This window comes from Rattus norvegicus, chromosome 8 (assembly GCF_036323735.1).
Source record: "Rattus norvegicus strain BN/NHsdMcwi chromosome 8, GRCr8, whole genome shotgun sequence".
Lineage (NCBI taxonomy): Eukaryota > Metazoa > Chordata > Mammalia > Rodentia > Muridae > Rattus > Rattus norvegicus.
This window is the reverse complement of record NC_086026.1, coordinates 119694493-119923358: the sequence shown is the minus strand read 5'-3', so window position 1 is coordinate 119923358 and position 228866 is coordinate 119694493. Positions and strand designations below refer to the sequence as shown.

The 228866-nt window shown below is 48.8% G+C and overlaps 12 protein-coding genes, 3 long non-coding RNA genes and 1 pseudogene across 37 annotated transcripts; 5 read left to right on the top strand and 11 right to left on the bottom strand.

The window, feature by feature from the left end:
- The first annotated feature begins 8045 nt into the window (after positions 1–8045).
- Ccrl2 (C-C motif chemokine receptor like 2) lies at positions 8046–10688 on the top strand. Of its 3 annotated transcripts, none has more exons than XM_017595697.3 (3): positions 8046–8276; positions 8775–8889; positions 9214–10457. In XM_017595697.3, the coding sequence occupies exon 3, from the start codon at positions 9225–9227 to the stop codon at positions 10296–10298; it is 1074 nt and encodes a 357-aa protein (XP_017451186.1). In that variant the 5' UTR covers positions 8046–8276; positions 8775–8889; positions 9214–9224; the 3' UTR covers positions 10299–10457. The 3 variants fall into 3 exon arrangements, with proteins under 3 accessions (XP_017451186.1, XP_006244028.1, NP_001101661.1); XM_006243966.4 differs by lacking the exon at positions 8046–8276 and adding an exon at positions 8294–8452; NM_001108191.1 differs by lacking the exon at positions 8046–8276 and having other exon boundaries at positions 8386–8889; positions 9214–10688.
- Positions 10689–12404: 1716 nt separating this feature from the next.
- LOC120094267 (uncharacterized) lies at positions 12405–19316 on the bottom strand. The gene is made up of 3 exons (XR_005488476.2): positions 19021–19316; positions 17994–18301; positions 12405–15633 (listed from the first exon to the last, which is right to left on the bottom strand). It is a non-coding gene; the product is annotated as an uncharacterized LOC120094267 (long non-coding RNA).
- A 2853-nt stretch (positions 19317–22169) lies between these two features.
- Ltf (lactotransferrin) lies at positions 22170–45015 on the bottom strand. The gene is made up of 17 exons (NM_001106864.1): positions 44935–45015; positions 42580–42743; positions 41287–41392; positions 40835–41017; positions 40359–40506; positions 39751–39806; positions 38650–38828; positions 38033–38207; positions 37063–37217; positions 35826–35916; positions 34694–34741; positions 33569–33724; positions 32273–32414; positions 29087–29154; positions 25989–26173; positions 24273–24462; positions 22170–22803 (listed from the first exon to the last, which is right to left on the bottom strand). The coding sequence occupies exons 1-17, from the start codon at positions 44975–44977 to the stop codon at positions 22763–22765; spliced, it is 2130 nt and encodes a 709-aa protein (NP_001100334.1). The 5' UTR covers positions 44978–45015; the 3' UTR covers positions 22170–22762.
- On the bottom strand, positions 49341–49801 carry Elobl7 (elongin B like 7; annotated as a pseudogene).
- On the top strand, positions 69810–75412 carry Rtp3 (receptor (chemosensory) transporter protein 3). 2 transcript variants are annotated; one of them, XM_006243965.5, is made up of 3 exons: positions 69810–70295; positions 70916–71125; positions 73072–75412. In XM_006243965.5, the coding sequence occupies exons 2-3, from the start codon at positions 70968–70970 to the stop codon at positions 74309–74311; spliced, it is 1398 nt and encodes a 465-aa protein (XP_006244027.1). In that variant the 5' UTR covers positions 69810–70295; positions 70916–70967; the 3' UTR covers positions 74312–75412. The 2 variants fall into 2 exon arrangements, with proteins under 2 accessions (XP_006244027.1, NP_001101660.1); NM_001108190.1 differs by having other exon boundaries at positions 70264–70295; positions 70932–71125; positions 73072–74809.
- Positions 75413–75771: 359 nt separating this feature from the next.
- Lrrc2 (leucine rich repeat containing 2) lies at positions 75772–108845 on the bottom strand. Of its 7 annotated transcripts, NR_172058.1 has the most exons (10): positions 106648–106744; positions 101978–102124; positions 98515–98722; positions 96757–96913; positions 93496–93632; positions 83723–83868; positions 80138–80293; positions 78354–78490; positions 76900–78087; positions 75772–75958 (listed from the first exon to the last, which is right to left on the bottom strand). NR_172058.1 is itself a non-coding variant. In XM_017595598.3 (9 exons), exons 2-9 carry the CDS (start codon positions 102114–102116, stop codon positions 78038–78040), a joined length of 1140 nt encoding a protein of 379 aa, XP_017451087.1. In that variant the 5' UTR covers positions 102117–102124; positions 108699–108845; the 3' UTR covers positions 75772–78037.
- A 5799-nt stretch (positions 108846–114644) lies between these two features.
- On the top strand, positions 114645–120177 carry Cripto (cripto, EGF-CFC family member). The gene is made up of 6 exons (XM_063266259.1): positions 114645–114661; positions 116197–116249; positions 117179–117313; positions 117737–117851; positions 117946–118055; positions 119813–120177. Exons 1-6 carry the CDS (start codon positions 114645–114647, stop codon positions 119926–119928), a joined length of 546 nt encoding a protein of 181 aa, XP_063122329.1. The 3' UTR covers positions 119929–120177.
- Positions 120178–120304: 127 nt separating this feature from the next.
- Positions 120305–128835, bottom strand: Rpl29l4 (ribosomal protein L29 like 4). The gene is made up of 2 exons (XM_039082886.2): positions 128706–128835; positions 120305–120890 (listed from the first exon to the last, which is right to left on the bottom strand). The coding sequence occupies exons 1-2, from the start codon at positions 128833–128835 to the stop codon at positions 120436–120438; spliced, it is 585 nt and encodes a 194-aa protein (XP_038938814.1). The 3' UTR covers positions 120305–120435.
- Positions 128836–130273: 1438 nt separating this feature from the next.
- LOC134480239 (uncharacterized) lies at positions 130274–134874 on the bottom strand. Its single transcript, XR_010054492.1, has 2 exons — positions 131625–134874; positions 130274–130728 (listed from the first exon to the last, which is right to left on the bottom strand). It is a non-coding gene; the product is annotated as an uncharacterized LOC134480239 (long non-coding RNA).
- Positions 134875–137189: 2315 nt separating this feature from the next.
- Positions 137190–149654, top strand: Fam240a (family with sequence similarity 240 member A). 2 transcript variants are annotated; one of them, XM_039082667.2, is made up of 3 exons: positions 137190–137306; positions 147488–147633; positions 149048–149654. In XM_039082667.2, exons 2-3 carry the CDS (start codon positions 147491–147493, stop codon positions 149136–149138), a joined length of 234 nt encoding a protein of 77 aa, XP_038938595.1. In that variant the 5' UTR covers positions 137190–137306; positions 147488–147490; the 3' UTR covers positions 149139–149654. The 2 variants fall into 2 exon arrangements, with proteins under 2 accessions (XP_038938595.1, XP_038938594.1); XM_039082666.2 differs by having other exon boundaries at positions 137231–137331.
- A 10880-nt stretch (positions 149655–160534) lies between these two features.
- Als2cl (ALS2 C-terminal like) lies at positions 160535–176861 on the bottom strand. 8 transcript variants are annotated; one of them, XM_039082651.2, is made up of 26 exons: positions 176791–176861; positions 176378–176506; positions 175489–175687; positions 175097–175162; positions 174633–174798; positions 174041–174172; positions 173303–173422; positions 172118–172176; positions 171911–171977; positions 171355–171551; positions 170888–170953; positions 170443–170541; positions 170188–170349; positions 169671–169782; positions 168669–168746; positions 167902–168032; positions 166698–166871; positions 166492–166588; positions 166151–166308; positions 165556–165621; positions 165003–165176; positions 164193–164235; positions 163368–163429; positions 163124–163273; positions 162816–162912; positions 160535–162461 (listed from the first exon to the last, which is right to left on the bottom strand). In XM_039082651.2, the coding sequence occupies exons 2-26, from the start codon at positions 176478–176480 to the stop codon at positions 162381–162383; spliced, it is 2859 nt and encodes a 952-aa protein (XP_038938579.1). In that variant the 5' UTR covers positions 176481–176506; positions 176791–176861; the 3' UTR covers positions 160535–162380. The 8 variants fall into 8 exon arrangements, 6 of the variants coding, with proteins under 6 accessions (XP_038938579.1, XP_038938591.1, XP_038938587.1 ...); XR_005488472.2 differs by lacking the exons at positions 160535–162461; positions 176791–176861 and having other exon boundaries at positions 163124–163293; positions 176378–176500; XM_039082659.2 differs by lacking the exons at positions 160535–162461; positions 162816–162912; positions 163124–163273; ... (3 more) ...; positions 165556–165621; positions 176791–176861 and adding an exon at positions 165630–165860 and having other exon boundaries at positions 176378–176500.
- Positions 176862–180139: 3278 nt separating this feature from the next.
- Positions 180140–195236, top strand: Tmie (transmembrane inner ear). Of its 6 annotated transcripts, NM_001109299.1 has the most exons (6): positions 180140–180947; positions 184932–185147; positions 186975–187357; positions 190210–190327; positions 193334–193483; positions 193992–194915. In NM_001109299.1, the coding sequence occupies exons 3-6, from the start codon at positions 187262–187264 to the stop codon at positions 194087–194089; spliced, it is 462 nt and encodes a 153-aa protein (NP_001102769.1). In that variant the 5' UTR covers positions 180140–180947; positions 184932–185147; positions 186975–187261; the 3' UTR covers positions 194090–194915. The 6 variants fall into 6 exon arrangements, with proteins under 6 accessions (NP_001102769.1, XP_063122079.1, XP_063122080.1 ...); XM_063266009.1 differs by lacking the exons at positions 180140–180947; positions 184932–185147 and having other exon boundaries at positions 186720–187357; positions 193992–194135; positions 194582–195236; XM_039081994.2 differs by lacking the exons at positions 180140–180947; positions 184932–185147; positions 186975–187357 and adding an exon at positions 188575–188948 and having other exon boundaries at positions 193992–194135; positions 194582–195236.
- LOC120094265 (uncharacterized) lies at positions 184845–186708 on the bottom strand. Its single transcript, XR_005488474.2, has 2 exons — positions 185624–186708; positions 184845–185139 (listed from the first exon to the last, which is right to left on the bottom strand). It is a non-coding gene; the product is annotated as an uncharacterized LOC120094265 (long non-coding RNA).
- An 853-nt stretch (positions 195237–196089) lies between the features above and the next one.
- On the bottom strand, positions 196090–203785 carry Prss50 (serine protease 50). The gene is made up of 6 exons (XM_017596135.3): positions 202192–203785; positions 201883–202113; positions 199099–199261; positions 197981–198264; positions 196777–196943; positions 196090–196435 (listed from the first exon to the last, which is right to left on the bottom strand). Exons 1-6 carry the CDS (start codon positions 202382–202384, stop codon positions 196199–196201), a joined length of 1275 nt encoding a protein of 424 aa, XP_017451624.2. The 5' UTR covers positions 202385–203785; the 3' UTR covers positions 196090–196198.
- A 112-nt stretch (positions 203786–203897) lies between these two features.
- Positions 203898–215672, bottom strand: Prss46 (protease, serine, 46). Its single transcript, NM_001008865.2, has 5 exons — positions 215549–215672; positions 210898–211075; positions 210422–210684; positions 209148–209311; positions 203898–204334 (listed from the first exon to the last, which is right to left on the bottom strand). The coding sequence occupies exons 1-5, from the start codon at positions 215631–215633 to the stop codon at positions 204080–204082; spliced, it is 945 nt and encodes a 314-aa protein (NP_001008865.2). The 5' UTR covers positions 215634–215672; the 3' UTR covers positions 203898–204079.
- A 3194-nt stretch (positions 215673–218866) lies between these two features.
- Positions 218867–224646, bottom strand: Prss45 (serine protease 45). Its single transcript, NM_001008864.2, has 6 exons — positions 224518–224646; positions 223521–223547; positions 221467–221614; positions 220753–221027; positions 219616–219779; positions 218867–219357 (listed from the first exon to the last, which is right to left on the bottom strand). The coding sequence occupies exons 1-6, from the start codon at positions 224621–224623 to the stop codon at positions 219085–219087; spliced, it is 993 nt and encodes a 330-aa protein (NP_001008864.1). The 5' UTR covers positions 224624–224646; the 3' UTR covers positions 218867–219084.
- Between the last annotated feature and the right edge of the window lie 4220 nt (positions 224647–228866).

Genomic DNA, 228866 nt, shown 5'->3' with positions numbered 1-228866 from the left:
TGAGCCAAAATAAACTCTTCCTTCTCGGAGCTGCCATGGACACCGTGTCTTATCATAGCAGCAGAACAGTAACTAATACGTCCCTAATTCCACATTCCACACGGGAGAGTCTCATGAAGGTTTTGGGTTTTGTTGTTGTTGTTGTTTTGGTTCAGTTTTTGGCTTTTTAAAATGTATACTGCTGTATATTATGTGTGTCATAAATGTCTGTGTGGGAGTGTTGGATACTGTGGAACCGGAGTTATAGACAGTTATGAGCTACTATGCAGAAGCTGGGACTTGAACCTGGGTCCTCTGGAAGAGCAGCCAGTGCTCTTAACCACTGAGCCACCTGTCTTAGTTAGGGTTTTACTGCTGTGAACAGACACCAATGCATGACCAAGGCAAGTCTTATAAGGACGACATTTAATTGGGGCTGGCTTACAGGTTCAGAGGCTCAGTCCATTATCATCAAGGCAGGAGCATGGCAGCACCCAGGCAGGCAGGGTGCAGGAGGAGCTGAGAGTTCCACATCTTCATCTGAAGGCTGCTAGTGGAAGACTGACATCCAGACAACTAGGATGAGGGTCTTAAAGCCCATGCCCACAGTGACACACCCACTCCAACATGGCCACACCTACTCCAACAGGGCCCCACTCCCTAATAGTGCCACTCCCTGAGCCAAGCATATACAAACCATCCCACCATCTTTCCAGTCCTCATGAAGTTTTTATAGTAACAGAACAAAAAAATCATAGATCAAGCGCTTTTAGGCATATTGGTGGATCACAGAAAGAGCAACAAAATCTTAGCTGTGGGCCTCAGGCGCTATCTGATGACTCCTAGCCTTTTGGTTGGCGAAAACAGTGGTTTTGTTAATACATTCCAAAGGCTTTTTCCTGTTGCTCACAGAATGTCAGGTTCTACCCTGAGATAGATAAAGAATGTCTATTTAGGGAGTTGGTTAGTCCAAGGTCAATTTCCATCAGGCTCTGGGCCTGCAGCGTTCTTAATTCTCCACAATTACTGAAGTTCCAACCAGTTAAATCCGTCTTACGGAATGTTTCCTTGAAGGTATAGCCCCTTTCTAGAAACTTCCATCCCCACAGGAAAACAGAGGTGTGTGAAGAAGGAAATAGTAAGTGATCTCTTTTTGTTTTTTGCCCTTCAAAGTATTGATTTGGGGGGATGGTTGTGCCCTTGCCATGGCACAAGTGTGGAGTCCGAGGACAACTTTCAGGAGTCCGTTCTCTCCTCCCGCCACCTGAGTCCTGGGATCAAACACCTTAATGGCAGACACCTGTACCCACTGGGCCTTGTCACTGGCCCTTAGCAGCCTCTTGAGAGGAAAGAGAGAAGGAAGCTGGGATTGGAGGCTGGGATGCAGAAGAGAGGTGACTTGGAGGACCTTGGGTGGGAAGAGGTCCTAACACCGTTTAGCACTGAATCTGGAGTCTGTGTTGTGACAGGCAGGGTAGAGACGGAGGTCAGGATGGAGGTGTGGGCAGTGCAGCTTCCAGAGCATAGTGGAAGTCTTGAGCCAGGGACCCTGAAGGAGAAGTTAATGGCTCTAAATGTGACGAGGGTGGAGGACGAATAACGATCAGGGCGTGGACTTAAGGAAAGCTGGGAGGCCAAGGCGGGGCTCCCAACCTCATGAAATGAAGAGCACCGATTTTAAGGTACAGGAAGAGGGCTTCAACTCTCAACACTGACTGAGTTAGGAGTCCTGAGAGACACCCAGGCGATACCAGGGAAGCCGGTGCTACAGGCAATTAATTCGACAGAGTAACTGAGTTTCGGTCTACACGTGGTAAGCGGGCACCGCGGCAGTGGAAAAAACGCAGACAGAACCTGGAGCCTGTAGGTAGGTAGCCTGTAGGTAGGTAGCAAAAGAACAAGGAAAAAGTGTCTGGAGATAGAGCATAGTGGGTAAAGGGCTCGCCTTGCACACAGAAGAACCTGAGTTTGATCCCCAGAACCCAGTCGTGGTTTTGGCAATCGGTCCTGGGAAGGGAGAGATAGGCGATCCCTGGGGCTTACTGGCCGCCAGCCTAGCCCACTTGGCAAGCTCTAGGCCAATGAGAAACGGTGTCTCCAAAAGAAAATGGTGGGGGTTGGGGATTTAGCTCAGTGGCTTGCCTAGCAAGCACAAGGCCCCTGGGTTCGGTCCCCAGCTCAGAGAAAAAAAAAAGAAAAAGAAAATGATGATGGCTTGCAAAAATTGTCACCCAAGGTTGTCCTCTGGCCTCCATATGAATACTTGACGACAACACGCACGCACACACGCACGCACACACGCACGCACACATGCACGCGTACTTCATGGAGGGGAGATTCTAGGAGGAGTCAGAAGCGCCAGCAGCGTCAAGAGCTGCAGAGACGTGAAATAGGAATAAAAGTAGATGAAACAGGATGAAGTCCGAAAGGCTGAGCTCCGGCCCCTGCCTGGTTTGTCCTTCCTTGATCCTGGTGTGCAGATTTCCCTTCCTCCCCAAAAGCACTCTTTCAGTCCCCAGGTCCAGCGCTCCTCGAAAAGCCCAGGACTAGCCTTGTGGCTTAGAGGTCTTGGCTCACGGGGATGAGAGCCCTTTCCCAGCAGTCTTCCCAGAGGTTGTGTCTGAGTCATTTGAGACAAGATGGAGAACACAGGTTGTAGATTCTGGGCAGATAGGAGCTGGCTCAAATCGAGAAATCGAGTTCTTGGAGGTTGTTAGTCCTGGGACAGGAGAGGCAGTAATAGCCTCTGAGGAGCTTCAGGGCCTGACCCTGGAGGAGGCAGAAAAGAGGAATGCAAGGTCTTCACAGTGCCCAGCTTGGCTCACAAGGGCCTGAAAAGGATCCAACACAGCCAATCAGAGGAGCCCTTGTCCCTTGCCTTACATAATTAAATGGGTCACATTATATTGAAAGATCTCTCTCTCTCTCTCTCTCTCTCTCTCTCTCTCTCTCTCTCTCTCTCTCTCTCTGTGTGTGTGTGTGTGTGTGTGTGTGTGTGTGTGTGTGTTGCTGGGAATAGAATCTATGCATTCTAGACAAGTACTTTGTCACTAAACTATATTCCCAGCTCCTAAAGAAACTTTTTTGAATACTAATGCTTTTGTGTGTGCATGTCCCCTGTGGGCAGTTTTTACAGGCATGTCAGAGGAAGCTAGAGGTCAATCTTGGATGTAGTTCCTCAGGACACTTTCCACTCTACTTTTCCAGACAGGATCCCTCACTGACCCGGAACTTCTGTTTCAGCTGGCTGGACAGGGAGAACCTGGGTTCTATCAGCTTGTGCTACCAGCATGCCTGTATCTTTTTCACATGGGATCTGGGAACTGACTAAGCCATTTCCCCGACCCCTATATTGCTTTTGTTAACATCTTATTCATGCCAGATCTGGTTAATATTGGGTCTGGGCCTGGCCCACCCAACCCAACCCTGTGAAAACCAGAGAGTGACTAACTTCTGAGGGACAAAAAAGGGGAGATGGAGGAGTGGCACTGGGAGGGGCATCTCAGTTTCTCTCTGACCTTTCTCTACACACGGATGACAGCAGCCAGCCAAATGATCAGGGCCTCACAGGACATGTGACTTCCTCTTTTAATGGGCTCTCACCCTGGGTTGGGTTCCCTGGACTTACAACACACTGGGTTTGGAAATTTTCGTTTCCATTTCTTGTCACTTTGGGTAAACACAATTTTTAGAAAGTCTAGAGATCCTCAGGGTCACAGAGGATGCTGTGGTGCCTTCCCAGGTGCCCTCTTCAGGACCATTGTGCCTGCTGCCCTTAATCTGTCCTCCAGGCTGACATCTCCCAGGAGACAATGGAATTTCAGGAACCTGGACTGGTCACCAAAATCCAGGACAGCTTTCTGGAGCCACCCCAGTCCACACCTCATGTAGGACCAACTGAGGATTCAAGTGTTAGCACGTTGCAGCCACTGCTTCTTCCTGGTGCTGCCTTGTTCTATCCCCTACAGAGAGGTCTGCTGGAAGGCCTTGCGCAACAAGCTTTCTGTGCCTGCTTCTGCCCCTCAAGGCTCTGATCAGATAAGATCAAAGGAATCTGATCCAGAGGCTGACTCTTGATTTCAGTGTTCTTTTTCACGGAAAGTCAGCCCCACGTGGCAATAGACAAGAAAATGCCACAGCCCACCTCAACTTTCAATATTTTTCCTTATCTTGTCCCATCTCCAGGGCACAAAGAAATGACCCTGAAATTACAAATCATGACTATTTACTCTTCCAGTCTCCTGCTCAGTAATGGATAGATAACTAGGGAGGTAAGTGATAGTTACATAGATGGGTGATAGATAGATAGATAGATAGATAGATAGATAGATAGATAGATGATAGACAAATATGAGAAAATAGATATTTGAAAGGAGTACATTAAATTATGATATTCTTAAGAAACAAGTACCCATCTCTCATTATCAAGGCAGGCCGCTGACACCTCCAGCACTCCTCTCCCTAGCATCCTCCACCCTGTCTCAAGCTGAATACAATGTGTCAGTCAGAAAGCAGGGCAGCAACTTGAACAAGAGACATTGTATATAAAAGATTACGCTCAGAGGCTGACATGGAGCATCCAAAAAGGGGGATTGGAAGATGTCCAGGGTCCTTCTCTACGGATGGCTGTGCACTATATCCTTTGCTTTTTAAACCGAGTTAAGCCAGGAATGGTGGCACATGTCTTCAATCCCAGCACTGGCGGAGGCAGGCAGGACTGTGTGAGTTCAGGGCCAGCCTGGTTTATCTAGCAAGCAAGTTCCAGGTCAGACAGGGTTACACAGTGAGAGAACTTTATACATATGTCATATATTATATTAACTATATGTAATTATATATAAAATTAATATAGCATATAATCGTGCACATATGAGTAATATATTGTCAATTCTGTAAATAATTAATAATGAATCATTAATAAAATAACCAATATTTTATTAATTAAATCAAATAGTTAATTTTTATGGTTAGTTATTAATTATTGATTTATGTAATTAATTACATAGTTAATATTATTAATAACATATAATCAAAGTGTTTATACATAAATCTCATATTGATAAATAATTAATAAAATAAAAATAATAATACATTGATAATAATATAGGTGTATATGAGCATATAAATATATGTGTTATGTATAAATATGTAATGTATGTTATGTGTACAAACATATAATACATATTTGAATAGAAAGTGGCCTGTAAGGAGTGTCTCTGCATCTTTGGTGAGAGCACTGCTTCCTCTGAAGTAAGAACGTTGTAACAGGAAACATAATACAATGAGTGTTGTTTATGGGTCCTAGTCCTTTGCAGCTTCCCTGCCCATCCTCACCCAGGCTGTGTCTCACTGCAAATCTCCTAACACTTCTAGTCTTCCTCTCATTACTTTTCCCTGAAGACCCCCTTGGCTACCAACTTCCAATACAATGGACCTATTTTTGTTTTTATCTGTTGACTAGGAGCTCTCCGAAGATCAGGATTTTTGCCTCCTTTGTTCACTGGTTTTCTGTCCTGCATCTAGAGTGGGGATGAGCACATGCTAGGCACCATAGAAATGTTTGTTGAGTGAATGGGTGATCACATGAGAGTCAGTACATGTGATAGCATCTTAGACCGATAGCAGGGCTGAGTTACGGTGTTTAGGAGGAACTCGGACCTTCAACACTAAGGCTTGTGAGCCTCAAACCAGCTAGAGAAGGTGCTTTGCTGTCACAAGGACGAATGCTGTGGTTTCAGAAAAGGCCACCTCAAGACTCGTGTGCAAAAAAAGTCCTCAGTCTGGGTACTTTGAGAGGTAGTAGGGCCTTTAAAAGGTAGAAGTGGGGTGGCAGAAGGAAATGGGGTGGCTGGGAATTGTGCTTGAAGGAAATATTAGGATCCGAGTCCCTCCTCCCCTCCTTCCAGCTAACATTAGAGGAATAGCTTTCTCAGCCATGAGCTCCCACCACAATGCTCTGCCCTGTCACAATCCCAGAGGCAAAGGGGTGAGTGACCATGGACTGAAACTTTTGGAAGTCAAACTAAGCTTGTCCTCCTTTTTAAAGTTTATTGCCTCAAATACTGTGTCACACTGATGGAAAGTTGATAAGAGGATGCCCCTGCTCTGTGTCTTACAGATGACAAAGCTTCCCACAGGCCTTTGGGTCAGAGGTGTACTTTCTTCTTTCCCATAGCCTTAAAGAAAACAACGAACGCCGGTGACGATGTGAGAAAAGAGGAACCTTATACTCCTAGTGGGAATGTATGCTGTTATAGCCATGACAGAGTCAGTGTGACAATCGGGAGGTCACTCAGGGACAGGTCACTTGACCAATGTGCATGTGGTTCTAGGCTCAATCCCCAGTAGTGGCAAAAAGTTAAAATAAAAATGAACACCAGAGTAGAAGTTCCTCAAAAATGGACAAGCAACAACAAAACTAAAAATAGAACTACCATGTAACCCATTCCTGTGTAGATGATCAAGTGACTCTATGATGTCAGACTTCAGAGGCACTGTCGGCCATAAAGGAAAATTAAAACTATTACATTTGCAGGAAACTGAAACTGAAAATCATGATGTAAAGTGAACCAAGCCAAACCCAGAAGGACCCATTTGCATATTTTATATGTGGAATCTAGACCTAAGTGTGTACGCATGTGTGTATACTTGTCTGTATGCATGTGTGTGCATGTGTGCACGTGTGCACACACATGTGTGTGTGCCTGTGTATGCGCATGTGTATATGTGCATATGTGTGCACATGTATGAGCACATGTGTATGCATGCATATGTGCGCATGTGTGTATATGTATGTGCATGTGTGTGTCAGAGAAAGAGAGAGAAAGAGACTGAGAGGCTGATGAGATGAGAAAGGGGGCCAAGAGGGGAGGAAGAGATCTTAGGCAAAGAACAAGAGAAAAAAGTTATGATGGAAAACATGGGCCATGAAGGCAGAAGGAGAAAGAGTCTCGGAGTAGAAAGAGGACCGACAGGAAGGGACAGGGAAATAGGCAGAGCAGTGTTACTGGGGATGAATAAGAAAAGAATAGTGACACACATGCACGACTATGCCATAAAGAAACACGTTATCTTGTATGCCTATTTGAAAAAAGACATCCTATGGCCTGAATGTGGACAGGCAGAAGGTTGGGAATCAAACCAAAATAGGGCAATCCTGCGAGTGAAGGCCACACCGATAGAGAAGCTGGAGTGATCTTGAATTTACACACCAGTCCTTTCCCTGGAGAGATTTTAATTTGCCATCACTGTGTGACACAAAGCATACAGGGCACATAGGCGGCCTACTATCGCCTCCACTCCTTACCATCTAATGAGCTGCGCGAATGCTCGTGAATCTGCCCCCTGTCTAGGACTGAACTATGAGCTACTTAGCTTACTCATACATAGGCCAGGTGTCATGGTGTGGCTCCGGGATATCTAGCTGCAGAAGGTAGATCTCAGGAAGGCGACATCTCAGAGGACCCTGGACGATAGCCCTGTCCACAGGTAGACAGAGCATCCAAGGGCCTGGAGGTTCCCACTGAATCACAGATGCTCCCCACTAGGGGAGGAGAGACCTTATTGGGACGCTCCTCCGTTCTGGGTTCTCCCTGCGCCAACGTGCGTTTTCTGTCTTAGCTTCCAAGATGTTTGGAACTTAATGCTCAGTTGCTCATCTGGGCTCCTTTCTTTCTGTGCTTTTTTTTTTTTTAATATATATTTTAATTTTTTTGGAGCTGGGGACCGAACCCAGGGCCTTGCGCTTCCTAGGCAAGCGCTCTACCACTGAGCTAAATCCCCAACCCCCCTTTCTGTGCTTTCTTACTGGTCTCCTCATTATCCATTTCTGTTTTTATATACCTATAACGTGTGTTGCTGATACTGCAAAGGACGTGCCTAAATCAGACATCGACTACTCCCCAGATTAGGTCATTCGTAGCTTCACAGAGTCGCTGACCTAAGGGCATTTCATACACGCCTTCCCCCCCAGTCCTTTGAAGTTCCTTTTCTTCTTGGGATACCCCTCTTTAAACGGCACCCTTCTCCTCCTGACCCCTCCCCACCAACCTTCCACCTGACCTTGTCCCACATATCCTCACTTAGGATTTTCCCCCTGGGGCTTCCCCTGAGCGGGGTCAGCTACATCAAGTGTCCCAGCATCAACTGCTTCCTTCCAGCTGCTTGCGACATTCTTTCCTTTCTGATGTAGGGAATGCCCACAGCAGTCTTGATTATGTTCAGCAACACTCCTTTTTCTGTCCCATTCAGTCCCCAACCTCCATCCCTACTGATACCACTTGCTTCCCCGGTCTCTGGTGAGTATGAACACTTTTGTGCTCGGGAAGCTGCTATCTACTCAGGGAACTTATGTCAGAAGCCAGGGGGTGGGGCTGTACGCCTCAGCTTCTGACATCACGCTCGTATTATCACTGGAAGCAGGCGTGAGTTAGTGTCCTTATCCGAGAAAGCCTGGAGGTCACCCGGCTAAGAGGTACAGAGAAATCAAACATGGGATACCGGGAGAGGGAGAGCCGAAAACAACTTCTCAGTTTCTCTGCGGCTGACAGAGGCTCCTGAGAGAGACTTTCAGAACTTGATTCCAGCTGGCCCTTGAAAGCTGTGCCTGGACGTGGGAGCCTCAGAGGGATAAACAGTGTCTTCTCTGGCTCCTCCGGGTCAAGACCAGGCTGTTCAGAAGGAAGTGGTGTTTTTCTGACCCCAGTGTTCCCACAGCCCCCTGGATGATAGATCATTGGGCTGCACCCTTCCCCACCCTCGGGAACCCAGTCAAATGGTTATCTTTATCTCGCCAGCTTGTCCGAGTGCTTGACCAGCGCAGTTTCACTTTTGCAAACATCTGTTTATATCCCCCGAGAGAAAAATATCAAGCCGCCTGCCTCGACCACGCTGTTTTAGGCAGTGAGCAAGGTAAGGAACCGTTTTTTTTGAATACTTGGGAAGTGGGCGGGCACCAACTTCTCTAGATTAAACCAGTGTCTGGTTGTTTTTAACTCTTTGATTTCTCAGATCCTGTCTCCCATTTAGCGTTTCATTTCAACCAAAGAACTTAAGTGATTTTAACGTCCCTGACTCCTCCTGTGCCAGGCAGCTTCTGCCACACTAGCAACTCGGTCCCTGGGTGCTCAACTAATAGCCTGAGTATAGCCGCCACTCTCGGGGTGTGGGGGCATATTTACTTTCAGTGTTTTGCTGTAGGATGGACGGGAAACATAACCTCTGGTTTCCCCACAGGGCAGCCTCCGATGGATAATTACACAGTGGCCCCAGAGGATGAGTATGATGTCCTCATAGAGGATGACCTGGACAACAGTGGGACAGACCAAGTTCCCACCCCCGAGTTCCTCTCCGCCCAGCAGGCGCTGCACTTCTGCTGCACTGTGTTTGCCGTGGGTCTCCTGGACAACACGTTGGCAGTATTTATCTTGGCGAAATACAGAGGACTCAGGAATCCGGGGAACATCTACTTTCTAAACCTCGCACTTTCAAATTTGTGTTTCCTGCTTCCCCTGCCATTCTGGGCACATACTGCCGCACATGGGGAAAGCCCGGGCAATGAGACTTGTAAAGTTCTTGTTGGACTCCACTCCATGGGCTTGTACAGCGAGACGCTTTGCAACATCCTCCTCCTTGTACAAGGATACAGGGTGTTTTCCCAAGGGCGACTGTCCTCCATCTTCACAACGGTGTCTGGTGGTATTGTTACGTGTGTCCTGGCATGGGCTGTGGCTGCCGCACTCTCTTTGCCCGAAGCTGTGTTTTACGAGCCTCGGATGGAAAGACAGAAACACAAGTGCGGCTTTGGCAAACCTCACTTCTTGACAATTGAAGCACCGATCTGGAAGTATGTTCTGACTTCAAAGATGAACATCTTGGTACTTGTTTTTCCTCTGCTGGTTTTTATATTCTGCTGCAGGCAAATGAGGACAGCGCAGAACTTCAGGGAGAGGCAGTGCGACCTCCGCAAGGCTGCTCTTGTCATAACGGGTGTGTTCCTTTTGATGTGGGCCCCCTACAATGTTGTGCTTTTCCTGTCTGCTCTCCAGGAACACTTGTCCCTGCAGGATGACAAGAGCAGCTACTACCTGGACGCAAGCACCCAGGTCACACAGCTCATTGCGACCACCCACTGCTGTGTCAACCCGCTCCTCTATTTGCTTCTCGACAAGGCCTTTAGGAGCTATCTCTGCAGCCTGTTCCCACGGTGTAATGATCTCCCATTTCAAAGTGGTAGGGACTCTCAGCAAGAGACGCCAAGGGAAGGTCACAGCAGGCCCATTGAACTGTACGGTACTTTGCCTCAAAGGCAGGATATATAAACACGGATCCTTGTCTCCTCCTCACATCGTTTTATGTAATTTTTATATGTTTGTATAAAAATAGAATATAAGAGGAAAGGGGGCTTGTTAATGAATATTTACTACTCTCTGGCGCAGGGCTGAGCTATTTATAAAGGTGAATTCCACTCTTCCTCTTTAGCGCTTGTCCACAGTGTCGTTGTGGGTGGGTCCCCTTCTGAAGCTCGGTAATTGTCCAAAGTCACAGAACTATAAAGTGGTAAAACGGATGTGCAAACCCAGAGGTCGCTGGCCCCAGAGGCCCTGAGTGCCAACCTCCCAGTAACTGTGAACCACAGTGATACAAGCCTCTAATCCCAGCACTCCAGAAGGCTGAGGCAGAAGGACTCTCACAAATGCAAGCATAACCTGGGCAACACAGCCAGACCATGTCCATTTTGTTTTGTTTTGTTTTGTTTTGTTTCTAGGCAGGGTTTCTTTGCATAGCCCTGGCTGTTCTGGAACTCTCTTTGTAGTCCACGCTGGCCTTGAACTCAGAGATGTGTCTGCCTCTGTCTCCGGAGTGCTGAGGTTAAAGTGTGCTTACTACTTAGTGATGCACATCTTAATTTCGGCGCAATTCAAGAGGTGGAAACAGAAAGATCAGAACTTCAAGGTCACCCTTGACTACATAGGGAGTTCTAGGCCAGCCTGGATTCATTAGACCCTGTCTCTAAAGGACAAGAGAGTCCCTAAACCCAATTTGACCGCATTCTAAGTTAGAAGCACACATTAGAATGGAAACAATTTCCCAGGCACATGCTCTGCAGGTCATGAGAAGAATGGGCTGTCCCGTAGCTGTGCAAACCAAAGGTGATGTGATTGGTCCTGTGGAACCCACTCGGCTCTCTTGACTGCACAACTATACTCAAGCTTTCTGGTTCTCCCAGCCCTCGAGTCCTCCAAGGTTTTAGCGTCTGTACCGTGAAGGCTCTGGTGTCTTAGGATATTTAACAAGAGCAGATGGTGAAAGTACGTTTAGAAATGTTGGAGTGAAGGAGCACTGTGACCTTTGAAACGTAACACATCCCTCAGGCCTCAAGCAAGAGCCTGTGACTACAAATAAGGTCCCACTTCCTTTTGAAGCAGAGGTACACTCGGAGGCTCCCAACCGCCAGTCAGCCGGAGGCCAGCTCTTTGCCCAGGGTTACAGGTCTCAGAGTATGGAGATCTATGCGTGTCTCCTCTTTCTGTGTTAGTGTTCAGAGCTGGACTCCATACTCTGTCGGAGCTGAGGGCTTGTGGCCACAGATCTTCTTTTGGAGCTGTAATGGGGCTACAGGCCTCAAAGTGAGTTGGAGGCAAGATGGGCAAGCAAAGAGTATAACTAGGGCATCCTTCCAGGGATCCTTCCCAGGACGAAGGATTCTCCATGGCATAGGTTAATGTCAGTCACCATCATAGCAGAAGGAAAAGAAATAAAGGCCAGGCAGCAAGGTGGCTCAGTGTGTAGAGAGGCCCTTGCTGTGTAAACCTGGTAAGCTCAGCTCAGTCCCTGGAACCCACGTGAAGGCAAGAGGAGAGAACTGGCTCTGAAAGTTGTCCTCTGTCTTCCACACATGTGCTTGTGCTTGTGTGCAAACGCACACACACAGGCACACTCATGCACATACATGCACCACTCATGTACACACACAAGCACACACGCACGCACACACATGCAAACACACATGTATGCACATTCGTGCACACACAAGCACACACATGCACACACATTCATGCACACACACAAGAACACACACACACACACACACACACACACATAGACACACATATACAATGAAAGGATGGTGGCATTTTAAATGTCTCCAAGAAAGTAAAATTGGAATTCCTGTACACTGCTGGTGGGAATATAAAAATGACACAACCAGTTTGGAAAGAGATTTATTTTCCTTTGTTTTTCGAGACAGGATTTCTCTGTGTAGCCCCGGCTGTCCTGGAACTCACTCTCTAGATCAGGGAGGCTGGCTTTGAACTCAGAGCTCCGCCTGTCTTTGCCTCCTGAGTGCTGGGATCAAAGGCATGCACAACCATCACCCTGAGATAGAAGTTTCTTAAAAAGTTAAATATATAGTCACCAGTCACCCCCTTATAAATGCTTACCCAAGAACACTGAAATTGGAAACATGGCTGTATACACTTTCCCACAGACTTTCACATGAGCTGTATCTATACATACAAGCTGTCCTCGATCCCCAGGTCCCTCAACAGATGGACGGAGAAAGAGCTGCAGACTGTGGAATCACACAGCTTCATGCATGAAGTCTTCAAAGACTGAGCAAAAGATGACTTCTGCTCAGTTATATATTTTAATTCCCAATGTGTTAATTGTTATTTTTATTTGGACAAATTTTTAGAAAGCACGATCTAATCCTTAGTGGCTGAAGCCATGGTTACTAAGGATGCTTAGCTAGGAGGCATGTGGGATTCACTGCAAAAGGCACGAGGGCAATGAGGAGTCTGGTGGATGTGTTCATTATTGGGGCATTATTGTTTTCACTAGCACTGCATTCTATCCTGCGTCAACTGTACTCCAATGTGGCTGATTTTAAAAGCCTCCGAGGCACTCCAATGTGTTAGTGCAGCCTGTCTCTGGGACAGCCTAGGGTCCTCTGCTGCTCAAGTTTCCATCACATACTCAAACAGAGTTTCCAAGCAGCACAAGGGAGGACCCCCCTGACTAAGGAGGAGAGCGGGGACAGAACTCTACAAGGAGCACAGTTGCAAGAGACAGAGACAGAGACAGAGACAGAGAGACAAAGACTCAGGGAGAAAGTATCTTATATATATGCAAGAGCTTTGGGGAGATCAGGAATATAATCTCATCACAGATTAGGAAGTAGTTCTATATCCTCCATTCACTTCTGTTCTATGTCAGACAGAAGCTCAGAGGAAATCACATAATTCTCTCATATTTACTGATGAGGATGAACTCAAAGGAGGGTCTTGTCAAACTTCCGGGATGAAAATTCAGGAAGTGGGAGGACCCAGAAACTCTAATGGGAGCCGTAAGGAAGACGGGTGCTGAGATTCAAGAATGGGTGTGGTGTACTCAGAACTCAAGTCTACAAGGCCTTTCTTCTGCGTTGGACCAAGTGGACTGTTCCCCAAAAACACAAACAATACTTGAGGCCCAGTGAGATGGCTCAGATGATAAAGGTGACAACCACCAAGCTGGTGACCCTCCTTGAGTCCCTAGATCCAGAGTGGAAGGAGAAAGCCAACTCCAAGTTGTCCCCTGACTTCTATATTTGTGCTTCAGTACACAGAGTCATAAAAATGTAATAAAATTAAAAATAGCACTAGCTTTCCTATTTCCACAAATGCTATAATAAAAAAAACCCTAACAAACAGAAAATGACTAGTATAGTTAAAAACATAGCGCTTCTCTTTTGCCAGTAGAAGAAACTTCTGGTTGGCTCTGTCTGTGAGGAAGGCTCGTCACTGTGGAATCCTGAGGTCGTTAAGGCAGAGACCTGGGCTAGCTGTCAGCCTTCACCCTTACCATGACATCCATAGGAAGACAGATCTTCCTGTGTCCATCGTTCCAGCTCTCTAGGAAAGGGTGTGACCATCCCAGCAGGAATGAAGACCTGTGCCTCTATCCCTTTGGCTATCAGACTATTGAAACAATGACGGGAATTGGCATCTCCTCAGGGAGTTCTCTGGGAAGAGATTTCACACAGTTCCAAGCACTTGTTAGACCACCTTGCAGGACAGACTGGCCTGGAGACAGCGATCCGTGTGGGACCATACCTTGGCTAGGACCTCTCGGTTAGACAGAGCCCTTGCCCACTATTTAAACCCGAACCTCATGCCAGGACCCAGTATAGACTCAGGTGGGGGTTGTCACTGTGTTACTCGATTTATGTGGATCAGAGCCTGAGCCCTGACAGACCCCTGACAAACCAGGCTTGGTCATCTGTCCTCAACAAGTCAATTAAACAAACAAGTAATGGGGGGAGGGGTGTTTAATGTGACCACATTGGTTGGAAAGAACAAAGAGAACCAATGTCCTTTGTCTTTGTGGGTTCTCATACGAGGGTTTGAGTTGAGCATGTTAAGGAGCAATCTGGGTTAGGATGTGGTTCTGCCATCACCATCGTCCTAGCTTGTCTCTACTGCGAGCCTGGATGTGGCTTGCTAGGGGTTGTCAGGACACACATTCTAAAGCTAACAACAGCTCCAGGTAACAAGGACACCTCTAAAGACTGTGCAGCGGCCCCAGAGCCCTCTCACCTCTCTAAAAATGACACTGTGAAACATCTTATGAGTTATTTCAGCATAGCGGCATGCCTCGTGTGGGGTGAAGTAGAGAAGCGTAGGGAATGGTTTAGTAACCCAGGACTCCCCTTGGGTTTGCATGCCTACCTTTTAATAACACACATGGCAGCCTTGCTCCTTTGCCTGCACATGCTGTGCACACACGCCTCTCACTGAACAATTCACCCAACAACCTCAGACCTCACCATCATCAGGCCACACACACACCCCTCTCTGAATAATGGGGTATATTTCTCATCTCTATCAAACTCCGACAGTTTCTGTTCAAAAGTATTCCTCATACATCCTAATGTTGCTTAGATAGCTCCTGACTACCTGTCCAGGGATGGTACGGTCCACAGTGGGCTGGACCATCCTATATCAATTAGCAACCAAGAACATGCCCCTTACACCAGTCTGATGGAGACACTTCCCACTGAGCGCACCTCTTCCCAAGTACGTCTCCCTCTGCCCTTGATACTGTGTCTAAGTGGGCAAGCACTTGATTAAAATCAGATGCATTTTGGGAAGAGGCATGCACAGTAGAAAAATGATCATATGACTTAACCTGCCAGTCAAATCAGAGAACCACCCTCAAGATTCCCCTGGTCACCAAAGCCTTCCTTCTTTTAATCCAGTAAAAGGAAGTCCCAACAATAATCGGGGCCCTTGAGCACCTCCACTCGTGAGGCCCATGGATTCTTGTAGTGTATTCTGGTCTTTTCTATCCTTTTACTTTAAATGACGTTTCCTTGTGACTTTTGTAAATTTGTATCGGTTTTTAATTTCTGTTCTTTGGTTAAGAGGTCAAGAACCTGGAAACATTTTACCCTTACATTCACCATGGGTATCAGGGCATTCATAGGCACCGGGGCTTCCTACACAGCCAGCCCTGCCAGCAACGGGTCAGTTGGCTTGAAGTCTCGTTACTGTTAGTAGGCTCTTTCCTTCGAAGGAAGATGGGAAGGGCATGGCTTTCTCTCACAAAGTCTGGTTCACAACAGAGGAGATGCCTGATGGGCCACTCTTGGCTTTCTTCAGACCGCTCTGTGAACTGGAGGTAGAAGACAGGTGGGTCGTGGCGGGCTGAGAAAGGCTGGACTCTGCCTGGGGTCTTCCAGGTTAGTCTATGGAGGACAGTGATGTGTTTTCACACTGTGGCTCTGGGCTGGGTCTGCCTTGCCTTCCTTTTCCCCCTGCCTCCTGCTCCATAGAGGGTGGACGCTCACTGTATCTGGACAGCCGACTATTTTCCAATGTTGGCGTGCCACCAGGAAACAACGCCCTCGGCTCAACAAAGAGAACATGGAAGCAAAGGAGTTTCTGTTTTAGTTCTTGTTTTATTGTTTTACTGATGTGAAGATAACCTAATTAAGCTCTGAGAAATCCAACGTTTAAGATAAGGAGTGAGAGGTAAAATCGTAGACCGAGAAAACATTGTTTTGTTTAGGTTTTCTAAAGGCAAAGATCAGACATAAATGTCAAGAAGCCAGGAGAATGACTTTCCTCTTCTTTTTTTTTCCCTATCTTCCCCTGACTTAGCCAAGAGTCCCTGCATCCTATAATATTCAAGGGTCATTCCTATTTAATTGTCAAGAAATAGACCCATGGGTGCTCAGGACCTCTCTTAGGAGGACCATGATGGGGCTGGAGAGATGGCTCAGCGGTTAAGAGCACTGACTGCTCTTCCAGAGGTCCTGAGTTCAAATCCCAGCAACCATATGGTGGCTCACAACCATCTGTAATGAGATCTGGTGCGTCTGCAGACAGCTACAGTGTACTTATAATAAATAAATAAATAAATAAATAAATAAATAAATAAATAAATAAATAGGAGGACCATGATGCCCCCTGACTATCATCCCCACTGCCTTCCAGCTTTCCCCTCAGCTACCTTGCATTTAGGGATCCCTGTCCTCTTTCCACATACTTTCCCCCCAGGCAGACAACTTTCCTGGATCATTGTTACCAGAGGACAGGAATGCCAACCAAGGGTGGCCATCCTTACATCCTGGATACCACTATTAAGGCTCCATAGCCTGGCTGGCATTATTAAAGGCAGTGGTGACTCCCCCTTTGATCACAGCACTTGGGAGGCAGAGGCAGGCAGATCTGTGAGTTTGAGGCCAGCCTGATCTACAGAGTGAGTTCCAGGACACCCAGAGCTATACAGAAAAACCCTGTCTTGAAAAATCTAAACTAAACCAAATCAAACAAACAAGTAGGAGGAAGAGGAGGGAGAGGAAAAGGAAGAGGAGGAGGAGAAGAGGAGGAAGAAAGGGAGGAAGAAAGGGAGGAAGAAAGGGAGGAAGAAGAAGAGGAGGAGGAAGAGGAGGAAGAAGAGGAGGAGGAAGAGGAGGAAGAGGAAGGAGAGGAGGAGGAAGAGGAGGAAGAAGAGGAGGAGGAAGAGGAGGAAGAGGAGGAAGAGGAAGGAGGAAGAGGAGGAAGAGGAAGGAGAGGAGGAGGAGGAAGAAGAGGTAGAGGAGGAGGAGGAGGAAGAGGAAGGAGAGGAGGAGGAGGAAGAAGAGGTAGAGGAGGAGGAGGAGGAAGAGGAAGAAGAGGAGGAGGAAGAGGAGGAGGAAGAGGAGGAGGAAGAGGAGGAAGAGGAAGGAGAGGAGGAGGAGGAAGAAGAGATAGAGGAGGAGGAGGAGGAAGAGGAAGAAGAGGTAGAGGAGGAGGAAGAGGAAGGAGAGGAGGAGGAGGAGGAAGAAGAGGAGGAGGAGGAAGAGGAAGAGGAAGGAGAGGAGGAGGAGGAGGAAGAAGAGGTAGAGGAGGAGGAGGAAGAGGAAGGAGAGGAGGAGGAGGAAGAGGAAGGAGAGGAGGAGGAAGAGGAAGAGGAGGGAGAGGAGGAGGAAGAGGAAGGAGAGGAGGAGGAGGAAGAGGAAGGAGAGGAGGAGGAAGAGGAAGAGGAGGGAGAGGAGGAGGAGGAGGAAGAGGAAGGAGAGGAGGAGGAGGAGGAAGAAGAGGAGGAGGAGGAAGAGGAAGAGGAAGGAGAGGAGGAGGAGGAGGAAGAAGAGGAGGAGGAGGAAGAGGAAGAGGAAGGAGAGGAGGAGGAGGAGGAAGAAGAGGTAGAGGAGGAGGAGGAAGAGGAAGGAGAGGAGGAGGAAGAGGAAGGAGAGGAGGAGGAGGAGGAAGAAGAGGGAGAGGAGGAGGAAGAGGAAGAGGAGGGAGAGGAGGAGGAGGAGGAAGAGGAAGGAGAGGAGGAGGAAGAGGAAGAGGAGGGAGAGGAGGAGGAGGAAGACTTCATAGCTGTCATGGTCAGAAACGGTCTCCACAGCTATACCTTCCTCGAGACGCTGTGCCCCTGGAGCCCATCTGTCATCTCCAAACATGTCCCTTGTCCAATTCAACAAGTCTCTCCCATACAGTCATTCACTGAGTCAGCGCTGTTTGGCTCTGAACTCTTGGCCTTACCTTTGTCAAGAAGCATGGTCTCTCAAGATGCTTTCCTAACAGACAGCAGTTCTGACAAACTTCCTGGCTCCGGATCATACAGACATGGCTTCTGGTATTTCCACCCACTGCTTCCTCTCCATTGAAACACTTTTAAGAATCTATTTCGGGGCATGGCACTAGAAGCCAGAAGTACTATCCCTTTCAGTGTAAGGAGCAGGGTGGTGTTCATGCCCGTAGCTGATGCCGTCGATTTGCTAATATCCTCTATGCAGGTGACTACTGAGATCAAGGGTATTGAATCCTCCTGGAGCTGGAGTTACATGTGGCTGTGAATTGTCCAACATAGGTACTAAGCCATGATTCCACTGTTACATTTTTAAATATATATGAGTATATACATATATAAATAAATGTGTATATACACATATATGTATATATGTACATACACATGTATGTATATATGTATATCTATATAACTATCCTATACACACATGTATACACATGCATACATATGTGTATACATGTAGTTATATAGATATACATACATGTGTGTATATATATACAAATATACATAAACATATATGTATTGGATTGGAAAGATGGCTTAGTGGTTAAGAGCACTTGAGACTCTTACAAAGGACTCAGGTTCAATTTCCAGAATCCACATGGTGCTTCATAACCATTCATAACTCCAGTTATACAGGATCTGACACAATCTTCTGGCCTCCAAGGGCATCATGGGTGTGCACGTGGTGTGCAGATATAAATTCATAAAAATACTCAGACGCATAACAATTTGTAAATAGTTTAAAATACTTAATTTTTTTCTGTATGTGTCTATTACATGTGTGTGCCTGCCTGTCTGTCTGCCTGTCTGTGGACGTGTGTAGGTGCCTGTGGAAGCCAGAGGTGTCAGATCCCCTGGAACTAAAGTTACAGATAGTGGAAGACAAATTTGGACCCTCTGGAAGAGCAGAAGACACTCTTAACAGCTGAGCCATCTCTCCAGCTCCTAGTTACTTTTCCTGTTGCTATGACCAAATACCTGAGAAAAAGCAACTTGGTGGAAGAAGGTCTTCATGTGGCTTATAGTTCCAGCCCATCATGGAGAAGTAGAAATGGCGCTGGCTGCTCCATGGTAGCAGCAGTGTGCAGCCAGGTTTCCGCCTCAACTCTTGGTAGACCAGAAACCAGAAAACAGACAGGAAGTGGAGTTGGGCTGTGTGGGACCGGGCTACAAAACCCCAGTGACCCACTTCCTCCAGCAAGATTCCACGTCCGGAAAACTCTACAACCTTCTAAAAGACTGCCGTGACCGGAACCACTTGTTTAAATATATGAACCTATCGGGGACATTTCTTATTCTAACCACAGCAGGGGCAGAGGAGAGCCTTGAAAGTCAAGTAACTGAAGGTTCCGCTACTGGTCCGGAAATGAAGGGGAAGACAGAGTCCTGCTGCACCGCTTCATTTACACTGTGGCGCGTGGCTTTATTTGGCACTGAAATAATGGGGATGAAATAGAAGCTGAGAGCTCTTGTCCGGCACCCCATTTCTCTTCCATTCTCCATGTGCTAAGTCTAGCGTGCCCCAAAGGAGGATTTCCAATTCATACCAGGTTAAGACCAGGGGGACAAATGGCAGAGCCACCACTGACCCCTGGTGGACACAGGCGCAAGAGGAACGAAGCTTTGGTTACTGGGGCTTTATGTAGGGGTCGTCGGCTCCAAAACAGCTTCTCAGGAGCAGACAGCACTCGATTCACTTCCACAAGGAAGAGCAATTTTGCTTCTGGATCATTTTTCTTCTTGTTATTTAGTTTTGTTGTTTAGTTTAGGTTTCTGGAGGGTTTTTTGGTTTTGTTTTGTTTTGTTTTGTTTTGTTTTGTTTGAGACGGGGTTCTCACTATGTAGCTCTGGTTGTCCTGAAACTCACTCTGCAGACCAGGCTGGCCTTGAACTCACAGAGATCCTCCTGCCTCCGCCTCCCAAGCGCTGGGGTTAAAGGTGTATGCACCACCACACCCAGCTCGCTGATGGGTCTTCAGTTTCACTTTAGTGCCTGGTTTTCCCAAGAAGGTCTGCGTTGTTGTTGTTGTTGTTGTTTTACGTTTTACACATGCAAGCATTAAACTCTACCATCCAACGTTTCTCGTCAAACAGACTTCTCAGGTTAGCGAGAACATAGCAAATATAAATAAATAAATAAATAAATAAATAAATAATAAATAAATAAATAAACAAACAGTTTTGGTCCCAAAATTATTGGCCAGAAGATCTGCAGGTGGTCACAGAGCTGTCCATGTTTGTTAACAATGGTGACAATGGGTGAACACAGTGGAGCAGAATTACGTCATTGGAGCAAATGGATTGGGAAAAGAACTCAGTCGGGGAAGCGTCCACCTCTCGAGCATAAGGAACTGAGTTGGGTCCCCAGAACTCGCATTTTAAAAGCCAGGCGCAGTGACACACACCTGCAATCCTACTCCTGGGGAAGCAGAAACAGGAGACTTGGGGCACACAGCCTAGCCAGCCTACCCAGCTTATTTGACAAGTCCCAGGCCACTGTAGAGACCCATTTCTTTTGTCAACTTGACACAAGCTAAAGTCACTTAGGAAGAGGGAACCTTAATTGAGAAAAGTGCCTCTGTCAGATGACCTGTAGGCTTGTCTGGAGGGCATTTCCTTGATTAATGATTGATCTATGAGAGGTCCCAACCCACTGTGGGCAGTGTGGCCTCTATGCAGGCAGTCCTGGGTACTATAGAAAAACAAGCTGAGTGGCTGGTGGTGGCATACACCGTTAATCCCAGCACTTGGGAAGCAGGAATTTGGGGGCTAGCCTGGTCAACAGGACAGCCAGGGCTACACAGAGAAACCTTGTCTTGAAAAGCCGAGGGGGGTGGGAGAGAAAGAGAGAAGAGAGAGAGAGAGAGAGAGAGAGAGAGAGAGAGAGAGAGAGAGAGAGAGAGCGCACTGAGCAAGCTATGGGGAGCAAACTAGTTAGTAAGCTGTGCCTCTCTATGATCTCGGATTCCAGGTTTCTGACCTTTGCTTCCTTTAACAATGGGCTAGAGTAAGATGTAAATCCTTTCCTCCTCAAGTTGCCTTAGGTCATGGTGTTCATCACACAAGAATAGAAAGCAAACTAGGACACTGTCTGTTTTTAAAAATGGTGGCTATTGGAAGCAGAGGAATGGAGGGACCTGGGTGGCAAAGGGGAGGGGAAGGGAGAAAGGGGAACAGGATCAGGTATGGGGGAGGGAACAGGAGAGAAGTCCAGAGGGCCAGGAGAATGAATGGAAATGTACAGCCTCTGGGGGTGGGAGGTGGGGGGACCTGGGAGGTGAGAGACTCTCAGGACTCAATGGGGATGACCTTAGCCAAAATGCTCAACAATGGGGACAGGGAACTCGAAGAGTCCACTTCCAGTAGACAGAGTCCAAGCGGAAGAATGAGGTTACCACCCACAATCGAAATGTCTGATCCAGAATTGTTCCCATGTGAAAGAACTGCAGGGACAAAAATGGAGAAGAGACCGAAGGAAAGGCAGTCCAGTGACGGGCCCAACTTGGAATCTGTCTCATGGTGGGGCAGCCAGGCCTGACACTGTTACTGATGCTATGGTGTGCTTACAGACAGGAGCCCAGCATGGCCGGGAGCCCCCGAGAGGCCCTACCAGCAGCTGACTGAGGCAGATACAGATACTTTCAACCAACAAGCGGACTGAAGTCAGGAACCCCTATGGTTGAATTAGGGGAAAGATTGAAAGAGCTGAAGGGGAGGGAGACCCCATAGAAAGACCAGCAGTCTTTTTTTTTTTTTTTTTTTTAGTTTTGTTTTGTTTTGTTTCTTTTTTTCGGAGCTGGGGACCGAACCCAGGGCCTTGCGTTTGCTAGGCAAGCGCTCTACCACTAAGCTAAATTCCCAACCCCAAGACCAGCAGTCTTAACTAACCCAGACCCCAGGGAGTTCTCAGAGAACCACCCAGTCAGCATATACTAGCTGGTCCAAACCCTCCCCCGTTCCACGCCACCCCCGCACATATATATAGCAGAGGTCAGCCTGGTGCACCTAATCCTCCAGAGACGTGAGGCCCCAAGAAGGGGTTATATGGAGGAGGAGAAGAAGGGGAGTCAAGGGGGAGGGGGAATGGGGTGAGAACTGGGGGGAGGACCAAGAGGGGGAGCAACGGCTGAAATGTAAATAAGTAAAATTAATTTTTTTAAAACAAAAAGGTAGATGGTGGCATTCCAGATATCCTCTGGCCCTCACACACATGTGCACACACACACACACACACACACACACACAGAAGCATTAGTGTGAGGAGTATACACAGTCTATACGCAACATGCTGAGGCATACATGTTCACCCATACACACACATGAGCCAGGACACACATATGCACTGTGATCTCTATGTGAAGAAACCAGATCCCCCAGGGAAAGAAACGTCCCTTGGTTTTCCCCAGATTCCAGGTCACTGGGCGTCACGCCTGGAACTTCAGGATAAAGGAATGGCTGGACCTAGAAACTCCAGAAGAAAGTCCAAGTGTGCAAGCATGTGGTCAGACACAGGATTTCCGTGTAAACTTCAAGGAGCGATGAGTGACACTTCATGCGATGAGTGACACTTGATATGATGAGTGACACTTCATATGACGTGAAAACCAACATTGCTTCATTTTATTTCTACATAAGTGACAGCAGGGAGTCCCGAGGACGGTCAGAAGGCCCCGGGACCATGGGTCCTGGCTGAGGCTTCCTGCGAAGACTCTGCTATTGCTCAGGAGTTTCGAAGGGCAAGAAAATTGTAGGCTTCCTGAGCTGTTGTGGGGCACAGAAAGCAGGTCATTCAGACACAGATTCTGCACACACACCCCCCACAAAGGAAAATCTATAAATCAAGGAGGTTTCAGAATCAGTTCCCAATCCCTAGTCCCACCATCCTAAGAGTCAGGGCTTGCCTCGTCCACCCACGAGTTTCCTACCGCCTCTTCTAGCAAACCCCTGCTCTGACCCGAGGGGCCCCTTGACTCTGCCTCTAAGTGAACAGGTTCACACCGCTCGAGTTCACAAGACGCTAGTCCTCTGGCTCCTGAAACGCCCACGAGGATAGCTAATCTATTTGCTTACCCTTCATCTGCAAATACCGGCTGAGCCCCTGCCTTGTGGGAGCCACTGTGCCATGAGCTGAGGGACATGGACAGACAGTTCTGTCCTCAGGCAAGGGCCTCTGTACCAGTGCCGTCTGTCCACAGGTTCATCGATAGCCCTGGGTCACCCAGGGCGGACCACACCGGCAATAGCCTGGGAAGTCGCTCAATACAGATCATGGCTCCTCACCTTGGGTCGATGGGCCCAGGGAACCTGATAATCCTTTTGTGTAGGCTGTGGTATCCTGTAGATTGCTTGCTAACAACTCCAACCTCTATTGGCTGCTACCGGAAGCTTCTACTAAACTGTGGTCTTCAAAGATATTTCTAGGCGTTGTCCTAGGTTGAGAACGACTGACAAAGAGATTCTGGGCTTGTTCCTCCTCTACCTCTCAGAGTAGGGAATCACCAGATGTAGGGATTCAAGGGACCACAATTCATAGGCTATCAGTGCATGGGGAAGCTTGAGGATTACTTTAGAAAGCCTTTCAGATGTGTGTGTGTGTGTGTGTGTGTGTGTGTGTGTGTGTGTGTGTGTATGAATAACAGGTACTTAAATAGGGTTTCATGTACCTCAGGGTGGTTTCGATCTCCATATGTAGCCAAGGATGAATTGAACATCTGATCCTCCTCCTTCTATCCCTCAAGCTCTGGGATTACAGGTGTGCACCACTACACAGAGCTTATGCCATGCTAGAGGCTGAACCCAGGGCTTTGTGCATGTGAGGCAAATAATCCACTAACTGGGAGGCGTCGCCAACCACTCTTCTGAGCAGTTCTCAAGAATTAAATTATTACCAACTCGATTTCCGACATTTGGACTTACTGTGTCCTGTGTGTGGACGCTTTGCCTGCGTGGATGTCTGAGGACCACATGCCGGCCTGGTGTCTACAGTGGCCAGAAGTGTCCGATCCCTTGGAGCTGGAGTTACAGACAGCTGTGAGCTGTCAGGTAGAAAGGTGCTCGGAACTGAACCAGTATTGACTGGAAGAGTAGTTGGCCTCTTACCCCCCTGTGCCATCTCTCCAGCTCTACAGTTTAAGGTTTTAAGAATTGGCGCTTCTCCATGCATTTTGGCCTCTGAACCCGGACCTTCTCCCATGTTGGTTCCTCAGTAATTACATCTAGAACCCACTCACTGATATTGGAGCACTGCCTCAGATGCGCGATCGCTACGACGTACTCCTTGCCTAGATATTCCTCCCATGTGATTTTGCTGGGGAGCTTGGCCAGACACTCAGTGTTGTCATTGAACAGAAGGTTTTTGGTTTCAGACCTGAACAGGCAAAACTCTTCTGGACACCTGCATCCATTTCTCCCAAACTGAACCTGTGCCAAGAGAGCCAACCATTTGTGAGTAGTCAGAGAAGAAGGGAGTGTGGGGACAAGAACGGTAAGGGTTTCTCCATTTTGGGTAACCAGCAGAGCTTAAAAAAAAAAAAAGCAGCAGTGTTCATTTCCCTGTCAGGGATGACCCTTCCCAGCCGTGCTCCCAGCACCGTGCTCCTCCCCGGCAGCCCACCGACTCCGGCGAGGGCCCAAGCCTCACACCACTTCTGACCTTGCCTCCTACGTCTTTCCTCCTACTAAATCTGGTACCACATCCTGTAGAACTTCTCGCTGGTGATTAGAGGTCAGTTGAGGATTTTTGAGCTCCTATCCTGAAAGTCGATCATCTAGAACATTCTAGCATTCCAGCTGTCCAGAAGGGCGATTTGAAAATTCCCGTGTTTCTATGAACTGGGCCACTGCAGGACATTCAGCCTCTCTCGGCTGCAGTCCCTTCTCCTTACTCAGGGTTGTTGGTCTCAAAAGCATACCCAGAGCCAGCATGCTACGAAAGGAAAAGAAAAACCAGAACAGGGAACACTAGCACGCAGTCATCCCTAAGTCCACGGATGTGCGGATCCCTACAAACACTATGACCAGCACAATGTTGATCCACATGAGGCAAGAAGGCAAGAAGGAAGTTTAGCTCAACACAACTCAGTTCAGTAGCCAGTGTTGGGTCAAACTTCAAAAACCTGACACTGGGAAGTCTGTTTGAGCACAGTACAATTTAGTGTGTGTGTGTGTGTGTGTGTGTGTGTGTGTGTGTGTGTGTGTGTGTGTGTGTGTGTATGGTGGGGGAAGGGGAATGTTTCTTGGTGATAATTCAACCCTGTGTATACAACAAAGCTTAAGACACAATTACAAGAAAACTTGTAAAGTACAAGACATCTTCCATAAAGATGGCTCCTATAAATCCAGGGAAACAGTGAGAAGAGTCTCGGGAAGAATAATGTTATTCTGAGACAGACATATAGTCTGGGAGCCAGAGTGGCCTGGCTATTCAGATAGCACAGAAGTCACCAGGCTGTTAACCACATCGGTTCCCGACCCTCTTGGCAGAAACAGGTCATACATCTCCCCCTTGAAGAGACAGCACTGTGTGTTTAATAGTCCTGCTTCTAGTGTTCGTCTGTGAACACAAGGACCTCGTGTCTCCTACTCATGGAACACCCCCTGGGTTTGCTGCTTCACAGCCTTTGTCCTGGGCATTGTTTCCCCTCACCGTTCTCTCTCTCTCTCTCTCTCTCTCTCTCTCTCTCTCTCTCTCTCTCTCTGAATTACGAGAGGGAGGAGAGATCAATCAGAATTGCCCCCCGACCACAACACAAAAGTCTGGGAGCAGAGAATCCAGGCAGAAGTCTAGCTGGTTCCAAGAAAGACTCACAGCACAGAGCAAATGCTATCACCATCAGTCAAGCAGACGGCTAGAGAGAAAAGTTTGAGTGGACGAAGCACCTCCTGCCACAGGAGCCAGTGCAGTGGAGAGTGGGGAAGATCACGCCGGGAGCCCCAGTGGTCCATACCTGTTGGTAAAGCAGCTCTTGCTGAACGAGTCTCGCCTTGTCCTTCCGAGCTACTACAGCATGGTTTGGGGCTACGGCTAGGTGGCAGTTCTTAGCCTCAGTCACAGGCTTCCGGGTGTCATCAAGGCACAACAGCTCGAAGTCATCCAGCTTCAAGTTCTTAGCCCACTTGTCAGCATTCTTCCCTGGTGAAGGAAAGGTGCCATTAACCATAGCTAATCTGCCAGGTCAAGGTAGGACTGTTTTCAAAAAGCACATATGGGCTAGGATGATATCCTGGAGACAAAATGAAGCTTTATCCTTCACAAGTTATCCAGGCAACGAATATGCTGAGCATAGCCATAAAGGAGATTCTTATTCAATAAGAAGTTCATGCACGTGGCTGACTCTGACAATTATGATGCTACAATAAAGAAGCCAGCTACAAAGGGCCACAGGTGACGGTTTCGTTTGTGAGAACAGACAAAGCCGTGGAGACAGGAAGCACATGTTGAAGGAGCAAAGACAGTGGGCTGCCAGCAGATGTGAGGGCTTCTTTGCGTTATTCAAATGAGTGTTGTGGAGTCGGATTGCACCGTTGGTGGCCGCACCATTCTCGATGCTAGAACCCACTCAACTGTGCACAGACAATGGGTGGATTCTGAAATAACCAAGTCGTGTCCCAGTCAAGCTGTTAAATGTTCTTTGAAGGGCTAAAGAGATGGCTCAGAGGTTAAGAGCTCTGACTGCTCTTCCAGAGGTCCTGAGTTCAATTCCCAGCAACCACATGGTGGCTCACAACCATCTGTAATGAGATTCGGCCTTCTTCTAGTCTATGGGTATACATGTGAGCATACATGCAGGCAGAACACTGCATGCCTACTAAATAAATAAATCTAAAATAAGTTCTTCTAAGTGTGTAGTGTGTGTGCATATGTGTTGTAGTGTGTGTGTGTGCGGTGTATAGTGTGTGTTGTAGTGTGTGTAGTGTATAGTGTGTGTGTGTAGCATGTAAGTGTGTGTTGTATGTGTACATGCACGTATGTGCAGGCATGCTTGCCTGTGCAGTTATGTATGGAGGTCAGAGGTTGACACCTGAGTATATTCCCCAATCACTTCTTTGCTCATGTTTGAGACACAGTCTTCCATGGGTCTCAGAGGCCACTGACTAGAAGGCTCAGGATCCACCTGTCTCCATTCCTATCCTCCCTGGAGTTGGCGTTACAGACTCATGACTCTTCATCTGCCTTCTTAAATGGGTGCCGGGATCCAAGCTCATGTCTCAATGCTTGTATAACACGTCCAACCAACTGATGTATCTTCCCACCCCTCCTCTATACAAAACAACCTCATCTATGCAATATATTTTCTAATAGTTTCAAAAAGAAAAAGAAGAAGCACATTGCGTATCCTTTATTCAAAATTTTTGGGACTAGGAATACTTCTGCTCTGGCCGTTGTTCAGATTGTTGAATGTTTGTATGTGGGGATGGCAATGCAAAAATAAAATATTCCGCTATGTTTCATACGCAAATTACAGATGTGGCCTGAAGGTCATATTGCCTAGTGTTTCCAAAGTGACTGCAGCCTGGCTCTGACTCATCAGGTGAGGTCAAGTGTGCAGGATTTCCTCACGTGTTACATACTATGTGGTGTTGAAAAACTTTCTAATCCGAGAGCATTTCCAAGCTCAGACTTTCACAATCTTTTCTGTCTCATTTCAGGACAACATGGAAAAAATGGGCAACTCCATGGGCTTATCAATATGTCTAGTTAATTCCAATACATGTAGGTATTAAAGTTAAATTTGACATCAGTCGACCCGACCCCTGAATATCACACAGGCTGCCGTAAGTTCCAAGTGTAAATGGGGCACACCTGAGTGTGCACACACAGGCTCCTCAGGCAAGCTTCTGCTTGACTCTCCTTCCTTGGGAAACACCTCACCACCCTCCTGGGTTTCCTCTACTTAATACAGAGCAGTTTGGCCTCAGAGGTCTCCTAACACACGCATGACCACCGAAGGACAACAGGCAGGCAGAAGGGAAAGGAGGAAGGGGCTGGAATGAAGTTTACTGAACAAAGCAGTAGGTTGCCTTCAGAGGCAGAGGCTTGGAGGCTGAGGAGACCTAATGGAGGAAGAGCAGCTTGAGAAGTAGCAAATGGCTGGGTTGGGCGCCTCATTTGTTTTCCCAATCTAGAGACCAGAAGAGGGAGGTTCTTATTCAAGTGTTGGCTGCCACATTACCTTCATAATCTACATGTTCCTGTGGAATTTTACTCATTGACTCTCAAGGAGTTTCTGGAGCAAGGCTTCATATGGAGATGAAGAAAGGCCTCCATTTCCATCTTTCCAGAGGGGATCTTATCTGCATGCATTCAGTTATTATTACCGTCTGTTCTCGTTTCATCTGGTACAGACAGACAGTGAATTTCTTCATTCATGCACCTGCTACCAACTACGATGGGTGTGTGTGTGTGCGTGCGTGCCTGTGTGAATGTGCGTATGTATATGTGCATGCCTGTGTGAATGCATATGTGTGTATGTGGATGTATGTATCACATACATACTCATGTATATACTCATGTGCAGCAGCTCAGTGCTTGTGTGTATGTATGTTCATGGAAACGTGTATATATGGCTTGTGTGTATATGTGTGTATGTGTGTGTGTGTGTATATATATATACATGTGTGTGTGTGTGTGTGTGTGTGTGTGTGTGTGTGTATGAATTGCTTCAAAATCCCTGTGACACTACACATGTTCTTACACTGCCTGCAACAGCAGAGACTTGAGACTTTGCCAGCTGGAGTGGTTCACGCCTATAATTCCCAGAACTCCATTTCCCAAGGCAAGAAGACTTCCATGAGCTCTGGGCCCATGTGAGGTACATAGTGAGTTCAAGTTACAAAATGAGATTCTATCTCGATAGACAGGTAGATAGATAGACCGATGGACAGACAGACAGGTGGACAGACAGATAGACCTAAAAGACTTTGGAATTCTTTTAGTCAAAAGTTTGAAATAGTTATACTCTCTCTCCAAATACGAACCCAAAGACGAGGGAACGTTAAGGGTGCCAAACCCTGCTCTGAAGGAGGAAGGACTGTGTCCACATACCGTCTGTATTCTGCAAGACAGTGGCGTCCTTCAAAAACGCGACATTTCCTGCCTTCTCAGCCAGACACCTAAAATATTTACCAAAATAAATACGCCACAAGGGGAAAAACCATTAGAACTCTCATAAATATTTGTGACATGCATTCCAAAAACTAAAACTTAAAAGTAAACACACGAAAGTTGAAACCATTTCCAGGGATTTAAGATTGAACACGGCAGACTGCAAGCATCTGGGGTTTCCTCTCTCTCCTTCCAAAACCCCAGTGAGACGACACCATGAGATTTCCCTTGTTTAACCCATAAAGAGAAGATGATAAAGACCCCTCGGAATCCAGGAAGGCAATGGCCAAGCAGTAGGGGCCTAACTGAAGGAAGAAAATGTGACTTGAGGTGGGGGTGGGGGGTGGGGTAGCAGCTCAGACTGGAGTTGATGTGCAACCTCAGGACTTGAGAAAAACTCAGCAACTGGAAATATAAGGCATCACTGAGAGTGGCTGAAAACAGAGCTTACTCGAGTTGCCTCCAATCCCAGGCAGTAGCTCTCTCACCCCAACCATTTGGGAGATTGAACCCTAACATAGTACAGCATAGGGAAACAACCCCAGTGGAAGGCAGAAACACAACCCAGAAAACAGAAGGGGAGCTGGGTACAGCGGCCTATGCCAATGAGCCCAGTACTCTGGAAGCTAGGACAAGAGCATTGCTATGAGCATGAAGCAAGTCTGGGCTATAGAGTTAGACCTATGGCTACACTCCCCGCCCACCCCGCCCCCCATCCACAGAGAAGTAAACGGAAGTCTGTGATCTGGAAGATGAAGTCAATCCTTGTGCACCGCCCAGGCTGTCCACCCCCAAGAAGCGGGCAGTGAGACTCTTCATCAAGGGAATCTGATGACTCCAAGAAAATATCCAAAGACCCCGATGTTAGGTTGCACAGCCCCTAAGCCCTACAGCCCGGCCCAGCCCCTCAGTCTGGAAAACTGATGGAGAACTAAGAGTCAGCTGGGGCACCCACCCACCTCACTGTCAAACGGGCAAAGGCCATCGGGTACCGGAAGGGAGAGAACATGAAGTGATACCGAAAGAAATCGTGCTCCCAAGATTCAGAGACAATATAAGGGAGAGGATTTTTTTTCTTTTACAAGCTACACTTATTATCATTAAAGATGTGAAAGAAATGAGAAGCATTCATGAAGCAAGTAAAAGAAGGCCCCCAAAAGGAATAATCATAATACAAAGAAATGTTAGGAAATGTCAAGAGGAAAAAAGAATAGAGGCTAGAGAGGAGGCTTGATGGTTAGAGCACCGCTGCTCATCCAGAGCAGCCAGGTTCTAGCACTGCCATGGAGGCTCTCAACAATCCATCACTCCGGTTCCAGAGGATCTGACTCCCTCTTCTTGGCTCTGAGGGCACCAGGCATGTAGGTGTCATGCAAGCAAAACACATATAAAATAAATAAATACATTTTTTTAAAAAAAAGAAAATAAAAATGGTCCTCACCATAAAAATGCTTTAAAAACGACACAGGATTAAAAGATTGAACCAATTGAACCAAGCAAATGTTGCAGAAACTAGAAGTGAAAATGTGACTAATGGGTTCTAGGAACTCAGATCGTGACCCGCAAGAGTCTGGGGTTTAAAAGACGAGAGCATAGAAAGTGTCAACAAAATAGTATGAGTAGTTTCCTTAATGTGTGCACGCCTGGTGCCTGCTGAGGCCAGAAGAATGCTTGTGAGCCACCATGTGGATGCTGAGAACCAAGCCCGGGTCCTCTGTAAGAGTTGCCAGGGCTCTTCGCTGCGGGGCCGTCTCTCCATCCCTGGAAGGGAGAGCTCTCAATGAGTCTGGGAACTAAGGAGAGCAGAGGAACGCATGGAATAAGATGAGCTGTGGAGGAAAGAAACAAGTGACAGAGTGCAGGAGAGCATAGTGTCACGTGTCCATTTGGAGACACCATGGTGGAAGCCAGCATATCGTATGCGAGCCTGAATAGGTTTTAGATAAAAATGTAAGAGAAAAGCAAGACTCCTGGCTCCAGCTGGCGACCATTTTGTTATATAGACCCCAGTCTGGATTCTAGACATAACCGAGCAGAAGACAAAGCTTTTAGTGACTATGAAAACAAAGATGCAGATATCTCCAGGGAGAGAATAACGTGCCGCAAGTCTGGGGAAAACAGATCCCAGGATTCCCCTGGGTTCTTATCAAACTTACCTAGTTAAAGATTAAATCTTACCCATTAAAGAGTAAAGGTTTTCTATTTGTGAATCCTTAAGGACATGTTTTGTACACTTAAAAAAAATCAATGTTTACAAACCATTCAGAAATAGAGCAAAAAAAAAATATTCATTGTTTCACAGGAGCAAAATTACTGAGTTTGTATCTAAAAGTCCAAAGTCCCGTTTGATTATTGTCATCTGAGGATCTGTGGCAACATCTGGTGTTAAAGGAAGAATGGAGGAAGGAGCCTCCGAGTCGGCCTCACACCCTACATAGTGCCAGGAGAAACGGTACCCAAATGTGAGCTGCACAGCCATCGTGACCCAGGCAGCGCTGAAAAGGGGCGGAATCTGAAAGCTAACTTTTTGTTGGTCTTGTCCATGTTACTGTTGGGAAATAACACTGTAATATAGCTTTCTCTTTGTCACTTCTTTTTTTTTTTAAGACCTATGTGTCTCTCTCTGTGTGTGTGTGTGTGTGTGTGTGTGTGTGTGTGTACATATGTGCACATGTGGGTACTCTGGATGAAAAAGGAAGACACAGGAGCCCTGGAGCAGGGATCCTGAAAGCTGAACTCAGTTCTGTTTGAAATGGCAAGCACTCCGCTGCTGAACCATCTCTCCAGCCCCTTTAAGGCCAAAATCAAGGAGAAAACTAAAAAAACGTGAGATATAATGGTGATCTGAGTGAGGAAGAAGGAAGGGTGGTGCTCACTAGAATTCTCTGAAAGTCACTGAAACACTCTCTCTCTACCTGTTGGCTTTGAGGGTGATAAGTCCCGTGACCCCGAGGCCCTGCCCTCCAACCTACACTCTCTGGGGTGTTGGGAATACAGGATGCTCTTGTCTCTGCTGCCCCTTTGATTCTTGACTCTTCTATGACACCACCCCACCCCAACCACAGTGCCACTTGTTGAGAATAAGGGCTGAGGCCCTGTGCTGGTGGCACTGTGCTCCAGACTCACCTGAAAGCCCCGACGTAGCCTTGGTACCTCTCTTGGCTGTTGGGGTTACACTTATCCTTACCGTTCTCGTCACCAATACACAGGGCACAGAGATTGGAATAGAGGAAAGACCCAGGGGCGCAGCTTTTGTTAAAGAATTCCTCTGGACAGAGGAAGAAGGTAAGTTAGTGCTTAGGAACACAGTCAACACAAAGTCTTTACCCAGTAGATGGCATAGAGTGATGTCAGCTCAGTATGTAGACATCACAGGTAGGACACTTGTCACCCCAGAATGGCATTCCACCACCAACCAAAGACCCACCAGAAATCAGAAAGGCCTTGGACCCTAGGGATGGACAGGATATCCGGCTAGTACCCAGGAGGGCTGCACCTGTGTAGGTGGGCCTCTTGCTCCTCAATCTGACTTCTTTCTATTTTTTTTAAAATCAGAAATAGAAACCCAGGCTTCCCAATAGGAAGAAGGTGCCTGATGGCTGTTATGTCCCTGTAGCTGGTACATGCATGGTACTAGGTACGTATACTGATAATGTCCAGGAGTGCGGAGTGCCTACTCTCTGGAAACATTCTTAAAGAGGTTTGTTTGTTGTTTTTTTTTTTTTTCTCTTTTTTCTTTTTTTCGGAGCTGGGGACCGAACCGAGGGCCTTGCGCTCGCTAGGCAAGCGCTCTACCACTGAGCTAAATCCCTAACCCCGGTTTTTTTTTTTTTAAGATTTAATTCATGTATGTGAGTACACTGTCACTGTCTTCAGACACCCCAGAAGAGGGCATCAGATCCCATTACAGATGGTTGCGAGCCACCATGTGGTTGCTGGGAATTGAGCTCAGGACCTCTGGAAGAGTAGTCAGTGTTCTTAACTGATGAGCCATCTCTCCAGCCCAGGTATCAGTTTTTTATACACATGAAAACATTTGAAAAATGCCTGTTTTATTGCACTCTTGCCTGTATTAGAAACCCAAGCTATCTTATCAGATTTACGATTACAAAAAAAAAAATTACATCTGATTGTTAATGATTCCGCTAGCTGCTAGCTCATAAGGTTGAGCGGATGATTTAATTAAATGATGTTGCGATCTGGGTTTCCATGGGGTGGGGTGGAATTGGGGACGTGTAGGAAGTGTTCTGTACGAAACATCCTGTGCAGTCATGGCTCCAGAAAGCCTAATTATTCTAAAATAGACCTACAAGCTACAACCAGTCAGCAAATCTCTTATCCCTCCCTTCCCTAAGGTTCTCAAGCACTCACTCCCAGAACCAGGATGGCCATCCCATGAGACCACCCCATCCATATGCTTACTAAATTGGCAGGAGTTGGTCTGGTTGACAAGCAGGCCCATGGGAATGTTCCAGCCCGCGGTCCTGTCCACAGCGGTGTGGCAGGATTTCTTCCCTCTCACAGTGCTCCAGGTGAAGCCAGTATCTTCTTTTCTGACTGCGGCTACAGCAAGGTACCCTTGTGCAACAGATGACAGAGAGACAACCTTAGCTTCCAGGTGCACATGGATTCTAGTACAATGTCTCCAACCCAGGCCAAAAAGACAACAGGGTTACATTATCGTGGATCATATTGTTAGGAAAAAGAAAGAAAGAAGGGAAGCAAGGAAGAAAAGAAGGAAGAAAGGGAGGAAGGGAGGGAGGAAGGAAGGGAGGAAAGAAGAGAAAGAGAAACCAACAAGTTGCTCTGTGTCAAGGGAAGACCAATCTGAATAGTTAAATAAAATAATATGAAAAATTAATCCTCCAAGCAGTTACAGGCCACTGTCCTCACAGCCACATAGTGATGCTGAGTTGGAAAGCTTTACCCAGGGGCAACAGACCCTGAACAATGAGATCAGCCTCAGCAATGCATAAATCACACACATGGGCAAGCGCTGTGATGGTCACTGCATAAGCTACATGGCTGCTGAGGTCATGCACCCAAGGAGCACCCAGAGCTGGGTGCCACCAGCCCTGCACAGTGCTGGAGTTAACATGGTTGCTGTCCTCTTGAAGTTATCTGGCACTCCAACTAAGGGCAAGTATCAAGGTTTCCAATGCCAGCTCCGACTCCAGAGAGCAGCTGAGGCTAGTGCAGAGCCCTGGGCTTGATGAAGCGAGAAGCCCTGGTTCAAAGCCAGGATCTGCACCAGGGTTGTACTAGTACGAGTGAGGTCTGAGGCACTGGGGCACTCTCTGGGCCACTGTTTCCTCGAATGTACAGAATGGGGAAAGCAACGTTTCTCTTTCCACATAACCCTGTGCCAAGAGAGACCATATGAAAGTCCCCGCCCAGCGTGAGGATCCATTCAAACACTAAATGCAATTATTTCTCCGTCAACCATTTGGATCTGTAACTGACAGTTTCCGGTCTCAACCTCTGTGTGGTTGGTGAGGTTTCTACTGCTTCTTTTTGAGGAGTGACTTATTTTTGCCCCTGACTTACCTTCTGCTGGTCTGTCCACACAATCAGAGCCATTGCTATTGGGGGATTCTGAAGGGATGAAGAGAAGCAAAACATCACAGACAACACGGATTTCCCGAGAGGCCACAAACTTTCAAACGCCCACGATAAGAGATCAAAGACTTGATCACCTCGGTCTAACAACACTGCAGAATTAAATAGACGTTTTCATTATAGACATGGACATGGATGGCCATAGCAGTGTTAGCCACAGTAACCACCAGGTGGAAATCGCCCAACTGCCCATCCACGCATGAGGGAGATGGTGAAGAACTGTGGCGGGGGCACACGATAGAATATTATGCAACCACCAGTCTGGGTAATCAAGAGCCACACATTTGCGTGAGTGACTATCACAAAGAGGATGCTGGGCAAGGCACACGAGACAGCAAATGCTCGACTCTTTTTCCATTAGCTTAAAAGAGAGACGAGGAGATCTGTGTCTCTGGAAGCCAAGAGAGTCACTGTCATTTGGGAGTATGGCGACAGCAAGGTACAGGGTGACTTCTGGGTGTCAGCACCTGCATGCTATCAGTGCATTCATGCTAGCAGCATATGCATGCTGTCAGTACATACCTGCTCTCGGCACATACATGCTATCAGTAGACACCTGCTCTCAGCACATACGTGTTAGCAGCACATGTGTGCTATTTGTAAAGTGTCACTGAGTTGTTTACTTACATGCTTTTCTGTGTTTTTTAATTATGTATGCATGTATGTATGTGTGTCTGTATGTATGATGTGGTAGGTGTACATAACCTGTTGTGTGCATTCAGGGAGGGCCTCACACAATTTGTGGGAGTTGTTTCTTTCCACCATGTGGGTCCTAGGCACCCGACTTAGGTCATCAGGCTTGGCCGCTGATGTCACCCGTACCAGCTGAGTCATCTCACCATCCCCAAACTGATTTTATTTTTGCTTTAATCGAGAAGTAAACTGCCGTGATTTGTCGATCTGGGGGATGGGATGAAGTGGGTGTCATGGCCCCCTTCATTTGTCCCTTCATCTGATTCTCTCTCCATCTTCTCCAGGATCTAGTGAGTGGCATGACACCTCCCCACTCCCAAGTGAACCTCGTTTGACATAACCTAGGAAGGACATCAACTCCACTTACTCTGGATCTCTGCCAAAACTGGAACTAAACCACACTTGCCCGCAGAGTAGATATAGCCTCCATCCAAGTTCATGGCATCAGCATCTCCCATCTGCAAAGAAAGAGTCAGTGGTTACCCACACCGTAGAAAGCGGCTGTCCTCAGAGCTCTCAGGGATGGCCTCAAGACACATGCCATTTAAACGTGACACCCCCCAAGGAAATATGGTGTGGACTCTCAGTCCTCCACCAGTCTCCTTGTCTTTGTCATCCACACACCTGAGACACTAACTCTGTCTTCAGAAGAGAGCTCTCCCTGTACCAAGCACTCCCGACGCTCCTTTCTGGACCGGCCTCATCCACGGAAGACATGGTGAGAAAAACTGCTCTCTGCTTGCTTCTGCTTCTTAGCAGGACACTCGAAGTGGTACCCAGAGGTTGGATGTCAGATTGACCCATGAGAATGAACAAGCCACACCCCAGTACAGAAACATGAATTTATCGGGACCGCGGGCTCTTTTTGCCCAGTCAGCATTGTTTTACAACGGTGTTAAAAATGACTAGAGAGGACTAGAGACTTGATTCAGCAGCTTCGAGCTCCCAGTGCTCTTCCAGAGAACCTGGGTCTAGTTCTAGCACTAACATGGCAGCCCCAACTGTCTCTAATTCTACTTCCAGGGGAATCCGACATCCTCTTTTGGCATCTACATGCATGTGGCTCCCATACGCACTCAGACAGTCACACATACACATAAAATAAAATAAGCATTTAAAACTGTTTCCCAAGAGTAAGCAAGCATCGATGTGGGGAAACAGCCATGATATACTACGTATTTGAACAAGGGATCAAAAGTATCTAGCCCGTACAATCCGGAATTGCTCTGGGCTGCACGGACCGAGAAACCTGGTATGGGGAATTTCAAAACTCTCATTGTAAATATTTCTATGTGAAGTTTCATGCAGGGGTGTGTGTGTGTGTGAGAGAGGGGGGGGAGGGAAAGAGACAACTGTTCCATATTTTCCAAATTAACCTAATAACCCTAAATTGTTCTTTTACTGAAAGGGGCAGAATTTCCACAACAGATTGTTTTTCAAACCTAGAAGGCTGCCCCTTCATGCAACACATGCACATGAGTGGTCCCAAGCCCTTTTGGGTGTGTTCATTCTTTGCAGCGGTCTCTTGGGTGACCAACCCCACTGTAAGCCGATGCCCTCTAAGAAGCCCACTGCCCACGGCATGTGTGATGCTGGCTCCCTACCGTGATAGAGAAGATGCACTGCTCCGTGGTGGTGCATGAGATGCAGGTAATCTTGCCAACACTCACTCTGCTCCACTGGTCACACTTGAGCTTCTCCTCACTGCCCACGGCACACCACGTGATCCGGGCCCTTAAGGCCATCACATTCTCCTTGCCTGTGTGGGAGGACAATGGTGAGGAACACTCAGGCGCTGCCTCATTTCCACCTCTGCCCTCCTTGGGGATCAAGTTCCTGTCCAGATCTTCTGAGACAGAAGAATCTGTGTGAGACCTTCCTTTCCTCACATCACAGCCTCCAAACCGACTTGGGCTGGAGTGAAGAGTTTCTGTTTCTTCTTCTGTTCTTTCAGAGGGCTTCCCTGGCTTCCAGTCCATCCATCAGTCCTCAGTGTAGCGACGTGCCTAATGTTCTGTCCCTCAGAATAAAAGCTCCACGGTATGGAAACTGGTGTATACCCCAAAGGCTGGCTTAGAGGACCTTAACTCAGCCCTGACCATCCACCCATAAGGCCCACAGTCACCAGCAGGTACCACAGTACAGCCTCCTGGTTCACTCAGACTTCCTCTCTAAGTCCTCACTGGATAAACATAGCCAAGTGTATTCAGTCCATTATAATCTCTCCAGACAAGTTCGAATCCCAGCACAGAAGGGGTGCTTCACCTAGCCTCAGGAGTAATGTCCCCAGAGTCTGCTTTTCTTGGTGCAGGATTCTTTTTCTCACTTAATAAGAGGCCTTGGGATCCTGACAGACACAGAGGAATACGGAAGCGCATTAATCCAGTATCTGGGACTTTGGGACTTTCCTTTTTTTTTTTGGAGACATTTTTCATAAAGGTCCTGACTTGATTGACAGAGACACTTGTATGTGTGTCAGTCCTACTAGTGTTGGAGAGACCATCCCAGAATGGAGCTTACCCACAGTTTACTGCCTGCTCAGTAACCTTAGGCTCCTGCCTGGAGTTCACTTACTTTCCTTCAAGCTCTTCAGGGCCATGATATAACTGAAGGTCAGGTAAAGCCAAACATTCACTGTAAAGGGAACCCTCACAAAGCCAATGACAGAGTCCTTGAACAGCAGGTCCTTCTGTCCCAGATAGGAGCCAAAGAGCTCGAATTTTGATGTTTTGTTTTTTCCAAACATTTCCTGTTTGAGGAAAAAAAAATAGAATTATGGTCACCAGCAGTAGGCAGAAAGGAACTGAAACCCAGTGTAGGAGCTGGGTACTTGGGATGTGGGGATAATTCAAATTAACAGTAGCCTCTGGTGATATCCAAGCTCCCAGGGATTCTGCTCATTTCAGAGACACAAGATCAACCATAACTTACTCATCAGAACTGTTTTGTCCCAAGGTCTTTGGGGAACCTAAGAATAACATCTTGTACCCTACCTCTGCTTCTGCTGGAGCCCAGGAGAGCCTGCTAAGGGCTGACACTTGAAGGTGGTTCCTATGTCTCTGCTATCCCAGGGAGAGTCAGGGCCCACAGTCCTTAAACTGTCAAACTCTCTCTACTGCTGAAGTTTGGGAAAGAGAGGCCCTGCCCACCCCTAAACCTAAGAAGGTGAGGGGGACTGTATGTGGGTATACCTGTGACAGGTGGAGAAGCTCCCAGATGGCACTGTCTTTTTCACTTCTGACATGGGCTACGACAGCACGTGAAGGGATTTGAGCCAGGTGGCACTCCTTGTACTCTGTCACCGGCTTCCAGGTGTTATCTGGGCAAAGCAGCTTGTACTGGTCCCATTCAGCTTCATTGGGTAACTCCTCTGGGAGGAAGGGGACCATGTAAAGGTGAGCTGACAAGATGAGCTGACCCTTGGTCCCAACTTTGAGCTGTGGCTCCCCTTCTCCCCAAGAGAATTCTGATCAACAGAACTGTTAAACTGAATCAAAAAGACTGAGTCGTTCCTAAGCACTCGGAAGAGTAAACACATGTATGTGGCAGAAAGGAGGGCAGCCATTCCTGGGTGTCCGTCATCAGACTGACAGAGAAGTTAAGTGTGGTAGACCTATTTCACAGACCATTCTGCTGTCAGAACCACAGAGTTGCCCGTGTATTAAAACCATGGATCACTCTCAGACCCTCAACGCTGAGTGAAAAACCTTGAGCTCGCACCTGCTTCTAGTGCTTAGTAAAAACCTGTGTGAACGTAGAATCCAGAGACACAAGCCGGCAAAGTCTATGTTTCGAAGGCGTGTGCACCTTGGCGAGCACAGGACAAGCTCCTGGGCGAGAGTGTCTACAAGGGGGAAGAGAAGGGATTGGGAGTGGGAGGTTTCAGAGTGTGAGGTCGGGGGACGGAGAAGTTGCTCAGTGGTTAGGAGCACTGGATTCTCTCCCAGATAAACCTGGGTTCAATTCCCAGTGCCCACATAGCAGCTCACAACCATCTGTAACTCCAGTCCTAAGGGATCTTGCCTCCTTGGGTACCAGGCATGCATGTGGTTCGAAGACATACAAAATACCCACGCACATAAAATCAAAATTAATCTTAGAGCAGTTTTGGTGTTTTGTTTTGTTTGTTTGTTTTGTTTTGTTTTTAAGAAAAACCTAAGAGAAGAGTTAGACCAAGTAGGCAACTTGATCAGGATGTAGCTGAAAACTGAGGAACCTGATGACCTGCACATCACAATTAGGATGACAGCCAATACAGACTGCCATGCCCATAGCTTCTCCCTTTCCCTTACCAAATATCGTGCTTTCTCTGATAAAAGCCACATCTCCAGCGTTGTCTCTCAGACACCTGCGAAATGAGAGGAACGCCATTAAAGGTGAGGCGTCCCCAGCCGCGTGGCTCTTTCTCTCCAGACGGAGTGTGCAAATGTTCCAGGGCCAGCGAAGAGGTAAGGGAAGTCACTCCACAGACGTGCCTGAGCTCCAGGAAAGGACTGGAGAGGAGGTGCTGAGCCTGGAGGAGGAAGTCACCCCCTCCTACTCTAGAGAGGCCTGAGTTGGACTAAATATCAAAGCCACAATGACTGCCCCACCCAGATGGGATGGAGACAGGGAGGAAGTTATCTGGATAACCCAAGAGACTAGGACAGCAAGGTCAGGTGTGAGGTGATCTGAAGGGGCTATAACCAGGTTAGCGTCCATCCAAGGCATATAGCGTTTGGGGCCTTGTTGGGCCTCTAGGGGCTGGAGAGGAGTATGCAGTAGAGAGGCCAACCACTTCTTAGGACTTGGATTCTCCATCTGCACATCAGTAGAACCAAATCTCCATCCCACACCCTGGCCTGAGGCTGGGCAACCTGCAACCATGGGCCACTGTGGTTAAGAGAATGGTATCACTCACCTGAAGGCACCTGCGTAGCCAGCGTATGGTTCCTGGGGGGAAAAGTCACATATGTGTTCTCCTTTCCCTGCACACAAGCTACACAACCTGGGAAATCTAGACTTGCTGATACCAGGAACACAGCTCTGTGAGAAGAACTTGGATACCGCTGTCAAACACAGAGAAGTAGGCCACAGGGTATGAGCCAGTCCCAGCCACTGAAGCCCTGTCTCCCAGCAGCAGCCCCTCCTACCCCGCCCCTCCCCCCCAGACCGAGAGCCCCTTCCTCCACCAGGGACAGAGATGAGTGGGCTTTGGAACTCAGATGTGCATCTTTGTCCAGAGAACGACTACTGGCGTCTCCCAGAGCTGTGGGTGTGATTTGATTAGCCTCCCTCTGCTCAACTTGGAATCCCATCCCAGAGTGGCTACAGCGAGACTAGAAACTCCCAACTGAGACCACTCAGGATACCCCCCCCGCCCCAAGTCATTTTTACCTTCCTCAAGGGATACAGATTTCTCATCCCAATTCAGGTATGGACGAAGTGCCCCTAAAGGGGCTATCCACCCTGCACTAGTGTCAAAGCCTGCATGGCAGGACTTCAAGCCTTGGAGTTGGTTCAGACGAATGTCACTGCTGTTCTTCACGACGGCCACCGCATAATAGTGAATCCGGGGCTCTGCGAAGGAACAGAGGGACTAGATAGGGCTTAACCAGGAGGAGAGGCAGAGGAAGAATCCGTTCTACCCAAACTGCTGTAGGAAGGAGGCCCAAGCACCAGGCGGATCTGTCTTCTTCCAGAGTCCAGAGACTCCGTTCCCCAGCGTGTGACACTGACAAAGATCTCCCCCCCCCTTTTTTTTTTGGTTCATCTACTCCCACTTCACAGAACTCACTCCACAGCCACAACACAGTCTTGAGGTTTCAGAGTCCCCAGGGAGAACTCACTCTCTTTGGTTCCATAGACTTCGGCAGCTATCGGCTGCAGTTTGTAGGGAAAATAGAAATCGAATATGGCGCTGCCAGAAAGAGTCATGGCGTCGGCTCTCCTCATCTGAAAGAAAATGGGTCGGGCAGGGCTCAGGAGAAGAGATTTTGGGGCTTCAGGCTGAGCTAGCCCTTTCTATGTCCGTATATCCTACCTAGAAGATGACGGGCACAGGGTCAGGGGTCATTTGCTGTAAGCAGTAAACGCCCCACCCCCACCCTGCCAGGGCTTTAACTCCTGAAGTTGTGTGTAGCCCCTTCACATGCCTGTCCACTTCAATGACCTTTGGTCACACTGTCACCATCTTTTGTATTTAAAGCTGTTTGTCCCACATTCATTAGCCCCCACCTTGCCTCCACATATATTTTTAGTCCTGGAGATGTATGCGGTGTGTGTGCTCACACCCTGGGGGAGATGGATGTGTAGAAGCCTAGCATCTTTTTTTTTAATATTTATTTATTATGTATATGAGTACACTGTAGCTGTCTTCAGACACACCAGAAGAGGGCATCAGATTTCATTACAGATGGTTGTGAGCCACCATGTGGTTGCTGGGATTTGAACTCAGGACCTCTAGAAGAGCAGTCAGTGCTCTTAACCCCTGAGCCATCTCTCCCACCCCAGCCTAGCGTCCTCTTCCATCTCTCTTTAGCTTACATTTTGAGACAAAATTTTTTGCCAACCTGGAGCCTGTCCGTTTGTGTAGACCTCCAGTCTCTGCTTCCTAGACCCGAGGACACATGGGAAAACCACTGTCTCTAGCTTTTACATGGCTGCTGGAGGGCAAATAAGTATCCCTTTAACGTCTCGAGTCCCGTCCATCCCTATCAACAGTTGGGATACAGCATTCCCAGCTGTGCCAGGCTCATCCCCAGCTGTGCCAGGCTCACCCCCAGCTGTGCCAGGCTCACCCCCAGCTGTGCCAGGCTCACCCCCCAGCTGTGCCAGGCTCATCCCCAGCTGTGCCAGGCTCACCCCCAGCTGTGCCAGGCTCATCCCCAGCTGTGCCAGGCTCATCCCCAGCTGTGCCAGGCTCATCCCCAGCTGTGCCAGGCTCATTTCTCAAGGGTCTAGAGACATTACACGTCCATCAAATATGGCCTCGTAGGCTTTTAAAAAAAAATAGTTCCTATGAACAATTTGAAATAAGACCCCAGTTACCCACTAAGAGACCTCTCATTCGTCTTTCTTTCGATATCAAGAAACACCAGTTCCTGTGAGCTTTCCTTCCTTCAGGTTGGAGCACAGCTTACCATAATCTCCTGGATACAGTGAGGCATGAAGTACTTCCTGGCACATCTAAGCTTCGGGACACCCGCTTTGTTCAGCATCTCTTGCCACATGAAACATTTTTGTGCCTCATTTCTTGATATGGTGCACCATCGAACAACTGTATCTATCCTAGCTAGAAAGGGTCCTGGGAGAAAGAGAGAGCAGAGTCCAGCAGTGTCGGTGGGAAAGACCTCCTTGATGTCTGATGGCATTCTGTAAACTGCCCACAGTCACTGCCTTCCATCCCTCCATGTTACATGGTCATGTTCAGTTGCTGTGCTCTGGTTAGGCTAAGCTGCTGGACCACAGGGAACTCTCCTGGCCAAAGGGATGAGATTCAGACAAGTTAGAGGTGAAGGAGCCTCTAGGTTATTTTCCTTCTTATGACTAACAAGTTCCCTACCCACTCCACCCCTCAAAGACAATCCACTCCAAAGAGCATTTGTTGACCTCCATCAGCCTTGCCCTAGATGAACCTGGCAGGGAAGGAGGAAAGGGGCATGTGGCTCGTGTTTTATTTATATGCACGCCGGACCTCACTGCTGCAAACATGAAAAACTTCCTACATCGCTGAGACTGTAAAACGATGTAGCCGCTGTGGGAAACAGGTTGGCAATTGCACATAGAAATAAAAGCATAGATCTACATAAAGGTTTACTGCTAATATTCAGACCAGCATTGTTTAGATAGGAAAAAACTCAAAATGACAACAGCAACAAACCTAAGAAACCACTTAAACCATGAATAGGAAAGACTGAACAAAGTACAGTACATCCACACCATAGAATATTCTTCAACTATAAGATGTATCACGCATACACGTAACATAATTAGACAAGGAAAGCCAAGTCCAAGACAAAATAATTCCACTTTTTTTTTTTTTTTGTCTCTATTTAGCCTTGGCTGTCCTGGAACTCACTATATAGACCAGGCTGACCTTGAACTCACAGAGATCTGCCTGCCTCCTCTGCCTCTGCCTCTGCCTCTGCCTCTGCCTCTGCCTCTGCCTCTGCCTCTGCCTCTGCCTCTGCCTCTGCCTCTGCCTCTGCCTCTGCCTCTGCCTCTGCCTCTGCCTCTGCCTCTGCCTCTGCCTCTGCCTCTGCCTCTGCCTCTGCCTCAGTGCTGGAATCAAAGTGTGAACTACAACACTTGACCAGAAAAGATAAATGTACAGATAGAAAGTCGGTGGTTCCATTGTGTGAGTTCTGGGACTAGACCTGGGGTCTTCAGTCTTGGTGGCAAGCACCTTTACTCACTGAGTTACCTCATCTGCCCTTCGGTGTGATTTTTGTCAACACCTCCCCAACCCCCCCCCACTCCCACCTCCCCGGCCATACGCTCCAGGTGCCCTGTAGCTTTATCAAATCAGGTGACTTTCCAGCTGAGTAGTCGTTGGCTTTAGAATTTGAACCTAGGCAGTTGGGCACCAGCACCACTGACCACTGAGCTAGCCTGCCTGTATAAGATGCCCAGGTTAGACGTGGGGTGCAGCAGCAGCAGTACTAAGAGAGGGTGTAGAGTCAGACTATGGAGGGTCCCCAGCTCTGATACAAAGAAGCCTTCTTTGGAGGCTGTGAAGCTGGAACTCACGGGAGAATGGTGGCAATGGGAGCACTGCCTAAAGAAGGAGCAGAATGGGCTGACAGCTAGTGACTAAGCAAAGGGGATGTGGCCGGAGACGAAATGAAGGAAAGGACGGTCTGTATGCAAGAGGGGATATGTGCTGGGAATGGGGAGGGGCAGAAAAAGAGTAAGCTCTGGAGGTGAAAGGAGCCCACAAAGAGGGGGCCCACATCTCAAGGCAAGGAATACACAAGCAAGGCAAGAGGCCAAGCTGGAAGGCTCCTTCCTACTCCTGGGTGGTGTGTAACCAGGGTGACCAAAAGACCAAGTGCTATGCCAAGATCTTCAATTCCCACCCTGCAAAAGGAGTGGTGAGTACAGAATGCACTCCCTCCTCAGTCCCTGTAGCACCTCCCTCCCTTCTCCGCTGGTGCTAAGGTGCTAAAGCCCTCAGCAGCCAGCAGTCCCTAAAAGGGGCAGGCATTCCCTCAGTAGCCTGGTGTTTCCCTGCGACTAGGACTGGGTACCACTGCAGCAGACAAGTACTCCCTGAAGCAGGTCTGTGTCTGCCATTTTTAAAACAAGGAAATCAAGGGTCAGAAGGGTAATGCAGGCACACAACCCTGGCAAAAGCTCGCATCTAAACTCAGGTGCACTGTGTGTCTTAAACAAACATCTCACCCTCTCTGGGCCCAAATCTTCCCTAAATAACAGAAGAACACATTTAGTGCCCAACTTCCCAGCAGGTGACATCCCCAGGCACTTGCACTCACCAAGGACCCCAAGAAACATCAAGACAGTGATGAACGGCCTCATGTCTGTGGTCGGTCTTCGGAGACCTAGGAGGCAAACCTGGCTTCTGCACCCTCCCTGGGGCCCTTTATGTGTGCTGGATGACCTCACGCGTCTGGCCCCACCCTGTTGCCCAGTAGGCCTGCCTTTCAACCCCATGGAGTCAGGTGTGCTAGTTCTTAGAGGCCAGGCTCCAGAAGCCAGGAAGGAAGAGACAGGGACTCCAGTACCTACCACCCAGGCTCTGGTGCTATAGGAGACCTAGTGATTTCCTTACTCTCCACCCAGCTTCTGCAGGATTGTTGACACAGTCCCCAGGTCTTGTCCTTTCTCTGTTTCCACTGCCTTCTAGAGGTGGGACATGGGGTAGGAGTCTTAATGTGTGGATTACCTTGACCTGTGACACTTAAGCCACACGCAGCCGGCAAACCCCCTTCCTCCTTGGCTAGACAGAGTGGTAGATTCAAGGGAAGAGGCAGCCGCTCTGTCCTGGCCACAGAGGAGACAGCTGCAGGGAGGGCAGAGTCAGTCTAGATTGCACACAGGATTCCTGTGGGGTCCACGCTCCCTTGGGATCCACAATACATACAGTCCCTGAAAATAATCTAGGGCTTCAGAAAGGAATGCCACACCGCGTTGGCCTGTGTCCCCCTCACTTGCTAATGAGGAAGAGGCCCTGACATTTGGTTTCTTTTCTTTCTTTTCTTCGTTCCCTCCTCCATCCTTTTCTCCCTCTGTGTGTCTATCTGTCTGTCTGTGTCTGTCTCTGACTGTGTCTGTATTTGTGTCTGTGTGTATGTGAGAGAGAGAGACAGACAGACAGAAAGATTTGCGTATGTCTGCCTGTTTGTGTCTGTGTTTGTCTCTGTGTGTGTGTGTGTGTGTGTGTGTGTGTGTGAGAGAGAGAGAGAGAGAGAGAGAGAGAGAGAGAGAGAGAGAGAGAGAGAAAGTGTGTGTTCATGTGTGGTATAGAGAGGAGAACTTTTTTAATGTGTGTCTTAAATGTCATATTATGCAGAAGCCATCTTTAATGATATATTTGTTTAAAATTATTTATATGTGTATGTTGAGGGGTGATGTCGGGGTATGTGCACATGAATGCAGGAACCCATGGAGGCCAGAGGTTCGGACACCCCATCACTGGAGCTGGAGTTGCAGGCAGTTATGAGCTTTGCAACACAGTGCAGGGAACTGAACTCTAGTCCTCTGCAGGAGCCGTGTGCACCCTTAACCACTGAGCCACCTCTCCAGCTCCCACAATGATGCCGTTCTTTATAATTCAAAAGCTAGACTACCGCTTCTGAGAACATAGCTCATAAATGTGTTCCCATGATGTGCAAGGGCTCAGAATCAAGGCGCTTCAGGCACAGCAGCATGTCGTACACCCACAAAAGCTATAAATGTGCCATTTGGGGTTTATGACCTCAAGTGTGTTGCCCATACTGACAGTGGGGCAGTTTGGGCCTTCAGAGAGAATATGATAACCCTATCAGCACAGACGTGAACTTAGCTCAAGAGTTCACACATGAAGCAGTGAGGTATTAGCCTGAAGGAACCCATGGCCACTGGAACCTTCTCTTGTGATTGCAGGCATGAATAATGCTTAAATCACTGGCAATAAGGAATATTTTTCTGGACCAGAAGGTACCCTAATAAGTCAGCACTGCCAAAGGACACTCAGCCCTAAGGAGCAGGCCCAGCCTGAGCCTGAGGGCTTTCATGCCTGGGGCTGAGTCTTAATGAGATCCAATCATGAGGTCAAATCAGGTTTCCTGCTTGCCTGCACAAAAGTGGTTTTGGTGACCAATTCGGGGTCTCTCATTTGGAAACAATGTATCACAACATCAAAAGCTGCTTTCATCCGTAATGGCAGGGAGTCATTTCAAAAGATTGTGAAGAGGTGTCTTTGTATCTGAACTGGCCTTGCCTTATTGTGATTATAAAAGAATTGAAAAGTATCGCAGCCCACATCTCCAAGAGCCAATTAGAGAAGGGGCGGCTTTAGAGGTGCACTGGTTGGTTTGTCAATCTGACACAAACCTAGACATCTCTGGGTAGAGAGAATATTAACTGAGAAAATGCCTTAGTGAGATTGGCCTGCAGGCAAGTCTATGGGGGCATTTCATTGGTTAATGATTAATGTGAATGGGTTTGTATTTAACACAACGCTTCTCAGGAGACAGTACTCGGTTAACATAAAAATGTCTCCTTTAACATTAGATCTCTTCTCTAGTTCACATATTAGGTACATTGAGTACATTTTTATTAAACTTCTGCTCCTCGGACACAAAAGTTTCAGTCTGGGGCTATTTAATGTGTAACTGCACTATTAACTTGGAAGATAAGACAGAAACCCAAGAAAAATATTGGGAGGTGCGTGCCCTCCCGGATTCCCTCGGTATGGCCGATAATCTGATGGTATTTCTGGGCTTGAGTACTTCTTCCTTCCTGTTGGAATTCTAATGGTGTGAAAGGTTACTTAGGCAAATTCAAGCCATCTTATTAACTCTTCTTCCTAAGCAGCAGATACAAATTATAAACTGCACTTTTCGATGCTCTATTTGTGGCAAGGGAAACATTTGTTCTCTCATTTAATAATGATCTCTTCCCGCTGTATGGGAGATAACTGGGGATGTAAATCCACTGTTGTACCTCTTTGCTGGCATGGGAGAGCCCAGGCCTCCCTTTAGCCTCAATAGGACAGTGGTAGTCAGGGTGTCCGGGTAAGGTCCGATCCAGACGGGACCTTCAAAGTTGATTTTATGCACACACCCCCAAGCAAGTTCAAATGCCTGTGTTGCCCAGAGACAGACATGAACAGTCGTGTCTCCAGTTTCTACTGATTCAAAAGGCACCACAAATACATTGAAGTCAGAACTGAGGCTGGGTTGAAACTGAAGACGCGCTGTCACCTTTTTTTAAGATTCCTTTATTTTTACTTTATGCATCTGGATGTTCACGCAGTTCACATGGAGGCCAGAGAGGGCGTCAGGTCCCTTGGACCTGGAGTTACAGTTGGTTGTGAGCCACTGTGTGGGTACTGGGAATCGAATTTAGGTCCTCTGGAAAAGCAGCCAGTTCTCTTCACCATTGAGCCTTCTCTTCGGTCCCTAATGCTGGGGCCTTGAGGCTGAGCTTTCTGAAGCAAAAGGTCTATGTTGAAGTCTACCTGATTGAGTCTTCCTTTCTGGAGCTCCAGGTGCTGAGGCAAAGAGATCACATGTGACACAGCCTGCTGAAAAGCAGCTTCTACAGGAAGTGTGATGTTCTCCCTCATTCTTCTCCCTGCTGCCTCCCTTGTCACCCCATCCCCTGTCTGTGCCTTCCCTCCTCCCCCATCCCCTGTCTGTGCCTTCCCTCCTCCCCTGCATCCCCTGTCTGTGCCTCCCTCCTCCCCTCTATCCCCTGTCAGTGCCTCCCTCCTCCCCTCTATCCCCTGTCAGTGCCTCCCTCCTCCCCTCTATCCCCTGTCTGTGCCTTCCCTCCTCCCCTGCATCCCCTGTCAGTGCCTCCCTCCTTCACACAGCTCCTCTCCCTGCTTTCATGTCATGTGTTTATCTCTCTTTTGCTCTCCCTTAGGAGTTTTTCTTCCCTCTCACAGCTCCCTCTCTAGTTTCCTCTCTCTCTCTCTCTCTCTCTCTCTCTCTCTCTCTCTCTCTCTCACACACACACACACACACACACACAAACACAGGTTTGCACATGTGCACACACCACTACATGCATACATACCATACACACACATACCACACACACACCATTCATACACACATCACACATATACTCACATGTACATGCACATACCATACATGCACACAGAGACAAACCAGACACACATAGAGAGACACACGTGCACACCCAATGCATATATACCCCCCACATGTATATACATGCATCACACACACACACACATTACACATGTATACATGCATGCACAGAGAGACACATACACCACACACACACATACACATACACACAGAGACGCTGTTGTAAAAATATAAAAAATAAAAAATGCTGTCTTTTATCCCACTAGGTCCGGCACCGCAGTGCCCCAAGATATCTGCTGGATATTTTAATTCTCAGTCAGCAAAGCCTCTCACCTGCTTTGCTCCATCCCATATCACACTACTGAAGGCCTCTCTCTGAGCCTGGTAGCAATCTCTCTACCTATCTAGTTCCCAAGACAGACTTCCATGCCAGAAACACACACCCCAACTCTGTGGTGGCCCAGACCAGCCACCCCACACTCTGTTACACTTAAATCTGCACAAGAAAGAACATACAACACAATAACCTCTGATCCAATTGATAAGATATAATTACCCACCTAAACATACAGAGCCCTGTACACATCCATCCCTTAAAAACATTTGTTTTTTTTTTTAGACAGTCAAATCTTTTTTTATTGGGGGAATGGGTTTCTAGGGGGTAGGCCTGGGGCCCTCACTGCACGGCTTGTTCATTGCCACTGCCTCCAGAATCCTGTGGCTTCATCACATCTGGAAGCTCCAGAGGGCTGGAGAAGGGTTCCATACGCAGCGCTTCAAAGGTGTCATCTGCTCGAAAGGCCAGGCCCACTGTGGCTGGGGCCTGTGGCCTTGCTGTCTGACTGGTGAAGCCACATTCGCCCAGAGTTTTTCCACCATCGAGGAGCTGGCCGTCCTTGTACAGCCGCTGCTCCTCTGGCGGCCGCTTGAGGATGCCCTTGACGATGTGCTTCAGTTCGAACACGGTGTTCGACTCCTTGGGGTCCGTAAAGATAGTGGTCTTGTGGCGCCGGATCATGAGAAACACGATCTGAGGACGGCAAGCCCGCGTCAGCGTTAGCCCGTGGCCCCCGGCGTGGCCCCGGAGCCCCCGCCACCCCCGGCCTCCCCTTAAAAACATTTGTAACAACCTGTAAATGCACAGAGCAGAATCTTAACATCAACTTCCATGGGGTACTGAGGTGCAGGACCTAGTGGGGGATAAAAGACAGCTTTTTTGTTTTTTATATTTTTACAACTCAGAGAGACATACACACATATACACAGACACCACACACTACACATGCAAACAGACCTACACCACATACACTTACATACAAACCTAAACACACACACACACACACACACACACACACACACACACACACAGCATATACACAGCCATACAAACATCTACATACACCACACACACAGAGAGACAGGCAGATACACACTGACACACACAGAGGGACAGACATAAACACCACAAATACAGACATATATACACAGAGAGACACATCCACACCACACACATGCACATACACACACATACAAGTGTATAAATTTAAACTTAGATATAGCACTAGAGAGGCTGATTAGTTTTGCTTAGCATAATGATTCCCGGTTCCATCCAGTTTCCTGCAAATGCTGTGGTCTCATTTTCCTTACAGCTGAGTAAAATCCCCGTGTGTGGACTGTATTTTCCTTTCTCTATTCACTTCTTGATGGAATCCCGGCCAATTTCATTTCCTGGCTATTATGAATGGTGCTGACAATTTTTAATTTTTTCTCAGGCAGAAGATATATTAGTAGAAGCAAAATGTGGGGAGGGGTAAGGTAAGCACAAAAGAATGGGCCTGGCTCGACCAGGATATTGGCTGGGTAAATCGGCCACACAGGGGGAACAGCAGGGTGGGTTGCTTAGTGACCTGACCACCAGTGCCTGACCACCGGCACTCAGTGATCTGACTAGATTTATGCTGTCTACTGAATTCAAGCAGAGCTGTAGGTACAGGCTACTTTGAACTAACCTAAGGCTATAACTTTTGTTCTAACATAAGGCTAGAATACAATTACTTTTTAGCCTGAAGGCTGCTTCCGCCATCTCGAGGATGCTCCCAACACCACGTGAGCACCTTTGTCATGTCTACTTAAATGATGGATGGGCAATAGACTAGGCCCAAGGGAGAGCCTTTTGGGAAGGAAGGCGTCAGCTAGGTAGAGCTTGGAGGGTGGCCACAGCTGGCCCAGGGAAATGAGCCTGGAGCAGGGAAAATCCCAAAGCAGGAAAACACCAGAGCCCAAGACTCCTGCTTCTGCCGACCCCTAGGCACTGTCTGTGGCCAGGAGTGGAGTGGAAACGTTATGTTTAGAGACTGGGGGACTCTGGACCTCTTTCTGGACTCTACCAGGACAAGGTTAGGTGGGCTCCTAACTGAGGAACCCAGAGTGGGCCAAGAAAAGCAAAGGGGCAAGGATTTCGTCCATGTGAAGACAAGGCTTCCCCAGTTCCTGACCTCTAGGCTGAGGATGGCTGGCTGTCGCTCTCACTAGTCTTCAGGCTGCTGCTCCCTCAAAGTTCCTAATCCCCTTCTACTTCTGCACCGAAGAGTCAGGAAGCCCTAGGGAAAAAATAACTAGAAAACCAGGGGTGAGGCTCAACGGCTGGATCTGAACCAAATGCACCCTTATCAACACCCTAGACCTGGGCCAGTCCCACTACTTGTCTAATCCTCAGGCACCCTATCATCGTGAGCTTTAACTGTCAGCTTGAGAAAAGAAGACATCTCAGTGAGGATTTACTTAGTGGGTTGGCCTGTGGCCAGGCAGGCCTGTGATACTTTTTACTTGACATGGGAAAGCCCCAGCTCACCATGGGTGGCACCATGCACTAAGCAGAAACCCTGGATGTGTACGAAGTAAACAAGCAAGGCTTCCTGACTTGCACCAAGGGGTGAGGGCATTCTTCAGCTAAGGACACCTTAGTCTGATAAGATGGCCAAGTCAGTAAAGTGCTTGCCTCGGAAGGGTGGAGACCTGAGTACAACCTCCAACTTCATGTGGAAAGAAGAAATAAATCTGGGCGTGGTGGCATGTAGTCACAGCACTGGGGAGATGGGACAGGAAGGCTCACTGGCTGGCCAGCCTAGCCTACTTGGCAAGCTCCAGGCCAGTGAAAGATAAAGACGCTATCTCCAGAAATAAAGTGGAAGTGCCTGAGAAGCCACACCTGAGGCCGAGCTCTACCGTCCATGAGCACATTTACATACGTGTACCTGCACACACATGAACACACACTTGCATTAGATGTGAGGAAGTCACTACCATGAGTCAGACCCTGTACCTGCCTTCAAGGGCAGCAGACAAGAAAGCATAAACTTTCTACCATAGGGTAGCAAGGTTATACTCTCACCACAGCCACAAAAGAGCCATGAGAGATGGCATCTCTAAGAAGAGCAATGAGGGAGTGTCTGCCTCCTACCCTCAGCTCTGACACCAGGGAGGAAACCTCCTATATTGTCCCACCAGGCATCTTCCAGCAACTTCACATTGGAACCAAGGGACTGAAAGGAAGATTATAGGTTTCAGGACACATGGGACCTTGTATGTAGATGAAATAATTTCTGTTTTTATTCTGAGGAACATGAGGACTGTTACAGGACTGAAGAATGGACAGGGGTGGGGTGGGGGTAGGGAATCCAAAGACAAAGGGAAACAGAGAGACAACTGTGGAAACATAGGCGATAATACAGGGAAAAAATGAAGCATCTTAAACTAGGACATGTCAGTGGAAAGCTGGAGAGACAAGCTGTACGCTAGACAGGTGTCTAATCCTGGACATTAGAAGGGAATGTGGGGCACAAAGGAGTCAAGGATGACACCCAGGGTTTGGTTTGAGAAACGGAAAGGATGGAGTTGCACCAACTTAGATGAAGACAACTAGATTCCATAAGGCAGATTGAAGAAGAGGTCTACCAGAAGTCCCATTCCAGACACAGGCCAATAGACCTTCACACTATGGAAGCCAATGAGAAAAGGGGCTGGAGAGAAAACTCAGACAATACAATGCTTGCCATGTGAACACAGGCTAGATCCCCAGCACCAAGCATGCTGTAATCCCAACTCTGGGGAGAAAGAGATAAAAGGATCCTCAAGGCTTAATGGAGGACAGAGCTAACCTTAGGTTCCATTGAGAGACTCTGCCTCAAAGAACAAGGTGGACAGTACCTGAGGAGTGACATTTGAGGTAGACTTTTGACCTCTATGTGTACCCCCCCCACACACACACAAATGTGTCTGTATAGGATGGATGGTCACAGACAGTCTGCATCATGTCCGTGGATTGTTCTCACATCAATTCTGACCTTTCTGACAATATCCACCATGCCTGTGGGAATAGCATGTGTGGCTGACTTCCCAATTAAGCCTTAAGCCCCACCTACTATAGCTCACCCCCTCTTCTGTGCATGGCCTCTTCCTTGCGTGTGGACTCAGAGCTGGGCTGGGGCTCTTCTCTCTGTAGGCCATATCTGGTGAAGAGCTTGCCTCTGGGGATTTCACAACCCAAGCTTGCAAGTGATTGTTTACATGAGAGGACATGGAGGAAACAGGACAATGGACACATTTATAAACATTAAATGTGCACTGGCTTTCTGTCACTGCTCTCGGGCCACTCTGCACCATCTATGGTGTCTACAGTGAACAAGGGACTAGGTGTGAACAACAAAGCCTGAAGCTGAGTTTTGACTGCCACTCTACCAAAAGTCCAGAGGCAGACATGGGTGAGGAAATTGATTTGTGCATGACAAGAAATGAGAAGAGAGAGAAAGAGAGGCTTCAAGTCCCTGCCTTGCCTAGGGCAGTGTTATAATTTATAGAAGAGAACATTGAAACAGAAGCCAGAATGTTAGCATCCTGGTAAAAATAAAGTATATCTAAAGGAGGCTTGTACTTCTTCCTTTGGCTGTCAGAGCACTGGAGAAACGAACTCCCAGAGTGTAGAATGGCCCCAATGATCCCATACTGGAAGAAGTTAGGCTGAAACCTGGTACCATCCAGAGAGAGACTTGCCTCTCAGCAGGAGGTTTTATGTAGTTCTGACAGCCTTTCAAACCGTCTTGTGTGAGAGGTCGGAACTGAGACAATGTTGGTGGGCAAGACCACACCTCAGCCAGGACGGCTTAGCAATGCATGCCTCTTGCCTTCTAACTGAATGGAATCAGGACTCTGAAGATGGATTTGAGAAGTGCAGTTCTCAACCTGACATAACCTAGAATCACCCGGGAAGAGTCTGGATGAGGGACTGTCTACAGTCCCTATATTGGATTGGCTTGTGGGCATGTCTCTGGATGGTCCTTGTCTCAATTAAGATAACTCATATGAGAATCCCAAGCCCACTATGGGGACGTCATTCCCTAGGTAGTGAGTTCCAAACAGCAGAAGAGTACATTCATTGATCTGGGCATAAGCAAGCAAAAGAACTGGCGTGTTTCTATTTCTTTCTACTTTTGACTATGAATTACATCGATTTCCTCCACAACATTGGACGACGACCTGGAATTGTAAACCAAAGCAAACCCTTAAACTGCCTTTCACTGGAGTATTTTATCACAAGAACAAAACTGAAACTGCCACAGGGAATCGCTGGACTGTCTCTGCTCCTCGTTCTGATGTGGCCACACTAAATAAATCACTATTTCCTGCTTTTCACCATTACAGTCTCATTGGCGCATTGAGGAAGAGTGATTCAGACTTACTTCTCAGGGCTTCTCTGGTGGCCTTGGTTACAACTCTAGTAAAAAGGATGTGCATGTGTGTAGATGATCTGTGAGCCCACATTATCAGGACTGGGAAATAAGTCATCGGGCACACAGCCCAAGGGTTTCCTAGTTTCGCCAGGTTTGCTAATTCTTAGGATCTAAATACAGGCTGGGGTGGCTGATGATCTGAGCAACGGGACTCATTTGCCAACGGCAGTGCCCATCTGTTGTTGGCTGGCTTCACCGTGCAGTCGTACGTACCCTGACAATACTACAGCTGTCCCTACCTCAGTATCTGATGCTCCTTTTCCCCGACACTAACCTTCAGGGTCATCTTAGTTCAGCACCATCCTGGAGATGGATAAAGGGTTCTCTATGACGTCTGTCTTCCTGTGACCTGCTAACACGCTAGGGCTACATTGTAGCTCTGCAAGGATCGTGCTTATAGAATGTTTCGCTGATAACTGCCACCCTGTTGCCCAACTGCTGATTGTGAGATGGGATACAAAGTACAACTGAAGTGTTTTAAAATGTCACCGACGGCATACTGCGTTGATAACTCCTCAGTTGGCCCCATAAAAAGCTGAGCATATGGAACACGAGGAGACAAGGACAGACAGATCCCTAGGTCTTGTTCGCCTAACCAAGTAAGCCACAGGTCCGAGTGAGAAAAACAAGGTAGACACTCCTGAGGGACCACATCGAAGGTTGACTTCTGGCCTTCACACTTCACTGGTGCAGATATACACACATGAACACGCATCAGAAATAAGATAAAACTTACCACTGGGGCTACTGATGTGGCCTCGTTGGTACAGTGCTTGCCTACCATGTACAAAGCCCTGGTTTGATCCCCAGTGCTACACAAACTGGGTGTGTGCACGTGCCTGGAATCTCAGTACTCAAGAGGTAGAGGCAGGGGGATCATAAGTTCAAGGTTATCCTTAGTTATACAGTGAGTTTGAGACCTTTCAAGCTATATGAATCCTATCTCGGGGCTGGAAAGGTGACTCCACGGTTAAGAGCACTGACTGCTCTCCCAGAGGTCCTGAGTTCAGTTCCCAGAAACCACATGGTGGCTCACAACTATCTGTAATGGGATCTGGTGCGCTCTTCCGGTGTGTCTGAAGACAACAACAGTGTACTCCAATAAATTAAATAAATAAATCTTGAGAAAGAAAGAAAGAAAGAAAGAAAGAAAGAAAGAAAGACAGAAAGAAAGGAACTTATCTCAAAAAAAATAATAATGAAACAGACAGCCCTGTGTCATCAGTGAATTAGTAGGTTATCTGACCAGTGCTGAATCTTGAGATCCTGACAGAGCTGTGGCTCAAACTCCCAAAGTCTGAGGTGTTGTGATCCACTATTCCAGCCAGGGTTCCTTTGGAAATATGTGTCTGAGTGGCTGTATGTTTTCACTAAGAAAAACCTGCAGATCTTGACAGCGGGGAGTGATCGTAAACCTGAAGTGGCTTGCCTTGGGCCCTGCTGTGGCTGTCTCTGCCTCTCTCATCAGCTCTGCTCACGTCTAAAGGTCATCTTGCTGAGAACTTTCCGAACTGCCTTTGGTGGTTGAAGACGGAGGTCACAGAAGACCAAAGGGGTTGTGCTGCTGCTTAAGATGACATCAAGAAGGCTCTGCCTCTCGTTGAATGAGATCTTGCAAGGACAGAACGAGAATCTGCCATCCCGTCCGGGCCCTGCACCGTGTGTAACAGACAGTGCTATTGCCGATGTGCTCCCTGGTAATTCTCTGCTTTATGTAAGCAGACAGAGCATTTGAAACTCACTCCTGGAGTATACGGCCCAAGGCGGCTTCCCTCAAGGGTAGCTCTAGTCCTCCCACACACACGATGATGAATGAGGCCTTAGCAGAACCATGAAAATCCCAGAGCCGCAAAGAGGCCTCTGAGCACCTGCTGAGAATAAGAACCCGCTGAGCTGCCTGGGAATTCTGTTGAAGCTCAGTGCACAGGCGAAGACTGGTCAAGGGACGCCTCGCTACACCAAGCGGGGAGCCACAAACCGTGGGTGGAGAACTTGAAGGCGCCCGACCAAATCAGATGAGGGGGCTGCACACAAGGGAGCTACAAGCAAGAAGCCTACTGAGAATTAGAGATGTCAAGAAAAGAGCTGCAGATACCAAGAAACCTGAAACAATAAGGAATTTTTTTTCTTTTTTTCTTTTTTTCAGAGCTGGGGACCGAACCCAAGGCCTTGCGCTTGCTAGGCAAGCGCTCTACCACTGAGCTAAATCCCCAACCCCACAATAAGGGAATTTATGGCAGCAGACAAGCCCCCTGCTGCCTGGACTATTGAAGTCTCTTCCAACCCATTGATAAACTAGGGACAGCCTGTTTGCATGAAAACCTCCAAAAAACACCGGGAGGCGGGGAAGGGTCAGGTACGATGTGATCAGTGGTAGGATCTTAATAAGACACTCATAATTTGATTTGATGTGACAGTTTTACTAGGATCGTTTTAGCTGACTGTGGTGGTATTTGCTTATAATGCAGCCGAGGCTGGGGCGGGACTTAGGGGTTCTAGGCTAGCCTGGGCTACATAGTGAGATCCTGTCTCAAAAGTCAACAGCTGGGCATTTTGGCTGGGCAGTTTTAATCCCAGCACTTGGGAGGCAGATGCAGGCAGAGACATGTGAGTTCCAAACCAGCTTCTTCAGAAGGAGTTCCAGGACAGCCAGGGCTGAAAAATCCTGTCTCAAACAAACAAACAAACAAACAAACAAAAAACCCAAACCAACCAACCAAGCAAACGAACTAATGAATGAAATAAAATAAAATACAACAAAAGTATTGATTAAATGTATTTTAAAATTCTTTTTGCTTTGTTTTGTTCTTTTCTTAGAGACAGGGTTTCTCTGAAGACCTCAAACTCAGAGATCCTCCTGCCTCTGGCTCTGGAGTGCTGGGATTAAAAGTGCCACAACTAACTAAGCTAAAAAAGTCGTATTTATGTTAGAGTAAGAGAAGAGAAATGAGGGCAGGGACGAACATCAGAGCACCACTCATCAGACACGTGAGATTTCCTGAGCGCCTTTTCTTCATTTCAGAATGTTACCGCTAAAGAAAAGACACACTTATAAAGCTAATCTCCGTTAATAAACCTAATCTCTGTTGTGGGTATTTGCTCCGTTGCTTTCTGAAATCTCACACTAGACAGTCAATGAAAAAAATTAAACCCACTCAACTTGTAGCACTTGCCAATTCCTGTGGTGTGAAAATTGCTAACCACCGACACAGGTGGCCACTGACCTGGAAACAGATAAACAACCGACCGCTGCCATTTTCCTACCCCACAGATACAATAGACTCAGGCAGCCTCAAGAGCCACAGGAACGCAAGCACAGGAAGGTCAAACGGGCCACAGGGCCTTTATCACCACCTCCCCGGGAAGGAGGAGCAGGAAAATGATTGACGGAGGTGGGCGGAGTCGAGGGGGCGGGTAATGACGTTTTGTTTTGTTTAGGTCGGTGTTTCTTGACTTGGGGTATTATTACACGGCTATTGATCATTTTGTGGGAATTCATCTATCTGTAGGCATTTTAACTGTGTTGGTTTCAGGTGTGTATTACAGGTGGATATAAAACTCTGCTTGTAAAAGCCGGCAGAGGGAGGACTTAAGCGTTACGAACTGGCCTCCCCTTGTCCTCTGTAACCCATAAGGCTTTCGCTGTAGTGGGAACCAACTTCAATGCCAACCTTGTCAGTGGCTAAAGAGGGAAGGAATTCCAAGTAAAGGAATGGCGGGAGGGACCCAAGGGGTTGGTATTCAATGTCTGCGGTCCATCCATTGACCACAGGATAGGAATCCCACCTGGAGCTGAAAAGAGAGGAAGAAGCAAAGAAGGAACTAGGACATTTGTGGGAAGCACCCTCTGAGCCTTGCCTATGAAGAACGCCGTTCTGAATACTCACTGGGCTAGACCCATTCTCTCTCAGCCTCTCCAGGAAGTCCTGTGACTATCCTCCAAATCTCACAGCTCATGAGGACAAGCCTGGAAGCAAAGTAAAACACCACCAACCCAACCTCTCCTCTCTCCACACCCCACCCTGAAGACCTGTATGTCTCTGCCAGGTAGGCAGTGCCAGGAAGAGCCCAGAATGTTCCACCACCCTCCCACCCTAGAACTCAGCCTTAGGATCTGGGGCCCCGAAATATTATCAGTGCAGTCAGTGGTCAAAATTAGCTGTGCTTGAAGAAACAAGAACATTGAAGTTCCCCAGCAGAGGGACACAGAAATGAAGAGAGCCAATCAAACACTCCTGGTGCCTGCTGAGGCCACCCACTCAGACATCACAGACTGCCTTCTCCACCACTGCCCTGGGCCTTTCCCTCAGGGGCTGACAACAGGTCACAGGATTCAGAAGCCCAGCCCCTGAGCGATGCCCTCTGCTTAGCGATCATTTCTCTTGGGTCTCTGGAGCCAGCAGCTCGGTGGCAAAGCCAGTCCCTCCGTGTTGACAGAAGAGTCTTCCTCCTTCCCAGAAGGAAGATTGATTGAGGTCTGGAACAGTCCAGAGTCCAAGCTGGAGTTCTGAGAATCAGGAAAGTTAGTAGTCAGAGCTCAGGGGACAGCCTGGCTACAAGGCTCTGAGGCATGTAGTTAGAATCAGGTCTCCTCGTTGGGGGCTGCTGAGATGTCTCCGTAAACGCGCGTGCCATGGAAGCACAAGAACCAGTGGAATCCCCTAGAACCCACTTTAAAAGCCAGATATGTAGCAAGCAAAAACCAAAGTGTCTGGCTCCTGAGGAATGACTCTCAGGATAGACTTCTAACTACCCTCAAGTACCCACACTTGTATGCACACACACGCACACATATGTGTGTGTGAGCACACACAAACCCCAGATACATACACTCTTACACACACACACACACACATACACCACACATACCACAAACACAGTACACACCCAATGAATGCACACAGTACACACACCATACACACATACACCACACATACATCACACACACACATACACACACCACCATACCACACACACACCACACACACATACCACACACACACACACCACACCAAACATACATCACACACCACACACACACACACCACACACAATACCACACATCATACACACATACACACACCACACACACTACACACACACACACCACACCACACACACACACACACTCACCACATATACACACTGCGCACACACAGCACACACCACACATACACACCACACACACACAGCACACACTCACCACACATACACACAGCACACACCACATACCACATACACACCACACACATACCACACACACACACCAGACACCACACACACACAACCTGTTGACTGGACTCCAAGCCTTGTCCTCCTCAAGCTCAATATGCTTGTAGCTTAAGCCAACTGTGTGAGGTGTGAGTCACTGCTTAAAGAGTTTCCCGTAAAGGCCCTGGGTTCGGTCCCCAGCTCCGAAAAAAAACAAAAAAAACAAAAAAAAAACCAAAAGAGTTCCCCGTAATGAAGGGGAGGGGGTGGGGCGGGTCAGGAGGCTCCCTGACCAGTGACAGAGAGCAAGGCCCATAGCAGGAGTGTAAAACCACATGACCCATCAAGGAAGATAGGCCATCCCTTAATACCACTGACAGGGCCACTGAAGTCACATGTCAAGGCTGGGGAGGAAATGGCAGGCAGAGGGTCTGGCATGGCCCCTAGGGAAAAAGACAGTTCTTCACACAGATAGGTAGTAGCAGCCCTAGAGGCTTCAAACCAACTCTCCCCTTGTCAAGATCCTGGAAAGAACACAGGAGAACCCAAAAGAGCCAGTGTCCCTGAGAACTTGCCTCAGACTCTTCTCAGGCCATCTTAAGAGGAGAAACCAGAGAGGGGAGACAAGGAACTCTGAACGAGCTCTGAAAGGAAAGGAGTGTCAGAATTTGGCTGCCCGCAGTGAGCTCACCCTGCCCCAGACCTAGAATCACAAATATCTGGGCTGAAAGACCCTGAGAAGACTTGATTATGTGGGTAACTTCTAAGTCAATAACCACAACTCCTTCAAAATCTGCCAGGAGTCCAGGAAGTCCAGCTCAGCCCCATGAGCAGGACCAAGGCGCCCTCTAGAGGCGTGAGCTTGTAACCTCCTTGTTCCCTGTTGTTCTTCCCACTGACAGCAACAAGTCTGGCTGTGTATCTACTAACTTCATTATGTCAGACCCAGCCGAGACTATTTCTCTCGGTTTAGCTTTCAGGAAAGCCAATTTCTCAGCCCTCAAACACCCGGTTTTGTTTTTGATTTTGTTTTTGTTACCGCCCCTGGACCCTGCCTCTTGAGGGCTGGAATTAAAAGTGTGTGCCATCACGCCCAGCCCCAAACACTCATGTTTAAAAAAAAACTGTTTTTGGGGCTGGGGATTTAGCTCAGTGGTAGAGCGCTTACCTAGGAAGCACAAGGCCCTGGGTTCGGTCCCCAGCTCTGAAAAAAAGAACCAAAAAAAAAAAAACTGTTTTGTTTAGTTTTGTTTTGGCATAGTTTTACAGATGTATGGTTCCCCCCACCCATCCCCCTCATCCAGGAACTCTAGGAATGACCATCCTGTTAGCAAGGTCTATTGGTTAAAACGGAACCAACCGAGGGCTGGACAGATGTCTCCGTGGTGGAGAAGTGCCATACGTTTAAGGTCCTATCAGAGTGTGCCTCCTACATAAGAGGTGTAACCTCTGTCACCGGGATGGCTTTTGTTTGCTTGTTTGCTTGTTTCATTATGAAGTTACTGTTTTTCCTTTTTTCTGTTCTTTATTCTTTTGTTTCTTTGTTTCTTTGCTTGCTTTCTTGCTTGCTTGTTTTGAGACAGAGTCTCTTTACACAGTCCTGGCTGTTGTGGAACTCACTAGGAAGTGAGTCTAGCCCACACAGAAGGAAAGAGATAGGGGCTAAACCAAGCCTTGCCTCCTAGAAGGGATACCAGATATGATCAGATGTGATATTTGAAATGCTGTTTTCTTTGTTTCCTCTCTCTCTGTCTCTCTCTCTGTCTCTGTGTGTGTGTGTGTGTGTGTGTGTGTGTGTGTGTGTGTGTCTGTGTGTGTGTGTGTGTGTGTGTGTGTGAGAGAGAGAGAGAGAGAGAGAGAGAGAGAGAGAGAGAGATGTATATACAAATGCATGCAGGTGCATGTGCAATGTGCGTACACAGAAGTTGACTTCTGGCTGCAGAGATGGCTCAGAGGTTAACAGCACTGTCTGCTCTTCCAGAGGTACTGAGTTCAATTCCCAGCAACCACATGGTGGCTCACACCATCTGTAATCAGATCTGATGCCCTCTTCTGGCCTGCAGGAATACATGCAGGCAGAAAGCTGTACGATGTATACATAATAAATAAATATTAAATAAAAAATTTTTAAAAAAAGAAGTTGACGTCCATCATCTTAATCTCTCCCTGTCTTATATTTTGAAACAGTCGGTCACTTTCTGAGCCTGGAGCTCATCCAGATTAAACTGACCAGCCAATTCGCTTCAGAAATCTGCCTGCTGGGTTTCCCCTGCCTTGGTGTTACAGATGGGTCCTACTTCATTTGGCTTTTTAAATTTTGTTTCAATTATTCATTTATTTTTATGTGTATAGGTGTTTTGCTGGCATGCATGTCTGTGTACCACACATGTGTCTAGTGCCCAGGAAGAGGGTGTCAGATCCCCTGGGACGAGAGTCACGGTCAGCTGTGAGCTACCACATGGGTGTTGGGAACTGAATCCAGGTTCCTCTGGAAGAGTAGCCTCTTAATCTCTGAGTCATCGCTCCAACCCCAGTTTTGCAAGAATGCTGGGAGCTGATCCCAAGTCTATATCTGAGCAGCTACCTCCCAGCTCCACCCCTCTACTCATTTATTCATTCTTTTGTATCTGTATGGGTTGGTGTATTTCTTTTATTCTTTAAGTTATAATCTAATAGTGTCTTCCTTAGGGTTTCTATTGCTGTGATGAAGCACCATGACCAAGAAACAAGTTGGAAAAAGTTTATTATCCTCACACCTCCACATCACTGTACAGCATTGAAGGAAATCGGGACAGGAACTCAAAACAGGACAGGAACCAGGAGGCAGGAGCTGATGCAGAGGCCATGGAGGGTCCTGCTCACTGGCTTGCTCCTCATGGCTTGTTCAGCCTCTTATAGAACCCAGGACCACCAGTCCAGGGATGTCCCACACACACACAATGGGCTGGGCCGTCCGCCATCAATCACTAATTAAGAGAATGCCCTACCGCTGGATCTTATGGAGGGCGGCATTTTCTGAATGGAGGTTCCCTCCTTTGAGATGACTCTAGCTTGTGTCAAGTTGACATAAGACTGTGATGTTATTTAATTGTACAGATCATTCCAGCTTCATTCAATAGAACTCCAGCAAGTTAGATCCTGGTCCCTTTGAGCTGTCTTATACTTTTGTATGGGTCTTGAACGCTTTTCTGTTTTGTTGTTGTTGAAAACAGGGTTTCATTAATATAGCCCAGGCTGGCCTCAAACTTACAGCAAACTTGTAGCCTCTGCTCCCTGAGTGCTGGGATTACCTATGTACACACTATATCCAGAAGGTGGAGCTTCCCAAGGCTCCAAGCTCTTCTCTCCCCTAACCCAGCCCTAGAATCAGATACTTCTCAAAGGTGTCGTTCCTTTTGTAAGAGAACAGTGTTTAGAAACAAAGAAGCAACACTAAGTTCTTTTGTTGCTGAGGTGCTGTTATTTCTAGGACGCAACAGCAGGCAGAGAGAAGAAATGTGTGTGTGTATGTGTGTATGTATATGTGTGTATACATATACATATATATTACATTATAAATATATGCTGGGGGCTGGAGAGATGACTCAGCAGTTAAGAGTACTAACTGCTCTTCCAGAGGTCCTGAGTTCAATTCCTGGCAACCACATGGTGGCTCACAGCCATCTGTAATAGGATCTGATGCCCTCTTCTGGTGCGTCTGATGACAGCTACTGTGTACTCATCTATAAAATAAATAAATAAACCATATATCAATATTCTGTGCAATGGTAAGCCACATATGCTAAGTATAGTGTTCTCATGAGCTTATAATGAAAGACCCTCAGACAGAGGAGACTCTCGCTCCAGTCCTGAGGACACCCACCACCCCACGAACACACGGGACTCAGTCTTGATGTAAGAACAAGAGATTTACTTTGGGATACCAATGCATTGGGGCTCGACACGGTCCTCACGCAGGAGGGATGTGAAGAGCCTTGAACAACAGAAATGTACAGCTTAAATAGTCAGTTAAGATTACACAGTTTCGTTAGCTCAGCTATTTCGGTGCCAAGGATAACTAGGCAGATGTTTCTTGTCCTGGAATTCCTGGGACAAGGCGGTAACCATATCAACGCAGCTATTTCAGTACCAAGGACGTCTGACTTGATATATGTTTTCCCATCCTGGGTTTCCCAGGACAAGGACCAAGGATATCTGACTTGGCAGATGTTTCTCTCCTGGAGTTCCCAGGACAAGGCTATAGCTATGTCAGCACAGCTATGTCAGTACCAAGGACATCTAACTTGATATAGGTTTTTTCATCCTGGGGCACAATCTATAGTGGTCAGTCAGCTTCCCAGAGATGTTTCCTGTCTTGTAATTGCCCCTCAGTAGATATGTTCTATACCCTCTGTTCTTATGGTCCGGCAGCTTCCTAGAGAGTGGGTGGGATGTGCTTTCTGTACTTTCTGGTCTATTGTCTAACATCTAGGGGCTAAGCAAGGGTCAGCTTAAAAGATTCTCATTCTTAAGAAATTGCTACACTGGTTGGGGATTTAGCTCAGTAGTAGAGCGCTTGCCTAGCAAACGCAAGGCCCTGGGTTCGGTCCCCAGCTCCGATAAAAAGAAAAAGAAAAAAAAAAAGAAAAAAAGAAATGGCTACACTAATATCAAACGGGGATCTTTTAATAATGTTTCCTTTTTGTTTGATACTGTAGTTGGTATGATGTCATAGTATCACCGAGTACCTGTATCTATAACTCCATCACCTAGTTTCTTTATTTATGTGCATTTTGGTTGGTTTACTTTTGTTTTTTAAGGCAGGGTTTATCTGTGTAGCCCTGGCTGTCCTAGAACTAGTTCTGTAGAACAGGCTGGCCCCAAACTCACAGAGACCCACCTGTCTTTGTCTCCTAAGTGCTGGGATTAAGGGCATGAGCCACCACCACCAGGCAGTTTCCTTATATTTTAAAAGAAATTGGGAAACGGAGTCTGATAAGAGAAAACAGCTTTGCCTATAGATTAGACAAACTAGGAGAAAAGAAACTTCTAATTTTTCTCCACCTCTCCTAAACCAGTGTTAAATTCCACAGAAAAGATGAACCAAAAGCTAAGAACCTTGAGTACGTAGCTTGGGTGCACAATAAGCATCAGAGAAACCAGCCTTTCTCTAAGCGGTCTGCTGGCACCAGGCTTTCTTAATCTTCCTGGCTGGGATTTCAGGGGGGATTTTTTTGTTCTGTGGAGTTTATTGTTTTAGTATACCTGTTCTAACAGCCTGATAGCCAATGGGATGGAGACACACATCTCCTGACAAGTTCTTCAGGTATCCATTGGTGAGGTGCACATGCTCCAAGCTCCCACCTACGCTTCTGTGAACAAGACTAATGCCATCAGGACACACACACACACACACACACACACACACACACACGGGATGAAACTATACTAAATGTTCTTTGGGAACAGGATGGAATCTAATAAGAGTGGGACAAGGCCAAGAGAGGATAATCAAGGGTTGAATATGGTTGCAATGCATTATGTAAATATATGAAACTGTCACAAGAATATCCATTATGATGTTTAATTACAGACGCTATTAAAGACTTTTGAAATATTTGTTATTTACAATTTTATATATGTACACTCGGCATCATACTGACCACTCACAGCAGCGAGTTCACAGCTGAGGAGAGTGAAACAGTAACATCCCCCATGTATGAAAATACAGCGATATAAATACATTATTATGGATAATTAGCGGATAATAATTAAAGCATTCTTAAGGTTTTATTTTTATGTGTGTGAGTGTTTGCCTTGATGTATATCTGTACACCACATATATCCCTAGTGTCATTAGAGGTGAAATACAGCATACAACTTGTTAGGGTCCTAAAGAAACACTGGGAGAGGAACGGGAGCTCCTGCGGTTACCAATAAGAACCAGGAGAGGGCAGTGTTGGTGGTGGCCCTGGAGTTCCCTGGGTATCTTTTCAGCCTGTAGACTAGTGCTTCTTCCTAATGCCGCAATGCTGCGACCCTTTAATACAGGTCTTCATGATGTGGTGAGCCCCAACCATACATTTTTTTTCCTGTTGCTCGTTCATAATTGTGATTCTGCTAGTGTTCTGAATCATAACATAAATATCTGTGTTTTCCAATGGTCTTGGAAGACCCGCTATGAAACAGTTGTTTGGTGCCCCCCCAAGGGGTTGTGATCCACAAGTTGAGAACCACTGCTGTAGATGGTGGAGCTGGTTTCCTGCTGCCCTCTCAACAAGGACTCAGAGACCTAAGCAGCTGTGGATTCTGCACTCTTTGATGACTTCCGGTGAGGTCCTCTTCTAAGCTTGACCAGCCCCTAAAGATTGTATACTGAGCTGTCCCATCTACTCTACACTTCCACGCGGCTCAGAGCTCCCCTGCATCTCAGGGCTACTGCCCGCCCAGCAACTCCACAGGCCATCAGAATGTCTGAACCAGTCTGCCTCTATACTTGCTGGTGGTCTAAACTCTTTCCAGGTTTGTCTGTCCTTGGGACCGTCAGCCTTGCCCGCAAGCTGAGGCACACCCAACCTGAGAACAAAGATGATGATGACGGTCATAAATTACTGTGTTACTAGGTGATAAGTCTAGACACCTGAAGTCAGTGTTTTTTCAAGCACCAGCTAAGGGCCCTGGGTTTTTATAGATTAAAGCAAAAATAGGTCCGGGGAGATAGCTCAGTCAGTAACGTGTCTGCCTTGCAAGAAAGGCCGGGTATGACAATGCACTTATATCCAGCAATGCAGAGGAAGAAACCGGAATTTCTGGGGCTTGGGTTGACTTCTGGCCTCTACTTATTTGTATACACCACACACACACACACCACACAAGCACGCACACACACGCCCCAGGAGAACAAGGCGGGTTATCAGCAAACTGTTACGTTTTATAAAGCGGTATAATGCTTAGGAGGGAGTACCTTGGCGAGCCCCTCCCAAGGGGTCCCCCTGAGGAATCAGGCTATGCCACTGACCTAGTATAAAAGGATGGGGAAAAGAGGGGGTCAGGGACCTGGAAAGGAATAGAGATGCGGGGAGGGGGACGAAGAAGAACAGGAATAGAAAAAGAGAGGAAGAAAGGAAAAGAAGAGACCGGCCAGGAACACGTAGGGACAGAGGGAGAAGGAAAGAGAGAGAGACAGAAGAGAAGAGGAGGGGGACAGGAGATAAGGGGAGGGGAGGGGAGAAAAGAAAAGGAAAAGGAAAGGGAAAAGGAAAGGGAAAAGGGAAATGACTAGGGTTGCTCCTTTTACATGCCTGGCTCGCATTTGGCAAGTGGCTCTGCAAGCTGTTGCTAGGTAGCTGTCGGGCGGAGCCTAGTGGGATAGTCTGAAAGCCAACACAAACCAATTAAATTGGCCCTCCCTATCCTCCCTGCTCTCTTCCGGTCTCCCCACAACACTTCCGGCGGGCCGCCTCCCATGTTCTCATGGGATTTGTAGTTCAGCCCACTTCCTAGCCTATTGGCTGTGGTTGCTAGGCCTTACAGAAAAGTCACATTTAGTAAAGAAAACAAAGTCTGAACTAGTTAAATTCTCATTTCAAATAAGCAGCTGTTAGAATATGATACTTTTAATTCAAATAAAATGTAAATAAAACTGTTATCTGGCAATTCTACCCCAGACAGAGCCATGAAACTGACCCCTAGATCCCTTGCCCCACTACGGGTATCCCCTCTGTGAGCCAGCTTTACCAACACTCACTGTAAGATACACGATGTTTCCTGCCCAGGGGTAGAAAAGGTTGTATTAGACCAAGAACTTTTAAAAAGTTTTTAATTATTTGTTTTTACGCATTTATAGCGGAATTGTGAAAAACAACCCAAAGGGTCTCCGGTAGGGCTAACACTCAGAGCATTAAAGGTCGCTGTTCATTTCCTACGGGTTTTCCAGTTTGGGGACTGTAGTAGTCGCGGGGGTCGGCAGCCTCTGAGCCGCTCCTGTGAAACATTCTCGGGTACCTCTTCTGCTTCTGCCTCCAGTTAGCAGATGCTGTTCCACCTTGTCGGAAGAGCTAAGAACGTCCAGGCTCGGTCTGCCAGAACTGAAGTCTGGCAGTTTCACACTGGTTCGCGATTGTTGGTTACATAAGCCCTGACCCTGACTGCGAATTTTATCTGAGGCACATGGTGACCCATCAGCACAGTGAGCAGAGGCCGGGATTCACTCTTCAGGCTCTGCTTCATTCAGAGAGCTGGCAATCTGAGACAGGAAGGGGTCAGCATTCTCTGGACCTGCCGTCCCCGCGTCTCCAGCTAATAGACTTTATAGGGAATGGCAAACAAAAGCAGTTCTACAGTGTAGTCTTTATCCTCTGGTCATGGGGTCAACTGGCTCTGAGCTCTGAGGCTCTGATCTCATCTACTTGTGGTCCCCGCATGTCTCCCTGTGTGTCCAGCGGGGTTTACATACTCTCAAGGCCACTGAGCTTGGCCTTCCTCTTGAAGTGCTAAGTCAAAGGTTAACTTAGAACAAACAAATCGTTGGCAGACGTCCCTGCTGAGCCATCAGCGATGTTTATGGGCACATTCCTTTACGGTATGAAATACACATGTGTCCTTAAAGAATAGTATAGAAGAGGCCATTCCACTGCCCCTGTTACAACGAGACCACAAACTGAATGATGTAAGGCAATAAAAATGTATTCTCACAGTTCTGCAAGCCAGGCATCCAAAATTAAGCGGTCTGCAGTCTTTCTGTCCGTTCGGAGGCCCTAGGGAGAAACTTCTCTCGCTCTTCAGGTTCCAGGCATTCCTTTGCTTGTGACAATTTAACTCACTGCTTCTGTCTCTAAATGGCCTCCTCCTATGTTTCTGTGGCACACCCCCCTCCGCCTCCCTTTGTAAAGAAGCCTGCGGTTGAACTTTGGCCTAAAATAGGTCAAGAATCATCGCATAACACAGTTTTGCTTAGTATGCCTCTTCCCAGCTTTGAGTTGCTAGCTGAGGGCCTGCTCAACACCCAGTCGCGTCTATAGGTTCATCACACTGTGAACCACTGTGTATCTGCCCCTAACAGCCTCAAGCCTCAACACAAGACAATGAAGGGCAAATGAAATATATCTCCAATGTTCCACAACCCTCGAAAAATTTTCAATGAGCCTATCCGTGGGAAGTCTAGTGCTAAAAAGTCTAGTGCTGTAGAAACTCCAGTTTCCAAGGGGGTAACATCCATTGCTGTTAATTGGAGCAACTGTGGCTGACACTCATACTAGGAAAGGGTCCTTAGGCCCTCCAGTGAGGTTCTAGCCACTCCTTCCTCTGTTCCCTCTCAGATGTCCATAGTTCTTCCCCAACTATATGATCGAACCCTGAGCTGATAAGAGAGAACTTTGGACGTTGGTCTTGGGGGACACTGGTTAAGGCTTTAATAACATTCTAAACAAAAATGGGAGAGATTTTGTTCCACCACCAACTTAGCTCTACTGTATAGTGTAAGAGAGGAGGAGGCAAGCCACGAGGTGGGCAAAGGAAGGCCTCGTTGATTCTCTGGAGGCCCTAAATGTTGTCTTGAGCACAGAGTCGTTGTTCCTAAGGGGACTACCATGAGTGTCTAGCAATCCTCTGCTCGTGTTTCAGTCACCTGATCTATGATCTCTGGGTCATCCTTGTAACTAGACATCCACCCGTTTTCCCAGGAGAAGCTCATGCAAGCCTCACTTTAAACCTTTCTTTAAAGCTGCCTTAGTTTACATCCAGTTGTTGACTTATCAACAGTGAGGCCACAGGCCACACTATAACTGGGAATGAAGCTCCCCTAACATTTGTACTTTCTAGATTAGAAACACAGTGGACGCCTTTCTCTTGGGAACACGTCAGCCATCAGTTCTAGGGACTGTGTTACACAGTGAGACCTCTAAGAAAGACCCCAAACAGGGGAAGAGAATAGCACTATTGACCACAAATAGAAAACGCCTATTTATCAAAAGGTAGAATAAGCAAGCAAAGGGGTTGTGTGGGACGGAGGGGGGGCAGGGAGACAACCTATAGTGAAAGGCTGAAAGGGAGGAGGGTCAAAAAGGAGAAACTGAACTACCTCCCCAAATGTAGTTAATTTATAACTGAGCAAATAACATTGAGAAACAAGGGCAGGAAGAAAAGACCATGGTCTGAGGCTGGCCATAATGCTGTTGTGGTAAGGGGGAGGAGGAGGTGAAGTCTGGGGAAACTTAGTTTCCAAACATCACAGGAAGCCCCTCCCCTTGCTTCCTTCTTTTCTTCCAGGCTGAGGAGCTTCCAGCTTGGGAAACAACCAGGGCAGTAGGCCAATGGCCATCTGGGTGATAGGAAGACCCACCCCATCTGTGGACGGAGTCTTGGGGTATATAGACACTCAGAATCGTGTCTGCCTCTCATAGGACACTGCCCTTCCAACTCTGCTCCTCTCTGCCTAGTTCCCCTTCCCCTTCCTCAGTTTGGGGTGATGGTGTGAACCAACCTTCTTGTGGAGGAAGGCAATGGGTCCCTGTCGGTCCTGAGCTAGCAGATTTCCACCCATTTAAGGAGACATCACCTAATCTCCCAGGCAAACACTGACTGCACCAACTTTGATTTCTGGTAAGTGGAGAATTTGGGCCTGAGACCTCCGTGACCAGGCTACAGTTGGTAGGCGGAGTGGAGGAGCTGGATGTCTACGGATCACCATCCTCCTGAGATACAAGGTGTAGCCGAGGGGCTTCCCAGAGTGTGGGGATCCCAGGGAAGCCCTTTTTGCCTCTAGCAGGAGCTCAGCAGCACGATAGATGGAGATTTCCAAATGTTAGAAGCAGGAAAGGCAAGTGTGCCTTCCAACCATTGCAGGGACTCTGCCAGAGGCAGCTATTCCCTGATTTGGATTCCAACACTTTCTCCCTCTCTAGTACATTGAGATATTAAAAACCAAAGCTTGGAGCTTTGTGATTTCTTGTGGCTGTCCACTGCTGCCCTCTGAACTTGGGAACAGACTCAATTGACCTTTGTCCCTCGTACAGAAGGATTTGAACTACATTCCCAATTCGTGTTTGGGATTGCTAGCCCAAAGACCATGGTCTGAGGCTGGCCATAACACTGTTGTGGTGAGGGAGAGGAGGAGGTGAAGTCTGGGGAAACTTTGTTTCCAAACGTCACAGGAAGCCCCTCCCCTTGCTTCCTTCTTTTCTGCCTTGCTGTCTGAGTGGACAATTCACTTCTTGCCACAGGTCTGTCTGGATCCAGAAGACCCTGCCCCAGCCTGGGCACAGCCCTGTAGCCATGACAGAAGACGACGTAGGACAATGGCAACATGTGTTCCAGGAGCTGATTCAAGAGGTGAAACCGTGGCACAAATGGACCTTCACACCAGACAAGGAGCTTCTTCCCGATGTTCTAAAGCCAGGATGGACGCAATACCAGCAAAAGGCCTTTGCCAGGTGAGGGAGGTATGATGGTACGCATGCCAGAATAGTCTTGCTTATTGCCAACTGGTCCCTCAGCTGTCCGGGCTTGCACGCTGAAGAGCTAGGGAAGAAATTCCAGCTTCACTAGGGACTGGGATTTTCCTAAGACAGCATCAGGGAGAGATTCTAGGAGCCCAGGTTGGAATGTGGAAAAGGGAGGAAAGAATGGGGCGGAGGGAGCTCATTTATTCAAGGGGACTTTCAGAGGCCACCCAACGTTTTACACTTTCTTTTCCAAAAGAGAAAGAGGGTGCCCCAAGTCCCAGGGGTAATGGGAGGAGGTCATAGAGGATAGAGTCTTGGGATCTGTCGTCCCCGATGCCATCTGTGAGGGGACTGGACCTTTCCCAGCCAAGAAATGTCTTGGGAGGCTCCAGAACAAAGCTTTAGTTGGCTTAGTTGAGAGCCTGGGACTCAGTTCTGCCACACAGCGAAGCTGGAGTGCTGGGACCAGGCCCTATCTGTGGGTGGCTGCTAGGGACTGCTCAGTCCCGTGTGCAAAACCAAAACTGAGTGAGTGAGATGCACTCCCAGTCAGTGCATTCCATGGGGCTCAGAGCTTCTCATCATCTCTTCTCAGTTTATTCCCACATTTGCCCTAAGAGGGCAATCTAGAATCAAAACACAGCAAAGAAGGCTAGGACTGGAGCTCAATGGTACCTTTACTTAGCATGCACAAGGTCCCAGGTTCTGTGCCTAGATCCAGCCTGGGAGCTAACTTATTCTGCCCAACTTCCCCCAACTTCTCATCTCAGACTGCAGATACCCCTGTCTCAAGCAAAGTTAGGATCGATTGCTAAGAAAAAAATAATCCCACGATTTTAGCTGAGCTAAAGGCTCACAAGGTCACTTAGGTAGAGGAAGAGAAATCTCATAGCCTTGGGAAGAGCTCACTGCTGCTCAAGTCTCATTGGCCAGCAGATCCCACAGCCCCAACATCACTGAATCGAGAGGGGGTTTGTGAATTACTTGATGAGCAATAAATGTCTACGCCACACTGCAGTGTTCTGGCTTTGCAGGATTCCTGTTCTAGATGGCACGGGCTTCTTCTAGCCTGTCTTCACTGTTTCCAACAGGTGTTTGTGCAAGTACCTTAGAAAAAGTGCTCCCTTTCCTGAGACAGGGTGTCATTCTGCACCTTGTCAGAGGCAAGCACTCAGAAGTAATGTAAAATTCCCTGGTGCATGTAAGAAAAAGGATGAATTGGGGGAGGGGGGACCCACAAAAGAAGAGAGAGCTGGAGGCCATGATCTCTGGGGATCCTGCAATCATGGAAGCCCCACCCCCCACACACACACCATCACCACACACATGCACATGCAAACAAAAGCAGGCAAGCTGTCTCTATAAGCTGGAGATTGAAACCCTCTCCTGTTCTGTTTGGTGACTTACCCAGCACCCGTTTATATCCACTTGTTGATTTTAGTACAGGGTCCTTGGGGGCTGTTGCATGTATAGCCTTGAATACATTTACCTCAATATCTGAAGAAACGATGGCTTTGGGCCCAGTGACCAGAATCCGAATCCGAATCCTAACTCTTTTTTTTTGGGGGGGGGGTTCTTTTTTTCGGAGCTGGGGACTGAACCCAGGGCCTTGCGCTTCCTAGGCAAGCGCTCTACCACTGAGCTAAATCCCCAACCCCCCCCCCAATCCTAACTCTTAAGCTCCAAGTCCTGGGCATGGTGCATTTCAAGTGTGTGTTAATGTGCACACCAAGACTTAGAAAATGCCCTGGGTTCCTTCTGAGCCAGATGGTTTGTGATGTACTGTTTGCTCAGTAGGTTCCTGATGATGGTCCCAGGGCCTGTTGGTGGTACAGTGGAGATGAGAAAGAGGGGTTCGTTCACTTCTCTCACCACCCTTCTCCCTCTGGCACCTGCCCACAGCCCGGCTGACACTCTGGCCCTCTCCTCCGCAGGTTCCACTGTTCTTCCTGCTCTCGAAGTTGGGCCTCTGGCAGAGTCTTGATTATCTTCCACATGCGCTGGTGTGAGAAGAAGGCCAAGGGGCAGGTGAAGATGAGGGTGTTTGCTCAGAGATGTAATCAGTGCCCCGAGGCTCCATTTGCGGCTCCAGAGTTCACATGGGACAACATCTCGAGGATTTTGAACAACTTGCTCTTCCGAATTCTGAAGAAGTGTTATAAAGAAGGGTTTAAGCAGATGGGCGAGATCCCTTTGCTTGGGGACACCAGTCTCGAAGGACCACATGACAGTGGCAACTGTGAGGCCTGTCTGCTGGGCTTTTGTGCTCAGAATGACTTAGGCCAAGCCTCAAAACCACCAGCACCCCCATTATCTCCTACCTCCTCCAAATCCGCCAGGGAGCCTAAGGTCACTGCCGCCTGTCCCGACCTTCCCTGCTCACAGTCCTCCTCTAAAGTGGAGAAGCCCCAAGCATCGGACGTGAGCCCCCAAGCCAGTAACCCCTCCAAAGAGGACCCTAAGGTTAGCCGCACCTCAAAACCATCAACTAATCCAAGACTGACTATCAAACAGCTGTCAGAAGTAAGCTCGTCCGCCCTCGAATGTGTTATTCAAATGCCTTCTCCCATCAGCAGCAACAGAGCAGCAGATACAGCAAAGAACACCAGATCCAAGGCCCCAAAGGCATCCCTCTCATCCTCCTCCTATGTCCCACCCACTTCCTCATATGTCCCACCCACTTCCTCCACTTCCTCCTTGTATGTCCCACCTACTTCCTCATATGTCCCACTCACTTCCTCATATGTCCCACTCACTTCCTCCTCAAATGTCCCACCCTCTTCCTTTTTATATGCCCCACCCACTCCCTCATATGTCCCATCCACTTCCTCCTCACGGAGACCACCAGCAAACACCGCTTGCCAAGTAGAGAGAAGCGCCCCAATCCACCCAGAAAGCCAGTCTTCCTGCTGCAAAGCTTGCTGCGGGGGCTGCGGGGGCTGCTGTGGGGGCTGCGGGGGCTGCTGCGGGGCCTGCTGCGCAGGCTGTGGGGGCTGCTGCGAGTGCTTCTGTGAGGTGTTAGAAGGCTGCTGCGGGTGCTTCGGTAAAGTCTTCTTGGGCTGCGGCGAGTGCTTCTGTAAGGTCTTCTTGGGCTGCTGTAAATTCGGGTCAGAGAGTCCACAGTGTTGCCTGTTCTTTCTAATCTTGTTTTTGTTGCTGTGGTACTTATTATAAAATGCAATATACGAGCCTTGAAAAAAAAAGAACCCTGAGTGGGAAAACAAAAAGAATTGCAACATCCCAAAAGAGCCACACGTTGAGTAATCCCCTTTATGCGAAATGTCGATAAAATCAGTAGAATCCAGAGGTAGCTACCGGGGACTGGAGAAGGGGGAAAGTACAAAGCCACGGTTTAAGCAATGCGGCCTTTGTGGAGAGGTGATGGACATTTTTAGGAATTTGGTGGGAACAGTAGCAGCTTCTTAGCACTGTCAGTGCACTAAGCCGCTGAGCTTTCCCTCCTAAGATGGTGAGTTTCCCTAGGCTGGAGAGATGGCTCAGTGGTTAAGAGCACTGGGTGCTCCTCCAGAGGACCTGAGTTCAAGTCCCAGCAACTACACGGTGGCTCAGAGCACAATCTATCATGGCACCTGATGCCCTCTTCTGTCATCAGGCACATGAGCAAATAGAACGTTCAAATACACATCAATAAACAGTAAGCTTTTGAAAAAATAATTCGTTTTCTTTTCTTTGCTTTTTTCCCATAGGGCGGATTAGGCTAGGTTTGCGGTCTCACAATGTAAAGTTGGTCTGGGGGTCACTAGGTGATCTAGGCTAGCCCCATGCTCGCAGCAATCCTTCTGCCTTGGCCTCTCACGTGCTTGAATCTCAGATCTAAGCCACAATGTTCAGCACATAGTTAATTTTCTGATGCGACTTTTACCTAAATACATTTTTTAAAAAATGGTTTTAGGGGTTGGGGATTTAGCTCAGTGGTAGAGCGTTTGCCTAGGAAGCGCAAGGCCCTGGGTTCGGTCCCCAGCTCCGAAAAAAAAAGAACCAAAAAAAAAAAAATGGTTTTGACCTATCAAAACAGAACGGAGTCTGAAGTGTGGAGAGGAGCCTTGAACCTGGGATCTCCTCAGCATGTTCTGCACAGACTTTCTGCTATCAGTCTGGTAAGGTTTGAGACAGGAATAGTAAACTGAACACCTAGGGTCTCAATGGTCCCCATGCAGCCACTGCGTGACGGGGACAAGAGAGGAGAGAGAGAGAGAGAGAGAGAGAGAGAGAGAGAGAGAGAGAGAGAGAGAGAGAGAGAAATTGATTTAAAAGTCCAGTTAGGGAGCTGGGGAGGTCTCAGCTGAAAATGCCACTCAGGTACAAGGACCGGAGTTGAGTAAAAAGGAAGGCGTGGTCATGTAGTCCCTCCTGCGCATGCGCACATGGAGGTGGAGTGGGGATTGAGGTTGGGTGGGGTGGGGGGCTGAGACGGACAGATTACGGCAGTCACTGGCCAGTCAGTGTGGCCAGAACAATAATCTACAAGCTCAATGAGAGACACCGTGTCAATAGTAAGAATAGTAACAAACAAGGCGGTGAAGTAAGAAAGACACCCGGTGTCAACCATTGGAGCACACACACACACACACACACACACACACGCACACAGCCAAGCACACATGGAACAAGGCTTTTACGCAAAGGCTGGTTTTATTAAAATAAAACTTACATAAATTATGAACAGTCCATTTGTGTGAAATTCTACACTTTCATCTTTTCATATTTAGTTTTCATATCTTGATATGAGGCATGTCCTTGAGTATGGAATAAAATCCAGCAGTCGGGGTTGGGGATTTAGCTCAGTGGTAGAGCGCTTGCCTAGGAAGCGCAAGGCCCTGGGTTCGATCCCCAGCTCCGAAAAGAAGAACCAAAAAAAAAAAAAAAAAAAATCCAGCAGTCACTCAAGTAGGACTAGTCATCAATTTGAAACAGCGTTAAGTGTCGGGACAAAAGACGTTTCGCCCTTTAGCCTGCCTCTGGACACTTTGCTTTCCGTTGAAGTGACGCTCTGCTGAGACCAATGATAAAAACGCTCGGGCCTCATTCGAACCGCGGCAGGCGAAAGGCGAAAATACCGAAACACCATTACTAATCTTTCCTCTTCCCACTTTCCGTGAGTGTGCGCGTGTGTGGTATTTTCGCATGTGTGTGGGGTGCACCTGGGTGTGTGTGTCCATGGAGAGGCCAGAGTTTGAATCATCCTCTGGCACCTTTCCACTTCAGTTACTGGGGCGGCATCTCCTATTCAAAACAAGAGCTTCCGGTAGGCTTGGCCAGCTAACCAGTTTGCACTGGGTTCTTAGATTTAAGTAGTAACACTTTTAACCTCTGAGCCATCTCCTAGCCTTGTTTTTTTTTTTTAATTATGTGTATGTGATAACCTTTTTAAATTATATGATTCTGAGAGCAAATCAGTTCTTCAGGTTAAAAAGAGTAAAAATTACCCCCTTATTTACTTACTTATTTACTTATTCATTTATTATTTATTTATTTATTTATTTATTTATTTATTTGGTTCTTTTTTTCGGAGCTGGGGACCGAACCCAGGGCCTTGCGCTTCCTAGGCAAGTGCTCTGCCACTGAGCCAAATCCCCAACCCCATTCATTTATTTTATAACCACAGACATCGCCCTCCCACCCCAACCTGGCAGGTTAGGCCTTACTGTACAGTTCGGTAGCCACAAGTGACTCTTTAAGGAAGTTGCATTTAAAACTTAGTTTTCGGGGTTGGGGATTTAGCTCAGTGGTAGAGTGCTTGCCTAGCAAGCGCAAGGCCCTGGGTTCAGTCCCCAGCTCCGAAAAAAAGAAAAGAAAAATAAATAAAACTTAGTTTTCAAAGCTTGTCAGACACTACGTGTTCCATCTCTGGACATTATGGCACCTAACAACACAGGCACAGAACGTTTTCCCCATGTGAAGGCTGCGGCGGGCTGCACTGGACTACACCCAGAAGGAGTCCACTCACGTACAAACAGTCGATACATGTGTCTTTCCTTCTTCTCTTCAGAGCAACCAGCCACTTCCTGCTTGCTTTAGCCTGAGGCACTGGTATAAAAATAGAAGCTTTATAGAGTTCTTCCAGTGGTGTAAACGTGCTTCAAGAACACGGAGTCCCTGCCTTGGCCCGCGCAAATTAACATCCCAGGGGCTCCTGCCAACGCACAGGTGCGCTCCAGGGGGCAGAGCCCTCCTGTGATCCCCATGTGGAAGCCATCGGTGAGGTCTCCACACTGTCCCCAACACCTACAGGAACGAGTCCTGAAGGCACTCCTTGGCTCTTTGTTCTGAGGACCAGCAGGTGACTAGCCAGGACACTACAGAGCACAGTATTCGGATCCTCCCAGGCTCCCACTGTCTGAGCGGCTAGCGCCGGACGCCCTACGTATACCAACCTTTCTTTCCACCTTCAAGACCCAAGTTATACCTTCAGGTTCTCCTGGGAGTCAAAGTACAACTTAAAACATACTTGAACTCGGAGTGGGGAAGTAGCAACTTGTTTAGACTCAGGGAGCGCTTTTCTCAATAAAGACGAACAGTGTGCCGAACCCCTTTCAAGGGGGTAAATTCTCTATTTCATTCACAGCCCTCTAGCCCTGGACTCCTGAACACAGTGCATCCAATTTCAAAACCCGTTCCGTATGTCGTCACTTTTTAAGTAATGTGTTTCCTAAAATATTAAATACGCAGTATTTAAGACAAGTATGTGCATTAGCCTGTTAACATTGGTATAGAAGCAAATTTATCAATGAATTGAATGTTATTCTTCTTAACAGTGATGATGGTGGTTTCTATAGACTTTGCCCTCAAGCATGAGACGCAATTCCAATAAGAGGTAACGCATATGCAAAGATTCAGAGCTCGGGGCAGTAAGGCATTGTGGTCTTCCGGTGGAGCGAATCAAAGTTGAAGGCTAAATGACACTTTGGCGGTATAACTGGGAACAGCTTCTGTAACAAAGAAAAACATAAATATATACTTAAGATATTTATTTATTTACATTTTTCGTTTGTTTTTCAAAACAGGGTTTCTCTGTGTGGAGCTGGGCCAGGCTAGCCTCGAACTCACTGAAATCCACCTGCCTTTGCCTCCTGAGTGCTGGGATCAAAGGCGTGTGTGCTATCGTTTTGGTTCACGGATAGCTACAAATTATTATTTTTTTTTTGTCAGTTTGATTTATGTCATTTCGGATGGTTTTACCGAGTCCCCAACTCACCTCTTTCTTTAAGGTCTTCGATGTATGCTTTCATAAATTCCTTATCGAAGTGCTGGCGGTCCTGTTCGCTTTCTACTGTGTCGTCAGTGTCCTGACATCGGGTCTTGTCAATGGGATTGTCCAAAAGGCTTACAAATCTGTAGGAAAAGTACAGAAAGCACACGTGTTCACTGTGAACGTTCGACTGTGAAACCCCTCTTCTGTGTGCTGGAGAGACGCCTCCGCAGTCAAGAGCACTGGCTGCTCTGCCAGAGGACCTGGGTTTGAGTCCCAGCACCCACATGGTGGCTCACAACCACCATCTGGAACTCAGGTTTCCTGAGATCCAGTGCCCTCTTCTGATCAATGAGGGCACTAGGTATGCATGTGGTTATGCATGCAAGCATGCAGGAAAGCAAGACACACACATAAAATTAATACATCTTTTTCTTTTTTTAAATAGATGCATTTATTTAATGTATATGAGTACACTGTCGCTGTCTTCACACACTCCAGAAGAGGGCATTGGATACTATTACAGATGGTTGTGAGCCACCATGGAATTGCTGGGAATTGAACTCAGGTCTCTGGAAGAGCAGTCAGTGCTCTTAACCGCTGAGCCATCTCTCCAGCCCAATACATCTTCTTATAGAGTAAAATTACAGGAGGGAGAGACAGGTGGATCTCTGTGAGTTCAAGGCCAGCTTGGTCTACATGAGTTCCAGGATAGCAAGGCTAGGTAAAGAGCTGCCCCCTTTCACTCTATAGATGGATAGATAAATTACTTTCTTTCTTTTTTTTTGGTTCTTTTTTTCCGGAGCTGGGGACCGAACCCAGGGCCTTGCGCTTCCTAGGTAAGCACTCTACCACTGAGCTAAATCCCCAGCCCCGATAAATTACTTTCTTATGAGCATTTAAAGAGTATGAAGGTATTTTCCTTCCAAACAGTAGTTTCTTCAACTCATCCATTTATTCATCCTTCCTTTTCTCCACTGAGCAACACACAGCTCATCATTCTTTTTCTTTATAACCCATGCTCAGGGGTCGGGCATGTGGCTCAGTGGGCAGACTGCCTCCCTGGCGCGCGCACAGCCCTGGTTTTGATCGCTAGCATCCTATAAACTGCGCATGCCTGGACTCCCAATACTCGGGTGGTGGAAACAGGAGGGTGAGGAGTTCAAGGTCATGCTCCACTGCGTAGTGAGTCTGTGGCTGAGCCGCAGGAGAGACCCTGTCTAATAGAAATTAAGAGTCACGAGTCAGCCAATCGTAACTCCGTTTTTCCCCCTCCTCGTTTATAATGCACCATCCAAGAATTTTGGAGACGTATGGGAAGGTTCCCCAGGGCACGGTTTCCTGCCTTGTCGTCTTCGAGCCACTCTGGAGGGAGCAAGACTTCACCCCGAATTAGAGCCTGTATCACCTTTGCATGGATGGTTGTCTTTGTTTTGGGGTTCACTGAGGAAGTCAGAAAGATGAAGCAAACAGAAAGGATTCCTCTATCCAGGGCAACAGGGACACGACAAATGAGAGGTCTAGCCTTTGCTAGACACACATTATGTTGCCCAATGGCAAGTAGTATTTGTAGCTCCGTATATTTAATAATCGTATTCCTTGGGGCATTAGAAAAACGAACCCCTTCGAATTCCCATAGAAACTGGGGTAGGGTCAGACTCTGGGGGATTTGAGAATCATCTCTCCAGGCTGTAATCTAATCTACCGCCCTGGATGGAGCCAGAGACGATTGGCTCTTGCGCCTGTGGAGGGGTGCTGGCCCCGGGAGCCCTTCGGTTCTGTGTACTCACTTCAAAGGCGTGGAGGCATCGCAGAGGGCGGTCGGGAGCTCCACCAGGTCATCCCCACTGACAACCAGCAGGGTGAGCTTTTTGAGGTTGAGCATGGCTTGAGGAAGGTAGGTCAGCTTGTTTTTATACAGGAGGAAACCTTGTAGCTCTTCCAGCCTGTGGAGAAGCGAACGAAGGCTCAGGACGGACCCCACCTCCCCACTCCCTCCACCCCCGGAAACCTCAGCGCATTCCGCAGGGAACAGACGTGTGCAACCTGGACCTTACGCTTCACATTTACAGTTAGAACTATTTTTTTAATTATGCATGAAACTATGTAGATTTTACTTTTACCGACTTAATCGCCCACTGAAGACGGGGATTTAGCAAGTTACAGGAGAAGCCACACGGGGCCTAAAAATCAACATACACCTAAGTGTCTCCTACATTTCCCAGGGTTCCTGTGAGAATAAACAGAGCAGTCTGTTTCCTTTCATACAGTCTACTCTTTTTTAACGTTAAAGAAGAAAAAAGCCACAGAACAAAAGGGGATGAAAAAATAAGGTGATTTAAGTTTGTTTTCTTTTTTTTTTTATATATTTATTTATTATGTATACAGTGTTGTGCCTGCATGTCTGCCTGCAGGCCAGAAGAGGGCACCAGATCCCATTACAGATGGTTGTGAGCCACCATGTGGTTGCTGGGAATTGAACTCAGGACCTCTGGAAGAGCAGTCAGTGCTCTTAACCTCTGAGCCATCTCTCCAACCTTTAGGCTTGTTTTCTTTGCTTTCTAGTTCATTCTAGTCTGGAGATCCTACCTCCAGATTCTGTTTTGTTTTTATGTTTTTATTGTTTTTTTTTTTTCATTTATTTACCCTGTCTTGTGTAATGCCAGAAATATCTCAAAGACTCCTCTGTCATTTCAAACACAAACAACTGCCACTTGGCCTCCCTAGCCCAGCAAGTGCCAGCATTCATTCCTCAGAGGGACCAAGAGTAGAGAGATGCTATCTGGAATGACAACAGGTCTAAGCCACCACCAGTCTGTAAGCCCTAACAGTCTATTTACACTTCCATAGCAAGAGTGTAAGCTCCAAGAGAACATGAGTTTTTTCTCATCCACTAGGCCCAGTCCTCTTTCCAGGCCTGAGATAAGAAGCCCTAAAAATATCAGTGGCACAAATGAATGAGTGAATGAGTGAATGAATGAATGAATCTATCTATCTTACATGTTTCAGTGCAATAATTACTATTTAAAGAACAGGTTATGGGCTGGAGAGGTGGCTCAGTGGTTAAGAGCACTGACTGCTCTTCCAGAGGTCCTGAGTTCAAATCCCAGCAACCACATGGTGGCTCACAACCATCTGTAACAGGATCCGATGCCCTCTTCTGGTTTGTCTGGTAAGCTACAGTGTACTTACATACATAAAATAAATAAATCTTTAAAAAAAAAAAAACAGGTTACATTTTACGTTTTATTTCTATTTGTGTGTCGGCACAGGCTTAATAGTATCAGTGGCAGGAAAGAATGAATCAATCAATCAACCTTATATGTTTTTTAATTATGTGTTCACGAGTGTAGCTGCCCACGGAGGCCAGTGTGTTAGGTCCCTGGAACTGGAGGTGCAGGCAGTTGTGAACTTCCCAGTGTGGTGGGTGGGTGGGTGCGGGGAGCTGAATTCAGGTCCTCCAGCATAACAGTTAAATATTCTTTTTTTCTTGCCCTTTGTTTTATCATTGTTTTTTTTTAAGACCCGGTCTTTCTATGTAGTCCTGGCTGTCCTGGAACTTGAAATGTAGACCAGTGTGGTCTTGGACTCACAGAAATCCACCTGCCTCTGTCTCCAGAGCACTGGAACTGGCTCACTGGCTTCCTTAAAAGCCACACTGCCTCTCCAGCTCCTTCACTTTATCTCGCTTGTTTTCCCTCTAACTTGCACACACTTATGTGTATCCGACCGTGAGGTGGCCATCGGAGTGCAGCTGCCGGGGAAGGCAGATCCCTCAGAGCTGGAGTGGCAGGCAGGTGTGAGCCTCCGATGTGGATTCTGGAACTTGGGTTCTCTGCAAGGGTGCTCGGTCTTAACCACTGAGCCATCTGGCCAACCCTCTTACATTCTGAGGCAGGCAGGGCCTCTCACCGAATCTGGTGATAACCAATAGGCTAGACTGGTTGCCACAAGCTCCCAGGAGTTCCCTGTCTCTGCCCACAAGAGCATGAGGGTTACACTTGGGAGTAGCCACACACGACCTTCCTAGGACTGTTAGGGACCCAGTTTACAGAGCAAGCACTTTACCCGCGGAGCCATCTCTCCAGCACATAATTGTTTTTAAAAAGAAATGGCTGCATGGATATAATTCAACAACATAGCTACCATGTCCGTTCTGTTTAAAGTTATGTGCCTTGAATTAATAAGTGAAAAGTAATAAAAAATTTTCTCACTGATGTTCTTCTAAGCAGAATAATGTGTTTATACATAATAATGTTTCTGTACACAATACATCTTTTCAATTCCCATGAAGTAAAATTAACAATATTATTCTATGAAAGATGGCTCGGCGGTTAAGAGCACTGACTGCTCTCCCAGAGGTCCTGAGTTCAGTTCCCAGTAACCGCATGGTGGCTCACAGCCATCTGTAATGAGATCTGATGCCCTCTTCTGTCACGCAAGCATACATGCAAATAGAATGCTCATATTTATAAATAAATAAATATTTTTTTTAAAAAAGAGGCTCTTATCAATAATCTTAGCACCCAGGAAGCTGAGTCAGGAACACTGTGAGTTCTGAGCCCTTCCAGGCTACAGAGTAAGTCCCTATCTCAAAAATCAAAAAAAGAAAAAAGAAGAAAAAAGAAACCAAGAATCTCTCCGAAGCTGTTTGTGGTGGCATAAGTTTATGGATCCAGGACTTGGGAGGTTGAAGCAGGAAGATCATGAGTTTGAGGCTAACCTGGGCTACTCTGCAAGACTCTGTCTCAAAGGAAGGGAGAAAAGGAAGGTGCAGTGAGATAGCTCAGCAGATAAGGGCACCTGCCACCAAGCCTGACAACCCGAATCTGGTCTCCTGGACTCACAAGGTGGATGGAGAGAATCAATTCCCACAAGCCAATCTCTGACTTCTATTCCCAAGCATGCACAAACACGCACATGTGCACACACACACACACACACACACACACACACACACACACCACACTCAGTTTTTAAAAAACCAAGTGTGGTGTTGTATACCTCTAATCCCAGCACTTGGGAGGCAGAGGCAGGCAGACCTTTGCAAGTTCAAGGCCAACCAGATCTGTATAGTGAGTTCCAGGCCAGCCTGGGCTGAAAGGGGAGAACCAGTTATTACATAGGCACAGACGGACAGACAGATGACTAAAACAAATCAAATTTGCCAAGACAATGAAGAGGTGTTCAAATGCATACATGACATATGTGTGATACACAATGAAAACTGTCTTGTTCTATCATCTCCTAGAGACAAACCCTGGAAAAGTAGTTGGTTTCAGAGGATATTTATGTGCTAGCATATCTAAGTGCCAACCGGTCTCAGTGTGTTAGCAATCAATTCATGTACCTCACCTTAGGATGCAAGTAGCTACCTGTCTATATCTTGTGGCAGGTCAGTCAGATCATTGCTGCTGATATCCAGCCACTGCAGACGACACATCCGCAGGACACAGATCGGGACGCTGGAGAACTTGTTTGCTGAGATATCCACAAAGGTAACCTGTTTCAGATTACTCAACTGGAAAGGAATAAGAGAACATTCTAATTACCCTGTGTCACAGTCAACCCTGATTGGTAACTTGACAGGATTTAGAATCGCCGTGGAAACCAGCCTCTGAGCACCTCTGGGACGGAGGGACTGTGTAGAGTGAGTTAACAGTGTTTGGAAGACCCCACCTTAACTGTGGCTGTGCTGACACGGTCCCTGGGCTGGGGTCCTGGGCTGCACAGAAAGAAAGAGCAAGTCGAGCAGCCAGTGGCATCCGTCACTCTTAGCTTGACTACGCAGTAGGAGTGACCACCCCAAGCTCCCACTACCACGGCTACCGGCCATGATGGATGGTACCCTCGAAGTGTGAGCCAACGTGAGGCCCTCCTTCCGAGAGCTGCTTTTGTCGGATATTTTATAAATGGCATCAAGACATGTCACTAATACACCTCGTGAAATCGGGAACTAAGTTCAACTAACGATGTTTAGAGTAATGTCTCATTCTCGAAAGCATCCATGAGTCTATGCCCCAAAGACCACAGCCGCTATGTGCTTTTGGGCACCCACTGTATAGCATTTGCTATACTTCCTGCTGGGTATACTACTGTAAGCAGCACACGATGGCTGCCCTCGGGAGGTGACGTTTTCACAAAGCGGCCAACTCATGTAGAAGAACTGACAAGCATCGACTCTCAGGAAATGAAGAGTGAATTTGCCCAGCAGCATGATGGAGTGGTGGCCAGGGGTCCGAAAGAATTTCTCGGAGGACAGAAGACTGGAATTGAGTCTTCCAGGCAGGGAAGTAGCTTGTGCAAAGTCTTAACAGACAGAGTTCAAGTCTCTTCTTGTTGCTGCTGCTGTTGTTGCTTTGTCTGTTTGAGACAGGGTCTCACTAAAAATACCTCGGCTGTTCTGGAACTCAATATGTAGACCAGGCTAGCTTCTAACTCACAGAGATCAGTGTCCCTCTGCTGGGATTAAAGGTGCGTGCCACTATGACTAACTGGAAAGTTCAAGTCTTAGAGAGTATGATGGTGTGTGGAGAACTACATCGGGCTCTGACAAGTCCTGAGGAAACCCACATTGGCGAGGGTCACGTGATATGATAAAGACCCCCTTGATCTTGTCTGGCCTCGGTAGCTGGGCAGATTGGATTTTTCTTTCTTTTTTTCTTTCTTTCTTTTTTTTTTTTTTTTTTTTTTTTTTTGGAGCTGGGGACCGAACCCAGGGCCTTGCGCTCTACCACTGAGCTAAATCCCCAACCCCTGGATTTTTCTTTTGTGGTTTTTATATCCACAGTTCTTGTTTGCAAGGTGCCAACTCAAACACATGGACAGATATATTTTACCTCAGTGCAAATCTACGACTCTTGAATAAAGTTGAACAGATGCTGCATGTTGTTATGGATGTTTGGTAGCTGCTATGAAACAGAAGAGCTTTTTTTAAAAGCTTGCTTACTTGGAGAGTCCATGAATAAAATTAGGTAATCTCTCAAAGCACATTTGCAGGCCACCAAGATGGCTCAGGGGATAAGAGTGTTTGCAGCCAAGCCTCACAATATGAGTTCGATCCCCAGAGCCTACACTACAGAAAGAAAATCAACTCCCAAGAGCCGTCCTCTGATTTCCACATGCACCACACATAGGTGCACACAAGACAAGTAATGCCATAAAGAAATCCAAAGCACAGCGTTCAACATTACTAGAAACGCAGAGTGAGGTGGACCACAGTAGAAGGGAAAAGCACTGGGCTCGTGCCCATAGATAGCTTAACATGAATCCCATCTCCGTGGCGTATTTGAATACGCTCTACTGAAGATACATGTTCCAACTGTGTTCTTGTCTGGAATTCTGAAAAATGAATCTGAAGGGGGCACATGACAGTGAATGATCAGAGAGCTACACTGGGTGCCGGTCCAAGGCTCTGCCCAGGGTGACAACAGTCAGACAGACAGAAAAACAAATAAAGAAAAAAAAAATCCAATCACCATCTGTCTATTTTTTCTTCTGTTTAGTCTGTACGGTGCTCTGAATGAACGTGGCCCTCCATGGCTTACAGGGAGTAGCATTATTTGAAAGAATTAGGATGTCTGTGCCTGTTGGGAGGTGTGGCCATATTGGAGAAGTACTTATCACTAGAGGTGGGTGTTGAAAGTTCAGAAACTCCAACCAATGAGTACGCAGGGATGAACCGATGGCTCCAGCCGCATATGTAGCAGAGGATGGCCTTGTCTGGCATCAACAGGAGGAGAAGCCCTTGGTCCTGTGAAGGCTCGTTTCCCCAGTGTAGGGGAATGGCAGGGTGTTGAGGTGGGAGTGCATGGGTTGGAGTGGGAGCATCCTCATAGAAGCAGATGGGGGTGGGAGGAGCTATGGGAGGGGGGGGAAGGGGATAACATTTGAAATGTAAATACATAAGATATGCAAGAAAAATAAAATTAAAAAAAAAGAGAGATTTCAGAAACTCCAGTCAGGCCCAGTGGCTCACTTTCTCTTCCTACTGCCTGCCATCCAGTGTAGAACTCTTGGCTCCTTCAGCACATGGCTGCCTGCATGCTGCCTTACTTCCCACCACGGCGACAACGGACTAAACCTCTGAACCCGAGAGCCAGACCCAGTGAAATGTTTTCTTTCATAAGAGTTGCTCTGGCCATGATGTCCCATCACAGAAACAGAAACCACAACTAAGAGGGGCTGTCAATGTATCAGAAGAAAATGACATGTTTGATTTATGAGTGGGGTGGGGTCAGCGTGCGCGCACGCGCGCGCACACACACACACACACACACACACAAACATGTCTGCTGAGACCAGAAGAGGGCATCTGATTCCCGGGAGCTGGAGTTACAGGTATTATGAGCTGTACAGACACATGGAGGCAGGGAAACGAGCTCAGATTATCTGCATGAGCAACAAGCATTATTAACTGCTGTTCTTTTTTTTTTTTTTTTTCGGAACTGGGGACCGAACCTAGGGCCTTGCACTTCCTAGGCAAGCGCTCTACTGCTGAGCTAAATCCCCAACCCTTAACTGCTGTTCTTTTTTTTTTTTTTCTTTTTTTAAATATTTTATTTATTTATTATATATATGAGTACACTGTAGCTGTCTTCAGACACACCAGAAGAGGGCATCAGATCTCATTACAGATGGTTGTGAGCCACCATGTGGTTGCTGGGATTTGAACTCAGGACCTCGGGAAGAGCAGTCGGTGCCCTTAACCACTGAGCCATCTCTCCAGCCCTTAACTGCTGTTCTTAACTGCTGATCCCTCTCCTGACAGCATTAACCAACCGAGAAGGAAATTCCATGAATATAAGAGGTATTTTCTGGCTAGAGATGGCTCAGAGGTTAAGAGCACTGGCTGTTCTTCCATAGGTCCTGAGTTCAAATCCCAAGCAACCACATGGTGGCTCACAACCATCTGTAAGTGAGATCTGATGCCCTCTTCTGGTGTGTCTGAAGAGAATGACAGTGTACTCACATACATATAATAAATAAATCTTTAAAGGGAGAGAGAGAGAGAGAGAGAGAGAGAGAGAGAGAGAGAGAGAGAGATTTTCCCAACAGTTACTTTCATCAGTGGCAAAACAAAACACTCATTAAACACACTGAAACTGAAAGTTCTATTTGCCTAACAATCCCAGGGTCTATTATATGAAAGGAGAGAACTTTAATTGAGAAAATGCTTCCATAAGCCTATAGGACATTTTCTTATTGGTGATTGATGGGGGAGGGCCCAGACGATTGTGGAAGTTATGAATAAACAAATAAATCCTAGCGTTAGAAACTAAAACAACTGACCTAAAAATCCAGTATCGGGAAGCTAAGGCAAAAAGGATTGTTTGAGGCCAGGCAGAGGTGAACAGGAAGACCTTGTCTTTGAGAGAGACAGAAGGGGGCGGTGGTGGGGGACAGAAACAGAGAAACCGAGAGACACACAAAGACAGACAGAGCGCCAGTATAAGAGTTTAATATCGGCTGGGGATTTAGCTCAGTGGTAGAGCGCTTACCTAGGAAGCGCAAGGCCCTGGGTTCGGTCCCCAGCTCCGAAAAAAAGAACCAAAAAAAAAAAAAAAAAAAGAGTTTAATATCGGAGAGACCTCACCGCCTGATCAGGTGGGCACTCCTGAGGCTGCAGAGCGGAGGAGACCACCAACACTGCCCACCCCTGCCCACATCCCTGGCCCAAGAGGCAACTGTATAAGACCTCTGGGTTCCCGTAGGGGAGGGCCCAGGAGCGGCAGGACCCCTGCGCCTGAGACACCGCCAGAACCTGAAGGAAACAGACTGGATAAACAGTTCTCTGCACCCAAATCCCGTGGGAGGGAGAGCTAAACCTTCAGAGAGGCGGACACGCCTGGGAAACCAGAAGAGACTGCACTCTGTGCACATCCAGACGCCAGAGGAAAACACCAAACGCCATCTGGAACCCTGGTGCACGGAGGCTCCCGGAAAGAGCGGCGCAGATCTTCCCGGTTGCTGCCGCCGCGGAGAGGACTTAGGCAGTACCCCACGAGCAAACTTGAGCCTTGGAACCACAGGTAGGACCAACTTTTCCCCTGCAAGAAACCTGCCTGGTGAACTCAAGACACAGGCCCACAGGAACAGCTGAAGACCTGTAGAGAGGAAAAACTACACGCCCGAAAGCAGAACACTCTGTCCCCATAACTGGCTGAAAGAAAACAGGAAAACAGGTCTACAGCACTCCTGACACACAGGCTTATAGGACAGTCTAGCCACGGTCAGAAATAGCAGAACAAAGTAACACTAGAGATAATCTGATGGCGAGAGGCAAGCGCAGGAACCCAAGCAACAGAAACCAAGACTACATGGCATCATCGGAGCCCAATTCTCCCACCAAAGCAAACACGGAATATCCAAACACACCAGAAAAGCAAGATCTAGTTTCAAAATCATATTTGATCATGATGCTGGAGGACTTCAAGAAAGACATAAAGAACTCCCTTAGAGAACAAGTAGAAGCCTACAGAGTGGAATCGCAAAAATCCCTGAAAGAATTCCAGGAAAACACAATCAAACAGTTGAAGGAATTAAAAATGGAAATAGAAGCAATCAAGAAAGAACACATGGAAACAACCCTGGACATAGAAAATCAAAAGAAAAGACAAGGAGCTGTAGATACAAGCTTCACCAACAGAATACAAGAGATGGAAGAGAGAATCTCAGGAGCAGAAGATTCCATAGAAATCATTGACTCAACTGTCAAAGATAATGTAAAGCAGAAAAAGCTACTGGTCCAAAACATACAGGAAATTCAGGACTCAATGAGAAGATCAAACCTAAGGATAATAGGTATAGAAGAGAGTGAAGACTCCCAGCTCAAAGGACCAGTAAATATCTTCAACAAAATCATAGAAGAAAACTTCCCTAACCTAAAAAAAGAGATACCCATAGGCATACAAGAAGCCTACAGAACTCCAAATAGATTGGACCAGAAAAGAAACACCTCCCGTCACATAATAGTCAAAACACCAAACGCACAAAATAAAGAAAGAATATTAAAAGCAGTAAGGGAAAAAGGTCAAGTAACATATAAAGGCAGACCTATCAGAATCACACCAGACTTTTCGCCAGAAACTATGAAGGCCAGAAGATCCTGGACAGATGTCATACAGACCCTAAGAGAACACAAATGCCAGCCCAGGTTACTGTATCCTGCAAAACTCTCAATTAACATAGATGGAGAAACCAAGATATTCCATGACAAAACCAAATTTACACAATATCTTTCTACAAATCCAGCACTACAAAGGATAATAAAGGGTAAAGCCCAACATAAGGAGGCAAGCTAAACCCTAGAAGAAGCAAGAAACTAATCATCTTGGCAACAAAACAAAGAGAAGAAAAGCACACAAACATAACCTCACATCCAAATATGAATATAACAGGAAGCAATAATCACTATTCCTTAATATCCCTCAACATCAATGGCCTCAACTCCCCAATAAAAAGACATAGATTAACAAACTGGATACGCAATGAGGACCCTGCATTCTGCTGCCTACAGGAAACACACCTCAGAGACAAAGACAGACACTACCTCAGAGTGAAAGGCTGGAAAACAACTTTCCAAGCAAATGGTCAGAAGTAGCAAGCTGGAGTAGCCATTCTAATATCAAATAAAATCAATTTTCAATTAAAAGTCATCAAAAAATATAAGGAAGGACACTTCATATTCATCAAAGGAAAAATCCACCAAGATGAACTCTCAATCCTCATCTTCGGTTGGTTTATATACAAGTGTGCAATTTCTAGGCTTGAAAGTAAAATGATGCTATCTGGTGCTGGATAGAGGAGCCTTATTTTTTATTATGGCAGCTTGCTATTTTTGTAACATGGTGATTTGGTTGAACACAATAAAGTACAGTAGTAACTGATAAAAAAAAAAAGAGTTTAATATCAGGTTCAAAATAGCAGAAGAAAAAATCAGAGAACTGAAAGGCAGGCCAAAGAAACTATCCAACCTGAGGAGGTTTTAAAGGATGAACTCTGGGGATAGATAGATGGCTCAGTGGTTTAAAGCATGCAGAAGACTGGGGTTCCATTGCCCACAACCACATGTATAGCTCACAACTATCTGTAAATCCAGTTCCAGGGGACCCAGGGGACCCATTGCTCTCTTTTGACCTCTGAGAGCACCAGGCATGCATGTGGTACACGTATATACATACAGACAAAAATATTACCATACATACATACATACATACATACATACATACATACATACATACATACGTGGGCAGGTAGATGGGTAGATAGCCCAGGTCTCGGCAGCTAAGAGCACCTGCTGTTTTGTAGAACACCTGGACTCAGGTCCCACTGACCACGTGATGTCTAGAACCATCTCAAACACCAGTTCCAAGGGGTTCTGATGCCCTCTTCTGGTGACTACGGGTACTGCACCCATATGATACACATGTATGAGTACAAAACATTCATAGACATAAAATAAAAGTATATAAATTCTTTTTTTAAAAAAAATCCATAATATCTTCTGGACACTTCAATCACCTTGTTCCCATTGTCATAAGGCTATAGAAACATTAATACACTAGACAAAGACCATACTCTAAGGATAGAAATTATATAATATATATAGTTTGGTTTTTTTGAGACAGGGTCTTGTGTGGCCCTGGCAAGCCTCCAACTTTCTACGTGGCTTAGGATATCCTTGAACTTCCTGATTCTCCTGCCACCACCTTCAGGCTCTGTTCATGCCACCAAACCCAGTTTATCAAGTCTACCCAAGGCTTTGCACATCCTAGACAGAGACTCAAACAACTGATCACCAACCCTAGCCCTAGAAACACTATTAGAAGAAGATGAAGCAAAAGATTTCAATTTCCAACAAGATATTTTTATGCCTGTTTAATAGATGACATCTGTAATCTAGAACGGAGAACTTGATTAACTATTCACTGAGACGAAGCTGGAAATAAAGGAGTAAATCTTTTCTCATACGGTCCTAACTGGCTGACGTGATCCTACAGATAGTACTTCAGAGATGTACTAATTTTGAAAATAGTCATTAGATCTAGTCTGTATTCATGTTAAAATGATTTTAAATGATCGTCAGAAAGTAGAACAGAGGAAAAAAATGAACAATTTTTATCACTGAATAAAACTCAAGGGATTTCTTGTGCTAAGAGAAAAAGGACCACAATATCCTGCTAGGCAAGGTTGTTGCTTGCAAAGCTGTCACAAAACGCGGGCTTTCCAGAACGCTGCTAAGTGGGAGACAGTGTCTGGTACCTCAGCTCACCCTGAATGAGCTTGGCAACGGTACAGTCAAGACGCACATTCGCTGCTCAGATCTGCGCATGCGCCAATGCTCAGTTCTGGACTCCAACTCCACTCAGACATTCAGAGTGGCGGTGGGTTAGGTCGTCTTTCTCTGTCTTGCTTCCATGTCCCTTATAAAATCCTTAGACAAATCTTTAGAGAATACTCTGTATCTGTCTCTGTGTCTGACCTCCGTTCATCGCCCCGTTACCCTCCAGTTCAAGACGGTACAGTCAGTCATTTGCACTTGGGCAATCCTTTCTTTTAATTCTTTAGACTGTAACGAGGTAGCGTTTGCATGCCATAAAACACACCCATCACAGATGTCCAGTGGATCATAAGTCAACTTCAGGATATCTCTATCACGTATGCTCAGATTTTCTTCTCCCTACGTTATTCTGTGCTCTCAATTTTATCATGAGGAAACCGTGAATCTACATCGTATCTCTACAAGGTTTTCTTTCTGGAAAGTTCATGTAACATGCTTTTAAGTCTGGTATTCTTCAAATTTCCTTTTAAAAAAAAAAGATTTACGGGGCTGGGGATTTAGCTCAGTGGTAGAGTGCTTACCTAGGAAGCGCAAGGCCCTGGGTTCGGTCCCCAGCTCCGAAAAAAAGAACCAAAAACAAAAATTTTTTTTACTTATTGCAGACTGTCGCTGTCTTTAGACACACAAGAAGAAGGTATCAGATCCCATTACAGATGATTATGAACTACCATGTGGTTACTGGGAATTGAACTCAGGACCTCTGGAGGAGAAGTCAGTGCTCTTAACCACTGAGCCATCTCTCCAGCCCCTTTAAATCCTTCATTAATGTCATAATATATAGTTGGTCGAGGGGTTTAATTTTCCCAAGACTTTATTAAATTGGTTGTCCTTTCTCTACTGAATTATCTGGATGATTCTGTTGAAAATTCAATTGATTGTAAATATAATATAGTTATATAGTTGGTCATGGTGATGCACACCTTTAATCCCAATATATACAGCAAGTTTCAGGTCAGCCAGGACTACAAAATAATACTCTATCTAAATAAAATTATAATATATATGCAAATATATTATAGAGGTTTATCTTTGCAACCTCAATCTGCTTCACTTTCTCTGTTTTTATTTTAATTCTTTGCTGGGACAAAGAATTCTTTGTAAGTTTTGAAACCGCAGCGTATGAGTTCTCTGATTTTGTCCTACTTCAAAGTTGCTCGACAACTCATATTTCCATGTAAAGCTTAAGAACAATCTAGCGGGGTTGGGGATTTAGCTCAGTGGTAGAGCGCTTGCCTAGCAAGCGCAAGGCCCTGGGTTCAGTCCCCAGCTCCGAAAAAAAGAAAAAAGAAAAAAAAAAAGAACAATCTAATAATAAAACAACTAACAACAACAACAACAACAACAACAACAAAACTAGAGGGTTTTTTTGGTATTCTGTCTAAGCTCCACCCCCACAGCTACCTGGCAACAACCAGATATACTCTGCCCCACAGTTGCCTGACAACAGCCAGGTATGCTCCGCCCCACAGTTGCCTGGCAACAGCCAGGTGTGCCTGCCTATAAAGGGGGCTGCTTGCCCTCTCCTCTCCCTCTTACTCCTCTTGCTCTCTCTTTCTTTGTCCTTTCTCTCTCCTCACTCCCCTCCTCCCACTTCCCTCCCCGTGCCCATGCCCGGTCTCCTTTACTTATCTCCCCTTCTCTTCTTCTCTCATTAAACCTCTCCTCGTGGAACCATGGTGTGTTCTGTCTGGACGAGGGCTGAGATTTAAACCCCAACAGTTTTAGTAAAGGTTTCTCCCAGTACAGAGCACTCTTTGTCATAAGTTACATAAAGCAAGTCGTAGGACAGATGTGCTTGTTTCTTACTTCAAAGGGGAGCTCCATCAGGTCCAGATTCCCAGAACAGTCTAGTCTCTCTAAATTCTCACAGTCTCCTAGCTCCGGGGGAATACTCTTCAAATGGTTGAAACTCACATTGAGTTCTTTCAGGTTCTTCAAGCGACCTGGCAACACAAAATGTAAACCTCCATTGAGTAGGTCCTTCAGAGTCTTTTAAGAAAGAAACAAGCTTGATAATGTGGCGGCACAGGCCTTTAAGCTCAGTGCTCAGAAGACAGAGAAAGGCAGATCTCGTGAATCCCAGCCCAGCCAGATCTACACAGTAACATTCTCAAAAACAAATAGAACAGAAACAAATCTCAGGGGTGAAACCTTCCCCTAATGACAGGGAGTCCAGACATGTCAGTGAGCGACCCTATTTCTACTACTGGAACTACGAAAGCAGAAAAGATCACAGTTGTATTTAACGAGCCCGACTCAAAAAGAAATTCGAAACAAGAAAAAATAAACAACAACAACAACAAATAGCAAAAGAGGTGTGCAGACATAAAGCAATTCTGTTTGTATTTTAAGCGCTCTTTATTAGCTGTCTGCTCATCTTAGGCACTTCCGGCTTTAGTCGGAGCGTAGACGCTGGGTTAACGATCGGTTTCATTTCCCTAGTTCCTTCATCCCTGCTGACACTAAAGTTAAGGTGTGCATTAGTTACTTTTCTGTTGCTGTAATAAAATATCATGATCAAAAGCAACTTGGAGAAGATAGTTTGAGGTTGCAGGAACGGCTCACTGGCTGTTCTTGCAGAGGTCCCGGGTTCATTTCCCAGCATGCACGTGGCAGCTAATAAGCCAGTTTAACTCCTTTTCTGGCCTCTTCGGGCATTGCATGTATGTGGCTCACAGTCACATACAGGCAAAACACCGATTACATAAATAGAATGTTTAAAAATTGAAAGAGGAAAAACAAAAGGCTTATTTTGGTTTATGCTTCCAAGGGGAGAATTCATAATGGCAGAAAGGGCATGACACGGATACAGAAGCAGGAAACCAGCTGATCACATGTCCTCCCACTGCAGGAAGTAGAATACAGAGCCTCAAAGCCCGCCCCCACCGACGTACTCCCTCCCGCGCGGGTCCTCGTCCAAAAGGTTCAGTTTCCCCCAAGCAGTGCCACCAACAGAGACCAACATTTCTCGCTCAAACTACCTCAAGGTGTGAAGGGGATTTGTCCTCTGTATGGCCTGCGTCCAACCAAGCACCTTCGGTGTGCTAACCCCATGAGAGCTGAATCAGGCCCTGGTTGTGAAGATCGCTGCAGCTCTTAGATAGCAGAAACCGCAGTGCCTGCTGGTAGATTCTAATAGGGCATGAGGTAGATACAGAAATATGCACGAAGTTCTGCCTGCGTGGTAAGTGACTAAAAGGAGCACGTAGTTTACAGGTCGCGTGTGATGCACCATTCATCTTTCACATCTGCACTCTTTCTCTTCTGATATGTCATGCTTTCCGAAGAATATCCTAGTCAAGCGGGGTAAGAGTACATCCAAGAGAACAGGACATTTCCAGAATGATCGAAAAAAATGCTGTCTTCTAGTTCTGATTCTGTTTTCTTATTAATTTTATTTTAATTGTATGTGTATATGTGTGCACATATATGCAGGAGTCTTTGGTGTTAAAAGAGGGCATCAGATCATCCCTGAAACTGGAGTTACAGGCAATTATGAATTGCCACGTGTGCGCTGGGAATCAAACCTAGGTCCTCTTAGCTGCTGAGTCATCTCTCCAGCCCCCCAATTCTGATTCTTGTTGGAAAATATAGGCAGCTAGCTCCAATCTAGAAACTAGCATAAGAATAAATACATAACAATACTCCGACAATCACAAGGACCTTGAATAGAGGACCAGAATGAGGTGCCCCGATTCTTCAGTGTTCATGAATTTGCCCAGCCTGTACAGCATGATCTCCCTGCTACAGTTAAGGAAACACAAGACTTGGTTGGCTGAGTGATTGCCCAACTCACACACTGGGCTCCCGTGATGACCTCGCTTGCTGTCCTCCCCCCAACCCCCACTCCAGCGCCCATCAGTGCTGGTGGCACCTGAGAGTTTTGTAGGGAATTTTTAAAACACCAGTGCCTAACTCGGGTATGGTGATGCGGTGTCTGCTAGCTCAGGCAAGCTAGGCAGCTGAGGCAGGAGGATCAGCATGTGGGAGTCAGAGGACAATTGCAGAGGTCAGTGCTCTCTCCTACCATGTGGGTACTGAGGATTGAAGTCACTTGTCGGGCTTGGCAGTAAATATCTTTATCTATTGAACCAGGGCACCTTGTAATCTTCCTACACTGCATATAAGAAAGTAACAAGGCCTCTGATAAACTGTCCAATGACTCCCCCTCTAGTGTCCTAGGACATGTGGGAATGGGACCAGTGCCAGGAATGTTCAGCATTTGACACTGGGACATGGCAATGTCATCTGCAAAGTTCAAGAATCAAGCAGTGAAGTTTAAAAAAAAAACTCATAGTGTTTTAAGTAAGGTTTTGATTTTGTCTTGGACCACATTCATGACTTTCCTGGGCCCGGCGTAGCCCAGAGCTGGACTCATGCATGCTAGTTCCTCAGACTCAAGAGAAAGACAGCAATAATAATTGTAATCTTCATTTTAAGAAGATTCAACCAGACAATGGAGCATTCAAAAATTATTAAATGTTGGCCAGGCGTGGTGGTACATGCATGCCTTTAATCCTAGCACTCGGGAAGCAGAGGCAGACAGATCTTTGTAAATTCAAGGACAGCCTGGTCTACAAAGTGAGTCCAGGACAGCCAGGGCTCTGTTACACAAAGAAAACAAAAGCAAAAACAAACAAACCATTATTAGATGTTGGTCAATCAAAACGACGTAAGCTAAGCTAATCATATCAATGGATGGCCATATAGACAGGATATATTTTACCCTACCTTTACAATAGTCTTGTTATTAATGTGTCTCTACTACTCTGCCTCCCAAGTGCTGGGATTAAACATATGCATCACCACCCAACACCAAAAGATTCTTAAAGTGTTGCCCACTCACAAGGCTTCAGGTTTCTAAGTAACTGCCAAACATCTATCAATACCGAGTCATGCAGGCAGGTAGATTGTGATACTCCACATCCTAAAGGGGACAAAGCCGGGGTGAACCGGCAGCTTGGAGAACAGGGAAACTGCTGAGGGACACCCAGGAGCAGGAGGAGAAGGAAATGGGGACCTGCCTGCTCACTGCCAACAAGGACCAGAGATACCCTGGTAACCTACCGATTTCGGGGGGAAGACACGTGATTTGGTTCTTTGGCAAATCCAAAATCTTCATCGAGTGAAACAGCTCAATGTACGTTGGAATGATCTGAATGAGGGTGTTGTGAATGTGCCATTCTTTGAGGTGTGTCTGTTCCTTCAGCGAATCAGGCAGCTCCTGAAACAGAAGGAACAGCATCAGTCAGAGGCAGCTCCTCGGTGCGCACCAAGACTGACAGGCCAAGGATTTATTCAAAATACGCAAGGCATGTGAGAACATCAGAGCCGAACTGCAGCCATTTCTACAGAAGCCAAGGGCGATTGTCATTAATAATATCACAATAGCAGATCAGCCCGTTTTCAATATTAAAATCAAGTTCTAGTCAGGTCTAGTGGTGCAGGCTTGGAAGTCCAACTGTTTGGGAAGTCGAGGCAGGAGTATCATAAGTTCAAGGCCAGCTTGGACAGTTTAGTGAGAGCCTGTACTCCAGATATCGCTAACTTTACAAACTATTTAATGTCTGTAGTCATCAGAATAATGGAAGAGGGCCCGAGTTCAGTTCCCAGCACCCACACGTTGTCTCACTACCATCTGTAACCCCAGTCCCAGAGTAACCCGACATCTTCTTCAGGTCTCTGTGGACACCAGACACACGTATGGATACATTTACATATGTGTAGGCAGATTACACATACGCATAAAATAAAAATTAAATCTCAGAACAATTTTTATGAAAAGGTAACCTTCCAATTCAGTAAGAAGTCTTGTTGGGGATTTAGCTCAGTGGTAGAGCACTTGCCTAGCAAGCGCAAGGCCCTGGGTTCGGTCCCCAGCTCTGAAAAAAAGAAAAGAAAAGAAAAAAACAAAACAAAACAAAACAAAAATTAAGTGAGCTGGACATGTTGGTAGCGCACATCTTGACTACCAGCACTCAGGAGGCAGAGGCAGGTGTATTTCTCTGAGTTTGAGGCCAGCCATCCTGGCCCCCATAACCAATTCCAAAACAACAACAACAACAACAACAACAACAACAACAACAATAATAATGATGATGATGATGTCAGCTGGGTGTGGTGGCACACGCCTTTAGTCCCAGCATTCAGAGGCAGGGCGTCATAGAAAAACCCCGTATGGGGTGGGGACGTGGGGTAAGGGTGAGGTGGGAAGGCGTCCCAAAACAAATAAAATGGAGGACCAATGGAATGGCTTACCAAGCAAAGGTGCTTGCCACAGCCTGACAACCACAGTCCAATCCCTGGAACCAACAATGTGGGGGACAGAGAGAACCAACCCCCTCAAAGTTGCCCTCTGACCTCCATGTCACGCACACAGGCACACTCCATTCTGGTCCAGCAAGATGGCTCACTGGGTACATAACCAAGCCGGATGACGTGAGTTCGGTAGACAGGCACCATCTACTTACCTCCCGATCTAAATGATGGAAACGCAGAAGGGAAGTAGCAAGGAGGCTGCATAGGATAATCTCAGCCTGAGAGAATCGTAGCTCACAGAACGGTCACTGAGGTAATCCTCGCCACAGTCCCATGTGCACAAGAGGGGCTGGGGGGTGTGGCTCAGGCCTGAAGCCAGGAATCAACCCCCAGCACTGAAAAAGGGATAGACTTCTTTCAACGCATACAAATGGAGAGTTCATTTGGCCAAGGCTGAAAGTACATAGCCACGGATAGCCAGCATAGCCACGGGAGCCTGTTTATTACAGACAGATGGACGGGCGGGCGGGCAGGTAGGCAGGCAGACAGGCAGACACCTCGACTCACCTTCCACTGTGTCCCTGAAAGTTCAAACACGAATGGATTGCTCCGTTTGCCTCTGTCCTTGACTCGTGCACTCTGCCTGGCCACTGAGTTCCTCTCTATCCTTTCCAGGAGCCTTGTGCTGGTGTCTACGAAGCCATTCTTGCAGTACTCAGCCTGGGGCACGCCCTTCCTCCTGCACTCGGCCACAAATTCCCACTCCTCCTTTATCCTAAGACAGGAAGCAGAACACTAGTTATTTCCCGGGGAAATAAGCGGCCTTGATCCTCTACTTCCCTGGAACCTGGTTTCCCACTGTGGGGTACCTAGGCTTTGTCCTGGCCTCTCCTTCCTGCCGCCAGGGATGCTGGGGAATCTGAGAGCCTTCTGTACATCACTGGCTGCTGTGACTAAGAAATGAGCTGAGTTTGATGGACTCTTTGGCTAACCTCCTACCAATGTTACCTATGCCTTTCCTTACCTGTGGTTTCTTCCAAACTACCCCGGTGTCTTGTCTGCCTTTGACTCCTCAGCTCCACACCTCTGTGGATGGTTCCTACATCTGTCTGCAATTGTCAGCTTCTTGTTTGTTTTGTTGAGTCAGACGCTCCTACAGCCCAGTCTGGCTTTGAACTCACTGTGCATGACCACAGACTCCTCCTGATCCTCCTGTCTCCACCTCCCAGAGGCTGGGATCACAGGCATATGCTGCCTTGCTCTGTAAACATTTCTTTCCTAGTGCCAGTAAGAAGCCACCTTAGATATCATGAAGGTTCCGTGCCTAGCATTAAGCTAAGGGATCGGGAACACTTTAAATAATTAACACAGCTCCAAGGTTTCTATCACGGGAAGAAGCACTTTGAGGATCATGAGTTCAATGCCACCCTCGGAAACACAGTTGGCCAGAGGACAACTCAAAGATGTCATTTCTCTCCCTCCATCATGCAGGTCCCTGGGATCAAACTCAGATCCACAAATACAGGAGATGGCCTCGTCCTGCAGAGACATCCCCCTGCCTCAGCTTTTCTTGCTTCTGAAACCGAATCTGAAGGCCGATCCAAGCAACGTAGTGAGAGGTAGCACCTGTGTTGTTTCTATATCAGACCCGGACACCCTGGGCTACTCAGACCAGGAAATGGAGCAGGTGAGATGGTTCAGCAGTGAAGACACTGCCTAATGACCCAACTTTGACACCTCAGAGCCCACATGGTACAAGAGAATTGACTCTTGCAACTTGCCTTCTGACCTCCATGGGTCAGTAGCAGAGGGCACATGAGCACACACACTAAATAAATTTAAAAAAATAGATTTTACAGTGATGATTGGTTGACTGATTCACACCTTTACACCTTTTGTTGCTAACTTAAAGCTAACAAATGCTCACACGCACACACATACACACTCACATACACATACAGACTCATAAACACACACATACACATACATACACACTCACAAACACAAACACACACATACACACAGGCATACACACTTACAAACATACACACACACTCACACACACATAAACACTCACACACACTCAGAAACACACACATACACATTCACAAACGCACACACACACAAAGCTGGTGGTTTTGCACACCTTTAATCCCAGCACTCAGGAGGCAGAGCCAGGTGGATTTCTGTAAGTTCAAGCCCAGCCTGTTCTACAGAGCAAGTCCCATGGTAGTCAGGGATAAACAGAGAAATCCTGTCTCAAAAAAAAAAAAAAAGAGGGGCTGGGGATTTAGCTCAGTGGTAGAGCGCTTGCCTAGGAAGCGCAAGGCCCTGGGTTCGGTCCCCAGCTCCGAAAAAAAGAACCAAAAAAAAAAAAAAAAAAAAAAAAAAAAAGAAAGGAAGGAAGGAGAAGAGAAGAGAAGAGAAGAGAAGAGAAGAGAAAAGCAAGGCAAGGCAAAGCTAACAGATTCTCCACCATGTGCCACCTAGAACGGCCTTTGAGGTGAGTTAGCCAATCAGAATGCCATTTTCCCTTTAACTATAAGCACCGCTCAAGAATTCTGGTTTTGGTTTCTTCTCAGAGAATGAAAGTTATAGATGTATGCAAAGCCTTCTGAGTGCCCAGCCTTAGCACGTCACCATCTACCATGCCAGAGCGTTGATGTTGTCACCATCCACCATGCCAGAGCGTTGATGGGACCATGTGCTCGCACTGACCATACAGAGAGTTTTGGAAGCATTAACTCCTCAACTTAGTGGGGTTTGTTACACTTTATTTTTATTTATTTATTTTTAAAGATTTATTTATTTATTTTATGTATATGAGTACACTGTAGCCATCTTCAGACACACCAGAAGAGGGCATCGGATCCCATTACAGATGGTTGTGAGCCACCCTGTGGTTGCTGGGAATTGAATTCAGGACCTCTGGAAGAGCAGACAATGAGCCATCTCCCCAGCCCCTACATTTTATTCTTATTGCACGTATATGCATGTGTGCATACGTAGGTCATATTTGTATATGAGCTCTTGTTTGTTTTTGTTTTTCAAGACAGGGATTCTCTGTAGCCCTGGCTGTTGCAGAACTTGCTCTGTAGACCAGGCTATCCTTGAACTCAAGAGATCTACCTGCCTCTGCCGCCTGAGTGCAGGGATAAAAGATGTGCTCCATCTACCACCTTGTGGCTCCATGTTGTATAAATGACTATCCAAGGATGAAGGCTCTGGATTCCCTGGAGCTGGGTTACAGAAGGTTACGAACAGGCCAACCTGGGTGCTGGGACCTGAATTTGGGTCCTCTTGAGAAAGCAGCAAACATCTCTTCAGCTCCTTAACATAGTGGTGTGTGTGTGTGTGTGTGTGTGTGTGTGTGTGTGTGTGTGTGTGTGTGTGTGTCCTGCTTGTCTGTGTGTGCACGGAGTGAATGTAGTGCCCACAAAGGCCAGAGGACAGCATCAGGCACCCTGAGAGGCTGAAACTACAGGTGGTTGTGAGTTGAGCCCTGGCATGCTTCGCAAGAGAAGTGAGTGCTCTTAACACTGGGCCATCTCTCCAGCCGCTCAACGTAGTTTTTGTACAGAACTTTTACTCATACTTCACGAGTTTCTGGCGGTCAGATTACATCATTTCAACTCAAGTGCACGAGCACAATGAATCTTACCTAGAATTCAGCGCAGCAGGCAAAGCTGAAATGTGTGAAGAAAGTGCTTAGCAGGGGGACTGGGTGGGCAAGTGAGCGAGGTCAGCGAGGACAGCTAAGTGGCCTCTACACCGTTTACCACAGAGGGATTCCTGTACCATCTCTGTCCTCCTCGTGCCCAGCACGGTGTGGGACACTGTGTAATGCCTGACAGCTTTGGGTGTCTCTGTTGAAGTGCTACTGGCTAAGCAGCACACGGGTCATGAAGTCTGTGGAGGAAAGTAGCCCTGAGCATTCGGGATCCCAGTGAAAGAGCCCACGCCATGACACACAGCCACCTGCCCGAGTGCCCACTCCCACCAAGCTCAAATAACAGGCACCAAAATGTACTTCTCCAGGGCGCTTTTCTCCAGCCTCTCCGCCTCCTTCTTCTGCCATGCTTTGTGCTTCTTGACACGAGTTTCCCATAAGGCTCTGACAACAGAGATATCAAACACGACCACTTTGTGTCCCATTTGGGGAGCAGCATAAAGTTACCTATAAAAAAATACATGTGTCAGCTCCATGTGCACATAGACTGGGTTTTTCAAGCATATATTTTAAAGTGTGGGTGGGTGGGGGAGGGGTGTGTTGTGTATGTGTGTATGTTGTATATGTGTGTTGTGTATGTGTGTGATGTGTGTTTGTGTGTCTGGTGTATGTGTATGTGTGTGTGTATATGTGTGATGTATATGTATGGTGTTTGTGTATGGGTGTGTGATATATGTGTTTGTATGTCTGGTGTATGTGTATGTATGTGTGTGTATGTGTGTGGTGTGTGTGATGTGTGTGGTGTGCGTGTGATGTGTGTATGTCTGGTGTATGTGTATGTATGTGTGTGGTGTGTGTGATATGTATGGTGTATGTGTATAATGTATATGTTTATGTGTGTGTGATGTGTGTAGTGGGTGTGGTTTGTGTGTGTGTATGTGGTGGATGTGGTTGGTGTATGTGTGTGCATATGTGTGTGGTAATGTGTGTGTGTGTGTGTGTGTGTTGTGTGTGTGTAGGTATCTATGTTGTGTATGTATTGTTGTAAAGTGTAAACTGTGCGGCTGGAATATGTTTCCGCCAAGATATCTAGCAGATATCTTGGGGCAGTGGAATTAGCATCAAAATACAGATAACTTCAGGGCAAACCACAACATGTATGTATGCATATTGTTGTGTATTGTATGTGGTGGATGTGATATGTATGGTGTACGTATGTGCGATTTGTGGTGTGTGTGTGTGTGTGTGTGTGTGTGTGTGTGTGTGTGTGTGCATGGAGTGAGTACAGGTGCCCTAGGAGGCTTCAGCCTCTGATTCCTATGGAGCCAGAGTTACAGACGCCTGTGAGCCACTGGCAAGGGACTGGGAACCAAACTCAGATCCTCTAGAGAGGTGCAGTTTCTCCATGGATATTGAATTATTGATTGGCTGGGATAAGAGTGGGCATCTCAGTGTCCTCTGTTTCTTGTTGTGGACAGACACAATGAGACGCAACAAAGACAAGGAGAAACAATCTACATTTCAAGAGTCTTACTGCTGGGGTAAAAAGCCATTAAAAACAAGAACAACATAAAACCCTCACTGCGTTGTTCTTCCACCTTGAAGGGTCCATGGCTCAGTACCGACTCCCAAAAACTTGTCCTCTGACCTTCAAACTTATGGCATGGCGCATGTGTGACCTACACACACACACACACACACACACACACACACACACACACACACACGCACCACCAGCAGCAACAACAACAAAAATAATAAATACATTTTAAATTAAAATAAAGCTTCTAAAGAGGCAACCAAAATGTTAGTAAAGCTAACGGCGCCTAAGCAAGGGGAGAGGCTGGGAGGAGCCTCCTGGGGTGTGGGCGGAGAGTGGGTGAGGACTAACACAGGGCGATATTAGCAGATCAGATTGTTTTTTAATTTATTTATGTACATGAGCGCTCTATCTTCAGACGCACCAGAAGAGGGCATCAGATCCCATTACAGATGGTTGTGAGCCACCATGTGGTTGCTGGTAATTGAACTCAGGACCTCTGGAAGAACAGTCAGTGCTCTTAACCACTGAGCCATCTCTCCAGCCCAACAGATCAGACTTTAAACTTTCTTTATTACTTTTACGTGTATATGTGTTCTGCCTGTATCCATGTCCGGGTGCCATGTGCATGTAGTTCCATGAAAGTCAGAAAGCAAAAGGATGAATGAGATTTCCCCACGCTTCCCACATGACCAGGCTATAGGGGAGAATACCAGAACATCTGCACACAGGGATATAGTTCAGCTCAGCGTGTGAATCAGAAATATGAGCGGAACAAACCACCAAGGAGCCACAAGAGGAAAGAAGCCAGGTAGACAGTGTGGAGAACCGGCAAGGGGGTGGGGCTGGCGTTAGGAGCGAACGGGGACACAACCTTAGGTTTAGTTGACAAACTTTCCATGCCTTCACCACCAACAATCAGAATAAATTCTGATTATGTCAGAATCGCTTTACAAAGGCGTTGGCTCCTCGAAGCCAGAGGGCGTGAATGGAAAAATATGTCCCCTGGCACCAGGGCTCTGGTCTGCGCTCAGAAGTCATATGCCAGGGGAGAGGAAGGGAACACTCAGGTCACCTAGTCCTCCACCCTGTCAAACGATAAATTGTTCTGTCAAGGGCTTAAGGGGCTGGAGGTGTGGAGTGGGTACCTCAGAGCATCACGGGAAAGATCTGGAGGAGCTAGCAGGAAGCCCAACATGTCTCCCATAGGATGCCAAGCCATTTTGATACTCCCTTTGAGGGATTCAGAGAGAGGGAACAGCAAAAGAAAGAGAGGGAATGGAATGGAGTTGAGAGAAGCAGAGAGCATGTGTCAAGAAACACCTGAATACTCAGAGGGACAGACTGACTTCTTGTGACCATCGGGCAGGAATGAAGATTTCCTAAACTGAGAGATCCTTGTGCCTCTTACCCTTGACTAGCAGGCTACGAGACAGCTGACCCTCTCCCTAAAATTGAAGTTTCTCCCAGTAATGCCTTGCTGGGGGAAAGAAATGACTGAAATCTGGCCCCAGCTAACAGAGGAACTTTTATCTCAGAAGATTTCGCACAGTTCAGACAACAGGCCCAATTGTGTTGCAGCAGAGATTGGAGCCCAGACAATGGCCATGGGCAGGATCACAGGACCAGGACAGTTTAGCAGTCTACACCGTCTTACCTTCCATTTAAACCTCAACCTAGGGCTGGAGAGATGGCTCAGTTGCTAAGAGCGCTGACTGCCCTTCCAGAGGACCTGAGTTCAAATCCCAGCAGCCACATGGTGGCTCACAACCATCTGTAATGGGATCTGATGCTCTCTTCTGGTGTGTCTGACTGTGTACTTACATATAATAAATAAATGTCTTTAAATGTCAACCTCATGTTGACTCAAAATGAACTTGGACTTGGGAGCAGAGTCCCTTGGAACCTCTTGCTCTATTTCCAATGTAGCCACTCTGGAGCCCCTTCCTCTGCCCTGTACTGGTGTCTGTTTAACTGGCCCATCAAGGACAGCAGTTGACCCCATTTTGTTGCAGCTGGGATCCAGGTTCTGTCCCTAACAACTCTGATGACATCCCACCTGCCTCCCTGAAACTTCCACAGGCTCCTTCTGGGTGTGTCCTCTGTGGGAAGATGCCCTGCCCTCTGTTTAGCTTGCTCTAAAAGAATGGCTTGCTCCAATAGAAACTGGAGCAAGGGGGTTAGGGAAGTGGGGCGTTTGCTGTACTCCACATCAGGAAGGCAGACCGAGTTTTCCAATAGAACAATGGGGTAGCCAGAGGCTAAGGTTTAAAGTAAGATCAGAACAGCCGCCACTACATTTCAGATGAATTATAAACTGAATCGTATTTTATGCTGTCAGATCTGTTTCCCTTGGGATTTTTGATTATTGTTATGTTAATTCGTTAAACTAGAAGCTCTAGGGACAGAGGGCACAGAAAGGACTAAGAGGACAGGGGCTGAGTCAGATGGCCCAGGCTGGAATCCTGCCCCCTGCTTTACTGGCCACATGTCCCTAAGGGCAGAGTGACTGGATTTTCATGTGGGCAAAATACAACCACGGCACCCAGTTCCCTTGCTTAGTGAGGAGGCACCCTGTGATCCTTGGGTCAAACGCTGCTTAAATGGGACCTGCTACACAGTAAGGCTTGGGGAGGGAGAGCCAATGACTTAAAGAAATTAAGACAGACCATTGGTCATCAATTAAATGTAAGATCTAAACAAGAGGTGAGCGCTGGGGTGTGGCTCAGCTGGTAGAGTTCTTGAGGGAGGGAGGCAGGCAGGAAACCCTAGGTTCCTTCCCCACCCTGGGCTACCTGAGACAACAAGCAACCAACCAAACTGACACACCAGAGGTCCGTGGGCATTAAGGGGTTCCCCCCATTCGACTAGGTTAGCAGGTTCTACTCCCCCAGGCCCTGTCCAGCCAAGAAGCCACTGCACTTGGGGCTGTTTACAGAGCTGGACAATTCTCCTTGGGTCTCCAATCACTTTGCCACCCTTGTCCCAACTACACCAGGGGGCGCGCGAAGCTTTACGAAAGGAAAGACCACTTCCCCAACCCTCCCTCCCTCTTAGCTGTCAAGTGTATTTTCCAAGGACCAGAAGAGGGCACAAAGTTGATTTATAGCCCCTTGGACAGCACGTTAGAGCTCATTCTTGGGCACGGAGGAAACTGGGGGGGTCCTCTCGAAGGAACTCAAAGGATTCCTGAGGACATTGCCCCGCCCGCAGACTGAGCGCCCCACGTGCTCTCTGTCTCCCCACTCAATTATGGTTCTTAGAGCTAAGCACCGGTCAAAGCCTGGTCCTCTCCGAGTGCTTAGATGGTGGCTGGCTGGAGTTCACCGCACACCTGGTGACGTAAACAGCCAAAGCGCACAACGCGGGCTCAGCAACCGGCCCCCTAAGCAGCCGCGACGTCTCCCTACTCAGCTTCTGCGCAGTCGCAAGACCGGCGCTCCCACCCCTCGGCCGCTGGGGCAGAGACCACCCCCCCCCCCCCACTCACCTTCCCTGTGCTAGTGGGCGCTGACAGTCAGTCCCTGGTCGCAAGCCGCCACGCTGTAATCCGTTTTCGAAGCTGTTTACAGCCGCACGAAGAACACCCCCCTGCGGAAGGGCTACCGTGCCTGTGCGCTAACAGGCTATATTTGTAAGCGGATAACATGATCTGGAGGACATGTGCTGATAAACTATCTATCTATTCTATGTGACTCAGCCTAGTAGGAGACAAAACAGATCTGGTCGGGGAGGGCTTGGCACCCGGGCACAGCAAGATTATTAAGCGAGCTGGGCTGCGCGTTTCCACAGAAGGCTGTCTCTTCCCAGCAAGAAAAGCCTCGGGAGAACGGAACAAAACAGGGGAAAGCTTTTGAGGTCTCAGGACTAGGAGCCAAACAAGAGACAGGATTAGAAAGGGATCAAGGATATTTAACGTTTTCTGCAATGTTTGGAGCAATAATACACTGGAAGTCTAGATTTCATACTCATATGCTTCTTGTCTGTTTGCTTGCTTGTTCCTTGTATCCTTCCTTACAAGCGATAGTTTAGTTTTTAGAGAGTTTGCGACCTGGGGAAATAGTCTTGCTGGTCGATGGCAGACACAGGAATGACACCCAATAAATAATGGAACTCCAAGCTACTCCCAGGAATCCAACTGGTTATAACAGCAAGGGCTCCTCACACACCTTGCTTTGAACCTGGAGTCCTGGAGCGGACCTGTTATACCTGAACTTGGGAGGCAGAGTCAGGAGATCAAGGTCATCCTCATCAGAGAATGGGCCAAGGCCAACCTAGGCCAACCAACCACCTGTCCTACATCTCCACCCCACTCCCCTCAAATAACAACCAAGGTGACCCACATTTATAATCCCAGCATTCCTGAGGTGGGTACAGGAAGATCAGAAATTCAGGTTCAGCTACATATGAAGTTCAAGGCCAGTCTGGGCTACTTGAGACACGGTTTTCAAAATTCAAACAAAAAAAAAAATGTAAGGAATTGTTGTCAGTGCACTAAACTCACATGTACAGAGTACCACATCACTGGGTTAGGCATACCTGAAGAGACCTTCCAAGTTGAGGAAGGACAAGCAGTGCACACCTGTGATCCTAACTCTCAGGACATAATGGCAGCAGAGTCAGATTCAGGGCCATCCTAAGCTCCTTAGCCTGAGCTATAAGACCCTGTCAAGGTGCATGCACACACACACACACACACACACACACACACACACACACACACACACACACACACCTTGCAGCTTCCGAGCTCCTAGGATGCACCAGGTAGGCCTATGCCCTATGGTATTCACTTCCCCGTGTGTCCTCAAAACCACAGACCTCCGAAAATATACACTGATAACACGGTTTCCTCATGACTATCCCCAGCTGGGGTCCAAGAGAATCATACCTTTAAGGCATTGTTTCTCAACCTGTGGGTCTGACCCCAGAAATAGTACAATCTTTTCATGGGGGTTGTCTAAGACCATCAGGAATATACATAGACTTGCATTACAGTTCATACATATAGCAAAATTACAGTCACAAGGTAGCAACAAGATAGTTGTGTGGTTGGGGGGGTCACCACACCGTGAGGGTTGTAGCATTAGGAAGGTTGAGAACCACTATTTTTAGGCATTCGGCTCGGCTCACGGTCTCTGCTGAAACGTCGTCCACAGATGAAGGTTCTGGCTTTCTGTGAGGATATAGCCACACTTAGCTCCCTTCTAAAGGGGTTCTACCCACGATCTATGCCTGGATAACCCTGCTGTACTCAGGTCATCTGAGACTGCGCCTCTTACTGGAGCATGAGTCACACACACCAGCAAAGCTTTCTTCCAGGAAAACCCCCAATGTCCCTCACCTGACCTCCCTCCCTTTATGACGTCTGTGCAGAAGAATGAAAAATGCTACGAACACTGCCTTCCATTTCAATGACCATTATTAAATGGTTCTCACTGGTGTGGGAGCAAGTGACAAGGGCTCCTGGCACACATCTGCAGGCTAGAACTCCAGACACCCTGGGCTGATGATGGCCCTCATAGGTCCCTGGCTGCACACCTGAACAGTGTGCAAAAGTACCACGCAGCCTCAGCTACGGAACGCCGAAGGGTTCGTCTTCACAGTCAACTCGATTGGGTTTAGAATCTCCAAGTAAACAAACACTCTTCTTGTTGGTGTCAGGAACTGCTTTTGCCTCCAGCAGTGATGTCACCTGGTCAACTGTGCAACTGTTGCCATGGCAACAGCCATACATTCCCAGCATGCCTTTGGTTCAGCTCCTATCTTCACCTGGGAACAGTTAAGTCACATTTCAAATAAAAGGCAGACATTTCCTGCCCCACACCCCCCTTCTCTCTTGTTCCTCTCCAATTCCCCCTTGTCTCCGCCATTAAACCTTCTCCCTGTGAGACTGTGTTAGCCTGGTGTGGTTTGTCCGAACTCGAGCCACGATTTCCATCCCAACATTTGTGGATTGTCTGTGGGTGTGATTAACTGAGTAGTAAGCCCCTGTCCTGAGTGAGTGGCACTACCCCACACACTAAGTAACAAGGAATGAGCAAACACTAGCCTTCTCTCTGCTTCCTGATGGTGCACACCACATGACCGCCCACAAAGTGTACTGGCTGGTTCTGTGGGTCAACTTGACACAAGGAGTTATCACAAAGGAGCCTATCACAAAGGAGCCTTAGTTGTGGAAATGCCTCCATGAGACCCAGCTGTAAGGCATTTTCTTAACTACTCATCAAGGGGGGGAGGACCCAGCCCATTGTGGGCGGTGCCATCCCTGGGCTGGTAGTCTAGGTTTCTATAAGACAGCAAGCTGAGCAAGGCAGGGGAAGCAAGTCAGTAAGTAACATCCCTCCGCAGCCTCTGCATCAGCTGCTGCTTCCTGACCTGCTTGAGTTCCAGTCCTGACTTCCTTTGGTGATGAACAGCAATGTGGAAGTGTAAGCCGAATAAACCCTTTCCTCCCCAGCTTGCTTCTTGGTCATGATGTTGTGCAGGAATAGAAACCCTGACTAATTAACACAAAGTTAATTAAGGGCTAGTCAGATGGCTCAGAGGCACCAGAGTGGAATCTGACGACTGAGTTTGATCCCTGAGACCCACATGATGGAAAGAGAAGAGCCACTCTCTTGAGCTGCCTCCTGACCTCACACATTCACTGTGGCGCACACATCCTCACACTTACACTCACACACACACAGTAAATACACAAATCAATAAAATACAATAAAAAGATTGCTGAAAGTGACCAATACACTAGGCTGACCTGAGATCAACTGTGGTAAAATACATGCATCAAAAACTTAATCTTGGGGCTGGGGATTTAGCTCAGTGGTAGAGCGCTTACCTAGGAAGCGCAAGGCCCTGGGTTCGGTCCCCAGCTCCGAAAAAAAAGAACCAAAAAAAAAAAAAAAAAAACTTAATCTTAGGGGCTGGAGAGATGGTTTAGTGGTTAAAAGGACTGGCCGCTTTTCCAGAGGACTTGGGTTCAATTCCCAGCACCCATGTATCAGCTCTCAACTGTGTGTAACTCCAGTTCCAGAGAATCTTATACCCTCAGAGCAATGCCCATAACATGAAATTTTTGAAGACTTAACTTGTTTAAAAGGTAACCACACCTCACTATTAGTTCACTGTTTTACTGTTTATAATATTAGAGATATATTGGGCTAAACAAAATATAATATCAATGTAAATCTCCCCTGTTTTATGTTGAGTGACTTCTAGAGATTTTGAACCTCAACAAGGCAGGCGTAGTCTTGCTCCCGTATCCTCAGTTCTCGGGGAACAGAGGCAGAGATCCCTGAAGCTTCTCGGCTTTTCAGGCCTAGCAAATCAGTGAGCTCCAGGTTAAGTAGGAGGCCCCGCCTCAAAAAGCAAGGTGGGGGTGGAGGGCTGGAGAGATGGCTCAGCAGTTAAGAAAGACGTGTTTGCTTTTGCAAAGGACCTGGGTTTGATCCCCAGAGCTTACTTGGTAGCTTACAACCCCCTGCAAATCAAGCTTCAGGGATGCAATGCCCTCTTCTGTCCTCTCTGGGCAGACGTACAGGCAAAAAACACCCGCCCATGGAACACCAATACATTAACTAAATCTACAGAGTTTGCAAAGGCTAGAGTTGAATCTCAGTAACAGAGCACGCGCCTAGCATGCCCACAGTCCAGGGTTCAATCTCCAGCATCGCACTAATAACAACAACAACGGCACCAGTAATAATCTTTAAAACGACATGGTTCCATTAGTTCTACATGGCTAAGTTCTTACAGATTCAATATCCAAGCTGGGCCTTTATTTCCAGCACTTCTGAGGCAGAGGCCAGCCTGGCCTACAGAGTGAGCTGCAGGACAGCCAGTGCTACATTGAAACCCTGTCTGGAAAAAAACAAAACCAACCAAACACACACACACACACACACACACACACACACACACACTTCATGTCTGTAAGCCAGAAGTCTGACTCGACTGACTTTTCACAGGGGAAGACACGCGTTAACATGCCTGGGACATCTGCACATAAAGCATCTGCTGGCCTTGCAGGACAAACTTTTAAATGTTTCTGGTGACAGCTTCCGCCTGTACCCAGGCCCCCACCTTGCTTTAGCATTACACCCATTTCAAAATCCCTGAGAGCTGCGAAGAGTGCCTGTGAACACTCAAATACAAATCCACTTAAGGCTCACTCTGAAACAACAGCCTCCCTAGATCCTCTGAAGATCTCCCCAGTTGTCTCCTGGGGGCCTGCCTGCCCGCCTGTCTGCTGAGGCAATTAACGTCTGGGAGCAGTCAGAACTGTCCCTCTCCCTCACCAGGAGTTTGAGGATGCTACTAAAATAGTATTTGGCTTGTCTTATCTAGGGTGGGAAAAGGAAGCCAGCGCCTGTCCCACCGGGCAATTTCTGGCTCCCCAGCTGTGCCCTGCCCAAAATGGCTGGTCCGTAAATAGGTAATCAGTTTGATTGGCAAAAGAAAGATTTGTGCAAAAGAGGAGATAAAGTTGGGGGAGTGAGGTGGCTCTGTGTGCAGAGGCGCTTGTTAACATAACTGGCCTTAGGTCCTGAACTCTATCTGGGGGACCTACATAATAGGAGGAGAGAACCAATTCCTGCAAGGTGTCGTCTGCGCCCCCCCACCCCACATGCCAGGCATGGCAAACGCACGTAAATGCATACACAATAAAGAAACAAATAGAACTGTAAAAATCACACGTGCACACATGCACACACATCTGTCCAAAGTGCAAATCAAACTATCCTCCTTTGACACGATTCCCAGGAACTGGGCCAAATCATCTTGTGTTTTGCAAACTTTTTAAAATAAGGAACCCAGCATATCAATAATGTCTGCAACTTTGGTGTTTCTTTCCTTCCTTTTTGGTGGAAAGCAATGTTCTTTGTTAATTTTCTAGACTAGGTTGTGGGGGAGTGTTCTCTTCCTGGCTCTTGTCTCAGATGTCTTGCTTTAGCCCCTATTTTAGGAATTAGGGCAGTGTCTAAATGCTTCAGTCGGCCACGGGATGGCCCACAGGTGAAGATTTCCCCAAGTTGGTTGGCTCGGGGGGGGGGGGGGTGTTGACACTGAGAAGATGAGAGTTCTGGAAGGCCTCCTAGTGGGAACCAGGGGAGATGAGGTGAGACTAGAAAATAAGCAGTTTACAATCCAGTGTTAGCAAAGATAAACTGTGGGGTGGGGCAGCAGAACCTCCAACGGCCGCCCTTCAGTTCAAGGCCACAGCTGGAAGCCGGCTTAGAGCAAAAGGTGTCGGGAAGGACTTCCTAGAGCAAAGGACATTTGGGCTGAGCCCAAAGAAGCCAGTTGAAGGGCACAATCAGGCCTACCAGCCAGGTCCTAGGAAACAGAATACAGATACCAGTAACACAGTGAAACCTGCAAATTCAAACAATAAAGTACGAATTTTCCACATCTGGAATCATCAGAAGCGAAGCCTCAGATGCTGGCAGCTGTAGGTGTGGACAAGTCCAGAGAGTGGAGCTCTACACGAGAAAAGAGAGGGGGTGGGATCCTGGGAAAACGTTTTGGAAACACAGATCAGGCAAGCAATTTCAGGGCTCAATATTGACCGGGACACACCCTCAAGTATCCCCAAGTTCAATTCAAGGGAAGGCACCGTAGAAACAATTCCTTTAGTCCTCTTAGGTAGAAAACAAAGCCCCGCCGAAACAAACTGAGTCCCCCTCCTAATCCATTCGCCATTCCTCCCATCTGTATGCAGGAATCTGGTCTTTCAGACCCCAGCAGGGAACTAGTGTATTCAGACCAGGTTCTGTTTGTCAAGGTCTCAGTGAAAACAGCCATTAGCTTGTCAATGAAGGATTGGCAGCCTTCCAGGAAATAACAGATTCTCCCTTCACTCCCCGCCCCATTCCCCAGTGTTTCAGGAAATGGAAAAATGGCTGGAAGCTCAGTATGACTGGGAATGGGAGGGGATGGGGGCGAGGGTAGAGAGACTGGGCGTGTACCGAATTCCCAGGCCCGTCTGGGTCTTCTCTGAGGACCAAAACGGAAGTAAATCACCTTAGAAGCCTATGGCGAAGGTGGGGGCGGAATGTTGCTTTTGTGTTTTGTTACTTTGAGGTTGGGTCTTAGTGATACATGCTTTAAAGCTCAGAATTCCGGAAAAGGTAGCTGCGGAAAGGTCCCGGAGTTTCAAGCCAGCTAGATCTTGATTGAGACCCTCTCTCAAAAGAAAGGTAGGGAGAAACGAAAAGTATAGAATGTTTCCCTTTTGCAAGGGCTGGCCTTAAACTCACTCTGGAGGCCAGGCTGGCCTCTAACTCACTTCAACCCTCCTGCCTCCTCCTTCCAAGTCCTAGAATTACCGGCCTGTACCGCCATTTCCAGCTTCTGTGATCTATACAACAATGTGAGGTATATATGAATGTTTCACTCTGCGGGTTGTGCCATAGACCAGCACTAGAAACAGACACAATCCACTTGCAAGTCAAGGCCCTTCCCATTGGCCCATCAAAAAGTAAACTAGTAAGTTACAGCTCCTCTTCTTAGCACATTGGGTTGGTCTGGGGACCTGGAAGAACCAATGGTGCTTGTGAAGCCACTGACTTAAGCTTCCCGCAGCCGCTCAACCCCTTGCCCACCCGCAGACTCCGGGCTGGTGGGGCCCATGCTTGCATTTCAGGGTCGCGGGCAAAGCCTGAGTTCAAACAGACTCAAGCCTCCCCACCCCACCCTGAACTTGACCTTGCTCCACACCCAAACAAGTCCGCACCAGCCCTCAGCGCATCTTCCTTAGCTACCCAAGCTTTCACAGCTTGCAGCACCCCGCCTCACTGCGAGTTCAGCGAAAAGATGAACGCCAATGCAGAGTTAAAATTAGCGGTAAAGGAGCGCGCCTTTAATCCTCGCATTCAGGAGGCAGGGGCAGGCAGATCTCTTGGGTTCGAGCCCAATCTGGTCTACAGAGAGGAACTTGGTCTCGAAAAACAAACACAACAACGAATTTTGACAATGCCGGTATATTTATACATGGTGTTTAGACTTTCCTAATTCGTTACTTTTGTGTTTGAACACCTTCGTAGAATAGCTACACTCTCTTCAACCCCCCTTTTCAAGAGAAGAGAGAATCTGCATATAACCAGAGAATGCTAGTTAAATTCACCTCTGGGCCTTGCAATTTTAGGGCCTAGTATAGTAGTGGGTGTGGGGCTCCCATCTCCCCGCCCACCTGAGGGTCCTCCCCAACACCTCGAGTACCTTGAAGTCCTTCTCTATCACAAACCTTTAATAGGAAGGAGAAGCCCCATCCCCCAGTAGTCTGCACGGAGATCTTGGCTGTTAACTTCCTACAGACTCTCCCGGGCAGGCGCCTTTCATATCTGGGATATCTTTCTTTTTAATCTGCTATTTTCATTGTGTGAAATTAGCCTTTGGGTGTTTTGGGAATGGCTTTATGAACTAACGCCATTTGCTAACATTGCCTTTCTGGTATTTCCTTCCAACATTTTTTACGGGCCGTGGAAGATGGACTTCTTAACCAGGTATGAGCTTTTGAATTGCTGGAGTTAGCCACTTCAGAAAAATCTACGCCTCTCTGGTTTTGTCTTGCTTGAACCTTAAAACGTTGCCAGTAACATTGTTGCTTTTCCTGAAGAACCTGGAACATTGCAGTTAGATACATACTACTTTGCCATCCACTTCTTAAAAGTATCAATTTTTATGTGTGTGTGTGTGTGTGTGTGTGTGTGTGTGTGTGTGCGCGCGCGCGCGCGCCACTTCTTAAAAGTATCAATTTGTGTGTGTGTGTGTGTGTGTGTGTGTGTGTGTGTGTGTGTGTGTGTACGTGAACGAAGGTTAGACGGTGACTTTGTGGGATCAGACGCTTTGAGTCCTAGGCGTCTAACTCCGGTCGTAAGGCACTTTCTAGGTTCATCACATCAATCATGCTGATGACTCTGCCAGAAAAACAATGCTTTACTTCTCCTGCATAAATATTAATATGACGGCCCAATTAGGAATGCCTCTAAAAGTTAATGGTAGAGACAGATCCAATACTTAAAAAAACATTAAGAATAACAAACAGATTTGAACTTGGAACCATTTCAAATGACAGAATAAGTTTTTCCCGGTGGTGCTGGGCATTGAACCAGCACTTGGACACGGTAGGCAAATCTTCCACTCCGACCCCAGTCCGTACAGCCATTTAAAAATTTATATACTCAAACAATGCGCTGTGAAAAATGTGCAGCTTATGCAAAGTAGTTTTTCTGCTATTTAATTTTATAACTATTTAAGGTTGTGTGTGTGTGTATCAGGGTGGTGCCTACGTGATAAAATATTGGATGTAGGGGACTTGTTTTAAATAGTTAATGCAGAACACAGCCTGTGTTCCGAAGAGTAAGTTTATTCTGAGCCTTGTAGGGATTTGTGTTGTCCTAAATGAACATGGGAGAGGTTACATGAGCTCCCCGGTAGTCACAGGAGAAAAGAAAATATGGATTTGATTTGTAAACATTAACTGTATACGTGCAAATAACGTAAACATTAACTGTAGCAGTGAAGGAAGGTATCAGGTAGGGTTCCAGCCTTAGTCTTTTCTGGAGCTAGTGATCTGCTTACACCGTGTGTCTCTGCAGTTTCTATGTGGCCGCCAAAAGGGTATTAAATTACATACAGAGGTTTGTGAGGTCGTTAAACACAGCCCAGGATACTTTTGGCTGCTCATGTGCCACATTCCAGCTCTACAATCACACATATCAGTCTATGCGGCTTTTTTTTTTTTTTTTTAAGATTTATTATGTATACAGCGCTCTGCCTGCATATATGCCTGTAGCCCAGAAGAGGGCACCAGATCTCATTTTTAGATGGGTATAAGCACCATGTCCTTGCTGGGAATTGAACTCAGGACCTCTGGAAGAACCTCTGAGCTAGAACTTCTGCCTAGTTTTCTTACCTGGGGCAGCACTGAAAGAAGTGAGGTGGGGCTGTTCAAGTTCTCCTTCGTGGCCTGTGCCCCCACGCTGAAGCCTCCAGTTTTCGATTTGTTTGGCTAACTGATCCAATTTCCTTCTCCTAGTGTGGTTTTACTTGTGGCCATTTCCAATGCATTTGAATTTGGACTTGTTGCTGGTGAGTTTTCTTTTGTTTTGGAGTTTAGCATTTTTTGGGGTTTCTTTTTTTTCTGAGTCCGGGCTTCAAGACAGGGTTTCTGTATAACCTTTGTTTGCTTGGAACTCACTATGTAGACCAGGCTGCTTTGTACTCAGAGATCTACGTGTTTCCAGATCCGGAGCTCTGGGATTAAATGTGTGCACCACCACTGTATGGTTGGGGTTCAGGTACTTGAAACTGGATGTCACTGAACCCAGTCTGTCCTGGGACCCCTGCTCTTCCTCCCTCCTCCAATCCCAGTTCACGCACACACACATGCACATGTGCACTTTCTTTTGGTAAAGACCTTATACCCTGGGAACTCATGATACAAACAAGGTTGCTTGAACTCCTGATTCTCCTGCCTCTGCCTCTGCCTCTGTGCCCCTAAGTTCACTACCAAATCTAGCTGAGGTTTTGTTCAATTTTTTTTTCTTTTTCTTTTTTCTTTTTTTCCGGAGCTGGGGACCGAACCCAGGGCCTTGCACTTGCTAGGCAAGTGCTCTACCACTGAGCTAAATCCCCAACCCCCAATTTTTTTTCTTTAGACCACCCAGCTTTTGTCCCCATTGTCGCTCAGGTGGTACTGTCTGTGGATTTAACCCAGGCTTTACACCTATTGGACTTACTCCCAGATGACATCCACCCCCACCTCCTCTGTACCCCAAGAGACTTGGGATTAAGCACTGTGCTTTCTTAGTACACTGCCAGTGAGCTACATCCTTAACCCTTAGTGTTTGGGGACAGGGCCGCTCAGTCTCACTTCTAACTGTATCCTTCCTCCTCAGTGCTGAGATCATAGATAGGCACGCACCACCGTACCTGTTGGTGGATGTGGACGGGGGGGGGGGGTGTTTTCCTTATGAACACCAACAATATTTTATGTGGCCTACAATACATAATAACAGGGATAGGCCGCCGTGAGCTGGCTGTTCCGTCTCCGAGAGACCTCGACGTCAGAGATAACGACATTCGGGACCAGGAAGAACCTGCACTACGCCCTCGCTCTCTCCAGCTTGTGCCTTCCGTGGGGATACAGAGCAGTAAGACTTTTGCCTTAATCCATCTCTGTCATGGCCTTTGACGCATCTCTGAAGTAACGCGGTAGCACGTACCCCAAGAGACATGATGTGTGTGTTAGCAGTTGGGTGGGTTGTACTAGCTTGACATATAAAGAAAGGTAAGTGAGGCGTGTGTGTGTGTGTGTGTGAGAGAGAGAGAGAGAGAGAGAGAGAGAGAGAGATCCCTGATATTCAGTTTCTCTCCTGATGCCACTTCATGCTGGGACCTGGTAACCATCTGACCATCAGACTGGGTAACCGACCTGGTCTGAAAGGAAAGCTATTTCCCTGAAAGGTAGAGTGGTTTCAGAGTACCCTGGGGAGTGAATGCCTTAGGGCTAGTTGAGCCTTTGCTTTTGGGCTTTTCAGTGATCCTCCTACCCCATGACTTCCCTCACATTTCAGATAAGTTGCTTAATAAAACTTGCTGTCTGAATGGAGGGACCTGCATCCTGGGGTCCTTCTGTGCCTGTCCTCCTTCCTTCTACGGACGCAACTGTGAGCACGATGTACGCAAAGAGTAAGTCCATTTGCAGGGAGCAGGACCGGGAAGGGCGATGGGGAGTGGAGGAGAGGAAAAGAATTTCCTGACAGTGGGTGATGTTTCTTCTCAGGCACTGTGGGTCTGTCCTCCATGGCGCCTGGCTGCCCAAGAAGTGCTCCCTGTGCAGGTGCTGGCACGGCCAGCTCCACTGTTTTCCTCAGACCTTTCTACCTGGCTGTGGTAAGCAAATGTCCGTAAGCAAATGTCCGTCTTTCTTTAATCAGGTCCTTCAGATGCCCAAGGGACTCCCTTTCTACCTCTTCTTCTGCCAGAACTCTTCATGTCCTGACAGAGCCAGCCAGACAGACAGACAGACAGACCTCATGAGGACTCCAGGGGCATACAGCCCAGGGATCCTTGTCAGGTGCTCTCTCAGATGCTCGCTCCTTAGGGAATACTCCCATAGCTAGAAACCCTGTGAAAGGATTCTTTAGATGTGCATCATGGTGACCCAGGGACATAGTGGATGATACCTTAAGTATATGAGGTCCCAACACAATCCTTGGAGGTGCTCCCTCAAGCACAGGTCATTCAGAGTTGGGGTTCTTAGTAGGCGTGCCCTCAGGTACAAGGCTGTTGAATGTTCCTAAAGCATAGGCTTGGGGGAGGAAATGATCCCTCAGGTGTGGAGCTCTTGGTGTGAGTTCCCTGACCAACGCATCTGTAGGAGATGTGGGGTCCTGGCTGAAGGACACTCCCTCAGCCCCAACTGTCTTGCTACCTACAGAGTTCCCTCAAGCCTACTTGAGACTGAGAGTCAGCCGGTGAACAGGAGAAAACCTAGCTGTTTAGACATGAACTGCCTTCTGCTGTCTCTTCCTTTGGTCAGAAGATTCCCAATAGACTGGAGGGTGGCCATTTAATTAGAACCCAGCCCTACAATTAATCCCTCCTGTACTTGGGTGTGGTTTTTGTTGTTTTTGATAAGATATCCTGTTCTGTATCCAAGGCTGGCCTGGAATTCCCTTCAAGCTGGCCTCAAACTCCCATCAATCCTCCTGCCTCAGCCTCCATAGTGCAGATCCAGGAACGTACCACTAGCCTAGGATCTACCAGTTGTACTACCAGAAAAGGTCTTATCATACTGACTGGCCCAGAGCTCAGATCCATGCTTCTGCTCCATCCCATCCCTAAAGCTGTGGTTTAAAATTAGGAGCCACCATGACTGGTTCTTCCTGCATCGGGACATAGAAGAGAGCAAGGCAACCAGTGAGGTCCCCACCCCACGTGGCTGGGGCTTTTTTGAGCCACTCACATCTGGACTCTTTTTTTTTTTTTTTTAAGATCTATTTATTTATTTTATGTATGTGAGTACACTGTAGCTGTCTTCAGACACACCAGAAGAGGGCATCAGATCTCATTACAGATGGTTGTGAGCCACCATGTGGTTGCTGGGATTTGAACTCAGGACCTCAGGAAGAGCAGTCAGTGCTCTTAACCGCTGAGCCATCTCTCCAGCCCCACATCTGGACTCTTATAATTGACTGTGAAAGTCCATTAAACAAATGAAAGCGTTGTGTCATCTGGTACAAGATGGAGCCCTATGGAGTATCTTTACCGTTGTTGCATCCTGGGTATTGTGCATAGATTAGCAACTGGGAGTAGAGTGATTAGATGAATGGGGGTCATTTTTTCTTCCTGGAGTCTAGGGCCTGGGATGTGTTGTCCCCTTACCAGAGCCTAACCAACGTCTGCACCAACATTGGAATAGAACGCATCCAGGGGCGAGTTAACAGTAGGTCTGTGGTTCTGATCTTCAAGGTGTCTTGTAGCTACTGCTGATCTTGTAGGTTAAGCAAGTACACTGTCCTCATCAAGTTAGGCCCCAGCACAGTCCTGGATCTTGGAGGCAGGTATAAGTTCAGGCGGTGAAGGCAGTGGGGTAAATCGCTGGAGGGAGGGACTTCCTTTAATGACTGAACATCTCAACCTTTCAGATGGTTACGTGATGGACCAAGACCTCAAGGTATCCAGGACTCCACGCCAAACACCGTCTGTGCCAACCACTGTTATGCTAGCTGGCATCTGCCTTTTCCTAGAAATGAAAGTATAGGTTGACACGTGAATTCGACACCCACGTCATAGCAGAGATGTCATTCGTCTTAAATAATGCTCACAGTGAATCCCTAACATCACCCCTCCAAACGCTAACTAGGCCTTACCTCTGCGTGGCCCCTCTTTCTGGATGTGCTGGCTATAAACGCCACGGTGTGTGTGTGACAAGTGCTGTAACTCCATAGCCTAAAAACTACTCTAAAGGGCGGAGTGAAAAAAAAAACTACTCTAAAAATGTGCTGTCTGCCACATCCTGTTTTTTTTTTTTTTTTTTTTTTTTTTTTTTCCGGAGCTGGGGACCGAACCCAGGGCCTTGCGCTTCCTAGGCAAGCGCTCTACCACTGAGCTAAATCCCCAACCCCCCACATCCTGTTTTTTGTTTTTGTTTTTTTCCTTGTTTCAAGTTTATTTGTAAAAACAGCATAGAACACTGGTCATCTGCAGATAGTGTGTAGGTGGGTGTGTCACTGCCGTCCGTCTGTCTTCACACTGGCAGGAGCCTTTTCTATGGGGCCTTCACAGGGGCCTGGGCACCCTTAGGAGCCTGGGCTGGAGCTTTGGCCTCTGCCTTGGTTTGAACCTTGGGCTTTGGTTGGCAGAATCTACGACCCTTGGCCATGTAGCTTCGAATCTTCTTCCCAAGTTTGGGGTGAGCGATGAAAGCCAGACGGCTGAGTTTGTGGCTGGAGCCCTTTGGCATCTTGGGCTTGACAGCCTGAGGCTTCACGAGGGCCTTGATGGCCTCTGCGCGTGCACTCACTGCCTTGGCCTTGTTGGCCTGCATCTTCTTCAGGCCTTTCTTGTTGTGCTTCTTGGCAAAGCTCATGTTCCTCAGAAACTTGGGGTCGACCCCCTTGAGAGATTCGTATCTTTGTGACCGGGGTTTCTTGATGCCATTTCTGTGCCATTTGCGGGACTGGTTGTGTGTGGTGTGTGGTTCTTGGACTGGGCCCACAGCACCTGGGACCGGAAGAGCACATCCTGTGTTTCTTAATAAAAGTAATTCTTACTTTCCTTCCTAATATTAAATTCTGGAGATGATTAAATCCCACTGTGCAACTGGAAGTAAACTCAGAATAGCTGAAAACAGCTAAGAAATTATCTTTAGTCACGGAGGTAATGGAGCCTACCTCAAATCAGGCAGAGGCAGGTATATTTCTGAGTTCCAGGACAGCCGGGCCTACACAGAGAAATCCTGTCTCGGGGCAAAAATAAGGAAAACTATTACCTTAAAATGAATGAGGGCTGGAGAGATGGCTCAGTGGTTTAGAGGACTGACTGACTGCTCTTCCAGAGGTCCTGAGTTCAATTCCCAGCAACCACATGGTGGCTCACAACCATCTGTAACGGGATCTGATGCCCTCTTCTGGTGTGTCTGAGACAGCTACAGTGTGCTCATATACATAAAATAAATAAATAAGTCTTTAAAAACATAAATAAAATGAATGAGGCAGATGGCTTTAATCCAAGCGCTCAGAAGGTAGGGGTAGGAGGATCTCCGAGTTCAAGGCCAGCCTGGTCCACTTAGTGAACCCCTGTCTTCAAAAAGGAAAAAGCATCTTACAAGGGAGTTGTAGAAGTAAGAGGGTCTGTGCAGAGGGAGCAGCAGATGGGGGGGAGACTGGGGGGAACTGGATTGATGGATGGATTGATGCTTCCATGGGTGCTGAGAAGAAAATTTAAGAGCTAAGTTGTTGAGCCAAGCGCGGTGGTGCACACTTGTAAGGGCAACACCCAGGAGAACTACTGAGCTCATGGCCAACTTGGGCTGTGTGCTGAGCAAAGACTGAATGGCAAGACCCTCTCACAGAACACAGCTGAGTCTCCTGCAAAATCCTGAAAGCGTTCTCCAAGCTGTGCAGTTAGTCATATCACCTGCTGTGGAGGGAAGAAAATGTTTACTGTAGTAAACCAGATTCTAAAACCGCTCATTGTCAAGTCAGTTTTTATAATACATTGTTCATGAGTATGCACGGTAAAATGGGATCTCTGCTGATCAGGACGTGAGTAGTGTATTTCTAGGTGGTAAGATAAATAGTTTGGGTGGCTGGCCTCCCCCCCCCCATACTTAAAATTTTTTCAAATTCTCCACGATGAGAACATGTTTAATGTGTTTTCTTAAGGAACACAGCAACCATATCACAAATCAGAATCTGGTGGATATTCAAATTGTATTTTCTTTCCTTATTATTTACTATGTATACAGCATTCTGTGGGTAGGCCAGAAGAGGGCACCAGATCTTATTTGATTATGAGTCACCGTGAGGTTGCTGGGAATTGAACTCAGGACCTCAGGAAGCACAGCCAGTGCTCTTAACCTCTGAGCCATTTCTCCAGCTCCCCTTTTCCTTATTTTTTGAAACATGTCTCTCTTTGAACGTAGCCCAGGCTGGCCTTGAATTTTGGATCTTTCAGCTTCCTGAGCGAAAGGCCTCAAGGCACGCACCAACAGTTTGCTTTATGTAGTGCTGAAGACCGAATCCAGGCCTTCCTTGGTGTGCACTGTGCAGCCGTTCAGCCCGCTGAGCTACATTCTCAGAGCACCCCCAAAGAAGCATCATCACGTCAGTGATCTCAGCACTGGCGATTCTGTGACAGGAGCCACCTTGGGATACATAGTGGCACTGTGGCCAGGGGAGGGGAGGTGATGTGTGGGTTAGGGATTTAGAAGATGCCTAAGTGGTTAAACTTTCACTGATTTGACTCCCAGCACCCGCATGGCAGCTCACGGCCACCTATAACTCCAGTTCCAAGGGGTGCACAGTCCTCTTTGGTCTCAGGCACATACACACATAATATTAAAAAGTAACATCAAGGGCTGGAGAGATGGCTCAGTGGTTAAGAGCACCGACTGCTCTTCCAGAGGTCCTGAGTTCAATTCCCAGCAACCACATGGTGGCTCACAACCATCTGTAAAGAGATCCGATGCCCTCTTCTGGTGTATCTGAAGACAGCTACAGTGTACTTATATATAATAAATGAATAAATCTTTAAAAAAAAAAAAGTAACATCAAGAACAAATTGTAACAAATCTTGGGGCTGTAGAGATGGGCCAGCGGATAATAGCCCTTGCTGTTCTGACGGAGGACCTGAGTTTCACATTCTGGCATCCATGTGGTAACTTACACAGCTTTCATAACTCCCATCCCAGGGGATCAGGCACCCTTTTCTGCCCCCCCCCCCAGAGGGACCAGGTACACATGCAGTGCACTTACACGCAGGCAAAACCACTTGTATACATGAGGTTAATAACTTAGAAACGATGCCCCCAGTGGCACGGGTGCAGTTCATGGCTGTGTGTTAGTGAGGACTGGGGCTTGTCTTGTGCCCTGTAGTTAGTGTCTGCGCTGTTTTTCCCATTGTGTCAACCTGTTCCCGTTACACAGTCTTCAGCCTCAGATGAATTTTGATCCCAGATCCCTGTGATTTGTGGTCTGGAAATGGAGTCATGCAGTGTTTTATCACTTTTCCTCTGTCTTAGTTCACTGTGCGTGTCAGCAAGCTCTAATCACAGAGCACGTGCAACGTGCACATACGCCAGGCTGGCACGCGCAGATCTTTTGAAAGAAGGTACAGAACAATCGAGAGACACTTTACCCTGACATTCACACGTGCGCGCTCACACACACACACACACACAAAATAGATAAATATGAAAATAATTTATACGACCCACCCAAGAACCTGGGACCATCGTAATGAGGGGCACAAGCAGTTTCCTCTCTGAGTGGATCCCCTACATGCGAAAAAGAAAAAAAATAGTTTAAAAACAAAGCTGGGTGTGGTGGAGCACACCTTCAGTCCCGGCGCTGTAAGCATGGTTTTTTTTGTTTGTGAGATTCCTTTGCAAGCTTCTTGATCAGCTGTGTTGGAATTCTTGACTCTCGGCCAGTGAGATGTTAACCAGAGCTGGGAAATGTCAGGCTTCTGACCTTTCTCATGTCCCTTTAACCTTTACTTGTGATCACATCAGGAAAGACAGATAAAGGGGTTTGGTCATGCAAGCAAGCAAGCGCGCGTGCGCACACACACACACACACACACACACACACACACACACACACCCTAATCTTCAAGGGGCTAACAGGAACTTCCAGTTTTTGTAGAAGAGTTGGGTTTGCCTAGATGACAACAGGCAATCCAGTGGTCCAATCTGTCAACTCTGATGTCGCAGAGTTCTAGAGAAGTCATCACTGGAGGGGAACACTGGTTCCCATGAAGGATCCCTGTTCACTCCTGCGGCAGGGTCTGTTCCCATCATGGGGTGCCATTGAGTGATCTCATCCCAGAGACCCAGCGGTTGCTTGGGAGTGTGGTAGGGGCACAGGGGTAGTGATAGCTCCCCCCACCCCCATCGCAAACCAGTCCTAGCTTCCCTGGAATCCAAGGTAACTGCAGAAGAGTGTGAGTTGTGGGGAAAGGGAAGTCAGAAAACACAGAGCAGATGTCCAGCCAAACAGTAGCAGGTCCTGAATAAGGAAGGAGGCTAAGGTTGACAGAATAGGGGTCGTATAGTTTCTTTGAAAGACCCACCCCATGAGTCTTTTTTTTTTTTTTTTTTGGTTCTTTTTTTCGGAGCTGGGGACCGAACCCAGGGCCTTGCGCTTCCTAGGTAAGCGCTCTACCACTGAGCTAAATCCCCAGCCCCCCACCCCATGAGTGGGGTGCAACTCAGAGCTGCAACAGGCTTGAACGAGCCCAGGCACGCCCAGATACCTAGGGCCGAGTCACCGTTAAAACTAACAGACCATAAAAGGAAAGGAATACAGAACAGACTAGGAGTACCGGATCTGGCAGGAAGGGATAAGTCCCTAGCCCCCCCCCCCCCCCCGACATTCAGGACGTCCCAGCTGGCACGTACTCTTACCATGTTACAACCTCATTCGAATATGATTCAAACCTGCCAATGTGTGTAGCTATACCTTATTACCTCATCTTGTGAAATAACCAATCATATGTGAACATGTCTATATGCCTCGTTTAAATCCAACAATCCGTAACTATGCATCTGCTTCTGTACGCCCGCTTCTGCTTCCCCAATCCCTATAAAAGCCCCATGCTGGAGCTGCTGGGCTCGAAAGTCCTCCGAAGAGACTGTGTGCCCGCAGGTACCTGTGTTTTCCAATAAACCCTCTTGCTGATTGCATCCGAGTGGCCTCGGCTCGGTCATTGGGCGCTTGGGGGTCTCCTCCTGAGGGAAAGGTCCTCTCCGGAGGTCTTTTCATTTTTCTTTTTACCTTTATTTAGTATTATTTTATTTTGGGGAGCTGGTTCCCTGTCTGTTCTGGAACTTGCTCTGTAGACCAGGTTTTAAACTCAAGAGATCCGTCTGCCTCCACCTCCTAAGTGCTGGGATTAAGGGCGCGTGCCAACACTGTTCTCTTGATTTTGTGTTTGTGAATGTATGCAGCGCCCAAGGAGGCCAGAAGAATGCATCAGTCCCCTATAACTGGAGTTATGTATGCAGAGGGGAAGTGCATGTGTTTGTGCCCACCACAATGACTCAATGGTTAAGAACATGTACTACTCTACCCGAGGACCTGGGTTCAAATCCCAGCAACCACATGACAGCTCACAACCACCTGAATCTACAATTCCAGGGGATCGGCTGGCTTTTGGCTTCCATGGGCACTGGCTCACAAACATACGAACAGACAAAACAACAACACACATGAAATGCAGCAAATCTTAAAAGGTTGTGATACTTTTCTTCAGGGTCTCTAACCCTGTATAGCTTTTAAGGTCTACTATTCTATCATACAACTGAGACTGTCAATCAGTTCAAAGTTAGCGGGATAAAGGCTGACCTCAGAACAGAGGCCAGGATCACTGGGAAGGCCAGGGTGGGTTCCCTTCTGTCTCTGACCTGGGAACGTCAGCTCTACACTGTGAAAGTGAGGAAGCAGCTGGTGCTTCTCAGACAAGGCCACTCTGGCCACACCTGAAGACAGCCCATCCCCCAAAAGTCCATCTGATCTGGGTGTCGTATGGAGGAATCTCTTAGCTACTATGGTGTCTGGGCAATGTCTTTTCCCCAAAAGGTTAAGCTGAGGGCTTAGAGTCTTTGATGAGGTCCACCTAGAGCTAAAACGGTCTTTTTACAGCCCCACCCAGAAGAGCTGGCACTCCATACAGAGAGTGGGGGGAGACCTGAATGAGTCAAAGTACAGTTGACGTGAGCCACGCCATGTCTCAGCTCCATGAGGGTGGCAAAAACCTTCCTCATGGGTCTGAGTGTGCGTCATGAAAAGACCAACTGCAGCTCCTCCTCCAAGCTAGCCGGTCCCTCCCATGACCGCGTATAATAAACGCGCTGAGGTTCCAGGTTGCATAGTAAGTAGCAGGTTCGTCTCCGTCAGAGCACACACAGCCCACCCGACCCCTGCTTTTCTGTGTGTGTGGCTGTACATCTGTCATTTCTTCATTCCCTCGCCACACCTCGTCAGGATACAGCAATACCAGTACGTATATTAATAAAGACTCTCTAACCCAAACGCCATCTCCCATTAGGACAATGGGGGCCTCGCTCCCTCTCAGGCTATGGCCCACCAGCTGAAGCCTTCTTCCCTGGACTACAGCAGTGGTCGCACCTCATTCTATTGAAGCTCAGATATGTTCTTACCACAGCCTAATTAGTTCTCTCTCAGCAAGTCTCAACCCCCAAACTGTTGCTCCTTGCACCGAAAGGTCCCTTCTTTTGTCCCTTCTCAAGTGACCTTCTCTTTAAAGCTTTCTGTCAACACATTACTGGAGTTGAAGACTCCAACCTCACCGTCCCTCTGCTCCACCCCCTTCTTAAAAAGCCAGCATCGGGCTGGCTGCAGGGCAGCTTGATGGGCAAGCTGTGTCTTTTGGAGCCCATAAATACATACGCCTGAGCTCACATGACTGGCCTCAGAGGCTTCATCTGGAATGTCTGGAAAGACCTCAAAGTTCTCTTGCCCAAAATAATCCTCCCCAAAGTACTGCCAAAGAATCTTCCCTGTTCTCAGTTTTCTTCAGGGAATGACCTGGAAGACTCCAGACGACAGGCTAGCGTAATCCAGACAGCTTACTAGCTGCGTGTACCTCAGTAGCCAGGCAGGGGCTGCTTATCCAAAGGTAATCGAATATGGATCAGATTTATAGAGGGCTTGAAAAAGGTCAGGACAAGAGTTGTACAAGTCCAGCCCCATGGGATTTGCAACTCCTGTCATGTGTCACCTTCAATGGGGTCCTTCAAGACAAGTCACCAGGAGCCCGGGCTTCCAATTCCCTACGGTATCATACACCATGCAGAAGCCCTCATCTCAGACCACTTGGAGGCAGTGGTCAGAGGAAGGTCATTATCAAGTCACCTTACAGAAGCCCCAGGTCCCACAGCTGTGTGGTGGGGTCTTGAGTATACAGGAAATGGAGCGCATAGGTCAATCCTGCTGTCTCGGCTCTCTGTCAAGCTCTGGCTGGCCCCTGCTGGAGAGGCCTGGCTCTCTTGGGCCTGTTCCCCTCTACTCTCCTCACCCTCTCTACAGTTGCAGTACAAAAGTTGCCTCCATAGAGCTCTGATCAAATCATCTGACACAGACTAAAGAGATTCATTTGGGCCTATGGGTTTTTTTGACACTTGTTTGTTTACCCAATTATTCATTTATTTTACTGCGTGTGGAGCAAACGTGCCTCAGGTCTGAGGACAACTCTTGTAAATTGGGTCTCTCCCCCAGCAGGGATTGAAGTGGGTCCCCAAGTTATGTTGCATGTACTTTTCGCCACTGAGCTGTCAGCCGCCACTGGCCGTGGCTTGTGACTTGAAAGGGTTTTGGTCCACCATGGCAGGGAGGGCATAGCAGAATTTATGGCAGTGGCCCCTAGTAACTGATTTCTGCCAGTTAGGCCCCACCTCCTGAAGTTGCCACACCCTCCCCAAACCTCGAAGTAGCAGAACTGTAAGTGTGCAGAACATGAGTCTGAGGGAATCACTTCACAGCCAGAACACCCTGACCCCCCCAACCCCCTACCCCCCCAGGCTTCCATCAAAACACACCATCTTCCCCTTGCTTTCCACAGATTTCACAGACGCCATCCTACATCTTTCACTGACTACATATTTCTCTCTGACTATGAAGAAACAAATGGCTGTCGAGTCCTATGTAGAACATCCTGGGGGCCTGCAGGAATGGCTCCCACCCCGTGGGACAGGGAAAAGGACTGTTGTCAATCACTAGGAAGAAGGCCTGTGTGCCCCGCCCTGGGAAAGCTTTTTCTGCTGTGGTCAGCTTTTCCCAAAAAAAGCTGCCAAGTAGAGGCTGGCGGTGTCACGAAAGTGACATTACCAGGACTGGGAGGTAGCTCAGTTGGTAGCGTACTCACTTGGCGTGCAGAAAACCTGGTGTTCCTAGTGACACATGCCCATAATCCCAGCACTCAAGAGGCAGGGGCAGGAGGCTCAGAGGTTCAAGGGCATTCTTGGCCACAATGCCAAATCCAAAGCCAGTCCCTGCCCAAGAAAACAACAACATTGCTAAGCAGCTAAGATCCCCTGAAGAGATGCGTTGCCCCCTTTCTGCCTGATTTATGCCTGGTGGATTTTGAATTTGCCTAGGAAGGATCTAAGCACGGCCAAGAGTGAGTTCTTGCATCTCGGGAGTGAAAGGAGATATTCCTCGGATGAGGAGCTTTTCCCAGTCCCACTACAAAAGCCAGAGATAGCCCTTCCTGGATTCTGCTGCATCTGCAGACTGGGCTGGACCTCTGTGGCCAGTACCACATGACCTTAGCTTGCATTCAGTCTTTCCTTACGAATGGCTGGTTGAGCCAGGTTGCCACTTTCCCAGAATCCACCCTTGATGGTTAGCATTCCGGGTGCAGGCCTGTTTCGTTGGCTGTTTTGCTTGGCCCCTTTGGTGGAGAGTTTTTTGAGCCTCGTCATCTCCCATGGGGCAGTCCTCTGTCCCTACTATTTATTTCTCTTTCCCTGTTGCCTTCACATCCAAAAATTGTTCCTGTAGCCAAGAGTGTCTGCTGTGCTGAATACAAATGTTTCAACTCCAACCGGCCCCTGGCAGCCTCTTGAATTTTTCCTCCATCATTTTGGGACAACCCATGGTAACGAACTGGAACTGAGTACACCCTCTGTTTCTAAGAAGGAAGGACAACTGCAGGGATATGTCCGTAATAACGTCACCATCTGCCAGGGTCCCCTCTGAGACACAGGCTCCGCTGGCAGCCAAAGTAGCTTTTCCAAATGGCCTTCCTGGTGGGCGTCTCAAAAGACGGTGGCATCTGCTTCCACCCCGTCTCCAAGGACTGAGTCAGCCACCTCGCCTCTTGCAGCCAGGCAGAGTCCAAGAAGAGAGCCCTTGGAATCTGAGGTCAGAAATGTCTCACATCCACAGAGCTGAGTACAAGTGAGGAGGAACTTACTTGGCCTCACAAAACTGCATTGCTTCCATGGCTGTCATCTGGAAGCTGCAGGACACAGAGGACACAGAAGCCGGACACTGTGACACGCACCTCTACTGAAGCCGGCAGGTCAAGCACCAGGATGGATTCAACAACACCCTCTCTCCTTGGAGAAATGGCTGATGGCAGGGTTGGTCTAGGGCATGAAAGAGGGAACTGGAGCACTTCCTGCTGAAATAAGGAAGTGCTCAAAGGACAATGGAAACACGTCAAAGGAGGGAAATCAGTGTGACTGACTCTTACAGGCCACGTCTGGGACAAGTTGAACATAAGAAATAAAAGTTAGGGGTTTGGGGATTTAGCTCAGTGGTAGAGCGCTTGCCTAGCAAGCTCAAGGCCCTGGGTTCGGTCCTCAGCTCCGGAAAAAAAAAGAAAAAAAGAAATAAAAGTTGACAGTAATTATAGTAACCCACTCAGTAGTGCTCATGATAGCTAGGTAGCTATTCAGAGAGATACATAGCACTAGAAGAAATGCATTTGTACTGTGCATTATCACCCAATAGGAGCTGGCAAGATAGTTCGGTCCCATGTAGACATAAGTACATGAATGTGGATCCCACGTACAAAAGCTGGCCTTGCTGACACACACCTGTAATCCTAGTGCTTCAGAGGCAGAGACGGGAGGATCCTGATGTGTGCCAGCCAGCTAGTCTTGACCAATCAATGAGCTCCAGGTTCAATGAGAGACTCTGCCTCAAACATAGAGAGCAGGATATGGTGGCACATGCTTTTAATCCCAGCACTCGAGAGGCAGAGGCTAAAGGATCTCTGTGAGTTCGAGGTTAGCCTGGTCTGCAGATCAAGTTTCAGCACATTCAAGGCCACACAGAGAAACACTGTCTCAAAACAAACAAACAAACAAACAAACAAAAAAACAAAAACACTACCCAAACAAGCAAAAACCAGAGGTGGCAAGTTTAATGAGGCCCAATTGAGATGCTTCCTTAATCTCTCAAGATCTCCCCTACCAAGTACTTACTAATTAGAGGCAGAAGGGGCAACTTTTCCATAGAAACTGTCAGGTGCTAATGTGTCACTAGGTCAGAACCAGAACAATGGTTGTCTCACACTCTGATGTGCTGCTTAACTTCTGTCAACTTGACTGGAGTCACCTCCATCAGACTGGCCTGTGAGAATCTGGGGGACATTCTACTGCTTAATGTCTGATGTGGGAAGGCACAGCCCACAGTGGGTGGTGCCATCTCCTGCAGGTGGCCCTGGATCCTTTAAGAAGTCAACCTTGAAAGCTGTGGAGCGTAGGCCAGTAAGGAGCACCCTTCTGGGGTTTCTGCTTCAGTTCCAGTCTCCATGTTCCTGCTTTGAGGTCCTGCCCTGACTTCCCTCGGAGATGGGCGGTTGTCTGAAAGCACAAGATGAAATAAACCTTTTTCTTCCCCAAGTTGCTTTTGCAACAGACAACAAACCAGAAGCCCTGTGCTAAGATACGGACGCCAGAACAATGTCACCTCCATGGTACTGATAGCCGAAGTCCCTCCCTAAGCTGATTCTGACGGTGAGGATGCATCTAGCTTAAGCAGTTTGAAAAGCACTCTAAAAAAACACGGGCCTGAAGCCTTTACAATGTCATGAGTGAAAAAGGAAGTAAGGAGACAGGAGAGGAGGGGAGAAAGGGAAGGAAGGGAAGGGGACTTCTAAGTGTGAAATTATTTCAAATCAAAAAAGATTTTCAAATGCTTGCCTAGGAGGCATGATGGGTCCAATGATGCAATCGTGGCACACGGTGACCAACATTTTGGTTTGGGTTTGAGGCCTGCTCCACAGGAGGAAAATTCATGCCTGATACTGCAGACCTGATCGAAGTCCATGACTCAAGCGGTCATTAGCCCTGGGATGGACTGGTTGGGAAGACATCCAATGCTCTGTCTTGCTAGATGGACCTGCTGCCAAACCGTCTTTTTTTTTTTTTTCTTTTCTTTTTTTCGGAGCTGGGGACCGAACCCAGGGCCTTGCGCTTGCTAGACAAGCGCTCTACCACTGAGCTAAATCCCCAACCCCGCCAAACCGTCTTTTTAACATTTGTTCATACCCACAGTGCTCAGTACTGCCCTCAACCTTGGCCAGAGGAACTTCTCTCTGCAGTTGCCAGCAGTTAATGCAAAGTCTCAAAACTGGTTAAAATGAGACCCTGTCCCCAAAATTTCTTCTTTATGAAAAAAAGAAATACACGAAACAGGTTCAGCATAGGCCCTCTGGAGGAAAGTTTGTGGCTTCCTAAAACCTTCAGCGTGTGCTTACCATGTAACCCAGCAACCAGCTCTTGGCAGTTCGTCTTCAGGGGATGAACACTCACGCTCACAGAGATCTGAACTCGAATGTTCCCTGCAGCTTTGTTGGTAATAGTGCTGAACCGGAAACACGAGTGGATGGTTAAACTGTGGCGGAGCTCACCCTGCGGTACAGCATTGAGAAAGCCCGGGAAATGATGCCCAGTGCCAACCTCAGAAGATCCCACGCTGCGTGGCTCTAGGTATGCAGCGTTCTTGAAATGGCAAAAGTACAGACTCGGGAGAAAGGAGTGGTCAGACGTGGTGGGAAGAGGGAGGGAGAGAGGTGGCTGCCGCTGTGAAAGGGAAACTCGAGAGAACCTTGGAGGGAGGTGCACAAACCTGCACATGTGATAGCGTGCGAGCCTGCTGAGTGCACGCACATACGTGTGCATGGCACACGGAACCAGTAAGGCCTGAAGAAGAAACACTTCTTTTTTTTTTTTTTTTCTTTTTTTCGGAGCTGGGGACCGAACCCAAGGCCTTGTGCTTGCTAGGCAAGCGCTCTACCACTGAGCTAAATCCCCAACCCCCGACACTTCTATACAATCAATCAATCAATAAATAAATAAATATTCCTAAAAACCAGTCTGTTACTTACTATTGATAAAGTCTCAGGAAAGATTCTTATGTGTCTCCATTTCTTTGTCAGTATGATGGGTTTGGTGATAGGACTCAGATCAAAAGAGCTGCACCTAGAGTTAATAAATATTCGTTATTACCTACAGTAATAAGAAGCCCTGAACTACTATTATGAAAGCTGTCTGATCTCTGTACAGATTTTCTGTGCCAATTTTAAGATGTCACTACTTTTTAAGTAACATTCTTTCTATTTGTATTTATTTATTGTATATAAGTACACTGTAGCTGTCTTCAGACACACCAGAAGAGGGCACCGGATCTCATTACAGATGGTTGTGAGCCACCATGTGGTTGCTGGGATTTGAACTCAGGACCTCTGGAAGAGCAGTCAGTGCTCTTAACCACTGAGCCACCTCTCCATCCCCAGAGAGGTCTCTTTTAAGAGTGGAAATCTCACCAGAAAAAGGAGAGAGTCGTGGGGTGGGGAGGAATCCACACAGAAAGCAGGATTAAGGAACAGATGAATAGATTATGTCCCCAGAAAACAGTGTGTCAAAGAACACCTTGACTGCATTAAACCATGGAGGAAATTAATTTTCACACTGCATAGGAATTTCTAAGTCTAGGGCCTCTGGGGTTTGTCTTTCTGAAGCTTAGCGATGGGTTTAACCACATGGTGGTTTAAAAAAATCTGCCAGTTTTCGTAATGTGTTAGCTCTCGCTGTGGCCTCTAGGCAAGGCTTCCCATTCCAGAAGGCGTGTGCCAGCACAGCAAAATAACAGGGAGAGAAGACATCTCCAAGCATGTGTTTGTAGTTTTTTGTTTCGAATGTTAGATTTTTTTTTTATGGCATTCATGTTAATTTCAAGAGTCTCTAGCCCTGTTAAGGAAGATGACCTTGAACTCCTGATCCTCCTGCCTCCACTTCCCAGTTCCCGAGGTCACAGGGATGTGCCTTCCACAAACTTCCTGGGTGGTAGGCAAGGACTTTATCTATTACATCATCATCCCTGGTGTTCCTTTGTATCAGTGTCTCACTCTGTAGTCCAGGCTTGACCTCAAAAATCTCAGCAATCCTCCTGCCTCAGTCACTGGAGAGCTGGAATTACAGACATAATCCCCTCCCCGCCCCCCAAGCCTGGCTCTATTTTTTGGAAAGGGGGGGGTCTCAATCCCTATCCAAAAATCTCCACATCAGCCAGATACTCTGAGCTCAAGGCAGTGGGAAGAATTGGCAAAGAAAATCCACCCCAGCTCCTAAGGGCTCCAGGTCGGAAATCTCCTGCATCGCCTCCTGTCTAGGTCTTTGCTAGAAAGAATCCCACGACCAGGAAAGTTGACTATGTTTTTCTGTCCAGGACACTGCCAGGGAGGGGCTCCTGTTCCAGAGGGGTCCAGGCACGGCCAGGTCTAGGCTGCAGCACAGAGCACACTCCCTCTCTCCGTAGGTCTCCTTGCTACTCGGGAGGAACTAGCTTTACCACTAGCGAAGAACTGAGCCAACTGGACCAATTTGAAATGAAGTCGAAAGAGTGACAAATACAAGTCTTTGCCAGACAAAAGGCACAGACGTGGGCGGAGGCATGCTAAACCTCTCAAACAGTCTGCCCTGTCAATACCCGGGCCCCTCCTGGGCTGTGAGATTTGGAAATATCCTTTCAAGTTCCCAGCCCATAACATGAACAGAACTCTGTGAGAGCAGAACGCGCCTTACCCGAAGCATCTCTTACTTCTCCCTGTGCAACTGAAAGCCCCAAAGCACCGAGAATAAACAGGTTCAGGCAAGCAACTCTGGGTAGACAGACAGACAGACAGACAGACAGACACACACACACACACACCATACCTTCTTTTTTTTTAATTTTAAAGTAAACTGTACTGTGCTTCACTCTGATGGCGAAGACCCTTGTAGAAATTTCTAACTGTGAAAGAAACTGAATATAAAATGAAGATTGGGAAATTGAGAAAATACTGATCTAAAATGCAAATTGAATCTGAAGTAGTTATAAATGAGTACTCCTTAACATACACCCAGAATGGAGGTTATGGATGCCCCACATTGGTGGGTCAAGTGGGTTTCTTCCAATGTCTTTTTTTTTTAATATTTTTTTATGCATATGAGTACACTGTAGCTATCTTCAGATACACCACAAGAGGGCATCAGATCTCATTACAGATGGTTGTGAGCCATCACGTGGTTGCTGGGAATTGAACTCAGGACCTCTGGAAGAGCAGCCAGTGCCCTTAACCGCTGAACCATCTCTCTAGGCCCCACATTTAGCTTTATAAACATGTTTTCTAGACAGCTTCTAAAGGCTTTGTTGGATGTGAAGTACCTGATACCCAAACGACAGCCAACAAGAACCTTTCCCAGGAATCACCCAACGTAAAACTTTTTGCTATTTATATTTCGTATGTAAAGATGTTTTGCTTGCATGTATTATGTGCGTCATATGCATACCCAGTACCTCTAGAAGTCAGAAGTGGGCTTTGGTCCCCACAATCTTAAGTTATTGATGGTTCTGAGCCACCCTGTGGTGTGACCCAGGTCCTCTGCCAGAACAACTACTGCTTTTAACCAACCAGCCACCTCTCCAGTCCCAATTTTCCGACTTATAACTGTTCAGTTTCATGGTGGATTTTCTTTTTTTTTTTTTTTTTTTTTTTTTTTTTTTTTTTTTCCGGAGCTGGGGACCGAACCCAGGGCCTTGCGCTTCCTAGGTAAGCGCTCTACCACTGAGCTAAATCCCCAGCCCTATGGTGGATTTTCAAAAAGGACGGGTGTCCCAAATCCTAGCTGGGCACAGAGGAACTCCCTGAAGTGCCATCTGTGCAGGAGGCTGAGACAGGAGACTGCTTGTACCTGGGAGTGACAGGCTAGCCTGAGCACCATAGCAACACAGTTTCAAAAAGGAAACAAACAGAAAAGCCAGGATTAGCAGTTTATACTTAGGAGGCTGAGGCAGAAAGGTTGGTTTGAGACCAGCTCAGCCTATGAAGTGAGTTCCAGGTGAGCCTGGCCTACAGAGTGAGACCCTCTTTCAAAAAAAGACCCAAGGGTGGTGATTGGAATGAGTGGTTATGGCTCTCATAAGCTCATAGATCTGAATGCTCCACTGAATGCTCTGTGGCCAGGGAGTGAAACTGTTTGGGAAGGATCAGGAGGTGTGGCCTTATTGAAGGAAGTGTGTCACTGGGTATCATTGACTTTGAGGTTTCAAAAGCTCATGCTAGGGGGCTGGAGAGATGGCTCAGTGGTTAAGAGCATGGACTGCTCTTCCAGAGGCCCTGAGTTCAATTCCCAGCAACCACATGGTGGCTCAGAACCATCTATAATGGGATCTGATGCCCTCTTCTAGTGTGTGAAGACAGCTACAGTGTACTCATATTCATGAAATAAATAAATTAGTTTAAAAAAAAAGAGCTCATGCTAGTCTCAGTCAATCAGTGTCTGTCTGTCTGTGACTCTTTCTCTGTCTGCAGATCAGGATGATAGCTTTCAGCTACTTTCAGTACCAGGCCTGTGTGCTTCCTGCTATGATGATCATGGACTCAACCTCTGAAGCTGTAAGCAAGCCCCCAGTCAAATGCTGTCTTTCATGAGCGTTGCCTTGGTCGTGGCGTCTCTTCACAGCAATAGAACAACAGCTAAGACAGCAAGGGCCCACACTGAGATCCTGACTCAAAACAAAACAAGCAAAAACCTCAAAATCACACACCACAAACATTTCACTACCTTTTTACCCTTTCATTTGCGTGTGATGTTTATCATCAGAAGAACAATAAATGGCTGGAGAGATGGGTCAGTGGCTAAGAGCACTGGCTACTCTTCCAGAGGACCCAAGTTCAATCTCCAGCACCTACATGGCAGCCCACAACTGTCTGTAACCCCTCTTCCAGGGGATCTGACATCAGTGCACGTAAAATTAAAAAATTAAATTATTTTCAAAATCTTGCTTTAGAAAATACAATAAAACTTACCTGGAGTGAATGAGCGAGCCAATTTATCTACTTAGTATTTATTTAATAGTATTTATTTATTTATTTAAAAACAGTGTGTATCATATACCCCACGCAAGCCGGCATCCCCAGCGTTTTGTCCTGATTCCGTGATCACTGGCGCCATTGCTCTCACACCCTCATAAGCATGTTCAGAAACACAGTCGTGGTTTGATGATAGCCCAAGCTGTGTTTATCCTCAGACAAGAATACCCAAGACGTTCAACTCAAAAATACAACAATGAAGAGGGGCTGGGGTGGGATGGCTCAGGGGTTACCTGTGCTAGCTGCCTCTGTGCAGGACCTGAGTTCAGGCTCCAGCATCTATGTCAGATAGCTCAGTACTCCAGGGGTGACAAGGTCCTCTCCTGGCCTCCGAAGGAAGCTGAGCACTGGCAGTCTTCACTCACACAGACACACACCCATAAATAGAAACGAAATAAACCTTAATGAACTGAAAAGCCACGAAGGACAATTTCAACCAAGAGGTCCTTCTCGCTTTGGTTCATTTGACCGGGAGACAACCACTGGTGCCAGCCCTGCTCACATTGGGGGGACAACTACGCAGATCTTGGTCCACGGATTAAGGGCTTTCAAAGAACACCATGGCTCTGTAAGTCATCCTGTAAGGTGACCCCAAACTGTAGCTCAGCATGACAGCCAGAGCTCCTGTACCCCTAGAGAGGAGGCAGCTTTGCCTGCCGCCCCGAGGATTCCTGTTCACACATAATCCACACCATGTTCTGAACATCAGCTCCATATCCAGCCAAGTCATGGCCTCTGCAGGCCTGCCAGGGCTGAAGCTTGCCTGGTGGGCAGTGGGATCAGAGAATGGGGACCATTTTTCATCAGGAATAAGGCCACCTTGTCATCTCCGCACTCTGCTGCTAATTGGTACCTGTAACCTTGACAGGCCCAGGAGCTCCTGTAGCTCTCCCACTTAGTGTATAAAAGGCAGAGACCCTGAGGGTTCAGAACCCAGTGGTGACCTCTGCGGCAGAGCCGAGGGAGGAGGGCTGTGGCATTTGCTGGCTCTAAACCATATCAGACGGCCACAGACTCATCTCAGAGGTAAAAGACGTCAAATGTGATGGAGGTTAGTTTGAAGAGGAAGGGAAGTGGGTTGACCCCTTGTAAGCCTGTTGCTTTTAGCTGCTGAGTCAAATTTAGGTCTTCATAACCAGTATATGCAGGTCTTCATAGCTTCAGGATTCATGGTAGCCTATGGTTCTGACAGTTAACTCAGGCCTGGAATTGACCTTTTCCTCTAAAACTCCCTTCTTGTATCTGCTTATCAGTGACCTCTTTGTTTGTATGTATGTATGTATGTATGTATGTATGTATGTATGTATGTATGTATTTATTTAAATTTAAGCCAGGTATGGTGGCACATACTTTTAATCTCAGCAGAAAGGAGGCTAGGGTAAGTGAGTCTCTTACGAATTTGAGACTAGGGGCTGGAGAGAGAGAGCTCATAGGTTAAGAGCACTGGCTGCTTTTTCAGAGGACCTGAGTTCAATTCCTAGCACTCACAAAGGCAGCTGCCTGGAACTGCAGTTCCAGGGGGTCCAACAGACACACATGTAGGCAAAACACTAATGTATATAAATTAAAAGTAAATTATTTAAAAAAGAAGAAGAATTTGAGACTAGCCTGGGCTACGTGGTGAATTTCGGGCCAGCCATGACAGCATAGTGAGACTGGCCACATACTAACAGAGAGACGCCAAAATTACAGACAACAAAGGTCTCTTCCTACTCAGAGGCACATCTCAGTGGCTTCTCAATAAACTGGTGTCGGAGCACTGGCCCTCGCTGTATATCATCCTGAACTAAGCTCCTTAGAAGGCAAAAGAACTGTCTGGGATGAGGTTAAAAGGCAGATTTTGATGGAGATTTCGATCTTGAACCAACGATGCGGTTGTACCAATTCCCGAGCGGCAAGAATACAGCTGGCCCAAGGGACCGAGGGCAGCAGCACTCGGTGGGGGTCCCATAGCAATAAAAAGTCTTCGAGACGTCAATGAGCAAATCCGGTACAATGTGCAAAAATGAAAATTTCCGCTGCTTATTTCATTTCCCTTATTTCATTATACTTTGTTTTAGCTGTGTGTAGCTCTGCCGACTCTGGAACTTGCTACAATTCTCCTGCCTCTGCCTCTCCAGTACTGGGATTGCTCCAATTTTTTTGTTTCCATATTATCACACAGTAAGACACTTGGCTGTGTATGCTTTTTCTGTGAATTTTACTCCACAAACGTACAGTGTATCTCGACTCCCCTGCTCCCAATCAGAAGGCGAGAGAACTTTGTCCCTCCGCACCTCTAATCCCAGCACTCAGGAGGCAGAGGCGAGCAGATCTCTGAGTTCGAAGCCGGTCTGGTCTACAGAGTGAGACCCTGGCAGCCCGGGCTACACAAACCCTGTCTCAGAAAAGAAAAGCAAGAAAAGGAAAACCATTAATATATTCCAGATGAAAGTTCTTTGTCAGGTATTGGCTTTGCAAGCCTTCTCTCCGTTTCTAGCACGCCCCTTCACTCTCTTAGTGTCTGTAACACAGCAGAGGGTTTTTTTTTTCCACTTTGGTGAGCAGTTTTTGCTTTTTCTTTTGTGAATTCTGTCTTTGGTGTTATATCTCAGCTCCCTGTCAAAACCCAAACTATGAGGGCAAAAACAAAAACAAAAACAAAACAAAAAAAACAACAAAAAAAATTCTTTCCTTTATTTTGTCTTTATTTATTTTTATTTATTTTTTATTTTTTTATTTTTATTTTTTATTTTGTCTTTAAAAGTTATATTTAGATATATAAACTGCTCTGAGTTGATTTTTGTATTGAGGTCCATTTTTAAAAGATTTATTTATTTCATGTATGTGAGTGCACTGTAGCTGTCTTCAGACACACCAGAAGAGGGCGTCGGATGGCTGTGAGCCACCATGTGGTTGCTGAGCCATCTCTGCAGCCCTGATTGATTATTTTGGTACTATTAATTGAGACATTATCCTTTCCCTGTTGGGCGGCCTGCTGCCGGACTCTGCTTTGAGCCCTGTGTTAGAACTTCAGTCTGTCAGTGCCATTTTCCTCCATTAGGAAGCTTTAGAGCAAGTCAGGTGTTCCTCCAACGTCATGCTTCCCTTCCCAAAGTTCTCTGGTTACCCGGGTTCCTTTACCTTCGGCCGATAAATTTCAGTATCAGCTCGTCTGTATCTGTTTTTACAATCTACCCTGGATTTTTTTTTTGCGTCATAATACATGCATAAATTAGTTTGGGGAGACTGGCGTATGTACTGTATTGTGTCACAACCTTGTGTATCTCTCATTCTAAAGGAGGTTTCCGGTATTCCCCTCATCAGCCTCTAGCAGACATGTATGTGTTCTCTTAGGTTACTGTCTAACATGTATGTGTTCCATTGAATTAATATTGCAGTGTTTCATGCTGGGAGAATTATTGCAAATGCCATTAAGATTTAAATTTTAGTTTTGGATTGTTCATTGTTCATTGTTAGCATGGGTTGGTTTGGGGGCATTTATATGCCCTACATCTTTGCTAAATTCCTTGATTAGCTCTGGGAATTTATAAATTACATTTATTTATTTATTTATTTATTTATTTATTATTTACTGGGAGAGATGGTCATGTCATACATAGTGCACATGTGGAAGTCTGAAGACAACTTCTGGAAGTCGGTTCTGTTCTTCCATGGACCCGGTACGCTCAACTCATTAGGCTTGAAAGAGCCATCTGGACCCCACCCCTACACCCAATCTGTTAAACGCAGTCTCTTGTAGCTTAGCCTAGCTCTGAGATTATTATGTAGTTGAAGATAGCCTCGAACTTCTGATCTTCCGGCCTCCATCTCCTAAGTGCTGGAATTGCAGCATGGACCAATGCACCCGGCTTTATTCCTTACTGAGGATTGAACCTGGAGCTCCAGGAGCGCTAGGCAAGCATTGGACCCACTAGGCTACATACATCCCTGGCCCCTCAGGAAATTTTGAGTGTTTTATTTTATATATACTTGAAAAGAGTACCTGTTCAGCTTCAATCTAGTCAGGTGACACTCACGTTTTTAAATATCCGTGATTGCCTCTGGATCCTCTCTACGTTTCTTTGATTATTCAGAGAGGAGAAATGTCATTTCTACCACACCCAGATGTGTCTGTTTCTTTGCCCAGCTCTGCCAGGGTTTGTCCGTGTGTCCTGAAAATCCTGCTGCTTTCAGCATTCTCGCCTTTTCCGCGCGTGTCTGGATGTGGTTTCCTTTGGATTCAATCTCTCGAAACTAAAGATAGAGGATTTATGGAGGTTTTTGTTTTGTTTTGGTTTTGTTTTTCCAAATTGGGAGACTTTGGCTTTTATTTGTTCCAATATATTTTCCTGGGCTTCACTCTTTATCCCCTCTAATTCTTTAGCTCTAATTCACAGAATCCCCCTTTTCCAGTCCCTCGGGCTAAAATCTGAGCCTTAGGTGGCCGAGTTTTGCTGGGACAACCGAGAGAAAGTGGCCAGAAAGATCAGCTCCTCCCTGCTGGGCTGCAGCGCCCTCTACTGGAGGTCAGGTGTTTCGACGTCGAAGCATCGGGAACTTTAGTTCTTGCGCCGTTTCTGGGTTTCAGATGGCCTTGAGTCTAAACTGAGGACCGCAAAAACAAACGGAAAGTTTAGCAGTGCTCACTAATCTCGCAATTCTAGTCTTTCCCCACAAGCCTCCTCCGACTACGTGCAGTTCGGAATCTCACATGGCAGCTCACGGTTTGTGTCCACTCCTTATTGGCCTGTTTCTTTGGTGAATAGTGAGGTTTCTGTCCTCCATTTTGTCAGAAACTGGAACCTTTCTATTCAGTACAAGCCATGACTATAGAGGAAAATCCAAGGGATGAGAAAATGGTGCAGGCGTCTTGCTACTCAAGTACGAGGATTTGAATTCCAATCCCAACACCGATGCAAAGTCTAGTGTGATTCTATGCATGCACACCTGTGACTGAGACTGCAGCTTGCGGTTGACCGTGTAGTCAAAACATGAGCTCTAGGTACAGGGACAGAACCTGCTCTAAAGGGACAGGATGGAGAGTGACAAAAGAGAATACCCTACACTGTAGAGGGCCGCAATAACATTCGCCACCGCTAGATGGCGCTGGCTTCCACTGTGCCCCACGTGGAAGGCCAGGATAGCTTCCGCCATTACAAGATGGCGCCAGCCTTCGCCGTGCCAGCCGACTTCCTTTCAGGAAGTTAACTGTGTGTGCATGTGCAAGAGTGCCTTCGTGCCAGGTCTTTGCCCACTCCGGGGCGTGCCTATGAGATCATGGGTAAATAACCAATCAGGCGTGGACACGCCACATTAGGGTGTATATAAGCAGCGCCATTCTGGGGCTCGCTCTCTCCTCTTCAAGATGTAATAAACGCTTTGCTGCAGAAGGATCCTGGTGTCCGCGCATCGTTCTTGCTGGCGAGACGTTGGGCGCGCGACACTACACTCTCTGGCTTTTGTGAGTATGGATGCATCATACACACGCACACACACACCATACGCACCACAATATACACAAATACACACAGACCCCACACACATACACACAGATATCACACACACACACACACACACATACACACACACACAAAGACACCACATACACATACACAGACACCATACATACCATACCGTATACAGATATCACACACATGGCACACACATACACACATACAAAGATACCACAAACATATACACAACATACCATACACAGACACATACACAGACACCATACACACTATACCATACACAGATATCATACACACACAAAGCACACACATATATACACAAACACACATACCACACCATACACAGATATCACACATACACACACAAAGACACCACACATACACATAGGTCACACACACACACACACACACACACACACCACACATATAGACATAATACACACTAATACACATGCACACATGCAAGAAGGAAGATGAGGAAGTTAAGAGAACTTGCTGGGGTTGGGGATTTAGCTCAGTGGTACAGCGCTTGCTTAGCAAGCGCAAGGCCCTGGGTTTGGTCCCCAGCTCCGAAAAAAGGAAAAGAAAAAAAAAAAAGAGAGAGAGAGAGAGAGAACTTGCTGTAGGACCTGGGTTCAATTCCCAGCACTCACTCTGGGTAACTCACAACTACCTGAAACTCCAGTGTACACACAAGCAAAAATAAAAATAAATCTTTAAAAAATGTCAATAATAATAAGAATCTGGAAAGTGGCTAAACATTTTTAGAAATTTGAAAAGTAATCTTGTTAAAAAGTAGCTCTTAGGAAATGCTGGCCGTGCAGGAAGCTTACTCTTGGTATGCACAATACACTGTGTAACAATGAGGCTTTCTAGCCAAGAGTCATAAGAATGACCAGTATAAGCCAAAACTCTTTAAAAAAAAAAAAAACCCTCTCAGATTCCTCCATTTGGTCCTAATGCCCTAGGTAACACGAGACCCGAGGGACTGAGCTGTTGGCATGGCATCGGACTCACGGGGGACAAATGTTCTCTTCTTTCATTTGACTCCCTGAGCATGTGTCAGCTCCCCATTCAGAATAGATGCTTCACAGATGTGATCGGTTCAAGTTCTGTGTAACTGAATTAATGCTATGGTTTAAGCATTGATTAATCCGGGGGAGTGGCGCCATGGTGACTGGAAGCCGGAGAGTGAGCAGAATTAACTTCAGGCACAGTCTGGCCCGTGGTCTCCTCAGTGAACAGACACAGGGGGGTCGTTTATTTCTCTAGAACAGTCTCCAGTGCTCCCAAGAGCTTCCCGGTTATTAGCGCCTCTCCCTCACCCTTCTGCAAAGAGAAGCGGTTGGTCTCTGTAAAATCGAGGAAACTAAAACACAAACACAGGAAACACATGCCTGTGACAGAATGTGCTGGCCCTTCAGATGAGATGCTGACTCCAAAGCACACCCGTCCCATCCCCGTGGGTGAAGGCAGTGGGCCAGGACTGAGTCTCTATACCAAGGATAGAAGAAAGAGTTCTTCACCTTTATAGAGCTTAACCAGTGTAGTACGATCTCTCCATTTCAGTGCACAGGTTGACAAATGTTAACAATTGCACCCGGCTACCCAACCAGAATTATAAACAAAGACACAGCATGTTTTCATAACACTACAAAGTAGCCAGGACCTTCTGCCCAGACCAACTAGAAAACTCCATCTGGCTTCTGTAGCAGTGGCTACAGAAGTGGCTCAGCACAGACTCTGAGGAGACCACTTCCCTCCCAGGTTATCCCTGCCTGTCAACCAATATGCATGTCCAACACCCGCCCCCAAGCACCCACAAGCCCCTTGGGCCAGATGTGGATTCACTTTGTCTCAACTCCCACCCTAACAGCTGACACAAGAGATGTTTATGTCTGTGATAAGAATCAGCCCCTGCCCTGGGTTGGAGAGACGGCTCAGTGTTTAAGAGCACTGACTGTTCTTCCAGATGGACCTGAGTTCAAATCCCAGCCACCACATGGTGGCTCACAGACATTTGTAATGAGAACTGATGCCCTCTTCTGGTGTGTCTGAAAACAGCTACAGTGCACTCATATAAATAAAATAAATATTTAAAAAAAAATCAGATGAGGTGGATGGGAGTATTAGGTATTTTTCGTCGTCTTTACTCTCGCTTTCATATTGTCCTGAACGTGTGTTTTTAAAGTTGTCACGTATTTATTTTATTTTACTTATATGAGTGTTTTGCTTGTTTGTCTGTTCACCACATACGTGCCCGGTGCCTGCAAGGTCAGAAGAGAGCATCACATCCTCTGGAAATGGAGTTCCTAATGGTTGTGAGGCACCGTACGGTTGCCGGGGACTGAGCTCAGGTCCTCTGCAAGAGCAACCCCTGCTCTGAGAGGTGGAGCCGCCTCCCTCTCCCGCTCCTGATTTCCCGGAAGTTACAAAGTTACAAACCGCAACCTCTGTAGTCCTGCTCCTCGTGACACTGACAAGGAAAACAGATTGAGGAGTTGAGGGGGAATGAAGGTGAGATGCCCTAATAAAAATGATTTTCAGGGGCGTGGCCCCCACCCTAGCGAGCCTGAGAAAGCGGAAGACAACAGGCAGGGAGTCAGTTCTCTCCTTCCACCATGTTGGGCCAAGGAAACCGACTCTGAGCCATCGCTCTGTCTGGGGTGTTTCTTTGTCTGCGTGCCCATATGGGACACCTCTGGGGACGTGGCAGTGTTCCGAGGGCAGAGGGGCGAAAGGGCTTCCCTGATGCTCCTCTGAGTGTGGGCTGTTGGGTGACATTGCTTCACCTAGAAACCATGGTTGCTTGTCACCAAACCATTACGTGGCAGTGAGCAGACCAGGCGTAATGAGAAAGAGTCTCAGTCACATATCCAGGAACCAGACGGTCGTGTTCAAACGAAGAAAATGGAACTCTCTCCTGAGATGCCCATTATGTTCCTCCAGCTTTGGTGACCCCCACCAGACAACAGTCAGAAAGTCTGAGGTCTGAGGCTGTAGTCCTAACTCTGGGAATGCTGAGTGGGCCCAGAAGCTCCTAGCCAAAGCAATGTAGTGAGATTCTCATCACAAAAACAAAACAAAACAAACAAACAAACAAACAAACAAACAACAAAAAAACCAACTCATGGATTGCAGTCCACGTCTGTAATCCTAATACTCACGAGGTCAGAACGAAAGAATCAGAAGTTCAAAGTTACCCTCAGCTATGTAGGGACCATAGACCCTGTCTTAAAAAAAAAAAAATCAAAATTCAGAACTTTTTGAGTGCTGACACATTGCCACAGTGGAAAATTCCACATCGTGAAATTGTTTCATGCATGAAATTCTCTAAAACGATGCCTAAAATTGCATCCCCGCCATGTGCACAAGGCGTGCAGCAAACACAAATGAATTTCATGTTTAGAATTGGGAAAGCATTCCATTATGCATATGCAAATATTAAAATATCTTTAACCATTTCTGGTCTCAAGCATTTTGGATAAGATATTCAGCTTGTAAATGTACTCAAAACTTACACGTTGCAGTGTGCTTTAAATCTGTGACCAAGTTGAACTTAAGAGAAATATTGAAGATAAGAAAAGTGGGCACCATAAAAAAACAATTTTTTTTTTGGTTCTTTTTTTTCGGAGCTGGGGACCGAACCCAGGGCCTTGCGCTTCCTAGGTAAGCGCTCTACCATTGAGCTAAATCCCCAGCCCCCAATTTTTTTTTTAAAGCCAAGTCTCACTATGTAGCCCTGGCTAGCTTAGAGCTTGCTATGTAGACCAGGCTGGCTTCAAACTCACAGAGGGCCATCTGTCTTTGCCTCTTGAGCCTGGCAGGAATATTTTTAAATTTAAATTAGAAATAATGTTTTAAGTTTAAATGTTTAAATCAAATAATATTTTAAAGATTTTACTTTATTTGTTCGTCTGTCTGTTAGGCGTCTCGAGACAGAGTTTCTCTGTGTAGCCCTGGCTACCCTGGAATCATTCTGTAGACCGGGCTGGCCTCAAAACTCAGAAATTCCCAGGTACTGGGATTAAAGGCGTGAAACAACCACCAGCTGGCATGATAATTCCTGGATGTGTGACTGTTTCTGTGCACATGATTACAGATATATTTGGGGACCAAAGGAGGGTGTCCATCCCCTGGAGCTGGAGTTACTGGCAGTTGCGAGCTGCCCAACCTGTGTGCTGGGAACTGGGCTGGGATCTTCTGAAAGAATTGTAGCTGTTCATGACAACTGAGGCATTTTTCCAGCCCTCTGAGAATTGTCGTTACGAGCTGAGGACATTGGCTCAGTGAAGACAGAGGTCTGGAAAAAAAACATGTTTTCAATCTCCTCTTTACTTAGACCCCACCCAACTCTCATGGTCGCTGACCTTGAATCATGGGCCAGACCTTTAGGAGCCGCGTTGGCCCTTCATCAGCACCCAGCCGTCACACCCTCATCTCCATCTGACCTGCTGGGCTTGCTCTCCCAAGTTCTGTCCTCTGTCTCTCCCCAAGGGTATTCAGGCCCTAGGCACAGCAGGGGAGTCTTCATTGAAACCCCTCTTCTTCACTGACCCCCTGGGCTGACCACTCTGGATCCCTTGAGAATCAGTGCACACTACAGCATCTCTGCCCCTCATACTCTGGCCTCAGCCAATCCCAGGCTGCCTCCTGCAGCTTGGTCATCTCTCCCCGGGACCCACTCTTACCCGTCCAGTCTACGCCCCAGCACGCCTTGCACAGAGATAGTCTGGGCAGCCCTGATTTCATTCACACACATATGGGCAGACCTTACTGCTCTTAAAATAAGACCCAAATCCTCTCTGGGTGAGCCACAGCTTTCCCTCCAGATTGGCGTCTCCTGTGCATGCCTCTTTGGGGGACTCCAGCAAACAGGAGCCGCTGCTGTCCTTGTTTAGTTCAGATAGGGTCTTTTCATGCAGCCCTGACTGACTGGCACTCTCCATGTAACCCAGACTGGCTTTGAACATACTTGCTGTCTTAGTTGTGTCTTGTTGGCTGGACTTACTGAGCTCTGGGAGTTGAGCAATGTGTGTGTGTGTGTGTGTGTGTGTGTGTGTGTGCGTGCGTGCGTGTGTGTGTGTGTGTGTGTGTGTTAAAAGTGATCCCAGAATTGCCGAGGCAGACTTGAGTGGATCTTTATGAATTTGAGGATAGCATGATCAACACAGCAAACTCCAGGTCACCCGCAGCCACACGGTGATACCCTGTCTATTTTTTTAAGTGAAAATTAGGGCCATCTAGCATGAATGGTGCCCATGTGTGTGCATACTGACTGAAGACAGCTTGGCATTGGTTGCATCAAACCCTGAGATCATTTGTTGTCACACATCCCTTGGGTAGAAGGCTTAAAACTTTCAGAGTTTGTCAGGTCATCATTTGAGATGACACAGGTGACTTCTGTCACTGCTGAGTGAGTCACTGCCTAGCTCCTCATGTGGGTGCCCCAACCCCACAGTGCACATGCCTGTGCTTACTGTGAAGGGATGGTTCTCCTTCCAGTAAGGAATTTTCCTCCAGGCCCGTGTTCACAGCACTCCTGCCCAGGTACACTCCACTCTTCATACTTGGACCTTCTGTCTTCAGTTCTTACTGTGTGTTGACAAGAGATGCCCTCAGGAGGCCGGGTGCCTCAGGTCCTGTGGCTGGCCAGGGTCCTAAGAAAACTGCGGTCTGTTCAAATGGATCCTGTATCCTGCAGAATCCAAGGATCACGCTCTGAAGGGCTTCAACGGCTCCTTTCTTTTTCAGGGGATGAACAATCAGTACGTCCGTCGAGAGGTCTTCTGTAGGAACACCTGCCACGAACTCAAGCGGTTCTGGGAGAGGGAGATCGGCAAGCAGACGTGCTACAGAGAGTCTGAGGAGCACCGCCTGGGAAGGAGCGCGCTGAGAAAGTACGCAGCACGTGTCTCGTTCAAAGCGACTTATGCACTTATATGTTTTCTGTGATGTCTCGCCTGTATGTCTGTGCAGCACGTGCATGCAGTGCCCTGGAAGCCAGAAGAAGGTGCTGGATCCTCTGGAACTGGAATAGCAGACTTGTTAGCTGCCGAGTGGGTGTTCACGATCAACTGTAACTCTAGCTCCAGGGGACCCAACACCTCTGGTGTCTTTGAATACCTCCTCTCTCTCTCTCTCTCTCTCTCTCTCTCTCTCTCTCTCTCTCACACACACACACACACACACACACACCCTCATCTACAGGAATTTATATACATCATTTGAAATAATAAAAATAAGTACTGGAGATGGCTCTGAGGCAAGTCTGGGTAATATGAAACTGTTAAAAAAAAGAAGAGGGACGTTGGGAAGGAAAGGGAGAAGGGGGAAGGGAGGGAGAAAGGAAGGAAGAAGGAAGAAAAACAGCTACAAAATGGACAGAGGAGAGGGCTCACTTAGTAAAACATTTGCCACACAAGCATAAAAACCTGAGTTTGATCCCCAGCCAAACAAAGTATTCAGGCACAGCGCGGTGCACACCCATAATCTCTGTGCTGGGGAGACGGAGGCAGGAGAATCACTAGGACCTGCTGGTTAGCCAGTCTAGCTGAATTGGCCAGCTCCAGTATAGCGAGAGATTTCTTTATCAAACAATAAAGTAGGGGCTGGAAAGATGGCTCTGAAAGAGAGAGAGCCTCGGGGGTTGGGGATTTAACTCAGTGGTAGAGCGCTTGCCTAAGAAGCGCAAGGCCCTGGGTTCGGTCCCCAGCTCCGAAAAAAAGAAGAGAGAGAGAGAGAGAGAGGAGAGAGAGAGAGAGAGAGGAGAGAGAGAGAGAGAGAGAGAGAGAGAGAGAGAGAGAGAGAGCCTCTTCCAGAGAGTCCAGGTTCAATTCCCAGCACCCACATGTGTGGCCCACAACTATCTGTAATTCCAGTGCCAGGGGATCCAATTCCCACTTCTGGTCTCTGGGACACCAGGCATGCACGCGGTACACAGACATTCATGCAGACAAAATATTCACACACAACATACAACACACATACAACACACACACACACACACATTTAATTTAAAAATAAGGTAAGGGGCAAGAAAGCAAGCCACCAGACATTGATTTCTGGTCTCCGAGCGCAACGCTCCCCCCACCACTCCCCACATGCATACATATATGTACACATGGAAAACCCAGTCAGAAAGTGACTCTGCCCCTTTCCACTCAGGAAAATAAAAACACAAATACATTTGACTTGCAAGTCCTCCATGTACCCTCCTAAAACCCGAACGCTGAATGGCTTCAGGGAGGACGCTTCCCAGGGCCTCAGCTGCAGTGACGAGGAGGGCCCCATCTGTCACGTTTCTATTTCTAGACTCAGGGAAGAATGGAAGCAGAGGCTGGAGACGAAGCTGAGGCTGAGGAACAACCCAGATGAGGCTGAGAAGCAGACAAATGTCAGCTGAGGGCTCCCGCAGCCCCGACCAGGGCACCGGAGGTCACTCCGCTAGAAGCCAGTTGAACCCCAAGCCCCTCTGCTTGCACATCCTTCCCTAATGCCCCATGGCAGCTGCTTGCCAAGTCTTCCTCTCTGCATGGAAGTCAGGCTACTACTCCCAACGCCTCTGAACGTGAGCTTGTTTAATATCAAGGGGTTTGTTTTCATATCACTCCCCTCTAGCTTTAAAATACTTGTGTTTTAAAGTACGAGCATACCAGAAGGGTGCACATCAGAAGGGGTTCCAATCTTCCTGGTCTTACTTTAAGCATTGCCCCACCGTTTCACCCAGGAAACATCACTACATGAAATCTGTTCTCGTATTTCCCTTTGAAGAGAAGAGCCCATCTACAGGAACAGTAGCACCAGTAGTCATAACATAAGGCTTGCGAAAAACCAGCCTCTGTGTGAACTCATGAACCATGTCTCTCAATAAAATATGGAAATAATTTTAATAAACTCAGTCGTGTGCTAGTCCGTGAGCACTCTCTTCTATGTACGCATTTGGTGGGATCTCCACGAGTTTGCACTGGTTAACTTCCAGTCTGTTAGCTCAACCAAGCTGGTGTCAGGCCACACCAAGGGTGCTTAGCACACAGGTGCTAGACTCGGAAGTGGCATTGTCACTCCGTCTCTTGGGTCCAGAATTGTAAGGGTCACCATCAATGACAATGCAGTGGTAACTGGGTCTGGGAAACCTTTTTTTTTGTTTTTTGGTTTTTTTTGTTTTTGTTTTTGCACAGAGGAAAAGAGGAGAGAGATTCATGATTGTTGTATATGAGACCTGTAAGTCTTTAAACACAGGGCTAATTCAACTGGTAAACAGAAAAGCAATTCCCTGGTCACATATGCATTTATTACTATTATTATTGTTGTTGTTGTTGTTGTTGTTGCTACCATTTACTACACTTTAAAAATACTTACTTTCGGGGCTGGGGATTTAGCTCAGTAGTAGAGCGCTTACCTAGGAAGCGCAAGGCCCTGGGTTCGGTCCCCAGCTCCGAAAAAAAGAACCAAAAAAAAAAAAAAAACTTACTTTCATTTAAAATTATGTGTAGGCATGTGTACCTGTGTGGGGAATGTGTGGTGTGTGTATGTATCTGGGGGGGTGCATGTGTATCTGGCAGGGGGTGGCATGTGTATCTGTTGGGGGGAGTGTGCGTGTGTACTTGTATGGGATATGCACATGTGTCTGTGTAGAGTGCACATGTGTGTCTGTGTGTGGGTGTGCATGTGTGTCTGTGTGTGGGTGCGCATGTGCGTCTGTGTGGGGTGTGTGCATGTGTGTCTGTGTGTGGGTGTGTGCATGTGTGTCTGTGTGTGGGTGTGTGCATGTGTGTCTGTGTGTGGGTGTGTGCATGTGTGTCTGTGTGCATGTGTCTCTGTGTGTGGGTGTGCATGTGTGTCTGTGTGCATGTGTCTCTGTGTGGGGGTGTGCATGTGTGTCTGTGTGCATGTGTCTCTGTGTGTGGGTGCGCATGTGGGTCTGTGTGTGGGTGTGCATGTGTGTCTGTGTGCATGTGTCTCTGTGTGTGGGTGTGCATGTGTGTCTGTGTGTGGGTGCGCATGTGCATCTGTGTGGGGGTGTATGCATGTGTGTCTGTGTGTGTCTGTGTGTGTCTGTGTGCATGTGTCTCTGTGTGTGGGTGTGCATGTGTGTCTGTGTGGGTGTGTCTGTGTGTCTGCGTGTGGTTGTGCATGTGTGTCTGTGTGGGTGTGTCTGTGTGTCTGCGTGTGGTTGTGCATGTGGGGGTGTACATGCAAGTGCAGGGGACTATGAGAGCTGTAAAGTCTTTGGGAGCTGGCGTTACAGGTGGATTCGAGCCTCCCTCTGCCCGTGCTGGGGATTAAACTCAGGCCCTCAGCAAGAGCAGTATAAACTCTTAAACTCTGAGCCATTTCTCTAGCCCCAACTATTACAGCTTTTTATGGACAAGAAAACAGAGGCTCAGAATCGTGACACAAGTATAAAATGGATTAGTGACAGAGCCGAGATTCGGTATCAGTTCCAACTCCAAAGCAAATCCTCATTTCAAAACATCGCACTAATTAATGACCGCCCAAGTGTCCCTACTTCATGACTTGTGCTTGGTGGTAATGTATTTTAATCAAATACCAAAATCCACGTATAAGATGGTGCTAAAATCCCACTAATTAAAAAATCCTCAGTGGAGTCTGAATTGAAGAGTTCAAGTGTGGGGCGTGCATGTGACCTGTTTCAGATGCCGGGAGCCTGCACCAGCTCCCTAGAAAACGCACGTAGGTCTTGTTAGGGCCGGAAGTGAAACCTCCCAGGAAGGCTCAGGTTTGAAGCACCTGGTCCTCAGCCGAGAGCCCTCTTCTGGGGAGGTTTGGATCCTTCGGGCTAGTGGGTAGCTGCCAAAGTGGGCGCTGGAGAGAGGTTATACCTGAGGGTTGAGCTCCCTTGCCGCTCAGATGTGAACAGCCACGCCACAGGTTCCAGTCACCACAAACTGAGCTGCTCCCAACACCACCCATGATATAGACTCATCCTCTAAACTGTGAGCAGAGATGAACCTTCCCTCCCAGAAGCTGTTTCTGTCAAGAGTTTTGTCTCAGCACCCGGAAGAGAAAGGTTATGTTAGTAACAGCACAAAGAATGTCAGCATGGGGCAGTGTGTGTGTGTGTGTGTGTGTGTGTGTGTGTGTGTGTGCAACAGCCAGTTCAACTGGTGTTCCAAATCAAGGAGTCCCATCTCCCCGGTGGACGACATGTGTCCCCCTGTCTCATTTTCCATGTTCGTGTTTACATTGGATTAATTTAAAAGGTGGGCACACCGGTGGTGTGAACAGTGCTGAACACAGCTGAGTAGATTAACAAGTCTCCAGTAATGGCAATTTAGGGAATTATATGAGGATAGCAAACTTTTCTTTTTTTTTTTTTTTTCTGAAGCTGGGGACCGAACCCAGGGCCTTGCGCTTGCTAGGCAAGCGCTCTACCACTGAGCTAAATCCCCAACCCCAAGGATAGCAAACTTATTCCGACTCTTAATATCAAACTTGGACTATCTTATTGTTTGCTCCTCTGATTCTCCAAAAGTGTTTTTCTGGAAGCCTTTCCACTCCCAGTCACAACTCCAAGTGACCCCGACACCATCTTGTTATCTCAATAAACAATGCTTTATTCTCTTGGTTACTCAGGCTAAAATCTAGCCATCCCAATCTTCTCTCTCCCTCACATCTGTCCTGTCTAGGCTACTCAAGGTCCTGTAAGTCAGCTTTGGGCAAGCAACATGGCTCAGTGGGGGGAAGCTACTCACTGAGAGCTCCTGAGGACCTGAGCTTAGTCCTGGAATCCACATTGGAAGCAAAGAACTGGCTACTGAAACTTGTCCTCTGACCTACACGCATGCACCACGGCAACTCAATATACTCAAATATATACATGTCCTATACACATACACACATACACACACACACACACACACACACACACACACACACACTTACCCACTTACACAAATGATGATAAGCAAGTGTCAAATGTCAGCTTCACTTTCTTAAGGCAGTAAGATTTAGACTCTAAGCCACTATTCCTTGATTCAAACACTTCCAAAAGTTTAACACACTTAAATTTATCATCTTCAGCAAGGCTTAGTAGTACAGGCCTGTGATCCCAGAATGCAGGAGGTGGAGGCAAGGGGGTCAACAGTTTAAGGACGTGCTGACTGCATAGAAAGCTCGAGGTCAGCCTGGGCTACAAGAATTCTGTGTCAACTTTTTATAAAAGTTATAAAAGTCCATCATCTTTAGTACAAATTCAGTCTCCCACACTTGAAGGCTTACTCTTGGGAAGGTAGATTGGCCCATCCATTATGAAAAAAATTTTTTTTTCGGAGCTGGGGACCGAACCCAGGGCCTTGCACTTGCTAGGCAAGCGCTCTACCAGTGAGCTAAATCCCCAACCCTGAAAATTCTTAAAAAAAAAAAAAAAAACCCTTAAAAACAGAATTACCATACAAACAAGTCAATTACACTACTCCAGGGTCTAGACCTGAAGGGTTCTAAGTCATCACACCACAGAGACATCTGAACGTGCGTTTATTGCAAGACCATTCCCCATACCTGTCATGGAAGCTGCCCAGGTGTCCATTAATGGAGGATGGATAAAGGGCGTATATTATAGATTACATACACAACAGGACATATAGATTAGATAGGAGACAGAATTTTATGTAGCCACAAAGAACAAAATGATATCATTTGCCACAAAATGGTTGGGAAGCTGGAGAGACGACTAAGCAGCTAAGAGCAGTGGCCGCTCTTGCAGAGGACCCTGGTTCAGTTCCCAGCACCCACACGGTGACTCACAACCATTTGTAACTCTAGTCCCAGGGGGCCCAAGACCCTCTTCTGGCATCTGTGTGCACCAGACATGCACACGGTATACAGGCATCCAGGAAAACACTCACACATACGAACTTGAGTAATCATTTTTTTAGTTATGTTGTTTGCTACAAGTATGGATGCAGCCAGAGACCATGACATTACTGGGGGTGAGGGACAGACTCAAAAAGAGAAATATTGGGCTGGAGAAATGGCTCAGTGATTAATAGCACTGAGTGCTCTCCCAGAGGTCCTGAGTTCAAATCCCAGCAACCACATGGTGGCTCACAACCATCTGTAATGAGATCTGATGCCCTCTTCTGGTGTGTCTGAAGACAGCTACAGTGTACTCATAACTAAAATAAATAAAAATCTTTTTTTAAAAAAGGAGAAATATTATATGCTTTCTCTCACATGTGGACTTTAGGTTTTTTTTAAGATTTATTTATTTATTTATTATAAGTACACTGTAGCTCTCTTCAGACACACCAGAAGAGGGTGTCAGATCTCATTACAGATGGTTGTAAGCCACCATGTGGTTGCTGGGATTTGAACTCAGGACCTCTAGAAGAACAATCAGTGCTCTTAACCACTGAGCCATCTCTCCAGCCCCTGGACTTTAGTTTTTATGTAGGTATATGAACTCCTATCTTTGTCTCTCTCTCTGTCTCTGTCTGCTCTATCTTTTCTTAAAGATTTGTTTATTTAATGTATGAGCACACTGTAGCTGTCTTCAGACACACCAGAAGACACTAGGGCATCATATCCCATTACAGATGGTTGTGAGCCACCATGTGGTTGCTGGGAACTGAACTCAGGACCTCAGAAGGGCATTCAGTGCTCTTAACCACTGAGTCATCTCTCCAGCCCCCAGTCTGCTCTGTCTGTCTCTTTCTCTGCATCTCTTCTTCTGCCTGTCTGTGACTCTGTCTCTGTCTCTTTCTGTCTGTCTCTGTCTCTCCCTGTCTTTATCTGTTCTGTCTTTGTCTCTCTCTGTGTCTGTCTCTGTCTCTGTCTCTGTGTGTGTGTGTGTGTGTGTGTGTGTGTGTGTGTGTGTGTGTGTATACCTAACACATAAATGGTTCATTTAAGCTGTAAATAGAGCCCTGGTAGGTAAATTAGCCTCTGTGTCAATCCCGCCCCATCAATGTGGTGGCCTCCACACAGGGATCTGAGCAGTCCTAGCTGTTGCCGCTGGAAACCTTGATACCCTGGAGATGAGCTGTAGATGCTTCCTTTTGTTTCCTGTGAGCAAAAGCAATTGGATTAACGTGCCTAGCAGCCATGATAGCCAGCTTCTGGAGACATTGAGTGATATAATAAGGAAGGGACATGAAGGGAAGGTTGTGGCTACCTAGTCTTTGTATGGAAAAAGAAGACGAATCGAGAAGACAGAGGACTTGAGATGCCCACCACTCAGGGCTTTGAGGCTGAATATGGGTCACACCGCATCTGGAACAGCCCTTAGGGATGGGAACAGCGTCCATGTGATGGGACACAAGGCTGATCTGTGGGGCAAATGAGGGGAACGTTTGCATACAGCACAGCACTATGTTTTATGAGAGCCACTGCCATAATAACCCCATTCAGATCTGGCTGAGGGAGGGGCTGAATGATACCACGTGTTTCCTCTCTCTTGGCAGAGAACCAGCTTAGCACTGAGCTAGTAACAGGAGGCAGGCTGCAGCCTGTGGGTGAGCTTTCGAAGGTCCTTTAGAAGGTCCCCTCCTGACCAGGAAACTTTCCTAATTCTCCAGACATTTCTGTGGAATGGGGAAGGCCATAGGGTGTGGGTCTTCTAGAACCTTCCCGAGGTATGTCCACTCCAGTAGTGCCCACCGGAACCCAGTCACAGTTGTAATTTTCCCTGATAAATATGATTTCTACTCCATGGTGGCTGGCTCATGCCCTGAGTCGTTGACAACTGGCTCCATTCAAACTCTCCAGGAACCCATCAGCTGTCTCGGGGGCAGCTCTCTAATTGAGACTGACTTATCAAGAGGTTGGAGTAGCTGAGACGCTAAATGGGAGGTGTGTTGTGGGGTGACCCACGGTATTAACAGCATGGTAAGCACTTGCAGGAAGGATGACGGGTGAGTTTCCGGGTAAGAACTGGAAACATAGAGAAGGAATTGTTCCAATGAGATGCGGTGAGGAAATGGTGTCCAGTGGGGCTTGAGAGGGAAGAAATGAGCTTCCCGAGATAATCCCCATCTTTTGAAGTTACTGATCCTATAAACAGCCTTGGAATAATCACCTGGAAGAGGGCAGTCAGAGCCACGACTCAAAATAGATACGAAAACTGAAGGCCAAGGGAAAACTGTCTCCCTGCAGTTCCTACCCCCGGCTTCTTTCCTGTCTTAGTTTGAGTCTCTATTGCTGTGAAGAGACACCATGACCACTGGTGACCACTTTTTCTTTTCTTTTTCTTTTCTTTTCTTTTCTTTTTTTCGGAGCTGGGGACCGGACCCAGGGCCTTGTGCTTGCTAGGCAAGCGCTCTACCACTGAGCTAAATCCCCAACCCCAACCACTGCAACTCTTATAAAAGAAAACAGTTATTTGAGGCTGGCCTACAATTTCAGAGGTCTTGTCCATTTTTGTCATGGAGAGAAGCATGGGGACAGACAGGCAGACACGGTACTGGGGAGGGAGCTAAGAGTTCTACATCTTGATCTGCAGACAGCATAAGGACCTGTGAGCCATGCTGGGCATAGCTTGAGCATCTGGAAAGGGTTTTAAAGACCCTTGATAGCATGAAACAGCAGCTCCCAACATCTAATGTCTGTCTCCTTCGTGCCTTGGTGGCTCTCTTCTCTCCTTCCCTCCAACCCTGACCTTAGAAGATTATGAGAGACCTATATCATGACAATCTAAGTCAGGAAGACCCTATCCTAGAGGGCAGGCCTGGGAGCAACAGACCAAGGATCTGGGACAAAAAGGTAGCAGGACTCCCACCAGTGATCCTGGCTCCCACGTAGACCTGAACTCAGGGCTACACCCACCCAGCGCTTTCTCAGTACTAGGGATCCAGCCCCCCAGGCTGCTGCCCTGTGGCTTCCGGGGATACAGGTGAGGAGAGCTCCCAGCTCCTAGAGATAAAGGAAATGCCTCTTCCTCCTGCGTTGATGAGATCCTTTTGTGACAACAGAGCAAGAGAAGATGTCACCACCTCAGTGAATAAATTGGACAAGACTCACCCATCCCTGTCACCACCAACTCCCTCCAGGGGCACTGCAGGCCTTGTTTAGCTCTGTCTCCACACCACCCAGCCAAAACACAGTGTTGTTATGAACCTGGGGGCTGAGGGAGGCAGCTAGATTCACACAGCCTTGTCGCTCAGTTCTCCTTTGCTCAGACTGTGACTCCTCTCTCCTCTTGGAGAAGCTACACATTGTGCCTGCCCCTGGCATGCTTCTGCCCTCTTTCCCTCCATTCAGACCTGGGTTCAGGGATCTCTCCCAGAAGACCTGGGCATCAGGGTGAGGAAAGAAATGGCATGCCAGACTCCTCCTGTCCCCTTCTCCCATGAACAGCAGGGCAAAGGGTCTGAATTCTTGCCAGTCTCCTCTGCTCTGCCCACCCCTTATCCCTCCTCAGTGCCACAGAAACCGGATCTGATTTCCAGTGAAATTTCACTGGGAGATGGTTTGGAATCCTTGTCATTCTCTGTCCCTGCCCGCTCTCATTGACTGTATACCACTCTAAGCTAAGAGCAAGGTTCTTGAAGACTCAGAGCCCGCCGTTCGCTGGGGAGGACAGGGGAGGGTCCTGGCTGTCTTAGTCACTACCTCATCCCTGGGGGTTTGATCCACGTTTTGCACTAACTCCATCCAATGAAAACCTGAAGCCCATGTCCCTGCATCTGCCTCCTTCCTCCTTCATGAAGATCAGTAACAACAGTGTTCAAACCACATAACGTGGCACTTGTCTGGGACTAGAGGGAGGGATTCTGTGTGACTCCAGGAGGGGGCTCAAACAGTCAAGGAAATTGAGATGCATCAGTAAAAGCTAAACAGGATGCAGGGAAGAGAAGCGGCAGGGGCCGTGGACCCTGGGGGAGTAGGCCTTTGCAGGAAACGCTGTGGAACCAGGAAACCCGCAGGACACAAGGGAGACTCTTCTGGGAAGAGCAAGGGTCGGGGGGTAAAGGAAGGCCATCAGGGACTCTAGAACTACTAATATAGGTGGCAAGTTGTCTTAGTTTGGGTTTCCATTGCTGTGGAGAGAGAGGCACCATGACCAAAACAACACTTGTAAAGGAAAACATTTAACTGTGGCTCTTTAGAGCTTCAGAGGTTTTAGTCCATTATCTGCCACAGATGCAGGTGGATATGGTGCTGGAAAAGGAGTTCAGAGTTCTACATCTTAATCCACAGGTAGCAGAGCAGACTGTTTTTTCCACACTGGGCAGAGTTTGAGCACATACATACATGAGACCTTAAAGCCTGCCTCCACAGCAACACTTCCTCCAACAAGCCACGCCTACTCCAACAAGCCACGCCTACTCCAACAAGGCCACGCCTCCTAATAGTGTCACTCTCCACGGCCAAGCTTTCAAACATGAGTCTATGGAGGCCATACCTATTCAAACCACCACGTTCCCCTCCCTGACCCCCCCCCCATGGGCTTATAGCCATAACATAATACAAAAATCCGTTCAGTCCAACTCCAAAATTCCCCATAGTCTACAACAGCCTCAAACTTGCTTAAAAATCCAAAGTTCAAAGTCTCCGAGATTCATGCCATCTCTTAACTATAATCTCCTATAAAATCAAAATAATTAAAAAAAAAAAAACCAGATCACGCACTTCTAACATAAAATGGCACAGGATATACGTTACAGTTCCAAACGGGAGGAAAGGCAGCATAGTGAGGAAATACTGGACTAAAATAAGACAGAACACCCGCTGGGCAAGCTCCAAACTCTGCATCTCCATGTCTGATATGAAAATGCTTCTCAGACCTCCAGCTTCTTTCAGCTCTGTTGACTGCAACACGCTTCTTCCCGTCGGGCTGGCTCTGCTCCGTTAGCAGCTTTTCTTAGCAAGGATCCCAAGACTCTGGTATCTCCAAGGCAACCAGGCTTCACCTTCACAGCGTCACACAATGGCTTCTCTGGGCTTCCTTGCAGGGACACCCCTGCCACGCGCCTGGCCTCAGCGACTTTCCCTAGTCACGGAGGGAGATTCCATAAACCTCTTTCTTCTATCCTTGACTCTAAAACCGGAACCACATGGCTGAAGTCGATGAGGTCTGCTGCTAGCTGGGGCTGGAACATGGCCTCTTGTTCAATTAAAACGTCGCCAGCTTTCTGTTTTCGATGACTTCCTTTGCTGCCTAAGCTTGGCTGTTTTGGAATTTGCTCTGTAGACCAGATTGGCCTTGAGCTCAGAGATCTGCCTGCCTCTGTCTCCTTAGTGCTTGGATTAAAGACATGTACCACCAAGCCTAGACCTAAGCTTTCCTTTAATTCTGTTTTCCTACCTCATGGGTACAGCATCCCAGGGTGAGGTCTGGACAGCCCCTTAGGCTCCTTGCAAAAACCCTCCCTGCAGGGGCTGGGGATTTAGCTCAGTGGTAGAGCGCTTACCTAGGAAGCGCAAGGCCCTGGGTTCGGTCCCCAGCTCCGAAAAAAAGAACCAAAAAAAAAAAAAAAAAAAAACCCTCCCTGGGGAGCCTGGGCCTGAGTCGCAGATGAGGTGATTAAAAAGCCTACCAGGACTGTAGTCACAAACCAGAACTATACCAAAAAAACTTCTGCCTTATGAGTAGAGGTGCAGACAGCAGTGCTTGCCCTGGAAAGGATCCTTCCAGGCACAACACAGCTTGTTCAGTTTCACCAGGAGACGGCCAACAGCCAAGGGGATGGCAGTGTGGGCTGGCACCCGTCATTGGAAGCTAGATGATCCAAGCCCGAGCCACGCAGATAGACACTAGGGGTATGGATGGCAAAGGCCTATTTTCTGATTGTGACCCACAGGGATCCTACATTAAAGGAGCCTTCGGCAATGCCTACCAGCAGAAGCATCAAGATGCATGCCCAGGTAAGGACCAGAGTGCCGGGATACAGGCACATAGGTATGGAAACTTTTTGGTGTTAGGACCAGGCCATGAAGCCCGGAGACTCCGGCAAATGTGCCCAAAGACCAGATTCACAGTTGGGCGATAAAGGAACACTAATGCCCAGACCAACTTTACCCAGTCCTGGCAAACAGACTTTGCAGACCCTTTGACCTCTCTGGAGTGCCCCTGGGCGTGGCACACAACACATTCCCTTTATAGGAACGATGCAGTTCCCACTTAGAGAGCAAGCTCCGAATTCCCAATATCCCTGTGTCTGAACAGGGCTTTGGCCCCTCTTGTAGCTGAGAGTTCCATCCATGGGCAGCTACCTGGGCATTTATGAGCATCACAAGCTACTAGTCACCCACAGTCAGGAGACACCATGAAGAGACAAAATGGGGATGTGGGGGCTTCAAGATGGCTTGACTCAGTCAGGTACCTGTGCAAGCCAGAGGGCCTGACTTTTACCCCCAGGACCCACTGGGAAAAGTTGGGCATAACAGGCATGGGAAGGAGTCTCCCCATCCTCTGCCCTCCCAACTTGAGTTGTACTTTCTAAGAAGGTGATTCCCCCTACTGTTGTCCCCATTCCCAGAACAAAACATGTTGATCATTTCTTACTGTGCCAAGAACTGTGCAATGACTGAGATTAAAGCTGTTACACACACACACACACACACACACACACACACACACACACAAACACACAAACACAAAGCTGGGTACAGAGCTGCATAGCTGCAGTCACAGACCTGGGGAGGCAGAGACAAGAGCATCCCTTTGGCTTGCTGGTGAGCCAGTCTAGGCAAATCAGTGAGCCCCAGGTTCGAGGACAGACTGCTTCAAAAGAATAAGGTAGAGAAGAGTCAAGGACAACACCTGATGTTAGCTACTGCCTTTGTATGAGAAAATATGCACATGCCAACACTCACATGTGCACACATGCACCCACATAAAGATGAAATGGGTTTATTAAAAATGCTGAATAAATATGTAGACTGTAGTTGTGGCCATCCCCCAGAGAAGGAGAGAGAGAAAAAACATCATGAGGCAGGAGGGGGGAGTGAAAAGGCCCAGCAAAGCTGTATGAGACTAGCCGTCTCTCAGCTCAGTCTTGCCTCCTGACTCCAGGTCCACCTTCTGGGAAGCCTGGAAGTGGGGTGGAGTGACATCTGGCCTGCTGATTCTCTTATTTCTTGGCCATACCTACTGGATCTAGGCAGTTAGGGGAATTGATGATAACAGCCATGAACTCCTCAGACTGCCCTCTTGCATGGCTCACATGTCGAAAATCAGGAGATGTTCCAGGCTAGACATCTACAGAAGATGGCCTTGCACTGACTGTAGGTGAGCCCATCCCGTCTGCCTCCAAATGCAGATGGCTGACTGGTACTCTCTTCTGCTGTCAGTCAGCTTCCTTCCTGCATGCCCGTCATGTGTCCGAGGGGTCTGCTACAGCCATGGCTGCTTCTGGAACCCACCAGGGCATTCTGGAAACCCTGTGGACTCACAAAGACCAGAGGCCCAAGTTCAGTTAGTGTTGGGGGCAGGAAGGTGGGTGGCAGGGTTTTGTCACAGCTGAACTGTGTCACAGGCACTTAGGGCTGTCTTTGAGGGAGGAGCCTTGGTCAGTTTAACCCTTCTAAGGATCTTCTTGGGACATGGGTTTCTGGTAGAACTCGAGTTCAGGTCCTATATTTGTGATAAAATATTTGGTGGACCCAGCCAGAGAAAGCCTTTTTTTGCTTTTCTAAGGTTTGACGGTGCAGGAGAATCACCAGCTCTCTTCATACATGGCTTCACGATTTCTGAGGGCCTCTGGAGGTGCCCCTCCCTGAGGTTCCCACAGGCCTGTCACAACCTTATTAAGTGTGTACTTTTCTCAGCATCTCTTTCAGTCCTTCACAGGCTGAATTGGTGGGAGGCATACCCAGGAACAGTGACCCAGAGCTCAGGACTGGAACCAGACTTACTCACGGTCCCCAGCCAGAGATGTTTGTCAGTCAGGGTGGTAGCAAGCTCTGGATATGCTGGCTGTCTCTCCCACAGAGAGGTCAGAAAGTGTTTCAGGTATGTCTGCTGGCAAGCTAGGCCAGGTGAATGGCTGCTGGTGTTTACGCCCCTTGCCTTTGCAAAGCCTGCCTGAGGCAACTGAGGCAGCTTGGCATGGACCTGAGGTGTTTCTGCCACAGGCCCTACTGAGAGACTGGCTTAAGCCTGAATCCCAGTCGAGGAGGAGGAAACAGGTTCCCTTGCGGGAAAGAGAACTGAGCAAACAGAGCCTTCTGCAGTTTGGGACCATTTCAGTCCAAAGAGCTGAACGAAGCCAGATCTCGGGGAAGGGCTGCCGTGAACTGGACTGGAAGAGCGGTGGAGACCATCATGCAGCCCCGAGAGTGATGACTGCAGAGTAAGGGCTGAGGTCAAGCGGAGCCAGGGCTCCTCACCTGAGATGGTGCTAAGTCTGGGAAAAGGGTTACCAGAGCCCAGACCAGAGGCCAAAGGAGAGCCATGAACTCTGGGGTCACACTGAGGCAGCTAGGTGTGTCCCCGTAGGAAGCAGAACACCATCTCCTTTGAGAACCATCGCTACAGCCTGCCTCCATCAAGGCAGTGAGGAGCAGGTGTTCAGGAGCAGGTGTTCAGGAGCAGGTGTTCAGGAGCAGGTGTTTAGGAGCAGGTGTTCAGGAGCAGGTGTTCAGGAGCAGGTGTTCAGGAGCAGGTGTTCAGCGCTTGTTTCACCAAAGTCCACGGCGGGCATGTGGCCCCTAGCACCGCACTTGGTCCACAGTGGCCATGTCACCAGAGTTCTCTTGCGTCCCAGTGGCCAGGCAGGTGGTGCAGCCTCATGTCTTCCTTCTGGATGTGCTCATAACAGGACTGGAGAGAGACAGATAGACAGACAGACAGACAAGAGTGGGACCAGCTGGTAGATCTGCTCCCAACAGCATGCATGGTTCTAGGCTCTGAAAGCCATTGTTCCACCTCCCCGTGTGCACACAGCCCCAGCTAGGAACAGCTGTCAGCCACACTCTGTAGGCCAGCAGCCTTCCCTCTGCACACGGCTTGGAACTGTGGCCTGAGGGGCTGTGAGGCTCACTTGCTCTGTGAAAAGCACCAGCCCTGTGAGGACCCTTGCCATGGAGACACACAAGGCGGGGATTTGAGCTCTTTCCACTATGGTGTCTGGGACAGGGAAGGAATTCTCTTGGGCTCATAGCCCCGGTCCCTCACCTCTAAAGCTGTAAGCAGGAAGTCATGGAGGCCACCTGTGTGGATGGGGTCCATCATGTCTCGGATCAGGTGGATCTCAGCTCCCAGATGCTGAATTCTAGAGAAAGTACCATGGCAGCAATGGAGAGAAGGAGGAGGTCGTGGACAGACACCCCACATCTGGGGCAGCAGCCCCCACATAGAGAGCTAGACAGCTCTGAAATGACCCCAGTGGTGTCCCAAGCTCCCACGAGACCGGCTCCTTTCTGGGCCTGGACTCCCTCTCTGTCCTGTGTTTGGTGTAGACAGCGTCCCCAGTCCTCACTCACCGAGCTCGGGACACCACGTAGATAAGCAGTGGTAACAGGTCATCCATGGGCAGTTTGTATTCCCGGCCTAGCACCCGTGACACGGTGGCCTCAATTTCCCCATAGGTCTTCTCAAGCACCTCCAGCTTCTCCCGAGGGTCCACTGTGGTGCTGTAAGCAAGGTGCGACCCCTGGTCAAGGCCTCAGGGCTCAGTCTTAGCAGGAGGAAGATGAGCTCCCCTCCCTGACTAGGGCAAACACTCACATGATCTTCTGCAGACATTCAGTGGCCGACAGGAAACACTTGTCCCGGACTAGAGAGTATCTCTGTAAAGGTGAGAAGCAAACAGAGAACCAGACTGACATCCTTTGGTCCTCAGGGTCCCTTGCCACTCACACCTGCGCCATAACTGAATTAATTACACTCCTGCCCCGGTGGCTAAGTGACCCAGGAAAATCCCACAGCTCCTCTGTGTGCTTCATGGAGGAACTAGGATCAAGGGGTTGAGAGGACCAAGAGGGACAGATCATTTGGTGACACTCAATCCCACAAGCTATTATCAATGGTCGCCAGACGCAAGGGCTTCCTGAAAGCCATGTTCCCAAGTTGACTTCCTGCTTTCTGACTCTACGGGTTATAGGGTAAGATGGGGATGGGTTAGGATTAAGGTTAATGGGCTCAGTGGTAGAATTTTTGCCTAGCATTGCAAAATGCTGTGGGGGTGGACAAGAATCTGTCTCCCTAGGAGGATCCAGATGCTCTGGAGACCGTGGGTAGACTCATGTGCCCTTAACCATGGCTGTCCGGTATGGCTTTTTACACAGGAGAAAACTGAGACTCAAAGCTCATGTAGCCGACCCACTGCCACAGACAGGAGAAGAAGAGCACCTGTGGTTGAGCCTGATCACGTGGGAGCTACATGAGACCGGAAGGAAGCCTGGAGTCTCTCCTCCCACTCCAGTCTCTCCCCAGGCAGTCGGGACTCAGAATCTCCAGGACCACAGGCCCCTCCTCCATCTAGGACCACAGGCCCCTCCCCCCAGGACCACAGGCCCCACCTCCCAGGCAAGCAGAACACAGCCCTCTCACCTGATTGCTTGTTAGCCTGAGGTCCTTGAGGGGCCACAGATGCCTGAAATTGGAGACATGAGGGATGCTTTACTAGTCTGTGCTCAGAGGACCTGTTTCTGTGTCCTCCCCAGGAAGGGCTAAGCATGAGCAAGGGGAAGGGAATGGGGTCACTGTGGTATTTTTGGGTGTATACACACAGCCTAAGGCCGGGAAACCACTGGGTCCTGAAGGAAATCTTCTACTGCTGTGTGACAAAGGAACGCTGGGCTCTGGAGGAGAATGGGGCCGGCTGAGAGCCCAGCTGGGACAATCAAGCACTTGTGAAATGCATGGTTCTGAGGGCACTAAGGAAAAAGGATGTGTTAGAGGGGGTGGGGGTGGAGGAGGGCAGCAAGGCGGGCACTAGATTATGGCAAACACCTGTCTGGCCTGCTCCCAGAGCAGCCCTCAGTTTCCCCTTGGAGACCCCCGCCCCCCCCCCCCGACTCTCAGTCCAAGTCCAATGGTGGATCTGGAGGCAGGCCCAGTCAATGCTGGCCGGCATTCAGAGTAGAACACCAAGCCAGGAGGGGCTCTAAGAGCACTGTGGGAACTAAGGGACAGGAAAGGCCGACTCTCTCTGGGAGGTGGGGGGACAGTGGAAGCTGGGGTGGCTGGTGCGGAGCTCAGGCAAAGTCAGAGGGGAAAAACAAAGGTGTCTTCCTTGGCGAGATGCTTGAGCACCCAGACCCAGCCACCTCCCCAGGGTTCTGTGGTGTTGGTTGGGTAGAGCCTCTGCAGTGGCCTCCCCCCAAGAGCCCTTAGCTAAGCCGGCAGGGACAAGCTTACTTCTGCACATCCAGGAACTCCAGGAGCTTGGTGTCGGGGAACAGGCTGAGGTTGGCGATGCCCCGGCTGTACAGCCCGTCCTCTCTCTCGTGGAGAAGCAGATACAATGTGAAGAGCTCCGAGTAGAAGCTGGGTAGGAGGAGGGGCAACAGCAACCCGTGCACCTGAAGGTCCCTGAGAGGCCGGGATGGGAGGGAAGCTGCTGTCAGGGCCACCGCTGCTGGAGCCTGACCCGGGGGACAGCTGACTCCTGCTCTGTGTGACTTAGACCCATCTCCCCTACACCTCAGTCTCGGGGTGCACAGGAAGGCGGAGGCCTCTGACAACTGCACCCCTCTCTGTGCAACTCAAGCGTGAGGCTGTGAGGGCACATTTAGAACAGAGATGGGCGCGTGGTGGCCCTGCTCCTGGGTGGCTCCCAGGACCAAGGTCGTATGTCACTGCATTGTATAAATGGTTAATGCGCCATGCTTGGTGAACAGCATACATGCCCAGTGCTCTCCTAAGAAGCATTACCACCCAGAGGGAGGCCCCAGGTACGAAGGCGGGGTACCTTGTCTCCATGCTCTCCTCTTCCAGGGTCTGGCCCTGGCGCAGCAAGGCGACCTTCAGCAGACCTCTGCAAGCCAACGAGATGGGCATGATACGGCTGCTGCCCATGGAAACAGGACCCCATCCTTCCATCCTCCCAAAGCGAGGGCAGGTGGTCCCATCTTCCAGAACTGGCTGGCTAGATATGGACTGAATGCTTGCAGAGTCTAGCCTCTCCTGCCACTGGGAGTCCAAGGCTGGAGCTATAGTGAGTGCTGGGCGGTGCTGGCACTCCTGTCTGTAACATTCGTGGGATCTAGGTTCTACCTGCGACAGGACAGATGGAGCTTGAAATCCAGGGTCACGCTCAGCCTACAGCAAACGTAGGGTTTCTATAGGGTCAGGGGTGTGACAGGGACCAGATAGGGATCGGCCCCTGGCCAGGAGCTAAGGGAGGCCCTTGTTGTCATCTCTTACACCTCTGGCTACCACTGACACACTGACCGACCTGTACCAAACAAGACCTGAGTTAGAGGCGCCCGATAGAGCCAGGCCTTGGAAAGGGCAATCCTGGGCTAGTCCCTAGACAGTGGTCAGGAACCTGTGTACAGGCTCACCTGTAGGCAGCCCAAAGCTCCCGGGCGTGTTGCTTCACCTCCTCCTGGGCCATTGCCTGCAGGTGTTTGTTGGCCCCTATGCCCGAATACGTGGCCTGGAAGGTCAGCATCAGGGTTTGGAGTAACTTCCCCAGGGGGTGTCGGGAATTGCTCAGAGCCTGGATCCATGAGAGACCACAAGGATGCTTAGAGCCAGAGTTTGGAGCACAGTGAGCCCAGACCAAGCCTCCCGGACAGGAGCACCGGACGCCCTCTGAGAACCAGGAGCTCCAAAGGCCTGTCCCCGCCAGTTAGCACCACGCTGTGAGACACAGGAGGCCTCCCCAAGCCTGGGCCCTCACCTTCCTGAGGTACTGCTGCAGGGCCTTGGGCTTTCGGTGCTGCAGCAGCTCCTTCAGGATATCTTCCATGCTGCCCACACAGTCCTTGGGGTGGCTCCTGGAGCACCATGCACAGTGTCCCTCACCCACCCCCGAGTCAGTACCCATCCTCGGGAGCTTCCCAAACCCTCTCTGACCTGCAGGGACATCAGGAGGGTCAGGCTCACCTCTCACAACACAGGTACTCCTGGGACTTGCGTAGCTCCCTGGAGCTCTGCACGTGGAAGCCCAGGAGGGCTTCCTGCAGTTCCCCAGGACAGCCTAAACGCAGGAAGTCCCGGAAGGGGCTGTAGACTCCCTGCCAGCGGCTCTCCACAGGGAAGGCACCCAGTCCCAGCTGTCTGTGATTGGGGAACAGTGAGAGACGCACAAGGTGGAGTCAGAGCCAGGAACCTCCGTGAAGCACTAAGAGGGTTGGTGGGACCAGCCTGGCCCCAGGAATGGGCAGGTCAGAGAACGCAGACAGATGACCTCCAAGGCAAGCAGAGGAGAAGACAAGGCAGAGAGAGAGGGGTGTTGTGTTCTGAGGTGGAGAAGAGACAGGTACACAGTTCTGAAAAGGGCAGAACCCACACGGTAGGTCTTGGATCAAGATAGACCACCGCCCAGAAGTCTGGGATTTCCTTGCTTTTCCCTCTCTCCTGCTTTCTCAGAGCCTCCCTGTGGTTGATCCTGCCTAGCTAGTCAAGTGAGACCCGACTGTACACCTCACAAAGAGAACAGCACCTTGCTATCACCTCACAGGGGTGCCACACCTGCACCCCACCAGGCTGGGACAGACCTCTCCGGGACCACTCTCCTCTCCCAGCTCCTGCTGTCAGCGAGGAGTAGCATAGCATACAGGGACAGTAGGTGGATGAGTCCTCTCTACCCCTCTCTAATCTCTGAAATGCGGCTGGGACCGTTTTCTGCAATTCCCCCTTCGACACAGCCAGAGTCTCAACAAGAGTTATTCGCCTGAACTGACTTTTCGAAAGGGGTGTTCTGTTCTTATAGGAAAATAATCTGTCTCACAAGCTACTGCTTTGAAGCAGGGTGATTTTGCTTACCAAGTTTCTTTTCTTCTTCTCCTTGGCTACCAGGGAGCTCAGAACCAGACCAAGGGGCACTATAACTCTGTATCTAGGTGTCTATCTCTCTAAGATCAATTCATGATCTTTCTAGAAAAAAGAAAAAAGAAAACCTAAAACCAGGGTCAGAGTGAGACTCACAAATCCTATTTTTCTTCCAGTTTATGCATGGCAGTCTATCCATCTACCACTAGACCTCAATAGCCTCTGGCTGGAACTCTGGTAATAAGGCCCCTGCTGAGCCCAAGGCCTTGGGCGGGAAGAGACACCACACACACTGCCAATTAGGCTGGGCTCTCACCTCTTGCGTGTACTGCTTGGGTTGGGCGGGAGGGCAGTTGTGTCCAGCACTCCCTGTGTGTACAGTCCTTTATCTGTCCCACTGCAGAAAGAACCCTCCAAGGTGAAGCCATTGGGGAAGGTGACCTTGCCCTGAGGGCAGAGAGAAGGAGAGGAGAAATGTCTGTGTGCCCAGCCAGCTGTCCGGGCAAGTATGTCAATGCTGGGCCTGTTTGAGTGGGTCAGATGGAAACCTCTGACCATGTGTCCCACCTGTCTATTCAAGGGGCTAGAATATTCTAGAAGCCTCACCCACCTCTGCTGTGAGGCTAGGTGGCTTGGTCCAGGGATCTAGAAGGGGCAATTCCTCGCTGGGTGGAGTTGCTGAATTCATAGCACTCAGGAGTACCCATAAGGCACCAGACCTGCCTGTCCTTCTGCATCAGAAATTATCCTCAAGTCTCCAAATGCCCAGCGTGAACACAACTACCCTTTACTAGGTCAACTCTGTCGGGGACGTAGGAAGAATGGTGACCCTGGGGACAGCCGTCCAAGACTCAGGTGGGGCTGGCACAGCGCAGACACAACCAGACTGTGCCCTTTGGGCATGAGGCAAATCCTCCAGTTCCTTGTCACCTTGCTCTGTCAAGTCAGTACTGCATGCTTCATACATGGACATGGAGCCCCTTGGAGCTCCCATCCGGTCCTCCAGCTGCCCATCCTCTACCTTCAATCTAGGCTTTGAACCCTGACCTTAAGGGGTGGGGTGAGAAGTGGAAGCCCGCTCACCTTTCCTAAGAGCGTCAGCTCCCTCGTGAAAGTACCTTCATACAGAGAATCATCCTCACACAGCAGGATGCCTGGGCCCTGGAAAGGAAGGAAGAGAACAGAGGAGAGGGAGATGAGATTGGACAGAAAACCAGGGTGGGTGGACACTGACCCACAGGGCCAAGAACCCCCAAGCCCTGGCTCTGCCCTCCTCAGAAGTGTTTCGTCCTGTGAACCCCATCCCTTGCTTTCCCAAGTTAGCCCTCAGACTTGGCTCATTCTCAGCAGCCTCTTCAGGAAGCCCCAGGTTACTCAGGAAGTGCTGGCTTCCTTTCAGCTGTCCCTACTTCCCAGCCACTGCCCTGGGTCCTCAGGGCTGATCAAGTTTCCTTACTACCGCACCTGCCAGAAAGCTCATTGACAAGTTCAAGTTCAACTTGTCCCTGACTCTGCACTGAGGGGTTCTTTTTGCGTTTCCCTCCCCCCTTTCTTTCAGGTCTCCTTTGGTTCTTTCCAGAACAAACTGGAGTCTAAACAAACAAGCGGTAAAACCAGGTACAGCTGCTGCCCAGAGCCCCACCACTGGGCTCATAGAGAGGTAGGAGGCAGGAGGTGGAGGCCCAGGCTGGGCGGACTGGGTTTGATCTCAGTCTCAGCTGGATGTGGCTGTGATGTTGGGCAGGTTCTCTGATGTCTGCCATTCATAAACAGGTGTCATTCTTATGCTAAGGACAATGGCATCTATCACAGGAGTCACTCGAGGACTCCAGAAGATGGTGAAGGTTCAGCCAGGGCCAGTGAGGGGTCCATGAGTGCCACTGGCTGTCCCACGGCACACTTGGCTCTTCCTAGCTCATGTGTGTCCAATCATTGACTTGAGTTGCAAAATGGGGAATCGAGGCTAGAAGCCGGGATGGTGCCAAAGTCAGAGTAGATGGTGGCAGAGCCGGACATCCCTTGTCATCCACCCAGCTTGGCTTTCATTCACCTACAGAGTGCCCAAAGCGGGGGGTACACACTCACAGCCATCTTGTCTCCTTGGAATGTGCCCTGATAGCAGACGCCTGCCTGGGTGACCACGATCCCGGGGCCATGACGCTGGTCAGCCTGCCACATGCCAATGTAGCGCTCACCCCTAAGGGAAGAGGAGTGTGAGAGAGGAGGCTTCTGGATGCTGGGCTGTCAGGGAGATGGATGGCGCTAAATGATGAAGCCCGAAGAGAACAGAAGATGGTAGGAGAAGGGATGCCGGGTGGAGCCCCCTAGAGGTAGCAGGAAGCACAGATGGAGGGAAGCGCCGCCCCCTAGAGGTAACAGGAAGCAGACGGAGGGAAGCGCCGCCCCCTAGAGGTAGCAGGAAGCACAGACGGAGGGAAGCGCCGCCCCCTAGAGGGAGCAGGAAGCACAGACGGAGGGACTAGCCACTATACAGGCAGGTGTCCAGAACAGAACAAGATGAAAAAGCTGGGGGGTGCACAGGGGACAGAGAGACTGCGGCTTGAGCCCGCTGGACCTCTGGCTTCTCTCTACCAGCACTCACCTGTCCCTGTCCTCCTCGATGCCGTAGCCGCTCCTCTGGCCTCTCTCCCAGTGGCCCGTGTACCTGAAGGGCTGGGGGGCCTGCGGGGCGCTGTCGAGGACGCCAAATCCATGCCGCACACCGGCCTGAAAATAGCCCTTGTACACCTCGTCAGTGCCATACCTGGGGAGATTCGCCAACGGTTCCACCTTGAGGAGCTCAGTCCAGAGGACGCGTCTCTCCACACCTTTCCCCAGCAGGCCAAAGGTCACTTACTCACAGATGCCGTACTCACACATCCTGCCTTCCCGCCAGTGACACTTGTAACAGTCAAACTTGTCCTCAGAGGCCTGGGGCACCAGGCAGATGCCAAAGCTGGTCGGGTGGGGTTGGAAGTGAGTATCCAGGCTATTTGCCTGATCAGATGACCCAGTCACATCCCTCCAATGTTACCCAGTTGTTCCTGTCTCCAAGGAGTCCCCCAAGGATATCACAGTCCCCTAGTCCCTTACAAAAGGTCCTCGGGACACCCCTCCCCCACCACGGGAAGGCCGAGAGGCCCACGTTCCTATTTCCCACCAGGTTCTCTTTCTGTGTCTATGTTGTGAGAGGAGCTGGGCCATCTGACCACCCCTGTTTGAGGCTTGGGAATTTGGGGCAGCCAGTGGGTAACAGCCCCTCTGGTTGCCCTACCTGCCAGCACCCGCCCAACCAGCCTTACCCATGCTCCAGGCCCTGGTAGAAATCCCCAACGTGGTTCCGCCCGTCTGGCCACTTCAGGGTTCCCCTGGGACACAGGAGGTCCACAACATCAGGTCACCAGTCCCATCCCCAGAGAGCTGCATCCCCAGATAGCCCTCTTGAAGACCCTCCCTTCCTCTACTCTAATTTCTTCCAACTAGACTTCCTGCTCACCCAGCTCTCGGGAGAGCACCGAGATACCTCACGGAAAGCGCTCCCATCTCCTGGCACAGCTGAACAGACAGCCTTGTGGAGCACTGGGGTACCGTCAGTCAACCCCTTCCCACGGGGAGAGCCCTGGAAGCGTTTAGTCTTCTTTCCCCTTGAACCACAGGAGTTGAAGAACGCAACGTGAAGCTTGAGAAAACCCCTAGTCAATGGGGTCTTTTGTGAGCTCCTTCTTTCTGCTGGAAGTGCTTAGCCCCATCGCAAGCAACGGTGACTTACTTGCCGTGGGGCTTGGCTCGACTCCACTCGCCATCATAGGTAGCCTGGTAGAGCCTGCCCTCACGGTGGAAAGTATAGGCCAGGCAGCGACATTCGGGAGGTACAGATGGCTCCCGGCCTGATCCCAGCACAGGGAAGTCCTTCTTGCCACATAGGGCCTGGCACACAGCCTGGGTCACCTTCCACTGCCAGACAACCTGGTGGGGACGGGGAGGCAGGAAACATGTCATCGCCACTGCAGGTATGTCCTAAAGAGGCCGCATAGGGGACCTAGTCCCTTCCCCTCAACTCCGTCCTCAAGCACAATGCCCTCCTATGTCATGGCAGCAGACCTGACTGACATCCTTCAAGTAGCCCAGGGACTAGACAGCCCAGAGGGCTGCGCAAGAGGGTGGGAGCAGGCCTCCACTCCAAACAATGATGGACAAACTCCTGCTCCTCTAACATCCTGACACCCAAGCCTAGGCGCACCCCTGATCCACTTCAGAGCCTGTGTGATTGGCACTCTGCCCTCCCCGGCTTCTGACTTGACCGCCCTCCCTGTTCCTGCATTCACCTGGCCTTGGGGGTCTCTGGTGCAAAAGGAGAACTCGTCTTCAGGAGTGAGGATGTGGAGCACACACCTAGGTGGACGGGGAGGATCAGTGAGCCCCATTTCTGTGCAGGGTTGGAAGTGGGGCTCATGTGGGGGGCCTGGAGATGTGACCAGATTTCATAGGGCGCAGGGAGGGAAGTCCAGGGCACCTGCAGAAAAGTCACTCACTTGTCTTGGCTGGGGTCCACCCACACCAACTTCAGGTCGAAAGTGTGGACATTGTGGCCCTGGAAGAAGATGGGGACGGTGTTGCCCGGAGCTGTGTTTACAGAGTCACTTGCACTGGACCCTCCCAGATATGTGGTCCTTCCACAGCGTCCTGTTCCCCTTTAGCTGTAGCTCCTCCTCCTCTTCTCATCCTAGGACCAAGACAGGCCTCCCTCACCCTGCGAGGGTGAAAGGGTTTTCTAGAAACACAGCTGGCCCCTGGCAGCCTCTGCTGCGAGCTTCCAAGGCTCCTCTGGCCTGGGGCCTGAGGCCCACTGCTCAGCCTGACATGTGCAGGCTCATGCACCTGCCTCCGCATTCTCCATGCTCTGAGCGTCTGCTGCTCAGCCGCCACGCCCTCCTGGGCTTGCCCTCTGACTCTGACGGGAAGGCCCTTTCTCTGGAATGCTATCATGTCTCCCACTGGGCCCAAGCAGGCTGCTCACTTGACCTGGAAGTGGAAGGGTCTCAAGGCCAAGCCTGAGAATGGAGGAGTTTATAGGTCATGGCAGAGAGACAAGTGAGTCCCATAGAAACAGAGTAAAGGCCCAGGCTAAAACAAACTCTCTCTCCCTCTCCCCATCCCTCCCTTTGCCCTTCTTCCCTCTCACCCTCTTTCCTCTCCCCTTCCTCCCTCTTCCCCTCCCCTCCTCCCTCCCTCCTTCCCTCTTCTCCATCTGCTTCTCTCTTCTTCCCTCTCCCTTATTCCCTCTCCCCTCCCTCCCTTTTCCCTCCCTCCTTTTTCCTTCTCCATCTCCCTCTCCTTCCCTTTCCCTCTCCCTCCCTCTCTTATTCCCTCTCCCCTCCCTCCCTTCTCTCCCTTCCTCCTCCCCCCTCCCTCCCTTCCTCAAGTTGTTGTTTTGTGGCAGCAACAAGAAAAGGAACTCAGACAAGCAGGGAAGGGCTAGAAACACCTCTAGCAGACAAGCTGCAACCGCAGGAGAGGAGGCTACAGAAATGGTCAGAGCAAACCCCAAGCCAGGCTGACAGGCTGAGGCAGGGGAGACAGTGCTGGGAGCACTGCAAGTGCCAGGTGAGTTTGGCCAAGGTCACTGGCTCTGGGACAAACTCTGACGCCTACTATGGCTTCCTCCTGACCCACCATCCTTGGCCTGTATCCTCTACCTCATGTTACCCTCTCCTAACCTGCAGCAGGACAAGGGTATCATCAAAGAGCAGCACGCGCTCAGCCCGCAGTGGGGTGACCACCACAGGGATGTCCTGGCTGTCCTGTAAGAGGCGGTGAGTCGGGGTACAGAGCACATCCTGGTGGGATAAAGAGGGAGACAAGAAGTTCCAGTGCCTATACTGGAGGCTGCTGGTCAGTGCTGCACCTCTCTCTCTCTCTCTTGTACCCCAGACACCTCCCGGAGACCATCCCAGCATGCCAGGAGTATCACCCAGGTCTGTCTGTCAGTCTGTCTCTCACTGATGCTCCAAGATGCAGGGGGCAGGGAGGGGAGGGGTCACCCTGATCTAGCCCAGAAGATCAGCTCAGTTTCTTTCTCTGTCCTTTCCTGGGTGGTCTCCACACTGGCCCCATCTCAGCCGGCAGGTACTTGATACCATTACCCAGTATGCTATACCCTCTGTCACCCACGGTTATTCTGACCTGCTCTACTCCTGCTATGTCTTCTGGGGACTTTCCTTCCTGCAGGGGCATTATATGCTGTGCTAGACAGTGGCGGGCATGTGTAATTGGTGGTACCGCCAGAAAAGTCAGTTCTGCTGACCCAGCAGATGGCTAAGGGTGACTTGACAGCCACCAGTCCTCCTTCCCAATGGGGAAACTGAGGCATAGAGTTGCTCAAACCACCCAGCACGGCCTCACATCCAATATGGAAAACAGCCCCTTCCTCGACTGTCCCAATGCCCCAGACTCACCCTCAGCCGGCTGCTAAGGCTGTGCCACAGGGCCTGTGTGGCCATGGCTTGGTCCAAGGCCTGTTGCATGAAGGACTGCAGGTTTCCAAACAGGGTAACTGCATGCATCACCAGCTGCTGGGCTGGGTGGTGCTGCGGGAGGACAGGGAAGGAGGGGGGATCTGACATACTTGGAACCAAGCCCCATCCCGGTGAGGGTTATGAGAGCCCCAGCCTGGCCTCAGCCAGTCAGGCCTAAACGGAAGCCACAGCTTGGCTCACTCGCTTCTCCCTGACAACTCTTCTGCAGACAGGAAGTGGGCACAAAGGCACTTCCAGGTGGATATTTCAGTGACTCCATAGCATGGCCCTGAGCCACATGTCCTCGTACTGAGTAGAGAATTCTATGTCTGTACTTTGGGTGTCAACCGTCCCACCCAGGGAAAGCCATGTGCCCAAGATTCCCCAGGGCAGATTCATGGCCTCAGAACCACTCCCCAGGGAAGGGCTACCCTCTCTCAGGCCCCTCCCTAGGACTTAACTTGGTCCCGAGCCTGAGCCCTTTTCCTCCTCTTCCCCACACCTCCGTCCTTGGATTGCTTTTGGTACCCACCTCGTCAAGGGTGTCCCTGAGGCTCAGAAGGAGGAGCACGTATTTCTGCACGTGGTGGGCGAGTGGCTGGCGGAGGGCCTGGCACAGCGTGGTGCCCACGGAGCCCTCAGAGCTCCCGGAGGACAGCAGCTGCCGCAGGGCCTTGCGCTGACTTCTCCAGAACTCACTGCGGTTAGGAAGGGCCACATACTACCTCCCCCTGTTCCAAGCCCACGTCCACCTGTACCATCCCTGGTTGTAACTTCTCTCCCGGCTCCCAGATCCAGGGACACCAACCCTGAACCCCATTGGCCCAGCAAAACAATTAGCTCTCTTCCTGGGGGGCTTTGTACCCTCATCTCAGAGGAGATAGGGACCCTAACTACAGACACCCAAGTGGTGGGTGCTTTGGGGTGGGCTTCCCCAACTTTAACCCTGACACTCAACACCCTCACAGGGGGCTACTGTGGTAGCCCCAAGCTCACCTCCTTTTCTTGGAGACCTTCTGAAAGGCTTGCACCACCAGGCAGTCAGTATAGGATTTGATGTACCTATGAGCGACCCAGGATCACCTTGGAAGTCCAGCTCCCAACTCACACTCAATCCCTGCCCTCTCGGGGTGGAGGGGGGTCCCAGACCCCACCCATTGAGCAGCCAGAATCCTGATGGTCCAGGTAATTGCTTGACGCTCCTCTAGCTGTGACCCACAGTTGTATCTCATAGGCCCGGTCCAGATCTGAGCCTCTAAGCCTGCTGTCAAGCCAACACCCTAGTCCCTAGGAGACCCACTCCAGCTGACCCTCAGGACCAAATGGCAGATGTGGCACTGTGGCCCAGCAGCAGATTGCCCGGGGCCGGGGCGGGGGCGGTGTCTTACTCCATGTGGGCCTGTAGGACATAGTCAGCATTGTTCAGTAACAGGACGGCCTCCAGACTCATGGAAGGTGGGTGATATAGCCTCTGCCTCAGAGAAAGCAGGCTCTGCTCTGTCACATCCCACAACCGCTGGGCACTCTCATGCAGCTGCTGCAGAAGCCGAAGGCACTCTTTGCCACAGGGATCTGAGGGTTCCGGGTCTGTGGAAAGCAGAGCTGCCCTGAGCTGGCATCGATGCATGGGCCTGTAGCGCTGAGTTGCTCAGGACGGTATTACCCATCGTTATTATTATTATTATTATTATTATTATTATTATTATTTTACCCCATATTGCTCCTTGGGGCCAGGGCATGCTGGGGTAAAGGTCTGGACCCTGAGTAGTTAGGGTTAGACTGTGTCTCCTACTTAACAGGACAACCCTAATCATTTTGGGGAACCAAGACTCCTAGCTCCCCTGAGTCTCTGCCTCTTCTCTTTAGAACCAGATGCAGAATGTGGAGCCCTCGAGGTCACCTCCAGCCACCTCAGAGATACACAGACAGGCTGTGAGAGAGGAAAGCACCTGCCCAAGGTCACATTACAAGGAAGACCCCTTACGTGTCCTGCCTTCTAATCAGGGCTTTCCAAAGCATCACAAGGAGCCCTTCGTGGGAACAGGGAGTGAGGCAAGTGGATATGTAGGCCTGTGGTCCTCAGGGGCCATTTGGGAAGGTAACAGCCATGACCTGGTGGCCAAGGCATCAGCTCCATCAAAAGATGGCAGCATCAAGTGCCAGCACTTCCACTTGAGTTTGAGAAGGCTGTCTCAGAATGTCTAACAAGAGAGAAATCTCATCCCCGGGGGCCACTCCTGGGCCCCCCTCCCTTCTCCACCGGGGGCCTAAACTCACCAGCTAAGAGCAGAGGCTGCAGGATGAGACTGATGGTTCGAGCAAGAGTGGTTGAGAAGACCTCCTCCAGCCGAAGCAGGTCTGTCTCCTCAGAGCTACACATAGCCAGGGTGTGAGACGCTCGGCCTACTGGGTAGGAAGGACACAGGTCACAACCCAGAGAACGTGACAGCGGCACAGATATCCTCCCCAATTCCCAGAGGTAAGACCTGTCACCACCCATATCAGAGTCAGTGAGTAGCCTAGCTTCTCACAGAGAGATCTATTCTCCCTGACGGGGCCCTGGGGAGGAATAAAAGAGCTGAAAACTACCAAGAGAAGCATCCCTTCCCACCCAAAAGTATGAGCTCTTCCAGCTCGGTTTTGGCCTGCTCAGACACTCCTTGAATCCGGGCACCCAGGGGGATAACTACCTAGTCGGTCTTTGTTCTGGCCATCTTTCCACTGAAGGCCTCCACTCTGTGATCTTTGGGGGAAGGGACAGGCATGCTGTCAGAAGACCTCAACGATACTCTGATATCCAGGTTCAGGGTCCTTGTCACTGAATAGAGCTCAGTAAGCCAGGAGGGATCTGATACTACAGCACTCTGGAGGCCTCCGGATGAAGCCACAGAAGGGAGAGAGACTAGAGACTCGTAGAGAGTAGTGGGGCACACCCTGCCCTGGGGAGGCAGAGTCAGCAGGATTTTGCTATGGATTTGAGGGCAGCCTGGGCTAAGACTGTGACCTTGTCAGAAAGGAAGGGGAAAAGAGAGGGAGGAGGGGAGGGAGGGAAAAGAGCAAGGAGAAAACAGCTTAGTAGTGTGGAGGCAGGCGTAAAAGCAAAGGCTCACTGGAGCGCCTGCCCAGCCCATGAGAATGGCCCACCTTCATTGGCCAGCAGACGAGCTTGACTTTGCCTCAGTCAACCCTGAAGATCGTGGAGAGTTTCAGAACGAGGTAACTGCAGATCAAACGTCAGACTCAGCAAGGCAAACCTGGTGACAGGTGACAGATGGGGCCAGGCAATGAGAAACCTCAGCCTGGACAGGGGCCCAGCCCCACATGTCTACCTCCCTCAACCAGATTAGCCGCCTGGCTGGGTCCCACTCACAGTCACTGGGGTAGGCAGGTAGATCGGCTAGAACTTTGAAATGTTCTGCCCTAACTGAGGGACCGTCTAGGCAAGCAGCAGTGCGGCGTCCTGACGTGAGGCAGGGGAAGTGAGGAAGTATGTTTGAGCCTGTCCAACAGTTGGGCTATCTGTGGCCCTGCTCAGCCAAAGCCTCCTGAAGCTAGCTAGCCCCCTTGCTGTCTTCACTTGGCAAGGACGTTCATTCATCTATGCAAATGGCCTGACTGGAGAGACGCCTCAGGGTGGGGTCAAAGTGTCTTCCCTCCACTTTGTCCTGACACTCTGAAAACTTTTGAAATTAGCAGCCGGGGGTGGGTCAGATGGCACCAGGGTGGCCAACGATGGGCAGATGACATCAGGTGGACCCCAGGAAATGTTATGGGGGGGCTCAGTCTTCCTGAAGGCACCCCAGATGCCACAGGAGCATCACAGATCCCGGGCAGAACCTAGGACTCCAAGAGAATTGGCTCCAAAACAGAGTAGGGCGGGAAGCTCAGAACTCTGGCCCAGACATTCCTGCCCCACCTTTTCCTGCTGCTGGAGAGGAGAGGCAGGAAAAGGAAACTGCTAGATGCCCAGCAGCAGCCATCTTTGCAGGCAGTAAAAGTAGTGCCTCCCAATCCCTCAAACACACACACACACACACACACACACACACACACACACACACGCGTGCGCGCGCGCGCGCTCGGTGGGGAGGGCAGACCATGAGAGCCCAGCTGAGGGATTGAGGTGGGTCGAGTGACCTGGACCTCCCTGACCCTCAACAGTGTTTCCAGACATTGACAGAATGGAAAGTCTATCACTGTAACCTCGAACTACCCTGGTACCCAGCCCACACCTTGCCTGCAATCCACAAGAGATCTCTCTCAGCCTGTTACATCACAGCTTACCCACCCCTGGTCCTCTCTGAAATGGAGATCTAACTAGATCAGGACATTTCAAACTCCTGCGGTTGCCCCTCAAAAGAATAAACCGCAGAGAGAAGCTTCTTTTGGTATAGAACGTGGTCCTTGAGCTCCACAATCCCCAAAAATCCTGAAACATAGACTGGACCTGGGTGGGTGCAACAGACCCAGGTGAGCAGCCCCTAACTCTATAGTACCCTTCAGGTCTGTGGTCCCCGAAGTATTTACACCCCCAAGAAATGACAACCCCCAGAGGAAAGGGCAGACATTGAGCGGAGTTGGTAAAGGTAACCTCGGAAAGCTGTACCTGAGGCTAGGAGTCTGATGTTGAAGTCTCTGAGCTAGGAGTTCTGGGCTCCTCTGGAAGCAGTGATGTGATTATAAGATCAGACACCGGTGTTGGAGAGCGTGTGTGCCAGCAAGAGTATTCTCCTGTCTAGCCCTAAGCCCAGCCTCTAGCCCACACCACTACCATGTCAACAACATGGGTTCCTCATATTCTCCCTCCTGCCAACTCTGGAGTCTTTAGTGGCAGGCTGTGCAAAACAGATAAACTTGAGGCATGGAAAGTCCAGGAGGGTCTAGAGATACGATATATAGATGAGGGGAGGAGCTCAGACCCAGGCCCCTGGTTCCCTAACCCTAACAGGCTCACCAGAACTAGGTGGCTCAGAGGTGCACAGTGACTCACTGACATACACGGTGCATTCCTAGCAGGGCCCAGCCTCCCTTCTCATCCCCAGGTAGACTTGATGCTCACAAACAGGCAGGGTGAGGCCAAAAAAGTTAAGTTGGGCGTGCAGGTGACTCAGCTATTGTCCTTGTGGCCATCTAAACAGTCACTGGACCTTTCCTCTGCATTCCTGGCCTCTGTCCACAAGTTTGCTCCCAAGCAGGGTCACTGGAACTCACCCTGTTCTGGCCCCTCAGGCCCCTAAGCCGCACCCTAGCATAGCACTCACTCTGGTATTTCCTGGTCTAGACTGGCATAGCCTTTATTTCGGCTGTGGAGGCCTTTTCCTGGCTTATGCTGGAAGCCCATTAATCAACCTACATGCCCGGTGGGCAGAGAAGAGTGTGTCTGCCCCAGCCAAGTACACAAAACTGTCACACCCGCCCTCGGGTCTACAGCCCCGGTCTTTGACTCTCCACGGGTCCAAGATTCTTGCCCTACACGCCTCCCAGTCTCTGCAGTCGCTTCCCCTTCCTCAGCCTGCCATGACGCCCAGTCAGTCCCGGGAGTTGCCCGAACTACTCTGCTCCAACATTCGGACATCCGGCTACGCTCGTCCCAGGCAGGCAACACCACCTTCTCGGCTTCTCTGTCAGCCCTTCCGCCCTAACCAGCCAGGTCACCTGCTCCTGGCAGCCTCTCCCTCTGGGTGATTAACTCGCACCAGGTTCTGACCTGGCCATAGGGCACTGCGCTCGCACTCCGCACTGCTGCTACGTGTTGGACCCCGCGCTGCGTTTAAACCGGAGCTGGGTGTCCACGGGACCCGGAGGAGGAAGCTGAGCCCGAAGATGGACGGCTCGTGACCATGGCAGCGGGAGGAGGCGAGAGCCCCCACCCCACGCCGAGCTCGTGGGGCAGCGGACCCCGCCCACCGACGCGCGCCCTTACCTGCGCCATGCGCCCCGCTGCCCAGAGTAGCCGCGCAGCTCCGCACCCGGCCGCCCTCCCTCTCCTCGCCCCGCCCCGAGGTGTTGCTCGCGCGGGGGCGTCTCCGAGGAGGCGGGGCGCGGCCTCGGAATGTCCCTAAGCAAACAACTCTCTCCCCCGAGCCTCTCCCGCCAGACTTCGAAAACTCCCCTCCGGTCCGCGAGCACCCCGGGATCGCACCCAGGCTGTCTTTTCGCCTCTTACCTCCCTCTCCCGATCCGAGACCGCAGGCAGTGCCTTACCCACCGACTCTGAGCAGGCTGTACCTCTGAGACCTTGCCGACCCCCATTGGGTCACCCGGCCCTTTCACCCCTACACACCGGCGAAGGAGCCCTGGGTAGATTCGGGAAACTTGTTTAAGGCAGTCGGCCATGATGACCCCGCAACCCCTGGACTGGGGGCGCTTCGGTAGCAGCCACTGCTGCGTGTGACCTTGAAAGAGGCCCCCTGCATTCATTCCGGGTACAGCCTGAATCTGGCCAGTTTCCTGTGCCAAAGCCTTCGACCTTGGAAAGAGCAGCGCAGTTCCAAACCAAACTCTTGGAAGGAGGAGGGACGATGGTTCAAACCTGTAACAAAGATGCCTGCTGTCCAGCTGCCGGGCTCCCGTTTGGCCAGAAGCAAGTCACCCCTCCGCCTGCAGTGGCACCAGGCCTCTGGGAGCTGACTAGCCTGGCTGAATTGCTTCTAACCCTTCCAAGTCTGAGCACAGAGAGAAGCCTGGGGAAGAGGCAGCTGTGAAAGAGCAAGAATGGTCCACCTGCCCCTTACCCAAGTTTTGGACGGCCTCCATGCGTCCTGCCAGAGAGAAGAGAGACTTCTAAGAGTCTCTGAGAAGGGGCCTGCCAACTTCAACAGCCCTGGCTCCCTTAGGTCGCTTTTTGGTGAGCATTTAAGTTGGGCCAATCTGCCCTACGGCGACAGGCTCTGAATTTGTTGCCCCGTAACCCTATCACAGATGCGGCTCACATTCACTCCCCTACCCCACAATCTTGATCTCCAGTCTCAAGAGCCCTCCCCTAGCCTCTTCTTCCCTCCCCACTTGGCCAAGACCTCTCCTTCCTTCCAGTCCTTTCTTCCTTTCTTTTAAATACTTTAAAAAAAAAAGTAAATTTATTACAGGTTCTCTTTTTTTTTCGTGTATGATGTGTATGCATTCATGCAGGTTGTGTGTGTGTGTGTGTGTGTGTGTGTGTGTGTGTGTGTGTGTGTGTTTGCGGGCGTGTGCATACATGTTTGGCTGTGTCCTCCAGTGCTGTCCCTTTTCTTTTTGAGATAGTCTCTCATTGGCCTTCACCTAACCACACAGACCAGACTGACTGGCCAGTGAGTACCTGCCTGTCCCTGCTTCCCCAGTGATGGGATTACAAGCGTTCACCACCACACCTGGGTGTTTCACATGGGGTTTGGAGGTCAAACTCAGGTCCTCATGCCTGTGTGCAAGCGCTGAACTGACTGAGCTGACTGCTGCTTTCAATACTCTTTCTCCTGTGCACCCCCAAATGTCTGCTTTTCTAACTCTGCCTTCTGCCTGCCTCTTTTCGGCAGGGAAGGTTTGGTCTTGTGCCAGGTGCCTCTGAGCCAGCCCTTTTCTTCTCTGGGCCTCAGTTCCTTCATCTGCACAAGTATCTGAAGGGAGGCTAGGCTGCCTAGGCTCGCAACAGAAAGGAAAAAGGGAAAAAAGGGGCATCCCAGCTACTTTCATGAGATGCGACTTCCTTATCCACTCGGCCTCCTCCCAGGCATCCCCACTCCCTGTTTTATTATCTGCCACGAGGCAAGGCCTACCCAGCATCTCTTCCAGATAGTTCTTGACTGAGGTCCGGATTCTGCCCCCCTACCGGCACCCCGTAGTACCCAGAGGATAGAGCCCATTGAATCCCCCACCCTTGCCCCTGGCATCACAGGACTCCTGTTTCAGCTCCTCACAGATTTGCACATAGCACCCGCATACATGCAGTTCCCTTTTTGAGAAATGTGGCAGGATATGTATTCAACTTGGCCACTTGGGCCCTCCACCACTGGAAAGGCAGTGCCATACATCTCCGTGGTAGCAGCCTCATCCGTGGACACTTGTGCATTCATGGATGAGGACATAGACTGACACCCGGACACACAAGAGCTGCACTCAGAACGCAAGGCACTCCCCTACACGCCAGTGTCTTGGTGCATAAGCTCAAGTTCGTGCTCATACAGGTCTGACCCAGGCTGGGCTCAGCCCTGAGCTATTCTGGGTCGGGCTTAGGGCCAACAAGTTCAGGGACGGCCAGCTCCCAGCACACCCAGCTGCTGTGTCACTGGCCCAAGCTATCTACCTCCCACCCCTACCCCAGGCTAAGTCCATGGTGGCCTGGATCCCAGCCTAGCTCTGTGACTGGGTGGGTGGAGGGTTTTCCATTCACCACCCCTCAGCTTCTCCAAAGGGAAGCCTTGAGTTCCATTGTATCAAGCTCCAGGAAAGAAATGTCCACGGGGTCTCCTGGCTGTTGCTCAGTTCCCTACCCATAGCTTCCAACCCAGAGGCCCTGGAGGCTGGCTTTGGTCCCCACAGGAAACACATCAGATATAAAAATAGTACAGGAGGGACAAGTAGTAGTCAGCATGCCGGTGTATATGCCACCACTCGGGAAGTGATGCCCTCTTCCAGGGAGCCAGAACCCCAGTCTTGATGGGCCCAGCTGGTGGGGTGCAGGGACACGTTGAGGGGACCTGGTAAGAAGTCGCACAATACCAGACAGTGGTCAGAGCCCTGAATCAGAGGCAGGAGACTGAGTTGAGTGTTGAAATTTCTGAGGCCTAAGGCCAAACAGAACTCCTCCCCTGGATCCCTCCCTCACTAGAGAACAGGGTAGATCTGGCAAGATGGCTCAGCCAGAATGAGCAAGCAGGCAAGTGCTAGACATCCCGGTATCCCGAGTTCAGTCTGGGGAACCCATATAAACTACAAAGAGAGAAACTACCCCACAAAGTTGGTCTCTGACCTCTACATGCATGACGTGGCACTGGGGTATGCACACAAAGGCACACACAGGCATACACACAAATAATTTAAGGGCTGTAGGCCTTTAACCTAGCACTCTGGAGGCAGAGGCAGGTTGACCTCTTTGAGTTCGAGACCAGCTTGGTCCATATAGAAAGCTCCAGGCCAGTCAATGTCACACCATAGTTTTTTTCTATTAGGGAAAGAAAAAAGAAAAAGAGAGAAAATGGAGGAGACCAAGACTCAAAGCAAAGGCCAGCATTCTGACCACAACGTATATAAGTCTCATTTTCATGGGAAAGCTGGAAACACCCTAAATGTCTAACAATAGAGCACTGATTGACGGAGGTCTATGGCTTTGCTTTTATTCCACTGTCCTTCAACAGTGACAATAAAGACTAGCATTTAGCTATGGCTTGGTATGTGCCTGTTTTTACAGACAAGGACTGATGTAACCAGCTGTGGGCCAGGGTTCACAGCCATCAGCATTGGTGAGGTTTGTTTGTTTGATTTATTTATTTATTTATCTATGTATTCATTCATTCATTCATTCATTCATTCATTCATTTTATGTATGTGAGTACACTGTCACTCTCTTCAGATACCCCAGAAGTGGGCATCAGATCCCATTACAGATGGTTGTGAGCCACCTTGTGGTTGCTGGGATTTGAACTCAGGACCTCTGGAAGAGCAGTCAGTGCTCTTAACCACTGGGCCATCTCCCCAGCTCCCTGGTTAAGGTTCTTGTGGGTTTTTTTTTTTTTTTTGCTTTGTTTTGTTTTTATTTTTTTGAGACAGGTCTCATGAAGCTCAGGCTGGACTTGAACTCCTGATCCTCAACCCACCTTCCAAGTGCTGAGTTTAAGCTTTAATGACTACAGATGTTATATTAAAATAAATAATGCAACGAATTTATTAGAGATGTAATTCAAAACCTTAATTATTTAAATTCTCTTACATTAACTATGTGTTGTGAATTTTGAATAGCATCCCATTTTTGCCAACTTTTCCAACTTCAGAAGGGAAAAACAAGAAATTTTAAATAAGTGAGCTTTCAAACGCTGCTGTTTCTTTTGTCTTGCTTTATAACCCTGGCTGGCCCAGAACTCACTATGTAAACCATGCTGACCTCAGACCCATAGTGATTCCCCTGCCTCTGGCTCCTAAGTGCTGGGTCATAGGTATATGGTATTTAGCTTCAATTATCAGATGGTATTCTTACAAGTTCATAGCTTTTTTTTTTCCTCGGAGCTGGGGACCAAACCCAGGGCCTTGCACTTGCTAGGCAAGCGCTCTACCACTGAGCTAAATCCCCAACCCCAAGTTCATAGCTTTTATACTTCTTTGGTTAATAGCACTTAAAACTACCTCACTAAGACTTTTCAGATGCCCTGTTATTCTAAGTCAATTGGATTTTGAACCTATAATAGAGTATGACAGTATTATGTGCCCACATGGGCGCATGAGAGAAAGAGAGAGAGAGAGAGAGAGAGAGAGAGAGAGAGAGAGAGAGAATGTGTGAGAGTAAGAGCATGTGTGTGAGAGTGTATGTGAGAGAGTGTGTTGTGAGAATGTGTGTGTGTGAGAGAGTGTGAGAGAGTGTGTGTGTGAAAGAGAGAGAGAAGAGAGAGAGACCCTGCAGAGATGTAACCTGCGTTCCCCTCTCTCTTCTCATCCCTCTCCTTCTGTTTATTTTTATTTATTTTTGCAGTGCTGGTGACTGAACACAGGCACACGCCCTGCCAATGGAGCCACAATTCCGGCTTGCCCCACTTTTTGGCAGACAAACAAGACAATGTACTTTAATTCTTAGAATAAATTTATTTGGTTTTATGTGTATGAATGTTTTGCCTCTATGCCACACCACATGAACTCCTGTCGAGTTCAGGAGAAAGTGTCAAATCTTCTGGAACTGGAGTTACTGATGGTTGAGAGCCACCCCGTGGATGCTGGGAATCAAACATGGGACCTTCGCAAGAGCAACAAATGCTCCAAAACACCGAGCCTCTTCCAAGAGAGCGAACTTTGAACATCAGTGCCCTCCCTGGGCTGAGCAGCAAGGGAAGTCCTGTGAGCAGCAGTCCAGTGACTGTGTCCTGATAAGGTGACAACCGTCTCTGTACCTTGCCCTCTCCCCATAATTAGGCCTGTGATAGCCTCTGGCTCCTTATTCCCAGGCTAGAACTCAGAGGCAGAGAGGACCAACGGTCTTCCCAGTGTCACAACCCAGTGTCCCAGTTCCTCTGGACAAAGTTCAGTCTAGCACAGGCCCTGAGGGTGGTTATCCCCGCCTCCCCCACCCCCACCTGCCTCCTCCCCCATCTGCCTCCTCCCCCATCTGCCTCCTCCCCCACCTGCCTCCTCCCCCACCTGCCTCCTCCCCTCCTCCCCCACCTGCCTCCTCCCCCACCTGCCTCCTCCCCCACCTGCCTCCTCCCCCACCTGCCTCCTCCCCCACCTGCCTCCTCCCCCACCTGCCTCCTCCCCCACCTGCCTCCTCCCCCACCTGCCTCCTCCCCCACCTGCCTCCTCCAGCTGTGATCAATGTGGCTTTCAGTAGCCTGGTCCAAGCAGGCCTACCCTGTGGCTGGAGTTTGAGGAAGTAGGAGGCAGAGACCTGCTGCTTCTGCTGCTGCTGCTGCTGCTGCTGTTGCTTTAGTTGGAGAAGCATTCCTGGGTGGCGGGAGAGGGGGTTGTCCTGTGTTGTTTTGGGATTTTATTTTGTTTCTTGCTTGCTTTGGGTGAAGCGACCCCTAAGTTTTGCCTGCTACCTTGAGATTGACTTTAATGTGCCCCCTGGGCCTATAGTCCTTTTCAAATAGCAGCTGTTTTCCTGGCTTCCTGGTCATCTGCAGTTCTTGAAGGGCAACTGGCCTTCTGCTCCCTGTTGGGGCCTATGTCCTTATCCATCATGGCACATCCAGGATAAAGCCCTTCGAGATCCAGTTGGAAGGGCCTTGCTGAGAAGCCCCCCCCACTCACACTCACACAACACACTCACACACACATTCTCTCTCGAGCACACACACTCACACTCTCACACACTCACACTCACACAACACACTCACACACATACTCTCTCTCTCTCTCTCTCTCTCTCTCTCGAGCGCGCGCGCGCGCGCGCGCACGCACGCACACACACACACACACACACACACACACACACACACACACACAGAGCCTGGCCTCCACAGCTGTTCTTCGTGAGAGGAAGATGCTGGACCTGCTTCTCCCAGCCCTCAGCAAGCAGGTGATGGTGGAAAGAAGGAAGGAGGGTGGGAGAGCAAGGTGGACTATTGCACAGGGATGTGCAAGCCCCCACTCCCTCCAAGACGGCAGCCCCTCTCCTAGGTCTCCACGGCTGCTCAGAAACTCCATCCGTGGGTAGTCAATGTTCCCGCAGGGTTAGGCTCACAATGCAGTGTTGGGGATCAACTTCAAGGATTCGCTAGAGTCAAGGCCCAGGTTATATTGCAGGATATTCAACAGAGTCAGAAAATGATCCTCCAGGGGTAGCTACCTTGTCGGCTGGAGCAGAAGCTCCTTCCACAGCACCAAGATATGGCCAGCTCAAACTGTACTATCCCTGGTTCTCCATATTCTCCCCTCCTTCTGCTTTGGTGTCCAGGGTGACCAGAGCTGCTTCTGGGCAGGAAGCCAACCCAGAAAGTCCAGGATATCCCTCAGTGCCTGTCACCATGGCAACATGCCCGCACTGCCCCCCCTCCCAAGTCCAGTACCATTCCCCCCCCAAATTCAGGACGTCAGAATGGGAAGGGCCTCCTAGATCAGTCGATTTCAGCCCCTCCCTCTGTCCCAAATGGAGAAACTGAGGCCCAAGGGAGAAGGGTCAGGGGCTGGGGGAATATGTTGGTCAAGAGCCTACCCCTAAACCTTTCCCTTTCTCCCTCCCTGCTCCCCACCACGTCAGTGCCCTTGGGATGGAGTAGAAGGTCTAAAAGTCTGATAGCCTAGGCGGGGTGCCACCCACACCTACCCTCACCCCAGTAGTGATGGCGCAGGTGGCGTCCCGGGAACCTGACACCCAAGATGAATAAATGATGCGGACTCAACCGCCCGCAGCCAGAACTCTCCGCGGCCGCTGCCACTACCACCGTCACCGCCTGCCGGTGGCCAGGGGCAGTCACCTGGTAGCTCTGTGCATCAGCCCCCTCTGCTCTCAGGACCTGTAGCGGAGCCCGCGGCAAACAGGAGAACATGGCCGGGAGGCAGCGTGGCTCGGGGCGGCTCTGGGCGCTGGGCGGCGCCGCGCTGGGGGCTTGCCTGGCGGGTGTCGCCTCGCAGCTGGTAGAGGTGAGGCATCGCATCACGGAGGGCTCGGGATGATGGCACCGTCCAGGCAGGGGCGGGCGGGTGCGGGGAGCTGACTCTATCCCTTCATCTAGCTTGGTGGGGGTTGACACGACCCCTTGCCCTTCACGCTTAGAGTCACGCCACTCTGATGGCGGCTGACTTCGGGGACACAAGGAGTTTGTGTTGTGTGGAGGAGAAAAAAACAGCTTTGCCATCCGGTCTTTGTTTTCCTAGAGGATGGGTAGAGGGGACTTTCAGTGCCCTTATCTTTCTCGACTTCTAGTCTCATAGAGGATATTCGGACCCTGTATTTAGGGCATGCTGAGGGAACTGGCCTTTCTCTACACACATCTCCCTACCTTAGGCCTGACCCGGGACTGGAAGATCCAACTAGGTCCTAGTGCTTCCTGCAAGGTTTCTAAGCAGACATGTCCTGAACAGTTCCTCTTTGGAAGAGAATAATGAGAAAAGGACAGAGACTGGGAGGGCTGGGAGGATTCTGCCCATAAAGGAGGTGAAGAAGATGGGTGGGTGGAACAAACTGGCCAGAAGCCTGACGGGGGGCCACCTGCAGCCTTTTTAATAGGAGGTAACAGAACAGACTTAGAAGTCAGGAGCTGCAGGCAAAGGGGCAGGAGGAGAGAGTGGAGGACAGAGCCAGTCACGCTCAGGGTTCTGAGGGGGCAGAGCTTTGAACTGGTGAGTCTGAGGGCAACACCCCATGATACAGAAACCTCTACCCCTGTGTATCGTGTCCCTTCTGCAACTGACCAGTGGTGTGGAAGAGGCTGTTCGAGTCAGGTATCAGTCCCCTGTAAGGGAAGCCAGGCTGGCCTGGGCCCCATGGGGCATGTAGGGCCTCTCACCAACTGCCCTGAGGCCCCTGCACAGAAACTCAGAGCAAAGGCTGTGGCCACAGGCAAGTCAGTTCTGAGGCAAGGAGTCTCCCCACTCCCAGGAGTTCATCTTCTCCCAGCTCAGCCCAGCTCAGCAGAGGAAATCACATTTGGAGGCCATCTGCCTAGATCTCACGCAAAGGCCCATCTTCTAAGGAAGCATGAGAGATAGAGGCAGGATTGGGATCCACGTCTCTTCTCACTCCAGCCTGGTGGTGCCCTCTCGACTGGGCTGTGCCTCTGAAGGAGGCAGGACCTCCAAGTCTGAGAATTTCTACCTTTATCAGGGCCTACCATAAGGTGTCTGGTCGTTGCCTGATACCCTCCACCCAAGAGCCAGATCAGGATCTTCCAGTGAGACAACCAGTGAGGCCAAAACATCGGGCCTGTGAAATGGAGAAGAGCTACTGCCAAGCCCCCAAACTCTGACGCTGCAGTCAGGAGCTGAGCACACACACATTGCTCCAACCACTCATATGCCCTCTGCCCATATATGTCTGCCCATCCGCCCACACATGCTTATCCACAGACTTCCCTGCTCTCACGGGGGTGGAGGGTTCCCAATCCACCAAAGGATAATGCTATTCAGCGCTACACTATCGCCAACTTTGCCATCAGACCGGAGAGTCCCCAGAAGCAGCTGGCACTATCCTATTCCAATTACAGGGAGAGAAACTGAGGTCTGGAGTAAAGAGGTAAGGTCCCAACCCAGTGCCTCTTAGTGAGCAGAAAAGAGCTTAGAAGTCACGTACCAGCCTATGGCTCAGTGACTCTAGGCCTAGCATAGGTTAGTGATCCCCTCTGAGAACCACCCTCCCCATGGGGGGGGGCAGGCAGCTGCTAGATGAGAACACCTGGAAGGTGTCTATGTTTATGGACCTCAGTGAGTCTGTGGGAACGGGGGAGAGGCTGAGAAACAGGTGGCTTTCCTTTCTCAGATAGCCATGAGGGACATTCCAAGCCTGTTCTTATTGATCATTTAGGAGATGACACGTTGCACAAATGCCTGGCCTCACCCCTCTCCTTGTCCCTTAGCCAAACTTTCTGACAGACAGGATTATATCTCTTCCTAGTCAAAACTAGCCCCTCTCATCTTCCACAAGGCACAGCCATATTCCCGTAGACACTCGGGACAAAGTCATGTAACCTCGAAACATCCGGGACAGGCTGAGAATGAAAAACTCAGTTGATAGAGTGTTTGCCTAGCACACACAACCCCAGGTTCGACCCCCCCCCCCCCCCAGTGCACCATCTACAAAAACAAACACACCCAGGGCAAAGCCATAGCTCAAAAACACCCAGATAAGTGATATGTTCTCCTTGATTTCTAGAAACATAAGGCGGGATACTATCTTTTAATGCACTGTGGTCAGGTTCTCTTAGACCTGAGGCTTCACTGTGCCTCCTAGAAACCCACGGATCCTGTCCCTTTTAGCCGCACTTATATCATTTAGCCACCTGGTGGCGCTACATTACTATTTTTCTAGGTCTATCCTGGCAGGCCTAGCTGTCTGGTGGCATGGGGCAGGAGCCAGTGTGTGGACAACTGTATGAGGAGAGTCTTATCCATGTAGCCTAGCAGTAGAGCGCCATTGGGAGAGGAGAATTAGTCTACCAGGCAGCACACCTGGCCCGTGAAACCGGTCTTGTCCTGTCTCTGGCCTTGGTCCTGAGACCCCATCAGCACTGGCTAGGGCAGGCTGTCCACATTTGCTTCTTTGAGCCTTGTTTCCCCAAGCAACAGCCTTTCTTCTAGTCGAAGTCCATGGTGACACGGTCTGGGACTCTGATCACTGCTTTTATTCTAAACCTTGGACTTTTTGAGGTCTAGGTTGTTGGCTGTGAAGGTCTGAAACATTTTGGGGATTCTAAAACGGGTGGGCTGAGTCCTTGCTGACCCCATCCCAGCCGGCTGGCCTGTGCCTGGCTCACTCCTTTTTTCTCTTGACCCCACAGCCCAGCACGGCCCCGCCCAAGCCCAAGCCGCCCCCACTGACCAAGGAGACCGTGGTGTTCTGGGACATGCGCCTGTGGCATGTGGTGGGCATCTTTTCCCTCTTCGTGCTGTCCATCAGTGAGTAGCTGTACCCTGCCCTCCCCCACCCCACCACAGGAGGAACACAGCCCTTCTAGCACCCCCCAGCCCCTTCTGTACTCCTTGGATTCAGAGCAGCAATTCTGGGCAGTTCAAATAGGCTAGGCGCTCACAAGAGGCCCACCATGGTCTCTGGCACCTCCTCACTCACACAAAGTCCCTGTGGAGGGCTGACGGGCCAGTGGTGACCCAAAGATTTCTGCTGGACCCGGGGAAGCAGCCACATGGCAATTATGTTAATTATAGGGGACTCCAACTGAATCCAGGACATGTCATCTTTCCTATGGCTGGCCTCCTGATGCTTTTCTTGCAGTTCGGCCAATTCAGAGAGCCCACACCCAGGGGCCCCAGCAAGGACACCCTCTACCAGAGGCTCCCCAGACAGTGAGCACACACAGCTTCCAGACTCTGAGCTCTACCTCTCTAAGTGCCATTTTCCAGAAATGATTCATACCTACTTTTCAAAGCGGGGGTCCATTCCTCTCCTCCAGTCTTACTGATGCAATGGGCTTGGAGTGGACCCCTCTCCCTCTCCATTTCGACGTTGGTCAGTGGAGGGGGGGGTAACAACAAGTTGAATGAACACAAGCTAAATGGGACGCCGAGGCACAAAACAAGGGCAAGGAGTGGGGGAGCAAAGAGAGAAGAAACCCACCCCACTTATAACAGCCCATAGAGGAGGGATCTTCCAGGCTGTAGACCAGAGGGAGGCTGGCTGGGAAAGGTCTTTAGAGGGGACAGTATGAGCAAAAGCTAGGAGGAAGCTGGCCTCTATGCCAGGTTTCAGATAAGACCTGTGGGACATCACCAAAAGGTACCCAAAATAGGCTAAAGTGACATTTGAGTTCTAGTGGCAGCTTTCCCAAGAGATGGCCTAGAGTGCTGGATGGCCACGGAGAAACCATCCAGATGTGAGGGGCTCTCAAGACATCTGATTTGTACAGGCTTCTCCTGGCACACAAAGTCTCCAGTGAGAATACCCTCTCCTCCCAAATCTGGGGAACTAGCTGGTGGTATTCCCAGCTTAGGCCTAGAGAGGAGATTGCTCAGTGATGGCCCCAGAAAAAGGTGTGCCTGCAACCAGAGTCCTTATATCTGGAAGGAGACCTCCCTTGATATCAAGAGGCAGTTAGCAACTGTCCCAAGGAGCCCCAGAGCTGTGAAGAGAACACCTCTGGGGTAGCCCCTCATCCCCAGGGTAACAGTTAGGAACCTGAGGCCTCTCCCAGGCCCTGCTCTCAGAGAATGGCGGAGGTGCCTGGGGCCACACCAGAAATTTGCACAGAGTCAAACTAAAGAGGCACGTGGAAGTTATCTGCAGAGCATTCTTCCACTTCTAACTTCATTCCCTAGCATGCAAAAGGGCAGGGACGGACAGTCCCTGTGCAGCAGGTCAGCGGCGGCCTTCTCCATAGCATAGCTTCTGGGAGCGATGGCAGGGAAACTATCCTCGCTGCTTCCCAGACTGCTTGAACTCCGGCAGGCATTAGTGGAGCATCCCCCTCCCCAAATTCCCTCAGGGATAGGGAATATGGCTGAATAAAGTTCCCCTGGGGCTCTCCAGAATTCTTGGTTCTGCCCCGGGCCTCAGAACTTGACCCCAAATTTTCATTCATTTTCTTTGAAGAGAAGCAAGCAGGCCAGGTCAGGATGGGCGGGCTTAGATGGGTGGGCTTGGCTGGGCAGGCATTTGTGATCTTTGTTGAACTGCCAACAGCTACACGGAGCCTTAGCAAGCAAGGTCCTCAGGGTGCCACTGGGGTGACTAGCAAAGGTGACCCAAGCCAGTAGGATTGGAGCTTGAGAAAAACCTTGAGTCCAAGACATCCACACAGGAGTCTGGGTGAGACCAAAGCAGAGCACTCTGGGTAATGAAAGACCATTGTCTGCTCAGGTCTAACCCCAGAGAGCTGTACACTGGGGCCCTGGTGTAGCCAGCCTCTTCCTACCTCCAGCATATTTCTAGATGCCAGTGGCTCCCACAGGAACCCAATCCAGTTCCCAGCAGTGGAGACTTTTAGACACTCTCTTCCATCCTGTCTATCTGTCCATCCATCCACTCATTCCATCCCATTGCTTCTCCCATTCTAAAGTCTGGGTGAGAGAAATGGGAACAAAATATTTGCCTCAAGGTACACAGTTCTGGTTGAATAAGATGACCCTAGACTACCTAGGTCTGATCCATTTCCTCAAAATAGACCTGGCTTGTCATGCCGGGCCCTTCTGTACCTCAGTAGCCTGCCAGGAAGTTCTGTCGGGTCATATTATTTATAATAAGAACCAGCCCCACCCCCTCCCTAGGGGCTGGGGCCACAGTGGTCAGATTGTGGGAGCCTTAGAAAAATAAACTCTGCCTAGCCAGCCAGGTTCTGGCAGCCCTGCTTTGTCCATCACTGGACAGGCCAGCTCCACGCTCTGCTCAGTTGACGTGGCATAGCTGCCTTTAACCAGAAAAACATCCCTGGGAGAACTCCCTCAGAAGTAAATGCCCGGTGCAGGGTCTGGGCTGTCCTCACCAGTTTCTTCCTAGGCAGGGTCCAGGCTTGTCCTCAGGGAGGCTGAAGAGGATGCAGCCACACCCTTGGGCGTTTACTACACCTCTGTCTGTGACAAGGAGGCTGGAGAAGGAAACCTGGGGTGTCTTAGGAGCACCCAGAGAGGCCTAAGTCAGAAGCACAGTGTGACTCTAGGTAGCCTTGGCTAGAGCTGTACCCTCCTCTGGTACCCAGTGTGGTCAGCGACTACCAGACCTAGACTAGCTATAGAATTTGTGGTCAACTACAATGAAAACACCAGGCTCATGTCCAAGTTGCTAAGAATTTGACAGTGAACCATTACAACTAAGCATGGGCCGGGTCATCTTAGGCTTTTGCAGAAGTCTGACGTGACACACGTCTACGCAGGCAGAATCAGGACGAGCATTTGGGTACCACTCAACCTGTCTGAGACCTCACCCTAGCCAAACTTGCTCTGATATCCATACAGTCATCACGCTGTGCTGTGTGTTCAACTGCCGTGTACCGCGGACACGGAAGGAGATCGAGGCTCGGTATCTACAGCGAAAAGCAGCCAAGATGTACACAGACAAGCTGGAGACCGTGCCTCCCCTCAACGAACTCACAGAAATCCCTGGAGGTAAGTAGTTTCCAGTTCAGTTGCAGCCTGCCCTGGACCCTGCAGCCGGCCACTTCCTCGGTCCCACTATTCCAACTGAACCTGTCCCTGCCCTCTCGCTGCAGCTGGTCCAGAGAAGGGACTGGGCATGATCCCAGGAGAGCAGAGTGCAGAAACTGGTCAGAGCCAGGCAACTAAGACAAGGAGCCTGTTTTCTAGAAGAAACTGTGTGGGGGGTGGGGGTGGGGGTGGGGGTGGAATTTAGTCGGTAAGGTCTCTTTGTCACACAAGCACAGGGACCTGAATTTGCTGTTCCAACACCTATATTAAAGACAGACAGCTATAGAAGACATCCAACACCAACCTCTGGTCTCTACACACATGCCCACACATGTTTGTACTCATAGGCATGTATACACACGTATTCCCAGGTAAAAAAGATCGGAGGAGAAAGGGCAGGAGGAGAGAGGCGTTCTGTGGCCTTTTCCTGTCTCACCACTGTGGCTTGGCCTCTTCTCCCTCCCCTCAGAGGACAAGAAGAAAAAGAAGAAGGACAGTGTGGACACCGTGGCTATCAAGGTAGAGGAGGACGAGAAGAATGAGGCAAAGAAGAAAGGAGAGAAGTGAGGGCGGCGTCCTGGAGATGGCAGCCGGGGCTGGCAGGCCCTGAAGCGTAAGTTCAGGCCGGGATCCAGGCATCAAGACTCCGAGTTCATACATGGACGGCAGAGGCTGTGGTCCAAGGGAAAGCCAAGGTCGTGGGCATTACCTCACGGCCCAAAAGATGTAGGGACAAGACTGGACTCTGTTCATTTCACATGGTCAGTCTGGGCACTTCTCACGGGCCACTGTCCCTCTATAGATATAGAGTGGCCTCAAACTCCTCTCCCCATCCAGGCAAGCTTCTGTCCCACCCTTCTTGCCAGGGGCAGAAGTGGCTATGAAGGAGTCAGGGATTGGTCGATGAGGATGGCAGGATTGAACAGATTGTTCAACAACACAGATGGAGGACTGGAAGGGGACTTGTGACATGGGAGATTCTCTGACATAGCTAGATAGCCACCCCAAAGAGCAAGGAGATTGCCCCAAGTTTGACGGTGATCTGTCCTTGGCTTCTAGGGTGTCCCCATTATCAGGAGAATCCCTGATCTGGCAAATGCCAAGCTCTGAAAACAAGGTAACAGCGTGACAGGGCGGAGACCACTGAGGGGCTGGCAGGAGGCCTAGGGCCTAAGGGCTTCTGGCTCAGGGGTGGGGTCTGAAACATAGAAGAATGAGTTGCGTGGGCCGAGTGAGAAAACCTGGGTCTCCTCACGGGAACCAAGAACTACTCAAGACGCAGTGCATGGGGTACGGACTACTGCGGTTGCCTTTTCTCTGGCCAGGACTCTGTCAGACCACCAGTCTGCCGAACACAGTGGTATGCAGGTCCTCTTCTGCCATGTCCCTTACTTTAAAAAGCATCTCTGCCAAGAAGACGAATGAAACGCCATGGAGGGGCTGGCTCCGGAGAGGGGAGATGTACGAAGGCACTTCTAGCGTCAAAATGAGGAGCTGTGCCCGGAGCTGGGGACTGAGACCCTGGAAGACTTTCCCAGTGTGAAGCCTGCTAGAAAGGTGTCCTGAGGAAATCTATAACTAAAGCTGGGTGCCTTCTCAGCCCCAGGCATATAAAACTTCACCCTGAGATGAACTTCCACCCCGGTCCCACGCTTTGCCTGGTCCTTAAGGATTCCTGTAAAAGTGACACAACATGATAGGTGCCTCAGACAAACCTGACATTCTCTCTTTGTCTGACCCCTGTCCCAGACTAAGTGGGGGGAAAGCCCAGTGGGTGAGGAGCAGTTATAGCCACCCCACCTCACCAAGTGGACAGGGAGAGAAACTGAGGAGCTAAGCGGAACTCTCCTCCACTCTACCCCATGCCCAACAGGCCTCTGACAGTTTGAACCTGGTGCTGGGATTCACGGGAATCATCCCTCATCGTCCTACAAGGAGAGGCATGCCAGGATGGCTTGGGCAAGGAATATTGAGGGGGCGGAGGGATCACAGAAGGCCCTATCATGGACACAGAGGACCCTGACTAGGCATACGCAGCTGGCTGACCTTCAGGGTCCCGTCCATGGGCTTCTCTCAAGACATACCAAAACCGCTCTGTATGCAAGGTAGTGGAAACCCAGAGGGGCTGAGGCCACTCGAGGTCATTCAGAGCATCAGCAGCTGCAGCCTGTGCGAAGTGTGTCAGTTCTGCTGGGTCCTTTGTGTACCTGTATCTCTCCAGGCTGGAAGCAGGACTAGAGGGTCATAGTACTCTATGGAGTTATGGGAACAATATTCTTCAGGGTTCCGGGTCCTGGCCAGAAGGCAGTCAAGACCAGGGAGAGTCCAATTCACACTCAAGTCTCACAGAAGGAGCATGCAGCTCTCCATCTAGGGGTCTGGGAGAGAGGTCTGACAGCCCCAGCTTTAGCCTGGATAGCCCATCCTAACCTTCCCGCCGCCCCTTCATACACCCCTCTGCTTTCCACGGGAGCCACCCCAAAACTTTAGAGGCTCCTTCAGGGGTTATAAGCACACATCACATTGTGTGTTCCCACTTCCCACTAGAGCAGGCTCAGACAGGAGGAGACATGGGAAAAAAGAAGTGTTTAATCTCTGCCAGTCCCTGCTGGCTGAGCGCCTCACCCACAAGCAGCACTCAGGAGGAGGGGAAGGAAGGAGAGAGACATGGCAGTGTCACAGAGTGCCCAGAAGGATGAGGAGCAGAAGGAAACCCAGAAGCAAGGTCCTGGATGGCGCCGGAAGGGCCAGGGGCTCCCCACTAAGGCGGTCCCAGATCCACAGCTGGTAGTGAGAGACCTGGAGAAAGATGGGCGGGGCCTCACTCTTCTTGCAGCCCGGGCCCCAGCTCATCACTCCTACCAGGTACCACATGCCGTCTGAAGAGCAGACCAGGGGCTCACCAGACCTCTCCTGTAAGGAGGGAAGAAGTTAAAAAGGTCAGGGAGGTGAAGCCACGTCTGAGGGGGCCGTGACCCGACTCAGGGACCCCACCCAGGATGTTCCCACCAGGTTATCTCCATACCCCCCCAGAATGAACGAACTGATACTTCCTCCCCATAGGACACTCCGTCCTCAATCCACACCCAATTCCCTCCCAGTCTCATCCCCGTCCTCACCTCCATCCTCTCCCACCCCTACCCCTGCTTACTTTCTCACCCTCTCTCCCTCTCTCCCCTCTCTGTCGCTCTCGGCTCTGCCTCCTGCACCCCTCCACCCCTTGGGATAAGTGAGCAAGGGACAGTGGTCCTCACATAGCAGAACTTTTCCCTGTCGTTGTCCAAGGCACAGATCATCTGAGGGCTGATGATCCGAACCAGAGAGTGGATCCTGGAGAACTTGTGGTAGTAATGCTCACACTCCCTGCTGTTCAGGATAGAGACTTCCTTCTCCTGGAGGGTTTGGAACTGGGGCCATAGGCCTGTGGGACATGTCCCCAGTCAGGTTTAGCCATTGGCTAGTCCACAGCCACCGTCTCTGTCTCTTTTGCATAGCAGAGAGGTCTCCATATCTGGGCTATTTTCCCCTCTGGCCAGCAGGCCCCAAGGTTGTCCCCATGGAGGTGCTGTAACATAGTCCACACCTATTGACCTCTTGGCTCTGCTAGTCCTCTTCCAAGTGCAGCCAGCACTCTCAGGCCTAAGTCTTTCTTTTTAAAGCCATTCCTGGGGCCTCTTTCTCACAGTTTCTCCAGGCCCACCCCACAACTCTACCCTAACCCCCACCCCATCCCACCCCTACATCAGCACTCTTCCATTCCACCCAAAATGTGCCTGAGCTCCTGGAGACAGGAAACTTCTGATCACTCCCAGATAGGCCACAGAATGGCGGTTTAGAGGAGGAAATCGGATCCTAAGGACACAGAGAAGGGTGTGTCTCTTGTGCATTAGTGGCTTCCTAAAGGGAAGAGATATTCCCAGCACCCATCAGAAAAAAAATGATCCCTTGACTGGCCATGAGAGGATGTGCCTGTCTTGAGAGCCTTGCTCCTATAGTGGAATGACAAGGGATGGGGGCGGGGCACTGGAATGACGAGGGATCTGGGACCTTTTGAGACTCTTGGCTTTTCAAACATAACCCGCATCCATTCTGGCAACGTCTTGCCGACAGGAGAACCCGCCCTCTTGTACTCTCTACCTGCCAATGTCCTGCGGTCGTGTGTAGGTGACAAGCTATCGTTCGGAGACCTCCCTGCTCTCAAGAAAGTTTTGTTTACATAAGCTTTCGTGATCCTGAGACTTCAATGGTTCCCAGAGGCCTAACTTGACCCTAGTATGTTCTCTGACAAGACCCTCGAGGAGGAGGAGACTTGAGAGATGAGAAGAAGAAAGTTCCTGGGTCAGTCAGCCCCTTAAAAATGATGATCCAGAAAGGTTCATCCAAGGCGCACCCCAGCCACCCCCAAGTCGGCTCTCCCCACCATGCACCCTAACGATGGGGGGTGGGGCTCTGACTCACCGTTAGCCTTGGGGTATCCCCAGCCTGTCACAGTGCAGAGAGAGCCGTCCTCCACCACATACTCCAGGCCAGGCAGGCAGACAGGCCACACGTATTTGCTGTACTTGAGCCCCCATTTGAGCTTGAGGAGACCAATGTCATGGATCCGGCCAACCCAAGACCAGTACCGCTTGGATTGGTAGCCGCTGTTTATGATGACCTGGTTTACTGGCACATCTGAACTGGTTTCTGTGGTCTGGTTAATCCATGGGCTCCCCACCCTCACGGTATAGTTAACACGGTTCCTATGGGAATGGGATAGGGGCGTATTCCATCACCTCATGCCCCAATCCTGCCCTTCATACCACTGTGGCCCTGTAAGCAAATCCAGGCAGGCCACCTCCTGCTTCAAACTCCCCTCCTCCCAGAGCCTGTTCCTCATGACAGAGTCCTGCACACAACGGGTGGTCCCCTTGTGTGTGGAGGGGAAAAATGGAGATTCAGAGAAATGCCATGGCCTGCTCAGAGATGTGCATGTAGGAAGTGGTCTTGTGATATGGTCTCTGTTTCCTCAAGTCAGAACCTGAGTTTTTCTCCTACGTTTCACCTTGATGGGTAACGGAGTCCCTGTGTAGTGACCATGGCCTGAATCTTAAGCCGCCTTCTATGGGAACATGCTCTCACTGGTCAGTCCTCATGGGAAACACAGATAGATGCTGCTCTCAGGAACTTGCAGGCCCCAGAACATTGGCACACCCACCCCTTGGTCTCTACACAAACTATGCCTGTCTTCCCGTCTCTAGTCCACCTGAGAGGTTCTAAGTCAGGGCCTCTCTCAGAAGAGAAGAGAGGGTAATTGGAATGAAAGACCTAGGGCCTTCTGAGCCTCTGAGCCTCACCTACAGCACAGGACTGAAGGGGAGGTCAAAGGGCAAAGGGCAGGTACAGGCCAAAGGCCAAGCCCCAGGAAAGAATCTGTGAGATCCAACCCTGCCTTGCTCAGGGTGAGGGTGAGGCTGGGCCTGGCTCTGTAGGCTCCACACAGGACACGATTGCTACTTGATGGGTCACCTGGGAGAGTGACTAAGAGTCTGGCATTCCAAATGTCTTTCCACCCACCCACCTGGGCCCCAACTCACTGGCTCAAGCAGTGGGCCACAGCCAACACCCACTGGGAGGCAATAAGGATGCCGGCACAGACATGTGAGCCATTAGTCTGCACGCTGACCATCCATGGCCACCGCCGGGTCATGGCTTCTGGGTCCCTGAGAGTAGGGTCTGGCTCCTGGGAGGAGCCGCACACTGAAGAGAAAGAAAAGAGTTTGAAGAAGGACAAGTTCACCCTGCCACATCTCGTGGCTCTGTCCGCATTTCCCTCAGCCTCTCCAGCCTTTCCCCTGTAGCTATCCAACCTTTTCTACGTTTCGCTATATCACAGAGCCCACACACGGATGAACTTCTGCAGCTCCAGAAAAGCCCCAGCACCATCCAGATGCTATTTCCTTGTTCCTACAGTGTGGGCTCCAGAGCACTCTAATAGCAAGCTTCAGCCAGACCATCACAAATGCATCTGTACTTCTGCCTGTTTGCAGACTGCTCCTTGCTCCTTTTAGTTGACCCAGGGTGGATCCTGGCCCCTTCTCTGGGAATCCCCTCTTGTGATTCACGGAGACAGATGACCCAACAGTAAAGCGGGCTGCATGAGGGAGCAGGCACACCCCGAAGAGGAAATGTAACAAAAGCCACGGAAGCTCGCCCGGCCTCTTGGGGACTGACTCGGGATAGCCAGCATAAGCAGATTCACACACCCGTCTGTCAAAAGCTGGGTATTTGTGACATCAAATGCTGGTGAGAACTCTAGGTCATGACGTACCCTCCTGCGGAGGGGAGTGCCAACTGCTAAAGGGCACTATGAGAAAAGTTGTGAAAACTCAAGAAGGGGGCCAGAGAGATGGTTGGGTTATTAAGAGCACTGGCTCCGCGGGGTGGGGGGTATCAGAGACCACCTTTCAGCCCAGAACTTGGGAGGCAGAGGCAGGTAGATCTCTGAGTTTGAAGCCAGCCTGGTCTACAGAGTGAGTTCCAGGATAGGCATGGCTACACTGAGAAACCCTGTTTTGTGGGAAAAAATAAATAAATAAAAGAAACAGTAGCTGCTTTTCCCTAAGCATAAGAGGAGCTGTTCCCAGCATGCACGTGGAGGCTCCCAACCATCCATAACTCCGATTTGGAGATATGGTGCCCCCTTCTGGCTTCCATAGGTGCCAGGCACATAGGTAGGGCAGACACGTGCATGCAGGCAATGTACTATACACATAAAAATAAAGGAAATTGAAGTTAACCCTATCTAGCTTCCCAGTTATTCCCACTTAAGTATGTCTTAACCAAATCAGTGCATTGTGCAACCAAGTCAATGGGCCACGGCTAGTATATATATATATATATATATATATATATATATATATATATATATATGTAATATATATATATACACATACACACATATATATGTATATATATATATGTGTGTGTGTATATGTATATATGTATTATGTGTTCATTTGTAGTGCTGGGATGGGATTCAGGGCCTGGTGTTATTTATGTGTTATATTTTACCATTCCCGTGTGGATGGGCAGACACACACTCCTGTGCGCGTGTGGAGGCCAGAGTTCCTGTGTGTGTGTGGAGGCCAGAGGAGGATTTGCAGAGTCCCTGTTACTCTGTTACTCTCTTGATACACTTCTCTCACTGAACCCTAAGATAGATTGGCAGCTTCCTCAGTAGGGTGCTGAGGTCCTAGCAATCTCCTGTCTCTGCTCCCCATTCTTCTCTCCCTGCCCCTAAAGTGCTGGGGTTACTGGAGCATGAGAACACACACCCATTCAGCTTTTTACATAGGTCCTGGGGTTTTAACTCAGGTCTTCCTGTTTGCACGGTAAGAGCTCTCTTACCCACTGAGTGATTAGCTCCCCAGCCCACCACAGCATTTTAAAATGATACTCGGCTAAGGGACTATCAGCACGCACCACGCACGGTACCATGATGTCTCCTGCTAGACTTTTTGAGTCAGTTAAAGTGACTGCATCGAATCCTAGGATAACAACAGTCTCTTATGTGGGTCTTAACCACAGACCATTGTTTACAAGAAAGTATCCTGGTACACTGGTGAGGTTTAATTGCCACCTGGACACAGCACAGAGAGGTCTGAAAGAAAAGCCTACATTGATAAATTGTCTAAATGAGATTGGCTGTGGGGTGAGGGGTAAGGGGTGAAGGCTGTCTTGATTATCAGTTGATGCTGGATGGCACAGCCCTCGGTGGTGTGGCACCATCTCCAGGAGGGGACGGGCTATGTAAGAAAACTAGCTAAGCATGATCCTGTGAGAGTGAGAGTGCCATCGAGCAGCCTTCCTCCATGGTTTCTACCTTGGGTTCTTGCCCTGGTTGCCCTCCCTGATGGACTGGGACCTGGGAACGTAAGCCAAATAAATAAAAGTCCCCACCCCCGAGTGGCTTTATCACACCAACAGCAAGGACATTAAAACACCAGGTGGGCTCTGAAACCCCACAAGAAGTTATGCTGTGGACTCTGGGATGGGAACCTGAGACAAGGGGCAGGCCAGGTCAAAGGACGGCCCGCAGCTGCCAGCGGCCAGCTCTGGGTACGGGGACACCACCTCTGCATTCCCAGCACTAGCTTTGATGGTCCTCAGCCTGCCTCCTATTTACCTCACCACGATGCAAGGCCTGCAAGCAAAAGCAGGCCCAAGGCCTGGCCCAACCTTCTTCAGAGCTCAATAAACACTAGTACAGGGACGTTCCCGACTCCTCCTCGTCCTCTGGGTACTTGGTCCCTCGACCCTTTGACCTCGGAGACCAAAAAAATCTAAGAACTCTCTGACTTCTCCTGCTCAGTACTTACAGGGGAGGTTGCCGGGTTTTGTCTTAGAAACGGACCCAGTAATCCCCACAGTGCTCAGGGCCCCCATCCCTTTCGGTGGAGTCGTGGTCTGTGAAGTGTCTGAAGTCTGGTCCTGCCGAGGAAGGCGAAGCCTGCCTGAGGGACAGATGCCACTGGAGGCACAGGAGGCTCTGGGGCCGGTCGGGACTGCGGTGGACAGCGTCGCCGGGGATTCTCCTGCGGCCAAGCAGCCTGTGGAAGGTCACGAGCGGGTCAGAGGCGGCCACGGGTGGGCGTACTAGGGAGGGCGCTGGGGGCGGACGGGCTCACCTGCTGGCCGCCGAGGCAGGAGCAGCAGCAGCAGCAGCAACAGAAGGAGAAGGGCTCGGGCGCGGGTGCGGGTGCGGGAGGCCCCAGGCACACCGGGACCCTGAGGGCCCTGCCCACGGACCCCGGCCCCGCACCAGGGCTCCATTGCGCCGCTAGGTTCCTCCACAATGGCGCCCTCCATCGGGCGCCTCATGGCGCTCTGGTGCCCAGCCTGCGTGGCGCCCCCTGGATGGCATGCGCTGGTACGCTCCCGCCAAAGGCGCGAAAGGAGTGTCTGGCTTGTGTCTTTCCTCAGACTGGTGGGCCCTTTGCCTCACCTCAGCTAATTTCTAAGCTTCTGTGCTATCTCCACCAGCAGCCACAGCAGCGAGAGGAAGGCCAACCCCGACGTCTCAGTACCCCTACTCCGCTCTGCCAGCATCCATACCGTCCTCCTTGAATACTAACAGCTCAGGCCATCGTCCCAGGGCACTGATGAAGCAAAGTAGTGTGCTCATTAGGGTCTCACTATGTCACCCAGGCTGGTCTCGAACTCACAGCAATTCTGTCTTGGTCTCCTAAGTATGGGCCACCGAGCTTGGCTTTAATGACGATTTTGAAAGGGTGCAACATTTGAAGCACTGTGCTCTCTAGATCTACTTACTAAGACCAGAGAGCCATAAGGGAGAAGCTATGGTATCCATTGGTTAACAGTGAGAGCTGAAGGTCACTGTGTTTGGGCTTCTGAGGAACATGAGAATGGTTCAGCAACATAGGTCCTACATTTAAAAAGTAATGCAGTAATGAAGCCTTGGTGCAAGGATACGGGAAATTTTTAGCCAGATAGAAAAAGTGACATTCTCACTTCTTATCAAGGCCTAGGTTCTTGGGAGAAACACCTTAGCAGACAATTTAGTGCTCCTATCCTGGAAAAAAGCAAACAGAGCTGCCACATTTCTGCACCTCCACGGGGGGGAAGGGAAACTGTTGCTCTTAGCCAACAGACCTAAGGTCATTAACAGAGGTCACTGAATCACACCAAGAGCCCAGGACGCAGTCACTTTTCGATCTCCAAGCAGGGACCTACATCACCCACTCCTGCCAGAGACAGAGGAGGAACTGGCTGGGATCTGGAGACCCCTCAGGTGAAAGTCAGGGGTTGGCAGAGACAGGAAGGCATCAGAACACAGCTGGTAGAGTCAAGTCTCTCATCTGACCTTGGGAAGGCTGCTAGAAAGAAGATGGTTTTTATAGGAGGGCCTGAGGAAAGACACGGGGAAGGGGCCTTGGGAATATGGGAGCTGCTGAACTGCTAGGTTTACAGAGCAGTGACTTCAAAGTCTCAGTCAGCAAGAGCAACTTACAGGCTAGAGAGACAGACGGGCCAGTGGTTAAGAGTGTGCACTGCTCTTTCAGAAGACCTGAGTTTGATTCCCAGTAGCCACACCAGGTGGCCCATAACCACTTGCAACTCCTGCTCTCAGGAAAGCTGACACTCCATGGGCACCCACACTCATATGCACATGCACACACATAAATGTAAATTTTGTAAAAGAGGAAATTATATGGGAAACAAGAGAACCACCTCCAGGATCACACAACATATCTGTGACAGATGTAGAGTAAGAGTATCAGAGAAGGCAGAGCTTAAGAAACGGCCAAGTTTTATGTGGGAGGTGTTCTAAAGGGCTTTAGTCAAAGTCAAGAACATGATAACTTCAGATGGCTCAAAAGGTTCAAGAGCATCTTCATTGAACAACTGGGGAACAAAACCCACAGTGGGTCAAGGACCCTTCCCCAAAGTCCCTCTGTCCTGAAATGTTCAGCCTCCGTTGTCCACGTCTTCTGAGGGCTGAGCAGAGAGGACGGAGAAGTAGCCTCCAGGAGTGGCTGTTTAAGAGACAATAGTTCACAAGAGCCACAGGGAGCCCAAGGATACCAGCAGAATGTAGCCAGTGAGGATGAACGGGCTCAGGAAGGAAGGGACGGCCATGCTGGCAAACTTCAGGTCGCCAATCTGTCTCTTGATCCACTGGGTGAAGTGGGAGGTGCTGGTGTAGATGCTTGGAAATTGGCGACGACCACAGCCAAAGTTCCAGCTCACCACACCCATCTGGATCCAGGTCTTGTTCATCTGGCAAACCAGGGAGCTGCCAGAGGCATCCTGCAACGAGAGGGGACAGGAGGCTTCAAGTAGCAGTAACCTCTGCTGGATTAGGTCTTTGTTGTCCTCAAGGCTGCGGTCTAAGAATGAACCTATTCTGTGACATGGAAATTCTGTACTAAGGTCTGGGCTTGGGACCGCACTGGTCTCTTCATTGTTCTGCTAGTTCTGGGACCACTGAGCCATCCTGAAGCCCTGGTGGGCCTCCAAAGTACAAGTGTTGATGGTCTCACAATCTTGCTTACAGAGGGAGATCTTAGGAGCTGTGACCGGCTTCTCCTCTGCTTGTGTGCACAGACTGGCATATCCAGGAAAATAACATACAGTGTCATATATCAGAAGGTAACAGTAGCTTCCTCACTATTTAAAGAAAATTCTTTTTATGGGCTTCTTGCTGCCTAGTGATAGAGCATCCAGCTAGGATGCATGGGACCCTGAGTTCTGTCTCTAGCATAAGAAAAAGGGGGTAGGGAGAGCCTATAACAGTTGAAACTTTTATGAACCAGGAAAGAGCTCTATATACATGTAATATATAAATAATATATCATTTATAAATATATAGTATAATACATATAATATGTGTATATATATATTAAACATAATAAAGTTCTACCTAAAGACATAAGAGGAGCTGCTAACCAGCACAAAGAAACACATTTTAGAAAGAAGCTTTAATGGGCTGGAGAGATAGCTCCTAGGTTATAAACATGTACTGTTCTTCCAAGGACCCAAGTTTTCTCAGAACCCATACCGTGTTGCCCACAACTACCTGTAACTCTTGTTTCCAGGGATAGAAAGATCCGGCCACCATGGGAACCTGCGTTGTACGTACAAACCCACTCACAGACAACACAAATATGTATCATTAAAAATAAAAATGAAATATTTTTCAAAAAGAAAGTTCAAAATCTACAATCCGGAGGTGGATTATATTCAGTCTAACACATCTAAATAAAGACCATCCAGGAAGAAAAGGACGTCAAACACTGTTGGAAATAAGATGATGAATTAGAATGGGACACTTGGGGACAGGGGTGTAATTCAGTTGGGGGAATGCTTGCTGAATATACACAAGGACCTGGGTATGATCCCCAGAATCACATGAACTGGATGCACAGGCACCCTCATGATCTTAGCTCTCAAACAGAGGCAGGAGGTCAGATGTTCAATGCCATCCTCAAACACAGAGTTTGAAGCTAGTCTGGGCCCCGTGGGTTCCCTTTCTCAAATAGACATAAAGAACCCATTGCCTCCCCAGAAGAATCTGAGATGATCTGGATATGCAGGATAATATTGTTTATATAGAATAAAATATGTAACAGCAGTAAGTGTTTTTCAAAGGCACAAACGTCTTGAAGGACGTGCATGTTAGACAAATAGGAGTAGGCCAAGTAGACAACAGGAAAGCCAAGTCTGCATGGTGGAGCCAGAAACTGCAGTATGGGAGTCCTTGCTAGAGTTCTAGAGGAAGAAAGAGCATGTGGAAAGACATACTAGAGGACAGACAGACAGATATTTAATATATGTGGGCACTTTTTTTTTCTTGCCCCAAAATAAAACCGTAACTCAGCAACAAATATCTTTTCAAGAAAGAACAAAACGTTGACCTTCAGAAACGGAAACAGAATTTTGATCTATAATTATTAGATCTAGAAGCAGAGAATGTCTGCCGCAAAGGCCATAAAATGTGGTCTACACATTGCAAATTTTAGTTAGGGGCTGCGATAGGTTTTAGCACCAAACAAGAGAAGGAAAATAAATTATTCATTAGGATCAACAGTCATTGTCACTGAGTGTTAGGCTCAAAATACTTGAAAAGGAATCAGTAAGGGCAATTCAAGTATTAGAAAACGAAGGAATCGTTAACTTGCGGGATGAAGCTGGGGCTGGGGGTAGGGGTGGAGATGCGATTACCCTGAGGTTTGAGTGAAAATAGAGAAGAGAATCTATACCCAGGGAAAAATTCTCTTCCAGAACCTTAAGACTGTTTATTTACGACTTCTATTTTGTGGATTTAAAAGGATTTAAAACTCTGGTTGAAGGGGGATGAGTCCTAAGGAAGTGCAAGTTATTTAAACTAATTGGTAAAGGGACTTCCAACCAAGCCTGGTGACCCGAGTCCAACCCATGGAACCCACACGGTGGAGGAAGAAACCAAATTCTCACGAGTTGCTCTCTGTGCCCCGATGGCACCTACACACACCCCTGTGCCTCAACACACATAAAATAATGAATTAAAAAAATGAATCAAAAGTTAAAAGCCTTAGGGTTGATGACTGACAGGAAATCTGATTAACCCAATAACTGTGAATAAAACAGCCTAAAACAGAAGGGGGTAATTTCTGTTACTTCAAAAGTTCTGTAACGTGAATTATTTCCCAAGTGAAGCATGTGTGGTTCTCATGCTAAAACTTAACAAAGGGAGTGACTTTCTCTAAACACTTTCTAAAAAAAATTTTTTTTTATTTTATGGGCGTGAGTGTCTCGATTGCATACATGTCTGTGCAGTGCATGTGTGCCTGCTGTCCTCAGAGGTCATTAAGAGGGTGTCAGATCCACTAGAACTGGAGTTAAGGATGGTTATCAGACACCAGTGGGAGCTGGGACTCTAACTGGGGTCCCCTGCGAGAACAACCGTGTTGGGGTTTGATCTTTTGATATGTATTGTGATGATAAATACTGGGCCCAAAGGCCTGACTGCTCCCAGGAATGAGAGAATCCAGCTGTATAACGTGACCTTGCTCCCTAGTTTAAAACTGTTGGTTAAATAAAGGCGCCGACAGCCAATAGCTGGGCAGAAGAGACATAGATGGGGGTGGAGATCTCTGGGCTTGGAGACCACAAGGAAGGAGAGGAAAGTGGAGAGAGGAGAAGATGCCATGGTGAAAAGTCTTTAAATGGTGGCCATGAGGGCTGGCCGATTGGGAGTTAAGGGCAGCCCAGGTGGAACATGGTAATAACTCAGGGTTACGGACAGGAAAGTAGACTCCAATAGCACAGAGGGTAGATGTCTGCTCAGCTTTAGTGCTGACTAAGGCGTATTAGACATATAAGGTTTTATCTAGGAACTGAATGATCGGAGGAAGGGCAGAAGCCCCTGATTGGGACTAAATCCATTCAATAACACAAGTGCTCTTAACTGTTGAGCCAACTCCACTTAAAGTGGACCCTGGCCTCACTGGAGGTAAAAAAGGCCACATGGTTTATTCTACACAACAATTACAACAATTGCTTATTCCCCAAGGCCAGGTCCCTCTGGGCCCGACTCTACCCTAGAGCCCAGCAGTGTTTGTTGGATGTAAATAAATTAAACCCAACTAGCTGTGTTTCTAGAATGTAGGGAACTCTAGATAATGTTATTTCAGGGTATATTAGTGGCTAAGTTAAAGACAGAGCCTGCAGTGTCCCTCCAGTTAGACTTGTGGGTAAATTTCTCATAGTCCTTTGCTGTGTCAGTGATGCATATGCGTTTGTTTCCTTTCTCAGACATTCTGTCACGTATTACAACTACTTTTCAACTTACCTACTTATAAACCTCTGGCCCAAGAGATACTTTTTATTTGTAAGCAAAGTATGCTTCCATAAAAGGACTTATCTTCCAAAGGAGTTCTGTCTTTTAAATTCAGGAGAGTCGGGACTTAAGAGCAAAATGTTCTCGAGAAAGCGGGAGTCTGGGGACTGGGGAGATGGCTCAGAAGTTAAGAGCATTCGTTGCTCCTGCAGAGGACCCAGGTTCAGTTCTGAGTGCTCACAACCATCTGTAACATCACTTCAGGGGATCCAGTGCCCTCTCCTGGGCTTCATAAGTACCAGGTGTGCACACAGTACACAGACACATATGCACATAAAATAAAGTATTTTAAATAAGAAAATGAAAGATGCATCTCGAAAACATTATTTACCAGAAGAAGCAGTGGCCAAAGCTTACAGAATACCTATGTCTGCAAAACTGTTTGCCAGGGCCTGACCCAGATCTGCAGGCATACGGCTAACATTCAGGAGCATTAAAATGGCCACAGAACTGGGCGTGGTGGTGCAAGACTTTAATCCCACCACTCCAGCACTCAGAGGCAGGTAGATCTGTGGGTTCAAGGCAAGTCCGTCTGGTCTAAACGGTGAGTTCAAGGCTTGCAAGGGCTACATAGTGAGATCCTTTCTAAATAACAAAAATAAAGAACTGTCCATGGATGGGGGGGAAAAATCACCCCTGCAATGGTTTGAATGAGAACGGCTCCCATAAGTTTATGTTTGAAGACTTCCTTTGGAAGGATGGGAAGTGTGGGCTTGTTGGAGGAAGTGCGAGGCTTCAAAAGCCTCCAGCTTTCTCCAGAGTGTTCTCTGCTTCCTGTTTGTGACTCCAGATGTGAATGCTCAGTAGGTGCTCCAGAAGCAGGCCTGCCTGACGGCTGCCATGTTCCCTCTTGTGATGGTGGTAGACTGTCATCTTTCTAGAACCGTAAACCCCACATAACTCTTTCTTCTGTAAGTTGCTCAGGTCATGGTGCTTTAGCACAGTCATAGATAACTAGCTTACACAACTCCTCCCCACCCCTCCATACTGGAAAATGGGAGCTCGGACTTTTGTACTGGGTCTCTGATGGCCACATGTAAAGGAAATTTAAGCCAAGAACTAAGGATGCTGCATGCATTTAACCCCAGCACTTGGAAGGCAGAGGCAGGTGGATCTCTGTGAGTTTGAGACTAGCCTGGTCTACACAGTGAATTCTAGGATAGTCAGGGCTATGTAGAGAGACCTTGCCTCAGTATGACCCCCGTGCTGCCTGCCCCCCAACGCCATCTACACAGTGCACACCTGACAAGTATCCAGGCCCCATTCTGGGCTTGTACATAACATGTCGTTCCCAATGAACTTCTTCTGGTTCTTCAGCAGGAGGAACTGGTATCGATGATTGCAGATTTCGTTGTTCACAATCCTGACAGCCACGCCCTGGACACTATAGGGAGTCTTTGGGGCCCCTGTGGAGGGAAAGATCTCGTCATGACTTCAACTTTGGAACCTATTTCCAACTCACTTACGTTTGTTTGTGAGAGGTCATGTCCTGAGATGTTCATTCATAAAAGCCGCCTGACTTTCAAAATCGTTCCCACTCATTGAACAAATTAAGACAAGAACCAAGACTGGCACACGCCTTTAATCCCAGCACCTGGAAGGCAGAGGCAGGTGGAGCTCCGTGACTTTGGGAACAGCCTGGTCTACAGAGTGAGTTCCAGGATAGCTAAGGCTACGTGCCTCAAAAACAAACAACAAACAAACAACAACAAACTAAACTAAAACAAAACAAGTGAAGCAGAAGTCTCCCAGGTGGTTGGGGTGAAAGTCAAGTATGGAGTGAGAAAGAGGAGATATTTTCCCAACAATTCTGGGTTTGTGAGAATAAGCATTGGTTCACTGCTCCTGGGAGAGGCAGCAAGACCCTAGACGGCTAGATATGGCACCTGCTGCCTGCTGGAAGTTGATGGACTCCAAGGAACAGCAACAGGGCTGCAGCTACTGACTAGAGAGGTCACCTCTATGGCTCATCATATCCGCCAATACAGATCCCCTGTGAACAGCCAAAGACTTAATTTCCTACTATGCTGCAGGCTAAGGACTTGGTATAGGATCTGAGCTAACCTGGCTTTGGGGGTTGGTGAGATGGCTTAGCGAGTGAGTACATTAAGCCTGATGAACTGAACTAGATCCCCAGGACCCCTGGGGTAGAAAGAGAGAACCAACTCCTTGAAGTTGTCCTCTGACCTTCAAGTACCTGTAGCACATGTACGTTAACACACACACACACACACGCACACACAAACACACACACACAAACACACACACAAACACACACACAAACACACACACAAGCACACACACACAAGCACACACACACACACACACACACACACACATTTTAACTTCAGAAGCTGAGGTCCTCACGGGCCACTTGTCTCAAACTTGAACACTGTATATCTTTGGGCTCAGGAAATGCTTGCAGAGGACAGAGTGAAGGAAGAAATGACTGAGTGACCCCATGACCGTGTTCTGCAGACACAGGTGTCTTGAGACCTCTGCTCTACTGCACTCACCTTTGGCCTTTTCGAGTCCCCAGCCGATGACCCAGCACATGGTGCCAATGCTTGGCTTGAAATTGACTTCGGGGAGACAGATTGGCTGGATGAAGGGGGACCAGGTGACAGGATACTTGAGCTTCAGGATGGCGATGTCATGGGACATGTGATTGATGAAGTTCTCGTGAATCACGATGCTAGTGACCAGGAGCTCTGAGGAGCTGTTGTCTGGGAGGGTCTGGACTCCCACCTTCACGGTGTAGTTAGCCGGGTTCTTAGATCTGCAGGCCCAGAGAAGAGACAGATCACTAGCAGTTAAGGCCACGAGTGACTGGAGAGATAAGGTTCTGAGTGATAGGCAACCTCGGGGAACAGGTAACTTCCTCCACTCCCAAATCCCCAGGCTCACCAAGACCCATCCCCACTCCCCACAACTCCCCCTCCCCCCAAGGCCTGAAAGCCAAGCCCCCAGGTGAAGACGCCCCTGAGCTGACCTTTGTAAGCAGTGTGCGGCTGTGAGGACCCAGTGGTGGTGGATGAGGGAGCCGCTGCAGATGTACATTCCCAGGAAAAGAATGCTTACCTGCCACGGCCACTTGCCCACCTCCACCACCTTCCCGTTGACCACCTTGCAGGATATGTTGGTCTGACCACAGGACCAGAACCAGGGCCCTGAGGAGAAAGGGGAAAGACGGATGCAAAGAGGAGCCCTCACCCCACAGGCCAAGCAGACTGCAGAAGCATCCTCCAGCCGCGTCCCAAGGAGTCACTGTCATTTGCCCAAGTCGAGGGGGAATGAAGCTCAAAACTGGCAACCACAGACCTAGCAGTGCCCCAGTTATAAAGAAAGTCCCTTAAACAGTGTCCGGACAGCTGTCTGACACTTGTTATGGTTATGAGCAATCACCCCAGGACTCATTCCTGCCCATGGTGTGACAGATAACTTGGGAAAGGAGGAGTGAACCACCAGAGGGGTGAGCTCATCAGTTTAGAGCAAGTGATGGGGCCTCCTGCCAGGACTCCTAATGGTTGTATCTAAAAATACATGGACAGTATTTTTTTTTTTTTTTGAGACCAGGTTTCTTTGTGAAACTCTGTAGACCAGCTGGTCACAGACTCACAGAGATCCTCCTGTCTCTGTATCCCAGGTAAAGGACTGTGCCACTGCTGCCTGGCTTTCAGTGCCCCTCCCCCTTTGTTTCTTTCTTTTCTTTTCTTCTTTCCTTTTCTTCTCTCTCTTTCTCTCTCTCTCTCTCTCTCTCTCTCTCTCTCTCTCTCTCTCTCTTTCTTTTTTCAGTGATGTTTTATTGTACGACTACAGCTATGGCGCATACCCAGGAAACAGAGAGGCTTGTCTGCCTCTCCTTGACCTCAAGAACAGGAGGATGGGGGTTGGGGATTTGGCTCAGTGGTAGAGCCCTTACCTAGGAAGCACAAGGTCCTGGGTTCGGTCCCCAGACCCGAAAAAAGAAAAAAGAAAAAAGAAAAAAAAAGAACAGGAGGATGGGAGCTTGCATTGAACTGGAGATAAGATTGAGATTTTTAGTTTTTGTTTTGCCTTTTTATTCTTTCGTCCTATTTTTATGTGCATGGTGTTTTGCTTGTATATACGTCTGCACATCATGTGCGTGTCATACGCAGAGAGGATATCAGATTCCCTGGAGCAGGAGTTACAAATGGCTGTGAGCTGCTTGACCTGGGAGCTGTCAAACCTGGGTCCTCTGGAAGAACAGTCAGCACTCTTAATTGATTAACCTTCTTTCCAGTCCCTGCTTTTTGTTTGTTTTGTTTTGTTTTTTTTTAATTACAGGGTCTATGTAGCCCAGGCTGGCCAGCCAAAGGAAACAAGGATGTTGGTGTAATACTGATTTTTCCTTTCTCTATCTCCCAAGTGCTGGGATTACAGATGTAATCATGCACAGTGGGAGGAAGGTTTGTTGTTTCTTGGTTGGGGGGAGCTTCTGTTGTTGTCTTGTTTTAAATGGGACACAGGTTGTCACTGAGTCCCTCAAACAGGCGGAAGTGGACTCCTTCACACCGTCAGATGCTGCCATGACACAGAGTCTATTCCCTCCGCAGTACCCCATGCAACGTAGAGCAGTGTAGGACTCAACGCTACAGTCTGGGGGACTGTGGTGAGGAAGGTTGAGGGGCGATGAATAACCAATATCCAGAATAAACTACATATTAGCCAAGAACATCAACTAGGTCCTGCCTTGTCCTTGCTGAAATCACTATGGTGTAGATGTAATTTGTGTGTCCCTCCGAAGGTTCATATATAGAGCTGGTCCCCAGGGAGTGATATAGAGAGGTGTTTAGACCTTTGCGAGGTATGGTTTATGGTTGGGGAGCAGGGTACGGTCTTGTTGTGCAAGCACAAGGACCTAGTAAATTCCCAGGCAGATGTGGCAGTGGACACACCTGTAACCCCAGAGCTTACGGGCAGACACAGGTACAGCCTAGGAGCTCTCCTGGCAGCCAGCATGATTGAAATGGTGAGCTCCAAGTTCAGTGAAAGACCTTGTCTCAAAAAATATGGTGGGGAAGTGATGGAGAGAAACATCTTGATGTCAATCTTCTGCCTACACGTGCGCCTGCATAGGTGAACATGCTCACACAGGGGTGGGCTCTGGTGGGAGGGGTCTTTAGATCAGTAGGGACATGTCCTTAAAGGAGTCTAGGACCCTACCAAGCCTCTCTGTGCTTCCTGACTTTACCTAAGTACCCACTCCCAGGAAGGCAGTTGCTACCTTCCTTAAAAGGTTCCTCTCCTATCCCCAACCTCCACTCCATGTGACAAATCTTTAGACTCTCAGCTTCTGCTACTATCAGAGGTAAATGTCCCCTTGTCATCAACTCCTGTGGGCAGAATGTCTTGACTTTCAACTACTGGCCTTCTGTGCAGACCCCTACGTCTCCACACAGTACTGTCTTTTTCTCTCGATGCTCAGGTCATGTCTACAGCCTATCTCCGTGCCTGTCTCCTTTCTCTCTTATCCCCACGCCTACCCCAGAGAGCCACATTCCTAGCCTTCCTCATACGCAGTGGTAGGCTCATGGCCATCCACTGTTGCTGCTGTTGTTTCTTCTTTATGGACACTGTGGTGGGTTTTTTGTTTTGTTTTGTTTTAATGAGAATGGCCCTCATAGGCTCATATATTTGAATGTGTTTCTAAAGTAACTGTTTGGGAAGGATTAGGAGGTGTGGCCTTGTTGGAGGAAATGTGTCACTGGGAGTGAGCTTTAAGGTTTCAGAAGCCCACAGCAGGCCCACCTCTGCCTGCAACTCAAGGATCAAATGTGAGTCTCAGCTACTGCTCTAGCACTAGGTCAGTCTTCCTGTGGCCATGCGTCCCACCATGATGATCATAGTTTAAACCTCTGAAACTGTAAGCAAGCCCTCAATCAAATGCTTCCTTTTAAAACTTGCCTTGGGTATGGTGTTTTATCACAGCAATAGAACATTGACTAAGACCCTTTTGTTTCTGATTTCAGTCTATCTCAACCAAGACCGGTCCGTGTCGATAGTTAGGGGAGGTCTTAAGAAGTTTGCCCTTTCTTTTCCCATACAGCAGCAACCCCAGAGAAAGCCAAAGTTCTGTAAGAAGAGCTTTACCAGTCCCACAGTGACAACTCTGGGTACAAGGCTGGCCCTTTCCTCAGTGTTCCCCATGCTCTGTAAGATCACTGGGTCTCAAAGAAAAACTCTTTCAAGATCTTGTGTCCAAGACAGCACTTACCCCAACCTTTTTCTAAACCTTATATAGGACTCACGGGATTTGGCCTGGATATGCTAACAGCAGGTATCAGCACCAAGGAGGGGGCATGATGGGTTGGCTTTAATATTTTTATTATTTTTTTAACTCTGCGTAGGTGTGTATGTCGACATATTTGCATGTGCATGCGAATGCAGGCGGATCCCTTGGAGCTAGAGTTACAGGCAGTTGTGAGCTGCCTCAGGTGTGGGTGCTGGGAACCAAACCTAGGTCCTCTGGAAGAACCGTGAGCTTTCTTAACCTCTGAGCCATCTCCGCAGCCATGATGGGTTCTTTGCGCCCTTCGTGTGCAGTGTGCTGCAGACCAACCTTGTCCCAGTGCCACTCTTCCATCCATAGCAGGCACTCGGGGATTCAAATGGATTCCACTTCAGACCTCGATACTCTGTTTTTGATGGTCTAGAAGCTAAGCACCCCCACTGACAAACAGGGACCTGATACTTCGTTTGCATTCAGAGGTGGCCACCCGAAAGAGTATTGGCTTTGCAGACTCTGCTCCTGTAAGGTCATAGCTGACTCCCACCCCTCATCCGAGGAGACACAGCAGCTAGGTCCCATGCTGGTGCCTAAAGCTGCCCCTCCCCTAACCGCCCCGGAAACATCACTACTGCCTGACAGGGCAGTGAAGTTCAGGGTTCAGTCACTCATTCACCTATGCACTAGTCCAGGAGAGAGGATGTCACATGATGATAGAAGAAGACAGTCCCCAAGCTGGGCATCATGTACCCAATTCCCAGTTACCACCCCAGCTAGCATCCAGCCAGGCACGAAATGTATAGCCAGCAGGTGACTCAAGGTAGGGGTCCTACCACAAAAACTACCTTTCTCAGGAAGAGAATGGATATCCTCTGCCACTCAAATTTCTCAATCCCAAAGCATCTATTGGAAGTGGTTTCTTTGTTTTTGGTTTTTTTGTTGTTTTTGTTTTGTTTTGTTTTTCGAGTCCTGGTTCTATCACACACAAAGCACTAAAGCTGGACCCAGGTTTCTTGGGTGAAACGGAGGAGGCCCCAGCATCCGCCAATGAGGTGTAAATCGTCTCAACTGGGAATTGGTGTAGGGTGAGGGGACACTCAGGCAGTGCAGTCATTGTCTTAAGTCCTAAGACTCCCAAGCGAGTCCTAAGACAAGCACTGATGTTAGTGTGTTCCCTGTTTTTCATCCCTTATCCGTTTGTGGTCACCCTGAAACACTGATGCTGGTGCCACCCTGTATGGGACATGTGGGTCACGAAAGGTCACAGTTCACACCCATCCCACTAGCCTACTGAGGATGCACTCATCCAGTACACCATAGGTGAGGCCCCGCAGGTATGAGGACAGCCAATGGAGACACCAGGCTCTCAGGTCTCTCCTGGTCCCTGTCCTACCTTCCACATGGGGCACATTACTGAGTCTGGCCGAAGAAAGTGGAGGTGAAAGAAGGCCCTGAGGATCCACTGATCCACACGCCATGGCAAGGAGTCCAGCCCTTACTGGTCTTTAGAACAAGATGGAGCGTCTCCGTGGTGCAAGGATTCTAGAACTCAGTTGTTTACTTAGGATCGATGAGGGTAGGCCTCTGCCCAACGGTAGTGGCTCACCCTGCTAAAGCAGCTTCAAGGGGTTGCTACAGCAATGAAGGAGGGCTGCCAGAAACCACCCTGAAATGGTGCTTTGGGGGTTTAGTGCTGAGCCTGTGACTGGCCAAGCCTGGTCCGTTACAATGTCTCCCGAGCCCAGCTCTTAGCAAAGGCCTTCATGATGCCCTCATGCCTACCTCTGAGCCTGGGACCTTGTCCCTTATTGCTTTCTGATAGTGCTAGAGGTGAGGTTTGTGGCAGTGTCTTATGGTTAGCCCATGGAGCTCCCCTAGAGTTGTCAGCCTCCACTGATGAACCCCTAGAGAAACTGAGATGCAACTCCTTTGCAGAACGGACAGCTGCTCTGTAGTTGGGGATTTTGGCTTTCCCTCAGGGATTGTATTTTCAAAAGAGAGCAGGTCCTGGGGAGGTTGAGGGATGGGGAGCTGGCTGTGGGGCTGCTGAGGAAGCAGTGACCCGTGGGCTTGGGTCTTTATCCTTCAACAGAATAAACGGTGTCTGGGGCACCTCCCCACCTCTCCACCTTACCAAGGATCCCTGCTGCTCCAAGTGTCCATGACTGCACCCCACTTCTGCTGCTGCCCCCTGCCACCCATACTGAGTGCCTAGAGTGACACATTCTTACACGCCGCTGAGGAGGATGGATTGACATGATCGATCACTGTAGGCAACCGTTTGTAAAGCAGATGTACAGAAACCACAAGCTTCACCCCTAGGACAGCACAGAGGGTGCAGAAGGAAAGACTTCATGGGGCCTGTGGGGAAGCCGGGGGGCAGGGGAAGGGCCTACCTGCTGCCTCAGAGAACAGATGCCCAGTGGCTTCCCAGCACTGAGTAGTCTGTGGCTGCGTGTGGCTACCGTGGATGAAAAAGGCCTCTAAACTAGAACTGCACTTGCTGTGTGGTGTTCAAGTTTCAAGCACAGCAAACTTTTCCCCTTGGGGATTGGTGGCAGAAAATGGTAATTCCTATCATCAGATGCTCTCGACACAGAAAACAGAAAAGGGAGAGAAAGTGGAGAGAGAACAAAAGAGAGAAACTCTCTGCCTCTGTGAAAAAGAATACCTTCTTTTAAAAATATTTACTTTATGTGGGTTTGCCTGAAAAAAAATATATGTGGGCGCCACATGTGTTCAGTACCCACAGAGGCCAGAGGAGGGTAACACCCACCCCCCAGAACCGAAGTTACAACAGTTGTGAGCCACCATGTGCTGCAGGGAGAGAAACCTGGGTCCTCTGCAGCAGCAGTCAGTGCTCTTAACTGCTGAGCCGGCTCTGCAGCCCCAGCCTTCAAAAGGCTCTCTTTTGAGAAGAAAGAGGGCATTTGGTCAATAAAACAAAGATAATAAAAAACCAAGCACATCGGTAACCAAGTGATGAAAATGTCTAAAGTTCTATTCTGTGAAGAAAGTATTTTGTATGCATGGGTAGTTTTGCCTGCATGCACGTCTGTGTTCCTGGTACCCAAGGAGGCCAGAGTGGGCATCGGATCCCCTAGAGCAGGAAGCGCAGGTGGTGGTTAGCTGCTGCACAGACGCAGGGTTTAAAAGTGATATCTCTTTCTGTTACTGGGTATTTTATATGTTTGCATTTCAAATGTTATCCCCTTCCCCCCTCTCCCATCCCCCTCCCGTTTTTATGAAGATGCTCTCCAACCCACCCACTCCCCTCCCACCCCTCAATGCCCTGCCATTCCCCTACACTGGGGAAATGAGCCTTCACAGGACTGAGGGCTTCTCCTCCTATTGATGCCAGACAATGCCATCCTCTGCTACATATGCGGCTGGAGCCATGGGTCCCTCCATGTGTACTCTTTGGTTGGTAGTTTAGTCCTTGGGAGCTCTGGTGGGGTCTGGTTGGATGATATTGTTGTTCTTCCTATGGTATTGCAAACCCCTTCAGCTCCTTCAGTCCTTTAACTCTTCCATTGGGGTCCCTGTGCTCAGTCCAATGGTTAGCTGCAAGCATCCTCATCTATATCAGTAGGGCTCTGGCAGAGCCTCTCAGGAGACACCCATATCAGGCTCCTGTCAGCAAGCACTTCTTGGCATCAGCAATAGTGACTGGGTTTGGTGGCTGCTTATGGGGTGGATCTCCAGGTGACTATTTGTCCTCTTACTTGGAAACCTCACCTGAGGGAACTCTGCTCTGCCTGGGACTCTCTACAGGAAGTCCAGCTGACTCAGCCAACTTCCCCAGTCAATTTCTGCTGGGTGTTCTTAGCACCTGATTCAATGGCGTTTATCATCCACCTATCTATCTATCTATCTATCTATCTATTATTATTATTATTATTATCTATATCTCTACCCATCATCTTTTATTTATCTATCATTTATCTATTATCAATCATCTACCATCTATATCATCTATCATTTATTACTTATCAACCATCTATGTATCCATCATTCACCTATTATTCAACCATCTACCTAACACTATTTATTACTTTAGTTCTGTTTGTTATACATTCAATAAACTCACTCATTCAAAACCAAAAGTATGGCTGTCGTAGGTCCTTCTCCAAACCATATAAACAGAACTCTAAGATGAACAGGCAAATCCTTATTTTGTGGGAAGGCTCTCAGAAACTACCCGGCTGCACCAGTGTGAAGGGTGGGAGGTATTGATGAGATCTGAAGACACATTTGGCGAGCAGGGAGCAATCGGCGGCCGTAGCACGAACTGTTCAACAAGTGTTTTCAATTCAAATGCGCGAAGCTCTCAGATTGGACAATCAGGCTTTTGATGTGTTTTGAAACTCTCCACAGTGGGAGGATCATGCTTTTCACAATCAGTTTAGAGAGAGGAAAGAAAGAGGAAGGAAGCGGGAGAGAAGGGAGGGAAGGAAGGAAACCAGCTAGACAGCTGAGCCTAGAATTCTGCCTGTGGATTATCGCCACTGTTGGCCCACAAGGCATATTTCACTTGCCCCCTGTACAAGTCAGGAAACTGAGACCACAACCCAGGCCCTTATTCATAGGTCCCAGTAGTAGAAACATGGCAGAAACCATGAGCCCCCTAACTAGGGGCTCCTCCCATCTACTTGAACCTCCAGAGTCACCCTCCAAAGAACAGGGTGGGGGAAGAAAGAAGAGAGACAGCTCATTCTCACACAAATTTAATCTCTGCTCTTGGTCTTAAATTCCAGAACGTTCCTCCTGACAGGCACATCCTCCCTTTCTCCTGGACACTCAAGCAAGGCCTAGCCCACCCACCACAGTCCTCCCTGCTAGGACGCCAGAGCAGGACCCAAGTTCTCCAGGGGTCATTCCATTCCCACCCTGACTCCTGTGGAATATGGAGAGGCAACCTAGTGCCATTCAGCAGAGGCAAAGCAGGAAGAGGAAGGGGTGGGGAGGTCCTGGGCTGACTGGGAGCTGCAGCAGCCAGGGCAGGAACAGAAGGCAGGAGGTCCTGCAGCGCCCGGACCGCGCCCCACGGCTCACTTGCTCCTTGATCCATCCGGTATATTTGTCGATGCGGGTGTATACGCTTAGATTCGGAGCTTTGGTGCAGGCCTTCTCCCACGAGAATATGCCAGCCAGAATCCATCTGCCATGGACTTCACAAGCCAATGGTCCCCCAGGATCTCCCTGGAGAAGACAAGGGACTGAAGGAGGCTCTGCTGGGACCAAAGGACTTACAATGCCCACCCTCTCAGCTCCTCTTGAGAGAATCATTTCTCCTGGAGCTCACTGGCTGGGGCTCCTTTAGCTTCTCAGTTGGAGACCACACCTATGTAGCAGGTGATGGTAAGGGGGAACAGGCTGAGCCCCCAGGAAACAGGCCCCCGTCCTAGGACTTGCTCCCCAGAAAGAGAGTTGCCAGAATGCTTCCAGAAACTCACGTACATAGCACGGGTTCTCCCTATGATTGGTGGTACAGATCATGTTCTTCCGGATAAGGGGGATAACTTGGGGATAGAAGGTCTTCTTGTGGAAGACTCTGTCACAGTTCTTGTTGTCAACAATGGATACCTCAGCCTCCCAAAGCTCTAGACTCCGTGTCAACTTGGCTGTAGGGAACATAAGGGATAAGCTGTGACCCCTCACTCCCGTCAGCCCCTGCTCTGCCCAGTGTCATGGTCCTTCCTAGCCTGCAGATCAGCTGATGACTCTACCACATCTGTGCAGCATCCCTTCCAGCGGTCTTTCTCTGCAGTGCGGGCCGGACAGGGAGAGCCCCTCTGCAGGCAAGGCCTTGGTTCAGCAGCCTCTTCTCTAGGAAGGTTTTGCTGCTGAACCCAGAAGGCTACTGAGTCACAGTACAGCCACGTACACAGGGCCAGGCCCCTGTGATTTCTCTTTCCATGTGTTTGTTGACTTCGAAGCTGCTGACAGCTGCGTCTAGGCGTCAGGTCATCTATCTACTCAGAGTTCAGCTCAGGTCCCCTGATCTTTGCCTTGCTTGTGTGTGTGTGTGTGTGTGTGTGTGTGTGTGTGTGTGTGTGTGTGTTTTTGTTTTTAAAACAGTCTCACGTGGCCCTGGTTGGTAGCAAACGTATGTACTTGGGGTTGACTCTGAACCCATCACTCCCTGGATCCACTTCCCTAATGCTGGATCACAGGTGGCATTCATCCGTATACCTGGCTTCCTCCACACTTGCTCTGTCAGCCTCTGGCTGCTCACCCCAATGGCCTACTCTGTGACTTCCTTTCATGTATTCCGATGCTCAGGGCTCAGAGTACTGCAGCTGTTTCAGTTGTGGCCAGGGAAGGAGGGAGGGAGGGACAGAGAAGGGAGGAAAGGAGGGAGGTAGGGAGGTAGGTAGGGAAGGGGACTTGGTGGCTCCCTAAATCTTGCATTTTTCTATAAGGTAGACGAACACGCCTACCAGCCCAAGCAGTATTAGCCTTACTGCAGGGCTGTGTGAACCATGACAATGGGCACCATATGAGGAAAGACCACAGTCATAGCCTCCTCAAAGGCACCATAAGGGAGAGGACGATAAAGACCCAAAGGGGCGTCCCCAACCCCATCCAACTCACCTGAGGGGTGTTGCTTAGCCTGGCCCCAGCCAGTCACCCAGCACTTCATACCGACCTTCAAGTTGAAGTTGTGCTCTGGGAGACAGATGGGCTGTATGTACTTGTTGAAAGTGACAGGGGTTTCAAGACAGAGAAGGGCAATATCGCTTCTGATGAAGTTCTGGCCCCAGTACTTGGGATGCATGATGATGTCACCCACGGGAATCTTCAGGGCCCAGGGGGAGCCGCTGGGCTGGAGTGTGCTGCTACCCAACATCACTAAGTATTCTTTGTTGCTGCAGGGAGGCAAGAGCCCTCCTGGTCCACATCAGTCTCTCCGCACAGCTATGCACCCGCCTCCTCCCAGGACTTTTCCTGTCTCTGATGTCCACTCAATCTGGGTTAATCCAGCCTGGGGTGCTCAAAGTCAAAGACAGAACAACCCTCTCATTCACAGTCACATTGGGTCAAGATGTGTGGGTATCAGTGCCCATAAATGTTCTCCTGATGTGGGGGGGGTGTAGGTTTTCCTGTTGCCCAGTTTAGGATACAGTCTCTATTGCTCGAGGTCTCATCCCAACTTAGTCAGAGGATCTTGTGCGACACTGAGCCTAGCTCTTCCCATTCTTCAGTGTTCCCTCCTCCTGCATGGTTTCCTATTAGTCCCAAGGGGCCCTGACTGGGCCCACGGTAGCTCTTGGTTTTTTAGATCCTAGGTGCACAGGTGACACTCACCCCTGGATGCAGTGAGCTGCGGACACCACCCAGCTCTGATCAATGAGGGCTCCTCCACACACGTGCTCATTTTCTATCTGAAGGCTCACTTCCCAGGGCCAATGGTGGCGCTCCTCCAAGCTGTCAGACCACCAGGGTGCGCCACAAACTTCAGAACAGGCAATGCGAGAGAATACAGAGTGCAGAGAGGAAAGTCAGAATGACCAGAAACATGTCACCCTTGAGGTGGAGGTGCCAGCACTGTAACATCAGGGCCTCCTTCCCATTTCGAAGAGAAGAGACGGGCAAGTAGAGGATAGTGGACCCCAAAGGTACTGAACTGAGCAAACAATGACAGTTCAGGGGTCAGAGCATAAAGAGGCAGAGAGACCTTTCAGCTGGAGACTGAGATTCAGAGAGGGAGACCTGTGTCCAACCTCAAGACAATGCAGAAACAGAACAGGGGTTCCAAGATGAGAAATGCTTTTCCTGCACAGGATCCTGTTCTTCAAGAGCTGTACTGTCGGCTGCATTTCTTTGATGCCCCAAACAAAACAAACAAACAAACAAAAAACCCTATGAACTTCTCTAAGGGAGGTCTTTACCCTAAGCAGTCTGGAGCGCACAGTTATTAGTTTGTCTACTGGTCTACCAGTAAACAAGGTTTATGAATGAACGAATGGATGAATGGATGGATGGATGAATGGCATAGGTGTAGAGACTCTAAATAAAGTACAATGTGTGTGGTGCTTGGTGGCAAATGCCTTTAATCCCAGCTTTCAGAAGGCAGAGGCAAGTGGATCTCTGTGAGTTCAAGGACAGCCTGGTCTACACGGGGAGTTCCAGGATAGCCAGGGCTATGTAGAGAGATCCTGTCTCCAATAAACAGATAAAATAATAAAAATAAAAACAAAAAAAACTAGTAAAGAGAAGACAGAAAACCTCAGAACATATTTATGAAAAGAAAGGGTGGGTTGCAGGCAGTAATATAACAAAGGGAAATTACAAACACGTTTGGAAGTGTCACATCAAAACTGATGATGTACTAAACTTCGAAAGTTAGTGAGGAGCTGGAGAGACTGCTCAGTGGTTGAGAGCACTCGCTGCTCTCCCAGACACCCAGGTTTGGTTCTTAGCACTCACACGCTGACTCACAATCATCTGTAACTCTAGTTCTATGGGATTCGGCACCCTCTCCTGGCACAAGGCACAGACACATACACAAACAGTCTTGCACAGAAAAAAAAAACAAAGACAAAAAACAAAAACAAAAAAAACAAAAACGATTTTATGTCCAAATAAAAAACGTCTTTAGGGGGCTAAGGAGACAGCTCAGGTGGTAAAGTGCTTGGTGTGCAGGCACAAAGACATGAGTTCAATCCCCAGTACAGGGTGAAGCCAGGCATGGTAGGACACACTTGTAATCCCAGTGCTGGGGAGAAGGGGCAGGCAGATTGCTGGGGCTCGCTAGCCAGAGAGTCTATTCTAGCCAGTAACCTCCCAACCAGTGACAGATTCTGTCTCCGGAAAGAGTGGGCAGCGCATGAGGAATCACACCTGAGTCTGACTTTTGACCTCCACATGCATTTGCGTGTGTGTGCACACATGCTCGAGGGTATGTGCGTGCACACACAGACCCCTTCAGATGAGACTGAGTTACAGAGGGAAAATTGAAAGAAGCAAGGGTTGGACAGAAGCAAGAACATCGTAAATCAACCCCAGAGTCGGTTGTGAACCTTATTAGAGTCCTGACAACCCAAGGCAATGGAGTCCCATGACCCCAACCATGCACTCCCTGGATCTAAGGGAAAAGACAGGAAACCCCGGGAGCTGGGCTCTTGAGACAATGGCCCAGGAGGCTTGTTATGCAACTGTGGGAAAGGCTGAAGTCTGAGCTGAATTCAAAGTAGCTTTGCATTCCCATGGAAGACCCAGGCATTCTTTGTTTCAAACAGTAGGGTTGTGTCCTGGCAGCTACTTGTGCTGCTCCTACCAAGCCAGAAAAGCTATTTAGGCAGAGACTTTGAGAACATTTCTTTTCCCCAGGAACTGAAAGTTTCCCAGTCACTACCCACCTGGTTCAGCGTGGTCCTCATTATAACCTGAGGAGAAAAGGAGGACGGGTGTGAGGCAGGAACTTGTGGCAGGATAGCAGTAAAGGGGTGTCATCGTCATCATCATCACCATCACCATCATCATCACCACCCAGTCCATTCACTCATTCATCGAATGGTACCTAATCTCATGCTGTTCCCCAGTGTGTGTGTGTAATCTCAGCACTAAGGAGATGGAGACAGGAGGTTCAGGACATCACGGCTACCTTAGGGCTCACGAGACCTTTCCCCCACTCCCCAGCAATGAAAGAACAAAGAGGGGTGAGGAGGAAGGGCTGAGGGAGAAGCCACAGGAAATTTAAAAAGGAGAGAGATGTAAATCAAACAAACAAAACCAGGAACAGTAAGGGGAAGAACACGTCAGGAATTGGGCTGAGGATTACATGGAAAATAAACGTGCCAGAGGGCAGCGCCCAGTGCTCATGGCTCTTGGGGAAGGCTGGCCCTGGGAGGGAGGGCAGGAGAAAGGTGGTGCACGCATTGGGGTGTGGTGGGGTATGACTTATGTAAACTCCGCCTCACAGCATGGGGAGGGCCCTGCTCCAGCCCCACCCCACTCAGGAAACACTCTCTTTGGCAGTCAGATTTGGGGGGATATTTGGGGGCTGTGGGACAGGGGAGTGTGAAAAGACAGCAGCACCCAAGGGCTTGACCTCTGCTGGAAATGGAAAGAAGCCAAGGTTTAGAATATCATCCTTTCGAGAGGATGGAGACACGGAAGGCGGAAGTCGCCTGGGCGTGGAGGGAAGTCCCGGATGCTCCTCAGGACTGTTGTCTCCAGGAGGCCACGGTGTAGTTGTGGCCTGAGAAACTTAGGAGTGGCAGAAGAAAGGTGACAGCGAGGTGCGGATGGCACACAAAAGTTTCAGGTGGCGGAAGGGAATAGCCAACCTGAGCTAGACTGGAGGGGAGAGGACACAGGAACAAAGGACAAGAGAGAAGGAGGTGCCTGCCTCACCTAAGTTTGGCCGTGGAGGCAGCAACAGTAGCGCCGCAAAGCAGGTTGGGATCCAGCGCCTCAAGGATCCAGGCCCAGCGTCCAGGAGGCGCAGTGACGTAGCCATCCATGAGTGTGTCCCTGTGGACTGCAGCGATAGCGCCGGCGTGCTGTCACGTGCCCACACCCCTGTACGTGATGACGTCTTAGACACGTGACTGACTTGGCGCCAAGAGCGTGACCATGCCTCTTCAGGAGCTTTGAGTTCTCGCATCTGAACCCAGTCTGGTTCTTAAGATGAGTTCAGATGCCTTGACAGGGACTGGGTCTCAGATTCCAGATCTATATCCCTGGGCTGGGATTGGCAGCTTGATGTCCAGCCTCAGGATATACCTTGTACACAGCTTGTTGCACAAAGAGTTTCACAGTCACTATTGACGAGGGCCTGGAAAGCCCAAGAAAGAAAATAACAACACGGGTAGGAAAGAAGGTTTTGAGAACAAAATGGCTGAACTGGATCTAAGACTAAACCAAGGTGGGAGCAGGGTGCTGGATAAAGAAGGGCATCTGTCCTCTTCCACAGACCAGCAATATGACAGGATGTTACCACTGACGAGGACTGGCTGGGTTTTTGTTTTGTTTTGTTTTGTTTTGTTTTGTTTTGCCAGGTTTTGAGCATAAACGGATTTCACAGAAGAATGATCTTGATGGATTTACAGAGCCTCAAAGAGATTGGAAGGTGATCACCAAAATTCCTGTTTCCTTTGTTTATTCCAGGTGTCCAGCAGAACTCTGGGGATCCCATCACCCACCCCCCTGTCATTTAAATTTTATTTTTATATGTATGAGTATTTTGTCTGTATGTCTGTCTATGCACCTCAGCATATGCCTGATGCCCACAGAAGCCAGAAGGTGACATCAGATGCCCTAGAGCTGGAATTAGAAGCCACCATGTGGGGTGTGTGAATCAAACGCGGGCCCTGTAGAAGCTCTTAACCACTGAGCCATCTCTCCAGCCCGCAGCCTGGCATTTAAATGAATTTAAATGAATAAACTAACTCACATGTAGAGGCAGGCAAGAGAAGGTTGCCTTCTGTCGGTATTTGGTTCCCAAAGTTAGGCCTCCTCCATGCAGCTGGACCAGCAGCACCTGGGAACTTGCTAGAAATATTCATTCTCATGCCCTGTCCCAGACTTCCAGAGCTGAAAACTCCCTTAGTGAGACCAATGATGTGGTATATATATATATATATATATGGGTCTGCAGTGGTTTGAATAGATTTGGCCCCCATAGATTCAAGTGTTTCAACATTTGATCACAGAGAGTGGCTCCCTTAAGAGGTGTGGCCTTATTGGAGTAGGTGTGGCCTTATTGGAGTAGGTGTGGCCTTATTGGAGTAGGTGTGGCCTTATTGGAGTAAGTGTGGTCTTGTTGGAGGAAGTGCATCACTGTGTAGGCGGGCTTTGGGGATCACCCATGCTCAAGCTCAGCCCAGTGTGGAATCAGAGCATCCTCCATGCCGCCTGCTGAATGCAAGTCTCTTTCTGCTGTCTGTAGATCAAGATGTAGATCTCCCTGTTCCTCCAGCACCATGCCTGCCTGCACACTGCCATGCTTCCCGCCATGTGGTAATAGACTAAGCCTCTGAAACTGTTAGCCAGCCCCAATTAAATGTTTTCCTTTGTAAGAGTTGCCTTGGTCATGGTGTCTCTTCACAGCAATAGAACCCTGGTTGTGAAAGTGGTGAAGCTTAGCCTGTGTTCCTACCCAGGCACACAGGGAGCAGGACTGCCTGTTACTGCTGCCTTTAGGACTCGGGTCTGAGCTAGCCCAGCCTCAGCTCTTCTGTGCTCTAGTAGGAATTGCTAGTAACCTCCCTAGGTAAACCGGGTCCAGTTCTGTATGCCAAATACCCCAGGTGAGCAAAGTTTCAGAACACGCAGGATGTTCCCCAAACATTTATTCAGTTTGCATTTGAAATCTTCCCTTGCCAGAACCTCCACACAACTTGGGGTGACCCTATGAGGCAGAGGCTGTGCACTGCCTGGCCAATCCCCAACCGGGTACAGGGAATTTCTACCAGCCCCAGATATGTAAGTCCCAGCCTCATACCTCTGCAGGGAGTTGCTAATGTCCCCTTTTCCTCTCCTCTCCTTCTCCTTCTCTAAGCCGTGTGACATAAACAGAGCCAGTCTAGTTCCTGTCCCACTGATGATGTTCTTTCTTCTTGGCAGATGTCCCCCAAGATGTTACAAATCATTGCTCTCCACCTAGCGGGCAAGCTGGCCCTCTAGTCCGGGTTAGTTCACCCACCTTCCACCAGTTGTGGGTGTGTCTGAGACAAGTAACTGGAATACCAGTCAGGGCGCTTTGCAGTCCCCATCTCCCTGCCACAGTCTACTATGGCAGTGGATGCTGACTGGAATTTGAAGAAAAGGGCAGAGAGACAGAGAGGGAGATTGGAGAGCAGGCCCAGTGGGAGACTCAAAACCCTCAGGAAGACAGAGGGCTAAGGAAGTCGCTGAGCTCCCAGGAGGGTCAGGTGTAGCACTGGAGACAGGTATAGGACCAAGACTCCCATGAAATCCACACAGGGAGCCCGACTCAAAACAAACTTGACCCACTCCTTGTATTCAGCGATGTTTCAGCGATGTCCGTGTAAACTGAGGGGACAAGGACTTGACTACAGTTGATGTTCCAGCTTACAATCCCCACCTGGATGTCCCGCACGCGACCTCTCGCCAGCAAGAAAACACGCGGGGACATACGAATCCTTGCTGCAGCCAAAACTTTTATTCAATCTTAAGGAGAAGCCCCACGCGCCCGCATGGCGCGGCTTATATACACCCATACGCGGTGCATCCACACCTGATTGGTCGCTTACCCATGATCTCATTAGGCACGCCCCGGAGTGGGCAAAGACCTGGCACGAAGGCACTCTTGCACATGCACACACAGTTAACTTCCTGAAAGGAAGTTGGCTGGCGCGGCGGAGGCCAGCGCCATCTTGTAATGGCGGAAGCTATCCTGGCCTTCCACGTGGGGCGCAGTGGAAGCCAGCGCCATCTTGTGGTGGCGAATGTTATAGCGGCCCTCTACATCTCCCCCTTATTATTTATTTTATCATGATCACCCTATCGCGTGCAATGAGGAAACCTCAGCGATGTGGAAGGGCTGATCAAAGGATCATTGAGTCTCTCTCATCCCAGTGCAATGGATCCACAGATCCATGGGGTGCAAGAGCAGAGAACTCAGATACCGAGAGAGAGTCTCTCTCATCCCAGTGCAATGGATCCACAGATCCATGGGGTGCAAAAGCAGAGAACTCAGATACCGAGAGAGAGTCTCTCTCATCCCAGTGCAATGGATCCACAGATCCATGGGGTGCAAGAGCAGAGAACTCAGATAATGACTAATTTTTGAAGATAGATAACCAAATTCCAGGGGAGGCCCCTTGTACAATGACCACAAGTGCTTGAGTGATAACGGCCTTGTCACGTTTCTGTTGAGATCTGAGTTTGCAAACCAACCATAGCATGAACACTAATCCACAGCATAGGGCTGCACCAAACAGAGCCACTCCCGATAAGTAGTGGGCACCTCATTTGGTTCTCTTCAGCTGTTACCACCCAGGGCCATAGTCAAGCTGCTCCTATAATAAAATTTTGAACTCCCAATTGTTAGCAAGTACTCCAGAAAGTTCACCCACTGTGTTTGTCTAACAATAGATTGGGGGAGGATAACTCCAGACACTGCAGACACAATGTCTGCAGCAGTAATGGCTGCTACAATAGCAGCGAAAGTGTCAAGGTCTTTTCTGGGACAGTTCAGGATCAGTCATTTTTCTCTGGAACAACCAGCAGACAATGGAACCATTTCTGAGATCTGTACAACCAGGGCAGAGTTCCCCAGTCCACAGCAGCTTTACGCAGGTGGCATTCCTGTGAAGCTACAGTCTGTAAAATGACCAGTTAAGGCAGGAAGAGTCACCAGGGAAATGAGGGGGGCAGCAATGGCTGGAGTCCAGTCTTCTCCAGCAAGCAGCAGTGCACAGAGGGTTAGAGAGCAGGCCACAGTGGGACGGGACACACGCAGCGGTAACACTGACTGCAGCAACGGCAAAATCTCTGTGATGACAAATGATGAGGGGGAATCTTCCATCTTCCTCTCAGGGCAGAGGAATGACTTCAGGGACTCGAACCAGGAGAGCTGAATCTTTATGCAACCAGGATCAGCAAGTCTCAGCAACCACTCAGGCAGCTGGCACACTCTTGTAGCATCCTGTAGAAAAAACACAAACATTCCCTCTTCCCCATATAAAATATCTGGACAGGATCATGTCAATATGTGGATCTTTCTATTTCACCTA

Coding starts and splice junctions, on each gene's coding strand:
- Ccrl2 (NM_001108191.1), top strand. CDS start 8,703: ATGATAGATCATTGGGCTGCACCCTTCCCCACCCTCGGGAACCCAGTC. Junction 8,890..9,213: donor TGTTTTAGGCAGTGAGCAAG/GTAAGGAACCGT, acceptor GTTTCCCCACAG/GGCAGCCTCCGATGGATAAT.
- Ltf (NM_001106864.1), bottom strand. CDS start 44,977: ATGAGGCCGTTCATCACTGTCTTGATGTTTCTTGGGGTCCTTG. Junction 40,507..40,834: donor ATCTGTATCCCTTGAGGAAG/GTAAAAATGACT, acceptor TGTGTTTGACAG/CGGTATCCAAGTTCTTCTCA. Junction 37,218..38,032: donor CCTGAAGAGCTTGAAGGAAA/GTAAGTGAACTC, acceptor CCTCCCACACAG/GCAAGGAGAATGTGATGGCC.
- Rtp3 (XM_006243965.5), top strand. CDS start 70,968: ATGACAGAAGACGACGTAGGACAATGGCAACATGTGTTCCAGGAGCTG. Junction 71,126..73,071: donor CAGCAAAAGGCCTTTGCCAG/GTGAGGGAGGTA, acceptor TCTCCTCCGCAG/GTTCCACTGTTCTTCCTGCT.
- Lrrc2 (XM_017595598.3), bottom strand. CDS start 102,116: ATGCTGCTCCCCAAATGGGACACAAAGTGGTCGTGTTTGATATCTCTG. Junction 98,723..101,967: donor CCCTGGAGAAGTACATTTTG/GTGCCTGTTATT, acceptor TTCCTGTCTTAG/GATAAAGGAGGAGTGGGAAT. Junction 78,088..78,353: donor CGAAGACCTTAAAGAAAGAG/GTGAGTTGGGGA, acceptor TCTTTGTTACAG/AAGCTGTTCCCAGTTATACC.
- Cripto (XM_063266259.1), top strand. Junction 116,250..117,178: donor TGAATTTGGACTTGTTGCTG/GTGAGTTTTCTT, acceptor ACATAATAACAG/GGATAGGCCGCCGTGAGCTG. Junction 117,852..117,945: donor GAGCACGATGTACGCAAAGA/GTAAGTCCATTT, acceptor GTTTCTTCTCAG/GCACTGTGGGTCTGTCCTCC.
- Rpl29l4 (XM_039082886.2), bottom strand. CDS start 128,835: ATGACGAGGCTCAAAAAACTCTCCACCAAAGGGGCCAAGCAAAACAGC. Junction 120,891..128,705: donor CCTGGCTCAACCAGCCATTC/GTAAGGAAAGAC, acceptor TTCCGGTCCCAG/GTGCTGTGGGCCCAGTCCAA.
- Fam240a (XM_039082666.2), top strand. Junction 147,634..149,047: donor GGAAGGAGCGCGCTGAGAAA/GTACGCAGCACG, acceptor TTCTATTTCTAG/ACTCAGGGAAGAATGGAAGC.
- Als2cl (XM_039082651.2), bottom strand. CDS start 176,480: ATGTGTAGCTCTGAGGAGACAGACCTGCTTCGGCTGGAGGAGGTCTTC. Junction 171,552..171,910: donor CCAGAGACCCCCAAGGCCAG/GTGAATGCAGGA, acceptor CGTCCCCACCAG/GTTGTCTGGCAGTGGAAGGT. Junction 168,747..169,670: donor TCCAAGGAGACAAGATGGCT/GTGAGTGTGTAC, acceptor CTTCCTTTCCAG/GGCCCAGGCATCCTGCTGTG.
- Tmie (XM_039081994.2), top strand. CDS start 188,730: ATGCCCTCTGCCCATATATGTCTGCCCATCCGCCCACACATGCTTATC. Junction 188,949..190,209: donor CTGAGGTCTGGAGTAAAGAG/GTAAGGTCCCAA, acceptor TTGACCCCACAG/CCCAGCACGGCCCCGCCCAA. Junction 190,328..193,333: donor CCTCTTCGTGCTGTCCATCA/GTGAGTAGCTGT, acceptor ATATCCATACAG/TCATCACGCTGTGCTGTGTG.
- Prss50 (XM_017596135.3), bottom strand. CDS start 202,384: ATGAGGCGCCCGATGGAGGGCGCCATTGTGGAGGAACCTAGCGGCGCA. Junction 202,114..202,191: donor CCTGCCTCGGCGGCCAGCAG/GTGAGCCCGTCC, acceptor GACCTTCCACAG/GCTGCTTGGCCGCAGGAGAA. Junction 198,265..199,098: donor GTGGCCCACTGCTTGAGCCA/GTGAGTTGGGGC, acceptor CCATTCCCATAG/GAACCGTGTTAACTATACCG.
- Prss46 (NM_001008865.2), bottom strand. CDS start 215,633: ATGGCGTGTGGATCAGTGGATCCTCAGGGCCTTCTTTCACCTCCACTT. Junction 209,312..210,421: donor GGGACTCGAAAAGGCCAAAG/GTGAGTGCAGTA, acceptor TTCCCTCCACAG/GGGCCCCAAAGACTCCCTAT. Junction 204,335..209,147: donor GGGGCCTGGATACTTGTCAG/GTGTGCACTGTG, acceptor CTCTCGTTGCAG/GATGCCTCTGGCAGCTCCCT.
- Prss45 (NM_001008864.2), bottom strand. CDS start 224,623: ATGGCTACGTCACTGCGCCTCCTGGACGCTGGGCCTGGATCCTTGAGG. Junction 221,028..221,466: donor GCAGCTCACTGCATCCAGGG/GTGAGTGTCACC, acceptor GCCTCCCTGCAG/CAACAAAGAATACTTAGTGA. Junction 219,780..220,752: donor GGCTAAGCAACACCCCTCAG/GTGAGTTGGATG, acceptor TGTTCCCTACAG/CCAAGTTGACACGGAGTCTA.